The following is a 255,954-nucleotide window of genomic DNA, read 5'->3' as shown; positions in this document are numbered from 1 at the left end:
GGTGAACGATGAAAGTCGTGGAGAGGAACGTGATGCGCCTGTTGGCCGTGCAGCACCTCCGCACCGCGTACGGCGTCAAGACAAAGAACTGGAACAAAAACAAAGCGTCCAGCTGTAAGACCGCAGCCAGCAGCTCGGTGAGTACACAGGCCAGCCATTACAGATGTATACCACCAGACACTAGTGCTTTATGTGCAGTGACTCACAATCTTTGGTCCTGAGCGTGTGTTTTCTTACAATCAGATAAGTATCAGCAGCAGATTCAGATTCAGACACACTATTGTTGAATCTGTTGAATCAAATTAGCATATCACTGAAAGCCTGTCTCCACGGATGAGACCCATTTGTTCGCACCCATGTCAGTCTCTGCTGACGCTTTGTCCTGCTGTTCTCACCCCATACATTTCATTAGTGGCACCAGAAGGCCGAGGCCAACAAGCCACAGGGACATGCATACTTCTCCTAAATCCCTATGCCACATTTTCGCCAACAGAAACTTGTGATGTAGGAGTGGCCCTGCAGTTTAACCTCTACAGGATCTTATAGTGGATTTACAGGAATTTAACCTCTCTTTCTTCTTGTGCACTGTATCTGTAATTGGTCCATAGGAGTCACGAGGTTTGTTGCAAGAGACTTGGTGACTTTCCAAACAAACAATGGACATTACTTCACCCAAATTTCCTGTTGTACAGAGGATGCAGATGCTGTTCTTAACTTTACTTCTTGTGCAGCTGTAGTCGTGCATAACTGCAAAAGTTCTTTTGTCAAGCTTCCAGGGTGGACAAGTGCAGGTCACATGTTTGGAGCAGTGTTTCCACCTTTCATACCACTGTTGAGGAAGTGTATACATACTTTTATGTTTTGATTAACTGACTCAAAATTGTGATCATCATGGCCTCAACTGAGATGACACTAAAATGTATCTTCTTTTTTAGAAACACTTGAACAAATGTCTCCATGTGTCTTTAATCTCTGCAGGCTTGTAAAGTGATAAAGTAAAATGTATTTATTATTCTTTTTAATGAATGATATGACCGATGAGTCTGAGATATAGCATAACTAAATACGTTATTTAATTACATTGTCTGGATTCTTCCCTAAGATGTGAGGTCAAACTCCCCCAAACTTTAGCTTGGTTGCGTAAAGGAATCGAGAACTTGAATGAAGTAATTCTGCTGTGGTGAACGAGGGTGGAACAATGGATGGATCCAGATCGTTCAGGTCAACAGGCAACATAAAGTTGCTGCAGCTTTCGCCATGAACACAGGAATGTTTGGCAGTCAGCCATCAAACCTATCGGAGGTAGAAGCTTGAGCTGTGAAACTCCTGTCAGGACACGGAGAACTTGGTATTTTGATCAAAACGGTTGAGAGAAAAAATCAAGAGATTCTTCCAAGATTTTGACCTCGATAGATACAGAAAGGGTTTGTGAGGCCACTGGTTATTAATCAACAGTAGCCTGATTAAAATAAGTTTAATGTCTCTGTTTAAATCCTAACATTGATCAGAAACAACGACTCTAATCTTAAGTTTTTACTGTTTCCATTGTTCCTCCAGACAAAGGTTTTCGGTGTATCCCTGGAAATCTTACCATACTACAATATGGAAAGTGGGAGCGTGCCAAGGTCGGTGCTTATTTGCTTATTTAATTTCAGCTGGGACATTGATCCTGGTCCCATTTTGTACAATTTATCCTGACATTTCTTTTCCTCCCCAGCTTTCTGGTTGATTCGTGTATGAATCTGCTGGCACATGTCGACACAGAGGGTCTGTTCAGAAAATCGGGCTCTGTCATTCGCCTCAAAGCACTCAGGGTGAGTGATGGCTTAGTTCGACCTTGCATTCATTCAGGGACCTTGACCCTGAGAACCGTCTTAACAACAGAGCTGTGTTTTTGTGTCCAGGCAAAACTGGATGCGGGCGAGGAGTGCCTGTCCACCGCACTTCCCTGTGACGTCGCTGGTCTGGTCAAGCAATTCTTCAGGGAGCTACCGGAGCCTTTGCTGCCCGCAGAGCTGCAGGAGGCCTTCCTCAAGGCCCAGCAGCTGCCCACCGAGGAGGACAGGACCTCTGCCACCATGCTGCTGTCCTGTGTGCTGCCCGACCGAAACCTCTCTGTCCTGCGTCACTTTTTTGACTTCCTCCATAATGTGTCTCAGAGGTGCCGTAAATACCTTTTTAGTTTGATTACTTTATTGTTACATTTAACAATTTAACGCCTTTTAAATGTGATTCAGACACATATTTATATTTAGTTTTTCCCTTGCTCAATCACAGGAGTGCAGAGAATAAGATGGACAGCAGTAACTTGTCTGTAATACTGGCCCCTAACCTCCTTCACGCTGGAGACGGTACAGAGAAGATGAACGCCCACACTGAGAAGCGCCTCAGGCTCCAGGCAGCTGTAGTCCAGTGCTTCATAGAGAACGCCCTCCGTTTTGGTAAACTTAAAAGCATATCATCTACACTTTCTGTGTTTCTCTGTTGCTTTAAAGCACTCAAACGTTTCTGTGTTTGTGCGTGACAGGCGTGTTGCCTCAGTTCCTTCTGGCAAAGGTTCCAGCCACGATGGGGTGTGAGGCGGCGGTGCTGTCCCCGACCTTTAATGAACTCGAGGAGCTGGACTTGAACTCAGGGATGAAAAGGAGACAGAGACGCAGCTTCGGAGGTAAATTTACACCATCAGAGATTATATTTCCCTGAGAAAGTTATAATAGGCAACTTCCTTTCCAGGAGACAAGAAGTCCTGCCTTCAGCAGTTTTACTTTACGTCCAGTGAAAGTTCAAAACAGTCCTTTGTCTATTGAGGCAGTATTGTAGAACATTTGAATGATTTGTGTCATTTTGAAGCAGCTTTAGGCATAAATGATAAAGTTATTTGGTTTCTGTCACATTTCAGATATGGTCAATGGTGCACTGAATAAGATAAAAACTAATAGAACACCCACACATGCCAACCAGTCAGACAGTCTTGGTATGTACTGTAATCAGATGAGATAACCGACGCTTGTCATGTGGCTTGATGATTGAAAGATGCCTGCATTTCAAAACAATCCGCTTCCTGTTGTTCAAACAAAATCGAACTCTGCATTTCATCACACGATTAAGCTTCTAAAATGCATAAGCTGTTATGGATTAGCAGCTGCCTGGATAATGAATGAGGTGTCATCTAAATAATATAAAAATCATGCTTGTCTGCTCTGGCTCCTGTTGTCTTTGTCTGTCTGTCACTTGCATGAATCTGCTATTTGCTCTCAGTGCTTTGGCTCAGAATCAGCTGTTGTTTTTTTAAATGTAAAAAAACTAATCCATCACATTTGGAGACTGAAAATGTTTTGTGATTTTTATTTTGCCAGTCTTTTCCTCTGCAACTCCTGTGATTGCAACCCCATCGTCCAAGCGGAAACTTCCCTCGGAATCTGGCCACTCGTTTGGATTCTCAAACAAGAAACGTAGATCCGTCAAAAAGAGCCTGGGGATAGATTTACTTCCTAATACACTGTTCAGCGGCCTCTCCACTCCTGGATCAGGTACTGATGAATTATTGATAAAATGGGCACCAACTCCTCTGAAATTTGCCCTGTGGGTGGTTACGTTAACACGTTTTTCTTGTTTATATTTTCTAGCGTATAGTGCCTCTGGGGTCTTGGACTCTTCCCAAAATGCCCCTTCCCCAGCCGGGAGGTCCAGAAGACATTCAGTGACCTCTGTGAGGAGGAAGAGTCGACGACTTAGCAACAGACATGCTGTCAACAGGTACGCTCCTTTTTTTTTTTGTTGTCTAATACGAAGATTTGATACTAATTCTGTTACATCGAAATTACTCTTATAGTGCAAATGGGTATTCTTGACTTATCTTACTGATATTTGACTTCATATCCTTTTCAGAGTTGAATCTGGACGTGCCGGCTGCTTTTCTCCTAAAGTCAACAAAAAAGAGGCACCACGCAAGTCTCTGCGTTTGCGTTTCAGCCTGGGCAGGAGCAGCAAAGAGGCTGTAAGTGTGGTAACCAGTTAGACTTCACATTGCATTTCTCAGGGTCACAGGTGGTGAAAGATGTTAATGAAGTGCACTCAGGCATTTCCGCTAATAATGTTTATTAGGATTTAATACTATGTTTGCACTTGGGGTTTGATGTTGGGTTAAATGGTGCACAGAAGCACTTTCTTATTGTGTCAGCCATGTTTACTTTTAGTAGCTAACACATTTAAACTAATATATGCATGTTTTTAAAACAAATCCGTTTTTTCATAAACTTGACATGTGTAACATTAGAAAATAACATGTTTATACTTGTGGTACAAATCTGTGGAATATTTCCCATTACCAGTGATTTTAATATGTTAAATCACTTGAGTGGAAGCATGTGAGTTAGGGCTGGGCAATCGAAATATATTGATGATTGTCAATCATCAATAGCAAAATTACAAAAGTCCAATATATATCGATTTTAATGCTTTTGCATTGTACAAGCTCTGTGAGGAGATATAACCAGATTGTATATAAAGATGGACGACACGTCTCCACATCCTCCCACTGTTCAGAAAAGAAGCTGAACTATCCCAGATACAGGGGTGGATTCATGGTAGCAGCTCATATGCACGCTCAACCAATGACGAGTCTGCTGTCAACCGTGACGTTTCACCTTATTTAACTTTTTGGCTGGATCCATGTCCCTCCATTAATATGGAGGCAGTGGGATTTACGACCTGTACTGCAGCCAGCCACCAGGTGGCGATCAAGACACTTCTTCACTTGAGGAGCAGTCGTGCATCCATCTTTAAATACATTTAATGGCTATAACCCATAATTGATCTACCTCAGATTGTCATTCTCTGCTTGAAAAGAAGAATTTTAAACAACAACCTCACTCTGGAGCAAAAATCAGTCTTTAATCTTAAAAGAAATAATTATGTGATAATTATCCCAATATATATATATTGGGAGACTATTTTTTATTTTTGGACACTTCGCCCAGCCCTAATGTGAGTATATACTAAAGTATATACAGAGACAATATTGTAACCTGTTTTAGGTTCATTGGGTGAACTGTTAATGGTTTAAGGTGATTTCTAATGCTCTTTACTTATATAATACATATGTATATTCTTGCCTTAATAAAAGTTGTTAAACAAATCAGTAACTTGTTTCTTCTGAGTGATTTTTAATCATCCTCTGAAGAACTAACCACAATTATCATGACATTAACATATTAATAGTTACACACTGGGTAACATCTGCAGGATCCTTTTTAACCAAATAATAATCTAAATCCTCCAACCTTCTTTCATCTTTCATTTCTCCCTCCATGATTGTGATGAAGGGATCTGAGTCCATTGGCTGGCGCCTTGCCACACAGGAGAGCACCACCAGTTTCCTTTTCCCCAAAGAGACAGAGTTCAGTCCATCAGTTCTGCCCAGAAGAAAAGAATGCAAGAGTGAGTATCTGCTAAAGAAATCCAATTATTCCAACCTTGAAATATTCCATTGTAATGCTTCAAAGTATAATTACTCTTTCAAATTGTAATACTTGCTGTTATCCCACTTATTTCCATAGGCACCAAGTATATCAGTAAGTCTGAAGACAACCTGCTGACCCCCCAATGCAACCCCCTCCAGACCTCATGGAGTGTGGAGACCCCAGTAGGAGCCCAGGCCTTCAGCGGAAGGTCGTTCACAGATACGCCCATGAACCTAAAGAACACCTACGTGTCTGAGCCGGCCATCGTGGTATCCAAGCCCCCGGCCGTGAGCAGCCTTCCCATGAAGCTGTGCTGTGCTTCCAGCGCCGAGAGCCTTGATAGAGAGAGCTCCATCACTGAAGCCCAGAGCCAAACCGGCCCCACCCTGCTGAAAATCAAGAAGGCCTTCACAGAGTCGGGCAGTGACCTCCAGGCTGTCGTACGTGGCTCCTGCAGCTCTGCCGGAGCAAATGTGACACAACCATCAGACAGCGTCCCAGTCCGTCCACCAGAGACCCCTACAAATAGAGTTCTGTCTGTGGACACCTTCACCTTCCCATCCAAGCAGAAGTTCCTGGCTAATGATCAGAACATTACCTTTGGCCAGATTGAAATAGCTGCTCTCTCTCCTCTGCATATTGACAGTGTATTATTTGAATCTGGTGTATACTGTAGTCCAGCACTGAAGGCTGATAAAGGTGGAACTTATGTCGCTCCTGTCAGTCCTAATGGCTCCATGGTGGGCGACAGTGAAAGTGAGGAAGAGCAGGTGAACTGCAGCAGGTTGATCGACGCGCTGGACATGCAGAGCCCCGCTCACTTCAAACTGGGTGTCACCTCCGGGCTGCAATCCACTCCATATAAAAAGGGGTTTGAACTCCACCATGAGCTTGGTACGCCTCCTAGAGTCGGTACAAAGGTCAGCACGGTACAAGAAAAAGATGAATTTTCCCCAGGGATCGGTACCAAAGTCCAGAACCAGCCACCGCTCTCACCACACAGCCTGGAGACGGAGAAGCGGCGCGTGGCCGAACACATTCTACACTTCAACAAGCTCACCCTTCATTCTCCCAGAGGCCCCAAGGGCCAGCACATCAGGTCGCCTCTCAAGTTCCAGCGCACCCCCGTGCGCCAGGCGGTCCGCAGGATCAACTCCCTCCTGGGGGAGAGCAGGAGGCCCACCAGGAGCAGCCTGAGCGGCCCTGTGGTCAAGGCAGTGAGCTTGGAGAGTGGCCTCTCCCCTCACCCACAGCTTCGGCCTCACCGGGATGAGCCCCCAGCGGGACAGTCCAACAGCAGGTGTCCCATAAAGAAACCCCCTCCAGTGCCACCCAAAAAGCCAAGCACCCTGGCCCGTAAACCCAGACTGTGTGCGTTAGGCGATGTGACCAACAAGGTCCAACCAAAGACCAGAGTGGACTCTTCTGTGGCGGAGTCGTCGGGAGCTCAGAAGCCTCTGGTGCTGCAGGTCGTAGAGAAGGAAATGAACCATTACAGAGGTTCACCGAGGAATCCTCTGAACCAGGCACGACTGCTGTCTGCCACCAGGCCTGTAGATTTATAGCTCCTCTTTTTACCCTTTACTGTTTCCTCTTACTATGCAGGTCTGTGGTAAATCTACATGACATTGAACATTCCTGCTTATAATATCCATATGTTCAGGGTTTTAATTTATTTTCTAGCTACGGTAGGTGCAGTTTGTGTCATTGGGAGATGTTCTTATGCCTTATTTGTTTAGAAACTAAACATCGACACATATCAGCCCACAAGATTATATGTTTAGTAGCGCTGAGTAGAGTTTAGGCCAAATTATGTGACATGGTGTGATTGAGGGTGTGACTGGAAAAGTTTTGATCAAGTCTTAAACTTTTATTTATGCATTATGTATCTAATCCTTTTGGTAGATGTTTACTGAGGGTGACGCTGTTTTTTATTTTTTATTACAGAACATTGTCTTACTATTTTTCTCATGAACAAAGAAGGAAAAAAAAAAAGCACCTTTTTGTTAGATTTGTATAAAAGAGAAAAGAAAAGCCAGGCAGTATTGATCAAATCATCAGTCGATCGCAGTCCATCGATTTCAGAACCATCAGACAGGGAAGTGTTTTGCCACATGAACTGTTTCAAAACAATAAAGACAAACAACATGGAACTTTGTTTGGTTCGTTTATTCTGGTTTGGGGAGTTGGAGCGCGTTTGAGCCACAAGAGGGCGTCCTACCATTAGACTGGATCAGACTGAAACGTTCAGTGAGACACTTGTTCGTACGTCAGCAGAGGTCCTGGGAGGATTTATATTTTTAAAGGCTGACTCGTAGCAACTACAATCTACTTCCTGGCTGGTTGTTTGCCACATTTTGAATAAAATTGGTTCAGGTGCGTTTTGAAAATATTTAATTTACATCTCTGCAGATTTCTTTATAAAACAAACATTTATTTTTCTCTGTACTTCTCTTTCAGTGAAATTTAAACTGCTAGTTACTTGTACAAAGGCTCAGTACAGTGTGTCAGCCATCTTTAAACTTCTATTTACCTTTAAAGAAGTTTTAAGATTTTCTTTTCTTTTGAGACTGCGATGGATCATCCTTGAATACTACACTACATGTGTAGGATTAAATTGGACCAGGATGAAAATTGTAAGACTGCAGGTCAAGTCCAGCTAAACGCACCATTGGGATCAATAATTCATCCCTGAACGAACAGCACTTTGGGTAATTGAGTTTTATTTCCCAGAATATCATAAACATTGTTTCAAATATGTGTTTCAACACCTCATTCTAACATGGCAGCAATATAACGGGTTTATAAAATGTGACAGATGTTTTTATGGTTAGTAACGTATTTAATGTTTTATAAATCCGTTAGAAGACATGAAGCCATTGGTGTTTGTTTGTGAAAACCCCCTAAGCTGCTGTTCGCCCCCCCCCCCCTGCAGGACACTAAAGTGATAATTAAGTTAAGTGATAAGTTCAATGTTATTTAGTTTCTAAAGTCGAACATCAGCTTTAACAGAATATCTGGATGGAATTTCGTTTTTTGAAAAGATGAATTAAAACTGCAGATTGTGGGTTATAAAGAAAAATAAGTGATGAGGAGATTTGTAACAACAGAAACTGGATAATTATCCTCTAGAGAGAATTTTAACAACCTCTGAATTACTCTTTTAACGCTGATTCATTAATCAACTCATGTTAACCAACTAGAACGGACATATTACAATTAATCAACTGACGCGGTGCCTTGTAAGTACTATTGTTTGTGTTTATTCAATTGTACAAAGGTCTAATAAATGATATTCACTTTGATTGTCTCATTTATATAATTTTCTGAGAAATCTGAGAGCTGGCAGAGTACAAACCTCTTTAAAAAGCACTGGATGTCTCCCACTGCGCTGCTGCTGCATCTAATCTGATTGTTGTCGTCCACTCTTCTTCATCATCCAAACAAACGTCTAGATTTCTGGTCGGGCTCGTGACGCGCAAAGGCCTCAATGGTTGAATCAGACGATAAGAAAAGAGATCTACAGCGTTTCAGAGAAATTAGTGCCGATGGCTCAGTAACGTCTCAGCTGACTATGACTTCACTGGGACAGTAAATCCAGGGGCTGCAGAGGAGCCACAGGTGAGCTGATGGGTTTGAGTTCACTCCTAGATTCACATGTCTGTCCATATGTTTTACTCGAGGATTGTGAACTCCTCAGTGCGGTTTTAAATTAGTTTGATACGTGACATTAAACTGTCATGGTGTTCATTCTGCTTTAAAAAGAAAAAGCTTTTTAGAACAACTTTTTCCATGTGCGCGTAAACTTCAGGCCTGTCCTCCTCTTCTTCCTCCTCCTATTCCTCCTCCTCCTCCTCTCCTGGGCTGTTTTCGTGAAGTGGGTTCAGGGAAGTGTTGTGGGGGCGGATAGTTTTGATTTTCTCTCCATCGCGCTCAGCCAATAATGTGGAGGGAGCTGTTGTGCACATCTCAGCTGGCAGACATTTAAAAGGGAGACAGTCCGGCGCTGGAGCAATTTGTATTAACCCCCCCACCCCACTTCACCACCACCACCTCCTGGCCCCTGTCTATGGAGCGGTTGGTCTCCCACCCATCCACAGTCCCGCCAGTGTACAGTCGACAGCAGTAGGTGCCTCTCACCTCGGAAGGTGCCTCGCAGGACTGACAGGATCTCAGCAGTGCGCTTGTTGCAGCGGAGGCTCCAGCAGGTGAGTGAGTCTGAGCCGCTTCTGATCCAACAATAACTCCATCACTTACTGCGTCAACTTTATTTAAGTTTATTGATGGAAGTGAGTGAATTATAAAACGACCAAGCTTCTCATCCACTGGTGAGCCTGTGACGCGTCGAGCTAAAGAATGGAGCATTTGCGTAATGGATAAATTATAGGTTATATTGTAATTATATGTTCCCATTTCTCACTCAGATATTTAGACTCGGGTTCTTCAATTTCACAGTGATTTTGTTCTTCCACGTCAGCTTTGGTTTGCATGTGGGTTCAAAGAAAAGGGAAAAAGGAAAGCGAGCACGATCTGTGCGTTTTTACGCACCGTAAAAGCTTTGACAGCTGTGCGTAACGCGCCCAGAGTTGAAACGGTGTTGGTGATGAATTATTTTCTCCTTCTCCCCAAGGATGGCCAACTCGACGCGTATCTTTTGCAGTATGGTTTTCATCATCGGGCTGCTCTCCTCTCCCGTGGACTCGAAAAGAAATCGGGGTTCACAAGGCGCCATTCCTCATCCTGACAAAAGCAACCCAAACGAATCGGAGCAGCAACCGCAGACTCCGCAGGCGGGCTCCGGGTCCCGGCAGAGGCAGGGCTCGTCCTCGCCGGCTGACGAGGTGCTGGAGTCCAGCCAGGAAGCTCTGCACATCACGGAGCGCCAGTATTTGAAACGGGACTGGTGCAAGACGCAGCCGCTCAAACAGACCATCCACGAGGAGGGCTGCGTCAGCCGCACCATCATCAACCGCTTCTGCTACGGACAGTGCAACTCCTTCTACATCCCCAGGCACATCCGCAGGGAGGAGGGAGCCTTCCAGTCCTGCTCTTTCTGCAAACCCAAGCGTTTTACCACCATGACGTTTACTTTGAACTGTCCGGACCAGCAGCCACCCACCAAGAAGAAACGCATCCAGCGCGTCAAACAGTGCCGCTGCATATCCATAGACCTGGACTAAAACACACACTGAGAGGTGGTGCGTGTGTGTGTGTTTCATATTCTTATTCTTCGCGGACAGGATTGTTGGTATAGAAAAAGAGAGGCTGTCACACAGCCAAGAGCACGTGCCGGTCTCCATCTGGGGATTTGCTCCACATTTACTTAAAGGTTGCCTACATGTACCACGAGTGTCTTCTTGCACAACGTGTGAACAAACATGGAGCAACTCATGAACCGACGTTGAACTGAAAAGAACATTTTTTTTTACTCCTCACAAGTTTGAAAACAAGTATCACTGCACGGGAACTTGGAATGGGCACGTTTTTACGCACGGCTTCCTCACCTCAGTAGGACAGCACATCCCCGGCTTATTTAACAAATCACTGTTCCACACACCCCCTGAACCAGGATACACACTCCTGCTCAATCCCTCTATTCTTATGTGTTTTTATATGTTTGCAAAACTGGAGGTTTCCACTGTGTGGGATTTGATGGATGAGTGGCGAGATTTGTAAATGGAAGATGTGACTTCATTTCGATATTCCAAGAATCCTTGGGTTGGAATGATTTCTGTCCTTAAGTAAATTCTTTTTTATTTGATAATTATTTTCAGTTTCTGTAAGTTGGGTGTCCACACAAGTGTAGTAACATGAGCTTCTTAACAGACAATGTACAGTGATGGTTTGTAAAATATAGAGATAAAATAGTTGTAAAATGAAAAGTCCATGTAATCGGTTTGTTTATTCATTTGATTAAATTATCAATGGAAACATAAAATAAAAGGATGTTGGAATATTGTTGCATATTGTTGGTAACTTTAAAGCTATTTGTGAAGGAAGATGTGTCAAATAAAATGTGAGACATTCACACAAGTCGTGAGAAATTTCACCCTCAATGGGATTCAGGTTTTAATTTAGGTTTGATGAGAAAACGAGCTCCTCCAACTTTCCCTAGAAATAAAAACTTTCATTAAGTTCTATTTGGATGAAGGGCTGGAAAAGGGGGAAGTTACCAAAATCGGACCAAACCAGTGTTTCACAATTGAGCATTAAAGCATTTTCTGGTGAGAATTTTTTTAAAATGAGAAAAGACATTATTCTTCAGCCATCCAAACTAAATATCACCCTTATAATGATCTTGGCCAAAACCTTTGTTTATTTTCGTGTTTGAATAATTGGAAGGAACAGAATAACTGTTATTTTAGTGAAACAGGTCCAATCATTGTTATAATGTCCATCCGATTAAACTTCATGTTTCTAAAATCTTACATTTCCGATAGCACAATAAACTCTTCATGTTAATAAATCCAATCACTGTATCTCAAAAACAGTTTTCCAGGAATAAGTTTTAACATCTAAAAAAGAGGTTTGAGTGACGTTGGTCTTAGTGTTCATTGAACGGCCCACGCTGAATCGTGAATCATTAAATTCTTTTTGTAGAGTCACATAAATATCACATTTTCTAATGGGAGCGCAGACCGCCGAGCGTTTAGGGGAAACGGATTTAACACATACAGAATTTCAAAGTGCAGGTCGTCATCCAAAATGAGTCACGGTTCTTTCGGCATTCCAGTAGTTTATTCTTGAAATTTAAAACAATTCCATAAAATTACAGAGCACCTAGATGAGCGCTACTGAAGGTCGCAGTGACTGACGTACACACAGTAGAGGCTACAACAATTCCTTGGTCTGTTCTCAGATCGGGTTTTTTTTTTGTTTTTCAAACTCCTCTAAAGTTAAACACAGCAGTTATTAAATATCTCCATCTTCATACAAAATAAATGGCACACATGAAAGACTTTGGAGGATAAAAATAAATGTAATTCAAGGTGCAGTTTATTGATATCTGGATAACTGTAGTCTGTCTGAGGTATAACAACTGGCATGGCTTCAGGTGATATGCTTAAATGATCTCAATACCAAAACCCTCTTCTTTCCCTGAAACTGTTTTCATTCTGTGTAAATCGCTTATTTTCCACACATCAATCCGGATACACTGTGGGCACGATATCTCCATGTGAAGATACAGTGACCCACGTTATCAGGAAGCATCTCAGTCGATTCAACTAACTCATAAAAACACGACCTCACAGGGAACAAAGGTCGGTGTTTTTTTGGCATAAAATAAATCTCTCCTTACATAAATATACTTTTCTTGAATGACACGGGAGCGTGTTCACATCTTACATTTGTGAAAATAAAACATTCAGCTTAAATCACTTATCTTAAAAAAGGACAACATAGGTGGGATTTCATCCTGGAGGGGTGAAATCCATGAAACTCTGTAAGAGGGAACCCAACGCTTGCATAGGGAAAGAGGTGCGAAACAGTGCAGGGCATCTGAAAACAAGAATGCACGCAGTTAGCTTAGCATGTGGAGTGTGAGCGACATCATAGAGTTACTGCAAGCGGGGAAAGTGCATAAACCTGTGCTGGGCACAATGTGACGTACAGCTCTCCATGAGGGATTAAAAAAGTTTGCTTTAAATACATTTTAATTAATGGTATGACTGGGTGCACGGCCAAGTGTGTGTGTGTGTTTGAAGGGTCCGACTCATTGCTCGCTTGTTCCGCTCTTCACTGGCTGTCACACAGGGGGGGTGTGTCTGGTGCAGTGAAAACACACAACATAGTAAAACTGATTTTGTACACCCCCCCCCAAACACACACACACACACGTTCATACACACCGTATCTTCATCTGCTCACGAGGCCCAGCGCATATTATTTATCATCCTCAAAGCTGCACAGTCCCTGCCGATTCTATAACATGACATATTTACAATAGTTTTAATGAGCCATGGTGAATGAGCAGCTATTGGCCACAGCAGAGGACACTGGGAGCCGCGGCTTTCTCACTGCTCCGAGAGAGAGAGATCTGTTGTGTCAACAGGGATTTTTTCCCTCCGAGCAGAAATCAGCAGCAACAACGTCCTAACACTTTGAATATGTTGGAGCGTTTTCAACACATGTCTCTCTCTCAGGTAACGGTCGGCGGCTCTGAGAAGAAGGGATCCTCAGCCTCTGCAGACGCAGAAGGAATCTCGTGTCAGCTGGCACTGTTGTGAATCCCGCTGACCCGCTGAGACCCTTCACAAGCCGGGCTCTCAGAGGGCACGCCACGCTGGATGAATGAGGTCAACCTTTGGCCTTTAAGACTCTCATCACTTCGGCTGTGTCAGCCATGCATCCCCCGGCGCAGGAGTTTTTTTCTTTCGACATGTGGGTGGGTGGGGACGGCTGGGGGTGTTAATAGCGCGGAGATACGGCCGTGGGAGTAGAAGTGGGAGTCCAGTGAGGTTTTATTGTGAGTTCGGGGGGCACAGAGGGCGGTCCGGTGTTGGTGAGGCAGGTGGCTGATTGAAGAGGGATGAGGCCCGCACGCTTTTTGTCCATCTCTCTTACCACCCACCGCTTGATTTCCCCTCCACCGCACGTCAATTCAGGTGGAGGACACGCTGGCTTCCTTCTGCCGCAGCCTATCTTTCTGTTGGCGAGAGCAACACAAACATTCAGTGTATTGATTTCACCGGCAAGAGCACCGTTCAGGAATTTCTCTGCCGCATGTGAGCGAGCTCTTACCAGACTGTTGGCATTAATCTTCTTGGTTTCCACTCTCTTCTCTGCTGTGATCTTCTTGATGTTTTCTTGAGCTTCCTTCAACCTACGGAGGAAAAAAAAAAAACAACAACCCTCAAGCACGTGATATTTGCAGGCCCTTAAAAACTTGAAGTGCAAACTGAAAGCTCTGGAAAGTTGTACTTGTGAAAACAATATAAAGTCGGTAGCCTCTCATCACTGTGTCCTTGTGCGGTTGTTTATAAGAGCAAGACATTTAAGTATCTCCCTGGGGCACCCTGTCATGGAGCCTTTTAGAGCCACACACACACACACACGCTCAGGAGATTGCGGTCAGTGAAAGCCCCATATGTGAGAGGCAGTGGAGAATGACAGTGGGTTGATGAGATAATGAGGCAGCCTTTAAAAACACTTGGCTTTTATGAGTGTGCAAACAGTATTTAAAATAAAGTTAATTGTAGATAAGCACAGTCAGCTGGGAGTAATGTGGGACATGATTACCTAGTAAACAATTAAGAGAGAGCACATGGATCCACGGCAGGACGAGGGGAGAACATTAACTCCTGAGACGGAGGCTCGGCTCAGACGGCGGCGGATTTCACCTCAAGGCTGAGCTCCGATTCGCTGAACGACGACTGCAGAGTGTGAGGAGCCGGCGTGATGCTTAAAATGGCGACCCAAACTGTCCGTGGCGTTCGCCTGGACAGTAACTGCAGCTCCTCTCGTTGCCTGAGGCCCGCGCAGCCCCGCTGATGTCTCCGCACGAGCAGCTCTCCTGACCTTTGGGCTGCGTGTCATTACAGTGTTTATCAGTTCTCGCATACGCGCAGCCTTTAACGGCCACGAGCTCCCGTCCACTTGCTAGTAAAGCCAGCCGGCCGCCAGGAGGGTCTGCCGTCCCTCGGTGGAATGCCCTCCCACCCCTCACCCCCGGCACACAGACACACACAACACAACACGAGGCCTCAGGTCAGAGGAAACGTCATAAATTGAGGCGCAGGGCCGAGGCGTCAGCTACTCTCCTCTTTGATGGCCCCCCCCCCCCGCCTTTGCTTTAAGTACAATGCAGCACCCGAGCGTCACCCTCACACAATTAGTGCTAATTTGACCTGATGTCCAGAGGTGTTAAAGCATGTGTCCTAAGGAAACAGAGACGAGGTCTAACGGGAGGATGAGGTGGTCCAGCCTTGGTTTAGTCGCCAGGTTTATGTTTTGCAGTGATGCTTCCACCGACTGAACGAGAGCCGGACATTAACTGTGCATTCACATAGTCCTCGTCCCGTTTCCCGAGCTGTGAAGTCGCTCTTCTGACTTTGACTGTTCTTGTGCTCTGAAGATGGAATGTGGAAAAACTAAATGTTTTGCATTTATGTGTTCAGAGCATTTCAACAACATCTCCTAACAACATTTGCACAATAACGGAGAGTGAAAAAAAGGATCAGATATGACAGGCATAAATTTAATCAACTTTAATCCTAAAATCAAGGTGCCTGTGAGAGATGGAGTTTGCAAGTGACAAAAGTGTAACATTTGACAAGTTCACATTAGAAGCTGCTATTTAAAGCTGATTTAAAAAAAACTATGTTAATTGGTTTATAAATGATGATGTCAGCAGCTCGTGTACCAACATTTTTGCAGACTTTCCGAGTTGTCCCAACTTGAGATGGCGTTCCAGTGATTATTCCCAGTTGGAGACTCATTTTTTCAGATTATTCTGACACCGCGTGAACGTACAATAAAGGTACAAACCTTCATATTTTTATGCCACTTTTTTAGTAATTACCATTTAATGTATTGAACATGACTGATCCCAGTACAGGTGTTCATGACCCTCACTGGACATAGAAACATCAGTCTCACAAGAATCCCACTCACCTCTCCTTGGAGATGATCTTGCTTTGTCGTATCCAGGTGTTCTTGAAGTCGTTGCAAAACTCGTACCAGAGCATAAAGACGTAATCCGGGGACACGTCTTTGTCCCCGGGTTTTGCCCTAACACCAAAGTAGCTCACCATCTCCCCGAAACTGTGAAGAAAAACCCAGCAGATTCACAAATAATGTCGTCTTTGTCACATATAAACACTTGAGTCAATAATATCAGACATAAAATGAACAGTGTGTTTTTAATGAAACTCTCTAGATTGGAAAGCAAAAGCTGTAAACGAGAAACACAGACACAAACAGAGGGCAAAAACAGAGACACAGCACACACAGCACACAGCACACACACACAACACACACAGCACACAGCACACACACACACAGATAAAATTAAGGATGGAGAGTCAGACAGAGGCCAGAAACAGAGCTGGAAGGAGAGCGTCCACCCTGCTGGGACACGGGGGAGAGCCAGTAGCGGCGGCTCCATTATCACATTGACCTCCACAGCCTGCAGGGGAAGACTGCAAGAGGAGACGGAGACAGCAGAGACCAGGCTGCTGTTCCCTCAGACGCAGCAACTGACTGACACACACACCCACACACTATAAACTCACACCTACAGCTCCAGCAACATATTTACTGTCAGACAATTAAAGATAAGAATATGATCTAGTATATGTCCATTTGAGCTCAAATCACATCTGTGTGAATAAACTGCTTCTATGTTTTCTGTTTTTTTTCTGTTGACGGGCTCAGACTGCAGCGCTGTTGTAGGCCTGATTCAATTGTAACCAAACCTGAACTCTCTGCGAGTCTCTCAGCAGCGCACACCGGGCATGAAAAGCAGCCTGCTGCTTCAGATTCCCTCCCTAACCCAAACATGAAAGACATTTTCTGGCCGTGCCTGTCAGAGGCTTGATTAAAGGGGGCGATGATTCAAGGGATGATCCCTGTCCCATTGACACCCAGATAGGCTCTGACCTCCAGATGCTAGGTGGCTATTTTGCGACGCTAATCGAAGACATGTTCAAGTCGTGAGAAATGGAGCAATATGGTGCCCAGACGGCATTCTAAAAGCTGAGGGGGAAAGAATGGCTTCTGCGCTTCACATTTCCCAGTGATGCGTCATTTTGCTGGGATGCTCAACTAAAGATGCCGCTGACCATCCTGTACGCAACAGTAAAAAATCTGAGGCTATCGGATGTTTAGACAAGCTGTCCCACGTAGCTTTGTTGCAGCCGGCCTGGTCCAACTTGATGAACAGGGTCTCTTCTCCATCAGCTCGTCTCCTGACCCTGGGTCATCATGTCAGAGCGTACACAAATCAAGCCACAAGCCTTTTCAGCCTCCTCAGCACATGCAACAAGCAGATACACAAAGCTTCACTCGAAACAGATGCAAACCTGCGCACGCATGCCTACAAAACATAAAACATAAACAAAATCAAGCAGAACTAAGTTCGACTGCAAGCGCGGAGCAATTACGCTCATGCAGACATGTGCACACCAAGCTCCTACACTTCTGTAATCTGTGCTATGATGCCATTGCCGTGAGAGGGTTTACTGCGGCACCCACAGCCAGCATTCCTCACTGACAGCTATAAAGAAAGACGCATTACAAAACCATGAGCAGCCATGAAAATCAGGGAAATATTTGGACAGGCAACACTGCATTCCTTTGTTTCCCCAGTAGAAAGATTACAGGAGTAAACTGCGTGTTGTTGGCCCAGTCAACAGAGGCACGAGTCGTCATATAATGCCAGAGAAGAAGAATATACCAACTAGCATGTATGAAACCATGACTGCATGGTGACTGTGCAGGAGGCAGTTGGCCAAATGAAATTGAGCGTGATGTGGTGGAGGAGAACTTAATGAGACGGAACTGAGGACAGAACCAGAAAACCTCAGTGGAACCCAAACATGAAGCAGACAAATTAAGACTGCATGTTGAGGACAAGGCCTGGGCACCGTCATGCATGAGCCATAACCGCCCACATAATGTTTCTACAAATAGTGATTAACCAGAAATTAACTTGATAGAGATGTCTCTCTCAGCAGAATGACACTGGTGTTTTACAGTCGAGCTCAGTGGAAATGTCCCCTCATACGGAGTGGGTTGGGCGATAGTTTAACATTATTCCTAACTGAGTTGTAAAGTGATCACCATGTTGTTATTTTACAAGTCATCCCAATTAACAATCTGGAGCAAAATGTGATTGAACATTAACAAAAGTGTCTTTTTTATTTGTTTCTTTACATGTGTGAAACATTTTATCTCATGAAATTCATCGGATAATGCCTAAAGGTGCATGTCTACAAAAATGTAACTTAAAATGGTTAAATATTCTCAAAAATAAAAGCAGACATACAAAAACTATGCCCGAATAAAAACATCTTAAAATGGCACCACTATAATTAATAGAAAACATAAGTCTCAACAAATGGAGTCAGATCAGTTTTTTTATATGGCTCCAAAATCGCTTTATCTGACCCGAGATTCAATTCCAAGTTTGGTGTTTGATGACAGAGCTGAAACTATTTGTCACTATTTGTCACAATCAATGATGGATAACTAATTGGAGGCTATTTTGAAAAATCAATAATTGAATTCATTTTTCCAAGTTAAATTCTTATGTGGTTGCACATTTAATATCTTTGATGTGAAGATTATTGGTCGAAAAAAAAGGGGCTGGAAAAATTTTACAGAACAAAACAATAAACTTAGAAAAATAATGAGCAGATGAATCATCACAACATTTGTAGCTCTGTTTGACGGTTGTAAATACTATGGGCGCATTTTTGCCAGAGAAAAAATAAAAGTACAGAGGTTTGAGACCCAGCCATAACTTCTGCTGATTCATACTCTGCCCCTCTCACTGCTGCTTAACTTTGATTCACAGGCAGCTCAACTCCTCGTGAGGCCGAGGTATTAGGTAGCACTGACGATGTGTCCCTGTCTATTTCCTTTATTAACACGCAGCCATAATGTTGCTGCTGCTGTTGTGTGTTTGTGCGAGGATCCCTCATCCCGTGCAGATGTGAGAGCCCACCCAGGGCCCGGTGAGCCCACTGACGCCCATATTCATCAACGGCGTGTCACTTTTATGAGGTGGCTCTGTGGGAACCTGAGAAAGAGCCCCCCCCCCCACACCACTACCACCACCCCTCCCACCTAGTGCCAGCCAGCCAGCCCCTTTCTCAGATGAAATTGAAGGTAAACTTCATTAAAAAGGCAAAAGGTGCTGTCAGTTGCGGCGCCCTTTTGATCAATATCCCCCCACCAAGTTCAACGCCTTCATTACAGTGGTGTCACTCAGGCACATAGGGGTGTGCACGCGCATGCAGACACACACATAAAACGTCACTCCAGTCCAGTGGACAGAGATATCAATGTAGCGTGAGGGAGGGGGTGAGGGACGAGGACAGACAGCGAGAGGTGCAGTCGCCCCTCAGTGACCCTCTCGGTTTAAAAAAAAAAGAGCAACATGAACCAGAACAGTTTGGAGCCTTTCACTGAGTTATAGTGTTGTCCAATGCAATCAACATCCTAATTGTTTATAGTATCCATTTTCTCGCGACCGGCGTCTTTCACTTTCTCCTTTATATGCTTTCGTGATTTATTTTGGAAGTGGCAGAGTAACGACGTAAAGCAAACAATCCGGCTCTCTATCCAAACAAGGCAAAAATAATCTATTTCCCCTTGTTTGTCTGCTCCACCATCTTTTTCCAATATGAAATGTTCCAGATATGATTTTGCTTTGGACAGCGAGCTCAGCGGCTGCCAGTGTGTCTTACGCCTATAAATCAGATGCCTCTCAGAAAACTCTCGGGAGTCTTCTGCACAAAACATGGCAGATAAGAATGATTGGAACTGCAGGGGAGGAAGCACAGGCTGTTCGGGCTTAAAATACAGTATGCTGCACATTAAGTATGAGCAGACATCCACTGCTGTTTCTGTTCAGGATGGGCGTCTCGTTTATTTGTCTTCAGACAAATTACAAAAAGTAGTGAGGGTAGCTTGTATGCATCTAAAACGTTAAAGTACCTCCTTGTGCATTTATAAAAAATCACTTCATCTCATCCCAAAGCAGTAAAACCATGATACAGAGAAGCCCCTGACTTAAACAGCTTCTACTTATCACTGTATACAAATAGTGAGCATTAGTGCTATCAGATACCAGCCCTTGTTATCTATGTGAAACACGCTATGTAATGTTTGTTATCTGTAACACTTGCCCACAGTCTCCAGCTGAAGGATGATCCACAGGAAATATAAATATTTCCCACCCTAACATGATATTTCATTAATTTTTTTGAATCAGTCTGTACTTGTCTTTGGTAAAGTTGGTTTCCTACCTTTTTTGTGCAGAATTGAGCTGGTCCTCTTCGGCTGATTGATCCTTTTGAGCTGTAGGAATAAAAAATGGTAAGATTAACACAGATTATGGGTACTTGGTGACATAGATAATTTTCTGTCATGCCCGACAGCTATAAATAACTGAGCCCAGGTCTCCAGTGGAGTCCAGAGGGGGGCACTGTGTTTATTAGCCATTGTTAGAGTTGTCAAGTGAAGCAGATGCAGAAGAAGAGGTAGAAGAAGAGGAAGAAGAAGAAGAAGAGAAAGAAGAAGAGGAAGAAGAGGAGGAAGAAGAAGAAGGGCTCTGGGTTGAGATGTCACCCACACAGTGAGCGTGTTATCCAAGTGACAGTTAAGCACATTGTAAAGTTTGACATGCTTCTGTGCGTTGACGCATGAGAGCGTGAGGCTGTGAGGCTGTGACGCCTGGGCTCGGGGCGGGGAGCGGTGGTCTGTTTGCGGCGGTGTGTGTGTGTGTGTTTGTGTGTGTGTGGACATACATGTGCATGTTCTGAACAGAGCAGGGTTGAGCAGAGAGGCTTGGGAACTGGAGGCTCCTGTGGACTCCTGCCATGTAAAAGTGTCTAAATGCAAGGCAGATGTGTGCGGCGGGCCAGGCCGAGGTGCAAGAATTTATCTAGGGCCAGAGAGAGCCTGTGATCTCAGATTTATTGCATTTTTCCAGATTCATCCTTTTTACAATGATGGGGGACCTTTCCTACTTGAAGATTTAAGAGCGGGAAGTCTCCAAAAAATTGTTCAAAGGCAGGTTTGGGGGTCTTCTGGGAGAAGGTGAGCTTGAGCCTCCGACCAACCACTCTTTTTACTTTTACTTCTTTCTTTTTTTTCACATGTATGTGGGCAAGGGGGCGTATTTTTACATGTATGAAGTAAACCTAATGAAGTGGGGGGGCATGTCTGGGATTGAGGGAGGTGGGGGGACGAGGAGAGGGGCCGTGACCAATGGTGTTAGACTCAGTGGGGGTCAGGCTGGCGCCTGAGGTACCCCTCTGGTGCGACTGTGCAGAGGTGGCACTGGAGCCGAGAGAGAGAGAGTGAGAGAGAGAGAGTGGCCCAGAGTGAGAGGATGTGTGAAGTTTCTTTTCCTCCGTCCTCTGTGTAAACATGAGACCAGTAGTCGCTAACTAGAAAGTTATGAGACGTGCATGCTGAGAGAGACAATAAATTAGGGCTTTAAAACTCTGAGACACTTTTACAAACCACTGCTTTACCTAGCAGCCAGATAACAAAGAGATGGAGAGTAATCTACAGAGGGATGCTGAGGATTTCCATCGAGCATCCCTTTCATTTATCTGTAGCACCTCTATGTAGGACTCGTCTCCACGACTTCACCAAAAACAGGCTCCTTGGGACAGCTGCTGTCTGCCAACTTTACACATGCCATGCAATTCAACCATCTGAAGAAGTGGAATTTCTGTTGTTGGGATGTGACTCACAGACGACAGAAAAGGATGTGATGATACGCATAAGTTTCCTCGGAGAGCCAGTGAAATGAGACTTGCACAAGCTGAGATTAAAAGCAGGAATTTGTTTTCAATTAGTCATGGCCTGTATTCAACGCGAAAAATATGCCCGTCAGAGTCTCCCCAGAGGTTTCAAAGAGCTCCTACTAACAAGGGAAACAAAAATGCGGTTGATTAGACGCTGGAACTACCGCAGACAGATCAGGGAAAGTTTTTTTTTCTTCCTCATTTTATACGAGACCTTATAGTTCTGAATTAGAGAAGCAAATTAGTAGTGGAAATAGAAAGCCACATTCCAAAGAGCCAGCGAGTTAACTGAGTGGAATACGAATATTTGAAAAGACACTGAGACAGAAACAAATGCGAGACAAAGGGCAAATTCCAGAGTGTACGTAGGACTCAGTGTGGAAGAGGAGCAAAGCCATTGACGAGGCCTTACAAGAGGAGGGTTCACTGGATTTCCTAAGTGTCCCCTGTTAGATCACACAGTCAAGTTTAAGAGGCAGAGCGCGGGGCGTTCGGGTTCACCTGCAGGCCTCCCCTCAGCCTGGGTCAGCACTGCTCGGAAACACCACTCACACCGAAAGGTTTGGTCTTTATCCCTTTCTTTTCTCCACAGTTAATTTAAAAAATCTAAAATCATGTGTTAAACACATGTATCTGTGGCCGAGCGTTTACCTGGGTGAGAAATTCACTCATTCACCAATGAGTCAGACTTTTAAGAGCGACGGCCGCGCTTTGATGTGAGCACTGTTGCTGTGTTTTTGCCTTTTGAAGTCACGGAATCATCACGAACAATGATCACACACACGCCGCTCCTCCCTACGCACGGATAACAGCTCGAGGAATCCTGTTTATGAAAGAGAGGTTTACAAGTAACTCTCCACTGGAGAGTTTATGTTCAAGATGTTGCCGTTGCGAAGCGATGCCATTTTGTGCTATTAAAAAGTGTTCAGATATTCTGCAATACTGACGAAAGCTCGAAGAAAAGCTTAGAGAAGCAGGAAACTTGAACAATGTCATGGCACATTTCCTTTTCATGGGTAAATGACCACAGCACAGGAATTATGTACCACAAAATGTGGCTACAACCTCCTCCTATCATCATCAGACTGTTTTATATATAAAATACTGTATCCTTTCACCACTCCGCCCCTTTAATGGAGGCTACTTGTTGCATGATAAGGGAACTTGACTTGAAAACCCACGCTGTGTAAAAACATCAGTTTTTCACCCCAGAAAAAGACAGAAAGATTTGTTTCAGGATGTGTTTTTTTGTCTTGCTACAATCTACAATTTACTTTATTTTCATTACTTTTATAAAATGTCACAAAATAGTGGAAACGCCCATCAGAGACAAAGATCTTCAAACTGTTTTTTTTGGATCGATCGATCGGTCTAAAACTTAACAGTACTGAATTTAAAGACGGATTGAGACGATGTAACAAAAATTGCATTTTTGTTAAAGCCCATTTATTGTTTGAGCACAAACATCTTTCAGGAGCCATTATAAAATTAACTCTGGATTGTGACCTCACTTTTCATTATTGCTACGATTATTTGAGCACAACAAATAAAAGTCCATTCGGTTCCACCATATTGAGCTGGAGGCCACAGTTAAAATCGGAACAAATCTGATCAAAACTATTTGGATGTTCATATATCGCTAGAGGAGAATTTTTTTCTTTTTTGGCAACTGACCTTTTAACATTTAAGAGATTTCAATTTACAAACACCAACGTGTTTTAGTCCACACTCTGCAGATTATATGATCAGTCATATTCTCTTAATGTTGAATTTTCAGTGAAACACAAACACAGCAGGAGCAATAGGGACGACGCTGCAGAGACTCAGTCCAAAAGCAACATTTTCAGAGACAAATCAACCGCAGGCGATAGACGAGTAACTGAGACAAACTCAGGTCATCAAACACCCGTCCAGATGCAGCAACACATTGGTTTACATTCAACATGTGCACTGGTGATGCTGCGATTTAAAACAGACAGTGATCCACTTGTGTGGATCGGAGACGTGTGCACGGCAGCTGGAGGATACAGAATAGAGAAAAAAACATGACGTGTGCCTGCGGGTCATGCTCGTTCACCTCCGCCTCTTTTTGGTGACATTTTTACTGTATATTTATTCACAAACTAGATCTAATGATGTGACATTGGCAAAAGTGGACGTCTTAATGGCATCTGCTGGAACAAAAAGGAGGGTTTGTGTATAATAAAAACTGAGGTGAAACAAGCGTATGGGAGTCTAAAGCACAGCACGGCTCATCACTTGAATAATAAGTGAGCTATAACTCGTGGAAATGTGTACACAGTCACCTTCAGGGAGGAATCTACCATTGTGTTTCTTGGAATTCTCATCACATGAAGATGCAGTTTCTTTCCAGTAAGAAGGAATACATTAGGATATATTTTTAAATGATGTTATGAGTGAAATGCCGGCTACTACAACTGCAGTATAGATTAGAAAGGAAGAAAGCAGGACATGGCTTGTGTCTGGGTCAGAAAGGGGACAAACGGTGAGTGTGTGTCGGGGGAAGCTGTGCTCCAGTCCCGGTGGTCCCCAGGCCTGGTCCACTGAGGCCGGGCAGTCTTTACAAGGCCGCAGCCAGAGATGTCCTGCCAGCTTTATGGCAGCTGAGAGTACGTGAGAGCCGTGTTAGAGGCAATGTGATCCCTTCTACGGGCCTGTAGACTGCTGTCCTCATGCTGTCTTACAGCGCACTGAGACGCCCTCTCTCAGCAAGAACACAAACACACACACACATGCACTAAGAGACAGATAGACAGATCCTGTGCCACCCAGCTGACTGCCTGACATGGCACAAAAAACCATAATTATACCTTCCTCTTTTTAAAGAGTGTCTGGGTGAAAACAGAGCTTTTCTAGATCTGTAAGCTCAGTTTCATGACGTTCCCCTCGGCTGTCCGACTCAATGTTTCATCTTTGAAGTCAGTGAGAATTCTCTTAACAACTTTACATGAATCAGAGCAGCTTAAAAGAAAGACTGACGGCACACATCTATCATATGACTTGAGCCCGTGTCACTGTCTTTGATTCAAAGGGAGTGGGAGAAGATTAATCAACTCATCCCTTATCTTGATTGACACAAGTTGAATTGTCTCAGTTGGGGGGAGAAGTAGAACGTATTTTGTGACAATCAGTGGAAGATGAGCTACTTTACAGATGTTAAAACTTCTTGCGGGCAACTTAACACACTGTTTTGTAATCTCTGTGCTGGCTCCACCAAGGAGGTTATGTTTTCACCCCCTGTCCCTTGGTTTGTTTGTTTTTTTGTTAGATTGTCAGCAGGATTATGCAAAAACTGCAGAACGAATTGCCATGAAACTTGGTGGAAGGATAGGACGTTGCAAACGTTAACCCTAAGCCTCATTACATTTTGGTGTTGATCTGGATAAAGGATCCAGGAGTTTTTTTTTAAAAAAACATATAAAAATCTGTCATATTACAGGGACAGATATTTATTAGTGTAAGCAATTTGCAGCAGCTTGATTGAATTTAATATATATTATAAAATCATACATATTTTAATTGTTACATCTTTATGTAAAACACACTGCTGATTGTAGAACATGGACTAAATCTGCAAAGTGCAGAATGATATAGCCAGTACATCATATGTGGACTAATGTTTCACTAATGACCATGGAAAAAAAGGAGGAATCTCGGCTTCTCTCACCTGCAGAGATAAATCCCTCCATCTTCTGCTGGAAGGGCTGCAGGGTTTCCTCTGATGAGTTATCACACACCTTCTGCACAGCTTTCTCACAGGCTGCAGGAGAGAACAGAGCAGAGAGCGGAACCACATGATTAATGACTTAACAAGCACAGAAAAAAAAAAGGGAAGGGACGATTTAAAGTTGTGGGAGCAAATTAACCAAAAATTGCAAAATGTAAAAGTCATTCAAGGATATATTTCAAAACTGAGAAAATGTATTAATAATGTGATGTCAAGTTTCATCAAGATGTGGTGAAGAATACGACGAGAGCATGTGAAACAGGCCTGGGTTGTCTTTAATGCAAGAAATGATCATTATAGCTAAATAATATATAAATTCATCTATGTTATTCCCAAAACATATTTTATTTGGTGAAGAAATAGAAGAAAATATTAGTTCTACTGAAGTGGAAACAGAGTGCGCTTTCAATTGTTTTTTCAAACAAGAAGTTGTTTTATTTATTTATTATTTTACTTAGTTAGTTAGACTTCAGTTAGTCCAGAGTTTATCCACAGTGGACAATAAAGTTGTGTAGTATTGTATCCTTTGTTGTGTGTACATGTGAGCGCAGCAGATGTGTTTGCTGTTTGTGGATGGGTTTTTCTTCGACGTGCCAAATGAATCAACACACTCGAGCTCAGAGGAAACAGACGTGACTGAGCACGTTCCAGCCGAACCTTCCCCATTTCCTCTCAACTGCAATACCGGGTTACTACACACAGACGGCTGGTGAAAGGACTTTGGCACATTCTTCCAACCTGTAAGTCATTAATGGCGGCAATAAATACCTTAACTTGCTTATGACTACATAGCTAAATTGTTCCGCAACACAACAAGAGCATTAACAGGTCTGGCCGCTGTCTCACTTCACTGCGTCGCTGCTTTTAGATCTGAGCTTGGCTCTCACATGTTCGCATGTGGAGCCGCTGCACCTGCAGCTCGGTAAACTCGCTCTATGACATCTTTTACATCTTTTATTTATTGGATGTCTTAATAAATCAGACAGGAAACACGAGGCCCGAGCATTAAAAGTGAAGAGTAACCACGTACAGCCTCACCGTCTGGATTCCAGGACGCTCTTTAAACCGAAGGACAGTGAGAGCCAGCAGTTTTCAAAATAAAAAAATTGAAATAAGCAACCATACAAACATGACAACAAAAATATCTTGTTTGGACAAACTACATTTCCTGTTACCAGAAATCCCCCAACTCAAAAGGAACCATTAAAACAGTGTTTAAAAGAGCAAGTCTACAATTTAGAGGCGGCTCTCTTCCAAATGTGGTCCAGACAGCGAAGGCCGCAAGGAGGAAGCCCACAAAAACACAGCAGCTGTAAAGAATAAAAAAACTAAAAGCTCTGGTTTGAAACATTGTCTTGGAGTGATGATACATTTTTTGGAGACGTGCATTCAGAGGCAGAATTCCCCTGCATCAGGCTACACACACAACTGTAGGACTTTGGGACCTTTGCTAGTTTTTTGTTGCCACAGTTGAAGTTAAAAAGTGTGTTAATGGAGTAGTTGAGGTTAAAATACATTTCGAAATATATTAAAGATTAATTTATAAAAATTATGATTATTTATATTTTGTTATTTAATACCTTTAACAGATTTAGTAACATGCTGCATTGGTCTGTGTGCAAATCTCCACCCCTCTGTCTGCTTAGAAGATCTAGGATACTTAATTAATAATGATAATGATAATTGATAATTAATAATACAATTATAACCACATTAACAATAGTTATGACTGAATGTGTATCATATTTCCATCAGTTATAATTCCATTGTGGATATCTACACCTTCATTTTATCTGCTGAGTTGAACAACATTAAAATCTCTAATTGTATAATAACCAGTGTCAATAACAAATCTATTTAGCAAATCAGAGTAATTCTGATTTGTTATATATATATATATATATATATACATACATAAATAATATAAATAAAGAAAGAAAATAAATATAAATAAAATTCTTAAGAATAAAATCATTACAAATATCAAACCATAAAAAATGTATCCCCTATATTTGTGAACTGGTAAAATTCTGACCAGTGATTTCAGTAATGTAGCGGCAGAGATCAAGTTGGAAACACAAGGCTGTTTGCTGCTGGTGGCACAGTTTCTACCATCAGACACTGTGTCCAGTCATGTAGCCACAGGGGACGGGTTTCCCACCACAGACAGACGGGATAATGATGGGAGACAGAGCTCCGATCTTTAATGGCCTTCCACTGTTACTACACGGGGAAAACAGATGAGATTACAGACGATGGACTCAGCATTTTTACAGCTGGGGAGCTAAAGGGTCAAGACATCATTTTCACTATTGACATTTATTCAAATAACTGAACCAAGATAATGGATTTGTGCGTGGCTGTAAATCACTTGTTAAACCAGCCTCCTGATGGACATTAATTGATTGACTGAAAAGTGTTTTATGGACGACGATAAACCAGCAGAACTAGAAGAAATGTGAGCTTGGATTCGAGCAAAATCGTCCGACAAGAACCACAGGAAGAGGAGGTCCCACTGTGAGGACAAATAGACTATCAGAGCTGATATCCTGAGGCGCTCAAGCATCTACTGTACATCTCTGAGGGGGAACAGCACAAGACGTCATCACTGACGAGACGATTTTGCACAATATGAGGGGGCGAAGGTGGTGGTGGAGCCAACGGGAAGAATAACAAACAAGAGAGCCAGACATCTAATCCAGGACTTACCCAGTGTGGTTAACTTTGATGTCAATATGTACTTAAGATTTTTACTTAACAATAACAAAAACAATACACAACTGTGTTTGGGGAGCCTGTGGATCACCGCAAGATTTGTATGATGAATGTTCACATCTCATAAATGTGGCTGTGAAGGCCCTTCACCTCCAGTCAGTCAACCTCTGGATCATGATGACGCATAAACACTGACGGAGGAAATGAATGACAACAACTGCAGGGAAGGAGAGACAAAATGGATCACCCTGACACTATGGGGAAAGATGGGATATAGAGGGGCAGATCCAGGCATTTTGTTTTTACGAGTTTTGTTAACGTTAGACTGGACTTTTTTTGGGGGACATTTTCAGTGTATATAATTCATTGATCTTTATAAAAACAAATTGGTGGAGGAATGCGCACGACTGAGTGACATACTAGTTAAAAGAACTTATCTCAACAGCGACTGATCCCAAATCTACGAATGCCTGCACGAAGAAACAGACGGTGAACCTGTTAATCCCTGTTGTAAACAACATTTTCAGGGAGCTTTGGAAAATATTTGCCATTTTATCAGAGGTTAAAACAGTACAGTGTTCCAGCTCCACAGCATATTGCAGTTATTTATACCTGGAAAGTGAAGTCTCTCACTGATCCCCAATTATCTTCGTTCCCAGCAGACCGTCAGACGTCCAGCTCTGCTTTCTACTGGGATGAAGTCTACTGTTACCCCTTGGTGAGGTCAGCCAAGAGTCTGCCTTAGTAGGAAAAGGTAAGACCTCCTCTCCACTTTGTGCTCCTCATAAATCAAACTGTTTACCATCAGACTCTGAAGACTTGATCAGATTTGAATGCAGGGAGCATCGAAATTGCTCTGGTGCTTGAGAGGATGATTAATGCCATGATTAAAATCAAGCTGCCGCATTTATTCAGCATATGAACTCGATAGGAGGAAAATGATGTTTCTGTAAAGATACAGTCAGATTTGATTAAATTGTTTGAATAAATTAGAAAAAAGTTTGAGTCCGACCATTCTTTCGTCATAATTTGCCATTATAGATTTAAAAAAATCCTAAATTTGTCAATATTCTGGCCTTGTTCTGTCAGACGGCCAGTGACGGCACCTCAGCCTGCCGACTTCACACATGGCCCTTTGAGCGTAGCCTCCGTCGTAAAACAGACCTCAGGGTAAAGGCCCTGCCTGAACCTGACATTAAAGGCCATTTAAAATCAGGACACTGTCTGATTTGCCACAGCGATGAATGCCTGACCCGGGCCAGGTCTTCTGTGAAACACTAAACTCCCCTGAGCAGCAAATGAGCTCTGACTGTTTCTTTTTATTTGATCCTATTTCATTCGGTAGCGTCCCTGCCTCTCTGTCAGGTCCAATTACGTGGCTGTTAAAGGGATCTTTATGTAGATACTCACTGGTCTTAAAGTGTTAACCTGTGAATGCAACTTCAGGTAGGATCAGTAACTCCTCGTGTTGAAGTTGTACACAATCTTAAAGAGAATCTTCAGTTTTGGAGGCTGACCGCACCACTATACATGATTTGAGACGTAAACAGAGTCTTTATGGGAGCTGAGAGTCCTACAGTAGGTTTAGGTCCTTGTGGCCTCCCACTCATCCCTCTCAGAGAGCACAGGGAGAGGTCATCACCCTCTCCCCAAACAGGAAGCCCCCTCTGAAGAGGATCATGTTTCTACATAAGCCAGTGAAGGAGAGGGCAGGCGAGCTGCTGGGGACCCGCTCCTGAGCATCACTGGCGACCAGACGCTGCAGACACACGTTCAGGAAAACGCAGAAAAGTCCAAACTTCAGTGTCAACACGAGCGATAGAGTACACCAGGATTTGAACGTGAGCGAAACCCATGGATCCACAATGAGAAATTATGTCTGAGGAGGGGGTGAGAGAGGAGAGATGGATTTCTGACTGCTGGCACCGAGTCTCCTGACCTTTGACCCAAGGCTGGAGGGCAAGACGCAGCCAACCACTGCAGTCGCCACCTCTGGATCAGGTGAGAGGCAGACGGCCCGGCGTGCCTCGGTGAAATCAAAGTGTGATTGAGTGTGTGAGCTTCTCAGAATTGTACACAATGTGGATGGAAGTGATCTGTGTTAGAGTTATAATTAAGACCAGTTGCTTTCTTTAGGGTGGTTTATAATAGCCAGGCATAAATATTTATTCCCGGCGGCTAGAGAGGATAAAAATGGTGGGAGTCATAGGTGCAGCTCAGCACATCTACAATCCAACACTCGCCCTGTGATGCTAATACCCTAGAGGACTACTGTGCCAGACTGTGCTGCAGCAGAGATCAAATACAAGGGCCCTTATGTTGCATTTATTGTCTTCGGGTCTTCCTTAGGAGAAACCTTAACAAATGAGTGACAGCTTGAGGTAGGTCTGGGTGCTTTTGTAGACTCTTTGTATTTTTCCCCCGGGTCAGAGAGGAGAGGGCTTTAACAGCGATCTAAAAAACGTCGGGGAGAGCCGTGGAGCAAATCTAATTGCTTTCATATGCCGTATTATTGGTTGATTTAAATAACCACAGACACCAGGGGCACTGGGGGGCATCGCCTTTAACCTCCCCATGGCCCTGGCCAAGACTGACTGGCTGGCTCGCTAGGTCACTCCAGTCGATCGGCGCCCCCCCCGACACTTTGAGCACAGAGCACAAGAAAAGTGTATTTGTCAGCTAGTTGCCACTCTGACGTTCCCCCTGTGAGCTGCCATTTGATTTTTGGGGCTCTTCGCGAAGGAATAAGCACGTGTCTTCGGCTGGAAAGAGGAGAAGTTGTGGCGTTATGATGACTTGGCTGATACAAAGTCTGGAAACGAGGAAAAGCTGCCTCAGGCCAACAGAGGTCTTGAACCCACCCACAACCTGCTCTGCTCAGGGTAATAGGATGTACATTTACATTTAAAGTGCTCTGGTGAAAGATGGAAGTGTATACAATTACACTGACTGATTTACAATGGAAGTACGATGCCCTAAACAAAAAAATGCAATGAGGCATGCAGGTTAAGCTTTCATACACACAGTTAACGTTGGAATAATATGTCCTACCGGTTAGATCTCTCTTCAGCCTCCTGAGGTCCTTGGTGATGTCTTCAAATTTAACCTGAGCAGCCTGGAAGCAATCCTGAGGCTCCGACAGAGGGAACACACTCTTGTCTGTGCCGGCGTTCTGAAAAAAAAAAAAACATAATTATAAAAGCGTAGGAGTGCCGAGAAGCAGAGGTTTTAGGGTGTTTTGAGTTTTAGTCATTTTGTTTGACACGACTTACCTTGTCAAAGTTGCGTAGGTAGTATAAAACCACATAATCCACCAGATTCATACGATTGTCCTGGGGTACAAATAAATAATGATTAACACACACCTTCTGTCTATTCTGCTTTTATTTACTGGGAAATGATGATAGTTTGGTAAAATTTGAATCATAAATATATAAGAGGTGTTACTCTGCTCTTGACGTCCTTTAGTTTGGGAAGGATCTCGAGTCCAAAGCCATCAGCCTGACCTCTCGTCCTGTTCCCTCCATTCATATAGTTCCCAAAGGCCAGAACAAGACCTATAATATCCCTCAGACTGTTGTTCGCTAGCAGCTCCTGACACAGAAGCACACACACACACACTCTTGGGGTTACTAAACCTTCATGTAAGTTAATGACATTTTTCCGTTGGTTTGCTGACGTGTTGTTCTTACTTTGCTGACATTGGAGATTTTCTCCACCTTGCGACGGATGGAGGCGATGGTATCGAGGAACCCTGACTGGAAGATGATGCAGTGGGCCCGGCCAGCAAAGTCAGGAATCTGGGAGAGCTCGTAGAGAAACCTGGAAAACAAAAAGGGGAGGAGGAGGAGGAGGCCGGGGTGTGATGTGTCATGACCAAATTAAACAAAACGTCTAACAGGAAGAACTATTTTGGGGCCTTGGCAGGCAGAGCTTCCCAACGCTGGGGTGACTGAGTCAAAGTCTGCGTTCACAGGCAGTGAGAGGCAGCTGATAGTCATGAGCGGTGCTGCTCGGCTGGGTTTGAAAGGTCCACAGGGTCGGGTGGAGGGAAAGCAGCGAGCAGCGCACAGAGACTGATCAAAGGTAGCTCTGTCCTGATGCAGGACGACTTATGTAAACAGTGCCGTGTCGGAGGGGAGCGGAGCGGTAACATCCTGTGTGATTAGACACTGAGTAGGGATGACTCAGGCAGCCGTAGTGACAGCTCTGGTCAAACATGGAAATAGGAAGGCCAGGCTGAGCGGCACCGCTGGGTCCAGGCCTCGTTAACTGGCCCGAACTACTTGACCCTGACAGGAACTACTGAACTACTGAAGCAATGTTCATTAAAGCATATGTCTGCACAGTGGTAGAAGATTTTTTCGAGAAATTGAGGGAATAGCAAATGGTACCTCAACGTGTAAATGTTTGGCTTTTTTTCAAATGTCAAATGTTTCTTTATAGCACGAATATGACCAAAAATCTTGAGTAATTTAGGCCTTGAAGAAATTAATTTTATGCCATGATGTCATCTGTAAAATCTGAGAAACATATGTTTATCAATTTATTCAACTCATTTTTATGGATGCAAGTTCATGCACATCGGCACTTAACAACAACAGCAGTAAACTCAATACCTGAACTCACTGTAATTTCTCTAAAATACAATAAAGATTATACACAAAACAAATGTTGGAGCTGTTGGTGAAAGTGATCTTACTGTTCAGGTTTGTCCAACAGCTTGACTTCATCTTCTTTTGACTTTTCATAATGTTTCATTATCTTCTCCATCTCATCACTGGTGGCCCTCTGTCAAGAGACACACAACATGGTCCACAGTTAAAGTGTGTGGACAGACACAGACAAACATGTTCACACAGTAAAAATCTACGCAAAATGCTCATTCAATTGATTTGCAACAATAATAAGCCACAGACTTTACTTTGAATTAGCCACAACAATAATTTTCATCCTATCGTCATCCTCCTTACGACTATGACTTGACTTTTCCTTCACACTTACATTTTCATATAATGCTTCAATGGTCTCCAGATCCACCACAGAGTTGTCCACAGTGAGAACAGCTGGAACAGTAAGGATATTCATTACAAACAGTCAGTCTTAGAACTGGATATAATCTTGGCCAAAGCATGCTGCCTTTAAAGTGCTGCCAGTGCTTGAAGGACAAATTTGTTTTCCTGATGAGGAAAGTAAATATAGGACAATATTCATGCAATTGTGTTGATTATTGCTTAACAGAACGATATATTTGAGGTAAACTGTACCACAACATACTTTATGTTGCAGCAGAATGAAAAAGTAACGACCGAACCCCAAAATAAGAGCAATTTGAGCAAAACCATGTGTCCATTCACATCTACATTGCACCACCTGCGCCAGAAACCACACCACATCATTCAATTACCAAGAATTATACAGCTAATGTAGTACATTAGCTTGAGGTGGTAGAGCTGAAAGTGCAGCCAGGCTGTGGGGGTAGAGATATGTGGGGCAGGCTGAGTCTCAGACCACAGTGGGCCGACACTCACTTCCTTCCCTCCTTTCTCGCTGCGGCTCAAAACATAAGACCTTAAAAATACTTTACAACTGGGACCACATTTAGAATCACCGTAACCGAATGTAAGGATTTTAAAGAGAGGCAGAAAAAGGTAAGCTGAGCGAGAAACAGAAGGAAGTAAAAATAGGAAGTGGAGGAGGTGAGAGTAAATAAATGCTGGCAGAGATCATCTAGGCAAAATAGACTTTTCTCTAGAGGCTGCATGTTTGTTTGACTCAAACAGTAAAATCCGAAGTACCCAGGGAAGGCAAAAAGCAGAGGACGGCAAGAAAAGAAAAAAAGAAAGTGACTCCTGGTCTGTGTCTGAGAGGTGTCACAGGTTTACAGCTTAGTGAGGGAGGAGGGGAGGAGGACGTGATGGGAGGGATGGCTCCAGCGCTCCTGGATCAGCTGACAGTTGCCTGGCTGATGGTGTCCGCCAAGGATTTCATTACCAAGAGCTGACGCAGTGACAATTTACCACCCAGTAAATCTATTCAGTGTCATTACAACTGATTCACAGTATCAAACATCTATACTGTCTTAGTATGGACTTGTGCACGACCCAAGGATGAACACATTACATTTTGGAGCAAAGCCAGATAAACGGGAAGAATTTTTTTTTACTGTTATTTTTTAGCAGGATAAAGCAAAAACTACCAAACTGATTTCCACTACACTTGTTGAAGGGACGGGGCCTGGTAAGAAATAAAGGAGAAAGAAGAATACATTTTGGTGCAGATGAGCACTTTTTAAACTATGTTATACAGCAAATTAATCTCAGAGCTTGTGTTCTGAATTTTTCGGCCTTGTTGGAAATATGCCCTATACTCAGTGTCGTAGTTCATTCTTTTTTTTATGTTGCATCAAATAAGGATAAACTCATAATTGCGTTATTTTATTGTTATTTAGAATTTAGGGTGTTTCAGGTAGAAAAATGTGTATTTATAGGAATATAAAAAATGTGCAGTTTTTGGTATCAGTACTCACAAATGTAAATGGAACAGTTCTAGTGACAACACAGCCCCAGTCCTTTCAGTCTCACTGCTCCCAGCTAACAAGGTAATGCTTTGCATTCTGGTTCCCAGCTGTTCCTGTTGCAGAGAAGCTGTCAATGTGCTCCCAACGTCTGGATCAGAGAGAACGCTGGAGGTCCATTTCCTACATCTTATTAGAGTGGATTATTCAGTCCCTCAGCCATGCAGCCGTCAATCACACACCAAAGGGGGGCCTGCTCCAGTGTGCACAGGAGCACTCTGATCCGAGGGGAGCCGGATATCTCTCCACACCGACAGATCAAAGCCAGACTGCCAACCGCCTCACACCCTCTCCTTCCACTTTTCACTCATCGGCTTTGGTGTGGAAGGGTGTGTGTGGTGTGTGAACATGTGTATGTGTGTTTGTGTGCGTGTGGTGAGGTGGTGTGTGGGGGAGAGCCTCTCTTGCCCTTGAACCATGGTGGCCCTTGAGGTCCCTCAGTGACTCTGGTGGGTGCAGTTGACCCCCTCTCTCCCTTAACCAGAGTGTTGCCTTCTCCCCTCCTCCCCGCTCTCTCTCCCTCCCTAGTAGCTCTAATTACATTACATGTCCCATGTCCTTTTAATTTGGCAACAAAGGAGAGGCAAGCAGGAGAGGCAAGGGACTAGAACCCTTAGAAGTGCTTGTTAAGGTGCTGTCCTTCATTGTCAAATCCAAGTTGTCCATTTCCCATTCACCTCCCATTAAGGCACAAGGAAGCAGCCTCACGCTGGGTGTGATCAGGCCTTTTTAACCAAACCACCTCTACAAACTGACACTCACACACAGAGGGAGGGATTCAAAAGGAAAGGGGGAAAAAAAGTCTAAACAAAACGGGTGTCGTGGTGCTGTGTGCCGTTTGGCCTGTGTCTGAGGTGGTTTTATGTGGTAGGGCAGTGTCTGCTAACTGCAGAAGGTGGTTTTGTACATGCTTAGATCATTAGTGGGGTGTCAGTCCCATTAGGCTTGTGGAAACCGTCACTGGCTACAATAAACAGATCTGCTGGCCGCATGCTCAGACTAGCAGGCGGCAGGCACTCTCCGCCGCAGTCCCAGGACAGCAGCAATTCCTGGCCCATCTACGCTGTCCCCAACACACGCATTATGTGTTTACATAGACATGCAGCCACTTCGACAGTCACGCACACACGCGCCTGCGTTTCACACGGATCTACCGAGCATGCAATCAATCCACGCAGTTCTTCACGGGAAGAAGATGGTGATCTGATTTTAACCAGTGCCTGAGGGATTTCACGCAGCCTGACAGAAAAAGTGAGAGGCTGCCTTCAACCCGCTCACATTTCAAATCAAGGTGTGTTCTTTCCCACTTTGGTAACAAGAAAAATCTGCCACGTTCTATTAATAAACAATTTTTAAAAAATGTGTCTCTGGCTACAAATTATAAGCTGTCAGCAGGTGGGAATGTCGTCTGAAGGGCACTCCATGCTATCTATTCTCTAAAACTAACTCTGTCTGCTCTTCATCAGGAGTCATTATCAATTTATTGTAAGGTAGGACTGTAAATTCAGTTTTTTGCTGTAAAATCTAAATGGCTCCTTCTAGAGTTCCTTTCATGAAACAGATGCATATTATGACGATACCATAGTGTACACAAGCGTCTAAAAAATGTTCACCTTGCTGAATGTCCTTCATCTCCAGATGCAGGCTCGATAAGAGGATGCCAACTGCTTGTGAACGCTTTCCATCCAACAGCTTGATAATCTGAAAAACAGAAAGCAAATGGATTCAGAGTGTAAAGCAGTAAATGTATCAATAACATTCAAAAACTGCATCTATTCTAGTTTGTAAGATTAAACCTGACCTGAATTACGATATCCTAAAGGAATTTTATACATTTTTCTCGGTTTTAATAAAGTTATTTTAATCATTAATTCTGATCAAATTTCAACTAATATAATTGTTGATTACTTTACAAACCCTCTGCAAAGGGCTTCATATAAATCGCATTGTCATAACTCTTCATACCTTCATTTAACATCTATTCAATTATTCACGAACACTGACGGAAAGCAAACAGTGGAACAGATAAGAAGATCATTTATGAAATGTGAAGCTGGGTAAGAAACAATCACTTAGTCACTTCCCCAGCTGTGGAAGCAGATGATCGATGATGAGCCCGACAGACCGCCTGGAGGGACGGTTACTCTAAGTAGGCTGGGAATCATCTGGTTTGACCCGAGCGACCAGACTAATCAACAATCGTTGTCATAACCCATCATCGTGACGCAAAGGACTGGGAAGCACGCACACGCACGCACACATAGCGGGGACACACTTTTGCCAAATTCCATCAATGAGGGAGCAAAGTCAAACAGAAAAGCACCTCCTCTCGTTTGCCGAAGAACATGTGTGAGATATAATCAAAAAATATCAAGTCGCAGTGAAAGTACAAAGGCAAAAGTGGCACCATAAAAGGACAGTCTAGAAGAGCAAGGCGAGGAGAAGCCGGGCTTTTATAACAAACTATAAATTCACAGGATTTTTATTTCTGCCTACACATGGTCACAATTACTTATGACTGAATTAGCTGTAAAGCCAGAGAGAGTTTTGGCAAGGTAAAGCCCCGCTCTAAAAGTTAATGTGTCAGGCTTCTTCATTAGGTATTATGGCGTTGTCGGCTACTGGGCTGTCCAGTGGGAGCTGGAGAGCAGAAGCCTTAGAAGTGGGTATTGCATTACATCGCGTTAGTGGGTGCCATGCTGCTTCCAGCTCTATTACCTGGATCACTGGGGATCTCCCACTCTGGGGACTTGAGACGGCTGAGCACCAGGCTTTCCCCAACACCTCTAATTAACCATTTTGGACGGGCCACACTAATGGCAGCCCAGGAACCCTTCCCGCTCACTGTGGCTGCAGAACTCGCCAATTAGCCTAAACAGTTAAGTTAATGTGAAAGGACAACTGATGCCGGACGCTTGCTTTCAGCCATGCAAACAGTTTAGGTAAAGGGAGGGAGCGGCGCGATGGATGCTGATGCTGAGACAGGTTGGACATCGATAGCTGATGGCTTTCTCCTGTGGACAGAAAGAGAACTGGAGGACTTCATGTGATACTCTTGAATAACAGGTCAGGAGAAAGAGAAGAAGAACAAGAGACAGCGAGCAGCCTAAGAAAATAAACAGAATGATGGAGGCGGACAGTGGGAGTGTTTTGAGCTGAGACAGGTGGCTGATGTTAAGACGATGTGGGCAGGCCGACGCAGGTTCGGAGTCCAGGGGATAGTTTACACATCCACAGCTGAGTAGCCAGTCCCACTCTTCACTGACTGCCTGGAATCACGCAGATAGATGTTACACTAACAACTGGTCTGAGACTTCCCATCAATATCCACCTACAGCAACCCCAGTCTCACCCGGCGGTGTTAATCTTACACCCACTCGCCCACGTCACAGCCACGGCTTCAAATATGCCTTTAATAAACGCAGTGTGATTGCTCGTAAGTTATTCCCATAAACAGGTTAAAGCTGCTGTTTGTTTCAGGAGATCCGCTGTGTCTCAACATGTTGGATTTATGAAGGTAAAGAAAACTGCAGTTATTGTGTTTACTGATGTGAATTTTTTGCACACGTGCAAGCTCAACAGCCCATTTACCCTGGTGGATTTCTCCATCCCCATCGCCCTCCCTGCTCATCCCTTGATCAAGAATGCACTGACATGTCCATTCTCTGCACCCCCCTCCACCAGCACTCCTATAGGTGCTCTGTCTTCACTGCCTCCTCGAGCCAGTGGAGTGGAGCCACATGCCTGCAATTATACCCCTAGTCCTGTCCGGTCCTTTCTGTTCTGGTCTGCTGAGGCGGGAGAGCTCTCTTCCATGTCCTCTCCTCCGCTTTGATATGCTAATCAGCGGAGGGAGAAGGGCTCCAGAGTAAACAAGAGCTTTGATTTTTTCGCTATGGCACACATGATAAAGATTAACTCGCTCATGTACGTATCGGCTGCATCCCCCGAGTTGAAACTTTTTGGCGCGAGGAGTTGTTGGAAAGCGGGGAGGTGGCTCATATGCATAATGTACACACATTCCTTTCCCTCCCACTCATCTCCTCTCACCGCTCCGGGCCCCTGGGGCTGTGGTGTTAGCATGATCTGGCAACACTTTCTGAGCAAGTGCATAATGACTTGTGAGGATGTGCTGTCATCACACACGTGCACTCCACCGCACATATAAACACACACACACACATGACAGAAACTTACACATGCCTATGCATACACAAACACACAAAACTGGCAACTGAAACACACTCACACGGATCAAAACACAGATTCACTGGCAAGATGATGACTATAAGAAAATTCTATTCAGACGTGGAGTCTGTGCTGACACAGACAGCAGGGCAGGTGCGATAGCTCAAAGGGCAGCAATCCTCATGCACATAGAGAGTACTTTACTAAATGCAAAGAGTAAAGAACCTACTAGTACTGACAAAGTGATTGATCATGTGCGTGGACCGAAAAAGAAATACCTAATATTATCCAAAAACATGTTCATAGTAAATTATTTGGAAGAATTCTTATTCAATTCTTGAAAATCTTATATTTTAAGTTCATTACCTCCATCAAGAAGGTGGATTATGTTGTTTGCTTGTATTTTATTCTATTTTATTTTATATAGATATGGAACTTTGTCTCTGCAATATTAGTAATTCATATTAGATGACATTCTATAACATATTAATAGATAATTCAAATAAGCGAACATATTTGATAAGATCATTTATTTTTTCTATATAAATGTACAAATAGGGACCGAACTGTTGAAGTTTGGCAGTAAGAATAAAAAAAAGAGAAGCAGAAGAGCATCTGGGAATGTTTCCAACTGGAATAATAAGAAAGGGAATATAGCTGCGCAATGACAAGTGTAGTGAAAAAAGATGAAAAGACACTGCAAACTAAATCAGTGTCAATGTCAAAATCAATGTCTTTATTCTTTTGTACTTCAGAGAAATTCAAAGAATGTGGTGTGAGAACATGTGTCTGAAAGTAAAAAAAAAGTATATTCTGAAATATACATAATGGTCCAGATATTCATGACCAGTGCATTACTGAGCAGTCATTTCAAAATGTGACTCAGCAGTTGGGTTTTAAGATATAAAACAAAAGTATGATACATAGCTTATATTCTGAAGCTTGCAAGTTGGTTATGGATTACAAATTAAACTATTTTTTCAACTAACTTCCAATGAATATGGATCTCCGCTGAGTGTCTTCAGTGACCCTGACACATCCTCTCCATGTTCACCATCACATTCTCCTTCTCTCCAGTTCAGTCCACCTCTGTGATCTATGCCTCCTCAACTCAGTCTCTCTTTTCAAACCCACTCTTATTGCTCCCCACTTTATATAAAGATGGATGACATGTCTCCACTTCAACCCACTATTCAGAGATGGAGCCAAAATGTCCCCAATGCAAATGCAGCCTTCTTGCACCAATGACCTCATTTGGAGTCTGCGCAGTGGCAATTGGGGATGCAACCACGGTATTGAGGTCCAAAACATACGCTTGACCAATCGGGAGTCAGTATCAGCTGTCAATCATGATGCTTTACCCTAATTTTATAGCATCAAAAAAGATATTACAACCAAAAGTTACAGAAAATTAAGAGCTTGAATGAATAAAAAAAAAGTGTGATAAGAACTAACTGTGACAAAAGTCTCTTTAGTTTGAACCATGTCCCAGCAACCAACAAGGAGGAGGCAGGGTTTACGGCCTATACTGCACCCAGTCACCAGGGGACAATTGAGATGTCTGTCTGTCTGTCTGTCTGTCTTTCTTTCTGTTTTTATTTCCATCTTTTTTTCATCTTTCTCACCTTCAAACCAGCTGAACCTCTCATCAGCTGGTGACTCAGATGATTTCTCTCTCAAATGATTTCTCGCTCTTAACTCTGAGTATAAACATTCAGAGATAACAAATGATCATGTAAACAACTTTCTTTTATTTTTTGGCGACCTTTTCATTTGGAATTCTTCTGCCTTCACGTACGTCTAAACATAGATATAGACTTCAGCCAGAGTACAATACAGGTACTAAAACCACAAATGATATGTTGGGCATGGATATTCCTTTTGAATTATATGAATTAATAGTTGAATGAATTAATTTGTTTCAGCAGTGCTCCATTAGTGGGGTCAAACATCATGCAGGCTGACGTAATCCCAGACAGGAGACAGTTGGCAGGATTTGTGTCTGTATGTGGCTGTCTGACTTGGATCAAATGTTGGACAGTTTGCTGCTTTAGAGTGACCAGACTGAACGGAGAGATGTAAAGATTGAGATCAAGGAGCTGAGTGGAGCCTTGACAAATTGATCAGAATAGGGGATGTGTATGGATTTTGAGGGGACAGACTGGGGCAGTGGCCGATTTTTAACTCTCTCGGACATCCCTGTGAGGACCACCAGGCAGCCAGGATGCTGACTCGGGGCTGGCGGCAGCAGAGAAGTGCAAAGTTGCATTTGACAAGACATCAACAACTGTCTTTGGTGGTTCGGGGTACTGCAGATCAATCTGGCAGAAAGCACATCTTTGCGGATTTTTATTGTTTCATCTTAAGCACAAACTTTGAAGCCTGCCCAGAAGAAAATTTTATATTTTCAACATAATTCTGCAGCCTTTCCTACATTGCAACTCCTCACAGTTTGCCAAGTGGAAAAAAACAAAGTGCACAAACACATCAAATAGTACCCCGTGTTCAGGTCCAGGGGAATACTTCACAACTGCAGTTGTACAGTTATATCTGTATTTGAATTATTACTGAACATGACAGCAGAGAAAATTATTATTATCCATTATCTACACCGCTTATCCTTCACGGGAGCTAGAGCCCATCCCAGCTCAATGTATGGCGAGAGGCAGAGGTACATCCTGGACAGGTCGTCAACGTATTGCAGGGCCAATATATATAAATAACCAACACTCACAATCACACCTACAGACAATTGTCTCCAATGAACCTAAGCTGCATGTCTTTGGACTGTGAGAGGAAGCAGGAGTACCTGGAGAAAACCCACACAGACGAGGTGACAACAGGCAAACTCCACACAGAAAGACCCAAACCTTTCTTGCTGTGAGGCGACAGGGCTATTCACTGCACCACCCAAACCATATTCAAACAGAAACATGCTAACTGGCTGTAGCAAGAGACAAATCAAACAAGATAACCGACAAGATCAAAAAACAGCAACGAAAATCCAAAGAAAAACCGAGACAATAAGAGGACCTAACACAGGCTTTGGAGGAGCAAGTGGGATCGCTGAATTTACCTTCTTAGCTTTGGTTTTCTTCTCGAAGCTGTCTGACAGCGGTTTCTTCTTCGCCTGTAGCGCGGCCTTTGAGAAAAGATCCTCAAACTCATTGGCGTTGACGATGTTCGGTTCCTCCAGACAGCCCCACAGTGTGTTGTTGCTAGAAAAGGAAGCAAAGATTTAGGCCTGTGTTGTATTTTATTAGATTTTGAGATAAATCAGTGCTTTAAAAATAAAAATGTGATCAGAGTCACAACAACAGTCTTATGACCTGACAACGCAAGCTAGAAACATCTTGGCTACTCAAGCTAAACAAATTGTGTGTTCTATTCGTGGCGTGATTATTTGATGTTTATTCAACCTCTCCCGTTGTTTGCCATTTTCCATTTCCCTGTCCCCGGGAAAACACTTGGCAGGAATAGCTGCAAAATCTCAGCTTGAAAAAAAAAAGCACTGTTTATGAGCTAGGTGATAAAAATAACAAAAGATTAAGACAAGCTTGTTTCTGCAATAAAGAGGACCATTTCCAGCAAAAGGAAGAAGAATACGGGAGGCGATGTGTTCCAGAAGTTGCTGAGTAACATCGGACCAAACAAACAGAGAGAAGCAGAAATATGAACAAGAGGTGTCTCGAGTCAAGAGAATGTTTAGGAGTTACGCACCAACTTTTTTTGTTCACTGAAACTCAACACATGTGTCCCTGCTTTCCCAAAGTCTGTTAATAAGAATATCTGCAGACACAATAAACAAAAAAGAAACTTATTGTAAAGAAAGACTGTGGGATGATGACATCTATAATACTCCACAGATGCCTAATTACTGGTTTAGCCTTTCCTTTGCCATCTTCTCTTACACAGCACTTGTCAACGCAGGTCGTAATTTAATGACATTACTCAGGTCAATCTCCCCGAGTCAAGGCCCATTTAAAGTCAGTGAGAAAGCGAATCTGGACCCAGCACACTAACACAAACGCTGGCAGGGCTGAAATATCCGCACAATCAGCTGCATTGCCAGTGACTCAGTTGGGGTCAATTAAGTCCAACTCTTGCTAGCATGCAGCTGGTCTCTTGTTGCAGCGGTGAGAGTATTTATCTGGGAACGCCAAGAGATTTTCTGTTGAGGACATAATGGCACTGTCCCGAAAATCCTCCTTTGATTCTTCCTCTCGACGGCCTCCGCCTCCGAACCCGACAGTGCAGGAAACTAGCTCGGAAAAGAAAATGACATCCAAACCCCAAGAAATCTTTCCATACAAGACAACTTTCTAATTGACCAGATTATGACTATAATTGAATTTAAATCCCCTCTTAAAGTCCCCTCCTTTTTTAATGCAGCTTCCAAAGCAAGTCTGCCTCTCTTGCTGCCCACTGTTACTTTGCGTGTCGGCTAACATTTCGACACCTGGCATCTTTTCCAACCTCCCACTGTCCTCCTCCTCATAACGCAAAACCTTACACCATTAACACAGATCACACAGTTAATCCAGCTATAGTTAAACATCTGACCCATTTAATGCCCCTTAACTTGGCCCTTTACAGTTAAATTTATAGCTGACATGAAACCACTGTAGTGTAGTCAACTCAGTCCCCTCAGAACTGGCCGGGACCAGTAAGAGAGTGGGAACCACAGCTCAGTTTCCCCCCTCTAAACCAGCCATGGAAATACAAGGCCATAAAACTGGAAGCCTGGCACTCTGCAGGCAACAACCACCGCCACTGTAAATGGGCTGGATAATCCACTCACAATTATAGAGTATCTCCATAGAGCCCTCAGATGTGGGAGTGTGTTGCAGCAACCATATCTCTGTATCTCCCTCAACAAGCATATTCAGGTCTAAGCTGAGACCCCATTAGACCAGGTTCACTGAAGCTTAGAACTTCATTAGCCCTGGGATCATAGCAGTGTCACTCTTTGAATATTTCATATGAGCATCTTGCCGAAGGCTCTCTGAATTCCAAAGTGCAGTAATCCCCCAAAACAATAGGTATGGAAACACAGTGTCATTGGACATTACAAGTAAGGGGGGATCAAACTAGAACTAGGAAGATGGTCAATAAATCCTTTTACTTTTAGTAAGATTTCAAATAAGATTGGTTGAGCTAGTGTTTGCTTAATACCTGTATGATGGGGAAACTGTTTTTCCAGTCTAACTTCTAAGTAATATTTCTGCAAAACTAAGAAAACTAAAAGCGCACGCAGAGAGTGCATATCTCCACCAAGGTTGATTGGCCATTTTGTCAAGATATTGCATACTCATGCATTGAAATCAGATATGTCCGGATCATTATACGGATCCAAACCAAATCACTCCTGTTCATAGGTATTAGCACGTTTCAAATGCCAGATTTGTTTTCGTCAAGAGCTTTCATCAGAGATTCCTCTGCCAAGGAGGTTATGTTCTCCCTCTGCGTTTCTTTATCTGTTTGTTAGTTAACATAATTACACAAAACAACTTAAAGGATTACCATGAAACCTGGTAGAAGGATGCGGTATGGGTCAGGGAAAGAATCTATAAAATGTTGTTGCGGGTGCGGATCAGGGGTCAGATTTCACTATCTTTAACAATGACAGAAAGGGTGTTTTTCAACATTTTCTTTGATTTCTCACTCTTTGAGTATGTGGAGATCCCAATAAAAATCTGCTTCTCGTGAATTAAATGTGGTTTGATAAAGGGACTTTTTGGGTCTTGGTGGAAGTATAAACCGATCACCATTCAAGTTTCTTTCGAATTTAACAAAAATCATGAAAATCACGCTTTCTCACAATACGAAAAAAATTCCTGGATCTGCCCCAAAATTGTATGGGTTCTTCCCTGAGCAACAACACATCCTTCCCACAAGTTTCATGGTATCCGTCCAGTAGGTTTGGCGTAATCCTGCTAACTAACAAACAAACGCAGAAGAAAACATTATCATTTTGGTGGACGTTATGAAATCAAGCAGTTACACATACTTATTGTCCTGTATCTGGATCCTGTTCCAGTACAGAGGCTTCATGGGACAGGCCGGCTCGATGGCAGGCTTCCGCGGGGCCTTCTCCACGTTCTGGGCAAAACTGAAGCCGCCGCCCATGGGGGGAGGAGGTGGAAGTCCAGAGCCTGGAGGCGGTGGAGGGGGAGGTGGGCCAGCTCCAGGTAGGCCAGGAGGGGGGGTGGGGTGGCGGGCCACCTCCTGGGAGAGGAGGTGGCGGAGGGGTGGCGGGGCACCTCCTGGGAGAGGAGGTGGCGGAGGGGGTGGGGGCACCTCCTGGGAGAGGAGGTGGTGGAGGGGTGGCGGGGCACCTCCTGGGAGAGGAGGTGGCGGAGGGGGTGGTGGTGGAGCTCCCGCCATGCCTGGTAAAGGTGGTGGAGGAGGAGGAGGGGGCGGAGGAGGAGGGGGTGGTGGTGGTCCTGAGAGGCCTGGTGGGAGGGGCGGTGGAGGAGGAGGTGGAGGAGGTGGAGGCGGCGGGGCTGGAGCTCCTGCGGCGGTTCCGCCTTTTAGATTCAGGCCGATAGAGTCTAAGTTGAGTTTTTTAGGCACGTTCTGGGAGGGGCTTTGAGCGAGCACACCCCCTTCGCCCTCAGGGCTTTTGATGAAGGTCTCCCTGTCCGTCTGGATGCCCACAGTGCGCCAGGTCTTGAGTGTGGAGTCGTCTGCAGTGGACACAGCAGCATCGCAGAGCTCCCGGTGCTCCAGACCCGCGATGTACGACTTCTCTCGCTGTGTCTTGGTGGCGGATCTCTCCAGGTGTGAGATTGAGACGGCGTGCTCACCTCTCAGCTGGAAGATCTGAAGCTCAAAGTCGGACTATGAGGAGCAAGAGCAGATACAAGATCAGACACAAAACAAATCCAGAGCTTCAGTCGTCTCCCATCTTATAATATATAGTAATAAAACTACATAAGGTCATTGAATATGTGTCTCCTTAAATTAACTTTGATTTAAGTATGCAATTATTCTTCCATGTACGTGATTCTTGGTTGAAAAATAAGAGTCATATTCATTCTTTTCACCACCTGTTTTAAACTTATTTCCATTCAAGTTTCCCCAGGCTGATGTTAATATCTAACTCTGAAAATCTGGTAACTGCAGTTTTCTTTTGACATTTCAAACAATGAAAACAACCCAACCCAAAGCAAAGTATTGATTTGAGACGAAAGACAAAAAAAAAATCCTTTTTCAAATACACATGTTCCTTATTAAGTCATGTCAGTTCAGAAATAGCATTAGGCACGTTCCTGCCCATACTTGCGGGCTGACTCAGCATTAGTCCTTTTAGAGTCCCACGTCAAATTAAAGGATTTAAGTCGACAGGCTGAGAAACCGATTCTGAGGTCAGACTTTTCGATGAAAAAAGTCCATAAAGAAATTAATCAGTGGTACAAATTATGTAACATGTCCAGAGCTATGTTCCCATTGGTATTCCAATGTTTTGCAATAACACAACCAGGCAAAAAAGCCACCTGTGAGACACTGTTCCAAACCTCTGATTTTAATGAATTAAACACTGACACCTTTAAAACAAATCTGGAAGGAGCCATTATATAATGAGACTAAAGAGATGTCTATTGCAGAGCTGCGTCTGGAACACAACTAATACTTAAAATATGACATTTTCTGGTCAGTAGAAATGTCATTCAGAATTTATTTTAATCAACACAGTACAGATGTTGCCTGTTTTGATTAAAATATATTATATGTACAGTATATCTACATCTTCTAATTTCACTTTTGGTATAAAATTGCTAAAGGTCACATTAACACTAAGATTTGGACATTATGTAATTAAAAATAAATGTATGTTGTCAATGCTTATGTGCTTATTACTAGTACAATTTAATTTTTTTTAGTTTTTGTTTGTTTGTTTGTTTTAATTCCACACCTCATTAGTATTTATACTACTTCAGCTACATGTGTTAAATTAAAGTTCTTTTTTTCTTCTCTCACACAGTCACATGCCGTCACTACAGTTAAAGCTGTGCCTCTCTTTTGTTTATGTGCCATTACATGTCATTTTTCCACTTCCTGTCGCAATACAGCTCATATCCAAAGCCAAAGAAAATCATCCTTGCCCGAGCCAAAGAGGCAAATAAGCACATCAGTTTTCAAGAGTTAGGTTCTTTTTTCATTTCTTCCAATCGTTGCTGTTTGTTCCAGTTTGCTCAACATACATTTTCCAACTTTAAAAGTTAACTTGACAAATAGGTTGACTGACAGTTTACCTTCAAATAGAATCATATTAAGAAAACCTGCCAAAGTCAAAACCTGACATCTGAAAGTAGCAGATTTTGCATTCAATAAACTACAGCACGGGATCATTTCATGCTCACTTAGTGCCATCTTGTGTTCAGAGCAGTTAACTACGGTTAAGACTAAACATTCCGGGCCTCAGAAATTAAACTACATATGAATTATTATCAAAAAATGTACTACTTTCAATAACATGCATCATATGCTCATTTGCTTGTGTTTTATATTGATTGTCAGACTCATTTTACTTTACTTTCTTTAACTCCTTGAAAGTACGCATGGTCTCATTTTCTCTTGTACATAATATGCTTGTACATAATATGCTTTCAGTAATTGTTTGCTTAGGTCACAGGAGAACTTACATGCATCCTCTCAAGCTCTTCCTTGCACTCTCTCTTCAGCTGCAAGAGGGAAGCCTGGTGCTCTGAAAGAAGGCAGAACAAAGACATTGGCATGGGAGCACAACAATATTCAGTGCGGACTTCACTCAATAATCACAGCTTGAGGAACAGACTGAGAGAGAGGTTGATCTTCTGCCTGAAATATTGACATGTTAAATCACTATCAAATTGAGCGATACATACAAAGGTCATTACCACAACATGTATCTTTAGAGGCTAAATTCTACAGAAGGGTGGGTCGCTATATTTACCACTCAACCAACCAGTTTAGATTCTACTGCTGGCTGAGGGAAAAGCCAAAACAAACAATTTGTCGGAACAACATTATTCTCCTCATGAACATAATGCCACTAGAGTCTGACTCATAAACTCTAATTAAAAATTATGATCATCAGTTGTAGTTTCACGTCACAATTGGTGATGAAGTTAAATGCACTACACCCATTAGCTACGCCTAACAAGTTACTAAATATACACCACAATGTCATAAGCATGTTTTCACATGCACACTGCTTTCACATCTTAGGATAACACTGTTAGTTTTTGGCTCTTATTTCTAAATTAATAAAGTCTTATTTACTTCCACAGAGGAGGTTATGTTTTAATCCCTGTTTGTTTGTTTCTTGGTTGGTAGGGTTTGACGTTTTCACTGTTTCCCCAGGGAATAATTAATCGATCTTGATGAGGAAAAATGGAAAACTGAACAGATTACAACAAAACCTGAACCATTAAATTCATGTGTGTATCCAAATTAGGGGCTGGATCCAGGAATTTGTTCATCACCTTATGGTGTTTTTCAACATTTTCCCTTTAATTTTTTATCTTGATGATAAAATATCAGGCATGTTCAGGGGACTGATATTAATGAGTTTGTGTAATTTGGAGCAGATCCAAATAAAACTAGTGCGGAGGAGGAGTCCACTGTGCAGACTCAGGGGACAGGGACCGGGCTAAACAGCTCCGCGTTGTGTTCGTTTTTGCACTCCGCGGGAAGGATAAACGTGTGAATTTGGGTGCCGATTGGACAATGTACAGTGGAGTTACAACAACTTCATTTTCAAGCTGATCAGTAGGTGGTGCTATGACCCTGAGTTAATATTAACATATAGAGCTGTTCAGGCTGGGACTCTGATCATAGGTTTTAATTCAATGCACAGTGGAGTTAAAAAAAAAGTTTCCTTTTCACCAACAAAAAGCAAGTTAAGTTAATTTCACAAAAATTAAAAAAAATATTTTCTTTATTAATTCATTACTTTCTTTGAGTACGTGTACCTCCTCAAATAACTCGTTAATTCTTTCCCTCAAAAGCCCTACTTTCCTTTTCAATCGCACAACCTCTTTTCAAATCGTTAAGACTTTTTCTGGCTTGTTTTAATGTAATATTGGCTTTTTTTTTTTTGCATTAACTATAACCACAGACTTTGTTGCTCTACACGTGTACAACTGTGCCTTACTACTCCTCAAAAGACTCTCATAGTCGTCACATGCCTTAAGCAGTTGTCTGACCAATTGTACCAATGGTATGGTGCGTTAGCAGGTTGTCTCTCCGCCACCAGGGGAAAATCGATCTGTCCCAGCTCTGTATTTGTGAGTCAGTCCAGCACAGTTGCCTTGAAGGTCCAGAAGATTCAATGTGTCCTGGGGGCTCTTTTTTTCTTCTGTTGATTTATATTATTCTTAAAATGACCATTAAATGGGCTATGTCATATAGTGATTTAATGACTGTGGACGGGGTTTGTACTGTTCTTACAGTAATAAGCTGTAAGCTGCAAGCTTTTTACTTTGAAGTTCGGCAGTGCATGCCATTCACTAGCAAAATTATGATCATAGGCAAGATCAATGACACACCTCTGATCTTGGTTGTGTAATATATATTTTTTGGGGGGGGAGTTTATTGCCTTTAATATATAGGACGGAGAATAAGCTCTGAAGGGGGGGCAGAGAGAGAGAGAGTGGGGGAGGACATGCGTAAATGGCCGGTTGAGGCCTTGCCTCGTTTGGGGCGGCAGCTCTACCAGTTGAGCTATACGCCACCCCAGAACTTTTAACTTATTTATATTATCATACATGTAAGGAGGAAGAACAGTCATTGCAGACATAGCTAATAGATGGGCATAATGCACCTTAAAAATAGTTATTTGCTCCTAATATTTTCTGGGTTAATCACTTTTACAGTGTTCAGGCTTCTATTCCTCGAGAAAATAGAGCAAACCAGTTTACAATTTTGGGATTATTATACCTTAAGCGTGGCACCATTAAATAGTGTGCCTTTGGGCATTCAATAAATTTGCTGGGGACCAGGCGAAACGGCTCCGTGTTGCGTGTGTGTTTTGTGCACTGCTGGAAGGATAAACGCTTCACTTCCTGTGTCCGTCAAGCAACACCGAACCATGCCCACTAATCACGCATTACGGTCCACGCAATCAAGTGCAGACCACATGGTGAAAATTGTATGTAAATCGAATTAAAGTTGTAAAATGAGGTTTACTTCCTGTTGCCAGTAGGTAGTGCTATCACTATCACTACATACAGACTAATAGATCTGTTCAGGTCAGGGCTCTGATGAAGCATGAGCAATTTTACCGATTGGACAATGTTCATATGGAGCTGTTCAGGCCCGGACTCTGATCATTTGAAAGAATCTTGGTGCTGATTGGACAATGCACAGTGGAGTTATGACAACTTTGTCTCCTTTGGCAAAGGATCAACCTTCGCCACACCTCAATGTTTACACGGTTTGAGGAAATGTCACAATTCTGACCATGGTCTTATGACTTGTCTGAGCTCATTTGGGGTCATGATACACGTGTGTACCAAATTTCGGGAAGATTGGTTAAACCAGACGGAATTGCTGCGTTTTAGGCCTTTTCACGAGCACCAACAGTGCGAAGATAAAATATAGATCGAGTGGATTTAATGTGGTTTCATAAGGAGACTGTTGGGCCTTAGCAGAGGTATGCGTTCTACTCAGTGCTTTTCTAGTTTCTAATTTCAATCAAGACTAGAATGAAGAACAAATAAAGGCGATGAAGATGCTTCACAATCTCTCTCTCTGTTTGCACAATCTCTGACAGTCAATACATTTCACAACCTGTTGTAAGAAGTAACAGTTTATTGTGGTAATGATTTATCCAAGTAAGTCAATAAAACAGACTATTCTTAATAGACATTGTGCAACTTCATTATCAACAAGTAAAGGGTCATAAATGTGCTGAAAAAAAGAAAGAAAAATATGAAAGGAAAAGAAAGATTGAAAAGAATTGGATATGATCTGCACTCGCACATCTATACACATGCATGTGTGTTTATCTATAGGTTCAAAGTCTGGACTTTAGCTCTCCTTTATTCTTTTAGCCGAGAGCAAAGCTCGATCCCTGCGAGCAAATCACCAGAATAATCCAGACTTGCTGGTTTTAATCTACAGACCACAGAGAACACCCAACATCTGTTGCACTGCTGTTACACCACAGTTTCACTGTACCCAGATCATGAATGAAAAGCTTTTTGCTTTCGGGACTGAATCCGTCTGTGTGTGCTTATGACCTATTTGTGTCATTCCACCTTTAGAGGTGGGCCAAACAGGGCTTGCTGCCCAGAGTGTACTTGATTCCATTAAATGTTTTTACCCCACTCTAACACCCACCCCCATGCTACCCACCTTGTGGTGCCATAAAACAGCGTATTGGTGAGTGCTCAAGATTTCAATATTGGTGGTTTCTGAGGTAAAACTCAATCAAGGACAAATATCCCACACAAGAGATCCATTCCAAAAGATACTAAAGGTAATGGCCCTTATCCACAAAAACAATCAGTGTGAGGTATGTCAGTGTGCAGGCTTGACTGGGATGATCCTCTGCCAGCATTCCTGTTATTCCAAGTTATTACAGGTAACACTGTCTAAAGCAAAAGGCGTGAGGTTCTCACCTGCCTCTGTGTACTTGAGCCCCACCTTCTCCTCCTCATCTTTAGCTTTGGGTGGGGGCCACACAGCTTGCAGCCGCCCTGGAGTCCGGTCCTCGCTGTCTGTGGGTGATGTGACCTCTGTCTATGGGAAGAAAACACATGTAACAGTATAAGCATATGAGTAATGAAATCACACTAATATTCTTATTTTCTGAGGGCAAGTTTTCTCAAAATGCATTGTTTTTCCTGCATTTGGAGTAAATACAAGGAACTTCAGCCACTACAATGTCCAAAAACATGTAATTTAAGAGGATTTGGGAGTAATGTTACATACAATAGACTCTGTGGGAGATTTGACATCGTTTCCAGGAGATTTTGAAGCTCTCTCAAAAATCAACCTTAGATTTTCCTTATCATTCTTGATTTTCTTTTTCACTGCCTCCATATCCACATTCTCGTTTTTTTCCTTTGTGGCAGTTTTGGTGCTAAAGATGTTCCTGAAGGTATCATAGGCCAGGTCTGACGTTTTCTTTCTTTCAGGTGTGGATGTAAGTACCTCTGGGGCTGGAGACTTCTCTCCCACAACCTCCTCTACATTCTCAGTATCTTTCTTGCTGTGTTTAGAAGTAGCATCCTGGCGGCCATCTGACTGTTTGGCGTCATCGTGGCTTTCTTGTTTTAACCGATGACTGAGCTGTCCCATAACGGTGCTTTTAGTATCTGAAACGGATCTAGGCTCTGCATGTTTTTTGGCTGGAGATGCTGCCCTCTGGTCAGGGAAAAGCTTGGCTTTGTTTACAGTCTTCTTCAGGTTGAGCAGGGCCAGGTCAGCGTCCTTCTCGCTCTGCTTGATTTCTGAAACTGTTTCCCTCTCATCACCCACTGCTCCTTTCTTCAACACCCTCAACCCACTGAAAAGAGCTGGCATCTGGAAGGAAGGTGGCGAAGAGAGGGCCGTGCCCTTGGACGGGGATGAGGTGGAGGAATTAGGGGAGGGTCTAGCAGGTGATGATGATGGGGTTGTTTTTGCTTCAGCCTTCTTTGGAGCAGTTGGGAGCTGTGAAGAGCTGGTATTTGGCTGAGTGTCACCAAGGGTTCCTGAATTTGTTATACCAGCAGTTTCTGATTGCGCCACTGGGCTGGAAGACACTACGGTTGACAATTCAGGAGTCTTAGGAGGGGTGGTGGGAGCAAACACCTGACTGGAGAGTGGTTTCTCTGTCCCGTCCTCAGCCTCATCCCTTTGCTCACATGTCTCCTCCTTTTGTGCATGATCCAAATCATCAGACTCCTTTGGCAGCGAGGCTGTGGCATCATTATGACTTGCAGTCTCCAAAGAAAGAGGTCCGGAGATGATGGAGGGGACAGGCTGAGAGCAATCTATGCCAGCATTCTCATCACTCTCTTCTTTTCCCACATTGTTGCCACTATTCTTTTCTGCATCCACAGACACTGTGGTGGTGCTCTCCTTGGGAGTGCAGCTGTCTTTCTGTTTGGTACTAGAGGAGACGAGACCTGTCCTAGAGCTGGATCTGCTCAGGAACCTGTCTGAGTAAAGAATAGCTTCTATGCGGGATCTCTCCGTAAATTTGTGTGTTCTAAACACAGGCACTTTGTACTCTGACTCTGACTCAGTGGAATGATTTAACTCATCTCCTTCACCATGGTTCACTGTATTATTGTCCTCAGGTGGGATGGGCTCGCTGGTCTTTGCCTGCTTCTCTGACAGGCTGATGTTGCTAAGGGACACCTCTTCATCCTCATTTTCTGTGTCACTATACGTTTCCACCTTAGTGACCTTGACCAGATGTGGGTCATGTGGGGCTCCAGCTGCTCCTTTAACTTTTTCACCAGATTCTTTGACATTTTTCAACGATTCAGCTCTCTGCCCTTTAACACAGGAAGTCACCTCCTCCCTCCCTGTTTGCTTGCTCTCACTGTTAGAAGCTTGGCCACCATTGGGACGAGGTGTCTTGCCATCCGACAGCTCCGTGAAAGAAGTCAGCACAGCCGACTGCACGCCTGAAGACACAGCTCTATCCCGGCTCAAGAAACTGCTGAAGAAATTCAGATAGGAGCCCGCAGGCTGCTTCCCCTGCTCCCCTGAGTTATTACTTGCACTGTCCATTTTTGCTCAAAGTGTCTCACCACCTGAGGGCAAAGAACAGGTAGCTGATTCAGCAAAGTGTCAATTCAAAATGTCACAAATGGTTCATCTCCCCACTCCAGTTATCCAAGCTGGTCCTATTCCACCTCTAGCCGTTGGCTCTGGAACAAAAGGCTTTTGTGTGGACAAATCTCCCCAGCTCCTCTTACCTTCTTCAGGAGAGTGCCAACTGTAACAACACTATCCTATAATCTTGTTTAGTGACACACATACAGTACAGGTTGCATGTAGTAGACACTCATGATGTCACATAAAGACTACTACAGATTGTGTGTTGACAGCAGTGCAGTCCAGTCTCCTCTGTGCGAGCACGACTCCCATGCAAGTGAGGTCAATCTGCTCAGTGACTGGAAGCATGTCCTGCTGTAATCTCCCTGGGAGAGTAGGAGAACAGAGTTCACTCGCGTTTCACAAAAACATTTCCATATGTTCCAGCAAGTGGGGCAGCGTTATCCATAGTTGTGGGTTATCCTTCTCTCTGTGGAATCCATGACTGAGCTGTTCTTGTAGTGTGTGTCTGTCTCCGTTTACAGGAAAGCAGTGTGTGCTGTTTCCTATGTGAGACAAAAAAAAACTCTCTCAGGTTGGGGAAAAAAAAATGTGTCTCACTGGTTTACCCGGTCTGGGGACGCCTCCCTCCCTTCAAGGTCCCTCCCTTCCTGGGAGGGGACCTGCAGGGCCCGGCACCACAGGTGTCTGATTACCTCTGCTCACTTCCCGTAAAATGGCTGCGGAGGTAAACAGGGTGAACACAGAGGGGAGGTGAAGTCTGTGGTCAGGTACAGAGCGCGGCAGCCATAAACCGGCACTGCAGCACTGCAGCATTATGCAGTGAGTTACTGCAGCACAGGGCTTAAGAAGTGGTGATTAGCCTGTGCACAGCCAGCCCTGGCTAACAGGCTAATGTGTGATGAGTCAGCCTGTGGTACCTCCAACTCAAGCTAACAGGCTAAAGTGTTATTAGCCAGCCTGTGGTACAACCAATTCAAGCTAACAGGCTAATGTGTTATTAGCCAGCCTGTGGTACAACCAATTCAAGCTAACAGGCTAACATGCTAATGTGTCATCAGCCAGCCTGTGGTACCTCCAACTTAAGCTAACAGGCTAATGTGTTATTAGCCAGCCTGTGGCACCTCCAACTCAAGCTAACAAGCTAACACGCTAATGTGTCATTAGCCAGCCTGTGTTGCATCCAACTCAAGCTAACAGGCTAATGTGTGATTAGCAGCTCACAACCTGAATTCAGTAAGAAAAATCACATTTTGATTCACTTACCGTAAGCATCCTATTTGAAAAATGTCAACGTTCAGAACATACAGAACATTGACATTTTTCAAATAGGAAGTTAAGTTTTGAGGACACAGTTTCCAAGCTAGCGACAGGCAATACAATCCAGGGAGAATCCCTCAAATTAAAAAACAGAGAAATAACTTCTGTGGTGTTTACACTATCTTTTTAGTTTATCTTTACAGGCTCTAACCTCTAATTGATTTTTGTATAAATGTCAGTTTAGTGTTATTCTAACTGTGGTCGCCCTTAGCAACCAAAGGTCATCCTTGTTGAAATCGATCTTTCAGACCACCTCAATGATCTCAGTCTCAGCTGGAGTCACCAGAGGACACACTTATCACAGAATTGTGTTTGAAATAGTGTTTTATAAATATTTTTGTCCAGTTTTATGATGATGAATTAAACAAGAAAAGGGGAAGATATTTTTGAGCAATGGACATTTCTCAAGACTACATATTTAATAACAAATGGCAGAAGGATTGCATGAAAAATGGAAATACTGTTGTAATTTGTACCCTCAGTCACTGCAATAATTTAATATCTGCTACCAATAAAAAAACAAATATAAAATCCATGTGTAACTGCATTTTCCTGGGATTGGAGATTTATTTTCATTTAGCTACAAATGGAGAGAGGGCCCCTGTGGAATCACGTTATGTAAGAGCAGTGGTATTTCATACACACACACGCAGTAAATCCCCTTGACAGGTTGTACTAGAAGGAGGCACCACTGATCGACTAGGCTGTGATGTGAACAGATAAGGCAAGTTTAGGGGAATGATGAGTGTGTGTGTAAGGTAGTTCAGATCCAAATGAAAATACATATCTAGTGAATTTGAATGTGGTCTCATAAGAGGACTGTTGGGCCTTGGTGCCGGTATGCGCTCTACCTAGTGCTAATCTAGTTTCTAATAAAATGAAAATGAATGACAACGACAAAGAAGCCATTCCACAGCCAGGTATGTGTGATGGCTATCACTTTTACAACAGCACAGATAGCCTCATTCTGTACAGCACAGCCTTTGTGATGGTATGTCAACTGATTGTGCTCGCAGTCAGGACACCTATTGTGTCTTGGGCAAAACAATGCGTGGCATTTCACTGATACACTACCCGCCTAAAACCACACCCAGGTTATCTCACTCATCTGCCAAAAGAATGAATGCCTTTACCAGGTATGATGCATGATGGTACTTCTCTAAGTGTACTTCTTATTAGCATAATTAAAACCTATTGAACTCCCAGAAACAATGTTCATAAAGTACAGTAGGATTGTATTAATCACACTCTGCGAGCAACAATATCTTGTTGCAACTAAGCCAAATAACATTAGGAAATCACACTATTACTCTTTATGTCCTAAAACATGGCAATTAATCACAAACATTGCAAAACGTTTGCAGGAGTAGTTCAAACTGTTCTGTGTTTGCTCTGAACAAGAGAGGTTTGACTGGAATGATCTCAGTTTTGGCTTAAAACCCCAGTCTACAGATTAAAATCCATGACCTGTTAATCCACCTCTAAGAATTCATGATCAGGTGGTTAAACGCCTGAGTGAACAAAAAAAATCCTCATGAGTCCCACAAAAGAGGGGGAGAGAACCATGATGCACTGCTCCGCGAGCAAAAATGTGCATTCCAGCTAATTGTGATCTTTAGGTGTTTGTTGTGCTCAAGTTTCCTCACCGTGCAATCCAGCCTGGGATAATAGGGCGTGTCCCCGATGATGTCATCCTCCGGCGGCGTGATGCGTAGGAAGTCCAGGTGATCAGGGCGCGGAACACAGGAGAGGGGCTCCTGAGGTTCGTCACCATCCAGCATCCAAATATCATCCTGACGCAAGAGAGAATCCTCTGCAGAAAAACACAAACACACACACGACCACAGGGTGATTAACACACATGTTGTGCAAGGAATCATTGCAGGGAGATACTCAACAGGTGCAATCAGGTGTGATGAGGCTGAATAAGCAGCAGTGTCTGAGGAAAACTATTTCCCTGTGAAACCAGCATGGGCTACAAAAATGGAACGAGGTAGGAAGCAGGCATCAGAGCCTTTTAGCATCAAACAGGCAGCAAGTCAGACACTAGTTTAGCTGCAGGCACGAGGGCACAAAGCTATTTTTATCTGCACTTAGCCAGGCCTGTTCCAATCGTCAACCCCGAGAGGAAGCCACACTGATCCAATAAGAAAAAATGGCTAGAGAGCATTGTTCTTAAAAACAAACATCACTGTTTAATACAGATTTGCATTCAAGAAAATGTTAAAATCAAATAGAAAATAGGTGTTTTGTGTGAGCTTGTGTGTTCAGTCATCTCAAGGCCCGGAGAGAGTGGAAATACAAGACTACACCCTAATTAATTGATTAAGAAAGACTGCCCTCTACTGACCAAGGACTTACATACACTTCACAATTAAATGGCACATGTAAACTTCATCCGAAAACAAGGCTAAATTTGAAATTCCAAATATGAACTGCCTCCTCCGTGCTTCTTTGAATGCAGAATACTGAGGGAGTTTGCATTTTATAGAACGTGGCCTTTAACATGAACTACTCACTGGCACTATGCAGATGCAGATGCAGACTGAGCCTGCATAGCCTTGCTCATGTGTCACTGCCCTGAACAAATCACATTGTATTAACCTCAGGAGGAACCAGGCTATTGCTGCGAGAGCCAACACAGAAGCGTAAAGGCTATTTCAACGACTTATAATGTGCAAAGAAATGTAATATCTCATGCCTTGCTGCATGCATTCACCGTCTCTGGAGAGTCAGTCATGCAAGAAAAGAGGATAAACAGTGCAAGTTAAGAGACATGTGGGGCAAGGACAGTGAGGTGAAAGAATAAGGAGGCGGAGGAGAGAAAACACAGAGGGGGAGGGTTCGGATCTTGAAGCTTGATGTTCTCAATTTCCTCCAGCTGAAAGACAACACCCTGAACTGTTGGTGGTCACAATTATGAGCTGCAAAACTGAGCAATGCACTTCCTGTTCGATGAGATGCTAAAATATCCCATAACCTCAGTATGTAATGAGCGACCTTGAACAGGGAATGCGGAATTACTGTACTGCAGCTCAGCAGCCACTATATGAATACAAACATGATATGATAATATGAGAGCCCCCCCCCCACACAGAGAAAAATAACTGAGGGGGCTTCATTGAAAACAAATGGAAGCATTGAAATTCAGGGTCCTTATTCTACCAGGATCAGTCACTTGGAGACGGCTGCAGCGCCTGCACTCCCTCCACTTCTCTGGGACTTTGGCAGGATTAGATTAATAACTTTTCATTATGATAATGCTGCGCTGCATGGTCCCGCAGCGGGGAACTGCTGACTCTAGGCTGGGACTCTTCCAAATGTAGCCCCGGATAAAGGCCAGTCTGTGCCAAGGAAAGAAACTATTGATCAGAAACAAGCTCTCTCACTTTCTGTCTTTCTCTCCTGTGACAAAGTGTTCCATACACGAAAGAAGCAAACGATGAACGCCCACTGATATGTTAGCTATGTTCCTTCATGCCTACAAAAACAAAACGGTTAAACAGTCTGTTTCCCATGATTTACAGCCAACCTGTCACCAAATTAAATATGCATAAGGTGGAAAACAGTGCCACCATCTGGACAGGCAGGGAAAAGGGGCCTGTCTTTCTCCCCATTTTCAAAAACACTGCAGTGGAGGCCTGATGCTGCTGCTACTGCTCGAGATGGGGACATAGTGGAGTAAAGCACAACACTGCAGATGTGAAGCAGCTTCTGCATTCATCGGGTATAGAAGGCAGCACATTAGTTTACTTGGCAGTTGATCCCTCACTGTCGAACACACACACATACACTCAGTGAGGTTACGTTCAATGCCGCCGGGGACAATTGTGGGCTCATTGCCGCTTAATCTCCATCTCTGCTGCTCTAAAAGCCGAGACTGAATCACAGCGTCCGTAACTGAGGGCTGATGGGATTGTTTGTCTGGCGACTGAAAAATTAAGCTTGGTTTGACGGAGAGTAACGTGCCGCTAAATGGATCATCCCAAACCAAGACAGCATCAGTGCACCAGCTGCTGTCTGGAGTCTCTACACAGTAAATAGACCTGCAGGTGTTGACTGTCCTTGCAGTAATTTGACAGTCAAAACACATGCGTGTGAGTGAGCAGCTGCCAGACAGCGTGGGTGTTTCAGTGGCCCTGTGAAGTATTATTATTTAGTGCGGCTCAGTCAGAGGGCAGCTAGCGTCTGATCCTGAGAGGTGGGTGTGTCGGTGGAGACAGATTAATCACTCCGTCAGCTAGGCCTCACTCATCCGGCGGTCAGGGAAAGCTCTGCTCAGGCTGTATTGAACACTGTGAAGCAGACATGAAACCATTAAGAGCGAAGAGTCTTTTCAAACCCACATAGGCGGTGGCAGTCTTGTTGTTAGTGGACCACTGCAGGTCAGGCAAGCTCAAAATATCTCTTTGTATTTCTATAACGGATTAACTCTACCTCCTCCCCTGTCATTCTTATTAAAGACACTCAAACAGCTTTATCCAGCATACCCACTGCCCTATTTTATCCACTTAAAATCTAACACACATTTAAAGCAAACGAGCTGGGCCATGTGGCACGCTGAGTGCATCTGGCAGCCTCCTACCCCCTCCTCCACCACTTTTACCCAGGATCACAGATTTTTATATAAATCATGAAAAATGGAGGATTTGTGAATCACCCTGCTGGTTTATGCTCCTGTCACGGCTGTTTTTTTCCACACAGGCTTGTTGGCCGTGCAAAGCCGTCAGGCCGGCTGATTGACTGGTTTTGGCTGTCAGTCCTGAAATTTGTGTAAATACAGGCAGCTACAATTGGAAACTGTGCTGCAGGTGACCAGAGGGCCAGAGCAGATTTGTAGCATGAAGCTCACAGACTCGTCTTTACTCATTTCAAATGCAGCTCTGGAGGCTGATTGGAAAATAAAACAATAAAAGGAAGAGGGCGGAGTGTGTTCATTGGGCCTGGCAGGGCATTGACTGAGAGAAAGGACATTTGGTTATCTCTGCTTCACTCTACCAGTGAGTGCATGTATAAAAAACAGGATTTCTGCAGGTTCCTTTTAAGAATGACATTTTAGAGAGTTAATCGTGATTTCCTTTTCTCCCATCATTAGAGGTTTCTTTCTGGATTCATTCTGTTTATGTTTCTGTCACAATCTTTTCTTTCCCCGCTTGTTTTGATGCAGCTGATGTCTCGAATAAAAATGCAGCCGAATCGTGGGTGCAAAATGTATGTATATGTATTTATACTTCCCCATATGAGTTGAAGTAACAGAGCAGAGAATAGATAGTAGGTATCCATAGTCTAGAGATGAAGTCTAACGAGGTGTTGTAGACTATCAGTTATCAGTTCTACGAATGCCTTGTTTGTAGTTTTATTATAGTGACTAATATCTGTATAATCAATAAAGAACTACAACTCACTAAGACATTCCTATCTAATTTCTTTCATATTCTCATATTGAGGCACAACGTAAGTAGCGTTCACAAAATAGTTATGTAATCAGAGACATACCTGAATGTTTTGAAGACCTCGTACGTAATATTTTAACACATTTAAGAATTTTTTATTCTTTTAATGACATTTTAAGGCCCAAGGAAACTCTGACTTAGAGTGAAGCCGATCATGTTAAAAACTTCTAAAAGCATGAGATGGGAGATACTAGCGTTTGCCCAGCTGGTAGTGTAGGTAATGGTATGTTGAATGAAGAATAAAAAGCTCCCTGTTATATGAGAAAGAGCATTGTGCCTTGTTTCTGTGTGTGGACATTACAGCTTGTACGGCACTCGTAGCCTCTGTTTTTGGCAGAATCCACCTCATTATCTAAATAGAGCCGGCCCTTGTCCTCATTGAGCGAAGCAGCTACGCATGGCAGTGCACTCTGTGTTGAATGACAGCTCGCAGGGAGAACAGGCTGACACACTCTTGCTGATCAGGTTCATATGACCTTCCCGGAACGTATTGACTAATCTGATTATGGTATTGCCTGCCATATGTCAGACAATAATATAAGTAAGGAATTTAGGAAGGGTGGGGTAAAGGGAAACGCGAGAGCGAGCGTGGGAGACGCTAATGGTAAAAGCCTGACAACAGTTTCTCCTAAAGCGGCTATAAAAAATATGAAATGACATGATATGTAACGTAAGTGGAGGCAATTGTAGTAAGAAGCCTACAGACTGTTTTCACCCGAGGCTGCAGGTCGTCTCTGCTCTACAGAGCTTTACAGCCTCTTTCAACTCACTGTTTTGATTTTCACACCCACAGTTGTGCTGCTTTGACTCTGGCTGCTCTCAGCACTGTTTACAGCTGCAGCAGGCAGCTAAAAGAAGATACAAGAACTCACTGTACACCAGCTGCCCCGCACCAAGCAGCGAACGCACACAACTGGTGACTCACTGTAGTCATTTCCACATACGAGGGGATGTCCATGTTGTGTTCACAGATTCCTTATACCGAAGGTTTAAAATTTCTTGTTTGATTGTGCAGTTTTGAGAGGATGTTGACTACCTGATGATTATACGGGGAACAAAAATGCTGATAGAAAGAGAAAGCAATGACATTACTCAGTGTTAATATCATAAACTTATAAAGATGGAAGACATGACTCGTCTCTCCAAAAGTGAAGCCAATGCCCCCCACCTGGGGGTTGGCTGTAGTATAGGTCATTAATCCAGCCTCCTCCATGTTAGTGGATGGGACGTAAATGTTTTTACTTTGTTTCAGAATGTGGCCTTTCAGTTTGAGACCTGGTCCTTCGTGCTCAGATTTTGCTTTCACTCAGAAACCCGTACTCTCCTGCTTGCCATAGACCTGCTCTGCTTGTGCGCCTCTACTCAGATATTCTGTTGCATATTCCCGGCACTCCAGCTTCAGCTCTTCTCCTCGCACTCGACGCTGCTTCTGTGTGCCCAAGAAATGGATGGTCTCGGATTTCTCCTCTGCTCAGATCGTGATACATGAACCAAACTAAAAAGTCTAAGTATACGTCGAATTTTATCAAAGATGGTTTCTATCATTTTAGGTAGTTTTTACAACAATTATGTTTTTTTAAGTGCAAATTTTTCCGGTGAGTTTGGTTTTAATGGGTTACTTGATACTTGACAGCTGAGATTGACTGATTGGTTGAGCGCAAGATGGCAGTGTTGCTATGCAGGATGTTTTGGCTTCATTTCTGGATAGTGGGAAGTGGTGGAGATGCGTTGTCCATCTTTATATCCAGTCTATGGTGAACACACACAAATCCAACACACTTTTATGCATAAGGTGTCCTGTTACACAAACTGCAGTGCAGGAGGATTAGCACATGAAGAGAATTTGTTTAAAATGACCGTCTGCATAAGCACAAGCTCATTAATAGGCACTGAGCTTCAATAGGAGAGCGGAGATTAAAGAGCCCGGATGATAATTAGTTCGACATTTGAAGGGCCGAGCTTCAAGCTGACCCACTTAGCCCCTTTTTGGCTGGACACTGTGATGTTCATTTATCTGTGTTAACATCTGAAGTGTGTTCAATTATCAAGCAGCAAAATGGCGATCTCGTAAACAGCTCGGATGCAGCAGAACTGACGGAGGCTTTCTGTTTAAGATTAAAGGCACCACTCTGAAGACTGTGCAGCACGAAGCATGTGGAAAGCATGACGTAGGCAACAATGTGAGCAGATCTTCTTTCATACAGATCGCATATGTGTTATCCATCCCATCTAGTTAATATCTATACCGCCTAACCTTTAAGGGTCGTGGCGGGGCTGGAGAATATTGCAGCTGACATTAGGCAAGAGGACAGGACAGGTCGCCAATGTATCTTAGGGCCAGCGTATAGAGACAAGCAACTATTCAAACTCACATTTACAATTACAATTAACAATTTAAGCCCTGCTCAGACCTGGTATTAACATTCGTCCTGAAAGATCCGAAAAACAAGTGGACACCGTTAAGTAAGTGTGTTCACATCTGACATTAAAATGCATCCTGAATGTGTCTCAGGTGACCACTTATACTTAATACCAGGTCTGAACAAGGTCTCCAATCTGCGTACTAAGTACTCTGCAGCTGTGAATATCTTTGGGTCCGCATGTAGGTCTCCGTCCTGACCATAGACTGTATATAAAAAGGTCCTCACTGGATGGATGTGTGGGCTCGGCCCGGAGAGGTGTCGGCCGCTGGTTGGCTCATGTTTAACACCCTGCCATTTAAATTCTCCTGGTTTTTGCCAGCGCCCATTTATGTAACGTTTTCGTATAATATGAAACTGCGTTTGTGAGTAGTATGCAGTGGTAAATGTGTAAATAGGATTAGTCACCTTCATTGTACATAACACAGAGACTGTGGGGCTGAAGTTAAATTTTCTTTTGAATTCTTTTCTCTTGTTTATTGTTAGTTTAGGGAGTCAGGGTTCAATGAATGTCTTTTGGTTTGTTCTGCTTCACTTAGATCTAGGTAGCACCTGTTTTGTTTTGACCTTGGTTCACCCTGAGGTGTGTTTGTTTTCCGGTCACTATCACTTTCTACTGTCACAAGTATTAGTAATAATTCATTGCACAATATTGATGATCTGGTGTTGTGATTTTGGTTTTTGGGACCGGGGCAGGAAACTCCATTAGTGATAATATGTTGCGCTCCTACCCCCGTAGATGGGAGTGTAACATTATTAATGTGTGTGAATGCCAACGTGTGTGAGGAACAACGTCACTTCAGTGGGAATTGATACAAATTATTTCCGCATGAGTAAAGCTGGGTTCTTCATTCCCTTTTTCACCAGTTAGCTCGGCACAACACAGCTCAGCACTCCTCCCTCCTCCCTCTAAAAGCTGCTGCTGCTGCTGCTGCTGCTGAGCGCTGCTGACTTGTGCTGCTTGGGCGAGCACCATAGTCTATGATGTAATGATTCAAAACACTCTGGGGCTTCCTTTAAAAAAAATGCAGCATTGTTCTGAAAATAGGGATTAAACTATCTACATTTTCCACAGTCTTTAAGTGAATTACATAATCAATGGGAGGCCATCTGTTTGCCGCTGCAAGTAGAGATTGAATGACACCGACTGAAAGGGTTGATTAACCACGTAACAGAGGTACCTAATGCAATAATAATAATAATAATAAGGCCTAAAGCATCAAATTGAATTGTGCAGCTTGGAGAGATTCCAGTGAAGGTGTATAAACTTTAAACCAACACAGAAAACCTCTTCTACTGAAACGTATAAGCTCACACAGTGGGCACTGATGAAAAGTCACAGGGGCACTGCTGATCTAAGCTTGTGACATTATTGTGGCTTTGCAAAGATTATGTATGTTGCGAGAGTTTAAATCCATTTATTCTGTCATCGTTAGATTATAAAAAAGGGGAAAGGAGTCCCGCAGATAAGGACCTTCTAATCCTTATTTTCTCCCCCGCCTTGTGCCGCCTGGGTCCGTGATCCTTTGTCAGCTTCCTGTGAAAGAGGTTAGGATGTGGGGTTTTTAAGGGGAGGGACAGCAGATCCCTCCGAGTCCAAATTGGCAATGCTTCAGTTAACACCATGCTCACGAGAACCCTGGTCAGTTCAAACTCTGTGTCAACTTTGATCTGAGACACTCCACTCCTAATCTCTGCCTTTTCCCTCCCGCGGCACTGAGAGCGTTAAAACGGATCATCGGCCAAACTATTCTCAGGCCCCGCTTGCCCCTTGTTCAACTCCGCTGGATAGTTTTTAATTTGTGGTCATATGTCAAAGCCAGGACGAGAAACCAGCAGTTAAATCCTAACAGAGACGCTTTGTAAAACAGTGCCTTTCTGTTGATTTAGCTTGTGGTGGAGTGACAAAAAGTGAAACTCCTTGTGCAGAAATAGTTTGTCAGTTGTGTTGCACACAAATTGCTGGAGCTTTTCAACAAAAACCTCAGGCGCACACACACTGACACACACACCCACACAGACACATGAATCTCTCTCAAAGCATATTGCTCTGTTCTTTGAAATACAGCTCCAGCAGTTCCGGAGCGAGGGCACATTCTGACAACCGTTTCATGCTCCTGTCTGAGACGATAAAACAGCCAGGACGTCAACATTAACATCAAGGCATGAATCAGTGTGTTCAAAGTGCTGTTGGAGTTGGAGAGGCGGGATTTCTCATAACTCACCTGTTGTTGTGGAGTTGCTGGAGGAATTCCACTTGGAGGTGCTCGGCCTCCTGCTGAGGTTCAGGTCCAGGCGGGTGATGGTGCGCTTGTTGCCGTTCTTGTCGATGACCTCTGTGAAGATTTTGGACTCGTCAATGTTGCTGGAGCCTTCGCGGGCCGGGTCCACGTCCTTGTCCGACAGCAGCACGATACGGTGGTTGAGCTGTGGGCTCGCCTGCTTACAGGGCAGAGGGGACAGGACTGGGGACATGCTCTGGAGGCTGTTTGAGGCGGGGAAAGAGGTGTTGAAGACCCCGGCGAGAGACGCAGAAGATGGGCTCTTGATGCGGGATTTGGCTGAGGGTGAAGGGTTGGTTGTATTGGACAGGGGCAACCATAGCCCCTCAGACTGCTTGTTACCTGTCGTTTCTCTACCAACCCCAGCCAGGTGGGCTCCATTTGTCCCTCTCCACTCTGCGGACCCTTCCCTCTCTGGGCTCGTATGGCTAACATGGTGCACCCTCCCCTCCACATCCTGCACTTTAGCCACCACCCTGACCCCTATATTCCTCTGATTGATGTTGCCACAGAGCTGCTGAGCGGACCCGACTGCTGATGCATTCTCAGATAACGTCTCCACCGGAGAGTCAAACCTCTTAATTGGTCGAAGGTTGCTCCCACTTTCCCGTCGGGTCAGTCCCTCCATCAGGCTGCAATAAGACGACTCGAAACCCAGCTCGCTGTCGTATTCCGAGAAGTCGCTGCAGAAATACATGTCGGGGTCAAATGTCCGGTTGTCCTCCATGAAGTCCCAGCCCTCACGGCCGATCTGGAAGGGTTCCTCCATTGGCAGGATGGGATTACTGACTGCACTTACATAGGAGCCGGTGGCTGGGCTGTCAGACACATGGACGGTGGCTGGAATACCTGGGATCGGCTCCACTACTGAGGCTGCAGATACGGCCACACCATTCTGGGCGCCTGAAGTCCCACTTATAACTTTCTTCTTTATCTTACTGTTCAGGAAATCCTCCGCACTGTCGAGCTTCTTGCTTCCAAACTTTTTCAGCTTCTTGCTCTTGGACGTGGCTCTCTTATGCTCCGGAGACACAGCGTGAGAATAGTTGCTGCTGCTGCTGCTGAGAACCTGACTTCCAACGTGAGCTTCCTGACCCTCCATGTAATCCTGTAATTTCCCATCCTGGTTACCCATCCTGACCTTGTTGGCGCAGTCCCGACACAGCGATAAGAGAACCGCCAGCAACTGGTGGTGCTCCGCCGCCAGCCAGCAGAGCTCTGCAACAACCTCCTTTGTTGCCTGCTGAGAGTTGAGGAGTTCTCCCGAGGTATAGGAAGACTGGCCTCTTTGTTTGGACGCCGCAAGATCCTCCTTTCCCCAGTCATGGCCATTGCCGGCGCTTTCTGAATGAGGGGCAAGGCTCTTGTACTTGAAGCTCAGGGCCCGCCTCTTGGGGTTATACAGGCTGATGTTGCTGAGCTCACGGATGGGCGCATACAGGATCAAGACGGTGTGTGTGCCCTCCATGACGGGAGCCATGTTGATCACTCAAGCGGTCCAAAGTAAGTGGTCAGTCCCCCGACAGAGTGACTGGGCTCGGACTGCAGAGGAGGATTTCTGGCCATTCATCACTTGGCCTGTCAAGATGCTGTCAGAGAGAAAGTAGCATGCAGCGATAAATCAGACTTAACAGATACAGGATGTCTAAACAACATGTTATGGACATTTCGTGAGCCCTAATGCCAGACTTTTTATATTTCTCTTTGATTTCAAGTCGAACCGGGCAATTAAACAATATCAATCATTATCGCAATATTATTTTCCTCAATATCAATATTACAAAATTGCAATATATATTCTTTACCCAAGCACAGTGATTAGGTATAACAGATGATGATCTAACTAAGAGTTGTTGTTTTGCTGTGCATGTGTTTGTCATTTTCTGCCCATAAAGAAGAGCTTAAAGCCACAACTTTCACTCATGAGCAAAAATCAGTCTTTAAACTTAAAAGAAATAATAATGTGACATTTATCTTAAGAATCATCAATATTGACAGATGAAAAATGTTATCTGGCCATAATTTTTGGCCATATCGCCCAACCCTAAAGTATGATATTAACAATTTCTCACATCTAGGGCCCTTACTACCTGGATGCCAATGTAGAGATTTAAAAACACAAACTGCTCCTCTCACATCATAAAAAGCAAAAATAAAACCGACTCTATTATTCACCTAACGTCCTTGACCTTATATCATCTACACATCCCTCTCCTGCATTTGTTGTATAAGCACATACAACACTTCATCAACATTTCAGAAGTCTGCAGCATGAATCCTGCCACTCACACGAACACATACACACACAAACGGTGACGACACACGCAGGGCCCCGTGCATGCAGGGGCTGCCATGTTTACAAGCAAAGCAGACACACACCATTTCTACTTGTGATCCAAACGATTCCCTCACCGTCTCTGCACTGTTTACATGACAACACACACACACACACACACACACACACTGCTGTGACGATGATCCTCTGAGCCTGTCACCTTGCAACCACCACTACGTTTGACAGTGTTAAGATGGCAGCACAACTAACACTAAAACAGGCTTTTTAAGGTTACAGCTGCAACACTACAAGTAAGATCGACACATATTTAGCTGAATTTATTATGATTCAAAGTCAATGCATTCAAAATAAACTCCGCATCAGCCTCAGGTTGAGGTTTTTATACTTAGTAAGTATGTCACAGAGCATTGCACCTGCAGCAGGTATCACACAGCAGCAGCTCGTCAAACACAAACAGTGACTTACCCTCCTCGGTTTAGTGAACACGGCAGATATCCCCCCCTTCGCATCTCTGAGCTGCTGCTGCAGAAACACCGCTGCTTCTCTCACTGGGCTCCTCCGCCCTGATGGACGGGAGGCCGGACCAATGGGAGCGTCCACCGCCGGCTCCCTGCTCCCTGATTGGCTCTGCGTTATCCATCCACGTCCCGCATTGGGAGTGAGTGCAGCTGCAGCCTGGCAGGTGGGCCATGTGATAAGGGGATGTGTGTGTGTTGTGTGTGTGTGTGGAGCAGGAAATGGATGGTAATCAGGTTCAAGTGGAGTTTGTTTGCATTTGCATTTGTTTGCATCATCACAGAGGATGATATGAGAGTTTAGAGGTAAGAGAGCGTCACACTACACCTCCTGCTCCATGAAGGCCCAGGTGAATCCATCTGTTACCGAGCAGAGACACCTAGAGGCTGACATGAGCACTGCTGCTTCACTACACTAACATTTTCCAATTCATAACAGTTACATTTTATGACCCAGGTATACTAGTATTTAAAGGAACAGTAGGGGATTCATTTATATATATATATAATGCCACAATGAATTCATTCGTTTCTGTAGCAGCTGCAATAACTTCAGAGCCTACTGAAAATGTAGAGGTTGAGTGTGTAAGATCTAGGTGAAAGGGATCTACTGGCAGAAATTGAATACAAAATAATCCTAGTGATGTTTTCACCAGTTTGTTTCATCTAAATTGTATAAATTGTTGTTTTAGAATGAGCCTTTTATGTATAAATACTTTATATTTACATATGTAGAGGGTCGTCTCTACAGAGGCCGCCATGTTTTTAACAGTAGCCCAGACTGGACAAACTAAACACCCTTTGAGTTTGTATGAGAACTGAAGGTTACCACAGGTTCTCTTTCATGTTTGGAAGGGGAGGCGAGGTGAAGGGTAATCAGCTGCAACATGCAACTTCACCACTAGATGTCACTACATTCTACACACTGAACATTTAAAAGAAAAGGAAACAGAAAAAGTAATACATGGACACACGTTTTGTGTGCAAGTATATAGACTTTAATTTCAATTAAATCTGGTTGAAATTCAGGCTTGGAAATAAGATTAACATTTAAAAGTTGGAGACCCTACATGACCATTTATGAACTCAGGAATGCAAGAATGACTCACTTACTTTCACCTCCATGGGGCCAAATTCCACATTCATGTAGACCTATAGTGCTTAAAGGATAATCAGTTGATTTGTTTGTAATTCAATCCTAATAACAATGAAACACTGTGGGCATCGTGATCTGTGGAGTTTGTCATTAGTCAGAAACACCAAGGAAACAATCTTGAGATGGATCTTCCATAATTTTGAAACATCAAAACTCTTTCTGAAGAGACTGCGATAAATACGGATCAGGAAATGAATGAAGTTAAAAAGGAAGGAGGCGAACAAGGCATTATGGGAGGAAACATGCAGATAGGCTCAGAGCAGGTCCTTGCAGGTCACAGGACCTACGCTAGAGGGCAGCATCGCATCACCACCAGAGATGTGTTCCATTCAAGCATTAACCAGTAAGGTCCAATGTGACTTTAGGAAATCAGTGGTTACAGGTCACTTATGACTGTTTTGTCCACGAGAAAAGTCCAAGTCTTACTTTTATTCTGTTAAGGTATAATTGAGTTGAATCACATTTAATTAAGTTATCTAAAGGTATGTAACCCAATAAAAATAAATCCGTAAATTGATTATAAATAATACGAATCAGAAATCAGAAAGCCTTTACTGTCACTGTAAGTGCTGCACACAGAAGCAAACACCTGAACAGAACACCCGATGAATAATATGGTATAAATAACTACATGGAATTAAGGTATAAACGTAAATATGCTGTGATGTGTAGTTTTGACCTGGTATTGCTTATGAATGATGGTAGATGCATTGCTAATAAAAATTCAGTCAGGAGGTTGCAATGGGTTCTTCAGCTTTTTGAATTGGTTGTATTCATGAGGTGAAGCGTAAACAGCAAATGTTCTCATTGAGATCTTCAGAAGCAGCGATGCATCATAGCAACACAGATCTGGGAATGTGGTGGACTTGTGTTGATGCTTTCAAATGTTTCGCTCAATAAACCAATATTCGCTGTCTCCTACGTTGACAGTGACACGCTCCGTGGCAACGGATGTGTGTGGCAGTGGCGGCTGAGCGGCAGGGAGCTGGCCGTGGTGCTGATCTGCCACAGCACCGAGCCGGTAACGTGACGTGAATGTGCAGCTGTGAGAGGAGACGTGGCTGTGAGCACAGGACGGATCCGCCATCCCTCCGCTCCCTGCTTCTGTTTAACCCGCTAATGTTTGAATATTGCCGCGGCCCCCGGTTGCAATTAACGAGGTCTGCCGGTGACGTGGCAGATAAAGACCCCGCTGCTGTATCTCGGCTTCACGACACCGTCCCCCAGCTCGCTCCAGCCCACCGATGCTGCTGCTGACACACACTGCTCCTCCTCCTCCTCCTCCTCCTCCTGCTGCTCCTGCTCCTCCTGCTCCGGGCGGTGCGCGGCGGCCTCAGTGAAACACACACATGCTGCGGTCGTGTGCCCGCTGTGTATGGTCCGCGGATTAGCTATATGCTAGTATCGATAGGTGAGAGGAGCCAGCGGAGGCTTCCCGAGCGTGAGCAGGCTCCTGTGCGGCCATGGCTGAAGGTGGAGAGGGAGAGGATGAGATCCAGTTCCTCCGGACTGTGAGTACATTTCCTGCCTGTTTGCACTTGAAGCACTGCCGCTCCGGTGATGTGGAGAAATGTGTAGCTCTCGCTCCTCTGTATCGCTGCCCATCGTTTGTCTCGCTCCTCTGGTGTTATTCCATCGCATCCCCTCTGATAACCTGGCGTCTTGTTGCACATCTTAGAGGCGTTGATAGTGCCCCCGTTGTTTTGCGCATCGCTCCCCGACAGCTATTGTCTTCCCTGCAGTCTCTGTCTCAAGAAGTTGACAGCACTATTTCTCCTGCCGTGCAAAACTTACATATGCACCTTCCTGCGCCCTCTCGGTTACAAGTTGTAGTGTGATTTCACTTATAATCCCTGAAATACTCAGGGTTGATCTACAAGGCTGAATTGTTCTTGTATTATCACTTCAGTGTCTGTGAGGAGGAAGGCAGTTCTGAACCAGTGTGCTTGCTGTGCATTCAAACGTGCCAGTCTGGCAGTGTTGGCTGCACGTCCAGACAGTCGCCCCAGGGTTCCTGTGCAGCAGCAAATATCTATGCAAATGAACATTTTGTAATAAATGCAGTCTCGATGCACCCTGATGTCTTACTTGTTGGACGTAACCGCAGTTTAGACTCTACAATAAACTACCTGCGACTCTAGTGCCACACACTGCAATGAAAACATTTGCCACTTAGTACTAATGAATTCTTTCAGTTGAGAAGATGAGTGTCGGGGCTCGGACGTATCTGGCAGCGCGTGAACTTGTTTTCTGCCGCTGACAAAGATAGATGGTGACATGATCGGCTCATCTATGGTGAAATGCATCGAGAGATGTGTCATGTCTGAAAATACACTCTGATCTGGTTGATGAAGGAGCGGAGGGCTGGAGGTCTTCCAGATAGACCCCCGAGACAGTAGGAGGTGTTTGGTCGCACATATCTGTGGACCTGCTGCTTGTGGTTTACCTTTATTAAGCTGCTCACACATGCACAACTGGCTGTATCATAGAGGTATTTGTATTCTCATGTAAATCATTGTCATATTTATTGAATTTATTCCCATTATTGTCAGAGATTAATTGAGAGGCTTCAGGACAGATTTTACAAAGTACAAATAACAGTGTCAAAATGTCAAAAGAGATCCAGGCAGACAGTGTACGTCCATGACTCTGCCCTCAAGTGACAGCGTCTCGACTAAGTCTGTGTTTGCTCTGTGCTGAAAGGCTCTCTTATCTCCGGGGAAGGCGGCGATCTTTAAAAAAAATGAGCCCTTCCTTTCACCTCCTCCCATGTGGCAGAATCTGCAACCTTTAAACCACAGCACACAGAGGTCACGGCATCAGCATGGCTGCCGCTCCAAAGGAGAGCTGACATTTCATCTTACACCTTCACACCGCACCTCTTCTCTGGGCTCGAATGGAAAAACCACCAATCTGCAATTAGAATCAGGATTTTTGTTTTTGTAAGAGTCGTGTTGTTGTTTTTCTGCTTGCTTGACTGCTTTGGTCCTATTAGTTGGGTTCATGGCAACAACAGTTTTTCCCTCCAGATGTGACAATGGGAGGAAAAGTGAGATGGCATTGAATAATAGGAAACTACTGTTGCTTTAAAAAGGGCTTTGCAGCTTGTTGCATCTCCTTAAATCGGGAAACAGCTGACGGGCTGAATGGTGTTGGGATGTAGGCAGGCTCAGTGTTCGTGTGTGTGTGTGTGTGTGTGTGTGTGTGTGTGTGTGTGTGTGTGTGTGTGTGTGTGTGTGTGTGTGTGTGTGTGTGTGTGTGTGTGTGTGTGTGTGTGTGTGTGTGTGTGTAATGAATGCAAATGCAGAGCTGTAGCTGTGTGGTGCAGTCAGGCTGCACCAGACGTGCCACAGCAGAGCACAGTGCAGAAATTATTCATCAGTCCAAGCGAGGCACAGCTGAACTAGTCTGTGTAGAATAACCGAGCACACACGCACACGAGTATGTACAGTACATGCCCACACATGCTATAGAGATACATATTTATCTTGAGTACATGACTAAATTCAGTCCTGCAGAAACAAATGCTCAGATTAGATTCGCATATGCCTTTTCCAACACACACACACACACACACACACACACACACACTTACATTGGCTCTAACCCTGCCTTTACATTGTATGACTTGATGGCAACAGTGTGCTGAGATATGTAAGGGGCTATATTTCTCGCTGGCATCCAAAATGTTAGTGGAGTCAAGGAGCTTGATGAAGCAGTTCACAAACGGCCTTCTCTCTAACAACACAAAGTAATTTCCCTGGAGTGGGAGCAGAAATGATCCCTGCCGGACTGCTGCTGCTGCCTATAAACCCAAACTCTGTGGGAGGAAGGGAGAGGAGGAGTGGGGCATGGCGAGGGTATCTCAGTTGTGGGTAATTTGATGTTACAGGAAGAGGAACGGTGCTGATTGTGAGTCTCTGAGAAAAGCTTTCCCCCCCTCCCCAAACTGCTGTTTAATGTCAATAGGAGCAAGAGGCTGCGCAGAGTTTATTAAGGCTGCATATTCTCCAGGAACTTTATTCGTCGTGTTTGGCAAATCTCCTCAGATGCACCAGCTCCAGGAGCAGTAGCTTCATAATAAGCAGCATAGTGAATTAAAATATCAGCTTCTGGTTTTATGGCTCGGGTAGTTTGTTAAATGAAGTGCGTGACCACGATGCGCCAAGCAATCGCAGAGGAAGAGCAAGGCAGAGGAAGAACAAGAGGGAATCGTAAAAAGAAAGTTTTGTTCCTGTGTCATTCTGGTTTTTCTTTTAATTCATGCACCAATCCCGACAGAACGCCTCTTATCAGTGCAAACATGACACAGCATGCGGCGTGATCATCCGCGCACGAACACACGCGCACAACTGTTGCCCCCCCCCCCCAGGTGAATATCAAATCCCGGGGATCTATTAGCAGGTTGAGTGGGAGTAGCGACCTTGAAAAGGCCAGACTAGGGCTGTGACTAATGCACTGTGGCAGCACTCGGCTTGTTTATGTGAAGGCATCGGTCTCACTTTGCATCCGGGCGTTCACTGTCAATGCGGCATGCACGGGAAGAAGTAGTGCAATGAGCCAAAACAAGCGGGCAAAAAGAGAAAAGGTACCACAACAGAAAAAAATCTGAAACAAAACAAAAGCGAAAGAGAGTGAAGCGATAAAGGATCCTTTTTTCCCGGGCTGTGCCGTGTGTGTCCCCGTGGCGTCAGTGCCAGAGCTCGCTGCCTCCTCACCCACTCGAGTCTCTGAACGCCCTGCTGGGTCGCTCTCTCTCTTTCATTCCCCTGTTGCCGTTCCTCTTGTCTGCTCTGTACGTCTCTTTTTCGGCTTTCACTTTCATCCCGTTTCCCATTTCGCTGCCTCACTTCTTCCTGCTTTTAACTTTCATCTCCTAATCTTTCAGCTCTCCTCTTCCTGTGCGTCCTCTTTTTCCACATATTCATTGTGATCTCTGCCTTGGCTCTGCATGTTGTGTGTATCTATGTGCTGAATAGGCAGGAAGATCCTGGGAAGGCAGGGGCTCTATCTCACAGCTCCATGTTGCCCCAGAGGCAACGACAGTTGTCCTTGATCTGCAGCGAGCAGTCAGATATAAATTATCTTTACTGTAGCGACTGCAGGGATCTTTAATTAGGCCGTTTTACTTAAGCAGAGTGCACGTGGAACACGTTTTCAAGGTTTTTGCTGACCTTTCATCACAAGTAGTTTCTCAGTGTCATATATCCATCACGATTCCAGCTCCACAAGTATTCCGGACGTGCTGTCATATCTGGCTCCTCCTGTTTTCTCTGTCACTTGCCCTGCGTATAATTATTAGCGATTACCATGAAATTATTCCCACTGAGGGGAATTCAGTTCGGCACATCGCTGCATTCTGCTTGACACTAAGGAGGGGAGCTTTAATGTTATTATGATGAGGTCTGCTGTCATTTCATGGTTGGATTAAAAAAGTAATAGCTCAGTTTCATTAGCAGCCAAAAGGCGTTTTGAGTGTAATGTTGCAGATCACAGCGCAGAGATCCACTCTGCAAATAGATATGTAAAGACGAGATTTCGTGAAAACAAGAATTTTTCTTCTAATGATGCGAATTCTGACTGCCACGTTCTTTTTGCATATATTTTTACCCAATGCTACTGAATATGTTATGAGATTCAGAAAAGTGATGCTGAGTGTGACTGCTTCTTTTTCCTATATAATTCATTTATTTCTGACCAGGGATAAAACGGTTACTGGTTTCATGTTAATCCTGGTAAAATTATAGATGGTTAGTTGTACAGTTTCAATCTTTACTTTTATTACTGTGGTGATTTGGTTGATGCAGCATCAACCACAGTAAAAAAGTTCAAACATGGAAGGACAAGTGCATGGGCACTGACAGCAGAGGAGCTTCTAACGAGCTCTGGCCAAGACTCGCATCTTCTAGCATTCACTGTTGCCAAATTGCATGTGTTTAAAGATGCAAGGGGCGGCTGTGGCTCAGAGGTTAGAGCGCTCGTCCTCTAACCAGAAGGTCGGCGGTCCGATCCTAGTCTTCCTCATTCTGCATGCCGAAGTGTCCTTGGGCAAGATACCGAGCCCTAAATTGCCCCTTCTCATAGAGAAAAGTGCTGCACATTCTTAGAAAAGTTGCATTTCAGCGACTCAAAGTGCAAAGTTACGTCATCACGTATGAGGCGTATTGATCAAACAGATACTCTCCCTTTCTGCGTGGCACATAACCTATATCCTCACTGCCATATTGATTCACCTCATATCTACCATTAGCATCACCTGAGACTCATTCACAATCCTCAGTTTTGCACTTTCTGAGCCTCACCTTGCAGGAAAGTATGTTGGCGTGAGGTTTGAAGTGGAAGTGTTGATCAGCACAAGGCTGTTTCTCTTGTGTTGCATGATGAAAATGGACAGATTAGATAGGCCCGTGATGCAGAGTGAATGAAGCCAGCAGGCCTGCCCGGAGACAATCCGGTGTAAAGCTGCTGTAATGAGATATTGATCGTGCCACCAAATGAAGAAATTTCCCCAGTAATGTCGGTGGCATGCAGTAAGCGGGCCTGATTGATCTGGTGTTTCGGAGCATGAATATTTAACAAGGCAGCGTATGAAGCGCCTTCCTCCGAACCAAGACCCTGTTGTTATTTTCTCTTGGTTCTGAAGACCTCTGTCACATCAGCCATTCATGTTCTCAGCTACAGTGTCAGAGGGTGGAAAGCCCTGATATGACTGCACCGACTAATGTGGACTCATCCAAAGTGCTGCTGGGCTCCCAGGATGCACTTCTATCGTTTGTTGCTTTGCAGAAGTTTAGTGCTGCAGCTATTGATTTTAATTATTAATGAACATGTCTATAAATTTCTTTTAATCAAATGAACACTTCTGTTAAATGTTAACAATGATCGCAAATACCCGTCGCAAAATGACCTGAGGCCAAAGCTTGGTCTTTTAGTTGCCTTCTTGACCTCGCCACTAACCCGGTCACAGTTCAGTTTATGTTGACCTCAGATTAAAGCAGCAAATCCTCAAACATGGGAGCTGAAATATTTTGTACTTTAAATTGAAAACTAACATCAACACTTAACAGATGATTTTCTATATTTTCAGTTAATACATATATAATGGTCAAAGGTCAAGGTTATGCTGGGCTCTCAACACATGTTTTGGCCTCTTGAACTTGATATCACAAGTCTGCCTGTAGGGAATTTCTTAAGATTTTTTTACCAGTTGTCACTTGGAGTCAAAGATGAACTGATTAGATTTCAGAGGTCAAAGGTCGCAGGATTTGCATAAACACTGAAACTGCTCTGGTTGGGGGAAGCATACAGCCACAGTGCAGTATTTCCAGTTTTTCATGGAGCCAACATCTAAATGATTTTATTGTTAAAGGATATTACTGGATCCTCATTCTCTTAATAAAATATACTTTATATAGTATATTCTACCTGTAGTCTAGTGTATAGTGTTAGCTATAGCATTTACTTATCCTGTACATTTGTTTGTACATCTGAATGAAAAAATTAAGCAGAATTACCGCAGTCAGCTGACTAGTTAAAATGATACATTAGTTTTGTCATTTCAGAATCTCAAACATATCTATGATTAAATAACACCTTATGAAAACTCATCAGAACTATCTGTTCAAATGTAATGTTTTTTTTTTTACAAACCTCCCTGGTTGTTGTCTAAGTGTTTTGCAAGTTGTTCTTCACTGCAGGAATAAAACATCCTTTCTCCCCTGATCAGTTGCCCGTAATGTCCCACCTAATTTAGAGGGACAATTATTTTTCCCTTATCTTCACAAATACCACAGATGCTGATGAGTCACAGCCCTTTCTGCTTTTCTGTAACCTCTTTTGTGCTCTTTGGCCACCTGCCGATATCCACAGTTGGCTGCCTGGGACCCGACAACAATGCAGTGTAATCAATCCTGCAAGCTCCACTGACAGCATACAGAAAATGTATAAACCTGAGATTGTTGCACACCAATGCTGTTAGTTCCAAACACTTAAACCCCACCACCATTTTGGTATATGCTACCAGTGGCCTGTGCAAAAAGTACACACACACACACACACACACACACACACACACACACATTCATGTATCCTAGCCCTCCTGCTTTGGTTCTGCTCACCATTTTACTTTCTCCTCTTCATCTTGTTTAAATTTATAACCTAAAATCACTTGAGCACCATAAGTGCACACTTGCCTGAGTCTCCTCAGCCATCAGTGACTGTTAGCTGCTGCCTCCTCCATAGCTAGCAGGGCCATTTCTCATCTCACATCTCTATCTGCTTCTCTTTGCCACTGCTTCTTGGCAGTTGGTGCTGGCTCAAACATGAAAGGTTACATTTCTAAATATGCTACGGTACTACAAAAAAGCTGTGGCTATAGAAAATCTGTGCAATCCACAAATTTGTACTGGCACCTTCTTTTCTCATCTTTTCCTCTAAAATGATCACAGCGGTTGGGTGCATGTAGATAAATCAAATCTTGCATTGCTGGTATTTTAGTTGTAGTTTACCTGAGTGATGTTACATCCCCTGATCAAATTACCTGGCTTCCACCTTACAGACTGCAGACACATCTGCAAGGTACCACTTTTTGGCTGGACCCACCACTGTCCAGTGCTATAGCTCCAAATGTCCGTATCTAAGTGACTGATAGGCATGAGTTCATGGTGGAGTGGATCCATCCATTGATCCATCAAGTGCCACACAACTGACTGAAGTATTAGTCGGCCAACTGAGTTTTGGGACTTTCCCAATTGGTTTTATTACCTCATCAGGGGGACATTTGCAGACAGTGTTGCCAAGGCAGCACATCTGTCACTACATTGACTTGCCTTTTTCTCCCCTTTAGCAAATGTTTTCCTAAAAAGCACCCATCAACAAATCTAGGGACTTTCTGGACAAACCTCAGCTACTTCCTGTAGAAGACAGTCACCCGCCATGCAAGCGACAGGCACACCTTTCACTGTGTCTACTCTGGTCAGTGATTGGCAGAAAGGTGGAGCGGCAGTTTGTTATCCAGATGGAGCCAAAATCTGCCTTTACACAAGCACTGAATAATTGAGGAGCTGTTTGTGCTTGTGTGAGCGCAAATATCAAAATCAAGTTGAACCGGGCAACAAATGAACTCTACCCAGCAAGTCCCCACATGCAGAGTCTATGTATTGTTTTTGAATTGACAAGGTCATTGTCTGGAGAATTCACAGTGAGCGAGTGAGTGTGTTAACTTAATATTTCCAGTAGGTGCGAACACGTCTCACATAGACAATCCCTGGTTGCGTGTTGCATGTCTGAAAGGACAAAGACTCTGGATGATAATGTCTGGACACTGAGATGAGATGTGTAAACGGCTAAAATATGAAAGATATTCTTTCACTTCTAACTTTCTCACTGAGTGATCATTTGGCATATACATACACACAGAAAATACAGCATAGTCATCATCTCAAGTTAAGTGTGTGTTCATTTTATTAGATGACATTGCAGTTATAAAATCAAGATGTAAGCAGTGCAGAGCAGGATGGCTTGGAAGTGACTGCTGGTTAATATGTAGTTTTCTGTAGTTTCAATCACTATTTCATACTTGTTCTGTAGTTTATTTTTCTCATTAGCAATCCAAAACATGTAAATTTAAACAACTTTAACAGGGAATTCAACGGTATTAAAATACTGTATGTGAGCACAAAGATTGGGAGAGAGGAAAACAGCTAATGGGCTGAAACTAGTTGACACCTGGCAGGAGGCAAACTTTACCAGATGTCCTTGTTGCTCGGTGAACTCTTTAATTGTGAAGTTTCCCAGCGAGATGTTTGCTGAAGGAATGGATGTTTTCTCAAGTGTCCATTGCAGAGTGTAGCAAAGCCAGGAGACAAATTAGCAAGGGTTAGTGTAAAGAGTGGAAGCGAGGGGAATAAGCCAACCTCTGTCCGATGGTTTAAAAGAGATAAATGTCGTGTTTTCTTTTAACCGTTTCCCCTTGCTCATTGTTTTTGTGCTAAGCTAACCGACTTATGTGCCTGGCTCTATATTGAACTGACAAATATGGCGCTAATAGCAGTCTTCTTGTCTAACTCTTGGCTGGAAAGCAAAAGAGTATATTTAGGTTGGTAAAGCAGAAGAACAATAAAAAGACAACACAATGCTAGAAGGAAAGGTGCTTGTTGTGGTTCTACCTTTGTTTTCTCAATCGTTTGATGCATCACGAAAAAGCGGAATGGGACGCACGGCATCAATTATATCCTCCTCCACAGTTTTCTGCCATCTTACCCAATAGAAACCAATGAGTCGCCTTTTTTATAATTAGCTGCAAGAATGCTGCCAAATTCATTAAAGGAGAAGAAGTTTGGCTCATTTAACCTGCTCTTCACACAGGGCCTGCTGTGCAACCAGCATTGCTACAATTTCCCTACTTGTGCAACTAACAGCCCTTTTTACCATAGAAACAATGACAGTGTTTCATTTCACCATGGATAAGAATCATTAAAACTCTTACTGCTTTTGTTTTTTGCGCTACATAACAGCAGCTCTGGTATGTCTGCCGTAATTATGTCCGATGTTCTTTCTCCTTACTGTCTGTGCCCCTAATAAGTCATTTGAAGTAGTGTTTACTGCTGCAATCTGCTGCTGTCAGAGCTAACTTTACAGTGTCTTTCTAAGCAAAGCTTGACAGTCTTCTGGAAATGCAATGCCAGATCATTATGCTGCGGGCAAGATACTCCCAGTGCCACCAGTGCATGTTAGTGACTCACCTGAGAGTGGGTAATTGAGTATTTTGCAGGATCTTCACACATAGATGCATCTGCTGCCACAACAACTGTTGTGTCAGGAAAATGCAGTGATGTTTCCCCCCAGGTGCCAAAGTCTCAGCCTTTTCATCTGATATTGACAACGGTGGCGTTTCCCATCTCATAAAAGATTCATACCTCTTTAACAACCTCTGCGTCGCGCCACGCCAGCACCGATGAGGAGATATCACCCTCTTTATTGGGCCTTGTTGCTGCAGAGTCAACGATGTGTGTTACAAAGAAATGCACTGTGCTGTCTTGCCGGCAAGACAAGGAAATTCGTAGGTTGTTTGTACAGCTAAGTTAACTACACATTTTATCATTAGTGCGTAACATCTCTGGATTTGAAGAGCATTCTCTGCTAAACTAGCATTATGCTCTAACTTTTTGGTGGCTTTCTACTTTCTTCAGGTACTCTGCAGTGCTTCAATAGAGAAACGCTGTGTCTAGCCCTGCAGGCGGGGAACCATACAGAGATGGTGGAGCACTTTTTGCCCCTCTGAGTGGCTGAGTACCTCTGCAGCAGTACTCAGTTTTCCTCAGCCCCCAGTAACACTCCCTCCTAACTTAGAGAAGTGTTACTTTGGCACTATAGCCAAGGAGCTGACACTTCAAAAGTACCTCACCATGCTCGTAATGGCCTCTTTCTGAAATGTATGGCAAATCAGAGTGCTGCGGGTTGATATTTGATGCAGTAAAAATTGCCCCACAAGCGGCTGTTTTTTCGACTCTGCGGCCCGATGAGGGGCGATGTCTGTTTTTCAGCATCACAGCCCCTTCTTTTTCCCACCTGCTTTTTTCCATGGCATGTTGCTCTGGGTGATATTTCCCTAAATCTTGACAATCGTGAGATTAGTCAAACTGTCTCTGTTTGCCTTCTCCTCTCTTCTGTGATCCCTTTCCCTGTGTCTTTGTTGTGTTTGAGCTTTGACACCACAACCCTTCACCTGGGCAACCTCACCAGTCCCTGAACAAATAGAGTTTGACACAGCAGTGCCTCAGCTGTAGCTCCGTCTCAGCTCTCTGTTCTGTGCTGGGGGCCTGACACAGCTACACTTGCAAGCATGTGGATCAGCGCTATGAAGAAGCATAGTCAGGTCAGGCCTTAAAGGACAATGGATATTTTTATCCCAGGGAAGCTGACACTGTGATCACCATTATTGCATATACAGGGAATAATACTGTTACGCTGCTGAGGGCTTTGCAGTGCAGAATACAATTTAATTTGTAAACAACTAAACTAGTTTTATCATTAAACAGTGTCTTTCTTGACAAAAGCAAAGGGATGTGGGGATTGGAATCTGTTGAATTTACATCTTAGCTTATTATAAAGACTTAGGTCCACAGGGGGAAACAGCTATAGCCTGGTGCTGTTAAAAGGTAAAAATGTAACCTGCGACCCTTGAAGTAGCTACTAACAATAAGATAATTCCAATGTAACTGTCTTGGTTTTTGCAGATTAAAGAAATGAGATGAAATGTACTAGCTACTGCTAGCAGCCGGTTGGCTCAGCATAGCACAGAGTCTTGAAGGAGGAAGAAACCAAATGTAAAACAAAAGTCACTGCCCCTAGTTCATGCTGAGGTAAGCTAACTAGCTGCCGTCTATAGCTTCATATATTTACTATGTAGACATGAAGGTAGTATCAATCAAACTCTTCCAGCTCTCTGTAAGAAAGCACACAAGCATATTTCCCCAGTGGCTGCTAAACATAGTTTTATATAACCAACAATACAGCATCCTCCCGGCTGTGGCATCTGAAATACCTGCAATCACTGCTCCCTTTGGTATTCTAGGTCACTCTGTTTCCACTTTCTTGACCTGAAAGCAAAGTGCAATCTCCATCCCGACACAGCTTGGGTCTATCTGTAGCGTCACACTGTTGAAATACTGAGTCAACATTCATGCTTCACTTCCTGGATGCAGGACAATTGCAAATGCACCTGTTAGTGCTGCTCTCCCTCTGGACCTCCAAGAAGAATCTTGCCCTGAAAAAACACCGCATATTGCTCGTCAGAGATTAGAAGCAGCCAGTTTTACCCTTCTCTGTGTTCCGCCGCAAGAAGTCTCAATCCCCTGGAAATGAGGCTACTCTGCAACGAGGTAGCATCGTTTGTTCCTTCTGTTTCCTGGAGCAAGCCCCAGCTATAGTGCTGTCTCACATTGCCCCAGAGCATCCCCCACTAGGAATCATTTAGTTATGAGAAACAATGTCCTACCAGCCCATTCTTCTCCCTTAATAATAGTTTCATCTGGTCTGAAAGCAGTTAGGAACAACACAGTGGTGCTGCATCCCTGTGTTTTTCCATTTTGTTCAATAACCTGGACAGTGGAAGCACGGAAGAGATGAAAATGCTTACTTAGCCTGTCACATTAAAGCCACCGCTGGCGATGCAAAGCAGTGCTGCAAGGTGCAATAAAAGACTATAGAGCCTCCCTCCTCTGCTTCCTCTCTACTGAGACCTGGGAGGGGTTTGATCTGCCTGCAGGGCTCCATTAGTAACACTTGTTTTTGGGGCTGGATGGCCTCGGACCAGCCCTACAGCCCCGAATGTCCATGAGTGAGTATGTGAAGGAGTAGTAAAGTTGAGTTTGTAAGTTACACCATTGATCAGACGAGTGTTGCATGACTGACTGAAGATACACCATTGATCGCTGACTTTTGGAAGTTTCCCCATTGGCCGTTGCGCTTTTCTTTATGAAAGAGAAACCTCACATCCTCACAGCTACTCCTTTCAGTCCCCCTTTCTCATCTCAAAACGGAACAAGGCAGAGGAGTGTCTCTGGTTGTCCAGGAGCTCCGGAACAGTCTCCTGTTTCACATTAGGATAATAGTAAGATATCCTAATAAGTTTAAATCTAATCTAAAGTGCTATCTTTTTAATCTTGCTTTTAATTCAGCCTGAGTTTTGTCTCATGATTCTGTTAGTGTCTCGAATCTTCTGTTATATTGTATTTGCACTTTTTATCCATACTTGTATTGCTTTACTTTGCCATAATTGCCACATTTTTGACAAACGTTGCGTACTAGTTTCAATAGAATAGAGTTACCATTATTGCCCTGCAAACATGGGACACATTTCCCTCTGCGAGTTCTCACAGAGCGGTAGAGAGACAGCAGTTTGTTGTCCAGACGGAGACTGTGTGATGTGCGACGGACGAAGGCTGCTATTACACATGCCCTGCAACCCTGAACCTTTCTAAATATTACTCTGGAATAACATGCGTCCATGCAAATGTCCAAATCAGTCGAAGTCTGTGTAACATCCCATTGAGCTAACGCACACTAGGGAGAATATAAATAGGATGTGACAATGCCATTAATATGTTAATTAGAATTTAGCACTTCCATCTTCACTTTTGCACATCTATGTTGTCAATCTAACTTTCTCCTCAGTCGGCCTGTAGCAGCCCTCATTCTTCGGGGACTGCTTTTCTCTTCTTTGTAACATCTATGCTCTAATATGCATACATATACATATATATATCCTCTTAACAGACACACATTCTGTCACTTAAGATGCAGTCGTTTTTCACCCCAAGCTATTTGGCTCACAACGAGCACCATACCTGTCCAATCTTTAAGATGGATTTCCTCGCTCCGTGCGGCTGCTGCTCTTCACGGCTGTGGCTGTGTGAGGGTATGGTGATTGGGTAATTAGATCGCCTTCAGTGATTAGACAGCCAAGGTCTAAAGTGCAATATGTGTTGCAGTCAACAACCTGAGAGGATCCAATATTGATGGGACTATTGAACCACCACAGATTAGATCATTTTACCTGTGATTGTTTCGCATTTCCTATATTTATTCATTCTTGCAAAGAAAAAAAGGGACAAAACTGTAGTTCAGCTAGTGTCTTGCAGATGTAGGTGTAGAGATGGTTGGTTCATGTACAAATAGAAAATGTCTTTGACGATTCTCCAAGCGTATTGCATTCATGCTAGAGCAGTCCAGGATGCAGCTGCATGCATTTCGCTGCCACAGACACCGTTCAATACCAAGCTGTAAAGCTGTCATACTCCCCGGCCCGAGCAAAGCCTTTAAAGGAGGCGGGGAAGTTTAGAGGATGTCGAGATTCATTGATGATGTCACCCTGCCCTGGGGGTTTTAATGATGTGTATGTGAGTTCCTTGTGCTCTCTACAGCTCTGTTTGTCTTTTCTTTCTGTTCTCTCTCCCTCTGTGTCTCCGTTGGTCTGTATGTGCAGTGGGAGCAGCATGTTCAGCAGTTTCCCTCAAGATGAGCATTAGCACGTCCATTTACACAGCAACACTGAGTCATGGGAACAAATCATTTCTCTCCTCTGGTACAACTTCCTTTCAAACCCCAGTGTGTGAGAGCATTAAAGCTACAAGTCTGTGAATCACTGCAACAGTAAAGTCAGAGAAGAGCCTGTGTAATCCCCAGCAGAATATTCTGGAGCAGTCATATTACACAGCCTCGCAGAAAGGTATTGGCATGGGGCCTTGTTTGGGGACATCCGACCATGGTGTCATTGCAGTTTCTTGCACTGGACACAGACTGCCATAAAATTGAAGGGGCTTCTCAATTGGCGTTGTTGACCAACTAAATCAGCCATTCTCGGGGGGCCCCATCTTAGCTCGGGGCCCCAGGCAGTAGCCTGCTTTGCCCAGCCTGATGCGATGCCCCTGAACATTAGCAATGTCTCATGCAGCTTAAAGTGCTAAATTGTTTGCAAGGATACACCTGTGGTGCCATCCAGTCAAAAGGTATCAACTCAGTAAACAGGAAGCAACTAGTGTCACAAGTTTGTAGCATAACTGCCACAACTAAGTTCAAAGCAACCTAACACTTGGATTCTGATGAGACATGTACGGTTCTCCTGACACTATAGGATGGATGTACTGTGGGAAAAGATGGCAGGAAAGATTTTTGGTGGAACCCAACACTTTTGTCCATAATTACTCCTGGAAATAGTTTTCAGTCTGATAACTGGTGTTGATAGAGAATTTAAATCCCATTGATTTGTCTGAAGTGACAAAAGCACTTGAGTATGAGTAGGTGTGTATGTGTGTTAGTACATTGCATGTGTGCAGCCTCTGCTGTTTTTCATTGAGCCATACCTGATAAGTGAAAGTTCATGAGGTTGTTTGTTCAAATGTTTTTATAAAGGAGTTTGTGTTGAAGTAAATGGAGTTTATTGTTTTTGCTTTTAGCCGTGGTATCATATTGGTTATCGAGAATCGTGGAAATTTCATGGTATCAGTATCACTACTACATTTTTGGTATCGTGCCATGCCCTATGTTTTAGCAGTGCGTCATTATAGACTGCAGTCTCCTCTCCTCACCTACTAATAGGCCTGGGAAACACCTGGTCTTTTTCTGCACCTTCCCTGTGTGAGAGGATAAAGACAAGGTGGGAGCTGCTGCCCAGCTGTATTTCGTCCTGCAGTGCCCGACCATCTGTATCAATCTGTCCAGAACAAAGTCTCAGTGTGTGAGCCAGCCTCTGTACAGTGCATGACTGGCAGCAGGCCCCTGGTTATGATGGAGACTTATTACCTGCTACATTGTAGAACAGTGTCACATGGGGACACAGGCAAGTGGAGGCAAGTGCTGTGGTCTGCTGCATTTGGCTTTGTTACTCTATCTTCTCCTTTCCTGTAATATTATTTCCTATTCTGTCCTATCCTAAGCTTCCCTTTCCAATCTTACCCTACCCCAGCCCCCTTACCCATCCTTTACTACCCATGCCTTTCTTTTCCTTTCCTTTCTTACCCTACCTCACCCTACCTTACCCTTTCCTTTATTTTCCTACCCTATCCTTTCCTTTCCTTTCCCATCCCATCCTATCCCACAACACCCTACCCTACCCTTTCCTTTCTCCTCTTCTCCTATCCTCTCCTCTCTTCTCTTCTGCAGTGTTCTACCTTTCAACCTCCTCCCATGGGGCCACTCGGTGCCACCCTCAGATCAATTTGCTGTTGATTCACCAGATTCTTTTGGCACACGATCAAGAAGACAGAGCGAAGTTTGACCTCAAAGAGCCAGGCAGAAAGCAGAAGGCTGCTGCAGCTACAAGAAGGGAATCTGGATTTTATCACCACAAGTCTTTACTTTGATGGGATATACTTAGCAATGGCAATTTCTTCTTAATGGGAGATGTAATTGTTTTTTCTTTATGAACTCTTTCAGATATTTACGAACACCGTCTTGCACCAGTGCATTTTGTGGGCATGTCAACAAAAATAGTTGGTAGTTTGGGTGATTGCAGTTTTTGCAAATTAGCTTTATGTGCAAGGGTTATTTAAAGCAACACTGGGCAACTTTTACTGCGGAACAGCACCCTCTGCAGCCACACATTGTGATTCATTCTTTTTGGCTCTATGTTGGAGCAATTTGGTTTTCACATTGACAAAAAACAAAGCATATCTATTTGTTGACCACTCACTGAACAGAAACACAACTGAGCGGTGGATATTCCTCATGATCCACGTGCACCAAACTCCACCTAGTTTCCTCACTAGATATTGGAGATAAACACTCTGTTTTACTGATCTACAGTTTGGCATTACTCTTGAACTTACTGAGTCTGATTCTGGCAATTTAATCAGTCAGTTATGGACTTCTCTGCTCACCATAGTTACACAGTGAAAGAACAGGCATTCAAAGTGCGGAGTGAGAAAGAAAGTGGTACCATTCTCCTTAATTCAAGTCAGTGTACCATCAAGCTGATTCTGAAGCTGCTATCTTAAGGTTAAAAGTCTGTTCTTGACATGGATGTGTGGCTTGTGGCTCTATCGGGTGGCATGGCATCTTAGAGGCCAACACCCATGTATTACAACAGGAGACATATTAGTGATGACACTACTTGTCATGTTGTTTCCTGTCCTCTGGGAGGTGTAAGGTTGTACTATCACAAAGTGTTTGTTATTTTCTCTGCAGCACTGATGCTTTGTGGGGCGGCTGTGACTGAGGGGTTAGTCCTGTAACCAGAAGGTCGGCAGTTCGATCCCAGTCTTCCCTAGTCCGCATGACGAAGTGTCGTGGGCAAGATATTGAACCCCAAATTGCCCCTTCTCATAGAGAAAGGGCTGCAGATAGAGGCACTGTATGAATGTGTGTGTGAATGGGTAAAGTCAAACGTGCTATTTACCATTTACTGTAAAGTTGAGATAAAGTATCTCACATGTGAGAAGTTGAGCAACACTACCGTCATGAGTATAGAGGGTCGGGTGTATCATAGTGCAAGCAGTGGCAACACAAGCCTCGCGGGAGGAGTTGGAGCAACACATGAAATACCGGAGCAATTCACTCGCTGTCACACCCGGGCTCAGGGTGCTCGAAAAACAGGAAACATTCTGTTTTACTGCAGAGGGGTGCTTTGGCTCTTTTCTTTCTCTTGCTTCAGCTCGTTTGTGTCTCTAAGATACTTTGTGACGCCAGCATTACAGTGGTTATTGTAGCGCCTCCAGGATGTACTTGAGAATATGTTGCCAAATCTCTGCAACCCTCCGAGGTGCATTATGAGGTGGTAAGAGGTTTCTTCCATGAGCTGATGGCATGCACTGCAGTGCTGTAGATGTCTCTTCAAAAACAAAGGCTGAGGCACTCCAGACTCCTGAGAGCGCTTTTGGTCTAGATTGTTTCTACTTATGCTGAAGAGGAACGAAGTAACATCAAGTTTCACAAACCCCGGCCGTCTTATCTTTGTTGTCTGGAGGGCTGGAGTCAAAACTATGTAGTGGTGTGCATAAAAAAAAAACTCTTATACCAGGATTGTTTCACAAGCTTTAACAAGCCTGTAAACTCTGTAATCACTTTGGACTATGAATAATAGTGAGTAGTGCAGTGCCTGTTCTAAACATGCCTGTTAAGAATGGGCTGTTTGTTTGGCTTGCGGTCATACTGGTTTCAGCTTTCTTTATGAAACTGCAAACGTGACCTGCAGTAATTGAGCCGTGTCAAGTAAAGTCCTGCTGCTGAAGCTGCACCATCGCTGCTGCACAAAGAGCTGTTCACCTGTACTCTCCAAATGGAAGAATCAGTTTCTGTTGTCATGAATGTGCTGTTGTCATGATCAAGTCTTCACTCATGTCACCATTACATTACATTACATTTCATTTAGCTGATGCTTTTATCCAAAGCGACTTACAATAAATGCATTCAACCATGAGGGTACAAACCCAGAACAACAAGACTAGAGAAAGTACAATTTCTTCAAAAAAGCAAAACTACAAAGTGCTATAAGTAAGTGCCATTTAAGGGCTACTAAATTGTTAGTTTTAAAAATGTTATTCAAGGTATAGTCGGAAGAGGTGTGTTTTTAGTTTGCGGCAGAAGATGTGTAAACTTTCTGATGTCCGGATGTCAATGGGGAGCTCATTCCACCATCTAGGAGCCAGGACAGCAAACAGTCGTGATTTTGATGAGTGCTTAGCTCGCAGGGAGGGAGCAACAAGCCGATTGGCCGAAGCAGAGCGGAGTGAACGGGCTGGGGTGTAACGTTTGACCATGTCCTGGATGTAGACTGGACCCGATCCGTTCGCAGCACGGTACGCAAGTACTAATGTTTTGAAACGGATGCGGGCAGCCACCGGTAACCAGTGAAGGGATATTAGACACTGCACTTCCTTGGACCCTTAACAATACACATAATTGTTCTATATTCTAGATACGCCTTCCACATACAGACAGACAGAGGTTTCTGGGTAGATAGTTTGTTAGAAACCGTATTATCTGGCCTGTAGGGCAACTCTGACATGCAGTCTTACACTCTCAGGACTTTGGTGTTTTACAGGCATAGAGTGTCTGTCCTCTCAGCCTGAATTCACAGATCAAAACAGTAATTATCTTGCTCTGTTTGGGAGACCTTTGGCATACCTACCTGTCACTATGGAAAACCCTCCTCCAATGGCATCATTACCCTGGTGCATCAGCAGAGCATGATTGGCTGAAACCAAGGAAATGAGCCGAGTTGCCATCAGTGCCCCCGCTCATTGATATGCTGCAGCGTTACTCACACAGGTCTCTGAGGGGTAAGGTAGAGTTTTACGCTATTGTTGTAGTGCGCGCACACACACACACACACACATGTACAGCAGAGATGACAAATGCATGGATTTACACAGAACAAAGCAAAGAGAGTGAGAGAGCGTGAGAGAGGGAGCAGTATGAAACAATCCAATTCAATCTCAAGGTGCCCTTGGAGACTCGCAGACAGTTTTTTAAAGATTAATGTTTTCTTTACTGACATATATAGAGTTCATCCCCTGACGTCACATTCTGCCATTGGTTTTTAGCCTCAGTAGTGGAGTTGCCTTAGGGATGGCAAAATGGGGTGAAATTGCTCAGTTTTTGACCCTGGTCTTTGCTCTGGAATGAAATAAGTCATTGTCGCTGGTTGTCCAGAGGATGAATCCTGATTAATCCAGTGATGCCTTGACTGGAAAATATTGGTTGAGTGCCAGAAACAGGGATATTAAAAATATAATACACAAAATATCTAAAAACAACTAGACCTTTGTGTTTTATTGTTTTGACTTTTGTACTTACATTATCCAAAATATTTAGAAAAAAAGAGAAATCTCCAATTGTATTCAAGGAAACATTCGTAGCCTTTTAATTGATAGTGCTTTACCCGTGGCTACTATAAGTTCTGGGCAAACGTCATATGAGAAAGGAAATATGTCACTGCTAGGTCACTTCTAATGGATCATAATCTACTTTAAAATGAGCAAATGTTACTCAACTTTTCAATCATTTTTCCTATTTTTAACTTATTCATCCTAAACTGAGGCAGGCAATCTTTTTTCCCTCCTTCGTGACTGACATCACTTAGTCGTTTACCTTATGAATGATTGATAGTGTGAGGCGCCCCCCCTTTCTGTAGCAGGCAGGTACACTGGCGGGTCAGTGAGAAAGAGAGGATGGTGACAGAGGAAGGAAGAAAGAGAGAGAGAGAGAAAGAGCGTTTCAGATATTTCATTGAACTTAAGTTTTGGGGGGAACAGGTCCAGTTGTGGGCTGGAGAGATGCAGGGACGTGAGTTAGCCACTAATTAAAGAGGTGTGGGGTTAGGGTTAGGGCTAGGGTGTGTGTGTGTGTGTGTGTGTGCATGCGCGTGTGTGCGTGCGCGCGCGTGTGTCTGTGTCTGTAGTTTGTGCATCTTGGCACGGAGACAGACAGGAATGTGATGCGTGGATCGATACTGTCCTTATATGGCCCAAATCAACCCTGTGCCTGCTCCCTCAGCGTTGAGACTGATTTCATGTTCCAGCCCGGTCAAGTGCTGATTTGCCGTAGGAGACACGGAGGACTATTCATTTCAATCTGAAACTTGAGTAGCATTTTCCTATTGATACGAGAGAGTTAGCATCATGCATAGTCTTCCCCATTACAATCAAATGAAGGGAATGAATCAGTTCCAGCAGTCTGTATTAGTCTCAAGTACATCTGCTTCATAATATACATGTATACCTTGCTGTATATTGTAATGACAAACTATATTTGTCAATCTTAAAATACACAAGTGGTGGACCCTATTCTCTGAAAACAAAATTGTATTTTTCATGAACAATATTAATGAAAACATGATTTAATACTGAAAAAATACCGTTAGTTAGCAGGATTATGCAAAAACTACAGGACCGATTATGATGAAACTTAGTGGAGGAATGTGGTATGGGTCAGAAAAGAACCAATTCAATTTTGGGGTGGAATTTGTATCACTTTTTGTAATATTTTCAACCATCTTCTCAGGGAATAATTCATGGATCTTAATAGAAAACCTGACACATTTAGGGACCTGATATCTATGAGTTTGTGCAATTTGGTGCAGCATGATAGAATTCAAGAAGAAAGAAGAAGACGGACAAGGTGTATGCTCTCTACTTAGTGCCATTCTAGTTCTGTGATGCTCCACTGGGCCTCAGACAAAAACTAATGTGCTCACGCTTTCACTCATATATTCTGTCTCACTTCAACTTTATTTGCTCAGTTGCCATAGTTACATTATGACAGCTGAAGTTGAACCATCTTCATGACAACTCAAATGGGACTGAAAGCAGCAAAGTCCTTGTATATGGTCTTTGGGTTTTTTGTATTACAACTTTTGGAAAAAGTCACAGACTAAGATGTTGAACATTATATTTGTTAGATAAATACATCTATGGAAATATACCGTATATGCTCAAATACAGTGTATCCAAATGCAATCTCAGACATATGTACTTATGCAGTAATCAAGGCTGTGTATTTCCTCTGTTTTATAGGCGTAAACACATTCATTTAATTAAACCACTATTTCCTTTTAAAGCATAATACAACAGTTACCATGGAGGTGAGCAAAATGTAAAACAGAACTGCAACCTGGCTGATAGCTCCAGAAATCATTATCATGGACGCCCCCTGCACGCGTTCACCCCTTTATCTGTTCTCGGGAAGGTAGCAGTCTTCAGGGACTGAGCCTCACAATATGCTCTGAACCTGAATCTGTCCCTGCGCCACATCTGAGGCGCACGTGAGCATCAGCACAACTCGACATTATCATCTGCGTGCGTTTTCGTTTTGCCCCGAGGCTTGTCATATTGATTTTCATGTGGTGCTTCTAATGCTCACAGACATTAAATAAAGAAATAAAGAAAACATCTGTATACCCCCATATTAAATGCATGCAGATGCTCCTCATCTGTCCCCCCCCTCTCTACCTCTCTGGCATCATGCTGCACTGTAATTGAGTGCTTTACTGTTACTACAGCTACTACTGCTGCTGCACTCTCTGCACTATCCCTTCTCACATTAAATAATGCAGCTATAGCCATTGTGCAGAAACCCCCTACAACCCCCCCAACATTCCCCCACGTCCCACAGCAGCCCGTATCAGCAGATTTCCACCCGCTCCGCTATCGCCGAGAGTAACTATGTCCAGTTCAGCGTTTACGGGGCCAACGCTATAAACGCAATCAACCCATTTACACCACGGCAGCATCAGATATTTGTTTTCAGATGCTGCAACGCCCCCCCTTAAAAAAAAAAAGGGGGGCAGTCTGCAGACACACTCCAGTAGTTACGACACCTGCTTTTGCTGATGTGTGTGTTTGCTACAGTTGTACAGTACCCACCATCTCTCATCTGCATTAAAAATTTAAACCATTTACTTATTAATGCTTCATAAGTTTTCAACATAAACACATGAAAAGCTGTGGAAAACGCTGACACTTATCACTGATGAAATGCTTCACTTACGAAGACTTTCAGTAATAGGCCATAGATGGATAGATGCATACAGTTAAAACATATGCAAATGCCTCTCACACATATTTACTAATGCAGCATCAAAGCCGTATTAATTCCTCAGTTTTACATACACAGACACATTCATTTAATGAGACCGTGATGAAAACTAAAAATCAATTGCCTGAACCTCATTTGTGCCATATGAGAGCAACAGCAGAGGGGAAGTTGGGTGGACCCAAAGGGATCAGCCATGGATCGTCTGTTTGATCGTCGGGAACCCCCCCCCAGTTAGCTGAGCGGAGAATAAACAAGAGAACTTGAATAAGAAGGGAAGAATATGTTCGTTTTCCGAATTAACTCTCTGTGGTGTACTTGTCTATTTGGTTTTATATTCTTTAGTAAAGCGTCTATTTTTATTATTTGTTTACTGAGCCTTGTGAAGATTTTGATGGGGCATTTATTCTCAGCGATTCGGTGTCTTGCTCAAGACGCTTCAGCAAAGCCACCGCACCAAACTAAATTATTTAAAATGCACTGCTTGTTTTCAGAGATAAAGAAGCCGGTCATCAGTGCAGCTACGCCAAAGATTTCTTTAAAACGTGAAAAACTTATGCAGCAAGACTGAACAATATGGCGTTTTGTGGGTGATGCAACTAAATACTTACAACACAACCAAACCCCCAAAACAACCAAATTTTCAAACAACCAAATACTCCCAACACAATGGAAGTGTTTCCAGGGACAGTAAAAACTAATGAACATGGCTGGCTTGTTGTTGCCATGGTTACTAGTTGCTATGCCTCGGTGTTGTTGAAAAAAGAGAAAAACACTTAATGCTGTGTGTATTTGTTTTTGTGTGAGTATTTGGTTTTTGCTGTGAGTATTTGGTTGTGTTGCAAGTATTTGGACATGTGGCAAATATTTGGTTGTGTATGTATGTGTATGTATTTGGACGTTTTGCCAGATGTTGGTTGTGTTGTGAGGACTTGGTCGTCTTGCAAGTACTTTGTTGTGTTAAGTATTTGCTGTGTGTTTTTTTTATATTGGCTGTGCACGTGTTGTCAAATTGATTAAAATGTTTCCTGCATTTGCATGTTCTGTGTCTATTTGCATGTGTTTTCTTAAACTGCAGTGTGTTGAGCTCTCAGGGCCGTCATAGATTTTGCTGTAGGGACCTCACATTGGTTGTACTGTATTAAAATCATGATATTTTGAAGTAGTATGTGGATGAGCATGTGCCTGTGGGTGAATTGAGGTTCTTTCAGCACTTGACGCGCACACTTGCATGCACAGACACAAAGGCTGAAGTCCGTTTTTGTCTTGACAGGATGACGAAGTGGTGCTCCAGTGCGTGGCCTGCATCCAGAAGGAGAACCGCAAGCTCTGCCTGGCTGCTGAGGGTCTGGGAAACCGGCTGTGTTATCTGGAGCCCACATCTGAGGCAAAGGTAGGCACACAGACTCCACCGCTGCACCGTTTGATTCTCTCTGAAAAAAAACAATCAGAGATGCATGCTGTTGGCGTGGGAAGTCTCTGCTCTGCTCCCTGATCAAAAATCAACCGCTTCATTTGATGGGAGTTTGTTTTAGCGTTAGTTATGTAATGAACTTTATTTCCGCTCCACACGTGCACACACCGACTGTGATACACTCAACAACAGTCACATGAAGAAATTTGCAGAGAAGTCAACCCGATGAAAGGATGCACTCGCTCAGGCGAGAACTCCACGGAAACCAAACATCCATTTAGTTCATCCTTGTTTGGGTCCAGCAGACAATCAGTGAAGCCGAGCGGAGACGCACAGGACGGCAGCTCCAGCACATCATGAGAGCAGGAGCAACAGCTCGCATCCACCGATGTCTCCTCGCTGAGTGTTTCCTGTTTCAGGGACAACTCCGTGGGCCCCGCCGTCAGATGATAATTCCCTGAAATCACACCCCTGCATGTGTCTGATGGATCGCTTCATAAACAGTATACTGTCGTCGGCTGTAATTGCAGACAGCTTTATTGCAGCACGGCCGTAGCTGTGGACACATTCGCTTGTTTTTGCTACTCTGTGCAAAGTTTTAATGACTTAAATTTAGTTGCTTGGCTGTGTAATGAGCGGACTGCCACACAGGCAGGTTTGGAAGCACATCCCGAACCCTTTTTCCCCTTTTTTCTCTGCGAGTGATCAAACTATCAGGCAGAATTATCTAAATGATAATTGGCTGTTGGAGGAAATCAGATCAATTCCAAGATACTCTCCCCTTTCACTGGCCCCTGTTGCTCTGCTGCTAATTAGTTTTTTTCCCTGCTGCAACACCTTTTTAAAAGAAGGTCTAATGGCCTTTTTTTCAGAATGGATTGTCTCTTAATCATGTGTCAATCATAATCCCTTAATATCAGTTGGGATTAATTTTTCTCAAGATATGACACCAGGTAGATGTTGGGTAAGAGACGTACGTATATCCCTCCATTACACCAGAATTAGCGAGTAAACCGCTGCGCCAGCGACAGCTAGTGGCCGGAGGCATTATGTTTTCGGGTTGCCCATATGTCCATTTCCTGTAAACGCCATATCTCATGATTGCCTTGAGGGAATTTGGTACAGATATTCACTTGGCCTTCAGGATGAAATGATGAGATATTGATGCTTGGAGGTCAAAGGTCAAGGTCACAGTGACCTCACTTCCATGTGAATGTGATATATTAGGACTGCCCATAGGGGATTTCATTTCATCTTGTACAATTCACCTGGACGATGGTCACAGGTCAAGGGCACTGTCACGGTGGCCTCAAAAAACATGTTTTTGGCCTCTTGAATGTGATATCTCAAGACTGCTTCAGGGAATTTCTCTTACTTTTGATCAGTTGTGACTCGGACAAAGATTTTCTGAAAGTGATTACGTTTCATCAAAGGTCACAGTGACCTTATACGAATCTGGCAAAAAAGTATGTACAAATATCTACACGAAAACTGCACTGGCTGGCGGAGGCATACAACGGCAGTGCGATAATTCTAGTTTCCCTCATGTTCGACATTACGAATGCATAAAACATTGAAGCGCTCTCCCTCTTCGCTATCTTGACGAATTCGTACATTCACCCGGGCGTCTTGTTTACATCACTGCCAATCGGAGATGCATTAATATCTGTGTCCACTACAGAGTCATTTGGGGTTGAATACTGATTGTACCCATTTCCATTGCAGACGGAAGCTAGTTGTCAATGGTTGTTAGTTATCAATATATATGATTTACAGGGACAGAGGGACAATTCGAGGAGGCTCAAAGCATAAGAACAAATGACGCCCCTCTGTTTTTACATGCAAGCGAAGATCCATGCACTCCTGGCATGGATCCATTTCAACAACCCCCTCCTGCTCTCCAGCATCTAGAGTACTGTATATGTGTCTATGGTGGGGGTGGGGTGGGTATTTGGCGCTGAGGGAGGTGAGGCTTTCGCCCCATATTGGATGGTAATTATACCTGACAGGTGTGATGGATGCTCTCGCCGTCTGGCACTTTGTCTTCATTGCCTGCCGTTTTTATGAAAAAGGCATCACCGCACCTTTGGGATCAACGACAGCGACGTGGATAAAGCCCAAGATGGCAATTTAGAAGCGCGCCGGACAGCCGAGCGCCGTGGTGAACTACTAGTAATGGGGCACGGAACCAGGACAACAGGATGGGGTGGATTTAAAGTGTGCACAGTTTAAATGGCAACATCAATCAGCCCGTGAGAAGCTGGTTGATTGTGATATATACGACCAGCAACTCTCGGCTGTGAGTGACTCAATGTTATGACCATTGCAGGATAGATGTCCACTTTCCATAATTGCGCACTTTTTTTTATGTTTGCACAGTATATGAATTAAGAAATTAGTTGTGGCCAATTGAAATATTCACATTGTTTGTGTTATACTTCCTTTCTTTATCTTTTCAGTTTTAGCGGCTCTTCCAATTAAACTTAAAAAAAGGAGCCTCAACTTTTGACCCATATCTCTGGAGACAGAAATAGAGAGATGATCTATCCTTACCCATCATCTGGTGACGCTCTTCCCTTTGCCACACGATTGGTCGTAAACCAAACGTCAGGGCACAGCCAAGCTGCTCTAAAGCTGTCTCCCTGCCCGGCCGTGCAAGAGGACATCCTGACAGGGCTGGGTACTCATTATCCCCTCCAGCTCTTCTAGACCTTCATTTCACTTCCCTGCTCTCTCAAAGCAGCTCCCCTCCCCACTAACTGTTACAGTCCTGCTCCTGGAGAGAGCAAAGGTCAGTCGTTAGTCACCCGGAAAGATGAGGGCAGGCGGGGGTGGATAGCTTCCCACGGGATCCTTTATTATGATTTCTCTAAAGTGACACTGCTTGAGAGGAGGCTAGGTAGTGAAGAGGCATCCTCATGATGCTTCAACACAGTTATACTGCATACACACTGAGAGAGAGAAGGATGTACAGGTGTGAGTAGTTTTACATTTTGGAAATAACTAGATTTTTTTCCTTTTTTCAGGAAAGACTGTAAATACCAAGTGAAAACTAGAGGGTGGATCTAAACAATAAGTTCACTGTAAAGCTCCATAGATCTGAGAGAAAATGAGAAACTCTTTTTTTACATACATGTAGTCACATTAATCTTTGTTAATATGAAAATATTGATTAGTGGAGTCAGGTATCAATCTTCTCATTTAAAGGTTCAGTGTGTAGAATTTAGTGACATCTAGTGGTTAAGTTGCATGTTGGAGCTGAATACCCCTCACCTCACCCTCCCCTTGCAAACATGAGAGCGAACCCGTGGTAGCCTTCAATCAGCCTTCGAAAGGAGTTTAATCTGTCCAGTTTGGGCTACGGTAAAAAACATGGCGCCCTCCGAAGGGAGGACCCACTCCTTAAGGAAATATAAAGGGTCCATTCTAGAGTAAAGAACAATTCGTACAATTTCGATGAAACACACTAGTGAAAACATTACTAGGATTATTCCTGCCAATAGATCCCTTTCACCTAAATCTTACACACTGGACCTTTAACTCTTGGCGAGTTTGCAAATACAAATAAAACGTCAACCCATTTTCTTTAGTTCATTTATGAGCATTATTTTTGCAGGTCTGGACACATTTTGGATTTAAATATATTGTCTCTCAAAACAAACCATTAAAGCTGATATCTGAACTAAAGCTGTTTTCATACATGAACTCTGGAACATTGGATCAGGACATTTTCTGGAGTTTGTCTTTCACATGTAATGAGCGCAGCTGAAGATTGTCCGAGTTAGATGCGTTCACAACAACAGAAAAATGTCTGGAACATTCAGGCGAGGAGTGGTGCATGAGTAGAGCATGCACGAGGCAGGACATAACACAAATTCCTCTGCGGAAAGCACAGTGGTTTTGTTTACTGCACATTGGCCATTATCACTTAAAGGTCATGAATCTCAGTGTCTTTCCAAGTTGACATTTTGTCTTATTCTTCTCAGTGCATTGCACATGTTTGTCATTCTGAGACATTTGGATTCTTCCAGTTTTGCTTGTTAGAAACGTCAGCAGGCCCACTCTGGACCCTTCCCTGATTTATTCTCTCATGGGCTCACTCTGACATTTCCTGTATATTTTACTCGGAGGCTGGCTATAACCGTACAGGAGAACAGCGGTAGCAACTGACTTGGACATTTGGGTTCCCACATACAGCCCCTCCACACAATTCGAGTAAAATGTCTGGAGTTTAGTGCATGTTTGAAGCAGCTGGGAGCGTTTCTGTTGTCTGCAGTCCTGTGTATTAGATATGAATCTATTTTTGCACAATCAGACACTGTGTTGTGTGAAGTTTGCAAATGAGGTTATTACCTGTGTAAATGGTCCAGTTGAGGAGAAGTTGGGCTATTCAATAAGGAGGCCATGGGAGGTTGTTTAGGTTGGCATCATTTATCTTGTAGCCATAGAGTGTGTCTCTGCTTCCCTCATTCTGTCAGTGACGGTCCCCTATCCTCCCTTGTACTTTCCACCACTGCCCTGGTTTGGGAGACGATTTGGCAGCTTCATTTTTCTTAATAGTGCCTTGTCCACGTCGGGGCTTACCTGAGCACAGACTGACCCGAGAGCACTTGATCTGTTCATAAAGTGCCTTTTAATGAAAATCGCCCACTTGATTGAAACCAACTTGGTTCAAGTGCAGTGGAAAGAGCTGCAGTCAGCATGAAATTTATGAGTGGGCATCTAATCAGAATATCCCTGTAGATTTAGGGAGCAGTTTTTAATTTTCCAGTTTAATGTGGAGGCTTTGCACATATTGCAATAAGTTCTCTGCCCATGTTGTTAAACCCATTAAAACTAAATGGACATCACTGCTGTGATCGTTACACTGATGGTGCTTTGGTTAGAGATAAAGGGGTCACCGTCGGTCAACGTACATAGGGATCGTTTTCTGAGGCAGCTACTGTGAAATGTTAAAGTGTTGATTCCCACTTCAGTTGACTTCACCACTTCATGCGTACCACACATGCCCCACTGTGGATCATTATATACTAGCTGTGGTTGGTATATAACCACAGCTTTTTATAGGTGTTGCATAACTTCAACAGATACATTTTGGAAAAAGTATATTTTCTTCCTTGCCAAGAGGTTGGTGACAAGACACATTCTAATGTTCGTGTAGTAAATATGAAGTTACCACCAGCGGGAGTTAGCTTAGCGTAGCTGAGTGTAGAACGGGATGAAACAGTTAGCCTGGGCATGTGCACCCGGGAACATTGTACCCATGCTGCTTTAATAAAAAACACATAATGTGATTTACTGACCTTACTGCCTCCAACCTTAATGCTAAGGTAACTATTCCCTACTTCACTATATAGTGACTTCTATATAGAGCACTACATAGTGAGCTTGAAAAGAAAAAAAAGGCTTCCGGACACATTTCTCTGAGCCGGCCGTGACGTCACTGTCACAGGATTATGACATGTACAACAACAACGTCGGTCAGTGGAAAATCCCCCGTTAAATTCGAAATGTTTATTTTGCACTTTATACTTTAAGGTAAAAAACATGTTGAATGATCGTCTTTAAATGTAGAAATAACTTATTTAAATGACATGTTGGGCTGTTCCTGCTGCTTTCGCTCCTCTCGTGTCCTCGGCCACGAGTGCAATGCATGATGGTAGATATTACTCGGTTAGTCACCATCGGTTGTAGCACTTTTCATGATGCATTGTGGGTAACAATGAGTGCACTATATAGGGTATTAAAACTCCACTAAACATTCGGACACCACTATACAAATTCAGTATATAGTGGACTATATAATGATTAGTGAGTGATTAGTGGCTTCAAGGACAGCATGAGATAATGCTTCAAAGGTAAAAAAATTTCACAAATGAATAGAATACAACTATATTGGATTTATGTGTTTTTTCATGTAATGCAGTGGAAATTATGTAAAGAATTCTTTGTAAGTTTTTGTAGAAACTAGCTCTCAGTGAGAGACGGGATTTATGCTGTGCTCTTGTCTTCTGATTGAGGCTGAGAAGACAGTTGCATTTTTATAGGCTTTAAAAATTTGCCTGATTCAGCTTGAAACCATTACATTTAAAACACAGAGGAGCACTATCCGTTAATTAAATAAAGTATAGCCTTAGAAAATCCTTTTGTGGGAACTTTCTGCTGTGTGGATTTTTAATTGGAGGCCCGCTCCTCTGTTTGTTGCAGTATGTTCCTCCAGACCTGTGCATCTGCACCTTTGTGCTGGAGCAGTCTCTGTCGGTGCGGGCCCTGCAGGAGATGCTGGCGAAGAGCGGACAGAACAGCGAAGGGGTGAGTGATGGCACACACACACACATGCTAACACACGCACACGGATGAGAAACACAATCCACACTCTTCATACACCCATCCCTGAGTGTATGTACTGCATGTTCATGTATGAATCAGTCGTTATAAAGAGATTAATGGGGAAAGTAGTTGTTTCTCAACTTTTTGCCCATTTGATCATTATCAAGCATCGAAGGAAAAACGGTATAATTTCAGCTGAAAAGTTCACAAGCAAAGAGAAAAGCTGAAAGAAGATTTTTTGATACAATAAAAGTAAATAGGCGTGTGCGGTGGAGAGAATGTGCACATGTTATGAATACTATGTGTCTGAATTTGTAATCAACACTCATTCATCACTGTATTTTCTGCCCCTGATGTTGTTTTAGTTGTCTTCTTGCAAGTGTGTTTCCTTCTCTCTATCTCCCTCTCTCTCTCCCTCTCATTGCTGTGACAGATGTGTAATTCTCCCATCTTTATCTTCTATTTTCTGTGTATAATCTCCATCTTCCGCATGATAGACACGCGGCCCGGATCGATGGGTATGTTCATCACTCAGACCATTTCCCACTCACTCCCGATGCATGACGCAGTAGATTAGTCATAATACCTCTCCTCAACTCGTTCGTCTGTTTCCCATGCTCAGTGGCCTTCTATGTCTCGTCTACTATAACACGTCATCGCTCAACATTTGTCTTTACATCTGAAATTGTTAGAAATCCTGAGTTATGCAAAACGCCCGTGTTTTGAAATAACGAATGGCGGTATAGATTTCTTTCGGAACTCTGGGGTGAGTAGATTGTGGTTGAGCTCCTGCCGAGCCGACAGAGACAAATAGAGTTTGGTATAGACTTTCCAATAAGGTTTCCCACAGATATCAGCGCTCACACATCTCACCTTCCACTGCTGGAGAAGTGGAGCGGCACCGATGCTGGATTAGCGTCAGATTAACATTAGTCTCGTCCTCGGGGGATTCAGATGGATGTTCGTTGCAGTGTCATTTGTTTCACCCTGCACATAAGATAAGCTCTCATTTGTCACAGCATCTTCTTCTCCTGATATTTGCCTGCATTCTATGGGATGCATTGAGATGATGCAAACAGCCGAGACCAAGAGTTCTGCAATAAGACAGAAATTGATCACGAGTAATTTCGCTAGAAAGAACGACTTGGAGTCTTTCTTGCTTTTGCCACTTCACCTTTTAAAGCCACAATTTCCATAAATCTACAGTTAGGGCTCATATTCATTGACTGGACGTCTGAGGTAAGTGGATGTGTCAGAGCTGGAGCCGAACTATCTCTGCAGAAGAATGACGGGAAGTAAAGTCCATTGGTTCCACCGCTGTTGCAGGGAATGTAAGAGCTAGACAGCAGGGAATTATGAGCCGCAGCAGAGAACAAGGGTGCTCAAAGCATCAAATCCTAAATTCAAGCTCAAATGGACATATTTAACCGTCTAGCCGCATCCCTCTTGCATCAGCACCTTTTTAAGGTCATAACATCAAACTTAAAGTCATAGCAAAATTAAATGGCGTTATATTCTTCTGCTATAACATTAAAAATTCACTCTGCAAATCCCTAACATCTACTGGATATATCACTGAATTGTTTGTCCAGGTACACTGTATAGGTTCATAGACCATTTAGTTTGAATGTTAATAAACACATTGGTTCTGATGGTTTCATTTCCTTTTTCTGCCCAAAGACCTCAGACACTATTCACTGGCTTGGATTGGCCATTTAAACTGTGTTACTTCAGTGCATGCAGTGTTTTCAATATCGTGAGTCTATTCATCATTCTTCGCCTGCGCTGAAATGTCACTGGAGGAAGCACCGTTAAAGGGGAAATGGAGGTTGAAAATGTCTCGGCCGAGTCACTGAAATCAATACGTCATTGAACAGATGGGCTTATCAATAGACGGTGGCTGGAGGAAATCGTTGCTGTTTCAGCCGGAAGGCACAGGTACCGCAGAGAGGACCTGTGAGGACGGCACGCTAACAGCCTCTGCAAATGCCAAACCCCACTTAGCTCAGTGTCCTCAAGCTTAAATATGTCGTCGCCTCATACAAAATGCACCGACCCGTTTGATTCGGGGGTTGATTGGTCAAAAGGGCGAATGATGAGATCAGTCGGTCAGAGAGACGGAGCCGCTCTGACGACCTCTGCTGTGCTCTTCTGCCGTCACTGTCACCTCTTTTTCTTTTAGCTCGGTGTCGGCCTGTGGCTCTTCTTAGTATTTTATTGAGAGAAACCACAACACTGCAGCCACACACACACACACACACACACACACACACACACACACACACACACACACACACACACACACACACACACACCTAACCCAATGCAGGGCTCACACACCAGGTGGCTGCGTCCTGCTAAATGTCACATCTTTAAACTGTTGTCACTTGTGGTCACCAGCCTACAGCCCGTTTCTTCCCTTTCACTTCTTTGCTCCAATCGTCCTTCTCCTTCATGGTTCGATGAATCAGGGCTAATGCTGTTTACAGTATAGCTGAAGGTGTATGGAATTCAGTTTCTCCACATGTAGAAGAATCCTTTCCCCACTGATATGAGCCACAAATTTACCCGCGCTGTGCTCCATCTGTGTGAGGCACTTGCTCAGCCACAGGATAAGGGAGCGAGCAGGGGACCGGGGTTTATTGGTTGTGGTGGTGACTGCAGCTGGATGTGCCTCGCCGCATTAAGCTCAGTACCTCAGCCAGCATACAGCAGGCGCCAGCAGCACAGAAGAAGCCTAGAAGCCGGTGCTGCAGTCTGCACGACACAACTGCATCAAATCACAGGCCGGCTATTGTCCCGGCAGCCAATCGAGAAGGGAGAGAGAGAGAGAGAGAGAGGGGGAAAGAGAAGCTGTGTATATGGTGGAGTCTCTGCCATGATTCATGTATCTCTTGGAAGGTACATGACGATAATTTTGTAAAAATCTACAAAATGGACATTGCTTTGTCACATGCGTATCATTAGCATACTGCAGCGCTTGTAGTTTCAGTTTACCGTGACATTTTTATGGTTAAACTTGGCTTTTTGGCATTGTTTCAGGGAGGATTTCTGGAGCTCGTGCCAGTAGCCTTGCTTTGTAAAATGCCAAAAAGTGGCAGTCAATTTGTTTTCCATGTATGCTCCTTGGAGTGTTATGATTTACAGTTTAGTGATGTGGCAGAGGCCGAACGGTTTAGGAGAACAACGATAGTTCTTTCTGAATAACGACACTCTTTCTTACCTTAATGCTTCCTAGAGGCTCATAAGGAAGGTGAGTAGCATGGGAGATGCTTACCGAAGGAAAAACAACAAAAACTCCTCTTTATCCCCCTCGCATCTCTACCAGTAGAAATATCATTTAATCCCCCCCCTCCTGCATCTTAACCCTAAACCCCATAAGCGGCGGAGTCATTTCCTGCTAATGTTGACATTGCATCGGAGACTGACAGTAGCTGTGCATCCTTCCCACATTCCTGTAGTGGGAGTGCAGGAAAGATGACCCCCGTATCCTGTTTCGCTCAGGGATACAGGTGCCAGAAACACCATCTCCTACGGCAGGTCAGATTGCATGTCTTCATTGACGAGATTGAATCTCAAACCCTCCCCCCCCCCAGCCTGTGGTCATCGTTGTCGGCAAGGCGACAACAACCCTCGCCGAGGTCAACGTCCGGTGCCAGAGGTCGGGTGGAGATTGAAGCACTTGGAGGGAGACCACTGGGGCTCTGCTGCTCGGAGCCTGAGCTGACATGTAACCTGGTATTTGCTTTTCTGTTTTTTGTGCGTTTGACGAATCTCTCTAGGCAGCGCAGAGTGGCGGACACAAGACTCTTCTGTACGGACATGCCATCCTCCTGCGCCATTCCTTCAGCTCTATGGTAAGAGCTGAAACCCATCAGTGTCATGCAAAAAGAAAATCACAGCAGACTATCACAGTAGCTGGACAAAAACATCACTATATGACAGCCACATTAAAAGCAGCGTGTGAGCAAGGTCACCTGCTTGGAGTGTGTGTGTGTGTGTGTGTGTGTGTGTGTATGTGTGTGTGTGACAGCTCTGTCTCATGTGGTTTGATGTGTGTGTTGACCACAGTACCTGGCCTGTTTGAAGACATCAAGGTCACAGACGGATAAGCTGTCATTTGATGTCGGCCTGCAGGAAGATTCAACAGGTAAAAGAAAAGCCCTGGCACATTTTGCTTTTATCCTCCTCCTTTTTTCTCCTCCCTTTCCTCCTCGCTGCCGCTGCCTCTGTTCCTTTGTCTGGTTCTTTCAGTCTCTCTCTCTCTCTCTCTCTCTCTCTCTCTCTCTCTCTCTCTCTCTCCCTCCCTGCATCGTATTTGTTCATGATAGAATTTCACTGTGTCTATTCAGCCTCTCGGTTAATTTTCCCAGTGGAGCTCTGTCGACATACAGTGTGCTTTTTTTGTCAGTGCTGATTACATCTCTGCAGCTCACTTGATAGTCCCGTTCAGTATCATGATACCTGGAAATTACTTCTCATTCCTATTGTTATTTATTTCATGCCTCACGGTAAATGTGCAGTCATTTCAATACGACTTAAAAAGCATTGTCGCCACGGTGCTAGTTCTCATTTCAGCCTCATTACCTTATGATTAATTACGAGGATAATTAGGCAATGACATGGGGGTGTTTGTTTAAATTAAATATGGAGACAGCTTATATACATGTATGTGTTTTTGTGTGCCATCAGGTGAGGCCTGTTGGTGGACAATCCACCCTGCCTCCAAACAGAGATCGGAAGGAGAGAAGGTGCGCATCGGCGATGATCTCATTCTCGTCAGCGTGTCCTCAGAGCGGTACCTTGTAAGTTCAGCCATTTAAATACTGGACACCGCAGCTTGTGTGTTTGCATAATGTCGAGGTCTTAGTAAGAGCATCAAGTCTGCTCCCCCTGATGTGACAGAATTTCAGATTATCCCAATCCTGTTACCACACGCTTCACGCTCCCCGCGACCTCAGGAGTCTTTCTGTCAGAGGCAACAACCTTTTCCCTCTGGGTGACGACAATACTGCTCACAATAATCCATCCATCCATCCACTCAATAATCTATACTTCTTTTCCTTTGAGGGTCCTGCCTCTCGACTGGCTGACGTTAGGCCAGATGTGGTTTAAACCGTCTAAAGGTTGCTACCCGTCCATCACAGGGCTTACAAATAGAGACAAACCAGGTTTACATTCACCTAAGGGCAATTTAAACCCCACACAGACATGCTATTAACATCTTTCCTGAATGATTCAATCACAAGTGCAGGTTCAAACGCACCTATGTCCTCAATCTGACCTAAGATCCGATCACTCGGACCACATTCATAGGGGTTTGGGACGAATGTGGCCACATTCTTTCCGCTGTGTGAACACAAATCTGTCCTGGGCCATATATTCAGGATGACATCCTCTGACCCGCTACAGTACAAAGGTTCTTTTATGCTTTTCAGTGCCCATACACTGATTTGTTTCTGGGCAAGATGGCAACATTGATCACCTCATAATTACTGATACTTGGTAAAAATCTTTCACCACAACTGAGCACATTCATTCATCCCCTCCTGTTGCACACACACACACACAAACATTGGCATCGGACACATCTGTTAACCCAGGCTGGATAAATACATAATTTAGTCTTCACAAACGCAAGTAACACGATTATTATAGTTGAGTGGGGAAGTGAGATCTGATCACAAGTGGTCACAGGGGACACACTCAAGATGCATTTTAAAACCAGGGGTGAGCAGACGTACTTAACGCTGCCCCCCCTATGATCGGATCTCTCAGGACGGATACTGAACCTCAAATTGCCCCTGATGACTGCCGACAGTGTTTGATAGGAGAAAGCACAATATATAGTAGTGCTGTATGAATGTGTGTGATTAGAAAAATACTGATATACCTATTACACTGACCTGACCTTGGCCTTTACTCCTATTATACCACTCTGCCCTCTCAGCACTGTGCGTTGTAAACACTGGGAAACATGTTCCCTGTGATCCATGGATTTGGTGACAGCAGCCATGTAGTGTTCACCTCCCCCACGGTGTGAGGGGTAAGACCAGGTGACCACGATCACCTTTCATTCACTGATATCAGTTTGGTGGTGTGTCACACCCGCAGTGGTATGTGGGGACAGGCAGCACCGAAGAGCTGCAGAGGGACCCTTGGGAAGCAGGATGATCAGGACCCAGCTGCACACACCAATACACACACACACATGCAGAGACACACACCCCAGACAGTATAATTCCCTAAACCTTCAAGACATCTGTTTTCAGCCTCGTGGTTCCCTCATCACTCAATGATCAAGTGGAGCTTTCCTCTGAATCAGCGGTCACTGAGAGTTTCAAAGTTGAGCTGAATCTTGTCTGAAAAATGGGTTGATCTGTTTTACAGACTTTTTAAAGGAGATATATTATGCTCATATTTAGGTTAATAATTTTAATTTGACTCATTACTTGAAATGTTTTCTCAGACTGTTTATTGCTGCTTTTCAGCTTCTGTCTGAAACACTTGCTTTTAGCTCCTGTCCCTTTAAAGTCGCCCTCGGGACAAATCCTAGTCTGCTCCGATTGGCCAGCTGGCCCACTATGTTGTGATTGGTCAGCTGCTCCCACACGTTTAGGAAATGTTGGCCTCTGCTCTTTCTTAACCTGGCTCAGTTAGGGGGTGTGTCCAACTAGCATCTAGGTGTGGATTATGCAAATTTGGGGTATTGTGATATTATGTGACATAAGAAGAATTGTCAGGACTGCTGACAAGGCACTTCAGGAGCAGTGTTTTTTTGTGGTCGACAGCCTCCTGTACCGTGGACTTTGGGCTTTTTAACTTTGCAAACCTTTTACATACACAAAAAAAACTGTATAACACACTAGAGGAAAGAAAAAGAGAAAACGATAATATGTCTCTTTTTAATATCATTTTATTGTGACAGGTTCATGGGGATGAATCCTTTTATTTTGTCAACAACTTTAACACTTAATAGTAAAACAATGCAGGTAAAATTCGTCATAAATCCATTTTAATTCTCCATCTTTGACACATAAGTTCATGCGCTGTCACTTGTGTGGATGTACACGTAAGTAAGTAAAAGGTGTATCCAATCTTTCCCTGTGTCCCGCAGCACTTATCCATCTCCAATGGCAACATCCAGGTGGATGCCTCCTTCATGCAAACCCTGTGGAACGTCCATCCCATCTGCTCTGGCAGCAACATAGAGGAAGGTAGGCACTTCAAACAAACTAAAACAGCCTCCGGAATGTCTTCACACATTTCCCCACTGGTTTTTAAAGTTTGCAGATTTCAGAAATCATAACGAAAAGTCTGTCAAATGCACGGGAATGAGCAAATATATTTTAACAAGGTTTCAACTTTCTTCTAGTTAGTGAATTAAAAGCCCCAAAGATTCAATACACATTTCTTACTTTTATTTAATGCCCGAAGAATTAAATGTATACATCTCCTTTATTCTTATAATAAAAATCATCCCATTAAACCTGAAACACACATTTGATGATCTCTAGTCTTAAATGGTATATTTGTGTGGCTTGGACTGTGCTGACCATTGATGCTTGTTGGTGGATAAATGGGAAATGGATTTCATAAAACCACCTTAAATACAAAACTCTGTAACTTTATAACCCACTTGTTGTGATCTAGTTGTACTTTACTAGCTGGGACGACAAGTATGGACAGTAGAAGAAACAAATAAAGAAATCACATCTGTAAATCCTTTGTCCTCCCTCCTCTGATAGGCTACCTGCTGGGTGGTCATGTGATGCGGCTGTTCCATGGACACGACGAGGTCGTGACCATCCCAGGATCAGACCAGAGTGAAGAGCGGCAAAGGTTCGAAACCCAGGAAGCGTCCAACAAACATGTTTGCATTACAGTTCTTCACGTTACACACAAGAATCTAACTGACCTGTGAGCTACCTGCGGAACAAAAGCATCCACCTCGCCTCATAAAAATGCCTGTGACCAGAGCAACACATGGCTCTCCAGGGAGCCAAAATGGCTCCTGTGTTATTTTTATCTCTATAGCTCATACACACTCAGCCACACACACCCACTGTCTATTTTTAGAACAGAGCATGGCAAATACGGTGGGCGGGACTAGATATTAATTTCCAGCTTTGACTTTTCTCCTCCCGCTGTCCTTGAAATTCTGCAGAAGGAGCTTGGTTTTCAGATGTCTTACATTTTTATGGGGCAGATCAAACACACTCCAAGCTGTCAGGAGGGGGGGTGATGAGCGACTCCTTTTATCTTTGGACCCAGTCACCCATATCACTGATAAACAGTGTAGCTGTGAGTTATCAGGGCACACATGTCTCTGTTTGAAGGATGCTGTGCTATAGTCTGGAGAGTATATACAATACAGCCTGTGTGTGTGTGCGTGTGTGTGTGTGCGTGTGCGTGTGTGTGTGTGTGTGTGTGTGTGCGTGTGAGACTGTGTGTGTGTGTGCGTGTGAGACTGTGTGTGACTGATTTGAACACCCTCCCAGTGAATATCACCGTGACAAATGAGAGTAAACAAGTGGTGTTCTTCTTAGCCAGGATGAATGACCTTGACAGTATCAGTGGTGGCTAGACAGTTAAAGCCTCCGCAGACAGACAGACCACCCACTCATGCTCCTCTCGCATCCCCAGGATAGTCAACTATGAGACGGGTAAAGCTGGTGCCAAGGCCAGGTCCTTGTGGAGGATGGAGCCACTCAGAATCAGGTGGGCCGTGTTTCACGTCATCTGTTATCTGTTCCCTTCCCTCTACTTAAATTTTTCATTTTCCATCATTCTCCTTTTCTTTTTTTTCATCTCACCTTTTTCTCTCTGTCTGCCGTCTTCACTTTCTATTTTTTTCTCTCTACAGCCATTTGTCCTTTTCTCCCTCTACCCCACCTTTGATTTAATGCTGCACTGTGCCCTCTCCGTCTCCCCACTCTCTTTCTCTCTCATTCCATCCCTCTCTCTATCTATTTCCATGTTTTTTTATCTTGGCATTTTAAAAGGCTCACACGGATGCAGCCTTTCCTTTTTCCATTTCACTAATTTGATATGTGTCACCTGTTCCATGTTTTTTGACATTGTTGTTGTAAAAGAGAAATGATCTCATTAGAGATTCAGTTATTACCTCCACCCAGGAGATTATGTTTTCACCCCTGTCCATTTGTTTGTTGGTTTGTGAACATGATTACACAAAAACAACTAAATGGTTTTCCACGAAACTTAGTGGAAGGACGTGGTATGCGATAGGGAACAAGCAATACAATTTTGATGCAAATCCAAATCAGGGGGCAGATCCAGGAATTTTTTTCAGTTTTTCAACATTTTCACCATTTTCCAAGGAAATAATTGATAGATCTTGATAAATAAAAAAAAATAGGCACATTTAGGGAACTGCTAACTATGAGTGGGTCAAATTTGGTGCAGCTTGATTGAATTTAAGGGGATTGTTGGGTCTTGGCGGCGGATTGAGCTCTGAGTGCCTTTGAATGCCATTCCAGTTTACTAATTATTCTACCACATGGTACGACAGATACATAACTGCTTGTATAAATGTTTAGATCAACTAATCAGCACTAGCATTAGTATGTTTGCATGTGTGCTTCATATTAACATGTCCGTGACCTTGAACAGCTGGAGCGGGAGCCACATCCGCTGGGGCCAGCCTTACCGACTGCGGCACCTGACCACCGGCCACTACCTGGCGCTGACTGAGGACAGGGGGTTGGTGCTGCAGGACCGGGAGAAGTCTGACACCGTCGCCACAGCCTTCTGCTTCAGAGCCTCAAAGGCAAGCGCACACACACACAGATGCAGAGGCTCAAACACACAGACACGTACTGTATGCCCTTGACTCCTCGCTGTTCCTCAAGGTGACCTCACACATGCTTCAGCCACACATGCTACCTCATTAAATGCCACTGAGAAGGCGTTACAAAGGATCTCCTCTCACCCTGCACAAATGGGCCGCCCACTATTGTCAGAATGGAAAATCACCACCTTCTTTTTTTTTTTTCAAGGACAATGAAAAGTACCAGAATTATTGGACCACAGACAGCGACACCATAGAGGTTAATTTAGCTGATCTTGCCGAGCTGAAGTGACCGTTGAGCTGTACTCTGTGTAATGGAGTTTTTAGATGTGGCCACAGATTGTGAGCCAATTAGTGACCCCTCCAATGTGAATTTAAAGCACATGTATTGTAGCATGTAAGTGAATTAATTTATCATTGGACTCATGTGTACTACAGGTTGCATTCCTTCTAATAGCCGAACACATACAGTCCTAATGTGTTGGACAGTCCCAAACAGCAGAGGCAGTTAACATTTGGTCTGTGGTTTGATTAAGAACAAATCTGCATGCAGTATCTCTCTACGTGCACATGATTGTATTGTACCAGCGTGCTCATGCGTTTCACACTGACAGCTTTGACGTTTTCATTTCCCTCCTCCCCTGTGCAGGAGAAGCTGGAGCAGAGCCCCAAGCGGGACATCGAGGGCATGGGGGTGGCAGAGATTAAATACGGGGACTCGCTCTGCTTCATCACGCACGTGGCCACGGGACTCTGGCTCTCCTATCAGGCACCTGATGTCAAATCGGCCCGTCTGGGTCCCCTCAAGAGACGAGTGAGTGGAGATGCCCACGCCGTTCTGTCTTCTACTTAGAATGCAAAGCATATACGGAAACAAATGAAATTAACAAATAAATGAGATTCCCCTGGGCATTCGATTATTTTCGGGGTAATGAGTTGATTGAGTTAAGATGACTGTCTATTAGTGTATCTCTACCTCGACTAAGTATAAAACTGGTCCCCGGGCTACCGTAGCAGACGTTAAAGAGGTGTGGGTGCGATAATGTGTGTGGCATTGTGTCCGTAATGTAAACACAGCCAGATCCACAGAGCCACAGCACCTGTGTTCCAGACATCATGGCTCAGTGTTTGTTGATGGTGACCTTTTTCCTAATATGTTCTCCTAACACACTCTTTTCCGTCTCTGTCGTCCCCTCTCAAGGCGTGTCTACATTCTGAAGGTCACATGGATGACGGGTTGACCCTGCAGCGCTGTCAACACGAAGAGTCCCGCGCCGCACGCATCATCCGCAACACCACCCTACTCTTCAACCGATTCATCAGGTACGATGAATTCATCGCTGGTGCACAAATCGCCCGATTAAACTAAATTACAGTCCGTGTTTGACTTTAGCCACTTTATAATGGGGAATCTGCAGAAGTGCCACTCTAATGATGATAAAACAAAGAATCCCCCGGAGTCACCTCATCATCAAATTATAGCTGAAGTCTGAAAACCAGGCAGCTCAAAGCCCCACAGACTCTCACGCAGTCCACAAAAATCATGACGCAACATCCCTCCAGATTGTGAACGCACCCATCGGAGAGTCGAGCTCTGTGAGTTCTGACTGAGTGGGGTGCCAGAGTCCCAGGCAGCTCACTCAGTGGGCCAGTCATGCGTTTCCCAATTGAAAACATTGCAGAGGTGTCTCGGCAATGGCGATGGGAGCCGCGGAGCATGTAAGTGGATGCTTTCCGTACTCTTATTTGTTATCAAACGACCCGCTTGTCCCGTGGGTCGGGCTCACCGGCCCTCATGGCGGAAACATGTGAGAGTCTGTCAGCCTCCCCCGCGGCGGTGACACATACATCTCCCCGCACCCCTCCCACGTGTACAACAGGAGCTATTTTTAGCAGGCCAGCGGAAATCAGCATTTCAGCTTGGATGAACCTGTGGGCTAAACATTGTTAGTCATCACAGCCTCTCCTCAAGTTTACACAGCCTCCCAATAAGAGAGTATTCACCACAAGTTTAACATATTTGAGGAGTATGTTGAGAAACACATAAGATCAGAAACCTCAGTGTGAGCCGCCGTCGCGTTTGAACAAGGTTTTAATATTGATGTGTCTGTGTCCCCCTCCCAGAGACCTGGACTGTCTGGGCGTGAAGAACAGGGCACTGGTGGCCCTGCCCGTAGAGGAGGTGCTGCAAACTCTCAACGACCTCATCACCTACTTCCAGCTCCCCGACGCCGAGCTGGAGCACGAAGAGAGGCAGATTAAGCTGCGCTCGCTCAAGAACCGACAGAACCTATTCAAACAGGAAGTGAGTGTCACCATCAAAGAAGGCGCAGGAAACCAATGGTCCATAAAATATCACTCAATGATACCGCGAGCTGCCCTGCAGGGATAAAAAATATTAAAAACCCAGAGTGAAGGGCTGTGATTGAGGCAATTTCAGTAATCGACCGAAAATAGGAGCGAGGCGAGAGGAGCGGCAAAGTTGCGAAAGGCAAACTATGTGAAATCAATTGGTTCTTTGTGGCGAGTTTCAATGCCATCTTATTTGGAGGCAGTGCATTTGAAGGCGTCAGCAGTTTTGGTGCTATAAGTTTTCCCGAGGCTGGCACGGGAGCACTGAAGCTTTCTGCTAAGCCTCTAGGACCTAAATTGCTTTCATCAATTACAAAGTGTCAGCTGCCGAACTGAAGGGGGCCCCGCGATGTCAACTATCCAAAACTCTTCCTCACTGTGTCACCGTTTCCTCAGGCCAACATACATGAATGTGGATTAATGTCCTTTTTTCTTTCTTTTTACAAACATCATCATAAAATATGGTGGTTTTAACATTTTAATAATTATTCATATTGCAGCAATTCATCTTTCATCATCTAGCTGTCTTTTTATGTTAATACACCAAAATAGCACATCCCTGTCCCACCCCCCATATATTACATTTAGGAGGCCAATTTGTCACTGCAGACAGCTGACTCGTGATTTTTCCTGACATTATAAATCATCTGCAGTTTTAATTTCGTCTTTTCACGCCCTCCATTTAGCATATCTGATCGCTATAAATAATTCTCGGTGGCATAAATCACTGTGGCATGTCCACCAAACGGGACAGGAGGGAGCCAAGGGGCCGCATTGAGGATGGTCAACTAATTTAATAATGCAGAAAAAGATAGAACCAAAGATGTAAATAATACATGTGACTTTTTTCTCATGTTTATATATGAATAAATTAGAATCTCATGGCAGTTGATTGTGTATTTCCAAGGGCATGCTGACTCTGGTGTCCAACTGTATCGACCGTCTGAACGTGTACAACAGTGCAGCCCACTTCGGGGAGTGTGCGGGGTGCGAGGCCGGAGTAGCCTGGAAAGACATTCTGAACCTGCTGTACGAGCTGCTGGGTGAGGACAGAGTCTACCAATACACACACACACACACACACGCAGTGTATGTACATACACAAGCACACTCACACACCAAAAAAGCCCCAAGTCCCGACTGTAATCAATCACAGAGACGAGAGTCGTCGTTTGAGGATAAAGCAGCTGAGAGCGCGGCGGTTCAGTGGTGATGAAGAACTGTGCTGACCTGGTATTTAGAGACTCCTCCGCCTGGAGGATTGAATTCTGAGGTTGCCAGAATTCAAACGGCTTCACGAATACACACATGTGCACACAAGATATTCACCCCATCACTAATACTTACACACTGTTGGGGAAAAAGCCAGCTGCATACAAAAGTGCTTTCCAGGTTATGTAATGAGCTTCCAGGGCAACAGCCTAACAGTCACACACACCCTTACACACACACCCTTACACACACGCACGCACGCACGCACGCACGCACGCACACGCACACACACACACTAAACGTTGGGTGTCACCAATTGGCCAGATGGCATTTTAGCAATTGAATGTCAATTCTCATCACTGTCCGTGCTGTTTTCTCTTTTGTTTACGCTGTGCGTTTTATGTTCCTTCAGCCCGATGTCATCAGTTCCGCCTTTCCAAACTCACTTGAACCTCTTGCACCACTGGCATATGCTGTGTCAGATACAGACGTATCTCACTACAATAACCTGACAGGGAATGATGTACATTTGTATATTTGTTCCTCTCCTTCCCTGTTTAAAATCCTGCTGCCTTCCATCTGATAAACACAATGTTTGGCTTAAACATGTCCTTCACTTGAAAAGATGCATTTGTGAGCAGAAAAACTGTGAGTGTTTGGGATTTGCTTCCTGTCATGTTTTTAGATATGCCACATTCTTGAGGAGATAATCTGGATAGCCTTTATGCAAAGGTTATCTCTTCATGCCTGCCATGCTCAGGCCGCTCCGCCCTCCAAGTGTGTCCTTCTCCTTCTTATTTACACTGATTTCACCTCCTGGCTCACATTAGAGTTCCACCCACGTCTCTCCCTCCTCCACACACCTGCTCCGGCGCAGCGCTAAGTGGATTTGGGATGCCTCCCTCCTTTCTTCAGTGTCTGTCTGTGATCTGTGACCCCGTCTTTTTGTGCTAGGACACATGTAGGTGTGTGTGTGTGTTGATGTCTTGTCTTTGCTCGTGTCGTCCTCTCTCTCTGCCTTTGACATCTTCCAAATTAATATTAAGGTCTTCGGGTGTAAAAGCAGAACATCTCCCTTTTCTTGGCATTGGGTGTGTGTCTTTGCTTTGCAATTTCATCGTCATGCCCGCTTTCCGTCTGTCCTGCAGCGGCGTTAATCCGAGGCAACAGGAACAACTGCACCCAGTTCTCCAACAACTTGGACTGGCTGGTGAGCAAGCTGGAGAGACTGGAGTCTTCTTCAGGTGAGCTCACTATCATATCACACACTGAGCCTCTACTGATGACGATCCAGCTCTTCCCAATATGCTCTTGAGTCCCATAAGATGTAAAAAAGATGACACTGTTTCTTTAAGAAAATATAGGCTCCTCTGCTATTTTAATGTATAATAAGAAAGGCTCCAGCAGCACTCACTGTTCCCTGTTGATCTACGTGTCCTCTGTTGTGTCTTTCTCCACTGCGGGTGTTCACTAATTGATGAATTTTGCGGCTGTGCAGGCATCCTGGAAGTCCTGCACTGCATTCTAATTGAGAGCCCCGAGGCCCTCAACATCATCCAGAGAGGACACATCAAGTCCATCATATCGCTGCTCTACAAGCACGGACGCAACCACAAGGTGAGCATCAAGTGCTGCTGCTGCTGCTGCTGTTGAGTGTTAATGTGGGGTATTAGCTCTGGGAACCACTTCTTTGTATAATGTGGTTGAGCCACAAGATTCCTTTAGAAGATGGACGACGTGTCTCCACTTCCTCTCGCTGTCCTGAAATGAAGCCAAAACATCCTGGATACAAACGTTGCCACCTTGCAATTTCGGAGCCAGCCTCCTTTGTGGTGATTGGGTAATAGAGGCATGGTAGAAGGTCCTGCCAATACACTCACCCAACTCAACACACTCACTCTGTTTTTATAGCCTCAAATAACAATACAAAACCAAATTACCAGGAAAAAAATCGCACTCGAACCTACATCAGTGCGATAAGAGCTACCTAAAGCGACAAGCTAAGCCAGCCACCAGGTGGAGATCAAGACACTTTGGCGTCACTTTTGGGGAGCCGTTGTTTCGTCCATCTTTATATACAATCTATAGGAAATGTGCTTAAGATAAGATAAGAAGTCCTTTACTAGTCTCGCAATGGGGAAATTTGCAATTTTACAGCAGCAGTACTTGGGTGAAGGAATATAAAGAAATAGAAATATACAAACAATATATAGAAAAAATATAGATGTGTTTAAACCGGTATATACAGTGTAAAGAAATATATTGTTGTATCCGCGGACATGTTTCCCTGCATCTCCAGTTTATTGCTAAGCTAAGCTACTGTGGGCAAATTATAACTTCAGTATTACCTGAAAGTGAGTGTGGTGTCAATCATCTCATCTTACTACAGCAAAGAGGCAAATACGTGTACTTCCTCTAATGTCAGTGTATATTGAAATGTCATAAACAACTAGGATATTGTCAGAAATTTTCAGCCTAGCAAAGAAATTACACAACAACCACTAAAAATGCATTTCAGCCTGTTTATGTTGCATCTCGTCATCTGCACTTCTTTCCTCATTAGGCTCATTCACCGCATGCATTTCCATAACAGATCCCTTGGGGCCTCTTTGTCACGTCTTCTTCTCTTTATCTACTAATTTATTGTGCTTATACCTTCCACCAGCACACAAACTCGCATCCTTGACAGAAGCTTCCTCGGGGTTCTTGTTGCTGTGCGTCACAATCATGAATCAATACGCTTAACAGTGAAATGAGATCAGGAGCAGACAGTCAGCTAGCCGGGGTCATAAATCAGCTTAAACGTATCATTTTGCCATGGAAGCAGGAGAAAAGGGCCAATGATAAAGAGAAGGTGCCCTGGCCCTGTCACCCTTGGCTGAGCTTCCCGGCCCATTTATTTCTATAGCTTTGTTAGCCCTAACATGAAAGGGATATTATTGGACATGTTTTTTGCCCCCGACAAGCATCTGAGAGTAATTATGCAGTGGTTGCATGTAAAAGAGGCTGTCCCTACAGCAGCAACCTGGACAGTGATGAGGGACAAAGATCATTAATCACTTCTGAAAAGGCATTGATTCATTTCCAGGGTTCAATGGGGTAAATCAGGTCAGTGTGTGATCGTGTTATTAGGAGGGAGGTGTTGAGTTCCTCCCCTCGATATATTGTTGATTATTTTTTTTTAACCCCGCCACCTTTGTTTTTAGATCCTGGACGTGCTGTGCTCGCTGTGTGTGTGTAACGGCGTGGCTGTGCGAACCAATCAGAACCTCATCTGTGATCACTTGCTGCCCAAGAGAGATCTGCTCCTGCAAACCCAGCTGGTCAACGATGTCCAGAGGTTAGAAAGAACTTTTCACTCCTCTGATATTTTTCGATTTTTAGGTTTTCATTGCCATTTTAAAATTAAACTTGGGGAAAAGAAGCGATTGTTAAAGATAAGAAGTAGGGTGTCATTTATAGAAACAGCACGTCATTAAAGGAGCAGTCTGTGATTGGTGTATAAGACTAGTTCTTACTGTGCCTTGACAGAAGGTCAAGATGTGTAAAGATATAGCTTTATATTAAATGTATTTTATACGTTGCTGTATACTTGTGAATACTACTTACTCTGAAACACAAGCGTATCACGTTCAGAATTAACAGGAAGTGTCTGAATACGCTAACTAGGCTGAAGTTATTGCTTATTTAGCCTAATGTTATTTTTGTCAAACCAATCTTTTGAGTTAGTGATGTGTAAATCTCTCACATTAGAGCTACAGGCTAAGTTTGAATTCACAAACAACTGCACAGCACCACGAGTGTGCATCCATCTATCCAACCTTTGGACCGTGTAATTGAGTGTACGACGTAAAGTCATGCACCCTGTGCGTTGAACAACATGCTCTGCAAATTGGATTGTGGGTATGAAAGTACGCTCAACCATGACATGATGGTTTGTACAATGAAGCGCGATATGTACTGAGGCTGCACTGGGCCTGTAAATCTCACATCCCATTATACGTCCACCTGTAATCTCTGTACAATGAGAAGAAGCAGTTTTGTGCTGGTGAGATGAATTTAACTCAGACTTTATCTCAAATCTCATTAAATAGTTTTCTTGACTCTAATGGAGCGATGTACTTTGCTCTGCCTTGTTTCAAGGCATCCACACGTTTTAGGAACTTCCTGAACCAAAATGCATTAGAAGTAAATTGAATGATCTTATCCTCAGGGCAGGCTCTTTCATTAGGTTTAAGAAAAAAAGATCACATATTACAAATGAATCGCAGAATATCTCAGAGTGTCTTTTTATTGCTCTGAGGGATATCTAATGATTTTTCTGTTCCACTTCATTGCCAGTATGAGGCCAAACATCTTCCTGGGGGTGAGCGAGGGCTCCGCACAGTATAAGAAGTGGTACTATGAGCTGATGATCGACCAGGTGGACCACTTTGTGACCAGCGAGCCCTCCCACCTGAGAGTGGGCTGGGCCAACACGAAAGGATATGCTCCGTACCCCGGAGGAGGAGAGGGCTGGGGGGGCAACGGAGTGGGAGATGACCTCTACTCGTTTGGGTTTGATGGACTCCACCTCTGGTCAGGTCAGTGTGAGGAGGAGAATTCAGTGTTTGTGTGCATGTGTGTGTGTTTGTATGCGTGTGTGTGTGTGGCTGAGATCATAATAAGCTAATGTATTAAAGATGAGAGTGGTAAGTCTGGGCTATAGCCAGGATGTGTCTAGACAGAATCAGTACCCTGCAGGGACCACTTCCTTGCCCAGAGTGTGTTCAACTGTGTGTACAAATATGTGTCCTGTGTGCATGTCTGTGTGTGAGTGAGAAAGAGAGGCATGATCTGTGCCAGCATCACTCACTGGGTCATATTTCACATAACTGTGTGTGTTTATGTTAACCGTGGACAGGTCGTATCCCGCGGGCGGTTGCGTCCATGAACCAGCACATCCTGACCTCAGAGGATGTGGTGAGCTGTTGCCTGGACCTGGGAGCGCCCAGCATCTCTTTCAGAATCAATGGACAGCCCGTCCAGGGCATGTTTGAGAACTTCAACACAGACGGCCTCTTCTTCCCCGTCGTCAGCTTCTCTGCAGGGGTCAAGTGAGTATTTGTTTGTTTCTCCCACGTGCTGACTGAAGCTGCCCTCAGACATGCTCTGAACCCCGGATAACCTCCTGAAATTATCCCGAGGGGCTGTATGTGAGATCGCAAATGTGCAACTCAGTTGCTGCAGAAATTCTGCAGAGTTTTCTCCAGGCAGCCCACTAGTAAATACTCTGGATAATGTCCGAGTGAGACAATGTCAGAATATAGCAGGAGATTATCCAGAGGATTCACAGCGAGCGAGTGGAAATGTTTTTATTTTACATTTTTACAAACGCAAAACTTAAAAAAAATTATAAAAAGGATACTGGAGATTTCTGTGTTGTTGTGAACGCATCTGACCGGAGTGCTGTGTTGCTGTTGCTGGACTTTATTGTGCAGACATTCTCCAGAGTTCATGACTGAAAACATCTTGAGAGAGCAGAGCAGAAATCGATGCTGAATGAGCTGCACACATACTGTAATCACAGAGAGATGAAAGAGACAAACAGGAAATCACCAAAAGGAAAAGAAAAAATAACATTTCACACCAACACTGCATCGAAATCCTGATAATCCACCTGCTCGCTTTGGCCTTGAGATCGGACACAGGTTAAACCAGGTGGCTTCATATTCCTCTCCGTTGCCATGGAGACCGCAGATAGTGGGATTGACAAGACTTTAAAATGGAATTTCAGGCTCCAGCAGTTTTCCCATGATTCCATAATTGACTCTGACCTTGTAGAGCAAAGCAGCACTTTGCATGAACAGCTTTCACTCTTTGAAACTCAGGGACTCTTGACACAAGAGACCAGTGTGATTTTGATTTGGTCATGTAAAGTCATCAGAGAGTGAATTCATTCCTCACCGCCTCATCGAAATGAATTCTCCAAAAAGTAATAACACACCTGATAGAGTATGTGCAGGACGAAAAGAAGTGTCATCTATTTTCCCACCAAAATACTGTTAGTTTACCATCTTTCTCTGTTTGGCCTTTGTTTTCTTTTTTTATGGGGGGAAAAAAAGAATTACAGCTGTGCATTTCTTTTTCTCTCTTTCACTTCTTCTCTCCTACAAACGTCCACGTTTAATAGCCTCATTGTTCTTCTGCAGGATATATGACTTACAAAATAAAACTTTTATTCTACAGTGTTTTACTCAGACACTGGAGTCCAGAGGTGAAGGATGGTGCTTGCGTCAATCTGCTCTTCTTTTCTGCTCTTCCCCATTTCCTCCTACTTTGTTTTTCCCCAACTCCGCTGTACTGCAGTGCTTCCTGTGTCTAACTCCACTGCGTTTAAAGGACAACCATACTCCCCTTTAATACAGTCACCAGATCACACCAGTCACATGTCAAGAAACTCATACTTCATGTAAACCAGAGTTCTTGAATAATGCAATCTCCAGCCACAAATTACTTTTGGGTAATATAATTTAAATTATATTCAAACAATAACTACAGTAACGTCCAACTTTACTCTGTCAGGGTTCGCATCACACTTTTGATGATACTCTCGACAAAGATTTAAGTTATTACTAGGAGGGATTATTATTATTATGATAATATTGAACCTAATTCTGCACCAGTCCAAACTAATATAGTGGAGGTAGTAAACAAAACTATAAAATGACATTTTTATGGCTCAATTGCACAACAGTAGTTCAGTTCCCATTCTGTTTAGTATGGGCTGTTTTCTTGGCCTGTGGTAATGCCGGTTGCAGCTTTCTCTCTGGAACTGTAAAAGTGATCCTGCAGTAATTGAGCCGAGGTGAAGTAAAGACCTGCTGCAGGACTCAGTCCGCAGAACCCTGCTGCTGCTGCTGCTTCCTGAACAAAGAGCCCTGTTTGGAGAAGCTCGACTCAGTACGCAGGACCTCGATTTGGAGAATCGGTTGTCATGGCCGTTGTTGTGAACATGCACGCTGCACCAACTGCTCTTCCTTGGGCCCGTAACAATGCACATGCCGAGTGTGAAGCTGATAAGTTGAACTGTTCTCAAGATATGTCACAGTAACAGACAGACAGATTTCTGGAATTATTAGATAGATAAACTACCTACTAATGTATAAAGGCTACATTATCAATTCATTAATTAGTGATAAAAAAGGCAAAATCAAGTACCACACACATTATATTTTGTAAGTCTTTACAAAGGCTAGAAACCCATTAAAATAAAGCTAAGATCTTTATTATTAGTATTAAAATAATCAGTCTTTAGAGAAGTTTGTACCTGTACCTTGTCTTTCCCTTGATTCACAGGTCATAAAACATGGTCTTTCATATTAACGCACTAATAACCAAACATAATTGAATTCAGTGTCCTATTCCTCCACCTGCCTGTGTGTAATTCACTCGTCTCTAGGCTCTTCAGCATTAACAGTCAGTTTTACATACGGACGGTGCTATCTTATTACCACTCTGAGCTCGTACTCGGAGCTGACCCAGTGAACGGGGTGAACATCTCTGCGGAAATAAACATGCCAGAAAATGACAGCCACTCACACCTTTACTACTCAATAATTGAGGGCTGCAGTCAGAATGGTCCAGGCTGCGTCACCACTACTACTCCAGCAGCTATTTTGAGCAGCCTCAGGAGAGTCTCTTCACAGTGACGGCCTCAGACGAGGGGGTTTTTGTGCAGTCTCAGAGCTAAACTTGTTTCCATTAGAGGCTGGAACTGATTGAAGTGGATTTAGAGGAGGAAAAGTAGTAATGTTTAGCTGCAAGGTTGGTTTTCTTATCCATCTTTCATTAGTAGCTGTCTGATTAACACTTAGAATTAAATATATCATTCAGATTTGCACTCAATGTTTTTCTCCCCGTGAATTCGAATTTTTACCCCCAGGATTTTTTGTGTGTAAAATTGAATCAAACAGACGGCCATATATTTTATCGTCTCAGGGTCCGTTTTCTGTTGGGTGGTCGACACGGCGACTTCAAGTTCCTGCCTCCGTCGAGTTACGCTCCGTGCTACGAAGCTCTGCTGCCGAAAGAGAAGATGAAGGTGGAGCCGGTGAAAGAGTACAAGAGGGATGCGGACGGAGTCAGAGATCTGCTGGGCACCACCCAGTTCATGTCACAGGCCTCCTTCATCCCCACGCCTGTGGAAACCAGCCAGGTACGTGGAACAATGACGTGACGCCTACTTAACTACTTTAAATACTTAACAAGACATAATATATACTGTTCCTCTCATATATATATATATATATATATACTGTACACCATTATTTATCGTATATTTTCTGTTATTTTAAGGTTCAAAATCATGTGGTGTGACTGTCTGGTCGTTACGACTGCTTTGTAATTGTATTCATATTTCCATCATGATATACAAACAAACTTGTATGATGTACATTGCATGAAATATGTGCAACAATCACATATTTTCTTTCTAAAGGCTTTATATTAGATCTTGTGAAAAATGTTATGGAAATGAATTGATTTTGAGTCACGGTCACACCACATGACCCTTTTTAGAGCCACAGACAATTCATGAGGATGAACAAACACTAAAATCACTTCATTTAATTTTTTTATATTGATTTATGTGTACATGAGATCCTTAACGGTGGAACAATTGTAAAATATATGTTTTTATAGTTAGGAATTGGCTTTTACATCTAGATTACTACTTAACCTGTTCCCTCAGATCGTGATGCCACCTCACTTGGAGAAGGTTCGGGACAAACTGGCTGAGAACATTCATGAGCTGTGGGGCATGAATAAGATTGAGATCGGCTGGTCATACGGCAAGGTGAGAAATATGCAGCTTGTTCCTTCACTCGTTACAACTCTGGATCGAAAAATATAAAAAGCACAATCCATACATTTTGCCATGTTTGTGAAGGAATAATCATCACAATTACACATTTGCTAAACATATTTAAGTTAGCTTGAAATGCATTATTCGTTAGTGGTGTTAGAACTTAACCATCACAAAAAAAGCCTGTACGTCATCTTGCTTTCTCTTTTATAATTTGCGGTTCACTCCAAAAAGAGGGTAAGTGAAAAGAACACTCATTTTCCATGTTGGATCATAATAACCTCTCATGTAGATGCTTCATCACAAGTTTGTTTGTAGGTAGCAGAGTCATTGTGTTGGTGTCGTAGTATACAGTAAGTCATGAATTACAAAAAGTGTTTCACCCAAGGGCAGAACAGGATGTTTTGGCAATTTCAGCGCAGCAATAAACCAAGAGGCAAACCTGTATATTCATTGTCTGCATTTAGTTTTTCCTCTGTTGAAAGAAATCAACGGATTATCTAATCGATTCTGTAAAGACATAGTACGTCATCCCGATACAAACACAACCACCTTCACAATTCAGACAGGTGTTTTTAAATGTTATCAAAATAAACATTTAACTCTCAGTTACTGTCTTTTCTGTTGTAGCCTTATGGAAAAAGATGATTGTCCAGTTATAAGAAAATCACCCCACCAGCAGCTCTAAAGCACACTCGTTAACACACTGTTGATCGATGAACAGTACTGTTGGCCTGGCTCTGTCAAATGTACCAAGCAGAACGATGGACTGTATATAAACAAGACGGTATAAAAACAATGGACGAAGTGATGGCTCCCCAAATAAAGTAGACTCCAATTAGATCCTTCAACGATGGTTTCCGTCATTGTCGGTAGTTCGTATCCCACTGCTGTACCTTCACATGTAATTTTTTCGCAGTAGGTTTGGTTTTAATGAGTCATTTGATGCTATATAAATGAGGTGATGCGTCATGGTTGACAACTGAGACTGACTCATAATTGGTCGAGTTTGTGTTTTTAATGGGACGTTGCTACAGCGACTCCATCCCCGAGCTGCTGCTGCTGCGCAGACTCTGGCTCCCGATGCCAAGAAGGCAGCGTTCATATCCCAGAAATTTTGGCTTCATTTCTGGATAATGGGATGTAGTGGGGACACATATATATATATAGTTCATATATACAGTCTATTAGTACAACAAGTAAACACTCCATGAAGCCAATACTACAGTTGGTGTCAGTGTGTGTACAGATTTATAAATATACCACATACAGTGTGTTAATTAGCGAGCTTCAGATGTGTTTCTGGGTTTTTTTTTGTACTTTCGACAGAACCAGGCTTTCTGTTTTTCCCGCTAGTCTCACTAAGCTAAGACAATTGTTCCCTTTTCTAATCTAAGTCTTGGCAAGAAAGCTAAGTAGTACATTTTTCAATTTGTCAGTTGAAAGGTATTATACTTATCTGCAATTTATTTTGTGAAAAATTGATAAATTGAAAAATGTATCATTTTATCTCTGCAAAAGACTCTTGGTTTATTGTATATGAGCTGAAGGGTAACACCAAAATGACCTGTTTTGCCCAAAAAAGGAACAGATAACAACACAAACAACAATATTGAACACAGCTCTCTTGCGTCTATAATACAAAGACATATAAGAATCCTCCCTCTGTTATTAATACCACCAGCTCTTAAACAGGTATTTTTCCAGTGTATCAGCAGAATCTTTAATGTAGCATGAAGATATAAGACCCCGCGTAATATATTGGAATCTTTTACCATCAAGATGTTTTATTACTTAAGCTGAGGAGGTCAAAGCACTAACAAGGTGTCAACTGCGGGTAAAACTTGTCAAGAGTTAGCAAAAGTGCTTTTAGTGTTTAATGTAATGTATGTGGTTCCACGGCAGCTGCTTCTGTGCTCTGTAGCTGTCATTCATTGAGCTTAATCACTGCAGCATTCACAGTAGTTCTCCTACAGCAGAGGGAATTAAACAAAGTGTGTGTAATTAGTCCACGTTATATATAAATACATTTTTTATGTTGTTTGTTCCACAAATATAACGAAAATATAATGCGGAGGAACTGCAAGAGAAGAGATTTCCCGTAGAGTTCTTGTACTATTTTACAAAAGAGCTGGCTGGTGTTCATTGGACGCACACGCGCACACACACGCACACACACGCGCACACACACACGCACACACACGCACACACACAGAGCTGCATATCTGTACACAGCCCTGCATGTTTTCTTGGGAAACATCCCCCATTGCCATGCCGCCTCCTCTGAGCAGCATTGCCAGGGGATTATTTGGCATAAAGTGCAGCCTCGAGAGAGGAGCTACACCTTCCACTCAGTGTTCTAGTTGTGCACCTTTCTATATCCTCCAAGAAAACATGCTCCCTTGTACCTCTCCCATAACATGTTCACTAGAGTAGACTGTCTTATCACCGCAACCAGTAGCCCCCTTCTCCGTAGACCGCATTGCCATTCCCTTGTTAGTCCACAATAACATTAATTTACAAGGCTGTGGATTGCATATATTTGTGGAACTTTCCCATGTGATGTGTATGGAGCGACTGGAGAGCAGCATCCAAGGCTATGGAGAAAAGTTGAACTATATTATTTTCTCTGACTGTTCTTTTTCCTCACAGATAAGAGATGATAATAAGCGGCAGCATCCATGCCTGGTGGATTTCTCCAAGCTGCCAGAAACGGAAAAGAACTACAATTTGCAGATGTCAACAGAAACTTTGAAGTATGTCGAGCGTTACGGATGGACTTTCTCCACGATACAGTATTTTGTTTTTGTAGGAGGAGAATGAAGCGAGTGTGGGAAGGAGTCAAATACAAAAGCAGACAGATTCATTGCAGACAAGCTGTACTGTTTGATTTTTAACGACCGGTTACGAGCGCTTATCAAATGAGTCGCGGTAACGCTAGTTTCCTCCTGTGGTTGTTTGTTAGCTAGCAGGATTGTAGACAAGCTACAAGGTTGCGAAACAATGTTTTATGCTCCTGTAGAAGCCACAAGTCTGTATGTTATTAACTGCGTTTTAAGAGAAACGTCTTTTATTCACAGTGTCAAAGAGAAGTACTTCACTACCCACAATCCTCAGATGTAGTAGTAAAATCTCTGATAGGTGGAGCTCGCTGTCACCATGGAAATGTTACTATATTAGATTACTACACTATACACAACATAAAACACCATTTAGTACATAGGAGACACCAACGAGGTTAAATTGCAATGAGGTGGAAGTCATTGGAAGGGAATCATCCCAAATGCTTTATTGGATGTGTAGTTCCTTCCCTCTTAAAACTAATTATACACACAGTCTTTTACCTTTACCTTTTTTTCTGGTTCTCCAATATTCTATCAAATGTTTTATGGCCACGATTCATCTTGCAGCTGCTCGGTCTGGTTTCAAGCTTAAAACGCTTTTAAAAGGATTTTTCTGAAACGTCAAAGGAGAAAATGAATGAGAAATTGACTTCTGGAATCAGAGCTGTGCTAAAAGTGGGCAGTCATTGTTGTGTTCCATTGAAGAGTGTGAACAATTTGGGGGCAGATCCAAATAAATATCAGCATCCAGTGAATTTCAATGTGGTTTCATAAGGGGAGTGCCTGGGCGGAGGTACGTGCTCCACCGAGGCCCCTTCAAGTTAAAACTCGGTCAGTCAGCAGATTCGCATTGGCAGATATTTACACTCTGAACAGCAGTATAGGAACAGTGACAGGATACAGTTGTCTTCAGGGTGTGCGGCAGCGGGTCGCCGCTCGAACACACTACACCGATTAAAAGGGTGTGTTGGATTTATGCTCCAGGAAGTGGAGCGTGCCGTGTGCGTGTAGCTGCACGCTCAAGTTGGCTGCCAGAACTAGCTCGTAGGGTTTGCTTCATTTTTGACTTCAATATTCAATAACAGTGAACAGCGGGCATTATTATGTGAAACCACTGTTTGTTTAATGCAGCACTATTGCAATAAATTAAAAAAGCTTATCTAATTTCAGTGTGGCATTAAACCCCAGCCTCTAATATACTGTGTATATTTGTGGAACACAGAGGTTAATTGTTGGATTTGCATTTGCATTTTCATTGTTCCACCAGAAAGCAAATGCTACTCAGAGTGTGTGATCCTTCTCCACATGTCTGTGCCCTACACAACATGTGGGCCCAGTGAGACCTATTAAAGGTGCTTTACATAAATGCTCTTTAAATGATAAAGGACAACGCTGAGGTTTTTGCTGTGATTAATCTTGATTTGCCGTGGCGGAAGGACACGTGCGTGACACTGATGGGTTTCCGAGTGACATCAAACTCATTTTCACTGCCACTTTGTCCTCTCGCAAGGTGTGACGAGAATTTGTCAAAAGCACTTCACACCCACCGCGTTCCTCTGGGTATTCTGTGGCCTTTTTTCTCCTGACAAATGAGGACACGCACTGTTTAACCCCATTTGAACACTCCCAACTCCTCGATCGGATCTACATGCACTGTAGAATCCAAAGTGATGCGGATTCAGCACATTCTGTACTGTACGTCCCCACAGGACCCTGCTGGCACTGGGCTGTCGCGTAGTTCAGGTGAATCCAAATGCCGAGGACTCGCTCAAGAAGTTAAAACTCCCTAAGAAGTAAGAGTGCACGCTCATATTTACTGTGTACATTTCATCAGAATAAGAATTCATGTAAACATAACACACTTCAGACTAGTGTGTTGATATGCCAATGTGTTTTCTTTTCCTGATCTTTATCTTCCCATAGCTATATGATGTCCAATGGTTATAAGCCGTCTCCTCTGGACCTGTCTGACATCAAACTGACTCCAGGTCAGGAGCTGCTGGTGGACAAACTGGCGGAGAACGCGCACAATGTGTGGGCCAAGGACCGGATCAAACAGGGGTGGACGTACGGAATTCAGCAGGTACGCTGGTGTGTCCATGAAAACTATTATTTTTTGTGAAAAAAATGTTCCTGGGCTTTAAACTTTACTTTAAAGTACAATTGAGGATTGACTTATTGATTGATTGATAACACTTTATTGTCACATCTGAAATTAATCTTGCATCACAGCAGCAGTGACATATGCAACAATAAATACAAGGGAAACTGATACATGCATTTAACATCAACACAAAACAGTTAACCGTCCTGTAAAATACTTTAAATCTGGGATTGAAAATAGACATTGTTACAGCAATGGTATATATTATATATGATAAGAAAAGAAAACAAGAAATATTTTTTACCTTCTGCTTTCTCCAGCCTTTTATTATCTTTTCAGTATATTCAGTTTCTTTAAATTACCTCCCACACCATCTACCTTACCAGTGTCAGACAGTTTGTTTAGTCATTTCCTAGTTATTCGTCATGATTCAATACACAGCAACATACTAAAAGGCAACAGCCCACAGAACATATTGTGTAGAACATACTGTATATTGTGGTGTATGTTGGCTGCTCCTGCCATTAAAATGGATATAACACATTTCCCTGAAATCTCCTGCTGCTCATCCCCATTAAAATGATGCATTTCAATTTTTGTAAAGCTGAAGAAGTTTATGACACAATTTCCGCAGCGCTACTGTCGTTTTATTGGCAAAGAATAGGTTCACACTTTGCATCCTTAATTTACTACATAGATAAAGAAATGACAATTTTGCAAAGCAACTTAAAACCACTTTCTCAATGTTAGGTCAGTTAAGGCTCATCCATTTTGCCTTCTTTTAGAAATAATGTGGGGAAAGAGAGCCTTTCTATTTCATGATGTTCAATATGTTTATTTGTCACACATTTTAAAAAGTGAAAAACTTAAACAGGGACGTTAGCAAAAAGTAGATAGTTAAGAATAAGATGAGATGGTAACAATAAAATAAAATATTTACTTGTATTTATACTGTAATATATAGTAATAGAATGAGAATAAAATAAGAATATTTTGAATACAGAACAATTTATTTGAATGCTGGTCCATTTAAACAAGAGCTTGAAGAGTAAAGTGGATAGATGCAGTTTGATCTTTTAATCGTCAGTATGGTTAATGATAATACATTATTGATATTACATTGCCTTGTTAAAAACACTGGAAAGCTAATGTTTGTTTCGTGACCTCTGTACAGTTTGTAGATCAAGGCTCATCGTTGACAACACAAGGACCAACTGACAAAACTGACCGGAGCTTTGGAAAAATGTCCCCTTGTTTCCGCTGAAGCCCGTTAATAATGTGAAAGCTGTTACACCACTGCTACTTGTATTAGTATGATACTTCCATGCTTTCACCTTGGCCCCCAGTGGGAGCACTCTGAAATGGGCATAGGCTCAGGACACAGAGCAAAGTGATGCGCAGCAATAGCCCAATAGAAATAAATAGCCAATGAACTTCTTAATTAGTGGGACTGACAGCACAGTCATGGCAAACATAACAGTTGTATAACTGAGCTGGCTCCCTCGTGCCCGACTACAATTGATTAAATAAGCAGAGATGGTTTCGGGGGGGGGGTTGGGTTTGCTGCAAAAAAAAAAAACTCCTTTACTTCCTCTCCCTGCAGGATCTGAAGAGTAAGCGTAACCCTCGCCTGGTTCTCTACGTTCTGCTGGATGAGCGCACCAAGAAGTCAAACAGGGACAGCCTGCGGGAGGCTATCCGTACTCTAATTGGCTACGGATACAACATTGACCCCTCGGACCAGGAAGGAGGTCAGTTTGAGTCACGGATTTATGCCTATCAAAGTACTTTCAAATTACATGTTGCATAAAGGAAGACAAGATGCTTGTTACAGCTCTGTCAGTAATTTACTGCTCCTCTCTGTGTTTCTATCAATCGCCCTGCCAACCGAATCGAGCCAAACCATCTCCTCCAGCGTCACACATTGTCTGTTTACAGATTCTGTTGTTTAAACCCAGTCTGAGACGAGCTGAATTATGATTGAATACGCAGCTATGAAGATTTTAAAATGATTGATCATGTGATCAGTGTTTCGGTTATAGTAATCAGCCGCTGTAGTGATGAGTTTGGCCCGGGACGAACTTGACCACTAATTGTTTTCGCTGTTCTAGAATTTTGTCAGGAGGCGACGGCGGCACGGAATTTGATGAAAGCTGCTGCCTCGCAATTCTCTATGCAGGAAAAACCCTGCAAGTGTGACTTCATTTTCCAGCGCAGATAAAGGATTCTTCCTCCCCCCCTCTTTCAGGCTATAATGAAACGGATTATGTCGCGATCGCCTTACAAAGGAAACATTAATTGCAATCAATGGTTCCATTATTGGTTTTCCTAATTGTTGGAAGGGGTTCTGATGGTCCTGAATTGACAGTCAACGATCTGACTCTATTCTTCCCGCGCTGTAGGACAAGTGGCTGAGCGGCTCAGCATCGACAAGGTCCGCTTCTTCAGAGTAGAGAGGACGTACTCCGTGAAGATGGGGAAATGGTACTTTGAATTTGAGGCGGTGACGGGAGGAGACATGAGAGTGGGCTGGGCCAGACCCGGGTGTAAGCCGGACGTGGAGCTTGGCACGGATGAGCTTGCATTCGTGTTTGATGGATTCAGGGTAAGCTGTAACTGACCTACGTTAGGTAATGTCAACATATTCTGCCATCATGCCTCCACGCCAGCGACAGTCAGTAGGCTTCTTGTGAACATGATATTTTAAGAATGCAAATTTTGATGGAATCTATTCAAATTCTGATTAAATGTTCAGTTGGACTCACGGATGAATTGATGAGATTTCAGTGGTCAAAGTTCAATGTCACAGTGACCTCATGTTCTTGTGAGTCATATATGAGGAACACTCATTGGGATTTTCATCACTTCAGGCCCAAACTGCACTGCAACTCAAGGATGACATGATTCGGATTTGGAGGCCAAAGTGACCTTTTTTGTTTTTGATCTAGTCAACGCAACATCTTAGGAACACATTGAAGAAACTAAAATCTTCAAATTTAGTACAAATGTTCACTTGACTAAAAGGTCAAGGTCACTGACCTCAAAAATTTGTTTTTGCCTCGTGGACACGTTATCTTAAGAACCCTTAGAGGGAATCCCTTTAAATTTGGCATACATTAATTAAGAGATTTGAGTGGTCAAAGGTCAAAGATCTTCATACTTCATATGAGTCTGAAATGTATGTAGACTGAAACTGCAGTAGTTGGTGGAGGCGTACGACCACATGGCTCTAATTATTGTTTTCTTTATAATGTAGAACTGACTCGTCTTATTCCTACACTTCTTAAACCCAGAACCTCAGTCCTCTATATAAACTAGTGTCAAGGCTCAATGTGTAGTTTTTCTCTATGTGCCTATAATATATTTCTTTTATTGTACATAGGGCCATTGTCTGAACATGGGCAGTCATTTGTTTGGGCGGTGCTGGCATGCTGGAGACGTGGTCGGCTGTATGATCAACATGGAGGACAAGTCCATGATCTTCACCCTTAATGGGGAAATCCTCATCACCACCAAGGGCTCTGAACTCTGCTTCACCGACTTTGAAACGGAGGATGGTGAGGAAGTGTGTGTGTGTGTGTGTGTGTGTGTGTAAGTGTATGTGTGTGTGTTTGCGTAAATGTGTATACTATGTGAATGGTTACAGAGCCAGTGATAGGAGCTGAAGGTCAAGAAGTGTGTGACTGATAAGGTGATTGGAGAAAGTGTTGTTGGCCACATGTCCCCGAGCTCCTCCACTTATCTTTTAATAAAGCCCTCACGTGCAGAGCAGGGAGCAGGAACCTGGGTTGACCATGCTTGGGGTGTGAGTACAAAATAAGCTCCCTGTAACGAATCACCCTTATTTAATGTGACACAACATTGCCCTTTTACAAAAGCTGGATTGATGTACCCTGCCCTCCTGCTGTCTGTGTTTTTAGAGGCTTTTCATCCTCCCCCTCCTCTCCCCTCTCTCCCTTTCCTGACTTCCTCTGTCCTTCCTACAGGGTTTATTCCGGTGTGTAGTCTTGGTTTAGCTCAGGTGGGTCGCATGAATCTGGGGAAAGATGCCAGCACCTTCAAGTACTACACCGTGTGTGGCCTTCAGGAAGGGTTTGAACCCTTCGCCGTCAACATGAACAGAGAGGTCACCATGTGGTTCAGCAAGCGGCTGCCAACGTTTGTCAACGTGCCGAGGGACCACAACCACATTGCAGTAAGAACAAAATCAAAGGAAGCGCTTATTTTCAACCATAGTGCAATTGGTGATTAGATGAATACAAATACTTTCTCAACATCTTTTCAGGTAACCAGGATTGACGGCACCATCGACAGCCCCCCGTGTCTGAAAGTGACCCACAAGACGTTTGGCACCCAGAACAGTAACGCTGACATGGTGTTCTGTCGCCTCAGCATGCCTGTGGAGTTCCACTCCTTCTTCAAGTCCAGTCCTGTTATCGACATGAACGGCGTGCACGAGGAAGATGCGCTTAAATTGAAACACAGGTGCTCGCCCTCAAAATCGTGAATTTAAGCCCCACTGCGAGCACCTTGCTGTTTTGCATCACAATTTTATAAAATGTTAAAGATCAATTATGTTTCAGTTTGTGTTTGAGTTGAAATAACCTTTATGTGATCAAAGTTGTTTTCTTTTAATCAGACATTTTAAAAATCGCATAATGAAGAGCCAATCAGATAAGGCCAAATCTCTTAACCTTAAGCTGAGTTCACAATACACAACTCTCTGTCTTTTGATCGGGAGTCTCGGGAGTACACCATATCTCACCAGGAGAAACCCACAACTGGTGAACAAACTACATCTAATCACATAAACGCACAGGAGAAGAAGCCCGGTGAGCCTGAAGCATCTCCTGCTCTTCAGGCTGGAGATCTGGAAATGTTATCGGAGTCTGTGAAGCATCAGCAACGCATCAGCAAGAGTTAAAGAGTTCACACACAGCGTTTACGTCAGCGACAGGCAAATCAGACTACAACTTGTGTAGTGTGATGGGCTTTTACAAAGTGAGGTTAATAATTCAAAATGGGCCACACTCTCACCATCCTGCAAAACACGGAATGTTTCTTCATAACTATTTATCACCTACATCCACTTGAACAGTATTCTGTATAATATTCTTTTGTTAACTGTGGTTTCTGATGACATTCATCTATGTTCTAAAAGGTACCCGTTGCGATCCGTGAGGCACAGTGAAGAAAGTAGACGAGTGGACTACAGCACCATCACCATGGTAACCCACTTACTTTTTGCTGGTGGGGTTCATTTTTGTGTTCAGTGTTTTTTAACTCTGATCTATTTGTGTCATTACAGTACTATCATTCAGTCAGGGTCTTCGCTGGTCAGGACCCTGCCGGGGTGTGGGTTGGATGGGTTACCCCCGACTACCATTACTACAGCAACAATTTCAACCTCAGCAAGAACAGATCAGTGACTGTGACCCTGGGCGACGAGCGAGGACGAGTCCACGAGAGGTGAGAGCACTTTTTTAGTTTGAATGAAAAGCTGCATTGAGTGTTAGGCTAATGTGTGGCTCAACCATAATGTATGAGAAGACGTGATTAAGGAGTTCTATTCACACCCTGACAGTGTGAAGAGGAGTAACTGCTACATGGTGTGGGGAGGTGATGTCACCAGTGCTGCTCACACCTCCAGTCGCAGCAACGTGGACCTGGAAGTCGGTTGTCAGATCGACCTGGCCACCGGCCTGGTGACGTTCACTGTCAATGGCAAAGAGATTTCCACATCCTACCAGGTACTGAACAACCACAATCCGGTGGGGGGGGGGCTTAAAATAATCATTCCTTAATCGTAATCGAGGTAAAAGTTAGAAATAATTGTGATATCCATTTAAAGTCATATAGCCCAGTTTAAATTTTATGTAAATAACTGTGTTCTGTAAAACTGTAAGAATTAACAGTAGGAAGAAACCTCTTATATAACTGTATTTAAGATATTTTAATACTTTCTAATATCTTGAATTAATTCCAGAGAGTTCTAGACTTTGAATCCGTGATGGTTACTTTAAGCTTGCTTGGTATTTTGCCACTTCACCATTCTTGTATCTTCTGCCATCTGTTAATATACTATATACTTTCCACCATCCATGAATCCTATAACAATCACTGCCTGTCTCATTGTCCGTCCACTGTGTCTATTAGTCCATCTTTAGTTTACATGTTGACCTTGAGAAAAATACATTTTGTGTCCTTTCCAAACGGAGCGCTGACATCTTTTGTTGGATTTCAGACTCAGAGTTTGCTGGTTAAGATGTTCTCTCTGAGCCAAATCTTAAAGAACCTTTCCAAGGGTATAATCTTCTTATGTTCCCCCCTCACTGAAATTCTGTGAGAGGCTTCACCCAGTGCTGAGTCATCTTGCCAGCCGACACTGGAAATATCATGCATAAACACACACACACACACACACACACACACACACACACACACTCACACTCACACTCTCTAAGTAGAAAGGTTTCATGATGCATCATTAAGCTGCTTTTCGCAAGTCATGCTCTCCAGCTCAAGCATTTGATGTGCGCTTCCTGTTTGGACCTTTTTTATTCACTTGCTGCTCTTTTCTCTGCAGGTGGAGCCGAACACAAAGCTCTTCCCTGCGGTGTTTGTGCGACCGACCAGCCCGAACCTCTTCCAGTTTGAGCTGGCTAAAATAAAGGTGCAGTCCCCAAATTGTTCCTTCGCAACAGCCTCGCTGCATAAGAATTATCTGTAGCATCAGAATATTGAACAAGAAACGAGCAGAAATCGTACAAAGCCCATGTTTTAAGATGCAGTCCACCACAGGGGAGCTGCTCACAGTAGCTGCTCCAGGGAGGTCTTTCTTCTCAGTCACTTTATTTGTCAATGTAAAAAAACAGGGGAAGGAAACAAGGTGCGCAGCGGTCCCCAGCGATTCAACAAAAACAAAGAAGAGCCTCCAGGCTAATGTAGAAAAACATACATAATATGTAAACAATCAACCATGAATAGACAATACAAGTTAAATGAATAATCAATAACAGGTCTTTCATCCGGTTCGAAGAGAATAATTCTTCAAAGTAAAACAGTGTGCGCTCTTCTTATTTTTTTTTTTGGTCCGGTGAGATCTGAAAAGTTAATATTTCTGCATGTTTGTGCTGGAAGGAGAAAGATGAGATTATGTGACTAAGCCAGAGAAGAGAGGTTGCACTGACACAATTACAGACAGATTGTGATTGTTACCTCTTTATTCAGTGAAAGTAGTTTGTAAGAGTGTGGGCGGTCATGGTGCTCAATGAGTTTACAGAGCTAACAAGGAATAACACTGATATTCACTGACGCCCTCTCCAGAATTCCATGCCTCTGTCATCGGCCATCTTTAAGAGTGAACACAAGAACCCGGTGCCCCAATGTCCGCCCCGTCTGGACGTCCAGACCATCAACGCAGTGCTGTGGAGCCGCATGCCCAACATCTTCCTGAAGGTGGAAACAGCCAGAGTGAACGAGCGACACGGCTGGGTGGTGCAGTGTGTGGAGCCCCTGCAGATGTTGGCTGTTCACATACCCGAGGAGAACCGGTACAAATGAGAGGACTTCTGTTATTTATCACATAGAAATGCCAGAGTGAAGTCTTTTTTTCTATTTTACATCGGCGACAGTCAGTGGCCAGAGGCATTATATTTTCCGGGTTGTCCGTCCATTCCGTCCCATTCTTGTGAACATAATATCTCTAGAATGCCTCGAGGGAATTTCTTCAAATTTGATTAAAACGTTCAGTTGGATTCAAGGATGAACTGATTCGATTTTGGAGGTCAAAGGTGAAGGTGACCTCACAAAATCTTTTTATTTCTTGTGAATGGGTTATCTTCGCCTCGAGAGAATCCTTTCAGATTTGGCACAAATGTTCACTTAGACTCACAAATGAAGTAATTAGATTTAGGTGGTCAAAGGTCAAGATCACATAATATGAACATGATATCTCCAGTCTGCCTTTCAGGAATTTCTGTCTCATGTTCATTTAGACAGATCAACTGATTAGATTTCAGTGCTCAAAGGTCAGAGGTCACAGTGACCTCATCAAACTGCTCTGGTTGGTGGAGGCAATAAATCCTAAGGCAGCAATTCTAGTTAAGTGAATATTTTGGAAAGCAGCTAAAGAGTTAATTGATTAATCTACATAGATTGAAGAGATTATTAATTAGTGAAAAGCATCACAACACACCAGCCTGGTGAGGTCTATTGTTATTGCACTGCCACATATTATCATACACAAAGCACAAAACACTTTCTTCTTTCCCTCCCAAGGTGCGTGGACATTATGGAGCTGTCTGAGCAGGAGGACATGAGGATGTTCCACTACCACACCCTGAAGCTCTACTGTGCCCTGTGCGCTCTGGGCAACACCCGCGTGGCCCACGCCCTCTGCAGCCACCTGGACCAATCCCAGCTGCTGTACACCATCGACAATCAGTACCTGTCGGGCATGCTACGTGAGGGCTTCTACAATGTTCTGATCAGCATCCACCTGGAGACCGCCAAAGAAGCCCGACTCATGATGAAGGACGAGTTCATCATCCCCGTCACGGCCGAGACGCGCTCCATCCGTCTGTTTTCCGACGCTTCCAAAAAGCACCTCCCGCCGGGCGTGGGGCTCAGCACCTCGCTCAAACCGCGCCTCAACTTTGCCCCGCCCTGTTTCATCAGCACCAAGCGGGAGCAGCATCTGTACAGTCCCCAAATCCCACTGGACGCTCTGAAGGAGAAATCCATTTCCATGCTGACGGAGGCCGTTCAAGGCGGAGGGCACCACATCCGAGATCCCGTGGGAGGAGGCGTGGAGTACCAGTTTGTGCCAATCCTGAAGCTCATTAGCACCCTGCTGACGATGGGCGTGTTGGGGAGTGAGGATGTTCATAAGATCCTGCTGCTCGTTGACCCCAACGTGTTCCGGGAAACACACGAGGAGGGGGTCACAGGGGCCACAGACAAAGAAGGACTTACGGGGGCAGAGGAGAAGGCAGTGGAGGCTGGAGAGGAGGAGGCAGCCAAAGAAGCTAAACAGCCAATCAAAGGGCTGCTGGAGAAGAGGCTGCCGGAGCCCGTCAAACGACAGGTAATAACCAGCACACGTGAACAGGTCCACAATTACCTTCGCTGTGTTTAACCTGAATTCAAACCAGCGAAGGTAAATCACCAAAACGTGTAAAATCAATGAACATCTTCATCTACAAGGGCCAATTCACTAAGTACAGACCAACACAGCTGTGCTCTCAATCACATGCTCCATAACGGCTCCACTGTAATGGACCCATTCAGAAGTTAGTCACACATGAAATGGCTCCGTCTGCGTTTTGAGCAAATCATCTCTTGGGTAAAAACGTCTCTTTAATAAATGAGCTAATGTTTGTATGTATTCCTAATGGACTCGCTCGTAGCAGCTGCGTCTCTGCGCGCAACAGTGATGCAACCGTATCGGTTGTGTGTCTCCTCCCCTTTGCCTGTTCCCCAGATGTGCGAGCTGCTTCACTATTTCTGCGACTGCGAGCTGAAGCACCGCATCGAGGCCATCGTGTCGTTCTCCGACAGCTTTGTCTCGAAGCTGCAGTACAACCAGAAGTTCCGCTACAACGAGCTGATGCTGGCCCTCAACATGTCCGCCGCTGTAACGGCGAGGAAGACCAAGGAGTTCAGGTCGCCCCCTCAAGAACAGGTGAGGTCAGGCTGCAGTTGCCACTTTAAGGAATTAAAGAAATATGGCGATTCAAGTGATCGCCCAGTCTGTGGTCGCTGCACATTTAATATACGCTTTCACTTACTAATGCTTCCCCAGATCAAAAGTACAGGCGACATTTACATCAAATACGTTTTCATTTAATACATAATATATATATGGAATTCATGCTATGTTCAACTTTCAAACATGGAAGATACAAGCGTCCAGCTCATTATCCGTACCGCTTCCTGACAGTTGCAGGGGAGCCAATCCCATTGGACGAGAGGCAGGGTACACCTTGAAAAGGTCGCCAGTCCACCGCGGTGCTGACATACAGAGACACCTATGGGCAATTATAAGTCTCCAATTAACCTGCATGTCTTTGTAGGAGGAAGCTTGGGTACCCAGACTACACCCAATTAGACAGGGATCAAACCCAGAGCCTTTCTTGCTGTGAAGCGACAGGGCTAACCACTGCACCTCCGTGGAGAAATCAGCAATAAACCAAATTCTTCATATAAGTGAAGCAATGAAAATCGGTGCATGTGTGCCGTGAAAATAACAAAACACTTTAAAATGCTGCAGGCACAGCACAGCTATTTGAAAAGTTATGTAGATGTCAATCAGACATCATCTGCAAACTCCCACACACTCCTGAGATGAGCCCTGATCAGCCAAAACGTGTGTGTGTGTGTGTGTGTGTGTGTGTGTGTGTGTGTGTGTGTGTGTGTGTGTGTGTGTGTGTGTGTGTGTGTGTGTGTGTGTGTGTGTGCGAATTTTTAAATCTTTTACCAACTGCTCCACTATCACATCTTTACCCCAACAGTATAATAAATATAAATAAGCGTGTGATTCTCTCTGTGAACTCTCACGTCTGTGACCTTGTTGACGCTCATGTGAGATAAAGGTGATAATAAGCCACAGAGAGTAAATACTAAGAACTCTGCATCATCCAGAGCTGATTTCAGTAAAATACACATGGGTCTAAAAATGACTGAACACAAAAAAAGCCTGCCGGCTCGCTGCCTCAAATGACGCATGTAACTAGATAATTCCTTACATAACTTGTTTAATTTTCCACATACATGGCTAATTTCCTTCCCCATCCTTTGATCTCATTTGGGTTTTTTGCAAGCTGAATTCACACATTTTGCCTGGAGAAGCAGAGCCGGTGCCTGAATTGTAGCTGAAAGCGCTCTCTTTGTGTGTATGAGTGTATTGAGCGAAGCCTCGAGGCGAATTCATCATTTTTGTCTGTGGTGTCATTGCTCCAGTGAGAGTGCACACTCAACCGCACGCATACACACATACGGCATCCCTCCAGGGTCACAGCTGGGGAGAGAGCTCTGCGCTTCTCAGCTGCTTTAGTGACTCAGTGCCGAGGGAGAATCAGCTGTTTTCTCTTTCAGTGAATCTTGATGACGATGACATCACATCATGCTCAGATTACTCTTGAAAATACTGTTATAATATTTTTTCAAATATCAGACATGAGACGAGGATAATTTCACTACTTTGTTGATACAGTTTTCTGAATTCGTGTGTGTTCACGTTGTAGATCAACATGCTACTGACCTTCAGTATGGGCGAGGACTGTCCGTGTCCAACCAGCATCCAGGAGGAGCTTTACGTTTTTCACAACCAGCTGCAGCTCCACTGTGGTGAGATGCCAGAACTTTTATGAGCAGCTTTATCGGTTATGTTGATTATGAAACATGCGTTATTGCATTTTAACATTAACATTCTTTTATTGTTCCAACTGATCTTGTTCGATCTGGACCTTCGGACTTTGCAGTTTTGTCCAAACCAAAATAACAGTTGTGAAAGGTGCAACGGACCAAAATTTTGTCTGACTGAAAGAGGGGGTCCTGGTCTGAATCAAACAGAACCATGATCCTGATCGTTTGCAGTGTGAAAACTGCAACAGCATTAAACAATAGAAGAAGAAAAAGAAGCAGCTCGCAGGATTGCTTGAGGTCTTCACCTCCGAAGAAATAATGTTTGAAGGACAAGGACGTTCACTTCGATGGTAGTAATGATATAATGATATTACAGTGGCAATTAAATGAACAAAGTGAACTGGTACATTTCTCCATTCAAACGGAAAGGTTACCTTTTGTCTATGTATTTTATTTAAAAACGTTAGCAAATACAAAAACTGAATTCATAACACATCAGACACACGCTCATCTATAAACCAGTCAATGTCAATTTTTGGTAGGCCGAGCCTACCGAGGTTATGACAACAGGACGTACATGTTTCATACGAAAGTCTTAATTCCGCTCCTTAAATTGCAACGTGAACTAATGTAAACAATATATCAAAGACATGAACCTTGGTTTGGAGCAGCAGGTGTGAAATGATTTTAGAGATAGAAACAAAACCTTTTCCGTTGAGAAACGTAGAACCTATACAGCAATTGTGCATTTTTGCCTGAGCTGCCATTGTTTTCAACTTTAGCTGAACTGCAGCCAAACCTTTCTCTCTAAAATTATTTATTTTCAATTCTCTCTCCCACTGTCTCCTGGCAGATGAATTATAATTCAATGCCTCTCGGTGTTTTGAAAAATAATTGAACTGCCCAGCCCTCCATGCCACTACTGACCTCATGGCAGTCTCAGCTGTGCTGCATAGTGTCAACGTGTCATGGCTTTCTCCAAACACAATGCAAACAGGAGATACTGTTCATCACATACGACTCCTCGTACGCACACGACACGACCAACCCCACAGGAAGGCAGGCTCGGCAGAGATATTGCTTTAATACGCTCCCTGTATTCAGTGTGTATGTTTGTGTTGTATAGGAATCCCTATGGAGGAGGAAGAGGACGAGAAGGATACATCTTTCAAAGGTCGCCTCCTAATGCTGGTGAGCCGGATTAAAGGCCAGTCGCACAAAGCAGAGGAGCCGACGGAGAAGGAGCAAGCCGCACCATGTGAGCAAACCACTCTTTATTTATTATTAGTATTGCTGATGCTGTAGAGTCCTGGGTAGTAAATACATTCCAATCGGCCTTAGGATGATTAAATATTCATATTCAAATTCATATTCTGGTTAGAAGAACTCACACCAAGCGTGGTCTGGTGACCATAGCAACGTACCAAGACAGCAGCAAGCGGTGAAACCTGAGGAAGGGCAAACTCATAAACTTCCTAAGATTTTAATTCACAATCTAAAAGTCTAAAACTCGCAGAGAAAACAAGTGTCCTTGAGCAAGACATTGAAGTTGCTGTGTCCTGTTTTTAAAACTACTTTTACAGTGTTTGTTTCTTTTCAGCGAAAGCACAAACGCTGAACTCCCTGGTTCACCGTCTCTTTTAACTAATTTTGGTGCTTGATGCCTCTGTTCCTCGCTAAAATACGAGTGGAGAATTAAAACGCTGCTGTAGCACCCCTCAGTCTTGCCTCAATCTGTCTTCATGTGGTCAGACTCGGATGGCAGTCCGCTTTCCTTTTCCATTTCTTTTTTCAATTTCATTATGGTAATATGGAGGCGGGTGGAGAAGAGGCTCCAGGGGGGAAATCTTCCCTCAGCCACTCTGGGAGATGAGAGCAAAAAAAACCTTGATGATGAAACCAAATCGACACATATGTACATGCGAGGCAAAAACTACACAATTACGAACACACACAGGAACAAAAAACACTTCAATACAGCGCACAATAACCGTGGTGCCGAAACAGAATAAATGGGGAACAAATTGTGTCAGATTTTCTATGTCGAGCTCCACCGCTGTAGGAGACCATCGCTCATGTCTCTTCTTGCAAATTATTACTTAACTAGTTAAAAACCTTCAATTAAGAAAACATATTGTTTTAGTATATGTCTCCATTTATGGCACCATTTCCTTTTTTATATATGACCTTTCATGGTAATTGCGCTGTATAGGCAATAAAACAATGTGCTTCTGCATTTTATTGCTTATAGAGACTAACGAAATGTGAATATTTGATTGCTTCTTAAAACCTGTCGGACAAATCTTGCTACAGTTATATATATATATATATATATCATCTCCATCTTTTCTTGCTGGTAACAAGAACTGGCTAAGTTTCAGATGGATGAATTTAGGCTGAAATTCCAATGGGATTTTGGTGTGACCCCGGGTTGAGCAAACAAGACTACTGCACAGATTTCTGTGGAGCAAGGAGGGTTTGTTTTATCCTTAAAGGTGCTTTGGGCGGTGGTTCCGGTCGGCTCCGCAGGGGGTTGTGTCAGCGCTGATTGATTAGAGGATTAGAGATTGGTTTGTGGAGATTGGTTTATGGTGGCAGCTGCAGTTCAGGCGCACCACATCACTTCTATAACAGCCGGCGGCGTCAGAAACTGAGGGAAAGGACGAATAGAGAGAATAGAATCTCTGCAGGCAAATTCTCTCATCTGCTGAAAGACTATATTTTATATCTATATGACAGCCAATAAAGGTCCCTCTGCCTCATTCAAACCAGTGACGATTCAGTTATATTCTCCTTAACCAATACACCACCACAGCACTGCAGGAGTGATTTTGTATCCACTCGGAGGATGCATGTGCATGCACACAAGCATGTGGTGCCATCAGTGTCACGCTGGTTTCCTGATTGAAAATTGGTTGAGGTGCTGCCAACAAGCTAATTGTTAAATGAAGAAGAAGAATGTAAACAACGCATGGGCTAAATTGATGTTTTAAAAATCCGCTCATGTTTAACGAGGAATAAAATACATTCAACACAGATTTGATCCTTTACAAGAAGATTTCATGAAGACATATGAGGCTTTTCCAGTTTTTCTTTCCTCTAGTGTGTTTATATTGTTTATTTGTGTATGTTAAAGGTAAAGGTCGGAAGTAAAGGGAGCTCCTCTCCCCCACTGAAAACCATCAGTAGTCTAGCCGATACTTCTGCATCACTGAGGTCATGAGACATGTTCAGGATGGACAATATGTTGCAAAATGTTTATTAAGACACTTGCAACTACGGCAACACCAAGCAGCAGCTGCCACATTTATAGAGGACTTTAAAATATATTGTGTGCGCTGCCCTTTTTTAATCTGACAGGGTTTATATGCACGTTGTTGCTGATTGGGCAACACCTCTGACACACCCAGCAAACGAGAAAACGTACCTTGTACACCTTTTGTGCACCGTTTGAACCCAGAAACGGTGGCAAAATGGGGCAAAATGTCTTGAGATTGCTTGTGCCTCAGGTAAAGTGAGAGAAGTGGGCGACATTTCCTTCACACAGTGAAGCGGATGACAAAAGGAGGGGCAGCTGTCCAATCAGAGCAGACTGGGCTTAAAGAGACAGGAGCTAAGATCAAGTGTTTCAGACAGAGGCTGAAAAGAGGAGCTCCAGCAATGGACAGTTTGAGGAAGGTGATGAGTTTTCTGAACATGAGAGAATAAAAAACGACTAACCCAAATTTATATTATCTACCTGAATATGAGCATAATATGCCTCCTTTAATACAACACCTAATATAGTTGATGTAGTTTGTGTTTTGCTTTGTTTGGAATAGGATATATCGGATGTATTTCCCTTTGTGTGTAGAGTGTATGTGAGAAGTGAACATGTGGCAGTTTTTATGTATTCTGAAAACCGAAATAAAATCTTATATAAGAAGAGAAGAATTTGCCAGGATGATGGAGTGAGGAAGACATGATATATTCTGAGCGGTAACTCCAGCTATAACTTCTCCTCCTCCTGTCACATCAGCTAGATCAGTGAGACTATAGAGGAGGTGCCGTCGTCTTTGCCATTATCTCCCTCCCCGGGATGAAGTTAAAGGAGCGGAGGATTCATTTTCCTGTTCTGATGAATGGTCTCTCCTGCAGAAGCATTTAAAGCTCAAAGACGTGAGGAGGTGCCTCGGAGAAATCTGTGTGTGTGTGTGTGTGTGTGTGTGTGTGTGTGTGCGTGTGCGTGTGTGAGACTGAGAGCAGAGCATAGGGATTGTGTATGAACTCTCAAACCATAAAAACTGCTGGCTTCTATCAGTGTAACTCTAGACGAGTCAGATTTGTTTGTTGGCGTGTAGTGAGGGGAAGTGCTGGAGGGCGCATTCGGACAGACAGGCAGACAGACAGACAGGCAGACTGACTGAGGAGGGGGGGGTGAGCGAGCGAGTGTGTTTGATGGTGGGGTGTGACAGAATGAGAGTCAGGTGTTGCGAAGCATGTTGGCCGAGGGATGAGATGTCGCTTCTCATTTTGGAGCAAGACGGTGCTTCTGCCCTTTTTCCGACACCCACGCAACTCACTGCGGCAGGATCGGTTACCGCTGACTGTGACATTCTGTTTGCTACACCCCCCCCACACACACACACACACTCTCTCTGTCTCTCTCTGTCTCTGTCTGTCTCTGTCTGTCTCTCTCTCTCTCTCTCTCTCTCTCTCTCTCTCTCTCTCTCTCTCTCTCTCTAACTCAGACACACACACACACAAACGGTCTATCTCTCTCACACACACACACACACAAACGGTCTATCTCTCTCACACACACACACACAAACGGTCTATCTCTCTCACACACACACACTTACATTGATTGACAGCCTGTCAAATAGTCTTTGGGAAACCAGCAGATCCAATCAACCAAATAGATGCTTAATTGCAAATACTTTTAAGGAAAATCAATTTTGCGCAAATTGCTCCATCTTTTATGGTTCTGAGTTGTTCTAATTGATGCCTCTCTGTCCGTTGTGTATTCACACTCCGTGAAGAGACACAAATATGCTTGTGCGCCCTCACCCACGCAAAACTATTGATCCGGTTTTAATGAAGCCTTAAGGGTAACCCACATACGAGCTGTCCAAACAAATACAAATGTCTCCGTTTAACCACAGAAGCGGAATGTCGTACTGTACAAAACTATTAATACATCGTCCACTACCCCCCCCGCCTTGTTTCCTTTTTTTTTTCTTTTTTTTTTAACGTTACAGGGCTGCCGCTTTCCGCTTCACCGACAACGCTGTGAATGAGCTCGCGAACTGTGTTTTCTTCTCCGCAAGAATAGAAGGAAAATAACTGACATTGTTGAAACGCAGCTGATTACATCTCCTGTAGAGGCAGAGGCTGACACACACCTGCCGGCCTAGTTCTTCTCCTGAGGACACCTGAAGAATTTTGAATTTTTTTTTATTGTCGTTGTGCACTCAAGGTCTAACGCAGCCTTTGATGCTCATCTTCTTTTTTAAGTGCTTGAGCGTCGGTTGTGTAAAAATGTGAGCAGCCAGTCAAGTGGCGGCTCCTTTAACATCACTATGATGGAGCTTTGTGTTTGCATAAATGGGCGATAATGTGTGTTTTATGGATTTCCGTGTGTGCTTAACGAAGAGGTGCCTTAAGGAGGATTGCCGTGTCTTGGTGTGATCCAGGTTAATGGACGGAAGGTTTCAATATATTTTTTCCTTAAGGCCAATATTATATAGTTTGGGATTATACGACAATACAGCGCGCACATCATCTGCCACTGTTTCTCTGCCATTTGAAAAGGTTATTGTTTAAAATGAGTAAAACCTGCACTATGTTGACCAATCCTCTTCATACTTAGTCATTCTATATCGACACACACAAACAGATGTGCTTTCTTTAGTTTAATCTGACTTATAGGTCTATGGTTATGATACAGTTTTGATGATGTTTGACAGCTGCACTCTAGAGGAGGATACACACACATTCTTGTGCCCAAGTTTGAAAATAATGTACAAAGTAAAAGGCCACTGTTCTTCTACCTTTCAGATTACAGTTGTATTCTCTACCTCATTTTAAAGGTCACTGTTTTCATTTTTGAACTGCAAAGTCTGAATGAGTTTCAGAGATATTCAACCAATGTTACAGAGGCAAGTTTTTAGCATAAAAAGTCAAAACTTACACTTAAGAATCAGAGCGACTAGTCTGAGCCAAACCTATGGGTCAACAGCTGTTGCCGTGATATGGAAATACTAAAATGCTCTGTAGACTTTTTGGCTTTTAAGAAATGCATAATTTGTCAAGGCTGCATGCTGACTGAGTCTGGTAGAAACCAAGATAGCACTACGAGTGTGTATTTTATGAAATTGAAGCCGCACTATTCAATATTGTCATGTTGACAGTTGATCAGATGATAGTGTTCAATTTAACACAGCCCATTTCTATTTATTCAATCCACAGAGAATTAATACCCCACTCTGCAGCTCCCCTCAGCTCTACTGAGATGAGAGCTGGGAGTTTAGTGTCTTTCAGCTCATTGTTTTGGTTTCCTCTCACCGCTCTCATCAGTGTTGTTTCCAGCAGCAGAGGGCAGCTGTTTTCAGGGATAAAGTTCTGATAAACCCACTCTATACATTACAATGTTACCTGCAGCAACAAACATCAAGACAAAGTTATTGATGGACAGCTGGGAGGAGAACTTGGTGGAGACCCAAGAGGGAACAATAGATTTTTGCGAGGTGACCAGAAACACAACTACATGGTTGCAGAATGTTTACACTGTTTTCTAATACCTTCACCACAACAACTTTTTTGAGCCCATCATATGATATTATGAGTGTACAGCTTGTTCCGCTACCACCAAGAGAAATTATGTTGAGGTTTACTTCATTATTTTCAAAGTCACTACAACAGGGGCTCCCAAACTGTTCAGTCCCCGAGACTCAAAATAACAGTCCCAGAGATTTGTGACCCAAATTGTCCCCAGAGGTTGTTGAACCTCATTCAAAGGAAATTGATTTGAGCTAGTTGTGCACATGTGCTGCAATGTTTCCTGTGGTTCTGTAAATTGAAGGGTCCTGTGGGGGGAAATAAAGTCCAAAAGGCTGAAATGACAATTATGCATGGGTTGTTTTATTTTATTGGACAGCTTTTTACAACATTTGAAACTATCATGGCTAAAATAAGCTATTACTCGTGGTTTTTCCCATTTTTTTCGATTTCTGGAAATCATATTGGAAAACCACTCTGAGTGCTCTTTTACATTTAATGCAAAGGATTCAGTTGTGTAAAAAAGACCCGATCGTTTTTGGACCCCAAACTGTAGTCAGTCTCCAGTGAGTTAGGCTACATGACGATAGATGTCAAAAGATAAACATATGTTGAAGACATTTTCAACCAAGATAATACTTACTATAGTGCTGTAAAACATACAGTATCACAATAAATCAACTAATCTCCACTTTCCAACTGTCTTCTTAGCCAATCTGAAGGAGCTGATCTCTCAGACGATGGTCAGCTGGGCCCAGGAGTGTCACATCCAGGACCCCGAGCTCGTCCGTAAGATGTTCAGCCTGCTGAGGAGGCAGTACGACAGCATTGGTGAGCTGCTCCGGGCCATGAGGAAGGCCTACACCATCAGCGCTGTGTCTGTGCAGGACACCATCAACCTCCTGGCCTCCCTGGGGCAGATCAGATCTCTGCTGTCTGTTCGCATGGGGAAAGAAGAGGAGAAGCTCATGATTGATGGACTCGGGTAGGTCGCCGGACTTGTTTCCAACTTTTTCTTGATTCTCACAAAATCCTCCTTTTAGATTAGAGTGACACAACATCCTCATACTTCATTTGATGCCGTTTGTTTTGTATTCTATTTCTGTTCTCTCTTTTTTCTCCCCAGCGACATCATGAACAACAAGGTGTTCTACCAGCACCCTAACCTAATGAGAATCCTGGGCATGCATGAGACTGTCATGGAGGTCATGGTCAATGTGCTCGGAGGAGACAAATCCCAGGTTTAACAACATCTATCTCTATATTTATCTTTACTTCCAAAGGCACCCACAGCGCTCACAGCACCGCCACGCCAGAAATAATGTCGCTCACATATAGAAATGTGCTTCAGTCCAGTTACGTGTGTTATCATTTGTGTGTGTGTGTGTGTGTGAAGTGTGGTCACGGGGTGAATGTGCATTAATGAAGACGTGGTCTCGATGGGTGGGCTTTCTCCTCAGGCTGTGGCGTGGGTTGAGGGCAGAAAGGGCAGAATGGGGCCGCCTGGCTGGCAGCGGGTGAAGGTGTCAGGCCTTTCAGACGTTAATTAGGAACAAAGTTATGCAGGAGGTCACTGCAGTAAACTCAGAATAACGCAACAACTTCACAGAAACCACAACCACTTGTTATTACATCACATACTGTTTTCCCGACGATTTTGTGTTCGCTGTTTGTAAATACATGAGATTGTCTGTCTTGGTTAAAATACAAAGCAGGTCAGATGTTTGACCCTACTCAGTCTGTGTGTGCCACCCTACAGGAAATTGCCTTCCCCAAGATGGTGGCCAGCTGTTGTCGCTTCCTGTGCTACTTCTGCCGGATCAGCCGTCAGAACCAGAAGGCCATGTTCGACCACCTCAGTTACCTGCTGGAGAACAGCAGCGTGGGTCTAGGTGGGTACAGCTCTCTGTATCAGTCTTATTGACGATCAGCCCAGTCATCACTGACCCCACTTATGGAAGTGGGGGACATGTACTTGAAAACGAAGATGTCACATGGTTGTTAAAGCTGTGAAAAGGAGCCCAACATGTCTGTAAAACCGCCTCCGGCATGTATGAAAATCTGACTCTATAAAACCGACAGCATCCTCATTAAAATGTCCGACACACTTCTTGACATCATAGGACTTACTCTGCAGCTCTGAGCTCTCACGCATTAGACTCACACCTTAGAAGACGCGTGTGTGTGTGTGATTGTGAGTCTGGGAACACTGCGAATCGGCAAAGAGAGCGACTCATCTCGCATTCTGTTAGAAGATGGCGACGCCACAGTCTCAGAGAGCGCCCCGCTGGGCCAAGAGAGCGTCTCCCCTGGATGCACACACATATGCACCCACTCATGAAGACACACACACACTTCTCAGATTGCTCATTAAACATGTGATGACAAGTTATGTGATAGTATAAGCAATAACCCTGTGAAAGGGTTTTTTTGATTTCCTCCCACTATAGTTGAGGGTTAAGGACAGAGGATGTCACCCCTTGTACCGATAGTTAAGTCCTATGAGTCAGATTTTGATTTGTGAATACAGGCTATACATATATATGTTTATATAATTTGATTGATTGATTGAATGCAAATCATTCATATGTGATATGACCACAGATGTGCCTAAAGCTCACCTGGTTGTGTGGGCGCCACATGTACAGAGGCTTGAGTCCTCCTGCAGCGGTCACAGGTTCTATTCCGACACGTCCCTTTGGTGCATGTCTTCAGGGCTCTCTCCCTCTTTCACACTTAATTCTGTCCGATCAAATAAAGGCCAGATAAAATCTTTAAAAAAAAAGGTATGGCCACAAATTAGAGTGAAAACACCACCCCCTGCTGTTTGTTGAAACGTTAACACAGACACAGGCTGGTTGTCTACAGATACGTTAGATACGTTAGATGAGACCTTCAGCAGTTGAACATGTGCTTTGTTTTGTAGCTTCACCAGCTATGAGGGGCTCCACTCCTCTGGATGTGGCTGCTTCCTCCGTGATGGACAACAACGGCCTGGCTCTGGCACTGGAGGAACCTGATCTAGACAAGGTACAACTTTTTTGTTGAGTGTTACAATTGTTGCACACATGCAAAACTGTTGAACAGATTAGATAGAATGAATAGATCAAAGCTGCATGTATGTTGGACAGTATGTGATGTAACGTATGTGCTGTTTCTGCAGGTGGTCACCTACCTGGCAGGATGTGGTCTCCAGAGTTGCCCAATGCTTGTGGCTAAAGGTTATCCAGACATAGGTTGGAACCCCATTGAAGGAGAACGCTACCTTTCCTTCTTGCGGTTTGCCGTCTTCGTCAACGGTACATCTGCAGTTTCCATCTTCTGTCTTTTTCTTTCTCCTTCACTCCCTTTTCTTTTAACGTGCAGAAAAACCTAAGGCAAAGTGCACCCAGAGTTTTACCTGAGGCTTTATATTCGCGCTAAAGAAAGTGGATGTGCTGTATTTTTCTCCTGACATTAATTATGTATCTCCCTGCTGCTCTGTATTTACTCTCACTCATCCTTTTTACCTGTTTGCCAGGTGAGAGTGTGGAGGAGAACTCCAGTGTCGTGGTCAAGCTACTCATCCGTCGTCCAGAGTGTTTCGGACCGGCCCTGAGGGGAGAGGGAGGGAACGGCCTGTTGGCGGCCATGAAGGAAGCCATCAAGATCTCCGAGACGCCGGCGTTGGACCTGCCGGGCTCCGTCCAGGGATTCAGCTCTGACGTGTAAGCCACCAAGATCCGGCTAAGCTTATCAAATCAATGCTGAGGACTTATCTTTAAGATTAGCTGTTCATCCCCCCCCATGACTTGCATCTTTGCTGCGATAACCTTCAAAAATGTTCTTCCTCTTATCTTTACCTGTTCTTTTTCCACTCTCTGCTTTCCCCACCGTTAGGTCTGCTGACGGGGATGACGAGGAAGAAGTTGTTCACATGGGAAACGCCATTATGTCCTTCTACTCTGCCCTTATTGATCTTTTGGGACGTTGCGCCCCAGAAATGCATGTATGTATTTTTCGGGAATTTTGTGTTTTTGAATTAGCTTTTTCTTAACATAGCCTTTTCTCATTTTCTCTTGTGTTTTGCTTCCCTAGCTCATCAACAAGGGGAAAGGTGAAGCTCTGCGTATCCGTGCAATCCTGCGCTCTCTGGTGCCAACAGAGGACCTCGTGGGAATTATCAGCATACCACTCAAAATGCCTATCGTCAACAAAGGTACGTGTCCGCACCCCTTTAATTAGACATCCATCATGGACACGTCTTTGCACGCTACAACAGAATGTCTCCCTCACATGCAGATGCAACGGGCATGAAACTCTGCACATTCGGTGCGAGGCGGAAAGGTTATTGATTTCGTTTCACCGCTCATGCCCTTTTAATCAGCACAACATTTTACTACACACTCCCCTTGCTCTGAGTAAGCCCGATCATTTCTATAGCGAGCTGTCCTGCTCTATTGATTGATCTGCAAAAGCATGGAAAGACTTGCCTCTTAAATTTGCTGCTGTAAGCACCGGCACACAAGCTCTGTCAGCTGGCCAAGAGTGAAGATGGCCCCAGAAACCTCTGATCCACACGCTGCTGTATTCTGCCTAATAATAAAAACCAGACTCCCCTAATTTAAAAAGAAAATAGCCACTATGTGCTGTAGCCCGTTCACTTTGTACTTCACTGCTTCACACCTGCTGTCTCTTCTTTTGTCTCAATCTCTCTCAGACGTATCAGTGACGGAGCCTGACATGTCGGCCTGCTTTTGTCCGGACCACAAGGCCCCCATGGTGCTGTTTCTGGACAGGGTGTACGGTATTGAGGACCAGAGCTTTTTGCTCCACCTGCTCGAAGTGGGCTTTCTGCTCGACCTGAAGGCTGCTGCCTCTCTGGATACGGTGGGTGGAGCTGACACCAACACAGGGGTAGAAGTAATGAATGGTTTACCTCTGTAGCGTAAACTTCATCGTAGCCTCTGTAGCGTAAACTTCACGTCAGGATCAATAATATTGGGCAACCATTTATATTCACGACGCCGTTTATTTTCAGGTGATTAATGTAATTGTTCTTTACTCTAATTCATCAACAAAAGTAGGCTAAGGAAATACACTCCTCTTCAGTCAGCTTACGACATAATTATCCAGTTTATGGTTTTACATCCTCTTTGCTGGTCTAAAGTAAAACTAGCTAATGTCGACCCTGTGTGATATCAATGCAGGCAAGCAGCAGTCACCCTTTCAAGTTCTGGTCCTGTCCAAAACGAAATAATTTAAAATTTAGCCTATTTGGAGTAACTCCACATATTAGTCGTCAGGCAGAAAAATCATCTTTTATCGAAACGACTTATGGTGGAAGTGGAAAGATGAATTGGAAGTGGAAAGACAAATCTCCCCCAACTTTTGAACAATGGATAGAAGACGTTATACATCATTTGTCACTGGAGAAGATTCGTTAAAAGGGTGTGCTCAGAAGTTCTCTGACACATGGGAAGGGAAAATGGAAGCTACTGCTAATGCAACTGTGTAACTCTACCCCTTTTATATTATATTATAATATATATATATTTAGTTATTAACTTGCAACTCCTTAATTTCTCTTTTTGGTTGTTCCTGTTATTGTATTATTTGATTTAATCTTGTTATTTTGCTTTGCACTTTGAGTTAATCTGTATGTAAATGTAATTGTTTGGAAATCGATTCTAATTACAAACATGGCACAGTAACGTGTAAACAGTGATGCAGCTCTGTTGGAGCGGGAAGAGGGGGAGGGGATACTTTGTGTCTTTGTTGAACTGTGTCAGTGCTTACGTCTCCTTTTTACAAATAAAGTGTTACAACTGTTACTTCCTCCATGACCTTTGACCCCTGTCTTGCCACAGGAGGGGCTGTGCACCACGGAGACGGCCCTGGCCATGAACCGCTACATCGGCTCTGCCATGCTGCCCCTCCTCACCCGCTGTGCCCCGCTCTTCGCCGGCACGGAGCACCACGCCAGCCTCCTCGACTCCACCCTTCACACCATCTACCGCCTCTCCAAGGGCCGCTCGCTCACCAAGGCCCAGAGAGATGCCATAGAGGAGTGTCTGCTGGCTGTCTGCAAGTGAGGAGCATGAGAAACTCTCCATTAGTAGAACGGAATAGCTTCTGTCTGGCTTCCGATATCTCACCTGGCAGGGATCAACAGGAGATTTAATCAGCTTTCTTTGTTTACCTCTGAAAATCCCTCTGAGGCTTTGTGACAAAAAAAACGGGTCAGAGTCTGAAGATGTTGCAGTTAAAGGCAGCCCTGGCTAACAGCGCTCTTATCTCCCTTTCACCTTATTCTGCAGACACCTTCGTCCCTCTATGCTGCAGCAGCTCCTGCACCGCCTCGTCTTCGACGTGCCCTTGCTGACGGAATACTGCAAGATGCCGCTCAGGGTGGGCAACTATCTCCTCACTTAAATTATTTTTAAAACCCTTTGTCATCTCTTACTTCACCTTTATCCCATTCTCCTTGTTGTCTTGTCCGCATGCCTCAGGTTTAACACATTCCTGTCTGCCTCACTATCACCTGGTTACTTTTAATCTCCGATTTCTCAGACATGTTTATGCTTTTCTACCTGAGTTTATTAGATCAATAGAGAGCTACCAACAGCTTATTTCCACCGGCGCGAGTACAGGTTTTCCTTACGTGTAATATTATCGGTGTTAACCTCTCTCTCTCTCAGAAACACACACACACGATCACAGGTGCGCAAGTTGTCCCTGTGGCGTTAATCATCTGGCGTGGAAGTAGGTGGGAGCTCGAGGAGGGAAAACAAGGAGATGAAGTATTGGACTGTGTGATTACAGCCTTGTTGGCTCCACTGCTCTGCTCCGTCTGTCTGACCACAGGAGATAAATAATGGAGGTGTAATAGATTGTGACTGGCCTGTGGAATGTTCGACACACTTGTGCTTTACTTTCATGTTCACGTTTTCCATTGTTGCAGAGTGTGGGAGAGCTGACCTCCTCTGCGCTGCTTTTTACTATGCATCCTCCTCGGCCTGGTGCCAGTGTGCTGCGAGAACATGTCCAGGCTGCATGCGTGTTGCCCGTCACTGAAATCCCCTTTTAACTCTGTATATGCTCTGTATATTTAAACCTGTATATTCATGACTTAACGTGTTTGCCCCTTGCTCTCTGTGTGTCCTCCAGCTGCTGACCAACCACTACGAGCAGAACTGGAAGTACTACTGCCTCCCGTCGGGGTGGGGCAGCTACGGCACCGCATCTGAGGATGAACTGCTGCTCACCAAGAAAATCTTCTGGGGAGTGTTTGATTCTCTGTCACAGAAGGTGAGGAGCCAAGTATGTTGCACAATTTTTTTCTTTTTTTCTTTCTTAGAAGGATCCTTTGCAATCTTGTTTGAATTTCAGAGCCAGTGACTCTCTATTGATAAATGCAGATAAATTAAAAAAGCCATTAGCTGATGCATTTCATCAATGTGTTCCGCCTCTTCTGTTCTCCACACGGACTGTTCCCCCGCAGGCAAACATATCCTGCTCAACCGTGATTGGTCAAAGTAGTCTTCAGATTTTGCATATTCACATGCAGAATGTGTTTGTAGAGATAACTGTTGCCATTACCTTTCTCAGGGTCTCAGCAGGGTCTTGATTAGCATGCAGGGAACTCACTGTCACATGTCTTGTGTGTTTGTGATGTAGATAACTGGATAACTGCACATCCCTTTAAATGCACACTCATGAAAGTAGGCTGTGCCCGAAAGCATCAATATCTGGACAGACGATCATTGATCCAAACCCTCTCGCATTCGGACTCTGCAGCTTTTAGAATGATTCTTTATTAACGTCTCTTCCACTGGCCCCTGTTACTCTCAGACTAGAGTGGCTGTATAGCTTCTTTTTTCTTTAGCTTATGTTCGTTAAATAAAAATGTGCATAATAATACTATAAGGAAATTTAATTTAACCACAACTTTCTTTATTTCTCTCCCCATATAGAAATATGACCCGGAGCTATTTAAGATGGCCATGCCTTGCCTCAGTGCCATAGCTGGAGCTTTGCCTCCAGACTATGTTGATGCCTCCATTAGTACGACTGTGGAAAAGCCTGTTTCGGTGGATGCTCAGGGCAACTTTGACCCCAAACCCATCAATACTGCTAAGTAAGCCACGTTGGAGCCAGATGTCAATGAGATACTGTATATGCACAGCTTGACACTTACTGTGTCATACCTGTGATGAAGTACACGGCACATGTCTGCACTTGACTTTAGTATCATGCGTTTATGACGCTGACAGACTGACTCACTCTTTTTCCAGCATTGCTCTCCCGGAGAAGCTCGAGCACTTTGCCAACAAATACGGCGAGCACTCTCATGAGAAATGGTCTGCAGAGAAGGTAAGGCCAAAGATAAGAGTCTCCGCCGGAGGGAAATGGGTATTAAATGGTGCATTGCTGCACTCGCAGTATTGTAAGAAAAGGAGAGGACATTCATAATGTTTTGCCTCGAAGAAACACTGCACACGGCAATAATCAGCTGCAAAGCGTTTATGCTCCATGAAAGTGAAAGAAATCATTTCAGATCAATATCTTAATATATTTTCCAGTATCTTAGCCCTGTTTCCTCTTGATGTTGCCTCCTTTTTGTTATGAATGTAAGAGATACTCTGAGAATGATGACAAGAATTGTGTCCCTGATCGCTTTGTTGTTTGTCAAAAAAAAAAGGAATCACAAGAGCTGAGAACAGCAAGAACTGAATGTACCGTGACTCCCTAACGTGTTACGCTTGCTAAATCTCATACTCAGTTTTTCAGATAGTAAATCATGTCTTCTGATTCTGATGGCAGTAATGATCGCTGTCACTCTTGTGCCTCCCTCTGTGCTCGTGTCTCAGGTGCTGCTGGGATGGAAATACGGAGACTGTGTCGATGAGAAGGCCAAGACTCATCCTCAGCTTAGGACCTACAAAGCTCTAACAGAGAAGGTGCATTGTGTCGGATGTTTTTATTTTAGTTTATTCACACAACTTAAATCCAAAATACATTACCGAAATGGAAATGTGCATGTGGAGTGTGGTAGAACTCAGTAAGGGCTCATGTGAAAACAACACCGTGAAGATATACAAAAGTTAAAGTACAAAACATGCAACATCATCAATACAGGTTATATATTCATTTTAAAGAGAAAATTAGACATACATTAGTATAATGGATATAAACCATAATAAACCGAATTAAAAAATACCTAATTTCCATTGCAAATCAAATGTTTAAACAGCAGAGCATTTCTAAGTCTCTTTTTGTACATGGGAATCCAATACATGTACATTTTCATTCCACTTAATGATATTTAATAGAAAACTGACCTTGGGATGGTTCATACAAAGATAGATTAAGATTCTTTGTTTAATTTTTATGTAGAATTGTGAATTGTTGTCAAAATTATATCGGAAAAATGAGGTAGATCGGAGTTAGTATAGGTGCAGTGTGCTTGGTGCAATGTGCTATTTGTGAGGGAGATGAACATGAAGCTCCTGGAGTAAATCTCTGTTTCTATGCTGCAGGAGAAGGAGATTTACAGATGGCCAATCAGAGAGTCCCTGAAGAGCATGCTGGCAATGAGCTGGAGCATCGACAGGACCAAGGATGGAGAGAGTATGTCTCAGCAGAGGGAGAACGAGAAAATGAGGAAGATATCTCAGACCTCACAGGTATGAAAGAATACGCTGCAGGCAAACACTGACACCAATTGTCTTTGTTGTGCTGGAAACGCAAACGCTTTCGTCACATCAAAGCATTGATAATCTGTTAAAGGTTTTTAAAGCAGCAAAGCTAAAGAATAATATGCAAGAAGTGGAATCCTCTTGTATAATTGTCCAGAAAACCGTCCCCTCATGAAACCACATTAAGATTCACTAGATCTCGATTTTCATTTGGATCTGCACCAAATTGCGCACACTCATAAATATCAGTTCTGCATCCTTCCCCCAAGCTTGTTGTTATCTGTCAGTTGTTTTTGTGTAATCTTGTTTACAAACAAAGACCCCCCCCAAAAAACGGGTAAAAAACAGAACCACCTTGGTCAACCAAGTTGACATTTGACAAGAACATTTTTCTTTGTTGTTTTCTTGTCTATTTTGCTCATCTCTAAATTAAGGATGGTAATCATAGGGATTGGTAGAGATTATGGACGCAATTGCACTGTTTTAACACTGTAAACTACATATGTTGTTGTGACTAAATGCTTTTATAACTAGATGCTAATGACACAGTTTATCTCACTGTCAATCTTCATCTTTTTGAATATTTCCAGGCAAATGGGTTCAATCCGAGCCCGATAGACACCAGCGCCGTGGTTCTATCCAGGGAGCTGCAGGTGAGTGACCCCATTTGTTCAGTTGTACTTTTATTCTCATCAAACGGTGTCGGCGCCTGAAGATGTGATGACGAACTATATTTCCTGAATGTGAATGAAGTAATGTGGGGGGGGGATTAGCTCCCTGGTCGACTGAGATTGACTGTTTGTCTCTCTTTGCCTCTGGTCCCAGGGGATGATGGAGATAGTGGCTGAAAATTACCATAACATCTGGGCCAAAAAGAAGAAAAGTGACCTTGGAAGCAGAGGTGATCCTTGTGTGTGTGTGTGTGTGTGTGTGTGTGTGTGTGTGTGTGTGTGGTGTGTGCACTCAGTAGCGACTAAGGGCCTGTACTATGAAGCTGGTTCAACCTACTCTGATTTAACTCAGTGTTAAAAAGAAAGTCGGGCTTGACAAACCCTGGTTCAGTGACTTGGTGTTAAACAATGCTACAAAGCTGGTTAAGATGTTGGTCTGTTAACTCTGTATTAACTGACTCAGAGTATGTGAGCATGCACGTTCACTTGCATAAAGGTTGGTTGTGCAAAGCCATGCACCGTATTTCACAGAGGAAGAGCGCACGTGGATTCCGAGCGGATACGAAGAGATCACAGTTAAAGTTTAACATTGAAATGTGAAACTGTTACAGCGAACAGCATCAGGAGGTTTATTAAAACACATAACTGACAGAGTACATTCATAGGAGCAGTGATTTTTACTGTCACATGTTGTCGAGAAATGTTTTGTTATATGTTTGACATGTAACTGAACATTAATCATGTAAAAACACTGAGGCTACTTGAATTATAATCTACACATGCACACCGTTTCTGAAATTGACTCACTGATAATGAATTCAGATGTTCTCTCTAAAGCACTGAGGCACTTAGACTGTGTATGATGCTGCTGTATAAATTACTTACTTGATTCAAACAAAACTTTAAGCTGCAACCACGATGGAAAATTCACCTGCAGCGAATCATTATGAATTATAAAAACATTCTATCAAGTGATCTGTATGAATAGTTCTCATCCTAACAGTTTTTCTAAATTGCCACATCACAATTCATAAAACTGGATCCACTTGATCTTCATCATCACCTTCATCACTGCACGTTTTTTCTATTAACAATGTGTTCACACCTTTTTATTGGGTTCTCACATTTTCACGATCATATAATCGCCCTCATGTTCTCATGGGGCTTTAACGGTATCAAACCTAACCTCCGTTCGTAGTACCGGTTAACCACAACTCCGAAGTCTCGAAGTTACCCCTGAACTTACCCTGGTTAGCCAGTAACCTAGCTTGGTAGTACAGGCCCCAGAGACGGATCAAGTCACGTGTGTGTGTGTGTGTGTGTGTGTGTGTGTGTTTTCAGGTGGGGGAACACACCCTCTGCTGGTGCCCTACGACACGCTGACGGCCAAGGAGAAGGCGCGTGATCGAGAGAAGGCTCAGGACCTTTTTCGCTTCCTGCAAATCAATGGCTACAGCATCACAAGGTCAACACATACGAAAAGCCACCGAATACTTTATCATTTTTATGTGTTGCACAAACTCAACACGACCTCCTAACTTGTCCATTTAATAGATGCCAGTGGTCAGGGGAGCACTTTATCAAATCAAATGTTATTTATAGCCAGTGTCTTATTGTGCTGCAGAGGATTGAAGGACTTGGAGCAGGATTCTTCGTCCATGGAGAAGAGGTTCGCCTATCGCTTCCTCAAGAAGCTGCTCAAGTATGTCGACTCAGCTCAGGAGTTCATCTCCCATCTAGGTATGATGATATCACACATGAAAAAACATATCTGCGGTTCCTCTTTTTACTCAATATTAAAAATACAATTTCATGTTTTTTTTTATCCAGAGTCCATGGCTGCCAGTGGAAAAACCGACAGGTCCCCCCATGAACAAGAAATCAAGTTTTTTGCCAAAGTAAGAAAGTGGTACATATTCAGCTACACCTTAAATAACATTATTACCATTCACTCGTGTCACCATCTCTGTCCTCGTTCAGGTTCTGCTCCCCCTCATCGACCAGTACTTCAAGAACCACTCGCTCTACTTCCTCTCCTCCCCCAGTAGGAACCTGAGCAGCAGCGGCTACGCCTCCAACAAGGAGAAGGAGATGGTCACCAGGTAGCGGCTCACAGAATGACCCATAGCAGCAGCAGCAGCAGCAGCATGACAATAAAATCTTTTACCACCCTTAACTCAAAATCTTAATCCCTAACGATCTTAATTCCTCATCTTCTCTCCAAGAATTTACTGATTCTCTGATTTCCTCCCCTCTTTCTAATCTTCATACCTCCAGCCTGTTTTGTAAACTGGCAGCTCTTGTCAGACATAGGATTTCACTCTTTGGTAAGCTGATCACTACTGACTGCTCAGAAATGTGTATGTGTGTGAATGTGGACGTCGGTATTCGTCATTTTTTCACGTCTGGGGTTTGTTCATATGGTTTAAGTGCACAACAAATATTAAATGTTGTAACCTTTATCTTTAAAACCGCAGAGAACAAGCAACTTTATATTATGTTATATCATTTTCTATCCAAACACTCAACATACATATTTTACTGGGGGTTATACATAGCTATAGGCTCAATTCAGATCAAAACATTGCTTGATAGGTAGTGACAGCACGTAGATCTATATTATATTAACTGCTTTTGTGTTTGGTGGTGTCTTGTAGGGAGCGACTCCACCACCATGGTGAGCTGTCTGCACATCCTGGCGCACACTCTGGACACCAGGTGGGTACACACATGACTGAGCTTAAAACCTTGAGCAAACACCATGCTCAAAGTCCGGCCTATTGTCCAGACATTTTCATGTTATGTCCCCCTTGTGCCTTTTATATAATAGCAGATGTATTTTTATCGAAGTATTTCCACTGCAGGGGGTCATATTAGCATATTCATAGATTCCAGTCACAAAATGTCACAAAATGAGGAAGGAAGGTGACGAGTTACATTTAAACCATTTTCAGGACATGAGGAGAGTTCTTTTAAATGACAAACCTTTTGAAATGTAATTTTGAAGAACAAAGAGGAGTTTTAAGGGGGTCTAATGTGCTACTGGAGTGGGACCTTGAATGAGACAAATTAAATGTTAACATAAGCCCTCAGTTTGATAAAGACTGTGCTTAAATGTTAAAAATGGGAGAAGCCTGTTCTCTTTTTCCAGTGCAAAGCTCTGACTATGAATCTAACCTCCTTAGGATCCTCAAGAGAAGCATATTTGTCACAAACGTCTTCTCTTCGCCGATTATTACTCCCGTGTCTCATGGGGGGCGCTGGCATTAAGAAAGAGCATCCTCTGGCATTTAAATAAGTACAAGCAAATTTCATGCGGCAAATGTTGCCCAAGGCTGATAGTGTTCTTCAGAGAGAATGTACTGTTTGTTAATGCAGCGCACACCTAATGAGGCTTAATCATCAGCGTGTTATTGTGTCTTATTTGTGCTAAGGAGCTACAGCTGATGCCCACAGACTCTGTCCTTGATTTCTCTATCCTGTTGGGGCACATCAGGGCTCCACAATGGTTTATTCATTCAGCAAAGTTGTGAACTGTGAATATAGAGAATGGACGGACTAATCATATTAATGGCGTTGTGCTATTTCAGTGTCATACTGTGTTTCTGGGCCCTAATGTTTCTCCAGTGTCATTAGATAAATCATTTATGTTTCGGTGTAAGGGGGCTCAGCCTGTCTCATATTTCATGACTAAAACCTTAATAGACTGTGAGAGTGAATTAATCACACATGTGCACACTCTCCTCCTGCTGGTGAACAGTGTCGTCCTTTGCATACCAAGGGTTATCCAGTGGTTTATTATAGCCCCGTCCTTGCATATCTCCTCATCTGGCTCCAGTCATTTATCACGCTCTCTTTCCCTCCCAACAGGACGGTGATGAAGTCGGGCTCAGAGATGGTGCGGCTCGGCTTGAGGACGTTCTTCGAGAACGCCGCAGAGGACCTGGAGAAGACGTTCGAGAACCTGAAGCTGGGGAAGTTCACGCACTCGCGCTCGCAGATGAAAGGGGTGTCGCAGAACATCAACTACACCACCGTGGCTCTGCTCCCCATCCTCACCGCTCTGTTCGAGCACATCACTCAGCACCACTTTGGAGTGGACCTGTTGTGTGAGTCCTGACAGAAAGATCAAGCATCTGAGAGGCTGATACAAAAACTATTTAACAGGGTGATGGTCTAGATGCGTGATGCCTATACTCAGGAGTGTTTCTCCAGGGGATTCATTTTGGAGGGGTGTTGGTGTGGGGACAACACCTCAGCAGTAGAGAACTGTTTGCTTGTTGCATGAAAGTGCACTCAGCAAAATCTGAATCTACAGAGCTTATGCTGGCTCCTTCCTGCCTCATGAAGATGGTAAAATCTTTATGGATGGCCACTGACTCGGTCAGGATTTCTACCGCTGCTACTGATGGTTAATCTGATATAAACTGAGGATCCAATGACTTAGTATTAGCTTTTATTTGCATGATAAGTCTTAAACATTGAATATTGGATTGGATATTTTCAAATTTGTCATTTCTTTGAATAGTGCGATGAATGCCAATATTGTGAGTTTGATCTCTCTACAGGCCATAGCTTTGGCAAATACCCCCATAGTGGGACTAATATAGGATCATCTTATCTTAATACATTCACATTTCATAAGTGGGTGTCTTTAAATTAATAAATCATTGTGTTTGTGGTACAAAGCAAAGCTCATGTTGTTTTTCTATTTGTTTTGTTTTTTCAGTGGATGATGTCCAAGTGTCCTGCTATCGAATCCTCACCAGCCTCTATGCACTGGGCACTGGAAAAAACATCTACGTAGAAAGGTATCCGAGCTTGAATATGAATGTGTAAATGAATTAAACCTCACTGAAGACACCCACTGATGTTCAGAGCAGCTCTCACCCACTCTCCCCCTCTGTGTGTCCCACAGACAGCTGCCGGCTCTCGGTCAGTGTCTGGCCACCCTGGCTGGGGCCATGCCTGTGGCCTTCTTGGAGCCGATGCTCAACACTTACAACCCCTGCTCGGTTTTTAATACCAAGAGTGCCCGAGAACGAGCCAGTGAGTCATATGTACTTATCCTGAAATAAGTGTTCATAATGGGTAAAGTGGTCTGAGCTGACAAAGCAAACAGCCATTATGAGGGAGAATAAGGTACTTTCTGTGCTTCAGTCCTATTCAGCTTGGAAACATTCATCCTCTTCTAATGAAATTAGAAAAATGTTACTCTAATGACATAGACGTAGTTTGAATTACATATAAATCCTCTGTGGTGTTTTTAGTCTTAGGTATACCAGACTCGGTGGAGGATATGTGTCCCGGGATGCCGCGGCTGGAGGGCCTGATAAAGGACATCAATGACATGGCTGAGTCGGGAGCGCGGTACACAGAGATGCCTCACGTCATCGAGGTGGTGCTGCCCATGCTGTGCAACTATCTGTCCTACTGGTGGGAGAGGGGTCCCGAGAATCAGCCGGCCAGCGGGGGCAGTGTCTGTTGCACCACCGTCACCTCAGAGCACCTCAGCCTCATTCTGGGCAACATCCTCAAGATCCTCAACAACAATCTGGGCATAGATGAGGCCTCGTGGATGAAGAGGATCGCAGGTGGGCATGAGGTTACTGTAACAGCTCGTGATAGTACAGAATGAATGAGTGCATTTTCTGTGCCCATACTTTGTTTTTAGTTTGACATCAGTGCAGCACCCTGTCACATTTCAACACTGAATCAAGTAGTACAATTTTTCTTACCACCCCATATTGGTCTAACCAAATAACACCAAAATGTAACAGTTGTTTCCTTGGTCCGTCCTGCATCCTTCCACCAAGTTTCGTGGCAATCTATCCTGTAGTTTTTGCGTAATATTGCTTAAAATCAAACACATAGACGCACCAAACAGGGGTGAAAACATAACCTTGTTGATGCAGGTAAATAAAATGACGTTTTCTCTCTGTTTCGCGGTGCAGTGTACGTGCAGCCCATCATCAGCAAGGCCCGTGCAGACCTGCTGAAGAGCCACTTCCTGCCCACGCTGGAGAAGCTGAAGAAGAAGACGGTGAAGGTGGTGGCTGAGGAGGAGCTGCTGAAGGCCGACAGTAAGGGAGACACCCAGGAGGCCGAGCTGCTCATCCTGGACGAGTTTGCCATCCTCTGCAGGGACCTGTACGCCTTTTACCCCATGCTCATCCGCTACGTGGACAACAACAGGTTAGCTCTCTGACGATGCTGCAGATGATGGAATTTATTTAAAGGTATATTCAGGTGTTAGTATTTACGGGGAAAAAAAGGTGCAAATGTCTCTGTATTGATGTTTCTCTGCCGCTGCAGGTCCAGGTGGCTGAAAGAACCAGACGCCGACTCCAATGAGCTGTTCAGAATGGTGGCTGAGATTTTCATCCTCTGGTGCAAGTCACATGTGTGTTCCTTCATCTCCAGTTCACACATATTAAACTACGAAAAAAACCGAAGGGCTTTGTTAATTAGATTATGTTCTATTTCCTGTCTTTCTCCAGAATTTCAAAAGAGAGGAGCAGAACTTTGTGGTTCAAAATGAAATTAACAACCTTTCCTTCTTGACTGGAGATAATAAAACCAAGATGTCAAAGGTACGTTTTATATATTACATCTCATCACTGTTGCATCTTGATTTTCTTATCATGGAGCGTCAACCATCTGCTTCTGGCGTTAGTGTTATGGCAGCAAGATCTAGAACTAAAAAGATTCATGACATCTTTCAACATTTTCTCTGCCATACTTAATGTGTGCATATGCTAATACGTTAATATGTAAAAGGCCAATCTCCGAGCGACAACATGAATGCACACTATACGGTGCAAATATGTGATAAACAGTGCACATCCATGTCAGTGTAGTGTGCTCTCTTATTCTCTTCCTCTATCTGCCTTTTCTTTCTGTGTCTTCCAATGTTTCTAACAGTTGTTTAAGGAAGACAAAGTGTGACACAGTGCATTAGCTGCATAAACCAGCTTATTGGCTTATGTGCTCCTGTTGCCAAGCAGAAAAATCGACAATTTGTGCTATACAGTCGTCTATAGTTTAGTTATATGTTATTTCACCTGATTATTTGTGGCCTTTATTTATCACCATATCTGGAACGCTAACTTTGGTCATTCCTCATTGCATCTGGAGTAATGAAGCCCTTCCAAACAAACCATGTGATTAGATTCCACTGCTGTGTTTGCAGGTGATAGATTGTGGTTACCTCGTGTGTTTGGCCGATAGGTACCTCTACCTGTTCTATATTTTATTGTAGTTAATGTGTGATAAGGCTGTGTTTGGGTTTAGATATATACAGATATATCGGTATAGTAACGCTCTAACAGAGAGAATCTGCTAGTTCTGCTTTTCAGCTGAGGTGTGAGACGTCTGAATGCTTCAGTCGCCTCTTGCTTTTGTTTAAATACAGTATGAGATGAGTGCTCCTTCTATGAAATAAATACTCTTAATTTATTATTTTAAATGTTGAAATTACTTTAAATAGGGGGAAATGTTCCATTACCTGAAAACACCAGCTTATTAAACCCTCATAGATTTTTAATTCACCTTTGTAAGCTGTCTGAGGTTATTATCTTACTTTATTTCAGTCTGGAGGACAAGACCAGGAGAGGAAACATAAGAAAAGGCGAGGTGAGTTCTATTCTATCCAAACCTCGCTGATCGTGGCTGCTTTGAAGAAGATGCTGCCAATCGGCCTCAACATGTGCACGCCGGGGGACCAGGAGCTCATATCTCTGGCCAAGACTCGCTACCTCCTGGTGAGAATGTTATCTTACGCTGGCCACACATTTTACTGGGATCTTATGACTCTCACACGAGAATACATTTAAAAAACAATTTTACCAGATGAATTTTAAAATGAGAAATCTTAACATAACACTGTTGGTTAAACTTTTTTTTTTTATTCTGTCTCCTGTTGTTCAACAGAGAGAGACAGATGAGGAGGTCAAAGACCACATCCATCAGAATCTGCATCTCAGAGAAAAGGTGAACAGGTTGAGATCAGTATTTCAGTCAGTAATTATTAGCTCCCATACACTATAGGCTGGTATTTGACGTCTTTCTTTGTAACACGCCCCCAGTCAGAGGACCCTGCAGTGAGGTGGCAGCTAAACCTCTACAAGGATATAGTGATGAGGAGCGAGGGGCCTCCGGACCCTGAGAGGGTGGTGGACCGGATCCAGAGGATCTCTGCCGCGGTCTTCAACCTGGAGCAGGTCAGGCTTTAACATTTACACTTCTGAGCTGCAAATGAAACTTGGGGTGCATCATGCCGTGAAAGACAGACATGGAATATAAAGGTACTTCAAAGTACAGGATCACCAGACGTGCAGGCACATTCGGGTTCAGGATGAGCCACTAGAGGAAAAACCTGTCTGCCGGATAATTTAATTCTCTGTGGTTTGTCTGGTTGACAGTGAAAACCAATGCATTGATTGATTGATCATCTTAACTGTGACTTCTTCTGCTCCCATTAGGTGGAGCAGCCCCTGAGATCCAAAAAGTGTGTTTGGCAGAAGCTGCTGTCCAAGCAGAGGAAGCGAGCGGTTGTGGCCTGCTTCCGCATGGCTCCACTCTATAATCTACCAAGGTATTATTGTTTACTGTTACATCTACAGAGTTTACTCTTCATCTTCTCTTTTTAAAATCTCAAATGATGCAACAGCCTAATAATCATGAAACCTGAATTTATATAGCACTTTTCTAGTCTTGTCGACCCTCAAAGCTCTTTACAGTACAAGTCACACACACATTCATACACTTCATGCACTTATATGCAGAACTTTTTCTTGCAAATTCCATTCATACACCGTCAGGGGCAATTTAGGGTTCAGTATCTTGCCCAAGGACACTTCAGAATGCATCCTGGAGGAGCCGGGGATCGAACCGCCCCCAGGAGAGAGAGCTCCCTGCGCCCTATCTATGTCCCCATCTATGTTTGCCAGCCAAATACCGCCCACCACACTCTCTTCTTCTGCTTGTGTGTGGCTCATGAATCTCATTTTTCTCTTCCTTGGTTCTGACCCTGCATTAATGCACAGCCCCCTCCTCGCTCCGCCTGTTTTAGGACAAATGTCTGGCCCGCAGCTGTTATCAAGAAACAGGGAAGAGAAAAAAAGGGGCCACTAGCAATTTCATGCCCTGCTGCTCTGTAACTCAATCACCAGGAGCCAGGCAGAGAGCTACAGTTGGGAGGAAAACAATTATAAGGCCCAACCTGGAGGTGGTCATCTTCAATATGTGCTCAGACAATGCAGCCCGCCTCCCTGACAGCATGACTCATTTAATCAGAGTTGTTGATAGTGAAATATGACACAGCACAGCTAATAATTACCTGACAGTATTTACAATGCCGACACAGCTGATTGTTTTGTATTTGGAGTGATAAATGTCTCAGGGATGGATGTGAAGCTTGAGGATGATGTCGACTTTTCCTGAGTTTCACGCTTTCAGATGTCGTCTCTTTCTCTTTTCTGTCTCTGTTCAGACTGTCTTCTCTCCTCAGTGTCACGCTCACCATGTTGTACCTCATCCCCTCAGGCACAAAAATAATAATTACTTCGTGAATGCCTACCGACATATGTGGCTGGAGATAATGCATGAGAACGCAGACTATGACAGTCTGCTCTCCATGCTGACGGTAACGTAGCGCTGATGTGACGTCGCCACTGTTTGACCTTGCATACCTGTCTTCTAACCTTCCCCTTCGCTTTCCTCCAGGCACGGGTCTATGCTACAAAATGTAACCCCCAGATATTTCCCCTGGTGTTTCCACTGGTCCATATCTGTACAGTGATGCATCAAGATTGATACAAAAATTTAAGAAAAATAACTTGCTGTTTTTCTTTCTTGCCCATTACAAGATGAGAAAATCGATCTCACCTTTATGTCTTTCTGATAACTGAGGCTACAGCCAGGAGGTGATTAACTTAGCTTAGCATAAAGACTGGAACCAGGGGGGAAAAACTAGCCTGCCTCTGTCCTAAGTGTACGTTTTGGTTTTGCAAGGGGTTTATGTGCTGAACTTTTTCTGGACCATGTGCACTCACTTTCTAGGGTTGTGTCCTCACTGTGACCCTGTTTCCAATCTTTATGCTAAGCTAGCTGTCTCCTGGCTCTAGCTTCACATTTAGTTTACAGGTGCGATATTCATTTTCTCACTCTCGGCAAGAATGTAAAGAAGCACATTCACTTAAATGCCAAACTACTGTTGCAGATACATGCCTGCTTTATGTACTCACTGTGCAGATCCTTCAGACTGTATAAAAAGATGGAAAACGCCTATTAAAGAATGAAGCCAAAATATCCCGGATTAGAATCTTGTGCCAGTCTCAGCTGTCAATCATGACGTTTCACCCCATTTGTATATCATCAAGTAACTAACTAAAACCAGACTTGACAGAAACAATCTTAATTTGACATGTATTTTGACTTTTTAGTTTGGTCCATGTCCTATATGCTAACATGGAGGAGGCGGGGCTTTATGACCTGTACCTCAGCAAGTCACCAGGGGGAGATCAAGACACTTTCTCTTCACTTTTGGGGAGTTGTCATGTCGTCCATCTTAAAAATACAGTCTGTGGCAGAAACGTATTAATCTAGTCCCTGAATTGCATTTACTGCCTGCTGATGGGACTAGCTTGTTATGAAAAAGAAGTGTGAGTAAACCAACAGTCTGGCAGAGAGCATGTACGTAACAGCTCTGTGCGATCGTTTCCTCCAAGGTGACCAGTTGGATGTGCCAGTGCCCTAAACTAACCTGTATTAACCTCTCCTGAAGGGACTTCCCTCTTCTTTTGCTATCTAACCCGGTCCTCTCGCCCTTCCTCAGGCATCGCTCTATTAACCTCTTCCTCCTGGCCTATCAGAGAATATGGATAGAAACAGAGGAGTACTCTTTTGAGGAGAAGCTAGTGCAGGATCTTGCAGTAAGTACTTGTGTTATCCTCGGCGCCGTCCTGGGAGACGAGCATCGCCCCGTTTTACCATCCTCCTTTACTTGTGTCATTGTGAAAAGTGCCAGTTTCACCGTGTGACGCCACGTCGTTGTCAGTCCTACATAGTGTTTCTCACGTGTCAGTCTATTTTTTGGCGAGCATGACATCAGCGCTGATGTCAGAGCCAGCTCTTGTGAAGTGTTGTGTAGTCTGTCCCCATCCAGCGGAGGTAAGAGCATCCCGTCTCGATGCTTGGACTCGCTAATGAAAATTATGAAAGTTGTGCTTCCTTTCCTAAATTTTCACTGTCATGAAATGTCACAATCATGGATTGAATTGGTTGTAAGCTAAATAATGCAACACGCACCCTAACTGCTTTTTTCTTATTTTGTACTTTCTAATCCATGAGAATCTATAATTTAAAAAGACTGATTACCGATTCTTAGCCTACAGCAAATTATTGTTAATTCAGTTTTCTGATTGAAAATAAGACTATCGAGAAGGAACATTGGCACAACCCTCCTGTGCCAATGAGTGGGTTTTTTTTGTCTTTTTACTTTGAAAATCTAATCTTTATTTGCCCCCCTTAGATAGTACATCTTTGCCACAGGGGATCAGTGAAGAAGTTAATGGTGTAACTGATAAAGAGCTTTAAGATCCAGACGACCAAAACGTCCAGGAAAAATAGTTCTTATGTGTCTGATATAATGTAAACAAGTATTAGGGCCACTTAAAGGGGAAAAAAATGGGATTTCAAGAATAAAGATATGATATTACAAGAATTATGTTGTAATATTACAAGAAAAAAGGCGAAGTTATTTTTACAATAATTAATTTATTTTAATTTATTCTTGAAATCACAGTTGTTTAACCTTGTAGTGGCCCTAATGAGTCGTTATCATGACAGTCTCTGCCCCAGAATTAAGGGACAGGAAATCTATTATAGAGATTAAACCCAGAGAGTCGCCCCCTTTATGCATGCAAGCGCACGCACCCATGACTGTACCCATGCTTATGCTTGTGCATGCTGTCAGCATATCTGGTCACGATCTCATTCTCATAGAGATAGCAGTGTATTGTCAGGGTTAGTGTTCCTGTACCTATTGTTCAGATGTATCAGTTTAGTTATATTGTTGTCATGGCGAGTACAGGCCTGAGCCCCAGTGTTGTATGACTTTGTCCAGAAGACGCAGCCCATAGTGGAGGAAGAGGAAGAGGAGGAGGTTAGAAAACAACCAGACCCGCTTCACCAGCTCATTCTGCATTTCAGCCACAACGCTCTGACTGAGTGCAGGTACGTGCACACTCACCGTCACACACACAGGGACACCCGCTGCCAGCCCGCACTTCTCCATCTGTGCCCCCTAATAGCTTCAGCCTGCCTCATAGCTAATAAACACATGTATTAAGCTAAATCATTGCCATATGTTTTATGACCGGAGGGAAACAATCCCCTTTTTTGTATTTATCTTGCTGCTTATTGTAAAGACATTGCAGTGACTACAAATAAAATCACTGAAACCTGTTATTTAATAGCTGTATGAGGTTTAACCATCAGATATTCATCTTCCTCTTTTAGTTCCTTGGAAGAAGACCCCCTGTATATTGCATATGCAGATATGATGGCAAAGGTATTATACATTCTCTCCATTATTTATGAAATTTATGGTGTTCGGCCGTTTTTTATTCAGGTTGTACAATTTGTTTTCTCTTCCAGAGTTGTGCGGAAGGTGAAGAAGAGGAAGAGGAGGAAGGAAAAGAGAAAACATTTGAGGTACTATTGATTTCTGGGGAGTATTTTCCTGCCTTTCACTCTGTTTTTTTTTGTTTTTTTTACACAATCTCTCTCTCTCTTTCAATCATTTCCTACAGGAAAAGGAAATGGAGAAGCAGAAGATGCTTTATCAGCAGGCCAGACTCCATGATCGAGGGGCTGCAGAGATGGTGCTGCAGATGATCAGTGCCAGTAAAGGCAGGAAAACACACACACAGACACACACACACAGTCTGATGTCCTACACCTGCCCTCTCTGATCAAACTGTGGTGTCTGATTTGTGATCGTCAGGTCGACTTGGTGCTATGGTGACATTCACCCTCAAACTGGGCATCTCCATTCTGAACGGGGGAAACACAGTGGTCCAGCAGGTGAACAGCCCACCACATGCAGACGTTGTGCAGTCAACAGCATCAACTCTTTATTAATGATTTCTTTGTGTTTGATGCAGAAAATGCTCGACTACCTGAAGGAAAAAAGAGATGTTGGCTTTTTCAAAAGTTTATCTGGACTGATGATGTCTTGCAGGTAATTAAGCCATTAGCCTATTGTTATACTTTAGACTTTATTTACTTTTTCAATTTTATTCTTCAACTGCAAAGTAAATGGGCCTCTAATAATATACAGGTTGCATTTTGGGATGTGAAGGATCCTCTGTTTTGGGGGTTTGACCCATAGGTTTTGATAAAAATCTAAATATGTTCTGACTATTATTTTTCTTCCCCAGCTTGGTGGAAGTAAAATACTCAATTGTTGGAGCTCTCAAACTCTGAAAAACACTGTTCTTTTCGTGAAATACATAAATACATAAATGCAACACATCATAATTCATTATTTGTATTTCACCTCCATCAGTGTTCTGGACTTGAATGCTTTTGAAAGGCAAAACAAAGCTGAAGGTCTGGGGATGGTTACTGAAGAAGGATCAAGTAAGTGAGGATGATAAACATGGTAAACTGTCTTATTGTTTATTTACCTACAGTATGATTGGTGCATTTGTTGTCCACCAGGGGACTTTTAATCCTGCTGATGCACAGAGGATTTGTGACCTCAATGTGATGCTGAATGAAAAACCCACAAGTCAATATCTGCACATTAGTTTTGGCGTCATTGTTGAGGAATGCTGTGCCAACAGAACCCTTAAAAACTAAAAGCAATTCATGTACCACACACTAAACTGTTGGACATGTGAGTATCTTTGATACTGACAATGAAACGGAGCTAAAGGAATTAATAACCTTATTTGTGCATCAAACTGATCTTTTTCCCTCAGCTACAGCAAGTTGTCAGCGCCTCAGGCTCTGTTCCAGACTTGGTATTAAATCAGTCCTGAGTGATACGATCACAAGTGGTCAGTTCAGGTCTGAACACACCCACATGCGTCCTGACATCCGATCACTCAAACCAGATTCGGGGGGTCGTCTGACTTGCTGACGAAAATCTATCTTTACAGCCGAGCTGCACAAGGTTCATTCAGTCCCTCATGACTCCTGACTCTTGCTCGCCTGCTCATCAGACATCAGACATATCTGTAAACTCTAACTGGGTAAAAACAACATCAACATTTGGTCTTCACTAACACAAATTGTTGTGATTACTTGAATTTGGAGCAGGAAGTGAGATACGATCACAAGTGGTCACAGGAGACACCTGAACATTAACGCTGACCACTTGTGATTGGATCTTTCAGGGCGGATGTTAACACCAGGTCTGTACAGGGCCTCAGTTTTACAGAACATGGTCCAAACCACAACAGTTGCTGAACCTCACCGCCGTTACCTCAGAGAATCATGTAGAACTCTTGTCGTGTCTCATTCTCGTGCAGCGTTAAGTTTGATGAAACATTTGCTCTTTCATATTTTCTTTTCGACATACGAGCCCATTTCCACGTCACGTTTGTCTCTTGTGTCTCATGTCCTGTCCGTCATTGTCATGCATGTGAAACCTGTGCTACTGTATGTCTAAGTCCTGTCTGGGCCCTTGTTGCAACTGCATCCACATAAACGTCCACTTCTAATCCGAGCTCTCTATTTAATCTGATGGGTTACATACAGTACATGAATAGATTTTTCTCATGTCAACTCATTCTCACCTCATCAGCTCAGGCATAAGTGATGGTAACCTGTCTAACCTGTAGTCCAAACACCTGCCCAGTGAGCAGACGTTACCCTTAAGACTGTTTAATCGTACCCGTATATATGTCAATGTCGCTAATCAGTGTGAGTATGTAAAGATATATCTATACAGCGCTCTCACTCTTTCCTGTTCCTACTTCTTCTAATTGAATCTCAATGTCTTCTCCTTTGCTTATGTCTGCTTTTTGTTTTGTTTGTTTGTTTTTCTTCTGGTCATGTTTTTTATCTCATCGGTCGCAGTCAACGTGAGTGAGCGGGGTAAATACATGGTTTAGATTCTACTCATCCTATTGCAATGCTGACATCTTGATTGCTCTTCGTTCAAACCCCGTCTCCATGATTCCTCCCAATCACACCACCATACTCTACATGTGCCTGCCACTCATCTTCCTCCTCCTCCTCCTCCTCCTCCTCCTCCCTCGTCCTGAATGCATAACAAAACAACCACCTCCTCTGTGCCCTGGACTGACGGAACGCATGCATGCTCCTCTTACATCTGGATAGATTGTTCAGTCCATGGTCAGGTGCCTCAAACTGACTCTAATCTCTCCACGTCTTCTTTTTTAATAAGAAGTCCGTGCTTTTCATTTGTGTGGGAACTTTTTTTGTTGTTTCTTAATTTCTATAAATACTAACCAGTGCTTATAAAGAAGTAATCCCGATCCCAAAGCTTTGTCTGTAAGAAACAACAAAGCTTTTTGCTGGTGTTAAACAGCAAAGCTTAGATATAAAACCCTATTCCTCATTTGTGAAATGATGCACTATACCTTGTTTGTGTGTTCTGAAAACATAGTGCACATAATTTGACAAATAGACAGCAGTTTTATCAGTAAGTCAAAGCTATGCAAGCTCCGCTGCCTGTACTGGCGTTACAGTGATGATCTGACCTTCTCATCGCTGAAACAGACAGTTAATCTCTTTTCCTGTCGTCAGGTTCCAAGGTTCTGCAGAACGACGAGTTCACTCAGGACCTCTTTAGGTTTCTGCAGCTTCTCTGTGAGGGCCACAACAATGGTGGGTGCCCTCTTCTCCCGATACAGAAAAAATTAGAAAGATGTTACTCTCCAGGCTGCGTGTTGAGGATCTACTCCTCTCTAACCTGTCATTGTTTTAGATTTTCAGAACTTCCTGAGAACTCAGACAGGGAACACAACTACAGTCAACATCATCATCAGCACTGTGGACTACCTCCTCAGACTCCAGGTAGGATATTTAAGATTGATACAAAATTATATTTTGCGTATTCATCCATCGTCTTTAATTTGCCCAATCTATATTGTATTTCTCCTCCAATAGGAATCCATCAGTGATTTCTACTGGTACTACTCTGGTAAGGACATCATCGACGAGGCCGGTCAGCGGAACTTCTCCAAAGCTCTGGCAGTGGCCAAACAAGTCTTCAACTCGTTAACTGAGTATATACAGGTACGATTATATCACAGTGCACTGCAACACAAGTAGCACTAATAAAACTCTTAATGACACCACATAAAAAATCTGAAGTTCAATTAATATTGCATATTGATCCTGGGATCTGCTCTGTGTCTCCAGGGTCCGTGCATCGGGAACCAGCAGAGTCTGGCCCACAGCAGACTGTGGGACGCTGTGGTGGGATTCCTGCACGTGTTTGCCAATATGCAGATGAAGTTATCACAGGTAAAAACTGTTTGACTGCATTAAAGTGAAGATGTTGCTATGTATTTGTCTCTGGGATGCAGAAAGTATTTACACTTTTGTTTTTGAGCTACTAGTACTTTCACTCTAGTATTTAAGTTTTATACCACTCTATACTTCTACTTCACTATATTTCAAAGGAAAATATTGTACTTGTAAGCCACTACTTGTATTTGACAGCCATAGTTAGTATTTACTGCAGATTAAGATTTCCCTTTATCATATTATGCAATGTTACAATTTGAAGTGACATCTTCTGCCAAGTGCTTATTCTCCCTCCATAGACGTATTTGAGGTTAAACTGTAGACCCACGTGTTTTCTCAGGCTTTTGTCCATAGTTGTTTTTTTGTTTACTTTTATAATATACTTTTATTATATTTTATTGTATTTTATTCTTGTCGATATTTGTTTTTATTTGTTGTACACCACATTGGTCAACTCGTCTCTTTAAATTTGCTTTATAATCTTAATCCATATTAGATATAAGCAGTTTTGAGGAATGAATCTTAACTTCTACTCATCTTTGCCAACCACAGGCTCTTTTAGAATATCTCTTGCCACTAGAGGGCTCTCCAGGCCAAATGATAGCAATCTCCTCTGCCACTCCAGCAGTGACACATATACTTCCACTCAGCTATGTGATGTATGACTTCATCCATGGCTTTTTCCTCCGTACCCCCATATGGCAGCGGTGGGATGTAATCCAACCATCTAACCTTATCTGGATGTGACAGTAGGAGCCGGCAAGAACGAGAGCACAGGTGGAGGAGTTTTGGAATTAAGCTCATCAAAGTATGCCTCCGATTTATGGCATGCTAAATACAGTCTCCACGGAGACCCTAAATGAGTCAGAGTGACCCGACCATCTGCTTCTAGACAGTGAAATAGCATTAACCCTGGTGCTGATGGATGGATGTTTCCTAGAAAGGCCTTCTGGGCCCCAGCAGGGCCATCGTGGGCCCCTCACAATCACAGGCGGCCTTGATCTCTCCAAATGCAACTTGGGGATATTAGACAGTGTCTTTACAATGTAATCTGTGTGATGTAGTGTGATGTGAGTCACAAGGTTTCCCCTTTCTGTCCACTTCTAACAGGACTCCAGTCAGATTGAACTGCTGAAGGAGCTGCTGGACCTGCAGAAGGACATGATCGTTATGATGCTGTCTCTTCTCGAAGGTAAATGACTCACATACACTATGAGTTACAAGGATATTGTCTCTTTTTTTATGACTTTCATCAAACACTTTTGTTTGCGTGGGATGTAATTAAATATTTACAGCAGCAGCTTTGCTTAATCTGTACAGAGTGTTCCTCGTGTTTACCGACAGATTTTGCTTTTTTTCTCCATCACTTCACAGGTAACGTTGTCAATGGCACCATTGGCAAACAAATGGTGGACACTTTGGTGGAATCTTCCAGCAATGTGGAGATGATCCTGAAATTCTTCGATATGTTCCTCAAGTTGAAGGACTTGACCACGTCCGACAGCTTCAGGGAGTATGACCCTGAGAGCAAAGGGATCATCTCAAAGAAGGATTTCCAGAAGTCCATGGAGAACCAGAAACAGTACTCCCAGTCTGAGATAGAGTTTCTCCTCTCGTGTGCCGAGGCTGATGAGAATGACATGTTCAACTACGAGCAGTTTGTGGAGAGGTTTCACGAACCCGCCAAAGACATCGGCTTTAATGTAGCCGTGCTGCTGACCAATCTCTCTGAGCACATGCCTCACGACGCTCGCCTCTCAACGTTCCTCGACCTGGCAGAGAGCGTTCTCAGCTACTTCGAACCTTATCTGGGTCGCATCGAGATCATGGGGGGAGCCAAGCGCATCGAGAGAGTCTACTTCGAGATCAGCGAGTCGAGTCGCACCCAGTGGGAAAAGCCTCAGGTGAAGGAGTCGAAGCGACAGTTTATCTTCGATGTCGTCAATGAAGGCGGCGAGAGCGAGAAGATGGAGCTGTTTGTTAACTTCTGCGAGGACACCATCTTTGAGATGCAGCTGGCTTCTCAAATTTCAGAGCCCGACCCGGTGGAGCGACCGGAGGAGGATGAGGAAGACAACCAGAGTGTCATGGAGAACCAGGAGGAGGAGGAGGAGGAGGACAGCATGTTAGAGTCTTCCTCTGCCTTCACAATCGCCTGCATCTCGTTGAAAAAAAGCCTCTGTCACTTCCGCCAAATGCTAACACTGAAGAGCATGAGGCGGCGGTACAGGAAATTCAAGAAGATGAGCGTGAAGGAGATGGTGCGCAGCTTCTTCTCCTTCTTCTGGATGATCATCACTGGACTCTTCCACTTGGTCTACAGCCTGATTTGGGGCTTCTTCCACATCTTGTGGACCACCATGTTTGGCGGTGGCCTCGTTGAAGGGGCTAAGAATATGAAGGTGACGGATATTTTGGGCAACATGCCGGATCCCACTCAGTTTGGCATCCATGGAGACGTGTTGGAGACGGAGAAGATGGGGGCGAGCGAAGCGTCAGCGTTGGCACAGCTGGGTCAGATGGCTCAGGGGGAAGCGGCGGAGGCAGACCTGATGGCCGAGCTGCTGAACATACAGCCCAAAAAGGAGGGGAAGCACGGGGCTGAGCCGGGGCTGGGGGACGTGTCTGAGGTGGTGGTGGGGGACGCTCCATCCATTGCCAGTGCTGTCAGGCAGAAGAAAGCACAGGTCGGTAATCACATTAAATCAAATCTAATCATGCCTTAACTACTGGATACTTAAACACAACAACAATTGTGTCAGCGATTTATTTAAAACACATTTGTCCTCATACCAGTACAACCTGTTTAAGTAACAGATGGTCATTAAATGTATTTGTTACAGATGGCAGCGAAGAAGAGGGCTGTGAATGGAGACTACAAATCTGATTCAGAGAAAGGAGAGTGAGTGTTGAACTTTGAATTGTGCGTTGTTCATCCTCAGTGACAACCGATGGAATATGAGCTAAGGGCCGGAAAAACACTCATCCAAGTGTGTGTGTGTGTTTGTGTGTAAACACCATCATTTATATATGTAAAATGATAATCCATTGTGCTTCTGTAGTTTCGCTCCTCTCTTAGGGCACATGTATGTAAATTGCAGTCAGACAACTCGCATTATACATGGTTCTTGCAGCAGCAGATCATAGTTAGAGTTTGCTTGGATGCTGGAGTGGTGGAGGGGGCTGACTGGACAGGCAGCAATACTAAAACAGGGCAGCAGAGGCACTGATGAGCAAAAGGCAGAGATGGGAAATCTATGCAGCTTGAGTAGGCTGCCTAGAGGATGTGTAGAGTGAGGCACGTCACATGAGCAGAGCCGTGCAGCTGGAGTCGACTGCCTGAACTAGCTCACAACCATCGCTCCATGTGTGTTTCTCACAGTTGCATGTATGTGTGTGACACTAATAGAGGATTTATCGTTGCAGTTCGGAAGATGGGGAAAAGAAGGACCATGACAAGTCCAAAGATGAAGGCCCTCCCGAGCCCTCCCCGCAGGAGAAGAAAGCCCCGAAGAAAAGGCTCGGCCCGAGAAAAGAACCACCAGAGGCCTTCATGGCCAGCTTCTTCGCTGGCCTGGAAATCTACCAGACCAAGATGCTGGTGAGATATCTTAAAAAGAGTCTGATGTTTCAACCACATCTTGGTAAGAGAAGAAAAATGAATTCCATTTATACGTCTTAAATCCAAATGATTATTTTCACAGAACTACCTTGCCCGAAACTTCTACAACCTCCGCTTCCTGGCACTTTTTGTCGCCTTTGCCATCAACTTCATTCTGCTCTTCTACAAAGTAAGATTCTAGTCAAGCCACAATTCTGTGAATAAAGTAAATAAAGTCTGTAGATTGTTACAAGCGCTCAGGTGAAAACTCAGAAATGCCTTCTTGTCTTTCAGGTAACCGGTGATTACTCAGACGATGAAGACCCCTGGAATGGTCAAGGCAGAGCCGGGGAGGAGGAAGATGAAGGGGCGATTGAGTACTTCGTCCTGCAGGAGAGCACAGGCTACATGGCGCCGACGCTTCGCTGTCTGGCGATACTACACACCATCATATCTTTCCTGTGTGTAGTGGGATACTACTATCTGAAGGTGCAGCTTCAAAAATACACTCAATACACTTTTTCTTCGTTTGAGTGACTTTTAGAAACAGTGTGAGGATTAAAGCAAAATAATATTTTGCTTCATACATTTATTTAGCATTTATGAGCAAAAGTATGAGCATTTAACGTTTTGCAAGAATGTTTTTTTATTTTTCACTTCTTTGTGGTTAATAATAATATAATAATATAACCTTATTGATATTGCACATCTTCTGCCTGATATTGCACATCTTCTGCCTCTGCATCGGCCAGAGGCATAATGTTTTCGGGATGTGCAGCTGTCCCATGCTTGTTAACATGATATTTAATGATCAACTGGAGGGAATTTCTTAAAATTGGACACATGGTTGAACAGATTAGAATTTGGAGATTAAAGGTCAAGGTCGCTCTGATCTCACAAACCCGTTCGGCCTCGTGAACGGGTTATTTTAAGAACGCTTTGAGAGAATCATTTAAAATTTGGAAAGGTCTAAGGTCAAGTTAGCCTCACAAAATGTTTTTGTCCTTTTGAATATGTCGGATCTTAAGCTTGCCTTAATGGAATCTCTTGAATATTTGACCAGTTGTTACTTTGACTCAAAGGTCTTGATGACCTCATACGAGTCTGGAGCTTGTTGTACCTAATACTTTGTGAAGCGCACTGGTCAACCAGGTTGTTTTAAATGTGCTATATAAATAAAATTGACATTGACGTTGGAAAAAATGTATGTAGACTGAAACTTCACTGGTTGACGGAGGCGTACAACCCCATTGCAGTAATTGTAGTCTTAACAAAGATAAGAAAATAGAGATTAAAACAACAGCAATCAAAACAAAAAAAAGATAATCGGGTCATAAAACAGAGGGGAATAAAAGTTAATTACACAGAAAATAAAACGGCTGGACATCGAACATTCATAAAAGCTTTGTCAAAAAAAAGTGTTTGGAGAAGAGATTTAAAAGGCACCAAGGATTTTGTCTGTCTGATCTGAATTATTTGGCAAAACCCTGCTCCCACTTAGTCAGCAACAGAGATCTGTGAACAACCAGCAGACCACACTCACACAAACACTGTCCTTCACTTCTGTACTACTGTCAGTGTCAGCAGTAAACAAGCTGGGTATGCAGTCTATTGAAATTAACTGTGCATTATATCCTTCACCGGGCAAATGATGCAGCCAAATTCTCTGTCTGTGTGAAAGGTTCCACTGGTGGTGTTCAAACGGGAGAAGGAGATAGCGAGGAAGCTGGAGTTTGCCGGCCTCTACATCACGGAGCAGCCGTCTGATGATGACATTAAAGGGCAGTGGGACAGACTGGTCATTAATACGCCGTGAGTCAAAAAAACAGCTCAGGTATTAAACTCTCTGACTCATAATCTTGTATAAACAAATGATTAATCCAGTTTTTTTTCCTTCTTTGTTTTATCAGTTCATTCCCAAACAACTACTGGGATAAATTTGTCAAACGGAAAGTAAGTGGTTTATGTAATTTTTGTTTTTGTGTTAATCTGTTACGCACACACAGAAGATTAACCGAATCTGGTGACATTTACTAAATGTCAGTGTAACAGTGTCGTCGCCTCCTCTGTTCCTGCCGCTCGTAGGTGATCAAAAAGTACGGAGACCTGTACGGAGCGGAGAGGATAGCAGAGCTGCTGGGTTTAGATAAAAGTGCCCTGGATTTCAATCCGACAGAGGAAACTGTTGCCAAGGAGGCTTCGCTGGTGTCATGGTGAGAGATTAGACGGATAAAGAGTGCAGACGGGCCAGAAATGAATTGAACCAAAAATAGAGGTCAAACTGAAAATACGAACCTCTCGTATCAACTTTTCTCTGTTGCCAGGTTGAGCTCAATCGATACCAAGTACCACGTGTGGAAATTGGGAGTGGTGATCACAGACAATGTAAGTTGGAAATGGCCGAGTGAAGGACTTTTATAGATGGCTGGTTGATTGACGATATTACGACTGGACAGATGGATTCTGATAAATCCCCTCATGTTTATTTCTCTCCCAGTCTTTCCTGTATCTAGTGTGGTACACCACCATGTCCATTCTGGGCCACTACAACAACTTCTTCTTCGCCGCTCATCTCCTGGACATCGCCATGGGCTTCAAGACCCTCCGCACCATCCTCTCCTCTGTCACACACAACGGCAAACAGGTGAGGAGGAGGAGGAGGAGGAGGATGCAGGTCTTCTACTAAGCAGCAGGGGTCACTACAGAGTTAAAGGTTGAGGTTAGGCTTTGGGATCACTAGTGTCAAGCCTGTGTCAACCAAGCTTTGAGATACTTTTGGTTTTTCAGTGGTTATGGCTAACATGGCACACTGTCACATATTAACTTTACAGAGCAACTTGCACATACTATTAGATTTATCTTTCTGGTCAAATACTAAGAGCTCCTGAGAATATTTTGTTGTTTCCACTTTCTCTATATGGTTGGCAAGTATCGTCAATCTCATCGTTTCTTGAGGAACTACAAAATCCTACAGAATTAACGATTGTGTCACAGTTGACCACAACCAAACATTTCCTCATCTGTAAAAGAGGCAAAATACTCGGTTGTAGAATTTGAAATATTCTATAAGATCAAACTTTGATGTACTTATGGCTTTACAGTGGTTAAGACTAACATGTTAGCACACTGTAACATATTTAGACATTAACTTGATCCACAGCAACATGTACATGCTATTTGATTTATGTCTGGTCACATGACTAATCTTACATTACTCTGATAAGGTCTAACAGCTCCTCCACTTTTTGCTCTATGGTTGGCAGGTGTCATACTTGTGCATAGATACTAGATGTTAAAATCATGCTTAGTTATCATCTAATAAATATCTTATGTTAATAAGAAGAATTCAAGTAATAAGGGAAAACAGGGACATGCATCCTTTATGCATCCCTGACTCAAATTCCTTCATTTAATTCCCATTTTTGGACTCTCACTTCTTGCAGAGATTCTCATGACTGACCAGAGGCACAAATCAAAATTTAATGTCACCTCAATCTCCAAGGGTGGACACACACTCCCACACACACACACACACACACACACACACACACACACACACACACACACACACACACACACACACACACACACCTCCCACACACACACCTCCCACACTACGCTGCCTGTGGGCAGATCAATCGAGCTGTCAATCCCAATGCAGTTTACTGCTGCTCCCACTGTTGTTGCTGTTCAGGTCCACAAGTAAAATCAATGTGTGAGCCGTTTCTGAGCAGAGCTTTGTGTCAGATGTGAAATATAAAGCAGCAATTAACTTTTATTCACTGCGAATAAGTGAAGTTTTCCTTCTCTCAACCATCTCATTTCTCGACTCAGTGCCATCGTGTTCCTCGTGAGAGTTTTGCAGCTTTTTTATCTTTGAACAGTGCGTTTCTACGTGAAGCTTGAATTTCATTTCATTTATTTATTTAAGGACAATACACATAATAATCTACATCCCTGTAAATGTGCCAGTGTTAGCCAGCTGGCAAATTTTCCACTGCAGTCCTTTGGTGAGATGTTTTTGAGCCCAAAATCAACAAACAATAACAATAGAAATAGCACTGACAGTTGACGACATACAAGCCATGCAGCACAGTGCAAAACCACAATACATTAATACAGTGGTATAATATATAAACATAGATTAATATAGTCAAATTAAACCCAACTGTGTGATTCCAATGGTTTAGCTGGTGTTGACGGTGGGCCTGCTGGCAGTGGTGGTCTACCTCTACACTGTGGTGGCCTTCAACTTCTTCAGGAAGTTCTACAACAAGAGCGAGGACGAGGACGAGCCGGACATGAAGTGTGATGACATGATGACGGTAAACATTACTCGCATATTTTTAAAGAAGTTCCTGTTGCTCATGTTCGTCCTGGGTCGATACGTCCTGACCCCCGCGGTGTGTTTGCACAGTGCTACCTGTTCCACATGTACGTTGGGGTGAGAGCCGGCGGGGGCATCGGGGACGAGATCGAGGACCCGGCGGGTGACCCCTATGAGCTCTACCGCATCCTCTTCGACATCACCTTCTTCTTCTTCGTCATCGTCATCCTGCTGGCCATCATCCAGGGTGAGCTCAGGAGATACTCACACAATCTTTAAGTGCTATTTACTCGATTACCCAAGTATGTAAATAAATCTCTGTGCAATGCTCCACAACGCAGTAGCACGTGCATCTCACACTCCAGCCTACATTTTTAAGCAGTGAGGGTAGCCGGGTTGCTGCTGCATTCATTACACAGACACCCCACAGTGTACGATATGCTCACTGCACTTCCTTTGTGGCTGCAGGTTTGATCATCGATGCCTTTGGCGAGTTGAGAGACCAACAGGAACAAGTGAAAGAGGACATGGAGGTGAGAGGACATTTCATTCTCACTCACACTCGCCGACCTACGGAGCAGGGACGGAATGATGATGAGGGTTTTGTCCTGTTGAAGGAAAATATAAAATGTCATGTTATATATATTCATTTGTAAATGCGAATCTAACAATAGACTTATACGACAAAAACAAGGGAAGGAGTTAATTTTGCAGACAGTGCTTTGTCTCAAATGACAATGATATTTTACAGAAAACATATTCCTTAACTTTAACACTGTCTGTTAGACAAGTCAATTACTTCCCTCCCTGGGCAAGTTGATTTAAGACATGTGGCCTACTTTTGTTTTTTTAGGCCTTCTGTCTCTCTTTGAAGCAGATGAGGATCAGAGTGCACTTTAGGCCAGTTTTTTTGGTTCTTCAGAGAAAATGGAAAATAAATATTTAATTTAAAATATGATTTTTTTAAAGAAATTCACAGAGAAATAAATGCAAAATACAAGTAAAGACAAAAGATGAAGTTTCCTACGACAGGATTTGTGTTACCTTTTACTTGATGCTAGCTTACAGTAGTGTACATCATATCCCTTTAAATACAAGAATAACCACAGTTAAAGGCAAATTTATAATTAGACAAATAAACCTGATGTCAGACTGAGGAGGAAGACAACATGAATTCTGATTGGTTGATTGTTTCCTTTACTAAATTAATTTTTTCTGAAGCACAAGAAGAAAACCGAAAATAGAAGAATGTGTTACAATCATCATTTTCATTTCTGTCCTCAGACCAAATGCTTCATATGTGGGATCGGTAACGATTACTTCGACACGACACCGCATGGATTTGAGACTCACACCTTACAAGAGCACAACTTGGCAAACTACCTGTAAGTGTCTCACCTCAAATCATTTTACCTTTGACTACAAATGTATAAAATCAACATTGTCCTCTTTCACAAGCACGCGTTGCCTCTTTTCAGTAATTTAACCACATGATTGATGGCTTGAGCACATTAACACAACATTAGGGCCACAGTCACTAACAGCCGCAGTGATCCAGATCACTACGTGGCTTCAGGTCCTCTTTCCACATGTCTCCTTGTTTCCCCTGCGCTCCTCCGCTTATCCAGTGTCCCTCTGACGCCTGGGAGAATAGAAGGTCTCAGTCCATTTGCGCTCACTGTCAGCCGGCCAGAGGATATGTGAGCGACCTCATTATGTTGCTTCATTACTATTTAATGCCGGGGAACTTTATTGGAAAATAGGTTTGGGATGGCGTGCTCTCATGCACTATTCATCGTGATTTGGCACGCTGTGATGCCCACAGAGTTACAGCGGCCCGCTGCCATTTACACTTGATTTTGGGAACAACAGGTGATTCTGTGACGGAGACGGGTGATGGTGTTTCTTTGTGTAGACACTTGCGTCAGAATGTGCGAAGCCTCCTAGTGACACAGAGGTCGACATTTCCTGTGAATTCGGAGTTTGAGATATGAAGTGAGCCCCAGTGACGCTTCTGGTTTCTGTGTTGAGCGTTTGAACTGAGATGAGAAGTGAAGGCAGGAGAATGTGACAGCTTACTGTGACGTATGTGTGTTTCTTCTGATTGGCCTGTGGTTTTTCTCTAAAGGTTTTTCTTGATGTACCTTATCAACAAGGACGAGACAGAGCACACCGGTCAGGTACAGTATGATCATCTGTCTCTGAGGAGTCTTCCACCAATTAAAAGAATCAATTACCCTCCTGTCAGTGTCAGAGATACTGTTGGGGTGTGTGCATCTAAATATCTAATCACACTGATGGATTTTGTGGTGTCAACCCACAGCAAAAAGGTTCTTTGTTTGAATCCCGTTTGGGGCGGGTTCTGTCTGTGTGGAGTTATTATTTTACCCCCATGTCTGCGTGGGTTTTCTCTGTGAACTCCCACAGTCCAGAGACATGGATGGATGACGCTGTTTCCCCACAGTTTAACTCCAGGCCCGTATTTGTGGTCTGCATAGTGTTAAATAAGATATGATTGTACTGAGAATTTTTTTCTAACCAGTGTAGTTTCTACACAAATAGAATTAGATTAAATAAAACAGTAGCTTCCTCTTTCAGTCGTCCTAGATTTTATATAGAAAAGAATTACCTACTTGGCTCAAATTTATAAAATTATTCTAAGCGTTTTTGGTGACCTTACAATTACTAACATATATTAACAAGATTTTGTACTGTATTTTTATATATTGATGAACATTTTATAGCTATAATAATCAATAAATAATAATAACAAAATCACACTGGTATTATCTGATGTCGACAGCTTTGCAATGTCAAGCAGCAAAATAAGAGTTTAAAAGATTTTTTCCCAAATTAACATGAATTAATTACAGTTGAATACATGTGACATAGACTTGGCTTTCATGACCGCTCTCATTATATTATTATACATAGTTTTTTCACCAGCTTTAAATGTAATGTCCTGCATCTTAAGACTGTGTTAATTATGTAAATTATAATTATTAATTAGAAAAACCCTTTTGCTGTTTAAAAAACATAACATGAAAAAGATTAATTGTTCAGCTCTAATCCACTGCATGTTTTGTATGCATGTGATAATGTCCAAAAGTGTAACAATTTTTCTTCCACTAACTCTTGAAAGTGTTTTTCTTTGTGTGTGTGTCCGTCCAGGAGTCGTATGTGTGGAAGATGTACCAGGAGCGGTTGTGGGATTTCTTCCCAGCTGGCGATTGCTTCCGAAAACAGTACGAAGATCAGCTCGGGTAGAGCAGACGCATCCTCTTTACCTCTATCAATATTCAGTGGGCTGCTGGAATTTGTAGTCCGACATGCAGCTTCTGGACTACAACACTACACAGTCATCCCACCAACGGCCTGAGGAGAGACAAGGCGAAACAAGTTTTTATCTAAAACATGAGAAAAGTCTTCTTCTCCCGTCAGCCGTACCTTTGTCACCGTCGGTACAGTGCCCGTCTGTGAGGAAATGAGCTGTAACCAGACATTTAGATTTTTTATTTTTGTTTTGGGACTCGTTTTTTGACAGCGTGTTGCCTTTTACCCCACATAACCCCGAATCATTGCACAATATTTTATTTTGTCTTTTTTGAGAAACACTGGGTTGTGTGGGGTTATGGGACAATGTGTCGGTCACATTATGCACAAGAACCCAACTTCAATATTTTGAGAATGTTGAACTTGAGACTTAAAGCCAAAAGAAAAGCAGAGAAGTATAGTAGATTTATGTTGTGTGCAAAAAATGTGATATGGAAAAGTTTTGTTTTTCAGGTGTTGTAACCGTGAGATGAAGTTTTAGAATGATGTGGAAAAAAAGGTTTATGTAGGATTTTAAAAAATGCCTAAATTTTTTCATGAAGTGCCTTACTGTACTGTAACTACATTACAATGAAGCTATGCAAGACTTTTGTTTATTTCTTTATTGTATGTAAGTACAGTCGTTTTTCTGGAGCAGTGACATGTAGCTGTCCAGAAGTTTGTGGCTGAGGTTTTTCATTTGAAGATGGAAGAACAGCATCGGTTTGATTGGTTTTTATTTTTTTAATTTTTTGCTGAATGCAAACGTTCAAGGTATGAAATGTATAAATACATGAGAATTTACTGAACACCTTCAAACAAGAACAAACATTGAATTGCTATTGTATGGCCATTTGTATGTAGTAGCTTTGCTGATCTGTGCATTTCTTTTGATGGAAAAAAATAAAGAAATCAATGCAACAAATGTGAATACTCCAGCTGTTCCTTTGGACCCGTAAACATCCCATCTTAATGAGTTTTTGTACTTAATAGCAGACCACTAAGCCGAAACGCTCTCCATAATTTCAGCCCTAAAACAGCAGGATGTCCGTCACTGCGGCTAACCCAGAACTTTTCAAAATAAGACACCCACTGTGTGCAAATAGCCTTTAAAAGTCAAATAGTTAATTTGACTTGCTCCAAACCTCAAAGCTATATCATAACCACAACCTTCCTGCGGCTTTTAATTACACTGGGCTGTAAAGCAGTGGCTGAGGAGATTTGAATTTGGAGTTGGTCAGGGGAGCAGGACAGGACCTCAGCGGGCTGCATGATGGGAGTTTTAGCCCTATTACCCATGGTGCCACCTGTCAGCTCGCATCATGTCACCACACCTCAGGCACCAGGGCACCACACGGTGCCGCAGCCTGCTGCTGAGTGCAACTCTGCCTCCTCAACTCAGCCTGGAACAGCTCGGGCGTGTCGACTGGTTTTTATGGTCTGAGCAGATTCTACACATAACTGCAAGAGTAAGCCCACAGATTTATCCCTAATTGTTTTAAAAGCTGCTACCATCATTGTTAATATTATATAATAGTGTTTTTCATGCACCGGGTAAAACAAGGGCGATATTAGAGGAAACACAATTTAAAGTTTGGGATATATTCTAACAAGCAAAGGGGGCTTCTGCATTATTCTCAATCATATGTGGCCATTATGGAAACAGGAAGAAACGATGTGTGAAATCACTGATATGATCATTTATAATAATTTGACAAAATGAGAGTGGGGGGAAGCCATTCTCAACATAAGATAGCAACAATTAAGCCAACAAATAAATGGAGACACAGTATTATAGGCCTACCAATTAAATTCTAGTTTCCAATTATTAGGTTTGGTGGCACAGTGGCAGCCAAACGAGGTTAGGGCTTAATGGCTTGTTGAGGGAGTTCATGCTCATGCATCGTGAGGATTTAGGAATATCTTACTTTTATGCTTTTTATCACAGTTACTTTATGTCTCTAATGAACCTGAAATGTGGCATATAATTCACAAACAGCTGACAACTAACATTTAACAAGAGAAATAATAATTAACTAACAACTGACATTGTATATCTCACTTAAAATCATAGACCAGATAAGAGTGATGACATGACAGCTCCTCAAATGTGAAGCCAAAAGTTCTTGATCGTCCCCTAGTGGCCGGCTGCGGTATAGCTCTTAAATCCCGCCTCCTCCATGTTAGTGGATGGGACATGGACCAAACTAAAAAGTCAACGTACACGTCAACATTTTTTTTCTCAAAGATGTTTTTTGTTGATTTAGGTTTTAGATTTTATGTCAAATGATTGACAGCTGAGACTGACTCGTTATTTGTCGAGCGTGTGTGACAACAGTCCAACTCGTGGCTCTACATTAGCTTCATATTACAGATTGAGTGGAATGAGAGGAAATAACCCTATATAGAACATTTAAAAAAACACGGAAAAGAAACTCCCATCAGTCAAAACCTGAAAAGTGTAAAGACAAGAAACTCCCATGAGAGGAGACAAACACATGTTCAGGTCTCTCTACACACTTACTCCATTATGTTTCCTGGTCATGGAAAAGAAATGGCACAGGGTAGAGAGGGGTCATTTTGTGGGCAGGTTTTTTCGCTAGCGACTCCTCACACATTTACTGTTGCTCGAGTGGTTTCATATCTATGGGTAAAATAGGAGACATGGCCGGGGAATGACACAACCCAAGGGACATTTTACACTTCGTTCTTCCACGGTCCTCTTCACATTGCTGTTTTCCTTTTTTTTGTCATGTACATGTGGTTGAAATGAACCGTTATAGGCTAATTTGGAGATATTGACGTCCTTCCTGTGTCACATTCAGAATCCAATATTTTCCGTGTAATCTCACGACAGACGCCAAATGATTTGCTTTGCTGTGACATCTGACCCCATCGCTCTGTGATACCAGCAAATCACCTATTGCAGCTGAAAGTTGTATCTGATCTTTCATATCCCGAGCCCCGCATGGTGCTCAGCGCTGTGGAGTGACAGACAGGCCGAGAGAAACAGGAGAGCAGCTTGAATCCCAATTGTTGCCGTCACCAGCGGGCGGCGACCTGCAGAGAAACCTCCAACTGGTGACAAGTCACTGCATATGGTCCGGTCGGTGCATCCTGTCAGGGTTCAACTGTTTAATGCAACATCACACAACAAACAACACCTCAACAGCTGAACCAGGTGTGTCGGGAGATGAGAGAGAGAGAGAGAGAGAGAGAGAGAGAGAGAGGCTATTTAGATCATCTTCATTAAACAAGCTTTATCTCCTCTGATGACGCCATTAATGAACAACTAAATCCTACAGGACGTCACTCACCTTCAAGTGAGAGTCTAACTGTGATCTTAATGTTGTGTGTCGTCTGCACTCAAGGTCAACTCACTTGCTCTTTCCTGTGCTTCCTGCCATGGTAGATAGATAGATAGATAGATAGATAGATGCTAATAGTTTCAGTTGGATTGTTTTTTATGTAAGATGGTTAAGTAGCATTATATTACTCGTAGCATGTTTAGGATCTTCTGTGTTTTCTTCATAATATAGCTGGAAATCAAAGGTCTTGCACTGCATTGTTTTTTCAACCAAGAGTCCAAAAAGGATATTCAGTTTGAATAACAACAATGAATATTTGCAGTGGCGTAGCTGGAAACCCAGATAGCATACGGATGTGGGCCACTTCAGTCAATGATGAGGCACTTCAGGCCTTCTTGGGGCCTGGACGATATGAATCTGAGCCTAAACTGGCCCACTTGTAAAATAGCAAATATCTCAAAACGAGGTGTGATCTAAAGTGGCCCATGCGATAAATGGTGAATATGGCACCTTTGGTTGAAATGCAGTAATGCGTTGGCTCACTTGTGGCCCAGATCTGGCAAACGGGAGAGGACTGCCCAAGTGCCATCATCCCATTTGGTATGTGGGCTGGATGACCATGTTCAAAAAATATTTGATTATAGGTCAGCTCTAATTACAACTGTTTGACTCACATTGAAAGCTCCAGAAAGAAACAAATTAATAAACAGGAGCAGTTGACATGTTAGGCAAATACTCTGATCTGCAGAAGTTGTGTTAACAAATGTGTTCACTATTGTACTTGGAAAGCAAAGCAGTAACAGATGAATGTTTACTGATTCAGCATTATACAAGTAGAACAGTGCACACAGGGGGTGAAACCAGGACACAATTTGAACAGATGGAAACAGAAACAGAAATCTTAAAAAATAAAATAGGTAGGAGTGTTTTACCTCGTGTGTGTGTGTGTGTGTGTGTGTGTGTGTGTGTGTGTGTGTGTGTTGTGTGTGTGTGTGCGTGTGTGCGTGCGTGCGTGTGTGCGTGTGCTGGCTAACACAAACCATGTGTCCTGCAGTTCCAATTCTGCAGTACTGGCATCCTCATCTTCGACAGATGTGTTCCTCCCTGAAGCACACTCTACATCAATAAAGTTTATATGCAGTTTTAAGCGTGTGTGTGTGTGTGCGGGCATGCATGTGCGTGTGTGTGACAGAAAGATGAAGCAAGATAGATAGAGATTAGGAACAAACGTGAAAAAGTGAACCAGCAGTGACTGAATTTAAAAAGTCAACAGGAGGAGTGAGAGGAGCGTTTAGGTTTTTCTCCTGGCATTGATTCAACACCTGAAATTACACATTTCTATGGGTTTTTTCCATTAAAATATGAATTCATGGCCTTAAAGGGATAGTTCACAGAAAAATGAAAATTCACTCATTATCTAATCACCACTATGCACGATGGAGGGGTGGGTGAAGTGTGTGAGTCCACAAAACCCTTTTGGAGTTTCAGGGGTAAACCGTGAATCCTTCCTAGGACGTAATAAAACAACAGAAAAAAAAACATAACATGGCTCCATACTGCTCGTGTGGTGTCATCCAAGTGTCCGCAAGTCCACTAATTGACGTTGCAATGCTAGCAGACGTAGCGATGCAAACACGCACCCTGAAACCTGCAAGAGTGTGTGCGGATTTAGTGGTGCGTAGATAATGAGGGAATTTTCTTTTTTCAGTGAACTATGCCTTTAAAATTGCTTGGATGTAAGGCTACTGTCTGCTCATCAAACACACACACCTCTGCTTGCTATACCTAGTAGATCCTACACAACATAGGAGATATGTTTGAAATGGAAAACAAAAAAGATCTAATTGTATAGGGTCCCCTAAAAGTTGTCAGAATGTAAATGTGTTTTATGTCACGTAGAAACATTATGCTCATAGATAACATGAACCTCCAGCTTGACCATTATCCAACAGCTAGGGCGACAGTTAGTAATGTGTTCTACACCCTCTGTAATGCTCGAGAGAAACAAGGGGTATCTTAAGCAATGACTGCTGATTTCTCTCAGGATCTCTCTTTTGCAGACTGTAAATCAATCTGTCCGATGGCTTGTAAGACCTAATTGAACTGGATTGCTGCCTCAAGGAAGCTTTGATAAATCTTTGCGATCGGGGGAAAATTGTTTTTTCCACTGGTTTCACTGACCCTCACTGACGAATTTGACGCCAGTGACCTATATGATGTGAGGACCTCATTGCCTTTAATAGCCCGTTTGAAAGTTATTAGATTCACATATCTGGATTCTTTCAGCAGACAAATTCAAATGACCTAAAACACATTTAGTGAACTGTTGTTTTTCTGGGACATTGTTGGACTGAAGCACTTTGGTTTAGAAAGCACGGCCGGGCTGGGAATCCCTTCACTCACTGTTGTCTCAGAGAGAAACGAGCCTCCTCTGTCAACTCCCGTTTGTTTCATCTTTGGACAGATTCAAACAGACGCCCTACGAGAACTAACATTTCTCTTATGTGTTTGCACATCACTTTGAATGTGTCTACTGCCAATGACACCACAAACCAAATGTAATTATTCATTTATACCTCACGGGAACCTGGACACCACCTCTGCTTTAATTGACTTTTCTTGTCCTTGGATTTTTGCAGAGCACCGGGTCTTGTGCAGAGGATGTGTTACATGTCCAAGGTCAGAAAGAGGTGCTGTTGAGTAACTGAATGCTGCTGGGCCAGCAGTGCAGACAGTGATGTGAGGTGAGGTGAACAGTGCTGAATGAGGGGTTGAAGTGAGCTGAACAGGCTGCTTCGTACTCCACGGGTGTTCTATTGCGCTGACGCAGCAGGAGACAAGTCAAGTACGGACCCAGCTCTGACACCGGGCCAAACATACCTGGAGAGGATGAGTGATGAGAGTTGTGTGCTCAGTGACTTTTCAGAGTGGCTCAGTCTGTCTATACGGCTCAACTTTTCATGATACTATTTGTTCAACTGGCAAATGAGATTGGTTGCCCGTAAATGAAAGGATGTCCTTTAACTCTGAATATAAAGCTGTAGCTAGTGGCCATTTGGTTTTAGTGTAACAACTGGTTGAACAAAACCCAACTTCCAGTATCTCTAGAAGAGGAAGTGTGACCACATACCTCGCAGTTAGAAGTAAGTTTGTTTGGGATGGCCCAATTGGAGGCAACTTTGCAAATTGTATATTTGTCGATATCCTGTGTTTTTGTGAATTTGCACTGAATTAAACATTCAGAGACAGGAGGAATATGGTTGTTGTGTCCATTTCTAGCTAATTTGAAGTCGTGCATCAGAGCGGATGTAGCTGTCTCCCTGTTTCCAGTCTTTGTGCTGAGCCGCTGGCCACAGCTTCATATTTAACAGACGGATGAGAGTGGTATCAGTTTTGGAACACAGCGGAGAGGTAGATGAGAGGCAGATGAGAGTATCACGCAGAGCATCCGAAACTACATGAGGAAGAAAGAACATTTGTGTGAAGCAGAGAAAAAGTCACACCTTAAAGCTTGTTGACGATATTATCCGCTTACTTTTAATTTCACCTCACACGGATCCACCTGCTGTTTGCCACCAAAGATAATTTCTGCGACACAGGGAACCATTAAACATGTTTGTTCCAATTAGTACACGAAGCCAAAGAAACATGTTGGAGTTATAGTCTGCCTGGCTCAGAAAAAAATGAATGACTCCAATCAAGGTAATCATGCGGGAGGTTGTAGTCGATGAGTGTAAACACGTACTGTAATTAGTGTTTTTTTCCCGACCACCAAGTTGTCGTTCAATATGCCGCAAGCTTCCTGAATATAGTTTCTCAAAGCAGGATGCCACCTCTTTACGGAGATTAACATAATTAGGGTTTGATCGCGCCATGTGACATACACACAGTGAAAAGCAAAGAAATACACGAGGGGGGGAGGGGGGTTGCAATATTAGTCAACATAAGCTAGAACAGCTGACTGATGACGACCATGAAGACAGAGATTGTGTGATTTAATCTCGGGTCGCTCCTCCTATCTTTGAAAAATACAGGCCATTACCAACACAGCATGATGCTGAGTAATGCAAGTTGAGGAAGGACACAGACATTTTTCAAGATCTCCCTCCATTCTTCTGAGCTGTTTTGGATTTTCACTTCATGGCCCATTAACTCTTCCTTGGATTGTTCCCCAGAATCAGTAGGGTGTGCTGAAGAAGGGAAATGGTTTGTTCTTATAATGGTGGTACATGTCACAGTGAGAGCAGAGAAGGTTTGGTAGTTGAGAGTTGGTACTAGTAGACTTTTGCCCTGTCCAAATTCAACCTTTAGCCCTACCACTTGGCCCTACACCTTCATTTTGAACATGAACCGTAGTGTATTCAGGACCCCCCTAAAAAACAAAGGGGTAGACGGAAATTCCTGAATGCTTTACGAACGGACGAAGCGAATCATGATGGCGACAGCTGCGGGTAAAATGCTCTTCAATCTAAGTACGACATTTTTGGGGTTTGAAGGCGGGAATAGCGAATTTCCTGAACCGCTTGTAAAGGTGATTCAGTGACATTTTAATTTGCTACTGGATAAATAAAAGATTTTCCGCTGGATTTGGGCACATTTTCATTTTTATTTTGCAAGAGTAACATAGTAAAATGTAACTATTGTACCACAAGCTCACTGTGTCTTGTGCCCTCCTGTGTATTCTTGATCGATGCAGTTTAATAGATTTCAAACATGTTTCGGTGCAAAAATGATTCTGTACAGGAGTTGCATTTATTCGATCACCTGAGGCCCAGCTGGTGAGGGACTGTTGTAGCAAAAGCTGCCAACCTGGACAAGGAGTGGGGCAGCTCTGGCACATTGCACATGGCAGGACTCCATATCTCATAGCCGCCCTGAGGTTAATAAAGAGGCGAGCAATTATGTAATTTTGCTCTAGACAGCACTGAAAATGGAAAACAGATACAACAATGCCATTTGCTGCTTTGTGGAATCCTTAAGTGCGTTCCACAGGTAATTTCAACATGACATGAGCTTATAAAGGCAATTTACAATTGTTTTTTACTCCGCCTTATTAAATTTTGTGTCCCAAGACTTGGTTGTTAACTTAGACAGCTTTAGGTTATTGTGCACATAAAAACATGGCAGGCATGTTGTCACCAGAGTCCAAAGCCAGTATCTGTAATGGGTTTTATGCTGCCAGAGTCATCTTGCTGTGAGATAAATGGAACAATAAGTTATTGATTAGAGATACTATCGTGGCTGTAACTCCCACCTTGAGAATATTTTCCTTCTGTTTTGGCTGCAGATGGAACACTGGTGTTGTAATGCGACAGCCACCACGAGGCTGCAGTCACCGTTAGTGATGGGCCGCTACATCTCTGCAGTTTATGAATTACCAGCAGTGATTTGGATTGTAAGACCCAGAACTGCTGTTCTGGGTCTACTGCTTGAGATTTTTTTTCCTTCGCTCTCTTCAACCAGTAGCTACATGCAGAGTTACTGAGAGATGAGGTGGACATGTGTCTGTTCATCAAATAGACTGTAGATAAAGATGGACGACGCATCTCCACTTCCTCCCACTATCCACAAATGAAGCAAAAATATCCCAGATGTGAATCTTGTGTATTTGGAGCCATAGATGGCACAGTAGTGATCGTGGGATGGAGGCATAGTAGTGCGATCCATGCTCGACCAATCGTGAGTCAGTCTAAGCTGTCAATCAAGATATTCCACCTCATTTCTATAGCATCAAATAACCAAACCAAACAAACATCAGTTTGATAAAAATTACCAAAATGAGAGAAACCATAAAAATGATTTATTGGATGTGTACTTTGACTCTTTAGTCCCATCAAATAACATGGAGGAGGCATGATTTATGACCTATACTGCAGCCAGCCACCAGGTGGCAACTGAGATGCTTTGGCTTCGCTTTTCGGGGACAGTGATGACATCCATATTTATAAACAGTCTATAGTTCATCCACAGTGTTTGAAAAAAAATGTCTGACCTTCATCACTCATTTGATATCGTCCATCTTTTGCTCACACGCTTAACTGTTACTGCTTAGTACTGTGTGTATCGTTGTGTAAATTTTGCTTTCAACCACAACAAAGTCTTCCAACACCATGCAAGACCTTTGAAAGCATGACCTGTGTGAGTTATTATCCAAAGTGCTGCCTTAGCTTTATTCTTCTTACTCAACTCCGCAGCTTAGTGCAAGTTCAACCAATTAGCACACAGCACCACAGGAAAGTGAATCTCATCAATAAACCATGGCACATTATTATAGGATGGAAATGAAAGATTCATGCTCGAGAATCCTAAAATGACAAGTACGGAACTTGAAACCATCAAAGTGCACTTTATGAATGAGCTTTGGTTCATCCTGGAACTTTTGGAGGGATGTCACTTTGAATATCTCCTCCACGGCCCAGCTGTATGAGGCCGCACTTCTGACAGTGGATGCATCAGGAGTTCTCAGCAGTTGGGGGAAGCCATCTGTGTTTATTTTCCATTAAGAGCGGCTCTCTCATCTCTCTTCATCACGGATACACTTTACATTGTATGTATTAATTAATTATTCAGCGGTATTGAAATGGGCTGATCTCGCTGATGAGCACTGTACTTACAGATTAAACTTTCCCAGCATGCCAGTGGAGATATTCAGCAGCAGCGTTTCTGACTCATGCCGGCTCCATTTATCTACACAAGAAATGAATTGGTAAAGCTGAAACAATATGGCGAGGCTTGCTTTAGGCGAAGCACAGCGAGGTTTCACGAGGATGGAGAATTCAGCTGGGCTTTTGAGATTTAATGCCAAATTCATGAGCTGGGCTGTGTGTGTGTGGGAGCGAGTAATTTGGGCGGGATGCTAAATTGTTTGTGTGGAGGGAGAAGGGACCACATGATGGGCACTGGCTGCACGCCCAAAATAAACACCTTATCGGAGGAGTTGGTGCAGGGTGAATGGCCCACAGACATTAGCCTGCTGAGGACACCTGACAGTTATCTAACCTACTTAGCATTCAGCACCGTGCCGACTGCTTAGGGCAACAAACACTATTTTAATGCGGTGCAATTTTCATCAAGAGCAAGCAGGGGGACTATTGTGTGTGATAATTTTAGTAGGAACTTCAGCAAGTCCAGGCAAGTGCTCAACAAACAAACACACAAGGATGAAAAACACACCAGAAACTCATTATAAGTCTGTAGATGTTAAACGTGCACATTAATACAGGCAAAGTTGTGGCTTCTTGGTTGATCAAAAATAATAATGACATTATTCAAGATAGATTAAATCTAAAGTTGCAGAAGACTCACTCAGTCTACAGGTGCATGAGGGCCAATGAGTTTCTAAGCCACCGTGTCGCTCCGGTCCACCTCCTCACAGCTTCACATCTCTCCCTCACTTCAACCAGGACTTCACCTGTGTTGAAGTGATAGTATTACAGACTAGAATGACACTCAGTAGAGCACAAACCACCGCCAAGGTCCAACAGTCCCCTTAAATCAAGCTGCACACATTCTTTTCCCCTGGGAAATCTGTGAAAATGATGAAAAACGCCCTATCTCGCAATGTTAAAGAAAGTGAAAAAACATAGCTGGATCCACCCTCTGATTCGGATCCGTACCGAAATTGAATGGGTTCTTTCTTTCCCCATCCCGCATCCTTCCACCAAGTTTCGGGGTAATCCATCCTAGAGTTTTTGTGTAGTCATGCTTACAAACAAACATACAAACCAAAAGACAAACAGACAACGGTGAAAACATAAAATAAAAATATCTTGTGTCGACACACAAAACCGTTGCTGACTGTCTTTATGCACACACACATATACATATGTGAAGCATGTTAATTTAACTGCAGTGAGCTATATTGTTTTGAAGGTTATGGTGCATAATAATGCAGTTTCATCCCTTTTTTTCACTCTGTAACTTATATTTTATAAACGGTTCATAAGAAACCAGGACAGAGAAAATGAAAACCATGACAGAGGGACAAATGATTTGCAAATAAATTCTTAGATTACAAGCTTCAGTTTGGAAAATATGATTCTGAGTGAATTCAGAATCAGGGTTAAGTAAGGTGTCAGAGTAGAGAGCGTGGTGAAAATAATCGGGTAATAAAAATATACTGGTATTTGCATATTAAAGTTCATCCTAATTTAAAAAGGTCATTTAAAGCTACAAAAGGAAAGCAGCAGAACAGGTAATGAAATATTGTTCATTTAACTCTAACGGACTGCGAGGCATATGAATGTGACTGCTGATAACATTTCCATCCCTGCTGGGCAGTGCCGTCCCCAGGTGACATTAGAATACAGCCACAGGCTTGGCATGGCTGGGAAAACCTTTATTTTCAGTTAACTGCGCCGACAAATTACTGCCAAACAAAATGAGAGAAAAGTCACAACAGAGGCCGAGCTTAAAGGAGAAAGCGCTGCCTTGTGTGTCACAACTTACTGAACGTTTCCACTCAGTCAGAGCAACGTCCTGAATTCATGCCTCACATCTCAAACTTTCACTTTAATGGGTCTGACAATGGAATCGCCTATTAAGCTAGTTTTGGCCAAACCGATGTGTACGTACAAATCTGTGTCCCTCGGGTGCCATTAGAAAGGGCGACTGGGTCGGCCCCTGGTCCCAGTGAGGGGCTAAGCTGCTGTAATTTGTGGCTTCAGAGCAGTGAGTGGAGGCAGTCCCACCATGTGGCTGTGTCAGGGCCTCGTGGAGCTCCGATAATGAGGCAGGTTGCCTCATTAAAAGCCATGAGGCCTGCACACAAAGGAACCTGAGATCAAAAGCCTTTAGTATGACTGTGCACACATGCTTTGGACCAGAGTATTAACGGCACAATGTTACACAAACGTCCTCTCCTCTTCTGCTGCTACTGCTGCTGCTGCTGCTGTCTGGCACATTAAAGCAGCTCAGCTGTGTGTTTTGCTTGTGGAAATAATTTATCATTCTTTCATATTTAACATCAACAACAAAAAAAGAGAAGAAAGATGGTCTCTTAGATCTGTGAGGTGGAGATGACAGAACAGAGATTGTATTTGTAACCTTACTAGACAGAGATTGAGGAAGATTTCTCGTGCATCAGAGATACTGGTTTGAAACGGCACCATCATTTCTTTGCATATTTTGTAATGGTATTTATCCTCCTGACTGTGCTCGGTATGGAATACTTCACGTCTTTATCTCTTACCATGCTAGCTGTCCAGATTGATATCTTAACAATTATTGGATGGTTTTTCATACAATTTCATGGTCCCCTGTGGATAAATTGTAATACAGTACTTTGGTGATTTTAACATGAGCATTGCCATCATGGCTTGGTTCTGCTTCATTTAATGGCTCTATGAAATGTGGTCAGTGTTAGGGTGTGGAATCCCACACCCTAACATTAAGTTGCGTTAGCTCAGGTTATAACATATTGTTTGTTTTTCGTTTATCCTTAACGTGGATCCCCTCCTTGTCACGTCCCCTAAGGCAGTTCATAACAAATGGAGGCTCAAATGGAATAACCAAACCCATTCGCCATTCCTGCTAAAGTCTTCAGGTGCCTCCATTGGTGTTAAGGAACAGTCCCTTCTCACTGTAGTCACACCAAGGACACGCCTGAAGCTGCCTGTCTCCCTCACAGGACACTGATTAGTCTGGACCACTGTGGTTCAGTCACTAGCAAACTTGGATTCTTGGTCGGGAGAAATCCATCCCTGTCATAAGTTTATTTTATAACATTATGGAAAGGTACTACACAGCAGTGCACATATCCTCAGTTGTTTGTTTGTGAAGCCGTCTATAGAACTTTCTGAGTCATTTTAAAGGTCTCCACCTTGCTGCAGGCTTTCTTTTCTAATCCCAATGCAGTTAAGTTGCTCAATAACATGTTTGCGCTCAATAATATATTTTGCTGTGGGCAGTGTAATGCATTTAATGCTTTATGGTCTCTTCAGTTCTCAAAAGTTCAAGAGTATATTTTTGAAAGTAGATATATAAAAACATAAATCACATTTTTTTCATCAAACATGTTTTAACCTGAGAAACTTTAACGCATCTATTCAAGATAAGAGAATCTTCGATATCTCTCTTTTCATAAGCATCACACTTCTTTAACATGGTGGCATAAGGACCTTTCAAACACTTGAATGTTTTATCTTCAGATAAAACATCACCAGCTCCAGAAAGCATGAAATGTATGAGGTGGTTCGGAGTCAGACATTTTGATGCCCATCTTTTGTTGCATCAAATCAATTATACAGCGTGCTACATTGCTGGAATTCCACACAGGTCCTTGAAAACTTGAAGCAAAGAGTCTCGCTGTCATCGACTGAGCCGTTAAATAATTACTCATCTCGTCCTTCCTCTGCCGGCATTTTGCCACTGAGCTGTAAGGAGTCATGGGGGGATTGATGGTGAGTGTGTGCGTCAGGGATCAGATGAGATGCGCTCTGACAGCGCCGCTGCACAACCGCTGGACTGCACATGTCGGGATCCAGACAGCATATGTACAGATAAGAGTGAGAGAGTGGCGTCGTGGCTGTGTTTTATGGGTCTGGGGGTGTATACGTCTCCGTGTCTGTCATCCGTCTGTGGCTTTGAGCGACAGATGTGTGCATGTTGAACTGTGTGAATAGTTTGTTGGAATATCCAGTGGGGCTTCAGGGTTATTGTTTAACTTCTTTACTTCACTGAACACCGGGGGCTGTTTAACGTGTGTAAACATCCAAACACGGGTCCCCAGGTGCATCAGCTGAACTCAGGTTAGTGGCTCTGTCATCAGACACATTCAGAGCTCGTGGAGCTCAGGCCGTGAGGAATGGATGAGGACGGGCAGATGCTCAGGCATGAAATGCTTACCAAGGAATTTCAACAGAGCGATAGAGAACTAAAGTGACAGAAACAGAGGAGGCGGAAAAACTGAATGAGTCACCATGAAGAACACAACGCATATTCTTCTGTTTCTCGTGCAGATGAGTCACAGTCGAGTAACGTACAATGATGTTTTTGATGCTTTTATCCTTCATGTCATATTTTCGCATGATCGCTGGCATTTGGGAGACACGGCAGTGGAGATGAAAATGCTAATCTAGACTTTATCTCTATTTCTGTGCAAACGGTCGATGACGTTGAGCCCAAGAGGCGATGACGCAGGCGCTCAGGGCAGCGGTATAGTGATTTGGGTTTTATGTCAATATTTTCCTGCTGCTGTATCTCAATATCCCAATTAAATGTTAAATAAACAATCATAGATTTGTGCTCTCAACCTCTTCTGGGTTATCAACAGTGCTATGACCATTCGTATTGATTAGTAAAGGTAACCATCCATCCATCCATCCATCCATCCATCCATCCATCCATCCATCCATCCATACATCCATACATCCATACATACATCCATACATCCATAATTACATAATTACATACATCCATCCATACATCCATAATTACATCCATACATCCATACATCCATACATCCATACATCCATACATACTTACATACATCCATACAGCCATACATACATCCATACCACTTATACTTTGAGGGGTTGTGGGGGGCTGGATCCCAGCAGACATTGGTTGAGATGCAGGTTAAACCTTGGATAGGTCACAAGTCCATCACAGGAACGTTCAAATCCAGAACATTGTCACTCTGAGTGGACAGTGCTAACCACTGCACCACTGTGCCGCCCAAGGTATCCATTATTCATTCTGCATAACGACCAGAATTGCATAAAAAACTCCCCAAATTACACCATTCTCTCTTTTGCTGTTGAGTCATTAAACTGAAGGTAGAACCGAGCCTTTAAAGTCAGCAGTCATAATTGTGCATGCAGTAGCTGGTGAAAGGCCTAAATTCTGGGATATTTTTTCTTCTAAGTAATTTGAAATTAAATTAAGCATTTTAACCTTTTGGTTTAGGGGTCTTTACCAAAACAGACCAACTTATTTAACAGTAGCCTAATTTTATGGAGCTACAGAGACCTCACCACTTCCAAAGTGAATTACTTTCAGTGAGTCGTTGTTTGTGAAAACCTGGTCAAGCCAGTCGCCGCCGAAAAAATTTGATGCTGGTCTGTCTGAGATGTTCTGTTACAGATGCTTTCTTCCCTTTTGGCTGCTCCAAGCTTCAACCTGTACCTACATCTTAAATTGACAAGCATCCAGTTTTTTAGCAGCAAGTGAGTTTTCATTGTGTGGTTTTTGCAATTGTCTTGTGGATGTTGCGGTTGTGTTGTGGCATTTGTACCCATGTTGTGGCGTTTGTAGTTGTGTTGTAACTTTCGCATTTGTGATTTCCATTTATGCGCTTGTGTGAGACATCTTGGTTCCACGTAAACAAGAGCCAGTAAACTCTGAAGGTAATGTTGGATCTAACAAAACAGTTAAAACATTCTTTAGAGTAAGTGCACCAATGTATGCTAACAACACATTGCTCTAAGCAAATGGACATTCCTCTCCAGTGATCAATACCCATTAGTTTGGCCTGAAGAATACTTCATTGTGAAACAGCCTTTTCTTTTTTGGCAGTCCAACTTCATGCTGTACTCGCAGTAAAAAGCCGCCCTGGCTCTAATCCACTACAGTGATCTGAATTTATTTCTTACAGGAATGCATTTCCAGAGAAAGGTGTTCCATTTTAAATGGCTTCAAACATCTGATGCACAAATGTCTTGGATTCTTGTTGTTGTGGGATGTTTGCTGTGACGTACAACAGTAATGGATGGGCTGTGAATGCACCTGAGGGCACAAACACTCAAGCACTTGCAAGGGATCTATGTAAGTGTTATGACATGTGAATTAAATGTGAGAATGTCTCTTCATATGTCCTCAAAGAGACCCTGTTTATTATCAGTGACATACAAAGATAAATGAAGAAGCACAGCTCTTGCAGTGCAGCTCAGTATTGGTTGACTCCTTGATCACCAATCACATTTTGAACACCTCCAAATCACATTAGACTAAATAAAATGAGGTAGTTATCTCCGATCTGTGTTTCAGCTACACGCTTTGTGGCTGTCGCTCACTCCCTACCCCCATCTTATCTCCATACGTCATGTTGTGCATGATCTATAGCTCAATAATATTTGTCTGTTGGGTTCTGCTCTGTATATCACTCCTGGGGGGGTTGACATATGATATCTGTTTCACAGTGCATTAGGGAATAAGCCATTCCTGCAAATAAACGTATGCAACCATCCACTTTCATCACCTTTATTCACACACAATGATTATTGTCTGAATTATTCATATTTTTTTTATTTTCTTGTATGAAGCCAGTAATGTTTTCTTTACCAGTGGATTTTTTAAAGCAAATTATACTTATTGTGAGTGAGTGTAAACTGTAAAGGTCGCCATTTAAAGAAATGACCCTTGTTTGTCAATAGATTTGTTTTAAAAGCAATAGTTTGACATTTTGACTGAGAAATCACTTTCTCTTGGAGCTTTAGATGAAAGGACAGATATCACTCTCATATCTGAGCAGTTACTATGAAGCCACCAGTTAGCTTAGCTTAGCACAAACACTGGAAACAGAGGGAACATTTTATAAAATGGTCACTATGAATACAAAAAATATTTTGCTGTGTAAAGAAGTTTATCTTTACATTCAAAGTACAATTCATATTACTGGCATTCACTTGACACGTGTGTGTATGTGTGTGTGTGTGTGTGTGTGTGTGTGTGTGTGTGTGTGTGTCCGTTTGAGACAGTGAGTGACGTGAAGCATTTTGCTGAGCTGCCAGGAGATACTGGGTGGACTGCGGAGGAAAACACTGATGATGTATTAGAAAGGAGTCATGAAACCTAAATTAAAAAAAATCTAATCAATTACATTAAAAGAATAATAAATAAAACAACACACCCTGACGGTGTGAGGTGAATGTGGGTAGATAAAGCGTGCGACCCTGGAAAAAAGCTTTCGTCTTTTGACCTATGAACTCACTTCCACATTTACCTTCAGGTTTCAGTGGGACATGTTTGTCATGGAGTTAACGCCGGCTGTTCGTCACCTATGCGAGCGCAGCTGGCGGATGCAGCAACCGTCAGGTGAAGCCCTGCCAGCCTCACCAGTGCTGTGGTGCTAAAACAAGAATGATCACGGGTTGATGGAGCGACGGCACTCATCTGTGAAGCCAAATTATCTCCCTTTCTCTCTGACACTCACCCAAACATAACACCAGGTTACACGGAGCCATCACAGGTTCGGCTCACTGCTCATGTAACGGAGGGTTAAAGGAGATTTTACCTGCGTATGACTGTATAGACGCATGGCAGCGATTTGAGGTCATCTCGCGCTGAACTGGGTCTATGGGTTAGCAGTGGCTCTCGATGCCAGAGACAGACACTCTGTCACAGATTGCGTCATGCTGGATGTAACAGTGTCTTTTTGGCCCACAACAGTTCTATCTATAGAATAGTGGAGACTGCTCTGTTCAACTGATGTTGAGCACAAGTCTTTGATTTTGTGACAAGTGGCGCATGTGGAAGTACTTTGTTGTGATGGGCGTCCTCTGACTTCAGACCCAGGATATGTTCAATCTCTGAAGCAATCATTTCTATCATTTTCAATCAGGACGTTGGGGCAGCATTCGTGTTTATTTTGAGTGCACATTCTTTTTGAAGTATGACATGCAAGGTTTCATGACGCTATAGTGGAGCAGAAATTCAGGAGGGTAGAGCTGACCTCAACAAGGTTCAAGCTCCAAAACAGGGGCTGGATATTGTATTAGTGACCGTGTATAGATACACTCTCCACTGTGAGGTGGTGTTGAATGTTTTGATGACCAGATCGAAGTTTGGGTAAGAAATTGCAGTTCAGGTGTCATGTAGTGAAAAAGACGGAAAACAAAAAATGACACGACATCCCATTTAATTTCAGATCCCGCCTCATCTTTCTCTTCACAGCGCCTCTTGCCATCATCTCTCTGAAGGTGATGGTCAAAAGATCAAAAAAGCAATTGAACCTGACAAAAAAGGTGTCATCTCCTTCTGGCAATTTACGGGACACCTTTTTGCCAAAGCTTTTTTTTTAGCAAGAGACTTACAGCTCAGGAGGAAAACTTCAGATCATGTGCTCATTCGCTGTATTGGGGGAATTGAAAGAGAGGGTTGATAACACTTTGCATAAACAGAGAAACAGCCTGACTCTATCCATGAATTAACACAGTGCATGTTGTTTCTTTATTTCGTTCAGGAACTGCAGTGTAAAAACCACAGGTTGGGGTTTTACATCATGTTGTGTGCTGCACCATTTCTTGGCTGCTGCACAGTGATGTCCCAGAGTTCCTGTGAGGTGACTTGCCAGGTTGTTAATGAGCTTTAGAGGTGCCAACTATAGACTGCACAAGAAACGTGGCGGCTCCGCAAAAAACGAATCCAGAGCGTCTTGATCGCCACCTTTTGGCTGGCTGCAGTATTCTTTATATATCTTACCTCCTCCATGTTAATGGGTGGGATATGGACCAAGCTAAAAAAAACTAAGTTTTTGTCAAATGGAGCGAAGCTTACCATCTAGTTCAGGCAGCCAACTCGAGCTGCACTCCTCCAATAATGTTATGCCTCATTGTCTCACGTCTGAGCCTAGACAACAAACACAAACTATGTTCTGCTGCAATAAACATTTCAAACGTGAGTTGTCTTCTGTCACTTTAGATAGTTCTTGTCACACTGATGTTTGATCGATTAGTAATTCTTCTGGCAAGTTTGGTTTGAATTAGTTATTTGATGCCATGACAAGAGGGTGAAACATCATGTGCAAGATTGCAACTTCGTATCCAGGATATTTTGGCTTCATTTCTGGATAGTGGGTGGTAGATAAGTAGAGACGCTTCTGTGGACAAGTTCTCCTTGTCTCCTAGGATTATTATTAAAACGACAGCACTTTTCTGCTGTGTGGCAAGTTGAATGGTCTGTCTGTTTCCATCTCTCACCTCAGAGAGAGGCAGATGGAAGCATTCAGCGGGTGGTCCTGAGTTATTTGAATAATAAAAAGACACAGAAGCCCATCCAACATGAGAGCGGGGCTGTGCCCAGACAGACGGGCAGGGTAAGGGAGACGGAGATCAGATATTGATCACTCTCTATCAATTATTTTACTCCTTCTGTGTCTCCCTGGGGTCAGACGGGAGGGTAGCCATGTTCGAAAAGGTGTTCAGTTTAGTTTTTCTCCTCACAGTGGAAATTTGGCTGCTGCTGATAAGAATGAGACATTGGGCTGAGCTCCTTTGAAGCCTTGAGTCTGGAGACCAATAAATCAGTCGAATGGAGGCTGGACAAAATGATAGAGAGGGAGTCTGGGCAGTTTGTACACAGTGTCCACAGCAGGGACTGCGTCGGGATGCACATGAGCAAGTACACATATCACACGACTGTAGACATAAAGATAGGCGTTAACCCATTGAACGTGGTGTGAAAAGGAAAACTATAACTTGGGTTTGTAGCCTCATGGTTGATGCATTTATTGTAAGTCGCTTTGGATAAAAGCGTCAGCTAAATGAAATGTAATGTAATGTAATGTTTTCTTTTGGTAAACATTAAACTGTGAGGGTGTGTTTTCAACAATGGGTGGAGATATGGGTGTGCTGAATGGTCCTTTATATAAGACACACCCACTACAAGTAACATTTACCATGAGACACACCCATTTCAGGTATCATTTACTATAAGACACGCACACTACAAGTAGTCAAACTATGAATCGCGCCCACAACATGAAATGTGTACTATAAGACACGCCCATTCTACGTAACATTTACTGTAAGACACACCCGCTACATGTAAAATGTACTATAAGACACGCCTACTGCAAGCCCACACACATATTTCCAACGGTTTCTGTCACTCATTAAGCTCATGCAAAAAGCTGCAAAAACAAACCTATGCCATACTTATATACAGTTTTATGTCCAACACATCTTAATTAACTTAGTCTTTTTGTGTGTTTGGTTCCTTCATTGTGACGATCCAATCATGTGACAGGATGTGCACAACAGTATAAATAATTGCTCTGTAATTCATGGTCTGTAATCTAAAGCTTCACCCACATGGATTACGTTGGAAGTGCTTATTGCTCTCGTAACATGAACACGCGTGCAGAGGTCCGCGCGGCCTCGTCTCACCCAGACAAGGTCACTGTTGTTGACGCAGGAGTGTCTGAAGTGTTGGTGTTGGATGTCGGTATAGGAGTGCAAACCACAGGTCCACAATAACAGCTCAATCAAGGCCGCCTACTAGCTAATCTCCTCTGTCAGTGCAACATTAAAGTTGCATTGTAGAGAGGGAGAGCTTGTGTGCCACGAGGCCCCAGCTGATATCTGGAGGAGGTGAACAAAGCTGGTGTTTATCGGAGACATGGATACTGCCAGATTCTAATTTCAGTGTCAGCACGTACATATTCATGACCTTTCATTCTGTATAGCTTTGATAAAATATTGAATAACTTTCTTAAAAGTCGCACAATCATCAATAGTTTTTTTGTAAACAAGGTGTTTATGTGGCAAAATGCTTGAAACCGGCAAAACCATCGTCTGAAGAGCTCCAAACACACCCGTCTTTTATACTCGGGTATAAAAGTGAGCTTCACAGCGGGGGGACTTGTAAATCCACTGACACGGTACAAGGTATTGGAAAATCATTATATCAAAAAAGGAGATTTTGCTCGGGGGCCAGCGGGAGACAGAAAACTAAAAAGGAAAATAGGCAGGCGCGTCGGCAGATAAACATTCGTTGCACATCAAAGCCTCGGAGAGAGGGAGAAGGCCGGCGGAGGAGTCGATACTTTCAGCCGGCATGGAGAGACATACGCCAGGGATCAACTAGATTAAAGGAGGCTGCGGAGTGAGGGATTGATCATGTCAGCGAGGTTATTCTGCTGGGGCTTTATCGTTTATAGTGATGGCGGTTAATCTCTACTTTGGCTAATAAAAATAAAGCCATCAACAAAGTGTTGGAGGTCATTATTCAGCTAAATTAAGCTCACTTTGGACCTGTCCTTCGCTCGAATTAATGAAAAGAAAGGACAAAAATGGAAAGGAGGAAAAAAAAGACGTCACAATTGCACCGTGTAGAGGCTGATCTTTTTTGCCAGCATATGGGTGCACAATTGGGTCAGGGGATAAGCAAGCCCCTGTGGACTGTGGACAGATGCAATCCATCTCCGGCTGTGTTGATGTCCTCCCCCATCTTGTCTCTCTCGCAGGCACGCAGTGATCAGACAGTGACCTGTGGAAAAAACAGCCATGCCTTCAGGATGCAGATGAGGATGAGAGGAGAACGCTCTCTGAACGACGGCAGATTTCAGCGCTCCTCTGACATCTGCTATCATGACGTATCATTAGGAGCTTTTGCGAGTATGCCTTCTCCAGAGAGGATGAGGCAGGGATGATCAAATTCAAACGGATATCATGAGGGGGGAAAAAAGAAAAAGAAGAATTGGAAAACCATTATTTTGTGGTTCTCATGTTAAAGGTCATTGCAGTTGTCAATTTCCAGTCACACGTTTAATTTTGAAGTTAATAATGCATCGGTTTGTCATGATTTCATGATTTAATCAATACGGCAAGTTGTACAAAGATAATCAATATGAACGAGCTCAAAAAGGCGGCATCCTTGTACGTGTGTGTGTGTGTGTGTGTGCGCACCTGACCCCGTGTGTTGTGTAATGTATGGTAATATCAAATGAAAAATATGACGACCCTATAAACTTTGTGCAGGTCAGCGATTCAGTGGTAATGATGAGCCAGGTGTCTGTCCCTTGGCCGTGTGCCTGGAAACGGCATTAGATTAGACTGTCAGGCAGGGCGGGAAGTGGAGGGACGGTAAGATGGGTGATATACGGCGCTCTGTGGAACGGACATGGCGGGACTTTCATGAAACGCATCAATCATGTCATCAGCATACAGTGGCGCTCTGACCTAGTGGCAATATAATTTCAGTGTGCATTATGATGAGTGTCAATGTGAAGTATGGGAGCGTGTGTTTTCCGTCCATTATCCGCTAACCAGATTTTTCTGCTTCTCAGGGAAAAGTGCAGGTCTTATTCTGAGTGTGTTTGCACAGAGGTCATCGGGTTATCTCCACGGCTACCGACTTTATATTTTTAAAATCTATTCTATTTATGTGTTTTGTCTCCAGATTTTTTTATCTTTTGTCTTTTATTTTGATTTGAACTATTCTAGGTACTTCATTTCTTTACTCTTACTTGATTACACTTGCACTTATTACCTATTTCTTTTTTTTATTTCCTTTTCTTTTAAATGTCATTTTTAACACGTCCTTATGTTTCTTAAAATTTGATTAACATGTTTTTATCTGTGTTGTATGTGTAGCACTTTGAGCTGCATTTTTACGTACGAAAGGTGCAACGCAGGTAAAGTTTATTATTATTATTATTATTGCCTGATATCAGTATTGGTATAGGCCCCCAAAACCTGTCCTGGGTTTAAAATGCGAACAATCATCTCAGAACCCCTCACATTAATCCTGCTGCTCCTTGGGAGAGGGGAGGGGGGGTGTCCCGATGATCAGATTCTAAATCACTTTATTAGATTATACAAAACAACAGCCGTGCTTTAGACTCCGTGCTTAGAAACCCTCCCCTGCAATGAATAAGCATCAGATCAGCAGCCACTTTTGTCCTGTGACCTTGCCATCATTTGAATGGAGGGAAAATACCTACTGTATATTCTACAATACAAAGTACTATATTGGCCGCAGCTGGATTTATTAGTGTGTCTCTGTGGAGATTTGATTGGAGCTCATGGCACAGATCAGCCCCCATGATCCAGATTAAAACATATAAAGACTTTACACCCATCGAGGGCAGTCGCCTAATGCCGAGCGAATAATTCCCCAATCAGGACAATGGCCTGCATGATATATAAATGCTGCTTATCTGGACCTGGCCATGTCACTGCTCTGCCATGTGAGCACAGAGGCAGCGCTGATGTTTTATGGTCTGGAGATGAGTTTGCTGATATCCACCCAGAGAGCAGAGCGAGGGCTGATAACAAGGGTCACGCTCTCTTGTTCTCGCTCCTCTGTAAAGAGGCGGACAAATGACATGCAAACAGAGGTAATTAATGCTTCGTGTGACACTGGTGTGCAGTGCACAAAGACAGGGCTTTGGTTTGACTTATTGGCTTGAACACCCCCACGTTTCCCAAACGAACCCCCTTGAAGCCACAGGGCCACCTCCTTCTCTCCCTCACCTCCCTCTGTCCCCCCTCCCTCACTCTCTCCGGTCTAAGCTGCATGCTCACTGTCCCGAAACATGATGAACCATTCAGCCCTGTGGGAATTTCTCCTCCCTTCTAGCGAGCGTCAGCTACATCTGTGTCTGTCAGCCAGAGTGGATGCAGCAGCAGCAGCAGCAGCAGCAGCAGCAGCAGCAGCGTGGCAGCAGCAGTGACTCGTCTCAGGCAGCCTCGCTGTGACATTCTGCTTCAACTTGACTCAGAGCAGCTCATTCAGCTCAGCCCAGGAAAAGTTCCTTCCTTTGCTGTTTCTTTGGCTCCTGAATCAGATTCCTACAAAGTCATTTATGACAGAGGAAGGATGCTCTGCAGTTTGAGGATACCCCTCTCATGTGGACTCACAGGGGCTGTTTTCGGACGGATGATGGGAACATGATGCTGTGCTCTGCGCCTCTTGAGCAGGGATGGCCGAAGCCTTCTGGTGTCCACCCCCCTCCTCCTCCTTCTCATCTGTCTCTGAGCTCACACTTTTTCCCCGAATCCCCCTGGCATGCGAGGTCAAGTCAGCAGGCTCCCTGAACCACCTCAATCCTGCCTCCGACTGTGCTGTGATCCTGCTCCTCTGTGCCACACTTGACCCGAAGGCTTCCCAGGCAAAACAAAGGGATTAACCATGAACTTCGCTCCGACCAGGGGACACAGCTCTGATGAAAAGTCAACTGTAAGTATATGTATTTATATTTTTTCCTCTACATCAATGACTTGTAACCCAGTCTGCAGAGAAAAAGGACTGATTGAATATTCACTTTTTCATTGATGCGCACAGGCGCGACCTGGATTTAAGGGGAAATAGCGTCATGCGTGCACAAGTGCATGTCTGAGAGGTCTGAGCATGTATTTTTAATGTAGCCTTTTACCCTAATGAAAGCAACAGAGGGCGTGCTCCTGGAAAGGTGTGTGTGTGCCTCCGTTCTTCTGGAAGACTTCATACATAGAAAAGTGCGATATTTTTATTGGATGTATGTTTATTTGCTCATACATGAGGTACATTTTTAAGCCTATTAGATATTTATGAATAACAGGGGGAAAAAAATGTGTTTCCATAGTGAATACCTTTTTATAGCGCAATCCTATTTCTCCCACGCCCTGTCGCGTCTTTACTCCAGCTCCCTCTAGACTTGTCTTTAATAGTATATACAAATTTCAACTCCATGGTTGAAAAATGTGGATTTTTAAAAGGAATATATATATTTTATTCCAATACCAATACAAATGACATTTTTCTTGAAAATCTCAGGTCTCTCACCTCCGCTCCCCTCTTCTCTTTGATTAAGGGGCAAATGACAAAACAGGGGAGGGTTAGGCGGCGAAGCATGATTTTAACAAGTCCCCCCAGTCCCCACAGATTCTGTGAGGTGTCACAATAGATATAGAAAACTGGTGCTCTTCACAAAACAGCTATGGTTTGGTAGTTTTCGGACAAATCGTGACTGATGTGTAGACAGGTTTTGTTCTTTTTTCCTTTCTGCAGCTTTTGTAGTTTAAATAGTATTTTGAGGTTGGAGTTGTCCAGCAAGCATCAGACCTGGACTCATTTTGCACTTGTTTTCAAAAAGCTAATTCTAAGCATTGATCTGAGCTTGAGAGGAAGATGCACAGATATGTTCTGTTGTCCTGGTGCTTTTGTGTGTTTGCTGCGTGTGTGAACAGCACAGAGAAAAAAAAACACCTTTGCTTTTTCAGACAAATGTAACATCACCCCGAGGAAATGTGATGTGTTAATGAGTTGGGAACAAATGACATATGATCCCGGATTCAAACTCTTCACACTACATTGTGTTACTGACGGATCATGATCTAAATGATGGGGCGTTAATGAAATGTACTCACTCATTAAACAGAACTCCTCAAGGCTTTAAGTGTTTTCATTCCCGTTCCCTTCAGAAGCAGCCAAAACCACTTTGGTGTCCACAAGCGAATCATAATATTCATAATGATCATTATCTCTCATCAGAGCAGCAATGACACTGGTTTATAATTCCACAGAAGAATTTCTATTAAATGTAATCAACGACAGAGAGAAGTGTGCGTTAGAAAATATGCATTCAACAGATGTCCCCCCACCTGATCTTTTTATATATGGTGTAAAGGCTGTGTTCTATCTTTGGTCACACACAGATTAATATTGCAGATTGCATGTTTTGGAGCAGCCGTTAATGTGAACATGTATAATCCTCCTCCGATGCCTTATCCACAGAATGACTCAAGGTCTTCTTAGGGTCCTTCATCCAGGACACCACATATGTACAAGAATCTCAAGCATGGGTCAGTGGGCTGACAACAACACGCCCCAACCATTGTGCCAAAGAGCTCGGGGCTGATTTGCACATCATACATAGTCACCACCACGCAGACACACACAGCGTCCTTCACCTCCTTGGCTTTGACTCTGCGCTCTTTTGCTCCCTGCTTCTTTTGTCTTATGTTGGTCTCTCTCATCTTCTTTCCCTTTTATTTCACAAATGCCACACAGAGACACACACACACACACACACACACACACACACACACACACACACACACACACACACACACACACCACACACACACACACACACACACACACAATGTTTGCTTTCTTGTGTTCTGGTGTGCAGAGCAGTTGTGCTGCAACCACATAGGAGGGTGTAGAAAAAGGTTACATATGTCTGGGAGGCCTGGTGGGGGCCAGCGTATACGGAGCCACAGCACCGGAGCAGTGATGGCCAGGTGCCAGAAGGACCTGCAGGAACTGCCACCGTTCAACACGTCCACCTCTGCAATCAGTCAGGACGCTGAGGACAGATTTGTGCTACCTTGTCCGTCTGTTAATCACTGGATCGATGGCCATCACTTATACGTATTTCAGAAAGCAGTTTGATAATCTTCGGGATGTACCATGATAAGGAAGACGTGGGTTTCTTAGCAAGAGTGAGATTTCTGTGCACCACTATTTGTCACTGATTCACTGCAATGCCCTCTGGGTATTTTACTTAGCATATATATATTTATTTAAAAAAAACAAGTCGCAAACACATGTGGTAAAATTGTTCCGCATGCAGAGCCTTTCTATTTCAACCCCTTCCGCCCTTTTTATCCCCATGACCAGCGTCACAAAGCTCTTCGAGACCATGAGTCACATCTGATACCAAACTGAATCTATGAAAACTTTAAAAAAAACAGGCCAGAACAAACCATATTCACTATTTATAGTGTCCACCCCACCCTCAGAGCTCTGAGTGTACCATTAAAATGCTTCCTGCTTCGATTTAGAAGCTATTAGCAGGCTTGACTTGTTCTGCCTCTTGAGGTCAAGAGGCAAAACAAGTCTATTGTTTGTGTGTGTGTGTGTGTGTGTGTGTGTGTGTGTGTGTGTGTGTGTGTGTGTGTGTGTGAGTAGGCTTAGTAAGACAAACGTCATCGATGAGTCAGGATTCGTTGTTTCTCAAACGCTGTACCTCTCGTCATTAATAACTTCTTTTTATGGAGCAGCCATCCACTTTTTGTTCTGAGGAAGAAAAAAATCGAAACGACTACTACACTGCCTTTAGATGGCCGACACCCAACACTGTAAAAAAAAAAAGGCTAACATCAGTGTTGATATGTACTTTAGTTTGGCTCACGTCCCATCTGCTTACATGGAGGAGTTGGGATTTATGCCGTATACCACAGAAGGCCAGCAGGGCGACGATTGGGACGCTTTAGATTAACTTTTGGGGAACTATATGTCTTCCATCTTTGTATACACTATGGTTAACACTTGCTAATTAGCAATAAACTCACTTTGTTGAATGGTTGAAATGCTGAAATGTTGCTGTGTGTTACTTCCCCGATATTGAGGAAAACATCCAAAGAGCCCATGGCCATTTCATTGTGTTTGTGAGGCTCTACTAAAAGGGATAGTTCACCCAAAAAGGAAAATTCACTCATCATCTACTCACCACTATTCACTCATCATCTACTCACCACTATGCCGATGGAGGGGTGGGTGAAGTGCTTGAGTCCACAAAAAACCTTTGGAGTTTCAGGGGTAAACAGTGTTGCAGCCAGATCCAATACAATTGAAGTTACTGGTGGCTCCTTCTTCAAACGTAGAAAACAACAGGAAAAAAAAACTCCATAATGCCTCCATACTGCTCCTGTGTCATCCAAGAGTCCTGGAGCCCTGAGATTTAATTTGACTGTTCTGTTAATGTTTGTAAAAAGCACAAGAAGAATGAAATGTCGTGGCACCCCTACCTTCCTCTCCACATGATGTAAATATCAAGGTCAGTGATGCTCTGGGGTGAAGTCACCTTCTAACCATGTTCACCATCGTTTAGTTTATTAATACTTTAACATTTACTAATTAAAAGAATGACAAAATACAGCTGAGGCTTGTGGGAATCGCCGAAGGCTAAAATGCTTGTAAGAATTTCCCTCCCCTCTGTGTGCAAAAGGAAAACCTCATTATCAGGGCATCGTGCCTCATTACCAGGGTTTCTGCTGAGTTAAAACGGTCCATACCACAAAACCGCTGAGAATCTGTGGACAGATTAATGGCACCACCTCTTACAAACAGTGTAATGATGTGGGGAGTTGAGCGATGTAATATGAAATGTCCTTCTACAACAAGACATGGTACGATCCAAGTCCTGCAGGAGGACCCCCGCAGTGACTGGAATTTTATTTGTGTTGGCCTCGGGCTGCTGCTGGCACTGCTGCTAACCTGGCACTGTCAACTCAATGGCAAGAATAACAAAGTTATAGCTCAAGCATTGTTTTTTATTGATTGTGTCCAAAATGTTAACGTGGGTATAAACTATGATACATCTTAGAAAGTAGTAAAGAGAGATTTCCATTTACTAGATCTTAGAAAAGGGTGAATTCGGGTAATCTGGGACATGTTTAGCAAGATGTTTTCTAACCACACCAGAAGAAAGAATGGAGATAACATACTCAGAGGAGACAGGACACAGCTATTTGGGTTCTAATCTGGGACACTTTGTAATCTGGGACACTAGTATTAGGCTTTAAAAAAAAAAGCCTAAATCACTTTTCTTAAAGCATACCAAGCTCAATATTACCAATTTCACTAACATATAAAAGTCATATATTTTTCAAAAAGAACCCTATCTTAAATAAAAAAACTTTACAATTCATTAAAAACATTCTATTAAAGGTGTCTAATTTTTTTTTTATTAATTAAAATTCAATCAAGCAAGCAAAAATAACAATAACAGATCATTCATTTCGGTAATTATCTGTCAGGGCTACTCGGGGGATACATGGTTGGTGAAACCAATGGCTGCAGATCACAGACTCATCTGTGCTTTTTGGTTCTTCTCTGTCCTGGAGAACTGACTGATTATGTGTTAGTTAACTAACCAGACAGTCAGTTCAAATAGACAGGGAGAGAATGTATTTACCATCAACTCCTGTCTGACAACTGCAGATCATATGCTACATCTCTTTAGTTTATCTTTTTCTTCAGTCTTCAATGACTGTCCCAGATTACCCAAAGCATGCTGTCCCACATTATCAATCAGATTTAATGAAGTGGGACGGCTAAAAAATGTTTGAACATCACACATTTTCAACAACTCAATGCATAGTTTGTTGCTTGAATACATCACAAACATAATTTGATAACAATAAGGAACATTGTCTAATTTATGACAGATTTATATCCTAACATTAATCTTGTCAGAATTTTATGTCATTGACCTTGTCCTGCAATTATATATAATAATAACTTTCTGTATAATTATAACATAGATCAAAGTTAGCGGAACAAATATGCCTTTGTCTTGCTCATTGTCTTGAATGGGAGAGGGGACTGAAAGACATCACCACAGCTTTTAGCTTTAATGCTCCGAGTCCCTGGAACTCTCTACCTGTTGAAATCTTTTAAACGCAAGCTTAAAACTTTTGTCTTTAGCCCAGCTTTTAATATAGTATGGTTTATAGACAATATTGTATTCCATTTATGTTTTAAATTCAATTAAATTTCTATTTTACCACCACTTTAGTATTTACCCATTTTGTTGACTTTTATTTGTTCTATTTCTTGTGCTTTTTAGATTAGTTTTTATAGCCGTTAAAATCTATTTGATGGCATCTCATTGTCAGCATTTTTATTTGCTTTGTCTGATTTCTTACTCATCAGTCAGTTGTGATGCACTTTGATCTGCACTAACACTAAGCTGTGTGAGAGGTGACCAACTTTGATTTAAAATGTGATTGATTTATTGATTGATTGCTTGATTGCTTGATTGCTTGATTGCTTGGTTGCTTGATTGCTTGATTGATTGCTTGATTGCTTGATTGATTGCTTGATTGATTGATTGATTGATCACCCTATTAGAGAGCCGGAGGTACATTTAGTAAGTTCTCTGTTTGGTATCTCAACCTCAGAGAGAAGATTTAGCCAACTTTCTCGGGTTCAGTTCTCCAAAGTTGATAGTGGTGATCTGATTAAGTTGTAAGAAACTCGAGTCCTGGTGTATGGACAATGCGAGTGGTCTGGACTGGTCATTCAAGTGTGGTGCTAATACATGAATTCACTCCTTTCCTTGCTTCTCTGTGGCCGTGTTTTGACGGATCATACTGGCTAAAGTTCTGAAAGTTTAAGCAATCTGTTTTCCCGAATACGTGCCAGAGTATCTACACCCTTTGCCTGCTTTGGCTGATGGCCTGGAGGTTCAATTCAATTTATGCACATTGAGGATTTTCTCTGCAGAGGTGATGTACCCTCGAGTTCACCGTCGCTTCACACTGAGAGCCACACAGCATCTGGGCCTCTCTAATCGTACATTTATGCTCTCTGGGTGTGGGAGTCATTTCCAATAGGTAGTAACGATTGTGGAGAATCTGAATTTTACAGCTTGGAAGGTCATGCACTGGATACAGATGCTCGTCGTGGTGCTGAAACTTCCTCATTTTAAGCAGAGCAAGTGGCGCAGCTGAAAATACGAATGTCACGGTGCCCAGTTGGCAGGGGTATTTCCTGAGGGAGAGGAGTGTCCTCTCTGGAAAGCTGGAACGAGCGGGTGAGAATTTATTAACCCAACTGACAGTGTGGAAAATTATGACACACCAAAGCTTCATGCTCATGTAACTGGATGGGTACAAGTCTGTGTTTTCCCCGGGCGTAACCATTGGCATACGTAAGTGTCTTCAAACTGAGGGGATTTAATGCTGCTTCAATACATATCTACCGAAAAACCTTCGAGGCAAGCACAAGACCAAATGACACAGTCATGCATTTGTAGGTCATGAAAGGAGAAGGCAACACGCCGTAGAATTTTCCTGTGGTCTTATTTTGAAAACACAGGTCCAAGTTGGCATGAATAGCCCCTCATCCACTATTAATTGTTGTGTCCAGCACCCAGGGATGAAATGTGCATGCACACCACTGCTCTAAGCCGCAGAGTGGAGGGACCATCTGAGCTGTGAGCTTTTGTACCTGGAGGGTGTTTACTGCCCTCTACTGGTGTAAGAGGATACTAGAGAATGGATGTGGCTTTATTATTCCAACAACAGCAGTGATACATTTTTCCATCATGCAGTACTAGGTCAGTTATGGACAACTTTTCAACTCCCCCTAGTGTTTCCAAGTGGTATAACTATTGGTGCAACTGTCTTAGTGCTATAATGAGACTGAGTAAAACCAGTAGCTTTAATAAATAGACTTGACCCAGGTGCTGTACTCGTGGCCTATAGTAGAAAGAGAATTACACTCAGTAGAGCTACGCCTCCTCCAAGGCCAAACACTTCTACGCATCTTTGTCTAGCTCTTAGCTCTGGCTCGATAAATCAAGAAATAATAATTTTGCAAATTCATAAATCTGAAAACATGTCTGATTTTATACTAATGTGTGTTATTTTGTAGTTGGCTGTGGAAATGTAAAGAAATGTATTCAAGAGAGAAATTACTGCACAGACAATTCTCTGCTGGCCAGTAATGGTCTCTGTGATTGATTCCATAAGGGAGAACAGTATATTGCAGGACTAAGGTATTTCTGAAACTCTACACACAGCGGATGTTTTCTTGTTTACTACAGTGCAATCCCTCTCAGAAATGAGTTACACACTGAAGTAGCAAATTTGATGCTTGGCTGATAAATTAGCCGGCGGTGAGTTTGAAACGCAGGCAGAGATTTTGATGTTTCAGCAACTTCAGAGCTGCGGCACAGATTTTGTTTGTCATAAACTTTTAACACATTTCATGACTGAGTGAACGAGAGTGCATCAGATTGATTTTCTAGTCTCGGTGCCTTCTAGCTGTAATTTCTCGTAATGTTTTGGAAATTATGTTGACACATTTGGCTGGTAGAAAGAAATCATAGCAGTTTCTCAGTATTATTTGATAGTCTTTATTATTTATACTTTATATCAATCAATCAATCAAATTTGATTTGTATAGCCCATATTGACAAATCACAATTTGTCTCATAGGGCTTTAACAGGGTGTGACATCCTCTGCCCTTAACCCTGAACAAGAGTATGGGAAAACTACTAAAAAACCCTTTTAACAGGGTGAAAAGAACGTAGAAACCTCAGAGAGAGCCACATGTGACGGATCCCTCTCCCAGGACGGACAGAAGTGCAATAGATGTCAAGTATATATATATATCTGTGATCAAGAGATAGAATAGCTCACATAAGTAACCTTGTATTTTTGGGTTTGGAAATTGACTGTAACCATACGGGTTTAGACGTATTTAAGAAAATGGTCTTGGATACTTACTTAATTTTTTAACCTGTGCTTAAACCACTTTTATATTGTCTTTCTTATATTTGTTTTGTCTTGTTCTGTTTTTTTATTTATTCCAGTGTATTTTGTAAAGCAATTTGTAACCTTTTTTAGATAAGCGCTATAAAAATAAAATGTTATTATATTACCATTATTATTATTAATTTATTCTTCAAACAATAAATTTGTCTTCTATTGTCCTGAAAACTTGCAGATGAACTGGAAATTGTTTATAGGTTGTGAGCGTGAATGGACTTGTTTTGTTTCTTGCAATCATTTTTACTAAATCCCTCAACGTGTGTTGTACAGAAAATAGATTTAAAAAAAAATTGAAGTGACACTTTCTGCAAACAAAGCAGATACTTTATTAAAATTATATTTATTATGATATTTTTGATTGGATGATTGATTTAGTCTAGGATCTGATTTCAGACATGTAAACTCTCAGTTAGACAGCAGCAATGCAAACAGACTTTTAAGGCCATTAACAATCCCCATTATCCATTGTTGGGTAGATTTCCCTTAAACTAGAACTAGTTGTCGTATTTTGTTATTCAGGACGTCACTGATAAATTTCTCTCTCAATGAACAGAGTTTCAGCCCTATTAATAAATCAGCACAGATTTAATGGAAGGAACACAATTATGTATTGACCTGGATATTTAAAATGTGCCACAGATGTTTGAGTCAGTCTCCATGTGGGAAAACTCACATGATCTACGTCTGTCTTCATGCTGTCTGTGAACTGCATTAATGATTCTTTCATTAGATACAGTTCACAAAACATGTTAAGCTTTTATTTCACCTCATTTAATGTGAAGACAAATGTGACGATACTCAACATGCTGAAAGGAGGCCATCTAGTGGCAATGACAAAGACTTTATTTTTTTATTGTGACCTTTTCTTTCTTTTCTTTCCAGAAGATCTTCATGACGATGAGAAATCAAGAAAAAATTGTCAGGGTCGGACGCCAATAAAACTCAAGACCATGGAAGGAGAAAATTTACTGAATTCCACTGCGAACAGCAGTACGACTGATATCCACCTGGTGTCACACAGTCTGTGGGAGGTGATCACCATTGCAACTGTATCAGCCATAGTCAGCCTCATTACCATTGTGGGGAATGTTCTGGTCATGATCTCCTTTAAAGTCAACAGCCAGCTAAAGACTGTGAACAATTACTACCTGCTGAGTCTGGCAGCTGCAGACCTCATCATAGGTGTTTTCTCCATGAACCTGTATACCTCTTATATACTGATGGGCTACTGGGCCTTAGGAAACCTCGCCTGTGATCTGTGGTTGGCTTTGGACTATGTAGCCAGCAATGCATCGGTCATGAACTTGTTGGTGATCAGTTTTGACAGATATTTCTCCATCACCAGGCCTCTGACCTACAGGGCCAAACGGACGCCCAGGCGAGCTGGGATTATGATCGGTTTAGCCTGGCTGGTGTCACTCATTCTGTGGGCTCCACCGATACTATGCTGGCAGTACTTTATAGGGAAAAGGACCGTCCCTGAGAGGCAATGCCAGATCCAGTTTTTCTCTGAGCCTGTGATAACCTTCGGGACGGCGATTGCAGCCTTTTATATCCCCGTGTCAGTCATGACAATCCTCTACTGTCGAATCTACAAGGAGACAGAAAAGAGGACCAAAGATCTGGCTGAGCTTCAGGGGATTAACTATGCCACAGACTCTGGGGTCGCTCAGCCTCCAAAGACCATTATCAAATCCTGCTTCAGTTATAAACTAAGATCGGCTTCGCAAGACAGGAACCAAGCATCCTGGTCGTCTTCCAGCAGGAGCAACGCTGCCAAATCTGCAGCCACCACCAATGACGAGTGGTCCAAAGCAGGTCAACTAACCACCTTTAACAGCTACGCGTCCTCAGAGGACGAGGACAGGCCTGTGTCTCCGGGAGGCTTCCAGGCCTCGTTCAGGAACCAGGCTTGTGAGACCAGCAAGAGTGTGGTGGGCAGCGAGAGTGAGCAGCTCAGCAGCTACGACGAGGACAGCTACTTCCAGACACCACCGAAAAGCAACTCTCAGAAGAGCGGCAAGTGCGTGTCATACAAGTTCAAACCTATGGCCAAAGAAGCTCAAGCGGAGCACCAGGTCAAGAACGGAGACACCAAGATGGCATCGTCAACGTTTTCCTCAGCCGAGTCCATGAGCATCCCATCGACGTCCTCGACGACCAAGCCCATCGACGCCACTCTGAAGAACCAGATCACCAAGAGGAAGAGGATGGTGTTGATCAAGGAGAGGAAGGCAGCGCAGACTCTCAGCGCCATCTTGCTGGCATTCATTCTGACATGGACGCCGTATAACATCATGGTGCTGATTTCCACCTTCTGCTCAGACTGTATCCCCCTCTCCCTCTGGCATCTTGGCTACTGGCTGTGTTACGTTAACAGCACCGTCAACCCCATGTGCTATGCCCTGTGTAACAAGAATTTTCAGAAGACCTTTCGCATGCTCTTACTCTGCCAGTGGAAGAAGAAAAGGATCGAGGAGAAACTTTACTGGTACGGACAGAACCCCGTGGTCAACTCCAAACTGACATGAACTATTGTTTGTTTGTATTTTTAAATGGCATGTGACGAAGGCTGTAGATCTAGTGTTTCTACTGATAATCTTGGCTATATGAACTTGAATTCTACATAGAAAAATATAAATATTAAACTAAGACGCTGGTCAAATTTGTAGAGTTGCCCTAAACTCAATAGTGCAAGTTAATTACTGCTCAAACTATGAAAATGAAAGACCCCAAAATTGTCCGAATACACTATAACTATTAATAATAATTTAATCAGATTCAAATATATTGAAAACATCAGTATTCCCCCCTTAAATTGGCGCATATACACAAAATGCCAACGATTTACACACAGATTATTTCATATTATACTGTATTTGTATTCCAGATGCACTGTTTGGATACATGAGACCCTAATAAAATTGGTCTAACCTAATAACTGATGCTTTACAATGGTTTAAAACTGTTAAAATTACCAATTTCCCCTCCGAGATGAACGTAACACGAAAAAAAAACCGCAGATCTGTTTTAATATTGTAGCTAATGTGCTTGTATTGAGGATGAACATTTCAGAGTTGCTATTTTATTTTAAAGGGCTAACATGTGTCGTCTTGATGTCGGAATCCGCTTGCAAAGTTAAGATTTTAACTTGATGATAACTGAAGCCTTTTCACACGTGCCGTCATCATTTGTAAGATGTTCTGCAAAGATTTCAGCGTAATTATTTCATAAATGAAAAATAACACCAACCCTTCAAAATAAAAGACCATTTTTACTCAAACAACATGACAAACATGCTAAACAATATCACATGTTTACATAGAGAACGGTCTGGAGGGTTTGAGAGCACACATAGTTAAATATAATCTGTTTATTACTCTTCATCCTCAGGATTTGTTTTTGTATTTTCCTTTGAGTATTGAAATACAGTATTTGTTTTTTTCTGAATTACTGTAACTAAATCAAGTTGTCTTCATATCTTTATTGTATTTCTGGCAAACTTGTAATGTACTGTGGCAAAAAATGCTCTTTGTTTGTGAAATGTTCCTTTCTGTAGACAGTGAGAGGAAGACGATGCAAAAGATGTTTGATAAGCTAAATGTCATGAAACCCTTTTTTCGTTACTGTGATGAAACAGAAATCTGCACTTGCAATTTGGGGAATGAAAGACATGCTTTGCTTCATGTACTGACTTGCTGGAAACATAGCTAGAGTTGAAACAGTGATGCATTTTTATACTGTGTTCCAAGCTTGTGATTCTTTTTGTTTTTTTCAGTATTTTGTGATTATGTCCATGGATTTCTGAATAAAATGTGGTGAATTCAACGTCCAGCATGAGAGAAAATTATTGATGTTACCCATCGCAGAAAGAAAACCTTGAAAAAACATAAAGCTGAACACTTAGTCCTTAATATTTATCACTTAGCTCTTAGTATCAGACAGCTTATAGCTCGTCCCTGATGCATTCTTTGCTGTGAATCACTTTTACCGTGTCTGAGGGTCTCACCATCATCCATGCATATTTGCACAATCGCTCCTTGTTGCAGTCCTTTTGCCAGTAGATAACATTCCTGCGGTTTAGATTGGCTCCGGCGCAGGCATCGTACCACCAGCCTCCTCCAGGGACCCCCTGAAACTCCAGCTTGGCACAGTTTTGAAAGTAGTTGTCATTGTCTCTGTCTTTCGTGGTGAATTTCTGGTTGTCGTGCAGGTAGTTCTCTGTGTCCAGGGTCAAAGCGTCTACAGACGTCCCCTGGAACAACCCCAGCCTCAACCTGTACGCCGACGCTTCGTCCTCAACTAGTAAGGGGTCGTACTCCCCCAGCTTGGTGACGGCGTCCGGGCCTACTAGTTTTACTCCTAGTTTATAACGTCCAGGGCCGCGCGTGAGCTGATGAAGGTGTTCATTCCCAAGCCAGTGATCCCCAGACAGCCCCCCGAAGCCGTGCTTGTACTCGGCCCAGGTACGGTCAAAATTCACGCTGCTGTTGACGGTGATGTGCTGCACGACAGTCCACCCTCCCTCCTGCATGGCACAGTAGGCCACAATGGGGGAGTCGCCTGGTTGGATCAGGTAAACACCATCTGTGGCCTGGCCTGAAGAGATCATCAGCATTTCATGACAGTCTCTGGGCAGCGCTGATGGGCAAATACACACAACAGTCATGACTGTGAATTAGCACAGGGTGATTACACACATATTCCTCAGCCGCAACAATCCGTGAACATTTTTGAAAAGATGCCGGGGTGAGTTAGAAAGTTTTAGAAAGTGTGTAAAAGGTTTACTCATATCAGATACCCATGATGTCAGTGATGTTGACCGTCCCTAAAAAGCTAGGTGGCGCTAGACTGGGAGGACACATTTAGCTTTTCCACCAGTTGCCCATTTACTCATTCAAGAATTATTTAGATTTACATTTCCCTAAAATCTCAGCTTATTCCTTTAAAATCACAACGTCAAAAGCTACACTGTGGTAAACGGATAAGCACAGGGAGGAAATAGACGTTATATTGAATGTAACAACAACACTGCTTCTCAATGGCTTCCGGGCAAGTCCTTGATCAATTGCTAAACTATTACAACTGTCTCCCTGAGGTACACAAATCACCTCCCGGGACACAGTGAGTCACTGAGTGATTTGTATCTACAGTGGAATTTGACCCACGCCCACAGGAGAATACACAGATAATCGGAAATAAAGTTATTGCAGCATTTCAAAAGCCTAACATGGGAGTTTCATAGCAAATAAATACTCTATTATCAGCTAGAGTTTGGAAAATTCACCTTCAAATTCATTGCATTTCATTTCATAACAAAAACAACTAGATAGACAGCAGAGAAGACAAGTCAAACTGAAAGCGACAGGCTACACGAACAAATGTACCTCTCATTTCACGGTTCCGCACCATGTTCTGCTCCTCCGGGGGAAGCAGATGCAGGTTCTCAGCTTTGAGATGCTCCGTGTCAGTTCCAGCGACACAAAGCAGAAACATCAGGGCCACAGCAGCTGGCACCCAATATCTCCAACACCTCATCCTGCACTTTCCTCCATCAAACCAGGAGATGTTAGTTATTGATAGAGGGCTTCTAATTGAATTCAGTGAAAACACAACAAAACTGTGCTCAAGAAAATATACATTTACGGCCTCTGACAGTTTAAAGTCTATATGCTTACCTTCAGTAAAGCGCCTTGTGTGAGGTGACAGAAATATGTTGTCACTGAATCTTCACACACAGTATTAGCCTCCTCTGACGGAATGACAAAGCACCAGAATGCAAACAAGGCTGGCGACCGCTGAGTTCAGATTCAGAGTTCAGTGAATGGCAGGTCTCTTCACACACAGCCTCCTCCTGCCCGGCCACAGCTGGACTTCAGCCTCGGGTTCACATCACAATGACAGACACCAATTCTCCACTTATCTGTGTCAAGTGAGATAAAGCTGTGTAGAAAACAAACCCATATCTCTGCCTCATTTAAATCACTTCAGTGAGGCTGAAGTCCAGGTGAGACTGAACTGAAGGGATTAACTGAAATCTGATGCTGTGTTAAAACTTGAGGTAAAGAACAGTGAGTTAAAGTACAATGTCTCCTGTTGCAGAAAGGTTGTGCATTGTTTTTATTTATTAACAGAAACATATTTGTACATTTTCTTCCAACAAACAAAATCATAATAACATCCACAAATTGTATCATCAGGGAAATCAAATTAGGTAAACTCAAACAACATATCAATGACACAAATTTTGATTCTTACAGTCATCGAACAACCACATTTCTGTGACAGAACTTCAGAATATGATCGTTTCACACAAAAAATGTATATTGCACAGCCTCAGTATTTAAACTGTTCAAGTTCCTTTGTAAACTAATAAATACACCAACCTCTACAGACACGGTACAGTACAATCCAAGGGCACAATCCAGGGGCAACTCTTATCTTTTTGAATATTTCAGGTCACTGTTACCAGAGAAACCTCTGTTATATGGCTCTTTATTGCTGTCAGGTAAGTTGAGACAGGTAAGAATCAATGACCTGGGGGGAAAAGATTACGTAAGTATGTAAGACACACATGTTTGTACAGTTTGTACAGTTTAAGGACACTCACAGTCAACAATGATGATGAAATTCATCATGTATTCATACAGCACTGACCTTTGCCTTTTTTCCTGCAGCTCCTGGAACAAATTTCAATGAAGGTTCCTCAAGCCATAACTCCACTAACCGCTGATTAAAGACCTGAAAATTCCTATAACAAAAAATAAAAAATAAATAAATCTGTTTAAAGTGTTTTTTACCACACATTGTGACTAATTCTGACTCTGGGCTTATATCATAGACTGTATATAAAGATGGACGAGGCGTCTCCTCACACTATCCAGAAATGAAAGTAAAATACTCCTGTCCTCGCAATAGCAATCTGGGGATGTAGCTGCAGTAGTCCTCTACCAATCAGGCATCACTCTCTGCTGTCAATCATGATGTTTCACCTCATTTTTATATCACCTAATAACTCACTCCCATCAGCATGTTCAGAACTACCTCAAATAAACCATCTTTGAGATAAATTTATTTGACGTGGTCCATCTCCCATCCATTAACATTTAGGAAATGGGATTTCTGACCCATACTGTAGCCCGCCAGCAGGGGGTGATCCAGACAATTTGGCTTCACTTTTGGGGAGCCATCACGTTGTCCATCTTTATTTGCAGTCAATGTTTTATAGACTGTATGTCATGTTTTATTTTACTGCATCTTAATATTGTTTTTACTTTGACAAGACAATGTTGTTTTGCTAAATGGAGCATTTTTTCACATCTCATAAAACTCTTACTTCTCTAACACAGCTTCAGATGATCCACTGTAGCCGCTTGCTCTTAGTTGCTGCCACCATTTTTTCAAAACTGAATGTATCCAGTTCAAACCAACTATAAGATACCTGCAAGCATAAAAGACAAACATAATTTTATTTGCATTTCTGTAGTTACTGTAGTTTCTGCATTTCTGTATGTCCTTCTGTGCTTTATTTTTGCAATAGTTCTTTGAAATAAGACTTTACTTCAGCAGGGATACTCACTCTTCATACGGCTTGGTGAGGACTTCCTTAACTAAAGGAAATAGGTCAACACAACAGCCAATGGTAATCCTCAGAGAGTCCTCGTCAATGCTGCGGGGAGATTTGGATTTAAATAAAAGCTGCAAGCGGTATTTCTCAGGTTCTTGCCAAATACAATGCTTACCTTCTGCTTATCAGTGGGAGAAAATCGACAAACACTCCAGTGTCTTGGATTCTGTACAAAAACAGTAATGCAACACTTTTGAAAGTTGAACATATCGCGTGTCACATGTTTAAAGCCAAACACACACCACGTACCTCAGGAAGTATGTCAATAGCTCTCCAACATTTCTCTGCCACAATGTGAAAGCTACTTTCAGTCTCAGATTTCTTCCAAAGAGCACGTCAGTCATCGCACTGTGATCCTTTGAGAGCTGAAAAATAGGATTGGGTTCAGATGTATACTGCATGTTAGCGAACCTCCAACACTAAGGACAGAAATATACTGAGCCGAGTGGCCAACCTCAGAAAGCGCATAGCAGTCTGCCTGCTCATAACCAGTTCTACCAGTCCTGTGGTTATGATTGACATTCAGTGGGAACTCCAGCGGGTCCATGTCAAATATTTCCTGTTGCACGTCCTGTAGAGAGCTCATCTCATTCTCTTTGTTTGCAGCATCCAATGTCCTCCCAGGCCCGAGCTGCTTCCTCCGAGCCACCGTCAGGTGATGGGTCTTCCTCTTGCACGACACCACCCGCTTCACTCTGCCTGGGTTGTTACCAGAGCGACTCGCTGAATACCTGTGTGAGGTCAAATGTTCAAACAGTCTGGGCAAAATGAAAACACATAATGCATATGCTGTAGTGAGCACAAGGCAAGCACCAATTTACCTCTTTTTGTTGAATTCCTCATTCTTATCATAATCCACCTGTATAGAAAAATTGGTGGTGATATACTATAGTAAACAGTCTATCATACAAAAATACATTTCTGTTATGTAATGAGTAACGCAGCTCACATCTGTGATGTTTCTCCAATGAGGGTAGGTCACTCTGTACTGAGCTGCATCATGATGGGAGGCATGTTCATGACTTTGATAGTCTCCGTCCTCACTGTTAGAGTCCATTATATCTAAAGAGAGAATCACTTTTAAGTCAGTTACCTAGAAAAAAACTTTAGTATTATGAAGAAACGAGGCAAGACGTGTGCTCTGTCCAAAACAGTTCCAATAAAAGTTCAAACAAAAGACATAATGATGTAAACCTCTTGCATTTAATTAAGAAAAATAAAAAATAAAAGACTGAATCAAAATCTTTGTACTTTATGTCTGAACACAACAATCCCAAAGTTCTGAGGTACCTAAACAAAGCTGAGTAAATAATTAATAACAATGCTTAAGACAAGTATTCCCCCCCCCCCCTCCAACCAAGATAAAACTGGATCAAACTACAAAGGAGAAAATGCAACTCTAGAGCTTCTGTTGGGATTTTCAGGTAAAACACAACAACTCACACACACATAACACACACATAACACACACATAACACACACATCACACACACATCACACACACACACACAGTTAATAGTATCTATATTCAAACACACTCACACGTTGTATCACGGGGTTTTAAAAGAAAGAATAACTTTTTCAATATCCAGTCTCACAGGTTCTCCAAGCTGAAGAAAAAACTCCATTTCCCACAACCGCCGGCGGCACTGTTGTTCTTCGACACGATGACGTAGTCAGGAAGTGCTCTCGGAGACAAAGCTGAGATTTTATTGTGAGTGTTTTTAAATTATTAATGGCACATGAAGTTAACCTGTTCGGCTCAGGGAGGGTTTGTGCTCACGGGGAATATGTATCCATGTCTTTAAAGTGTAAGTGTCGTTTAGAGACACATTCAAAAGCGTCATATTTTCCGTAACATCAGAGTCAACGTAGCTACTGTTACTGCGGCTAACCGCTAACCTTAGAAAACAGCTGGTGCCACAACCGCTGGTCTTAGAGACAGGTAATGACAGTGTGTGCACACGTCACAGCTCTTAACGTGAAATATGTTGTACTCACCTTGTTTTTCTTTTAGATGTATAGATGTATAGATAGATAGATAGGTAGGCAGACAGACAGACAAATAGATGGATAGATAGACTGGCTCAGCTAACACACTCTTCCAACTGACACTGACTCATAATACCGCCCTTTATTGGAGAATAAAGCCTCCTATTCATTCTGCAGCTCTTGCCATGTGCCCCCTCTAGTGACTGGGCTGCTAATGGTGCAGGTTTCCTCAGTAGAGAAGTGTTGGAGCAGTCAGCTGATGTGTCTGGTGTCTCAGGTTAAAATGCAGCAGATGCTTTTGCTTTCCTGCCCCTGACATTGTCCTTTTTTTATTTTTTTTGTCCTGATCAATGAGGCGTATCGGCTGTTTGCCTTGGGACCTTTATTGATTCATGGCCTGCAATCCCTGTTGTACTTGAACTCACTTTCACAGCCCACCTCCTCCCTCGAACGCACACTGAACAACAACATCAGCTGCTTTCATTGTCACATCATCTATTTCCGTGCTGTTTCCGCTGACGCTGCTGTTTTGGGGGGTTTCTGCAGTTTCATCGTCTAGGTTGGCTGCAGGTTGACTGATGGTGACCTCTCTTCAAAAACCACAACACGACGTGTGCGCGTGTGTGTGTGTGACGCTGCCAGGGAGCACTGTGTAAACTCTCACTAAGTCAGGTAAGTTGTTGTTTACTTTCTGTTTATATCAGTGCTCTAGGTGTCATGTGATTTTTTTTGGAACGATCGCTTTTTTGAAGATCATGTGATTGTAGTGACCAAACAGTTTCATTTTCAGTGAGTGTGTTGCTGCTCTAACCAGCCGTGTCTTTCTGAAGCGCAGTGATAAAATGGAGCCTCTCCACGCTGCCTGCGCCTTGTTAAGCCTTGCACCCCTGTTGGTGCTTGGTGTTGTCCCCATTTGGACTCAGCCAGAGCAGGTGCATCTCTCCTATCCAGGTAAGTGTCTTTGCTGTTTCTGCCAGCTTCATGCGTTTTCACTTAGGAATGCTATTTTACTCTGTATGAATACAAGCCAGTAACCGGTTCATATGGATCACAGATTTTCAGATGTTTTGTACATATCCCTCAATATTACGAAAACTCAGAGCTCTGGTATTTTTAGAAGGTTGAACTTTGCTGCACTGGAGCTGTGCCACACAAGTTCACTAAAGAATATACAAATTCCAAATCACTTACAGTTATCTTTTTATTAAAAAGACAGGGTTTAATACAGCATGAGAATTAATGGCTGACGTCTTTAATGATACTTTTAGGTTTGTTCCCAGTAAGAAACGCAGCATGTTCTGCTTTCCTGGTGCATAAAAAAGGGAACTTCTTTCTGTCACATATATTTAATGTTACAGTGTCGGCTGTCAGTATTGAATCTGCCCAAAGTTTTCAAATAATGAGGCTGCTCTGAACACTAACTGCTCTTGGTTCCCGTGGTAATGAGCTGGTGTAAAAACCATTTAAATGTATCAAGTCAAACACCAGAGCAGAGTGGAGTACCATATTTTACCACTAGGGAGTGAAGTAACACTATGATCAGAGGGACAGCTTACTGACACAACCATTCAACTTTGTCGGCTTCAATTCTGAAATGTTTTGCTGTCAGCTCCGTCAAATTTCTTTGAGACTAAATCTGCCATGTCTCCTCTTGTTGTCACCCCAAACTTCACGATCTTTCTACTAAACAGACACAATCTGCCCAAAGCACATTTCCTGCTCAATTTTGTTCCTACTATTTTTCATTCATTCATCCTCTCTACAGCTCTTCTCACAAAACAGTCTATTCAGGCTTATAGAAAGATATGAGACGTTTCTATTTCCAAACAGTTACACTAATTTACTTACTCGTAGCTACTGCAGAAGTTACTAGGTTTACAGTTTGCTTTAAGGACCCCCACTCCGAGAGAATTAGGCGGTACTCAGAAGCACAAGAAAGTCGGCTGTGCTAGTACTGTTTGTTTCAGTCAGAGACTCTGCTAAGGGGTTGCATAACAGGCAGTTTGAAATAAATGATGAGTTTTGTGAACCTGAACCATGCAACACCTCTCCAGAATAAAAATATACAAATGTACAAAATATTCCCCCTTTAAACTCTGTAAATCATCTCTGTAAATCATTTTATTGTAGGTTAAACACGTCTTATAACTGCCACACAGCTTGGATTACATGATTTATAGAGTCAATGCCACAGAAATGCTTTTTGTCCCGTCCTTATGAAGGTGAAACATGTGGTAGTCATTTAATGAATTGATGTCTTGATGAATTGAGTACCTGGCCAGTTGTCAGCTTAACTCAGCTGTGTGATGGGTGTATCTTGCCAGCGGCAAGATCAGAAGTGCCACTCTTGTACAAAGTCAGCCTTTTCATAAGCATCTGTTGGCTTTCTAAAATGCAGCACTAAGTGAATCCAGTGTCTCTGTCAGATCAATCTACATCGCATTTTTAAAAACTGGAAACTTTTCTTCACAGGAGTGCCAGGCTCCATGTTAGTGACCTGGACCACCTTCAATAAAACAGAGAGCATGGTGGAGTACGGCCTTCTGGGGGGTCGGCTCTTTGAGATCAGCGTCAAAGGTTACACTACCCTGTTTGTGGACTCAGGAGAAGAGAAGAGAAAGATGTACATCCACAGAGTCACGCTCACTGACCTCAAGCCTGCTGCTACTTATGGTGGGTAGTGATTTAATACTAATGACTCTCTCTTTGGGTTGGCCAAACTGTCTCAATAACATGTGAAGATTTAAACCTCTTTGTGTTGTTTTAGTGTACCACTGTGGCAGTGATGAGGGCTGGAGTGACATATTCTCCTTCACTGCTCTCAACGACAGCAGCCATTTCAGTCCCAGGTTCGCTCTGTACGGTGACCTGGGCAACGAGAACCCTCAGTCTCTGGCTCGACTACAGAAGGAGACTCAGCTCGGCATGTACGACGCCATTCTGCATATAGGTAAGCTCCACAGTGATAAATGTACTGCGGCATTTTACACTGTTAAAGCTGTTAGAGAGTCATTATCAGCCCAAGACATTACGCAGGACTCACACATATGCGTTGCGTTAAAAATTCTTGCTGGCACAATCTTCATGAACACAAAACCCATTTACACTTTCCTACTCATCATAGCTGTTTTTTATGTGAACATACCATGCTAGCTGTTATTTGTGATGCTAAAGGGAAATACACAGGAAATAAATTCAACAACCAGGTTCGCCAGCTGCCTCTGCCTCCTCCCTACAGGCTCATTTTGACTGCTGATGTCAGACAGGTCTCATATTTACATTAAGGTGACGCCTGTGCTGTTTCATAAAGTGGAGCAGAACCACAATGCAGTTCAGCAACACATGATGTCACCACATTCAAAGTGAACGAGCACCGTTCTACATTGAAATCTCCAGCGTGTGTGTGCTGCGCTAGTCACCAGATTGTATGAACAAAAGTCAAATCAAGTAAACTAGCTGATATCCAACAGAAATATCTATTGAAGGTAGTATTGTAATCATCATTACGTAATCCCTAATTCTGCAATTTTTGCTTCAGAAAAATATGTGTTGGATGACGCACATGTCACTTGATTTCTTTATTATGTTATTTAGAGTCTAAATCTAAGGCGAAGGATTGTTTTGACCTTTTAGGGGGAAAAAACTTAATCCCTTTCTTGCTGAGTATTAGATGAGAAGATGGATGCCACAGTCATGTCTGTGTACGAAATCTGATGCTAGGAGCCAGCAGATAATTTGCTTAGCTTAGTAGCTTGGAAACTGTTAGGAAAAAAATCTGCCTACTAGCACCTCTTATGCTCAGTAATTAATTAGTTCTAACAGCATAGGCAGATCCAGACTAGCTGTTTCCAGTCTTAATGCTTTGCTAATCTAACCGTCTGCTGGCCCTAGCTCCATGTTAACCATAAAAGTGCTTCTCATTTTACTCTATGAAAAAAAATTTGCATATTTCTCAAAATGTTCCTTTAAGTCTGAGTATTTAAAAAAAACTGAAACTAATTGGGGCAGTTCTGAAGATATACAGTGTGTTTAAACTATAAAGTGGTGGTAAAGAGTAAAAATCACTTCCAAACAAACATATTCTAATATATTTTTCTTTGCTTCTTTTACAGGGGACTTTGCCTATGATATGCATGAGGTATTTTGCCCCTTCTATTTTCCTAATATCATAAACTGTGATGATACCTGAGCTCAGTTAATATCACTGCCGGCAAATTTCTTTCATCAATATCTTATACTCGTAAAGCTGCTCTTTTCTCCCACTAATTCCACAGTGACAGACATGATAACTGCTTTACCTTTCCCCCCGCCGCCCCCTTCCCAAGACTCACCGCTGTTTATTATCAGTGCATATAAAGGCACTCAGCTGTGGTGGAGACACACAGCTTATGATTAGCACTAATGTGAAAAGCCTTAAGCCTGCGGTGAAAGATGAGAGTTCGGCTAATGTCGCCCAACTATTTCATGGATAAAGAAAATGTGCCATTCAAAACACCCTGAACTTTGGTCCCAAATCACATATTTGCTCACTTGAAAACCTCCCAGCTGTCATCTGTGATATTTAGCAGACATAACCTCGTCTCGGATGATGATATTATTTTTTTATGAAATGAGTTCCTGCATTATTAATGCCTTTATTTTAATATGGAGAGAAGAGTAAAATGCAATCAGCAGACTCCTGCAAAAATTAATTGTGTTTTCAGAATGTGTGTGCGAGTACATCCTGCGCTTTCACTGATATTATAAATAGAAAAACAGAGAGAGGGAACTTTGTCTGAAAGGTCATTAATGGCTCGTAAATGCCGTCAGAACAGCCATGAACCGCAGTCTGTATTTAAAAGCTGTGTCGCCAGTATGAGGATATCTAAGACTAAGAAAAATCTCTTTTGGTTTCACTGAGGTTTTTCATTACTTTGGAAAATAGACTTAATTTCATAAACAATTGAGCTGAATTTCAGTAAATGTAGAAAAATAGAACGTTGTTGTGAAGCAGGAAAATCTTTGGCGTCATGTATATCGACTGAGTGTTATTTTCCCAGGACAACGGCAGGATCGGGGATGAGTTCATGAGGCAGATCCAGTCCATAGCAGCCTACGTGCCCTACATGACCTGTCCAGGCAACCACGAATCTACATAGTAGGTGGAACTCGTCAGAACGTCTCTTGACTCATTCGGATATTTTGAGTGTAGCTCAGACTCACACGTGCAGTACAGAGCTCTTTACTGGACACGTGGTCGGTGAGTCCACATGTTCTCTGACTGTTTTGTCTGTTGTCTGCTTATTGTCGTCCAATGTTTTCCTTTTCGTTGCAAAACCCCCAAAAACGTTATGGTCTGCCACAGTTTTTCCGCTATAGGAAACACTATGGTCATTCAAACAGATGGGAGCTATTTTGGTCTGTGAAGCCTGGAGCAGCGTCGGGAACCACCAACATCTAAACAAGGCGATACTCTCCAAAACTAACATTTATCTGAGTGGGAATCATCAGCTCACTATCTGTTTGTGGATTCCCATAGACGGGATGTGGTGGTGGGACGTGTCTCCATTTAGACTCATCATCACTGAATGTGGTGTCATAAGTCTGGGAGAAAGAGACACGACAGTGAGCAGAGAACATTGCAGGGACCTGACTGTGTAGAAACAAATCGGAGACAATAAGTTCATTTTTGTTCAGTCTTAATTTGATAATGAACCAAAAGTCACAATGAGCTCATAAGAGAAAAAATGTATGTAGACTGAAATTCTTTGGATGGCCAAGGCATACAACCGCAGGGGAGTTATCCAATAATAGACAGATAATTAATGTTGAAAATAATAATTTGTTGAAGTCTAAACAAATCATAGTCGTCTTTAGTCCAACTGTACATAGTATTGTACATAGCTGTTACAACATATTCCTATTAAGTATTCTCCTTATTAGTTTGATATTATGACCCTATATCGTGCTTTATTATTATGACGGTTATTTGAGTGAATCTGAGTGTATTTGTAGTGTCTGTAATTTGTAATGTCTATGAATGGTACGCTCGTATGCTACCTTTCTCTTACATAACTATAATGTCATATATCAGTCTGTTGATAGTCAGATGTTTTCAATAAGTTCCGAGGTAAATCAGAAATTCAGTTTCATGGTATTTGGAAGCCTCTCAGCGGCCTTCATATGCTTTTTATACTGAGGATCAGCAGCTCATATGTGTTAAATTCCAAGTACGTCTCCTGGAGTTAGTTGTGTGTTTTTCAAGGTGCCTGATCCTGTACCATAATATTTACTCACCACGGCTGTACAGAGTCAGTCCGCTCCTGGCCTTGCCATGTGCAATGTGACTACTGCCTGGTCTTTATTATGGAGCCGCTAACAGTAGTCTCTTTTTCTTGGCGCTGCATCCTGACATAAGAAACTGATAATCAAGAAGCGCCTCGCTACATTACATAACCTAGAAATCCAGCCCCCTCTCCTATACATAAATGTGTGTTTTGTTCCGCGGTGTTGTTACGAATCCAAATATTCCCAGCTGCTGGCCCCGTGCATTTCGTCTTCACTCTATGTTGTGCTCCCTCCCACTAAACTTCTCTGTTCCTCTCTCTTTCCAACCTCAAAACCTAACGGGTAAAATGCAATTTAAAACTGTGCTGACCGCAAAAGTTTTCAGTCAGCATTCCAGCAGGATGAGAACAGCTCGTCCACAGAAGATGCTAAGGCCCCAATCAAGACAGTCTTTGTTCCTTGAGCACAATGTATGGGTTCATCAGGGTCTCCGGGGGGAACTGGGACATTGCCGTCACCGTTTGAAACAACGTCTCGTGATGGGAGTTAGTGATATGCTTCCCTGACGACTGTAACTGGCTCCCTCTAATTTCTCCGACTGCCTGGATTAAGCTCATCAGATGATGAGAGGGAAGATTTGCCGAGGAGGGAAAATCACGTAGGGTCAGTTTAAGAGTCAGGTTTTTCGCATTGAATTTGACATCCGCCGGATTTCTATCTCAATTTGATTTAAGTGGAAAAGCAAACACACGTGGAAACGGGTTGCAGAAAGTGAGTCACATGTCACACTGGACTTTTTCACGGGGCAGATTAATGACACTAATATAAGCTTATCATATTTGTTCTCAATCAGATTTTCCACAGATGAGCCGCAAAACAAAATACTTTAAAGCCTGTGGTTGACTTCATTTCTACCGGCTCATCCTTTCCCTTAGGGCATGCCCAGTGATATCACTGTGTTTGGATTCCCGAGATTATATTATTCCACTAAAAGAATAAACTGTTTATTTTTAAAAAGTCCTTCACAGACATATCAAAATTGTTGCCTGTTCCCTTCCCAGCCACAAGATGGAAGTATAAACCCATTTGTGAGTGTTCCTGGTTCAGCATCACAACTGAGAACTCGGCACCTTAATTGATTTTCACAGGAGCTCATCCCAGGGGCTCTATTTGAACTTGTTTGCTTAGGATTTACCAAGTCCAGTTGATTGATAGTTGTTAATGATTTGACATTATTTTCAAATATTTATCCTTAAAATCAGGAATTAAAATGGACATTTTGAAGGTTTAGCTATATGTTGATATTGCCGACTCAAACTGTTTTCTTTGACTGGTCACAGCTCCTAAATTGACCTTTGCCGGGTTATCATACTGGTCTTTTAAAGCTATCTTCTGGTCTCATTAGACTCAGACTTTTCACAAGATTTCTGTGATCCTCCTTTTGTGTCCCCGTTCCTGCCCTTTGACCTCTAACCCTGCTGCTCTCTACTTACCCCTAACCCAACATTAACCCACTCAATTGAGCGATCTGTCCCACCCTGACTCGGCTGCTAACATTAATATTGCCCCCTTTTCTCTTGTCGTTCTTCTCTCTTACGTAAGATAACAAAACAATCATTCAAATCACCTCGATGAGTTAATGGCCCCTTGAGAAGACTGGCTCCTGCTTTCATGCTGAAATTAAAAACCTTGAAAATAGACTGGCAGATTGTCGACGTTTCCACGAAAGAGATTTTCCCTGTTTGCATGCTGCTCCCATTGTAATATTTGTGTGGATGATGCTGCTCTCTTGTTGTCCCAGAGTTTTTGAAGTGTGTTTTAATGTTGTCTGGTGCAGTATAAAAAGTCTAGAAATGAGTGGCGGTGATTGTGGTGGCAGTGATACACACAGTAAGTGTAGTGGCAGATTGATCACTGTAAGCACACTGCTATATCGGGATCAAGCAGGAACCACCGTGACTTGATGCTAAAACCGCTGTGGAAATGCTTTAAGATGGGATTCCTCTAATGGCTGCTACATCTAAAATGAAAGCCTTTTAACAAGATGTCACGGTTTAAAGAAGGGTATAGTTAGAGGCACGTTTTCTTGATTGACAGGTGTAGTACACTTAGTCACTGTGGCTCCTGCTTGCTCATCCATCGCCGCTCCACCCTGGCTTCCCCTGCGTCGCCCAAATTTTGATGATCTGGCTCCAGAAAGTGACCATGATTCTAAGCTTGAAAACATGTTTTTCTACAGCCTTTAATTTAGCGGGGCAACCATTGATGGCCCAGCTATAGCACAGCCTATGGTTTCTCAGAATGTCTAAGAATGGCTGGAAGCAGATGTCACCACCACATGATGGTCATCTTTATCCGATGATATACCATCCTGCGTTTTCTGCCAAGTTGAAGCGCAAACTGAAAATGGACGTAAAACACAGTGATTTAAAGAACTACAGTCTCATTGTACAGCAAAGCTTGGAATTATCTAGAGTGAGTTCTGAATGCATCATAGCTTTTTTCAGCTCTGGTGGACGCACCACAAAAATAAAAGAGCAGCAGTTTGCGGCGTTGATTGCTGTTTGTTGTATATTCAAAGAATTTAGATTATATGATCAGCCCACCTAATTACGTTTCTCACGATCTGGTTTGTTCACAGCAACTTCTCCAACTACAGGAATCGCTTCAGTATGCCGGGCCAGACCGAGAGCCTGTGGTACAGGTAAGAGGACAGAAGATGATATAAGTGAGTGAGAATGATGGGCTTTGATTGGCTTACGCAGGTGAAAGAATCAGAAACAGTTGGGGTCATTAGAAGACGATTTCACATGAAGAGCGGATGGTCGCTGCACACTCAAAGCTTGGAAGGAGAAATCATTTATCTTCCAACAGAGGTCCTGTGTAAAGCATCTTTGGAAAGTGTGCCAACCCTCCTCCTCTGTTTCAGCAAGCATTAATGTGCAGCCCAGAGAAAGTGGAGGCAGAGGATAGCAGCGCTCCCTTCACCCAGTTTAGTTTGCCTCTCCTATCTCTGGAACATGGGAGCGATACAGAGGAGCTATACAAGCGACTGTGTGACTCATTGCCCATGTCAGATCAACTTCTCTCAGACAGTAAGATAGTACCAGGCCAGCTGCCCACTCCTCAGTCCCTGGGCCTTGATGCAAGTTGGCCATTCGCTTATGTTCATGGCTATGAACAAAAGGAGGCAAAGAAGAGCAGCGGATGGGCAATATGATATCCCTTAAATGCTACTGAAACATACAGTACACATGTACACAACATGTGTACACAACAAAATAAACAGCATTTCAGTTAAAGGGTTTGTAAGTTGTTCCTTCACGTCCCTATCACCATCGATTAAAAAAGGTCCACTGGAAGAAAAGAAGAAAGAAAAAAGCTGATATCTGTGGCCCCCCCAGGACAGTAATAAATACAACCAATCATATCCTGGCTCACCGGTCGGACACTAACTGAACTGCCTACTTGCACAACTTCAGCCAGGGGGACACAGGGACACAGAGATGACAGGTAGAAATTAGCGAACATGTCACAGAAGAGTCGGCTTCTAGCAGTTGTCAGGCAGTGCACATTCATGCGATTTAGGGGCGTAGCTTGGACAACAGGGCCGGTGAGAGGCGGTGGGATGTATCGGTTGCATATTTTCAAAGTGTAGCCCCTTGCTAGCTTTTCCAGGATTACCAACCCAAGCCTTAAGGCTCCATCTCTTCTCACATCAAGGTAAAAGTGAACCCTCCTGTAGGTGGGAATGATTGACTCATCTGTTTGCCAGTGACACGGTCTGCTGAGGGTTGAAGTGGCAGCTGTATGACAAACAATGTGTGTCCGCAGCTGGAACCTGGGGTCAGCGCACATCATCTCCCTCTCCACTGAGGTTTATTTCTACCCCGAGTTCGGCCCGGAGCTCCTCTTCAAGCAGTATGAGTGGCTTAAGAAAGACCTGGAGGTTAATAACCACACCATTAACACACTGATGACAGCTCTGCTTTCTTCCCACACTTTCTCTCTCCAGCTTTAAATTCAGTTGTCTCATTCTGTTTGGCTCCATCATAAATCTACTGATACGTTGTTCTTTCTTAAATAATAGTACCCCTGTGATCTATCTCACTTCTTCCCTCCTGATGTAGGAGGCCAACAAACCCGAAAACAGAGCAGCGCGTCCATGGATCATCACCATGGGACACCGACCCATGTACTGTTCTGATGATGACCAGGACGACTGCACCAAGTTTGACTCCTATGTAAGTTCAAACCACAGAATCCCATCCATTCGTTCATATGTTTCCCCTGGCCTACACAGTAATCATTCTTATGTAGATGGAAACTACACAGATCAGCCACAGCATTAAAACAGATGAGTGGTTTTAATGTTGTGGCTGATCGGTGTAGGTCTATAGAAACCGTACAGTCTCACTGAGTGACTGAGGATGGTGCCTCTCATATTCATGCTTGGTCTAAAGTGTAAAAATTCCTGATGGCAGACATTTTATTAGCATAATTATTACTATTTTGGTAATAGGACTCTAACTGAAATGGCTATATTTAATTTGGACAAGCTACAGAATTAAATTATTGTCTTAAAGCATTATATAAATTGCCTATAAAGGGCTCATTGTTTATTGTTTCCTGTGTTATATAAAGAACAGCACGGCTTCGTTGTGGAAGCATTTATTTTCTTACATAAACGCTTTTGTAAGGACTATTTTCTGGTAGCAGACGTGTCGCACATGTTGCACGCCAGCCAGTCCGCATCACAACCCATGAGCACGTTGAGTACAGTTTGCTGTCATAATCGCTGTAATTTGGACCAAATAGTTTCCAGTTAGAATAACTCCTCTCAGCGCTTGGCAGTGTTTGGAGTCAAGCTGGCGTTGGTGCAATGGGCTTCTACCAGGTAGCGTTTCAGGTGGCAGGTAGAGTTTCTGACATCAGTGCCAATTCTTGCCAGTGTTGTTATTCCTCTCTGCTCTGTCTCAGGTCCGACTGGGACGGAACGACACCAAACCGCCAGCCCCCGGTCTAGAGGATCTATTTTACAGCTATGGTATGCTCCCTATTCGACAACCAGCTGTGTTCTGCTAATGGGCGCTTTAAGATCACAAATTTGCACACTCAGACAGACTAATGTCCTAACAGTTGCAGAGAGTGGAGCAATCCAAAAATCATTTATTAAAAAAGCAGACCTTTGGTCTGGCTGATCTCCCACCAGCCGTTTCCCACATGTTTTTCTTGTCTTACATTACTCAGACTTTTGTTTGTTGCATTTAATTATTTAAATTGCGGTGGAAATTTTGAAAGTTTTGTTTGATCTGATCCAAAGCATTTGTTGTTTGCTGAGAAATCTGAAATGAAACGGGCAGAGGATCTGAGACTCAATAGATAACGGAGCAGCAGGATGTGTATGATTCAGTTGTTGTTGTAGTTGTTTTTTACAGAAGTTTGCTGACGATCATGTCTTTCACAGGAGTGGATCTGGAGCTGTGGGCTCATGAGCACACATATGAGAGGCTGTGGCCTGTCTATGGAGACAAGGTCAGCTTTTACATGAACTTATTCACAGCACTTTACATGTCTGTATGGCTCGTCTTTTGGCTCAGAGAAAGATGCGTGCTCTTCTTTTATTCTTTAGGTGTTCAATGGCAGCAAAGAGCAGCCATATGTGAAACCAAAAGCTCCGGTACACATCATCACAGGCTCTGCTGTAAGTGCTTTCACTTCACTGCATCACTGTTAATGCCTCTCCACCAGGATCGGTGCATGAATTGGACAGCAATATCAACAAAAACAATGTTATGTATAGTACCCAGTCCCGTCTGTGTGGCAGCTGGTCCACCACAGAAGTTTAGCTCCAGCTGTTTCTCTGGTAAAGTGTTTTCTTATGTGGTAGCGAGCAGCACAGGGCATGCTTTGTCATGCAGCCGCAGAGGGATTAGTCATATTGAAATGCAGCCAGACTCACACCGAGGCACAGCCTTAGTTGTAAATGTCGCACAGGCCTTGTGGACGAGGAAGACACGAGGTTCATCAGTAACAGACTCAGTTTTAACGCTGTTGGATCCTCTGCAGGGGTGCAGAGAGAGGACCGACCTCTTCAATCCAAACCCCAAAGAGTGGAGCGCATTCCGCAGCACCGACTATGGCTACACCCGCATGCAAGTGGTCAACACTACCCATGTTTACGTGGAGCAGGTCTCCGATGACCAGGTGGGCACACATGGAGGACGAGTCGTACAAGCAACACAAACAGAAGAGACACGAAACATTTTAAGCACAAAGAATTTTCCTTGAGTCATAACAAAACCTTTTCTGTCTTCCAGTATGGTAAAGTGATTGACAGCATATGGGTGGTGAAGGAAAAGCACGGCTTCTCCGCCTGGTTCTGAAGACCGACATCCTCAAAATGAAGTGTTCTGCTCAGGAAATGAACTGAAAACATGCACCTTCTTTTATTTTGCTGCGCCTCAACACTTATGCAGTGATTATCAAAATCATGTTTATTCATGAATCTTTTCATTTCAGACACTTTCCAATCTGTTTTATCCAGTCTGAGACATAATACCGTATCCAATGATCAACAACTGTGAATGTATATAATTAACTGTTGTCTTCTCTTCAGAAAATTGCTTTTACATTTTAATAAATTGTGATTTTTTGTTTTTAACTAAGCATGTCTGGATTTGATCACTGCAACTTCACTTTTATTTGGTTTCAATGTCGGCCCCTACCTCGTTGCATGAATTATCCCCTGACAACAGACGTAGACTCGCAGCAGCATAAGTCTGGCACACACCAGGCCTCATTCCCTTCGGAGCATAATTTTCATTTCAGGAAATACACTCAGACAGATCAGGTCTCGCCTGGATCACTCTATCAAGATGACAGATCCTCTCTTGGCTTTTCACATCAGGATATTGGAACCTGGTTTCATTGTCCATCTGTGTGGCCGTCGGGAGACAAAAAGACACATGGAAGCTTAGACGCCAACACAAAAACGGCCGTTATGTAAGTCAGGGATGCTTTGCGGCTTTGGCCCAGAGGAGTGTGGCTCATTCCTTGACTCACCACTATGGTTGGTATTAATCCCCAATAACAACATGCTGCCTCTGATGAATACTGGCAGACAACCTGCATGGATCTGCATGCGTCCGTGTTTTAAGTTGTCAAGCTGTCTGCTAGTGCCAGAGTGTAATCAACCCTCTGCATAATTTTGTTGACACAACATGGTCTACATATACAAAATCAGTCATTCATTAATACCCCACACATGAGTTAACATACGGGACGTTATTCGCCAGACGTCTTTATCCAAAGCAAATGTGATAAAAGGAGACTCTGTAAAAGCTTCAGTCGGAGTGCTGTATTTTTTTTTTAAACCCTGCGTTCAGCCCCCAAAAACAACCAGAAGACACAATTGTAGCAGATTTTACAAGTCAACATGTGTCACAACATGTTAGCAGCAATGAGCTCAGAGCCCTGAAGTGGTCAGGCGTCAGTAGCACGTCAGTAGCACGGCAGTAGCACGGCAGTAAATCTTTGGAGTTGTTGCACTTCTCTCTGATTTCGACGCCCCGCAGCGCAGCAGTTTCTGGCAGGAGCAACCGACGCATGCGTACAGTGCTCACACCTCACACTCACATGCTCTTGGTGTTTCTACCCACTCATAACTGCCACTCACACACACACACAGCCTCATGATTGCGAAAGTAGCTTTGCAGAGAAGGCCCTCGAACCACTGAGTTCCTGACCTCCGACCTGCTCCCGCTGTACTCTGTATATTGTCGTCTCCCACCGAGTGAGAGACACAGGAGAGAAGCGGTGCAGACTGCACAGACCAGACGGGAGCTGCAGAGGAGAGCATGTGCTGCCAGACTGAGCCTCGACTCCGTCTCTTTCTGTTTCCAACTGTTAGCGGCCACATTTATAGTCCTATAAAAGGTGTTTGTTTTTCAGCTCGTCATCTAATGTATGATGCGAAAATGATGGGTGGAAAGCCCTTGTCTTAAATAGTGAGCAAGTCACGAGGCATGCGTGTTCTTTATCTCTTAAGTTCATGTGATTTCCTGAAGAGTTGAAAAAAACCAAAAAAAACATTGATCGCAATCCAGGAAAAAAAGAGCGAGGAGAAAATAACATGTCACATCGGATCGCATGCCTGTTGGTGAAATGTAATGTGCTTATTACCGCCTCTGATAGAGGCACAGCAGGTTGTGGTGTTGTGGGTGAAAGCCTTTGTTGACAGAAAGTGATTCTTGCGTTTTAACAAGGCAATAGCTTTTCTTTGTCTTCTTTATGTTTGACAATTTAAATCTTTCAAGTCAGATTCGTCGAATTTTTTCGACCAACGTCACTTTGAGTAATCACCTCTTCACATTTTCTGGCATGAAGCGGCTTGATAACAACTGTTAGAAAGACTCAACTCCTCTCTTTGATACCTCTTGCACACCGATGCTCCTGCTAGTTCGACGTACCACATTGACTGGACTTTGCCCTGAGTGTAACATTGGAATTTATCCCCACTTAAAGACCTAGTAAAACAGAACCTGCTGTTTGGTCAGACTACTGAATATCCCGAGTCCTCGACATGACCACACAGCCTTTCCACTTCAGTTCATTTCTTTGCAGCAGGCTAATTTCTAATGACACATCAACAGCTTTTTATCCGTTCCCAAGCTTGTGGCTCAGTAAAGCCTGTAGTCTCTTTCTCTTCACCAAACAGCCGTGGGACTTCACTTAAGTCACTTCCCCTAATCTCTGCGGTTTACCAGCATTATTTATCTATTTTCAAAAGTTTGAGGCGCTCTATAACGCAGGACTAGAGAGGGCATCTGTGGTATATCCCTCCACGGCTGAGGGAGCGGGCCTTTGATCAGGGCGTTAAACCGTGTGGACTGGGGACATGTGTAGTGAATTCAAACCCCTCAGATGCTGGATCTCAGGGATATTTCATCAAACCAGAAGCTCAGCGTTCTTCCAGAACCAAAAGCGCCGCTACTAGGCAGCCTCAGACCACCACCGCGAAAAACAGCCAAGTACGGTCTGTGCAGGAACATCACTGCACATTCTAACCATAATTCCACTCCCAACATCAACACCACAACGGATTACAGCGTTTCAGAGTGTGGCATCAACAGGAACACTGTGTACTGAGAACACGCTATGCCTCAGTAAAGTGACACAGTAAATCTGAGGTAAAAGTTATTGTGACACAGGGTGTTTGTGTAAAAAGTATGCGAGGGACACACATTTTCTCCATATGAAAAAGGTAAATTGAAACAGATCAGACTGGGTGTTTGATAAGCAGTAGATCATAGGAGGCCGGCCGCCTGGGTCAAAATAACATACACTGATAAAACACCACAGGGAGGCCAACAGCATGAATCCTGTCTCCTCACAGCACTGAGGGTGTGAATCACGTCAGTATAGCAAGGAGACACATGATTTCAAAATGTGCAAAGATTGTTTACATTGAACACGTGTACTATAGGTTGTTACAGTACGTAGGAGCCAACATTGTAGATCCTGGTTAAGGATAGAGTTACCGATGGTGAGTGTCTGTTCACTGAATCCTACAGTTAGCCTGCCCTGTTGACATTAGCTTCAGCTAACGGAAAGTAATGATTCCCAACCACTGCAGGACTTGCAAAGATTGTAGAATATTTCAACTTATTTGTCAATTGGCAGTTACAATTGGATTTTATATCCACACTGAGTCAGCAAACATTTGAACACTAGGATTTTGTGATTTAAAGCATGATGTCTAAAAATTTTGTAGTGAACTCACAAGTGAACAAATTTAATTAATTAATTAATTAAAATACATTGAATAAATGGATGATTGCTTAAAAAGTCGAATGACTGAATGATTGAACTTCACCTCAATGGTAGCCGACTGCTATAGATTGAAAATAAAGATGGACAACATGACAGCTCCCCAAAATTGAAGCCAAAACCTCTTGATTGCCCCCTGGTGGATGGTTGCTTTAAATTCCCCACCTCCTCCATGTTAGCAAATTGGACACGCCATATCATTTATTTCCCCCCCAAAGAGTTGTTTCTGTTATTTAAGGTAGTTGCCATCACACTGATGTTTTTCCAAATGCTTATTTTTCCAGTAAGTTTGGTTTTAATTAGTTATTTGATGTGATAAAAACAGGCAGCACAGTCGTTATTAACATCTGAGACTGGCTCGCGATTGGCTAAGCATGTGTATCAACAAGACCTCAATAGTCTGGCTCCACACCACGATCACTACTGTGCAGACTCCAAATTATGTCACCAGTGGAAGGTGGCAGCACCTGTATCTGGCATATTTCAGCTTCATTTTCAGTGGGAGGAAGTAGAGACGCTTTGTCGACCAAACAAATCTAAAAAAATGTTTTGGTTCCATTGAATTAAAAAGCATAAACAATATCCACTTTTGTATTATCAGTATTGGTGTAAAATAACATCCAGTTCAAAATGAATTCAGATTCTACACCTGGATCATCAGAGTTATTGTTGATGAAGTGGCACCTGATGGAGCTATGGGGGTACCTGACAGAGAGGACAGGGAAACACTGGTGTACAGGATAAGTCTGTATAGAACTACTCAACCATCACTCATTACATATGGAAACATTTCCATTCAATTCTGACCACAAGCACATAAACAGGAAACTTCAAAATGAAGCTTGCAAGTATCAGTGGCACATGTGAGGCAACCATCCAGATGAGAAATGCAGCAATTTATCAGGAAGACATTAGGTTAACTACTCTAATTTAGCCAAGCAAGAAAACTTCTAGTTACTGGAGGGCTCATCATCATCATCCTGCAATTTAACAGTGAAAAGACTCGGGGCCCAAAATTTTCTCCTCCTATCTTCTCATTTTTAAGTAATTGATCTTCCACACAGAGCTTCAGGAGACACAGGTCATGTTGTTCTGCAAACAGACGAGGCCAACCTGAGACTCCTCTCAGTCTGCAGGAAGCACTGTCTTGGTGCCAGGGGGCAGAGATTCCACTCATTTACTATGAGCGCTAACACTTGTCGGGTCCTTGAGAGCTATAACAGGGGTGTGCTACCACATCGACTGCTGTTGGCAGGCAGAGCTGTTGCATGTCACTTGGTTAGAAAAGTGCCAAGCATAGTTGGGTCAAGTGAAATGATACACAAGTTGGATCAGTCAACAACATGATGTCAGACCTTTTGCCATCGATTGACTGAGAAGAAAAACTTGCTTGCATTCCCAAATTACCTTTTTGTCCATGTAAATTTGCAGGGTTACACCTAACCTGTTGTGTTGTGTCATAGACACCATGGTTGTGGACAAACCCTAACCATATCCTGGACTTGAGGATTCAACCCATTTAACTCCTGCACATGCTGTCTGGGCTCCGTCATGCCTGCTTGCTCAAGACAAATTGCACGGCAGAGCTGTTTTCTGTGCCAGGGCTGGCACTGATGACCAAGTGCTCTCACAGAATGCATGCTTTTACGAACAATACCAGGCTCATTGAAGCCTATCTTGTCTTAAATATTGTTCCTGCCAGGAAGTCTCTTTGGGCTCCAAATATCACCTTTCATTGTTGGAATTTTTGTCATCAATGCATTATTTTTGTCTACGTTCAGATCTGCATTTCTTTTTTTATGAGGTAAATACCTCACCTTTATCGTCTTGAGTACAAATCCATCACGCCATCAGCTCTTGAGATCTGACCTGTAGCAAAGGAAAGGTCAGCGGGAAGTCCAGAGATTTATAGGAATGGTAACACGAGCTCCTTTAAATCTCCCGTTTTAAAACCATTTAGATAGGAATGAGGTGATTAACAAACGTAATGGATTTTGCACTCAAAACTCTCAACTCTTACCATCTGAGCCTGTGTATTCTCAAGCTCCCTTGCACGTGTATTGCCATACTTCACACTCCTCACGTTGGGAAACAAACAGCGGGGAGCTAACCACAAGCCTTTTTGAGCATTTTAAACACATGCCAGCTGCTGCTATTTCACATGACAATCACACAGTAGTGAGCAATCCTAACAGTGCCCAGAGGAAATCGTATCGCTCTGTGTCATGACAAGGGCTTAACCTCACTCTAGCCAAAAGAATATATTTCAACACCTAATTCTCCATGGGGAGTTGATAGAGGATCTTTAGGAACTTCAGTGGTATCCACAGAGCCACTGGCAGGACAGCTGGCAGTGATGGATCTTTTAGCACTCAGCAAAAATACAGCCATGTCATGGAACGCAGCCAAAACTTTTCCTTGTCTGACAAACAGGTTTCCTCACCTCAGGTTCATGGGGAGGCCTCCCCTCAGTATGGAGGGCAGTATACTCAGATGGTCTTAAAGGCCCCGTTCAGACCTGGTATCAACATCCATCCCAAGTGATCTGATCAGAAGTGGAAGCTCTCAGTTCGTAAGTTCCCACTTCAGATCAGATCTCACTTCACGCGTTACTCAATATCAGACATGAATTCAGGAGAATGTCCACACAATGAGTTGCAGACTTCTTTGGAGTTTGCCTTTCACATTTGAACAACGCAGTACGAGATTCTCGATCAAATGCGATCAAACAGCACATCAACATTAGCATCAATGTACTGCTCGAATCTCTTTGGTTTCCTGACATGTCATCTTCGTCTATGTCTTCTACGTGTATGCTACCAGTTTTTAATCCTAAAATATTTTGTATTTTTTTTGTATTTTTTAGATTTGCGTCCATCGCGTCATAGAAATGTCAACAACAGGACCACTCGCTTCCAGTGAATCTTCTGGATTATCTCTTGCTGTATTCTTACATAGGCTCGTTTGAACAGTATCCAGAGTTTTTACTAGGGGGCTTTCAGGAGAAACTCCAGAGAATGTCCGCCGTTACTCACTCGGACATTTGCGTTCTTACATACAACCCCCCACGATAATTTAGGGGAGGAGTTCAGGACATGTCTAAAAGCAGATAGTGTCTCGCATGCTTTCACACCTGTACTTAGAGCTGACCATTTGTGATTGGATCACTAAGGACGGATGTTAAAACCAGGTCTGAACAAGGTCAAACACTCAAGAGTGCCCTATGTGACCAGTGGTTCTGTCTGAAAAGGGGTCAGGAATGCATGTGTGTTGAGTTTGGATGGAGGATTGTCTGTAATTGAGCAAGGGGTAAAATAAAAAGAGGGTAGTGAGAGAGCAACATTGAAATCTGTCTCTGTCTTCAAAGCCACATTTCAGGCTGTAAAGGTAATCATCTTTGGGAGATGGTTTCTAGTGTTGTTTTGAAAGAATGTGATCATACTAAAACTGTCCTACTGACGTTAAGGTGGTTTTCAGTGTTTGTAAAGAGCTCAGGGATAAAAAATGTGTAGCTCTCCGACGTAGCCTTAAAAGAACAAACTTCTCTCCTCCATTCACATCATGGACTACAAAATATTCAGGGAATCTGTCCAGCAGCAGCAGACGGTTTTGTCATCAGTGAACAGTGATGTCCTTGGCCTGATGACATGCTACAGTTAGACTCAGACAGATAGGTATGTCCCCTGTCTGGACCCGAGAAGATACCTTATGTGTCTGTATCTGGACCATGTGGATCAGTCTGATTCAGACCAAATTAAACTTACCATCATTGAGTTAAAATGTAACCAGAGAACAAGGTGCTGTTCTTTGACACCACAGTTGGTGCAGAAATGTTTTACCCATTAGTTACACTGAATTCATTAGGCTGAGATTGAAACATTTGAACAACTTTGGATGGATTGCCATCAATTTCTGGATGGACATTCATGGTCCTCAGAAGATGACTCGTCGTCTAGCGCTACCGCGAGGCTGATATGTTGTATGGGAAACATGGTGAATACTACATCTGCTAAACGTCAGCATTGTAGCATGATCACTGTTAGCACTTTAGCATTTAGCTCAGTCTCTGGTCAACATAAAAGTACCCCCTCACAAAGGGGGTGATAACACACAGGTGGAGGCAGGTTTTGTACCATCGCAAGCAGCATGGAAGCAAAGAAAAGTCGGAGTGTTTTTTCTACCTTGGAATAAGTATGTTTGACTAGCCATTAAATGGGCCGAGGCATGAATTTGGGCAGAGAAAAGCAAATCATCACAGGGCTGGGAATTGGTTTTGTGTGGCCACTGGCCACCAGAGGAGCTTGTTTAAACAGAGCCAGACTGAAAGACTTAATGACCATGCTGACAGCAGTCATACGAGATGTCTGGTGAGGCTGGTGTTCTGTGGCTGCACAGAGAAAAGGAGGGATGTTGTGGTCGCCACCTCTTTATGTAAGCTCCGGAGAAAAGAGGCGCATAGGAGTCCTTTTAAAATCAGGCTTCAATATTTGTTCTCCCACCAAACCTAAACCAACATGAATATAGGATACACAGTCCCGTGGCAGACTGCTTTGTTTTTCCTGCCACCTCAAACGTGTTCTGCTGTCTGCTCCAATGTCATCTCAATTAGACATTAGCATGCGGACAAAGAACAGCTCAGACTTAAAGGTAGGTTTGTGTTTTCGAAAGGTATAGTGGTGAGTTTGGGTTGCATATCCTTAATATAATCACACATATTTAAAGAATAAAATTCTGCTGATTCAATTGAATCCCCAAAACCCATGAGCTATTTACACGTGCTGAACACATGCTAACCAGCGGGGAATGTGCGTATGTAGAGAAAACAAGATGGTGCAGTTACAGAGAAGCAATGGATGGATGTTTTTTCAAGTGTTCTCAAGAACTGATAGACCTATCTATTTATTTTTTTATTTAATAGATGATGTTTACATGCACGAAATATTCAGTTCTTGGCCCTTATTTGAAAAAGACTGAAAATGAATATTCCTGTTTACTTGCAGATATGCAGACACCAATAACCTAAAATCGGACTATCTCTATCTCAGTCTTGCAAACTGTTGTCTATTTGGATTCTGAACAACACAGAGTCCTATAATGTCCTAACTGGAAACTGCTGATATCAAAATAAATGCCACATTGGGAATACACAAATGGAATATGGTGTTAAGATGACGGTTTAAAATTCTGAATATTGTTATATTCAAAATAATGATTGGGCATGTACAGTAAATGACTGTTACAATTATGATAAACCTACAGATCAACACTTTTCTAACTGAGTTGATATTTCAGGACTTAATCACAGCCTCCAAACGAGACTTGGACTTGCTCAATAATAGACATTGTACTTCATAAATTATGACCTGGGCTCTTGAGGGTAATTGTTATCTGCAGCCCCTTCATTCTTCAGAAACCCTGCTAAAGAGACCACACACACTGCATACACACACACACACACACGATCTCTTCAGGTCACTGGGCCTCTTTATATGATGAGTCAGAGGCTTGGTCTGCTGCTATGTGCTGATCTGTAACTTCATCCAAGCAGAAGCAAAGACAAGGATCCACTTTTAAAGCATGAAGATACAGTACTCATCATCTGCACTGCTCCATACAGACAGAGTCACTGAGAGAAGTTACAAAACCAAACGTTATATATTTTTCTGTTTCTATTCAGGATAAATGTAGCCTGAGACAAATAGAAAACTCTGTGTGTAAATGAACACGATAAACAAAAGTTTGCTTTTGAATATGACAGTTACATAAAATATAAATAGCTACAGAAAATGTTGAAACAACAAAAATGTCTAATAATTGTGTAATGGTGGCCAAAACACTTGTAACAGACACTAATTAAATCTTCCTGCACACATAATTAAAGGACTTAATAAAACAGTTAAACCTGTAAATTGTAAACACAACTAACTTATTGCATGCCACATTTGTCAGATATTTTGTGTTCTGCAGGTAATGTACAGTGTGTTTATCTGACGTTTTCCGTTGCCTCTGGAGACAACATTGATAAGAGAGGGGAAAGCATGAGTGTGCAGAATATAAAGGGAAGTTTCTGTTTGTGATTTAAGACTTCCCAGTCTGCATAGCTGTGGCTATCGTCCACATTCCAGCTCATAAGTGAACAAGATTAAATATTTCACAGAGGGACGTTGGCTGCTCTTCCTGCTGTGGTTTGTGCAATTGCCTTCAAATGAGAGTCACAAAGGTTATTCTGATGAAACTGTTTCCCTGAGCTTTTGGAAATGTGTTTCACTTTATCTCAAAAGGTCAAAGAGTGTTTTTCCCCCAGTCTGAACCAGTATGATCTCTGCCTTGGTGAGACTGTCTTCATATGAAAAGTTTTATAATATGAAGCCTGTCTTCGCTTTGGGGCATCTGGTCATTGTGAGGACAGAAACGGATCGATTCTTTAAGCAACAGAGATATATCATGTCGGGTGCACATGATGGATCTGACGTGGAGTCATATTTGGAAGACAAAAGACATGTTGGAAACAAAAAAAAATGATTTAAAGTGTCAGCCAGTTTTTATGTTATGCAAATCGTCTTGAATGGTGCTGCCAGAATTTTTAACTCTTCAGGTATTTTGCCACTAAAAGAACAATGAAAGTGTCGGCTAAAGATTCCACCAGCACCACTTTTACTGCAATATGGCACCATCTTTCTTATTGTTAGATCACATGACCTTACTCTTTCTAAAAAAAAGAAAAGGTCTTTTTATTTTTATTTTTTAATTCTGAGTCTGTACGACAAACTGTTTTACAATGAACATTTTCATTATTATAAAGCAATATCAGTGATTGTTGCCTTTTTTGATTGTAGCCCACAGCTACACTGGAGCACACTGTATATCCTAATAAGATGACTTACCCCAACCCATAGACAGTGATGAAAGACTTAAACTGTATCAGCAGCTCATCTTTGTAATCGAAACAGTTTCTGACATCCTGTCAGGGTCTAATTTTAGGATTTGATTTAGAACCAATCTGAAGTTACCTATGGGTTTAGCATTAAGCTGAGATATTCCACTTGTGTCTGGTTTAGTAATTCCTTTTGTCCTCTTTGTGTCCACATAATCCGTCTCTATATGTAAACTGTCACAGACTGAGCTAGATTTAGCTCTTTTCCCCTGAATACACTTTTCTTTATATCCACATATTGAAAAGGTATAACTTATAAAAAGTCCTTACCAAACCAAGGCAACACACATTTATCTTTTCAATTATTATGACATTAACATCCAGCTTATTTAACCACATTTAAATTCACTGGATCTGGATTTTTATATGGATCTGCACCAGATTGTACACATTTAACCACATCTCCCCTCCCCGTGATGCAGGAGGAATATGGTACAGTCCAATTAGCAAACATTCATACCAATGCTGGTCTGATACAGCAGGGACTTCTCTAACTGACCTGCGGGGGAACTCCAGCTGTAACCCCCATGAACTGGTTACTGAAAGAAATTTGATATAACTTCATGACAAATTAAATACCTAAAATTACTGGCTGTTGGAGCAAGATTTTTACATTTCAAAAAGATCATCAATCAGAAAATGACCTTTTTGAAGCGTGTCTGCATGTAAATTTGCATATTTGACTTTTGACTTACTCAACAAGTGAGTGGGCTCATCGGCACAAGCTCCTGTCAGACATACACATGTGCAGTGTCTTTCCAGTTGTGACATAGACTCCGTCATTCCCACAACTGTGACGGCTCGAGGCACCAGTCCCACGACCCTGCCGAGCAGCATGATTCACTCTTTTGTGTTGCATGACTCAAAACCGTCTTCCCTGCCTCCACATGTCCTCTTCTCACCCCCAACATCCTCTGTGTTTGCCATTTGACCTGCTGTCAGCTTGGATCCGCTCCGCCTATGGTCAGCTGTGGGATCATATACAGCCTCTCTACATAGCAACAGTTTCCGAGGCACACACACGCAACAATGACAACAGATGGCCGTGGAATGGCATTTATTTGCATAAATTTAGCATTCATTTTTTTTCTAATAAAATGATTGCTGGCCTTTTTATACACAATGAAACACATTCAGCTCTAGCGGGAAACAACATGTGTCGATTGTTGTCTTTGGAAAGTGGAGAAATTACTGCTTCATGAGGTGGCAGTAAAAAAATGACTTCTTCCTTTAAACTGGTCCAACAGCTATGAAGAAAAGAAACAGTATTTGCCAGGTCCAGCTGAAGTATCACACAAAGACTGAGCCCATGCGGCCGGGTCATGTGACGGGTGTTAAAGAGGACCAGATGATGATGTTTTCAGCAATGGGGTGTCTGATGACTATACTTTCTGAGAAGAAGGAGAGCTGCAGATGTTGAGGCTTGTTTCTGCCGCCTTTTCTTTGTGCTCATCTAAATTCAGATTGAGCACAAACTGACAGCGATTATGCAAGATCTGCTCCACAGCTCTGCCTTTGTCAGTTTCTTTATTTGCTGATCTCTTTGGACTTGCCACTGCAGCATCTACCTACTAATTCCACAAATGTCTGTTGTGGAACCTATGTCTTGTGAACCATTCAACTTATTGGCTTCACACTTGGCGTGTGTATTGCAAATTGTCCGAGAAAGTACAGTGCATAATTTGATGCGATTTGAACATGTGATATGTTAAATGTTTAAAAAGAATTAATAAACAGGCGACCAGTAGAAGTCAGTGGGGGTAGGGCAGTGTTCCATCAGTCTGAGGACCGGGTTGAACGTGTCTTCTTCTACATCCTCAGATAAACTACAGCTGCATTCGACTACTGGCAGCCTGCGGCCAATACTTCATTTTGATGATTTGACTATTTTTATGGACTGACACAGACATTCATGGGTGATCCCTGTCACGGCAACCACATTCATAGAATTACTTCCTCTTTAGCAAGTTTTTGTAGTTAAAGCAGTAAAAGCACAATGTCGGTAATGCTTTCCATCGAGCCGAACTACAGAGCTTTTATTTTGAAAGGTTGTGAACTTGAGTCTGAAGATTGTGTTGCTTACAAAGACCTTAATAGTCATCATACAATCTATGAAATAATAACAGCAGTTAAGTAAATCATTCAAGCTCATTAGCCACACGAGAACAGTATTAAAGAAAATTCAGTTTCCTTTTATGAAAACATTGACTATAAAATCTTCAATGCAGATAAACCAGGTAGGATGAACACAAAGTTTTCTAACTTCTCTCTGCACAATAGACGCTCTGAACACAACGTCCAGCACACAAACAATAAAAAGTTACAGTATATTGTAAAACTGTATGAGGAGGACTCACTAATGACAAGGATAATTCTGAAAGGCTGCGGAGCAAATGGCCCATTCCAAACAGCCACGATTCAACAGGCACAGCACAAGTATTTAAAATGGGGTGTGAAGCGGCACCTCGGACAGAACATACCCAGGGCGAGACAAGGCTGAAATAAAATGACCTCAGAGTGTAGAGACTGAAAGTTTCCAGTGAGGCCCCTTTTTTATTTCCCGAGTATGCTGTAAAAAAAATGAAAAAAAGTTCCTTTCCCGCTCGTGTGAGCTTTGAAGTAATTTATTCAGTTTCTCATCAGAGCTGTGCAGAATGTGAGAATATGATAGAAGCAGTCACTGGAGTTAAATGAGAGGGAAAGTTCATCTGGCTGGCGTTTAGAGGCATGGTGTCATGGAGGCCTGGGAGCCAAACACCACACAGCAGCTCACACACAGGGAGGAATGTCCAGTCTCTGTACATCCCACAAGAGCCACGGAATTTGTTTAATAGCCCACAACAGGCTAATCTGTGTAACGCTTGTCAACGTCCAACAATAATATCTTGATCATTATCAGTAACTGTTGTCTTAATGTAGATCTACACAATTAACCATTTAGTCACGTATTACACTTAAGTGATCCTTTGTCCCAATGAAGAGCAATTACAGTTGAGGACAATCAGCATTCACTCAGAGCATGGCAGAGCTGTTCCATCTGAAATCAGTCCAGACATCTTTATTAAATCCTTGCTGAAGTCGAGAGCGTTGTTGTTCCTGGTGATAATTCCCCTCAGCACGTTTCTCCTGGGCTTGGTTGGTGTCCAATGCAACACAAAAAGGATCTGTTTGTAGCTGTAAAAGAGTTTGCACGAGTCTGTAAACTTTATAATCAAAAAATGATGTGCTTTCTTCCTGTGATGTGTACTGAATATTCTTCAACAACATCCTCTGCATGCCTTTGATTTAACAGTCAGACATTTTGGAAATATGCTTCATTTGCTCCCTGTTGTTTGAGTTTTTGAAAATTTACACCAAATTTTACATTATTGTGGAAAAACAGCTTTCCCATGCACATGCTTTGCCTTTGTTGTGCATGTAGTTTGCTCTTTACCCAAGCTGTGTTGACTTTTGTTGTTGCAGCCCACCACTGTTGACCAAATGTTTGTTAACAACTGTACAGTAACAAACTGGCCTCATATGTGGACAAGACCAAAAGGATTTTCACCAAGCAAAATATCAACGAGCAGATGCTGCTACATTTATCATGTTACAAAAACACAGTTTGAGTCCCTGTCAGAGCAATCGGCGAGCTAGCAACATTAGAATTGTAGCTAAGGCCGTGCAATTCTGTACAGATCTGCAGTGGTATTACTGCAATGATCAACACAGAGTCGCACAATGTTTTGATTTCTGGGGTTTCATACTACTGGACTACTTGGATTAAGGCAAAGTATATTCTTTAATAAGCTTCTCTGCTAGATTACTATTGTATCTGCTGTATTAGGTTAACTAGATTGATAGTTTGTACTGTTTGGTCTTACCTTGAATTGTATGAGCTAGGATTTTGTTTAGTGATTTTGTTTCTAGTTTCACTCAAGTGAGTGAGAGTTAAAAGGGAACCAGCTAAGGTTAAAGTGCTTGATTTTTATTCCAATTCTGTTAAGGACTAAGTTCTATCTTACTTTCTACCTTTTGAGGTAAATAGTCTTTGTCCATAATCAGTTTTTGGCAAATTAGGAGATTTTGTGAAACTCACCTGATCACTGATTAAAGTGACAAGTTTCTCTTGTGTTGAACTCTGCTGAGTAGCTATTAGTGGGCCATTACCACCTGGTGCCTGATTGACTCCTGAGCAGGGGGTGTGGTCAGCACAGCTGTAGCCAACCATCATCACCTCTGGTTTAAAAAGCATGAATTGTTTTCAGCTTCAGCGTCTGTGAAGACTCATCGTATGAAGACTCCGAGGATAAAGACAAAGGAGTCTTTCGTTGGAGTCTCGGAGGATCAGACTGCAAGGAACCTGGGTGTGACACTCGGCAGCCAACTCTCCCTTACTGCCAACATTACTGTAACAACACGTTCCTGTCGATTCATGCTGTACAACATCAGGAGAATACGCCACCTTCTCACTCAGAAGGCGGTGCAGGTTCTGGTCCAGGCCCTGGTCATCTCACACCTAGACTATTGTAACTCCCTCCTGGCAGGTCTACCTGCTAGTGCCATCCGACCTCTGCAGCGCATTCAGAATGCAGCAGCTCGACTGGTTTTTAACCTACCTAAATTCACTCACACTACTCCGCTCCTCCGCTCCCTTCACTGGTTACCGGTGGCTGCCCACATCCGTTTCAAAACATTAGTACTTGCGTACCGTGCTGCGAACGGATCGGGTCCAGTCTACATCCAGGACATGGTCAAACGTTACACCCCAGCCCGTTCACTCCGCTCTGCTTCGGCCAATCGGCTTGTTGCTCCCTCACTGCGAACTAAACACTCAACAAAATCACGACTGTTTGCTGTCCTGGCTCCTAAATGGTGGAATGAGCTCCCCATTGACATCCGGACATCAGAAAGTTTACACATCTTACGCCGCAAACTAAAAACACACCTCTTCCGACTATACCTTGAATAACATTTTCAAAACTAACAATTTAGTAGCACTTAAATGGCACTTACTTATAGCACTTTGTAGTTTTGTTTTTTTGAAGAAATTGTACTTTCTCTATTCTTGTTGTTCTGGGTTTGTACCCTCATGGTTGAATGCACTTATTGTAAGTCGCTTTGGATAAAAGCGTCAGCTAAATGAAATGTAATGTAATATGCTTCGTGCTGCACAATCTGCTAAAGTACATATACCAATTGTATAGACATAAGGTGTGAACCATAGTCTTTACATACTTGCCACCGGTACAAGCGTTTGAGCAATCGTGAGTCAGTCTCAGCTGTCAATCATGACATTTCACCCAGTTTTTATTGCATCCAACCAAACTTACAAAGAAGGCATTGTTGTGTTCTCTCTATATCCATGCTAACACCTCACTGTGGCTGGTACTTCACTCCGTTAGACTCCTCCCTGCAGCTTTTAATACTGATCAACTGCCAAAGACATGCCAGATACCCACATTAACCTGTAGAAGCACTAACAAAGTGGAATTTGCATGCTATGTCCCTTTTAAAAGTACTACGATATAGAGTTACACAATACACTGAATGGCTATTGTGGAAAAAGAGAATGGAGAGGAAGTATGTGCTTCTACTGGAATTCATGGTTTTATTTACTTTCTATGATTTAATTCTGCAAAGCTTTTAGTCATTATAGACTACATCCCCAAGGACAACAAACTGTGCCCAATCATCCTCAGAGATAATGTTTTGGATCAATGAATGGATTTGCTCCAGACATCATTGACTGAAAAACAACAGTGCCTTGTGCTTTAATACGAATTTTGCTTGCCAAAGTCAGTAAAGCTAAATTTTGAATGCTAAACAAAAGGTTCCAAGGAACAATTATTAGGTAAAAGTGAGCTCAAGATTTTATCTTGCTCTATCTACAAGGCAAAACACATTTGGTTCTTTCCACTGCCTTTCTTAGGAAACTGAGGACTGATGAGGTGAAGCGATAAACTACACATGAAGAAGTGGAGAAAGGGGTTTCGGGTAGGTCCAGCAGAACGCCACCTGGAAAACAAAACAGGTGAAAGGTTGGCAAGAAATGTGCGTGTCTCCCAAGAATTCAGGCAGTATTTTCCACAAAGCCCCGTGGATAAACATCAAGCAGAATGGGCCGTCTGAGAATGAGCTGTCGGTGGGCAGTGACAGATCCAGCTCTCAACTCCACCGCAGGGCCTGCATGGTCCAAACAGAAGGGACATCAGATTCTATAGCGACTCCTCAAATAAGCAGCACACGCTGTGACGCCTCCTTTACAGGAAAACGGGGAAGGAAGATGAGTTGGAGCGAGACAGAGACCTGCCTGTCCTTTCAGCCAGCGGAATGGGAAAACTAAACACCGTGGTTTCAACATTCACTCATGGAATCCACTCGTTTGTAATCAACAGCTCCGACAAAAATAGATGCCTCCCATTTTTTACGGCTCATTTTGATTCTCCGAAGTAAAACAAAAAACAACCTGAAAGAATTTGTTCCGACGAGAGTTCCAACGCTCAGGATCAAACGGCGAAAAGAAGTTGACCAATCGCAGATCGTCCACATCCTCCCTTACCCTACACAGTACAGCTGCTTTTTTTAGCCATGCTAGCATCATCATAGGGAATCCCTCAGAAATCGGTCCACCGCTTTGGCCCATACTGAAATACTTCAGTGACTTTTGGATGGATGAGCATGAAATTTTGTACAGACATTCACCGTCTGCCTACACACTTTCCTCTAGCACTACTGGCAGGCCGACATCTTCAGTTTTAGTCTCATCTAAACAAACATCGGATTGAGTGTCTTTAATTTGTATAATAACAAGGTTATTTCATTCTTGTAGATGGGGAAACACTATATTTCCCATGTTTACATTGGCTTTTAATCGCATGTCACATAAGAAATATAAAGGAGATGCTTTTATAACACATAGGGAGCAGCCAAGCCACTGTAAAGATTATGTATAGAGGTCGTCAAAGAGTCAAGTCCCTAATAAGAGGGAGTGTTATTGTAAACCCCTGCTCAGCTGTCGAGGCCTGTTTCCTGCTGCTGTAGGTGGCCTCTGAGAGAAAAATAACACTCATCTCTATAGCTTCTATTGGGAAAACAAAGTCTTGAGATGAAGCAGTAAAATTTGCCGCAGTATACTTTCCAAAGTCTAATAAAGTTGTTTAAAAACAAAAAGCCATTGGAAAAAACACATAAATTACAAAAATCTAATCATCATAGATGTTATCATTACAGGACTTTATGCCGCCACTGAATATGTCTATAAAAGGGTAAAGGGGAAGTGATGTTGTCAGAGAGTAGGGATTCGGCAGCTGGTCTCCTGTGGAATCCTGGGCGATACCGGGGATGACGGAGACCAGCTGCCGCTGCTAAATCAGTGACTCACTTTTACCTCAGCAGGGAGAAGGAGGGAAGGAGCGAGGGAAACGGCAGAGCAGCAACTCTCGCCCAGACAAAAAACAGA

General features: G+C 43.0%; 8 protein-coding genes across 13 annotated transcripts in view; 5 read left to right on the top strand and 3 right to left on the bottom strand.

Moving 5' to 3' along the window:
• arhgap11a (Rho GTPase activating protein 11A) overlaps positions 1-7,615 on the top strand; it is an 8,174-nt gene extending 559 nt beyond the window's left edge. Inside the window, exons 2-13 of one of the 2 annotated variants that reach the window (XM_035167509.2) lie at positions 1-137; positions 1,558-1,625; positions 1,718-1,814; positions 1,905-2,161; positions 2,278-2,441; positions 2,528-2,668; positions 2,900-2,974; positions 3,357-3,530; positions 3,627-3,756; positions 3,889-3,997; positions 5,325-5,439; positions 5,559-7,615. The exon at positions 1-137 is cut by the window's left edge and continues 108 nt beyond it. In XM_035167509.2, the coding sequence (XP_035023400.2) occupies positions 9-137; positions 1,558-1,625; positions 1,718-1,814; positions 1,905-2,161; positions 2,278-2,441; positions 2,528-2,668; positions 2,900-2,974; positions 3,357-3,530; positions 3,627-3,756; positions 3,889-3,997; positions 5,325-5,439; positions 5,559-7,027 (2,928 nt within the window). In that variant the 5' untranslated portion in view covers positions 1-8 and the 3' untranslated portion in view covers positions 7,028-7,615. The remainder of the gene's footprint in view (positions 138-1,557; positions 1,626-1,717; positions 1,815-1,904; positions 2,162-2,277; positions 2,442-2,527; positions 2,669-2,899; positions 2,975-3,356; positions 3,531-3,626; positions 3,757-3,888; positions 3,998-5,324; positions 5,440-5,558) is intronic. The other variant, XM_035167510.2, reaches the window with a different exon arrangement.
• A 1,774-nt stretch (positions 7,616-9,389) lies between these two features.
• grem1b (gremlin 1b) lies at positions 9,390-11,493 on the top strand. The gene is made up of 2 exons (XM_035167512.2): positions 9,390-9,670; positions 10,093-11,493. The coding sequence occupies exon 2, from the start codon at positions 10,094-10,096 to the stop codon at positions 10,640-10,642; it is 549 nt and encodes a 182-aa protein (XP_035023403.1). The 5' UTR covers positions 9,390-9,670; position 10,093; the 3' UTR covers positions 10,643-11,493.
• A 1,779-nt stretch (positions 11,494-13,272) lies between these two features.
• Positions 13,273-68,277, bottom strand: LOC118116763 (formin-like). 2 transcript variants are annotated; one of them, XM_035168602.2, is made up of 19 exons: positions 68,180-68,277; positions 65,362-67,007; positions 56,910-57,076; positions 51,789-51,909; positions 47,826-47,887; positions 45,188-46,020; positions 42,254-42,395; positions 36,603-36,690; positions 33,417-33,478; positions 33,115-33,203; positions 32,105-32,234; positions 31,860-32,006; positions 31,685-31,744; positions 31,464-31,584; positions 25,638-25,730; positions 20,438-20,489; positions 16,077-16,226; positions 14,205-14,286; positions 13,273-14,109 (listed from the first exon to the last, which is right to left on the bottom strand). In XM_035168602.2, the coding sequence occupies exons 2-19, from the start codon at positions 66,896-66,898 to the stop codon at positions 14,065-14,067; spliced, it is 3,981 nt and encodes a 1,326-aa protein (XP_035024493.2). In that variant the 5' UTR covers positions 66,899-67,007; positions 68,180-68,277; the 3' UTR covers positions 13,273-14,064. The 2 variants fall into 2 exon arrangements, with proteins under 2 accessions (XP_035024493.2, XP_047197691.1); XM_047341735.1 differs by lacking the exons at positions 56,910-57,076; positions 65,362-67,007; positions 68,180-68,277 and adding an exon at positions 52,102-54,840.
• Positions 68,278-70,390: 2,113 nt separating this feature from the next.
• Positions 70,391-184,484, top strand: LOC118116418 (ryanodine receptor 3). Of its 2 annotated transcripts, XM_047341642.1 has the most exons (106): positions 70,391-70,896; positions 93,690-93,809; positions 100,038-100,142; positions 100,658-100,678; positions 103,399-103,413; positions 103,943-104,017; positions 104,232-104,310; positions 104,853-104,965; positions 107,278-107,377; positions 107,909-108,002; positions 108,807-108,881; positions 109,794-109,950; positions 110,621-110,785; positions 111,173-111,294; positions 112,096-112,276; positions 113,231-113,366; positions 114,684-114,779; positions 115,034-115,152; positions 116,742-116,875; positions 117,877-118,118; positions 118,439-118,631; positions 121,516-121,732; positions 122,267-122,371; positions 122,615-122,617; positions 125,033-125,136; positions 126,933-127,016; positions 127,147-127,306; positions 128,931-129,078; positions 129,730-129,932; positions 130,710-130,884; positions 131,314-131,522; positions 131,613-131,812; positions 132,489-132,555; positions 132,636-132,796; positions 132,912-133,077; positions 133,914-134,000; positions 134,654-134,880; positions 135,608-136,415; positions 136,812-137,012; positions 138,574-138,676; positions 139,821-139,952; positions 146,168-146,441; positions 146,583-146,697; positions 147,216-147,348; positions 148,383-148,486; positions 148,620-148,755; positions 148,977-149,163; positions 149,336-149,444; positions 149,534-149,654; positions 150,156-150,325; positions 151,306-151,526; positions 151,756-151,846; positions 152,606-152,746; positions 153,412-153,575; positions 153,733-153,811; positions 154,309-154,398; positions 154,978-155,124; positions 155,727-155,789; positions 155,962-156,037; positions 157,149-157,272; positions 157,432-157,547; positions 157,638-157,705; positions 157,788-157,909; positions 158,085-158,134; positions 158,465-158,525; positions 159,678-159,916; positions 160,537-160,618; positions 160,726-160,856; positions 161,078-161,401; positions 161,762-162,002; positions 162,123-162,210; positions 162,308-162,400; positions 163,400-163,570; positions 163,740-163,799; positions 163,895-164,029; positions 164,291-164,403; positions 166,645-166,741; positions 167,935-168,044; positions 168,330-168,381; positions 168,468-168,524; positions 168,623-168,722; positions 168,817-168,896; positions 168,977-169,053; positions 169,381-169,454; positions 170,901-170,918; positions 171,594-171,674; positions 171,775-171,863; positions 171,957-172,085; positions 172,212-172,316; positions 173,430-173,511; positions 173,694-175,006; positions 175,163-175,221; positions 175,746-175,920; positions 176,024-176,110; positions 176,215-176,409; positions 177,602-177,732; positions 177,831-177,873; positions 178,006-178,133; positions 178,245-178,305; positions 178,418-178,564; positions 180,111-180,245; positions 180,338-180,494; positions 180,716-180,780; positions 181,532-181,632; positions 182,376-182,427; positions 183,419-184,484. In XM_047341642.1, exons 1-106 carry the CDS (start codon positions 70,849-70,851, stop codon positions 183,512-183,514), a joined length of 14,685 nt encoding a protein of 4,894 aa, XP_047197598.1. In that variant the 5' UTR covers positions 70,391-70,848; the 3' UTR covers positions 183,515-184,484. The 2 variants fall into 2 exon arrangements, with proteins under 2 accessions (XP_047197598.1, XP_047197597.1); XM_047341641.1 differs by lacking the exons at positions 70,391-70,896; positions 93,690-93,809; positions 100,038-100,142; ... (17 more) ...; positions 182,376-182,427; positions 183,419-184,484 and having other exon boundaries at positions 110,627-110,785; positions 152,606-152,758; positions 177,602-177,748.
• Positions 184,485-207,205: 22,721 nt separating this feature from the next.
• On the top strand, positions 207,206-219,690 carry chrm5a (cholinergic receptor, muscarinic 5a). The gene is made up of 2 exons (XM_035168320.2): positions 207,206-207,768; positions 216,745-219,690. The coding sequence occupies exon 2, from the start codon at positions 216,813-216,815 to the stop codon at positions 218,391-218,393; it is 1,581 nt and encodes a 526-aa protein (XP_035024211.1). The 5' UTR covers positions 207,206-207,768; positions 216,745-216,812; the 3' UTR covers positions 218,394-219,690.
• zgc:194887 (uncharacterized protein LOC571819 homolog) lies at positions 219,117-221,825 on the bottom strand. 2 transcript variants are annotated; one of them, XM_035168330.1, is made up of 3 exons: positions 221,541-221,825; positions 221,250-221,401; positions 219,117-220,503 (listed from the first exon to the last, which is right to left on the bottom strand). In XM_035168330.1, the coding sequence occupies exons 2-3, from the start codon at positions 221,398-221,400 to the stop codon at positions 219,809-219,811; spliced, it is 846 nt and encodes a 281-aa protein (XP_035024221.1). In that variant the 5' UTR covers position 221,401; positions 221,541-221,825; the 3' UTR covers positions 219,117-219,808. The 2 variants fall into 2 exon arrangements, with proteins under 2 accessions (XP_035024221.1, XP_047197622.1); XM_047341666.1 differs by having other exon boundaries at positions 221,250-221,825.
• A 142-nt stretch (positions 221,826-221,967) lies between these two features.
• On the bottom strand, positions 221,968-226,194 carry LOC118116559 (KATNB1-like protein 1). Of its 2 annotated transcripts, XM_035168323.2 has the most exons (10): positions 225,491-226,194; positions 224,439-224,551; positions 224,311-224,348; positions 223,944-224,220; positions 223,739-223,854; positions 223,605-223,655; positions 223,442-223,531; positions 223,199-223,303; positions 222,520-222,613; positions 221,968-222,399 (listed from the first exon to the last, which is right to left on the bottom strand). In XM_035168323.2, the coding sequence occupies exons 2-10, from the start codon at positions 224,544-224,546 to the stop codon at positions 222,367-222,369; spliced, it is 912 nt and encodes a 303-aa protein (XP_035024214.1). In that variant the 5' UTR covers positions 224,547-224,551; positions 225,491-226,194; the 3' UTR covers positions 221,968-222,366. The 2 variants fall into 2 exon arrangements, with proteins under 2 accessions (XP_035024214.1, XP_047197621.1); XM_047341665.1 differs by lacking the exons at positions 224,311-224,348; positions 225,491-226,194 and adding an exon at positions 225,032-225,464.
• Positions 225,127-238,416, top strand: acp7 (acid phosphatase 7, tartrate resistant (putative)). Its single transcript, XM_035168322.2, has 15 exons — positions 225,127-225,203; positions 226,028-226,153; positions 226,317-226,432; positions 227,954-228,154; positions 228,249-228,431; positions 229,594-229,619; positions 230,521-230,618; positions 234,390-234,452; positions 235,583-235,697; positions 235,879-235,992; positions 236,729-236,795; positions 237,216-237,283; positions 237,381-237,452; positions 237,818-237,955; positions 238,069-238,416. Exons 3-15 carry the CDS (start codon positions 226,324-226,326, stop codon positions 238,132-238,134), a joined length of 1,320 nt encoding a protein of 439 aa, XP_035024213.1. The 5' UTR covers positions 225,127-225,203; positions 226,028-226,153; positions 226,317-226,323; the 3' UTR covers positions 238,135-238,416.
• The last annotated feature ends 17,538 nt before the right edge of the window (positions 238,417-255,954 follow it).

The sequence above is a fragment of the Hippoglossus stenolepis genome, chromosome 10, assembly GCF_022539355.2.
Source record: "Hippoglossus stenolepis isolate QCI-W04-F060 chromosome 10, HSTE1.2, whole genome shotgun sequence".
NCBI lineage: Eukaryota > Metazoa > Chordata > Actinopteri > Pleuronectiformes > Pleuronectidae > Hippoglossus > Hippoglossus stenolepis.
Note: the sequence above shows the minus strand (reverse complement) of the source record. Positions and strands in the feature narration are given on the sequence as shown.

What these genes read in the sequence shown, in the direction of transcription:
- acp7 (XM_035168322.2), top strand. Translation starts at nt 226,324, where the DNA reads ATGGAGCCTCTCCACGCTGCCTGCGCCTTGTTAAGCCTTGCACCCCTG. An exon ending in ACCGAGAGCCTGTGGTACAG is followed by an intron (nt 234,453 to 235,582) that starts GTAAGAGGACAG and finishes GTGTGTCCGCAG; the next exon opens with CTGGAACCTGGGGTCAGCGC. An exon ending in GGCTTAAGAAAGACCTGGAG is followed by an intron (nt 235,698 to 235,878) that starts GTTAATAACCAC and finishes CTCCTGATGTAG; the next exon opens with GAGGCCAACAAACCCGAAAA.
- chrm5a (XM_035168320.2), top strand. Translation starts at nt 216,813, where the DNA reads ATGGAAGGAGAAAATTTACTGAATTCCACTGCGAACAGCAGTACGACT.
- LOC118116763 (XM_047341735.1), bottom strand. Translation starts at nt 53,895, where the DNA reads ATGGACAGTGCAAGTAATAACTCAGGGGAGCAGGGGAAGCAGCCTGCG. An exon ending in AATCTCCCACAGAGTCTATT is followed by an intron (nt 51,910 to 52,101) that starts GTATGTAACATT and finishes TTCTTCCCATAG; the next exon opens with ACAGAGGTCACATCACCCAC. An exon ending in GCTGAAGAGAGATCTAACCG is followed by an intron (nt 25,731 to 31,463) that starts GTAGGACATATT and finishes TCTCTCCTGCAG; the next exon opens with CCTGTGAGAAAGCTGTGCAG.
- LOC118116559 (XM_035168323.2), bottom strand. Translation starts at nt 224,546, where the DNA reads ATGGACTCTAACAGTGAGGACGGAGACTATCAAAGTCATGAACATGCC. An exon ending in CTATTGACATACTTCCTGAG is followed by an intron (nt 223,656 to 223,738) that starts GTACGTGGTGTG and finishes GTTTTTGTACAG; the next exon opens with AATCCAAGACACTGGAGTGT. An exon ending in TCTGAAGCTGTGTTAGAGAA is followed by an intron (nt 222,614 to 223,198) that starts GTAAGAGTTTTA and finishes TTTTTGTTATAG; the next exon opens with GAATTTTCAGGTCTTTAATC.
- zgc:194887 (XM_047341666.1), bottom strand. Translation starts at nt 221,400, where the DNA reads ATGAGGTGTTGGAGATATTGGGTGCCAGCTGCTGTGGCCCTGATGTTT. An exon ending in GCGGAACCGTGAAATGAGAG is followed by an intron (nt 220,504 to 221,249) that starts GTACATTTGTTC and finishes TTTGCCCATCAG; the next exon opens with CGCTGCCCAGAGACTGTCAT.
- grem1b (XM_035167512.2), top strand. Translation starts at nt 10,094, where the DNA reads ATGGCCAACTCGACGCGTATCTTTTGCAGTATGGTTTTCATCATCGGG.
- LOC118116418 (XM_047341642.1), top strand. Translation starts at nt 70,849, where the DNA reads ATGGCTGAAGGTGGAGAGGGAGAGGATGAGATCCAGTTCCTCCGGACT. An exon ending in CAGAGTGAAGAGCGGCAAAG is followed by an intron (nt 108,003 to 108,806) that starts GTTCGAAACCCA and finishes TCGCATCCCCAG; the next exon opens with GATAGTCAACTATGAGACGG. An exon ending in AGAAATGGTCTGCAGAGAAG is followed by an intron (nt 153,812 to 154,308) that starts GTAAGGCCAAAG and finishes CTCGTGTCTCAG; the next exon opens with GTGCTGCTGGGATGGAAATA.